Source organism: Condylostylus longicornis, unplaced genomic scaffold (assembly GCF_029603195.1).
Source record: "Condylostylus longicornis isolate FDR11 unplaced genomic scaffold, ASM2960319v2 ptg000010l, whole genome shotgun sequence".
NCBI lineage: Eukaryota > Metazoa > Arthropoda > Insecta > Diptera > Dolichopodidae > Condylostylus > Condylostylus longicornis.
The window spans coordinates 10,251,559-10,465,886 of NW_026577979.1; the positions used below are offsets into that span (position 1 = coordinate 10,251,559).

A 214,328-nucleotide genomic window follows, 5' to 3' on the forward strand; every position below is an offset into this window, starting at 1 on the left:
GAAACTTCACGGATATGTCTGACCTATAATTGGACATCCGACTGCCAAGTTTCATGAATCTGACTTTATAATTTTTCCAAATATTTAAAATTAGCTTTTGGAGTTGTATGGCAAGTACCTGAACCTGTCAAACAATTCCATCAAAACTTCACAAATATATCTGATCTATAATCGGACACACAACTGCCAAGTTTCATGAATCTGACTTTATTATTTTTCCAAAAATTTAGAATAAGCTTTTAGACTTGTGTGGGACATACTCGAACCTGTAAAGCAATTCCACCAAAACTTCAGAAATACATCTGACCTATAACTCGACATACAACTGCCAAGTTTCATGAATCTGACTTTATTATTTTTCCAAATATTTAAAATAAGCTTTTGAAGTTGTTTGGCAAGTCCCCGAACCTGTCAAGCAATTCCACTAAAACATCACAAATATATCTGATCTATAATCGGACACACAACTGCCAAGTTTCATGGATCTGACTTTATTATTTTCCAAATATTTAAAATTAGCTTCTGGAGTTGTATGGCAGGTACCCGAACCTGTCAAGCAATTCCTCTAAAACTTCAGAAATATATTTGACCTATAATTGGACACAAGACTGCCAAGTTTCATGAATCTGACTTTATTATTTTGCCGAATATAAAAATTTGCTGTTGGAGTTGTATGGCAGCCACCCGAACCGGGGCAGCTATCCCATTATAATTTTTAGACCATATGTAGAATATAATTGGACACATGTATACAAAATTTTATATTTATAGCTTTATTAGTTTTTGAAATATTTAAAATAAACTCTCGGAGTTGTATGGCAGCTACCCGAACCCGTTGTCCGAATTAGTCCAATAACAATAGGGCTCGTCCTTGGCACAAAAGAAAAAACTTGTGAAAGTTTGGTTTCGATTGCATTATTCGTTTTTGAGTTATCGTGCGATCGGACGGACGGACGGACGGACGGACGGACGGACGGACGGACGGACGGACGGACGGACGGACAGACGAACATGTCTAAATCGACGCAGAATTTTACGCTGAGCAAGAATATATATATATGTCCATACCGCAGATGACTCCTTCAAGTAGTTACAAACTCCATACCAAAGTTAATATACCCTTCACGAAGTGCAGGGTTCAAAAGTTAATATACCCTTCACGAAGTGCAGGGTATAAAAACTTATTGTAGAAAAACTCATTTGTAAATGAAATTTAATTTCAATTTTGATTTAGATTTATTTTTTTTTAATATCTTAATTTAATATCCATAGGAGATAGATATTTGATCATAGAAGTATTTTGATCAAAATCTGATCATTAAAGTTCTGGTAGAATTTTTATTTTTCCTGATATTGTTTTTCACTTCTCGTATTTTACCTACAACTGATCCCCAAGACTATTGTAGAAAGTACTAATACTAGAACGTAATACAGAAATTTTTTCTTTTTGTACAATTTTTAATCACACTTTAAGAAAATTAATTTTAAATCGGAATATTTTTTAATAATTATTTTTCATTTATTTGTGATTATATTTTTTATCCCGAATCGCTATATGGTTAATTTTTTTAGTGGTAAAAAATATTCCATTGTTTTTAGTGTAAAAAATCACATTTTGTGTCGGAAATATGGTAAGGAATTGTATGGTTTAGTGTAGGGAATTTAATGATCCTTTTGTAGCGAAACATATTTATGTTACTTTCATTTTAGAATACGTATGTTAGATTTAGTCTCCTCTTTGTAATATTGATATTGACCAATTAAAGCTGTGCAGAGGCGTTTACTTCGTTTTCTCGTTCGTGATATGGATTGGCCGGATCCGTTTTGATTGCCCTCTTGTGAGTGCTAACTTCAACTTTTAGATTTAAATTCGATTCATTGTGGTAGGATGGTTTCCGATATAGTTTTCATTTATCAACCTATGATGGACAAAGTGGTCGCCCCAGTTTTATTAGATCGAATTTCTTACAGAGAGAACCCCAATAACTTAAGGTTGGTCGATCTTTTCAGTGTTCCGCGTCATAGTACAAACTATGGGATGTATGAGTCAGTGACGAAATTAACTTGTATTCGTCTGTTTTTCTTACGAACATAAGTAAGAGACTGATTAAGGCCAGACTAGTATACAGTAGCCTTGATTTTGTTTTACTTATTCTTAATTTATGTGATGCTTTCTATTAACTCGCCGTACAGTAGTTGTATACGTTTGGTTTTCGATGTTTAATTTTTAATTTATATATTAATATTAAATTAATACTAAATTTTTAGTTAAATTCTTAGACCACCGCAATTATTTTCAAAGAATTTATTAATAAAAACAAGAATAAAGCAAATGTGGATATAAAAAAAATATACAAAATGTAGTTCTCATATTGTTCTGCTGTCAAAACGGTAGAGAAATTATATTTTATAAAGATATCGAAAAAAATTTCTATATCTTATTTGTTTGTCTAGTAATTATATTTATTTTATATACCTACTTATATGTTTAAAAACTTTTTATAAAATAATTTAATCGGTATTTTAGTTAATAACAACCTTATATTATAATTGTACAAATAATCACATATTCATTTGAGAACTAACGAATATATGTGGCAAGAAGCACCAATACCTATTCCACTTTCACGCTCTTAAAATAGGGCGACCTTGATTTCGACTGATGTTTATACAAATCAAAGCAAACAAAAATGAAAAAATCACAAAAATTTTCAAAGCAATTAAAATAAAAAAAAAATTAATCTAAATAACACAAGAAAAAAACTTCCGCACGAACAAACACTAAATGCCATAAAACAAACAAGTGCCATTACAAAAGGATTTTAGCTTTATTTTTTTCCTGTACTGTTTTTTTCTCTCTTTTTCTCTATTTTGTTAACCCCCAATTCTTAGATTCGTTGAAATATCCTTTCAGCTGCGTAATCATATAGCCTAAATTTTTTTTTAGTTTTTTGTTTTTTTTTTTTGTATATGACCATGTACACAAATACCGCATTCATACTTTTAAAAATTTCGTGTGGGTTTCTTTTACCAAATAAGTCAAATAATAATCATATTGTGTGCACGTACCAAAATATGTAGCTGTTATTGTTGTTGTAATGATGGTGACGAAAATATTTCTGTTATTCGTTAAAATTAAAAGGAACAATGAAAAAAAGCAAAAAAAAAATTATAAAAACGCGCGTTTACTTTAGTTTATTTTTATATTTTATTTTTCTCATGTTTACACGCAAAGTCAATTAGTACTTACCTATAAAGTATATATAGGATTCTTTTTTATATATTAATACTAAAATTAATAAAACAACCTTATACTTTGATCTAGATCTCAAAAACAAAAACTGTGTGTACATATGTACAATTTTATGCACATAATTTTATTCAAAACTGTGGCATTTAGTTGGTATTTGGCAAGTTTTTTTCTCATTACCTTCTCGCTAATCTTTTAAATTATACTTTTATTCCTAATTATTTTGTTCAATTAAGGATTTTTACTTATTTTTTGTTTTTTTGAATGAAGTAAAAAAAATTAAGTTAGAAGATTATAAGAAAATGATAAAATACTTATGGCTGATATTTTCTCACAATTTTAAGTATTTCTCAAATTGCTATCGTTAATTTTATTTGGTTAAAAATGTACTTGGATATGCTTATAGGAAGAAAGCATTTAATTTATTTTTGTAAGCTTTTAAGGGATTTTTTTTTTCATGATTTCATTTTTTATACATAATACACACCCTCTTTATTTATATATATTACGAGTGGTTACTTCCCTAATTCAAAATATTGAAAATGTGGGTGAAATGTCAGGATGGCATAGAATAAAATAAGCGATTGTTCACTCATTATAATTCCGAGATAATGTGCATACTGCATTTAATTCGCTAAGCACTATATTATAGAAATAAAATAACCCCAAATTTTAATGTTTTATAAAATTTACTGATTTGTTAAGTGTGTCATTCTCTGAGTTATTTATTGTATTTTGGTTCATCAAATTGCTAACATATTACTAAAAAAATTTCATATATAGGGTGTTATCTTTCAAAGTTCATTGCGTTACATGAAGCCTTATGAATGGGTAAAACGTTTGTGTAAAGTTAATGTTTACAAGCTCCAAAAGGTGGAGTCTTCAAGTAAATTTCGACTATTTTTCTTGTTGTTATTAATATATTAATTTGTTATAATTTTAACACATCTGGCATCTTTGGAAACAGAGAGTTAATTTGCTATTCCAGCCACCTTTTTGTTTGGAATTAGTTATAAATCTTAACTAGAAACTTATTTCCGTAGAAAAAATTTTTACCTATTCCCACCTACTCTCCTCTAAAAGTTATTTTCCCCAAACCTTTAAAATGCCATTTCATTTAACTATTTTTTATATTGCTGGTTTCCTCTACCGCGACATACCATACTCGTATTTGAATTTTATAAAAACAGAATGACCGTTAAGATCTACCGTTATCTAAAAGTTTTTCTTTTTCAAATAAAATTTTTCGTTTTTCCAAATTTTGAAATCGTTTTTCATCTAGACCGCGTGTTGTAAAACTCTAAAATTTATAGCTTGAATTTAGCAGCTTTAATAATCTAATAAATAGTTAATTTCTTTAAAAAAAATTATTTTTCTTTACCCCCAACCCCTCTCAAGTTATAATCTCACTAAATTTGTAAAATTTGAGTTTTGGCACCTTATATTTCCGAATCTACAAGCTGCTCCAAATTTCTATAAATGCAGAAAGCTCAAGGTAGAAAGAATTTATTTTTCTTAGCTAATACAATTAACTCTTAAATTCGTGCATTATGTTAACGCCTCATCCAAGTTTTTTTTTTTTTCATCTTAAATAAATGTATGCAATTTTGACATATTTTGGTATGTGAGTATTTCGAATAAAAGTGAATTTAATGATGTAGTACGAAGTTAAAAAGTAGTATTTTCACTTGTTGAAATTAAAAGTGTTACTTTACAAACCATTGGTTTCCCCCAATTTTATTTTTCAATAAATTCCTTTCCGTGTATCTAACCAAATCTGCCTCTTCAGATAGAAATTTTTTTTCTCGAAAATATCTCTTCTCATATATAAAATTATACCTTTTATCTTAAAGGATGAAGAAGTTTTGTAAACAGACTGCTGAACGATTAAAGTGAGACTTACTAGCCCTTTTTTTCATTTTCATTGGGAAAGTGCTAAAAACAAGATACAATGTTTAATTAAAACGAATAATTTTAAAGAAAAATTAATTTCTTACATTCTATTATAATTAAATTATATTATTTTATTATAATTTAATTGTTTTAAATGTTTCTTAATTTCAAATTTTGTTTCTTAAAGTCCGTCTCCCATAAATGAAGTAATAAAACGTAACATATAAAATCTTTTTAGTTTTTTTTTTTCAAAATTTTTTTAAAAATTCATAATTAATTATGCCGACTTTTTTGCTCTCTCTTTGTAATTTACAATTAATTTTAAACAACACGTACATGCATATTTTGAATAAATAATTATTTATGTGTATAAGTGGGTATAGAGGCTAAACTAGATTTAAAAATAAAAATATCAAATGCATATAGAAAATAATAAATTCATATTTAATGCTAACTTCTTAAACTTATATAATAATTATTACAATAATAATAATAATTATTATTAATATAACTTGAAAACGAAATTACACAATTTTTTTTTTCAAATAATTTTTTTTTGAAACCTGCACAGGAAAACAATAGAAAATAAATTCGTTTAGCACGCAAAACATTTTTCCCTATTTATTTTATTGTACTTATGAATATTTTGCAAGTATAATAAATAGGCTTTTCCCCTCTCATATTACAGTTAAACTAAATAATATTTAACTGTTTTATATATTATATAGTAATGTATCAACATTATATATATATATATATATATGTATTCCTCTATAACATTTATATTTAAATATTATTATCATTTATAATAATGTATAATATTTTGATTCCCAACACTATTTAATGGTAGTTATGAACATTGGTTAGAAAAAAAAAATAATACAATAAAAAAAACATGGCATCCAAAAATTTCCCGCAATTATAAAAAAAATATCATATATAATTTTTCATATTGGCTCAGGAATCGAGAACGTGAGCCTGTGCGAATTATGTTTGAAGAGAAGTTCTCTCAAAAATATTGGTAGTAATTTTTTAAAACACTTGACCATATACTTATGATTTTTGATAATACTTCACATTTCTTCAATGATTAAAAGAAATTTAAAAAAAAAAAACTTCAATAAAATTTGAAAAAAATGTAAAAATCAGTGGACACAAAAATTTCATCAGTTTTCGGTTAAAACTCGTTCATGCCAAAATTTATAATACGCAGTAAAATTGCATACTTTTAGGATTATAATAAAAATTAAAGGAAATGCTACAACGACTATTAGTTAGTTGAGTTAAAATAAACAATTATTTATATTTTTTATGACTTACAGTTTAAAAAAAAACAATGAGAAATTTTCGAAAATTCCAATTTTAGTAAACCAGAAAAACGATGACTTGCAAGAAAAGGAAGATAGTTTTGTTTCGAATAAATGAACCATTTAATAATTTCTACAATCTGTAAAAATACTGAAAACTTCTACAACTTAACTGCTTCTTCAACTGAAAAAATTAAATTTAAAGTAATAGTTACCTACGTTTATACTGTTTCGCAGTTAAAGACGCAAATCAGTATTTTTCTGCGTTTGCGGAAGTGGACAGTACTAATTTGGAAACTTCAGTAATTCAAATAGTTTCCGATCGCTGTTAAATTTAAATTTAAATATTGCAAGTATTTCTCATAATGTATCGTTGCTATAGTATCTCATTAATAACATAACCTTATACGTTTGGAATATGAATAAAAAATATTTAATTTTACATTCATAAGGTAATAACTTTTTAGTTGTTAAACAAAATTAGATTAAGGTTGGATTAAGGTACAATACTTCAGGCTGCTCTACTATCCCTGTTCATGAACAGAAAATATTTTAATGTCAGTGTTAAGCTGCAACTAAATTTGTTAACTTCACAGTTGTGTACAATAGATGTGTTCATAATTCCATACTTGTGTTAATAACTTAAATATTTTCTATCCCATAGATGACGATATCAACGAAAAAAGCTTCTCGTTTATATTATAATTTTTTTTACTTATGCCTTTAATTTTTTTTTTATTATTTTCATTTAATAAGCATAATAACATATCGCCATTTATATCGCGGACATTATAATATAATCGGACCAAATCAACTAACTTTTATAGATTTCCTTTTACTTTAATTCCTTTCTACTTTCTGTTTTTCTTCTTTTGTTTTGCTTTCTTATTCTAATGTGTTTTTTTCTTTCGATGTAAATGTTTTAATGAAAATTATATTGAGAAAATTTGCCATGACTGAAAACAATGTATATTATGAGTAGTTAAATAAGATTAAGAACACGAAAGAAATCATACATAGTTATTTTGAATTTCTAAAGAGATTTATGAATGTTTGTACGTGTAATATTAGTTGTAATAATCAGTGAAAAAAAAAATGTTTTTACTCCATTTTTGATTATGTATATGGGTAAAATTTATATTCCGGTGTAGTATACATATTTCTACATACAAATGTAAGTATGTTCGTTTATATTTTTTAAATAATTTTGATAGCAGGCATTTAATTATATTTTCATTTTTTGTGGTTTTTGATTTCATAAATGGTAGTAAATATGAATTTTCTTTAATTGCGAATTTAATAAAAATAAAAAAAATTCAGAATTTCTGTATACAAGGTGGTTCAGTGAAAAGAACAATATTATATAAGGATTCAAGTATTTTAAGAAAATTTCACGAAACTTCCACTTGTTCACAATTTTCCAGGCTATAAACGATGTTTCAAGCAGAGTAAGTGTCTAGCAATAAAAGATTTTTCTAAATTTGTGACATTGCTTAATTTTTCGTCTTACACATTTAATGCCTAGCATCACAATTTTTCCTTTTACTACAGTAATCCTATGGGATATTTTTTTCTAAAATTATAAATTATTTTTTTGTTTTTTCAATTTTGGTAGATTTGATTTGTAGATTTGTACAAATGGGGTAGCAGCGCACAGAAATCACATATAGGGCTCTATTGTGCTTCCCTCTGACTAATATCTAACTTCATCATATTAACTCATAATTATGGCAATACTTTTAAAGCCAGAATTTTTAAAATTACAATACGTTTTGTATCCATAAATACATAATATAATAAAATTATGTAATAACTTATGTAAGTATAGAAAAATAATTTTACATACAATATATATACGCATACAATAAACACACGCAAATATTTTAATCGCTCAAAATTAATATTTTGGTTAGTTTGTGGTCAAATATTTTCTTTAAATGCTTAAATGCTTTTCGGTATAAAAAATACATTAAAACGTATTTATAAAAATGTATGTATGTACATACTATATGTATATATATACAGAAAATGCAAATCTGTAGATCATTATGTGTACCACATGCAACACAAAATACATTGAATTTTATAATGTACCCCTTTTAATTTAATACCTACCCCTATTAGTCACCTTGCTTACATAACACCTCACTATTTATTTATTATAACTATTTCATTTTTTGTATGTCGTTTTCAAAATCGTCATATTTGTATACACACTTATACTTAATATTAAAACAGAATTAAAGTAGAAATAGTAAAATATTATAATTTTTTGTTATTAGTTATTTTTAATTTTTTTTTTTCATAACTGAAATATTCACCTGGTCAGGTGAAAATAAAAATAACAAAAAATAAAAGAAAACTATATGAAAATAAAAGCAAAATGATGAAACGCTACGATAACGCGCTAAATTTTTGTCGGTTAAGCAATTTGTTGGAAAAACGCAAATTGAGCATTTACTAGGATTTTAGGGGATTGTTGAGTAATACTCAAATATCATGCTATTTTTGAATATAGATTTAAATAGTTTTTTTTTTTTTTTGTTAATATAAATTTTATATACTTCATTTATATGTACACTGTATGTGTGTGTGTATACAGTAACAAATAGTTTTAGAGTTTATTTCACGAAATATACAAGTACATACATATAGAAAATCGTGCAAGGAAATCAAGAAAATTACTTCAAAAATGTTTTCCACTTTTAAAATCGTTTGCGGCATTTTATTAATATAATATGTTTACAGTTTTATTTTTTCTTCTCCTTTTTCTTCTTTTTCTATTTTTTCTTAAATATTTTCGTTTTATATTTTATGAGCTCATATTTTTCATAATTACTTTTAATATTTCATATTATATAAGTTATACGAAATTTTTCATTTTAAAAATTAAAATTGAATGACCATTTATTGTTGATCTGGAAGAACATTGGAAAAGCAAAACAAAAAATTATAAAAATTAAAAATGATGTACAGGTAAAATTTATACTTGATTCATTGTAAGCCATAAATTCTATAAGTTTCAATATTTAACAAACTGTTGAAACTTTCAAATTATAACTAACAATTTTTCGTTCAAGAAAATCTCATACATGTTATTCCGGGTGACCTGGGACGAAAATTATTGCGAATTTCATTTAAATTTCAATATTTTAGGTTTATACAATCTCTGGAAACGTCTAATTGAAGATTTATTTGACATTGTCTTCACTTATTTTTTCAACATACAAAAGAAATTCCATATTATGTTTAATTAGTGTATTTTATAATCTCATTTTACATCTGTCTTCTTAAGCCAGTTATTCTAAACCGTTTTCCATTTAGTATACTCCAATTTTTTTTAAGCAAAATGCTATTTTTCCAATAACTTTATTAATTTGTCTTATTGCTGTTTCTCATTTTTTTTAAACTTGCATTTTAAAAACCAAAAATTATAGACCTGGCTCTCTGTGTTAAAGAAAGAATGAAATATATAGAATGAGACGCTTAATGTAACTTGAAATTATATCTTATTTGATTTAGAAGATGATTTAAAATTGTACAACTCCTATTACGGTTAACATAACCACCTATAGTCTGTACTCTTATACAGTTTGTTAGACTTGTTCTCTGCATAAGCTGGGGAAGTCTGGCTCCCTCCTGTTCAGATTTTGTGGTAGCGGTGACGAGACCGCCCTGGACATTCTTTGGGGCTGTTCGACACCGCAATTGTCTTGGACACGGGTTCCTAAGTGTTCAAGAACTGCTGTCCAACTCCCTTAGAGATATCTCCGACTTTATAATTGGGACGTGGATATTATAGGTGGTAGCGTGGGGAGACTACAATAAGTCAGGAACGGCTGCGGTGGCTCGGGGGGTTACTCCTGCACCACTCGGTTTCCTTGAAATCTACAAATCTAGATTGGTTCTGGTATTACTTTAAATATATACGCGAAAAATATCATATAATTCTAAACTACTTAAAATAAAGACGAGTTAAACATATTAGCTATGCCATACGAATTTAATTATTATTTTAGCGATATGGTCACTTTATATAAACTTTCTTAAAATTATGTATACATAATATTTTTATAATTTGGGTATGTGTAAATAAGTGTGTATATGAAAAATATCTACACAAGAAATGCACAATTACATTGTAAAAAGGAGATTGTTACTTTGTTAAGTATAATGGTTTTTGAATAATTATGCAATAAATTTTACTTATGCTAACATAATAAAATGTTTTGTATTATATAAAAATAATAACACCATCACTATAAAATAAAATTTTCTTTTATTTCTCCTTCATTTTATATACTCGTACTTATATTATGTTTGTACTCGTATTATATAGGTAGTATAGGTATACAAAAAATTTAATTGTTATATTTATATAAAATTTTCTTTATTAATTCAAATTATTATTCATAATTCCTATTTAAAGTAATATTTTATTTTTATCAATAATTTAGATGAAAGTAAAAATTTTATGCTTTAATTGTATATAAAATTTTGTTTTTTTTTTTAGTATATAAATCAAATACGTACGCATACCACAATTAGATTACAAAATACGCATATATACACACGCACGTGTAATTTATATGGAAGTGGAATTGGTAAAGTTGATCGTGCAGGTGTACACTTTTAATTTATAATTGTTGTAAATTAAATTTATTATTTAAAAAATAAAAAAATTTTGAAATCTTAAAATTGTTGTAAAAGTACTAAATTTTTCGAAATAAATTCTAAACATAAAATCTAGTTAGTTAAAAATCAGCTTAATTTTTAATTTAACTCAACGAATCGGTGTTAATAGATTATTAATATCCTTTGAATTTGTGTATTAAAATAAATTTAAATCATTCTCAGTTATAATCCCATAAATATATTATGGGTCTTGCAACGATACTGATAAGCTATTTTTCATATTCATAAAAGTTGTCGGAAAAAATTTAGCAATTACTGCAGTTGCTAAACTGTCCTCACGAGTTGTTCATTTGACAAAACATTTCTTATTTACACCATTTCTCTGACTTAAAAACTGTCGTTTACAATAATTTATAAAAACTTGCTATAGTGAGCAAAATATGTCAACTCCAAAAATTTAAAATTCGCTTTTTTCAAATATACAAATTCTTAGTTATATCAGTGTTGCAGAAAACAATCGAAATATAAAGTTAGCTTAATTTGTTACAATTTATAAATTCTGCCAACACGAGTTTGATATTATAATATAAGTAGTTTTAGATTCAACTGATTTTGTCGTTTTCTTTATTATAAACTGATTCTTTTCTATAAGATGCACAATTCTCTAATTGTGTATTTGATTGAATTGAAGAAATAGATATTACGCTAAGCAATAGTTGACAATATTATATTATTTCCTTTTTTATTTTGCGGTAAATTGTCAAAAAACCATTCATTTTTTTGAAGCAGACGGATTGCAATTCTAATTAATATTTAATTTTCTTATTTCTTTAAAATCGCCAATTTATATTGCTTTATAAGTAAGCCTTAATTATATTATAAATTTTTAATTATATTAAAAGGACAAGTATAATCTAAATAAAAAAATCGATAAATAATGTTAAAAATTAACGATATAAGGCGATTATTTTTATTATATTTCTGTTGCAATAAAAAGGCAAGTTGTGTTTTAATTTTTTTTTGACATCAACTATTTCGCAAACAATAAAATGCAATAAAAAATGCTATGAAATTTCTAAATAATTGGGAATTTTTTCTGGCATTTTATTTTTCTTGAAGAATTATGTAGCTAAGCTCTAAAAATTGTCAAAATATGATTAATTTTAATAAATAGGTCAAATTTAAAATTAAAAACATTTTAAAATTTTGTTACAATTTGATTTTTATCTAATATTTTTATTGCTACAAAATTAACATATAAGATTCAAACACAAGTATTCTTTAATTAAATACGCAATCATATGCACATTCCAACAATAAAAATTAATGCTATAAAATTTTACAACATCACATTCTTAATTTACATACATATAAGAAAAATTCAATTACAAAGGACATGTCTTATGCCATATTTTTCCCTCTTTCTGCTTTAATTTTTCATGATCTCATAACATTTTTTTTCGTTTGAAGTAATAAAAATGTTGTTTTGAGATAACAATGATTGTAACATACGTTAACATCCTTAAAGTATTTTAGAAGTAAAATACGTTTACACTATAAAAATATTTTAAAATTATTTCATTTACGGTTAAGAAAAATGTTTTTACTTTTTGTAATTTGCACGTATAAGGATATACAATAATCGAAAATACTTGTATGATAATAAAGAAATTCAACATGAAGGAAAAAAATGAGTCAAAAAAAACAAAAATGCTGTCACATTCATTTCATTACAACTTCCAATGCACATTATAAAAAATATATAAGTATATATTTTGGGTGATATTTTTAGTTTTTCGATCCTCATATTCATTTTCATAGAAACATTTTGAGTAAAAGCATAAAAAGCATTTCTCGAGTTTACCAGTTCCAACAGTGCAGTAATATTATTAAAAATATTACCAATACTACAGTAGGAAGCAAAAATCTTCAAGAATCTGAATATTGGCTCTTAAACAAGGAAAATTTTACACTGAAAAATATTAAATAAATTGAATATTAAAAATTGTAAAAATATAAACAAAGATTAAGAAAGCATTCTGATCTTAACTGACTTAATAATTGTTAAAAATTTACAAATACCAACCTATTTTAGCTTCCTTCATCGGGCCTTATGATTAAATTGTAAACGTTCGCCTGCAGATATGCAAAATTAATAATTATTTATGCACTTTTTTCATTTTAAAATTTCAGTAATTTGATTAGCTACAATATATCTAGAAGAATTATCAAGGAGAAAATTTTTCGTAGAATATGAATTTGACGAATACTACGTTATGCATTAAAAATTAGCGAATCAACACTACCCGGAGTTTTCAGTATCATAGTGCATTTCTAAATCGGACATAAATTCTTCAATAATGAAAAATAATGAAATCCTTTAAATGAAATTTTTGTAACAAAGATTTAATTCATAATTAACTAATAAATTTGTAAAAAACATCAAAAGCTTACATTTAGTCAGAAGAATATGTTATAGTTGTCGGTCACAATGCATTTATTTTGTTTTCATATTTTTCAAGTTATAGTTCTTCATTTATTACTCAAAACATTGTTTATATGCACATGCAAGTGCATATTAAAATACAAACATACATAATTTTTATCTCCAAATATGCACGTAAATACATACATACACACGAACACGAACATTTTTTCCTTCAAATTTGTTTATCTCATTTCTCATAAAAATTTATGTCCTTTAACAAACATGCATAAGCAACAAATATTATGTCCGAATTTTAGTATGTACATTCTACATACATACATACATATATGTATATAACATCCTCAACATTAAAATGTGGAACAGACAGAAATTAACGATCTGGTTCTATTAAAATTAATTAAAAATTCCCTTTTTTAGTGACATTCTTTTAAAACATGAAATACAAAGGTTATTCTTTAAAATAAGAAGAAAAAAAAATTCTTAAAAAATTATTTAAAAATTTTTATAATTTAATAAATTTATAATTAATTGGGGTTGCCAAATTCCTTTAAATTTATTTATTCACTTTAAATATTTCTTTTTTTTTTATTTATTCGTTGTTTTCTTTAAGTTCTCCTTTCTTTATTTTCATATTATTTTGTTTAACATTTTATTTTATTTTTTTGTTTTTTGATGATTAATTAATTAAATAATTTGTGACCATTCATTCATAAAATTCCAACGAATTAAATGGATAAAATCATTAATTTGTATAGCAGATTATGTTTTTTTTTTTTTAAGAAAAAAAATTACTACAAAAAATAATATTAAAACTGTAACACGTTTAAGTCAAAACAACGAAAAATGAAGCAAAAAAATAAAAGGAATACAAAAATTATTTCACAAAACATGCAAAGAAAAATTTAAAGCACAAAAATAACACAGAATAACTAACGAGTGATCAGAAGAAATCATTTCTTTAAAAGTCAATACAGATAAAAGAGGCCCCTCTGACGTGATCTCATTTGAATCTGAATCTGATCCGATATGAAGTAAAATTTATTTTTTGCTGATAAGTTTTGCTTTTTTTCCTTTTTCATCTTAACAAAATGACAAGCAAACACTTTAATAACAAAAACAAGAAAAATAAAGAGAGTAATAAAAGTATTTTCAATAAAAATTTTGATTTTACGAAAATATACGAAGGTTGGTCGTAAAGTTATTTGGAGGAAGTTGGTATTAAATCAACTATTTTTTAGTAATTCGAAATATGTACTTGAAATTTGATATTGAGTTTTCGAAATTATTTTGTTATAAATGGGCACCAGATTGTCATGAAGCACCAGATTATATGAAGCATGCTTTGTATACACAGTAAATTCACCAAAAAATGATTGAATCATTCGGTTTTTCATAAAATTTAATTAATGAAAACATTAATTTTTTTAAATAATTAATCGAGTATTCCATTTTTTTTTACAATTAATTCATATAATTTACTTTTAAATTAGTTTACCAAAAATTTTCTTAAATAATTAACACCTAATTTATTTTTTGCTGCAATCAAAGGTCAAATGAAAATGAAATACTAATTTTTGGAGTTAACTGTTATCGGTTTGATTTTAAACATATGATTAAATAATGGAATAAAATAAGGGATAATTCCAGTCAGCTCTGGATTTACATATTGCCAATGTAGGCAATATGTCTTGAGGCACAACGTTTGCAAATCATATTCATTTAAGAGGAATTTTCATTCATTGCAAATTTTCAAAAATTAAATATTAATGATTTTCAGGGCGCAAATTTAAAAGCTGACTATAGCGCAAAACTTTTTAATTTCAATTTTGACCAAAGTTATATATGTTCGAAAGCAATAATGTAAATTAAATATACTTCTATTATTTGTTAAATCCTCATTTAAAAATAAAGACAAAAATCGAAAAGCTTTTCTACTATCCTTTGTACAAACAAAAAAAATTAAAACAAAACTGTAAAAACAAGAAAGAAAAAATCAAAGCCTTAATCAAAAAATTTAAAAACAAATAAAAATTATTTTTAAACGAATTCCATCCTAAAGGTGAGGAAAAATTAACATAAATCTGAATGAATTAGACTGTGACATCGCAATCGCACTATACATACGTACCCCATGTCCCATCTATTAAAGGTGTTCGGAATTAAAACAAAAAAAAAAGAACTGATTGAAATTTAAATGGAAACAAAAAATAAAAGCAAAAAACATTAAAAATTAATTTTTGGATAATAATAAAAATGTAAATAAGAAAAAAACCTAAACTAACCGACAAAAAAGAACATTTTTTAAATCTTTGGTAACCAATTATTGAAAGTTTTGGACATTGCTTTAACGCTTTTCTATACATGTATGTACATTTATGCATTTGTACAATTTGAAACATGGTTTGGAACGTGGTATTGATTATAAATTTATTAATTTGAAATTATTAACATAAAAGTAGTTTAAATGTGTAGGTGAGAATCAAAAACAAGGTGGCACATTTTTATCACAAAATGAGTTAAGCGAGTCTAAGAATTTTCCATGAAATATTCTACAAAATGAAATTATATAATTGAAATTGAGGCAACTTATTTCATTTTAGGTAATTGTGAAAATGATGTAATAAAAATATTGAAAGGTGACTGAAAATATCTAAAAGAAGTGAGTGAAATCAAGCAAATTAAAATTTATTTCAGCGAAATGTTGGAATGCCTTAAAATTTATTTCTAAAAACAGTTGAATTATCAATAAGTAAATTCAAATTTTAAGTCCCTCTTACATAAATCTCAATCAATATTGAAAAGTTTACAATCAGATAATTTGCCCGGCATTAATCTCCGGTATCCGGACTTTTTTAAATATATAAACTTACGTTTATCGAAACACCAAACACATAAAAAAGAGGCATATATTTTATCCTATATATTGATATTGTGCCAGAAATTTTGAAATTTACCTTATATTTCAATTTTATGAATTATGTAGATATGTCAATGAAATATAAAAAAAATTATTTCTAAAAATGTTCTTTCTATAACAATGTCATTTTCTTAAAATTACTTATGACCATCAGCCAACCATATGGACAAATTTTTAATACGATGATAAAAAAAATTCTTATATGAAAATTTAAAAAATAAATTTAAATTGATTTTTTCTCTTCTTTTTCACTCCAATTCATCATATTTATAAGTAGTATAGCGTTTGCAGTGTTTCGTTTATTTGAAATATTATAGAAATTTTCCTATAGTAGCTGATCATGACTCATTCTCGTAACGTACTAGTAACGCTCAATGTGCTTATCAAATCAAATATAAAAATTTAATAAGAACCAAAAACAAACCAAAATTTTAATTTAAAAACCTGATAAAAACTGACCAATCTTTAGCTTTGATTTCTCTCATTACGAGTATTATTTCTAACCAAACTTATACTATTTCATATTGCAATTTTATTATACCCGTACGAACGTATGTTCGAAGGGTATACTAAATTTGCCTTACCGTTTGTAACGCTAAGAAATAACGGTGTTAGATATAGACTCAAGTGTATGTTTTTGATCAGCGTCGAATTCTGAGTTGATTTAGCTTTGTCTGTCCTAATTGTCCTAAAACTAATTGAGCTAAGTTCACCAAATTTTCACAAACGATTTATTGTAGCAAGTGCCAGAACCCAATTTAAATTGGACGTGATCGGGGTACCGGTTCGGGTAGCTGCCATACAACTTCAAAATTTATTTGGCTATATCTCAGAAACTATTAAAGCTATGGTATTGAAATTTCACACAAACGAATATATTAGTAGGGCCAATCTGTCTGATAAAAGTCGTTGAAATTACTTGGCTCCTTCTGGTACCTGCCATACAACTTCAAAAGTTATTTGGCTATATCTCAGAAACTATAAAAGCTGTGATATTGAGATTTCACACAAGTGAATATATTAGTAGGGCCGATGTGCTTGATAAAATGGGCTAAAATTTCTTGGCTCTTTCTGGTAGCTGCCATACAACTTCAATAGTAGTTTGGCACAACCAGTATTTTGAAAAACACATAGTACTGAAATTTTGCATAAATTAATATGGTAATACGGCAACTTAAAGTCATAGTCTGCCCCATAGTTAGTTATGGCACATTAGTTATTCGCACATAGGATAACAAATTCGTACGGGTATCACAGAGTTGACAAGGTCAACTCTACTTTTTTTCTCGTTTATATTAAGTATAAATGTAGTTACTGTGACTATGATTTTAAAAAATTATAACATTGTCTTTCCGATTACCGCATTTGAGTTAAGATCTGAAACCTAGAAGCATTTCTATAAATTCACGATTGTGTTATGGAATAATTTTCTTCCAATAAAAAACACTGAGGAAAAACTTATTTTCTGAAAAACAAATTTGGTACAGAGAGTTAGAAGGCGCAATTATTTTCGATTCTGTTTAGCATATGATTAATTTCTCTTGTTCACTCCCTCAAGGAATTTGCATTGAAGCTCATAATACGCCGGAATTACTTTCTATTAATAAACTAAAGCTAACTATTTTCATGGCTCTGCAACTCTTTTAGAAGCTCCTATATCCAAAAAACTCGTACAAGAATTTTAAATTTTAAATATGCTGAATCCTATAGTTCTCGTCATCAAATAAAATTTTGAAGTTCCTATGTATACTCGTAGTTTCTTCCCGATGTTGTTTTTTTCATATTTTGTTCTTCGTTAAAAAGAATTTTTCTTTTTTCAACATTTCTTTTTTTTAAACAACTTTTTCGGCTTGATCTTGTTCCATTCGGATAATCAAATAAAGTATCTGATTCTGATTTTGATAAGTTAATTTTATTTTGTGTTAATAAAAAATATCGAAAAATTAAAAACTAAAAAAACAACAACAAAAATTTGATTCCATTTTTCTTTTATTTTGTTTTTGTTTTTTTTTTTTTATCTCAATTTAATTTGAAATGATTGGAAATATTTAATTGGAAATTGGAATAAATTTTAATATTAAATATTTTATGATTATTTTTCTTGCTTATTCTTGAAAATTTTTCTTTGTTCTCTTAAATGATTTTTTTCAGCAGCGTTTTGTGAACGAAAATGCTTTTTATATAAAAAGTTGTTAAAAGTAACACCTTAAATTTTTTTTTATCTATTAAATATTTAATATTAATGAAAAAAAAAGCGAAAAATACATTAATAATTTTTTAAATTATTCAATTTTTTATCTCTATATTTAAGTTTATAACAATTTTATAAAAAAAAAATTTAACATTTTTCTTTCATTTTCAATTAATTTTTATAAATAAAAAACGAAATTTTTGTTAAAATAAAATTTAAGATAAAATATTTAAATTTTCAGAAAATGGAAGTGTTATGATTTCCTATTTAACAATCAATAATTTTAAAGTGGTGTTAAGATAAAGCCGGCCATATACAATTAATTTAAAAGCTAAGGAAAAACAATAATATGAATAGGGTGTTTAAGAGAACAAAATGAATTTATTAAATTTGTATATACAAGGTATACATTTACGAATTCTCGTTTTTTATATTGTTATTCAAAATTAATTAATAATATAATTTACATATTCTTATTGTATACAATATACAATAAATAAAATTTTTATTGAATTTATTCAATAATAAAAATACTAAAAGTGTTTAAAAAAATTGATTTTCATTTAGATTTTTATCAATTCAATTTAACATTTAAAAATTTTGAATATTTTAAATTTTTATATACTTTTTACTTACTTTTGATAAAAAATTAAATATTTTAAAATTTTATAAGATCATTTGATTGATAACGAAAAGAAATACTTTTTGAGTCTTACATATATATTGGTCATATATTGAATATTAAATAAGAATTCCATTTTGTGCTTCGGGGAATTTCGAATTTTGATTCGAGAAATGAAAAATAATTTCTCGTCAATTAAACAGCTATATAAATTTCATTACATAATTTATTATAACATCTGTTAGGATCTATAGAAGGGCATTTACAGATCAAAATGTCTATATGTCAAATAACAGATCCAAATTTACAAGTATTTATAGGTATTTAAATAAAATCTTTAACAATTATATGAGTTTCTTTAACATTGACTTTGTTTAAAACATTTTTATTAAATACTTTGGCAATTCTTTTTTCCATGGCCCCTGTAACATTGTGTCAGATTTTTAAAGGAGGATTTAAAATTGCATGAGACTCCCATATTCCCCGACACTGACTTGACAAAAAGATCTTTCACATTACATAACGTAATTTAGAAACGTGAAAGCAACTTGCAAATGCTTGTTTTAATATTCTGAAAAAGTTTTGCCAATTTCGAAACTGTCTTCCATTAATTTTATTAGATACTAAAATTGCTTTATACTTGTTATTATTTTTGTTCTGTAAAATACAAAAACCTCATTTATTAATATAAAAATTAATTAAATTAATTAAATAATTTTTATAACCACTAACTTTCGCTTTTTGCATAATATTTACACATTTAATCTAAAATACTATGACGTATAGTATAGGTAATAAAAATTTGCTATCACAAATACCACACGCAATGACTTCCTTCTCGTCAAAATTAGTACGACTTGAACTATCCCGTCTAAGTTTAATAGAATAGGAGTCAGTAATTATGGTACTATTTCATGCGACATTTTCATACGATACGACTACTTAAATATGGGCGAATAACTTTTGTAAATGCTTTTGTTTTTCCATTATTACTCGCAGATTTTCTTTAATTCAAATTTAATAATTTGCACGTCTGCCGAATTCAGAAGATTAATGAAAGAAATTGTAATTTCCTTGTTATGTTTTTCAGCATTTAATTTCACATAGAAATATGAACAAAAGTTAATTGCAGTTTGAATAGCCAACAGTTTTGTGATGCATAGTTGATAAATAATAAGCTTCTCTTAAATTACACTCTATACGTAGAGAATGAAATCTTTAGAACGCAAAATTTTACAAAATCATAAAAAATTTTTATCTCCCAAAGCTTTAAATTTATAATTGATCTGCTCTAAAATTAAAAAGTATGAATCCCTTTTCGAGTTAAACCTTTTATCCTCAAGCCTACAAATACTCCATTCCTGAAAAGTTTGGATCAATAAGGAAAATGTAATTAAATCTATTCAATACTAGAAATCACGAGAACAATTAAAATACTTAAAAAAAATTTTTCGCTACTTTAAACTTAGCTTATTATTTTAAAGTTTATATGTTGCTCTACTTGTTAGCTAATTAAACATCAGAAATATTGAAATACTCGTAAACTGCAACATCCCTCTTAGTGTTAAGTAATTATTAACATTCACTTTTTAAGTAGTTTCTGCTAAGTTTAATACACAATTTTGAAAAACACGATTTTTTATATTGTCCTCACACGAAATTAAATTTTTTGTACAATAATTTATTGTATAAAAATTGACGGTCCATTTGTAGTTTACATTTAAATACATAATTAAATATATATATGTATATATATATATACGTATATATATTTATATATGATAATCAGAATCCATTAGTTCTTAAGTTGTCATCAATTGAACCCTTTTCTTTGTATACTTTTTAATACTTAGAATTAATAAAACCTTAACAATTTCATTCATAAATTTTACTATAAGTAACCATTATTTTTATTCTCTATATTTTAAATACGCCCAAAATATTTGTATCTACTATAAAAATATCTTAACTTTTATTTATCGTTTAGCTTTATATTAATGTTTTTTTTTGTTTAATTTTAATTTTATTATAAAATGTATAAGAAAACATTTAAATTGTAACAAAATTTTAATTTATATCTAATGTAAACGTATTATCTGTACAAAACAAGAAAAATTCCATCAGAAAAATTGGAAGAAATTGGAAGAAAAACACTTTAAAATTAATTCTTAGAGGGTAATAAAGAAAAATATGGGCATCCGACAAAAGTGTTAAACTAAAACCGAATTATTTTTTTTTTTTCATTATTTTATCATTTGATTTTATTTTTGAATGACATTCCTTTAAAATAATCATAAATACCGGAAACACTTTCAGATTCATATCTAACCATAAACAACTCTTTAGTTTTAATCTATTATTGCTCAATTATATTCTAACGTTATTCTATAAATGAAAAGATTTCAAGAATAACGTTAGAATATAAGATTTTATTATTGTATTTAGTATTCGGCTAGTATTCGATAACAACAACCAAAGAGAGAAATAATGTAATATAATATGCTATAATTTAATTGACTATTTGTCGACTAAAATCGGAACTATCCTAAGTCACGCATTTAAAATATTTTAGGAGAGCGATGTAAAGTTGTTTTTCTAATTATTTCTCTCTCTTACGATTTAAGCAATAAATAAAACGTTCTTACAATGACAGTTTATTAATTATTAAAATTATTTTTTATGCAAAGAAATCAAATCCTTAAAATTTGATTATACGGAAGTAAGTTCCTAGTAAATGTACATATTAAATTTCTGTCTATATATTATAAATTTCAGTTTTTTATCTCCAAGGGCGTGAAAGTTTTGTAAATATGTCCAAGGACGGACGAACGGGTGGACGAATAGAGTAAAACCAATAAGCACTTTTTCCAAAATTTTTTTGGAACTTGAAGCTTAAAAACTAAATAAACATAAAAGTGGATTAAATATAGTTTTGATCTAAGGCGACGATACTGTACATATTTATGTGCATAGATTGACCATATTTTTTTTAATAGATATTTAACACACATATGTAAGTAAAAAACAAGTTATAAAAAAGTATAACAAAATAATGGTATTGACATTTTATTATCCCCCTGTTATAATAAAAATTTTTAAAATTCACAAAAATTATTACTCCTTCTTTAAAATGAACGCAGTCTTCGCATGAAGAATGAAGGTTTGAGAATCAATTAAAAATGTACCGCAATCGATTTTCTCTTTTATTTATTTCTCTCTGTTTCTCTTATACTCTTTGTTGAGAATAAATTTCACCGCTTGAATATAATTTTTACGGCACTCAATAACATAAAATTAACAATTCATTCATCTTTTCAGTTCCCGACAACCTAAATTTTGATTTTTTTATATTTTTTTGGTACTCTAATTCAATAAAAGATCCGAGCGTCTATTTATTAAAGGAATCATCGCACATTTACAAAAATAAACTAAAAAAAAAAAGAGGAATTCAAAATTTTATAAAGAATAAGAAACTCTCACAAAAAATATTGCTTTTTTTGGTGTTTTGTTTTTTTTATAAGAATTTAAAATGATGTCCGCGGCTTGTATTTATTTATTTTAATGATCTTATATAATGACCAGACCTTTTAATTCACCATGTATCTTCAGCTATTATCTTTTCTAACCAGGCACTAAATCAATGACAATATATCACCTGTACACATTTTTATAATATTGTGATGATATTGATGGTGATGTTGGTAATGATGTGGATAATGGAGGCTTATTAATGTGATATAAATTACACCAAATCATACTTATATACACAATAATATATAATAGCATAAACCATTTATGAAAATGTAAAAATATACGCATACAACTACACTTATATTTCTCTTCTTAAAAAGATCATCATCCATTTGTAGCATAATCGCCATGGCCCATATATTGTGTTATAAATTTGCATTTTTCTTTTTCCTCATATTCTCATTTAAGATTTTTGTATACAAAATAATACAGGCCAGGCACATAAAATCCCTTTTTGCCTTCTTTTTTTTGCTGTTTTTATCTTTTTTTTTTCAATTATATATCAAAGCAATGAAAACATTTTTCTAAAAGTGAGCGTTAAGCCTGCGACTAAACTAAAATCAGTTAAAGCGACCAGAAAATATAAAAGTAAAACAACAAAAAATAAAACTTTTATATTTTCGGGTTCGGTCGGAAGATTATAATAATGTTTAAAATGTATAAAACAAAAGGAATACCTATTCTATCCCTAGTATCCTATGTGTTATAAAAAATGGAATATAAGGAGAATAAAAGGAAAATAAAACAAACATGAACTAATTTTTATAAAAGCGCCACACTAAAAGATATTTGTTTTAGTGAAAACAATTAATTCTTCTATATTTCTATACGGTATATGGGAAGTATAAGGTATGTGAAATATTGAAAAAGAGAAACGGACAGTATCAGTTATTTTTAAATTGAGTGGGGGAGTTAAAGTAGTTAATTATTTTAAAATACAGTTATAGTAATTCTAATGCACTGGCTTGATTATAAATTGCATAAATAATTAAATAGTAAAAAAAACCAAAATTATGCGCAATATTTAAGAAATAAATGATCACATCGCCTAAAACTGCCACTTTTCGCTGATTTTTTTTAAAGTAAATATTATTCCGCAACTTAACATAACGTATTATTAGTAATTATAGAACAATTACTAAATTACGGTCTTTTTTACACAAATACATATTGTTCTAAAAATTTTTTATTCTACAAAACTACAAAAATTGTTTAAATTTATCTTTGTCGGAAAATTAAATTAAAATCTGAGTGTTCAACAGTTAGTGCAAATTAATAAATAGTTATTTTGCAGCCTCACCTTTCTTATAAGTTGTTGCCTCTCTAAACTTATAAAATTTCAATTTTTGGTTACTTACAGAACTCCAGGTTTTCTAAACTTCGTAAAATTTAAAAAAAAAGTATTTTTAATATCTCGCAATAACAAAGTGTAATTGGTTATCTTAACTCACTTAAATCAATCACCCAATTCTAACATTATGAACGCTGTATTTAATATTTTATTCCTAAAAGTATGCAATATTTATTTATTACATAATACCATTTTGGTACATAGCACATATAATTGAAAATAATTTAAGTGACTAACTAGCAGATTGTTTTTAGGGAAAAATTATTTTTATTTGTTCAAAAAGAATGTTTTTATTGCGAATTTAATCCGAATTTGTATTTTATAGTCTTGGTTTAAAATAGGAAACTTGACGAGTGAACAATATTTTTAAAATATTGAAAGAAATTTTAACAATGGCTTTAGTAGATGACACCAATTTTTCCGATTGGTTTGCATATACCGTTTAACACTCAATTTCGATAGAACTTTATAATTGGGATTTAATTATTGGGAATTCCCCTTCCTGATACGTTACTGATTTTTTCTTTTTCGGTTTGCCATATAGGAAAATATCTTTTCGATCATTTTAGAATTTAAATATAAAGCGAAACCATAAATTTTTATGTTTTTTAAGTTACTTTATCTAAAAGACCGATTTTCTTTAAAAAGTAAGATTTTTTTCTTCTTATTTTTTACTTTGAATCTAATTTTTACCTGTTTTTCTGATACCATTTGGTTTTAGTTATATTTTCCGCTTTTTAAAAAATCGTTTTTTTTCGCTTGTTTTAAAAGGATTTCGTTAATGAATTTTATATATAAAAAAAACAAAATTTGTCTTAAGTTTTATTTTGTTTCTTGAATCTTTTTAATATTCTTGACCTGACCAAAGAAAGGTGTCAAAACATTTTGTTCAACTAAATGGGTATAAATTAGGCTCTCTTAAAAGAGGGCATTTAAGTTTATTACACGTTATTTTTTTTATTTCTTTGATATTATTTTTTTTTTCTTTTAATTTTGTTAACATTTTAAATTTTATTAATTCCTAAAAGATGTTTTGGTTCAGCCGTACCAATTTTTATCTTAAAGAACAAAAAGACATAAGACCATTTGGTTTTATTTCTCTATGTTGTATAAGTGCTATAAAATTTGATTTTTTTCTTAAATTGTCCAAATTTACACATTATAAAATATTTTATCTATATATATTCAACGTAATTTAAAAATCGCTATTTAAATTATTCACAACAATTAAGGAATTCTTAAGGTAGGAAGGAACTTTATAAGTTTGCCTTCACAACATTTAAACAAAAACGGCAAGTAAATTCAAAAATTTACGTTTTTTCTTTAAAGCAATTGCATTTTGGATCTTAAATATTTTATTTTATTTAAAAATAAACATAATTTCGGAGAAAAAAACCCGGAACTTAAGCTAAATTCAACCTCAAATGCAACCATCGTACTATTCATGTCCTTTTTCAGGAATTAATTCAAAGAGAGAGTTCCGATATCATGTTAACAAAAAGTATGGTATTAAAATATTGAAATCGTGTTACTTCCAATACTATACGATATTGATAAACATTTCAGCTTATGATTTTTATTTTCTGAATTTTGTTGGAATTAATATACCTTATTGCTGCAATAATTTTAAAGTCATGGTATAAAGTACCTCATATGTTCTTATATTTTCAAATTATATACCAATTACTAAGCTACTAAAAATAAGAATGAAATCATTATTCAGTTCCATGACAACCAAATTTCAATAGCACTGTTTTACTGCCAAATTCGGCAAATGTAGCTCTTGTAAGTTGAATTCAATATATTCAATATTTTCTGATTCATAATGCATCTATTGAATTCTAATTCACAAAGTTCTGAAATGTAATACTTCTACATGGTACCGTATATTTTTTTATTAAGAAAACATAATAATATTCGAATTGTACGGAAATTGTAAAAATAACCACAATTTTTACAGAATAATCTTTAAATAAATTAACTAATAATTTATGTAATTTAATTTTGGAATGTCATTTAAATGCAATATTAATTTTAATTATACATATAATAAAATTATAATTTAATTATTAAAATTATTCATAAATTTTACAATCTTAATATGATTTCTTTATTATATATAATACATATATCGTTTCTTATTTGATTATGTACAACTATAACTATGTATATACAAAAATACAGACAAATAACAAAATTAAATTTAGTGTAGAATTAAGGGTATATTCACTACCACATTCTAAACTTCTTTAAGATAAGTTTTATATGCTATGCTAGACAATTAACACTATATGTATAAGTTATATAGTGCTATATGAAATAGTTTTATAAAATTATTAATTCAAATGTTTGATTTAATCTAAATGTGTTCCATATTTTCTTTAAAGCCAATTCATAACTTTATAAGAAACAAGATGTTTCAAAAATTATAATATATTAATTTGGAATACTTTAATTTATTAATTAAGAATTTCGCATATTTTTGGTAATATATGCGAAATTCATGAACCAATTGTAAGCTTGACGAAAAAACCGTGTGATCATCACAATTAATTGCACCTTGTTTTTTACAAATAATAAAAACCCCTTAAATTTGCTAATAAGCCATATATGGTTATATTTTATATATCAATATTTTATATATATTGAGTTTTACAGGCAAACATTGTGACTATTTTGAAGAAATTTGGTATAAGAGCTACAAACTATACAGAATTTTTGCCGAATAGACCTCTAGACATATACGTACTTTATTATATAATTGAAAGGAATTAATTTCCGTCATTAATTGATTCTTCATTAATTGACGGAACACTCACTATTTTTTGCAAAGAACTAAAATAATTGCGTTTACATAATATATAAGTACATAGTTACATAATTTATGTACTTATACATTCTTATATACTGCTTTGTATTCTTATATGAAAAATATTTAAATGACAATCTGATGTATATGATATACACGTGTTATGTGTATATTATGCGTATATGTATATGTAAATGAAATCGTCAAAACAGAAGTGAATAAGAAAATTAGTATGAGTATTAAAATTTACATTTTAGAATTGAGTTTTCACTTTGAATTTATTAAAAATATATTTTTGTTAACTTGCAAATGTATTTGTATATGTATATACATTAAAATGATAAATTTGAATCCTTTTTATGTAATCATCATTTTAATTTTCATATTTATGAACAGTAAACTCTAATTATATGGAATATTTTATTCTTTGAGAAAAAATTTATTTCAATAACTTTAGAAGTAATTTCAAAAATCCAATCTAATCACACAATTGAAATTGTCTATTTTCTCACTTTTAAACAATTTATAATTTCAAAAATTTCAATCCGAATTGCAATCATAAATTTTCAAACATTGTAATTGGGTACTTTTATAATTTAACAAAATTGTGCTCATATGAACGATTAGTCGCTTAATAACTCATGAAATATTTTTAAAATAATAAATATTATTTTAATAATATAATTATTAAAAATTTTTTGTAAATAAATACATAGTTAATTTTTTAAATTTTCAATAAATAATAAGTAAAAACAATTTACTATCGGAACTGCAGTGTTTCTTTAGAATATTATTTTTGTTAGAAATTAAATAACAAAATATTATAGAGACGACAGTGCAGATTCAAAAAAAAAAGATTTCGAATTAGAATTTTAAGACCTTGAAGTCATATTGGTATCGAAACGAAAAAATTAATAAAAATTATGTAGAAATGGAAAACAATGGATTTGATATCGAAATCGCATTTGAGATTAGAGAAGAGTGTATACCTCAGAGTTGAAGATAAAAAATTTAAAGTAAAACAAAAAAAAATCAAGTACTGAACAAGTAAGTTAAATAATTTATTTAAGATTGTTACTTACTATGTAGATTAGATTAGATTAGGAATTGTATAACAATGCATCGTAACACAAGAAGTAGATCTGTTGCGACCCTCCTTCCACCTACGACGCCTAAAGTTTTAAATTCAAGTCTTCTTGTAGGGACCGATTTCTGGCAGCACCCAAACATTCTCCTATGCTGTGGAGAGTGTAATATTATTATGTAATACTCACCATAGATTCATTCACAATAGAAAAATTCAAAACGATCACTTTGAATCATTCAATTTTGGTTTATTTATTCGGGTTTTATTGTATGCATTAACACTATATTTTTAGTTTACTTATATATATACTTATTACACACATAATGTAAATAAGTTAATTTATATATATATAAAAAAAAATAAAAAATATAAAAATTATTTTCTTCAATAGACAAACAATTTACATAATCTTATCTTATAAAACATAATTCCAATGCACATTTACATACACAATAATATACAAATATACGAATACCATTATTACAATGTAAAATAATATAAAAATGATGAATGATAGTGATGATGATAATGATGTTGATGATGAAGGCTTTTTTTTTTCTTGCCATTCAAGCTTTCTATAGAGAGATTATAATATTATTTTGCATATTAAAAGAAGAATATAAAAAGAAAAGGATATGGATATTCTTTATTATCCTTATTATATGGATGCTTATTTTCTTCAACACGCAAATAATATAAAAATTATTATTATTTGATTATAATGTAGTAATTTTTTTTTTTTACTATGTTTGCTATATTTTAGAGAAAATTTTTTATTAAATTTTATTATGATATTTTGAGTTACAAGGAAAGAAAAAAAATATTCTGATCTCATATATGCGGACTTTTATTTGATCTCATCATCAAATTGAAGAAAGAAGAAATAAAAAAGAAAAAAATAAGAATTTTTTCACATTTTAATATTTTTTTTTTTATTATCATTTTCGTTTCACGCCTTCATGATTTTGATTGGTCTCACGTCTTTTGTACATGCATATATGGAAATATTTTTAACATTTTTTTCTTAACATTACATATTACTATATTTACATACATTCTTGTACATATATGTGCGTTTATGTAAAATAAAGCGAAATAATATTACAAATAAATGGAAAAATTAACATTTTAATAGTAAAACGAAACCGAATTATATTTTTTCTTTTTTTTTTTTTTTGAATTCATAATATTTACAATTTCAATTCTAAGAACATTAAAATGTGACTAGCAAAACATCTTTGTAAAATTTACATTTTTTCAAAAAAAAATAAATTTTACTTAAAGAATACTAAAAAGAATGTCTATGTACGTCTTAACCATTACACATATTATAAAAAAAATTTCATATAGAAATTGTAAAATCGGATCACATACAATCGGATCAAATCAATGAATTAAAAAGCAGCACATTTCTTTTGAACTTTTTTAAGAAAAGACAGTCTGCATATATAACTAATAACTTAATGAGTGGCAATTGCATACTTTTAGGATGAGAACAAAAAATTAAAATTAACCTTATAACATTATAGTGATCAAATTGAACGATGGGAATTTGAAATTTATTAGATTTATAATTGATCTCACATTTTTGCTTTTATATAGAAATTTGAAAAAACTTACAGTTTTGAAAACATACTCGTAAAGGCGTTAAAGTAAAAATTTTTCTGATTATAGGGGAAAGGAAAAGGTGGGAAAATAAACCGTCTATTAATATCTTCAAACATTTGGTTAAACTCTTGCACAAAATTGAAGCTAAGTGTATCAATCCAATAACCATCTTAGCTTAACATTCAAGAGAAAAACGATATCAAAAATTAGAAAAAGAATCAGTTTAATATTAGTACAAGCAGTTTGTTTTAATCGCCATTTTGTCTTTTCAATGTTTGCCTATTCTGTTTTATAATAGAAAAGGCAGTGAACTCTGTGAAATTTTTAGTGTTCTAAAAAAGGATGTAAAGTGTGCATGGGAAAGTGTGTATAGGAATTCTGTAAATATAAAATTTAAAACTCGGACGGACCGACGAACAAAAATCATACTTTTTCCGCATCTTGTTGTAAATGAACTAAAAATTATGAAAATTTCAGGATTTTAATTAATATTTTCGCAATATTTTATTAAAAAAAAAAAATTTGCTGGAACTATACGCGGCCCAAATTAAATTTTATTTAATGGCTTTTTAAAAAAGATTTTTCCTTTTAAGAGTTTCGACTATCTATTTACAAATAATGCTACATATTGCTTCAAATGCTTCAAAAAAAAATAATGATTAAAAAGCCAAATTAAAAATTAAGTTAACAAAATTATTTAATTAATTTATAAGATTTTATAAAACTTATTATATAAACAGAGCAATTAGGTTCAAATGATTCTTTTAATAACTAAAAGAATATCTACTTATTCACTTTTCTCTTAGTTGAATTTGAAGAATTATTGGGGAACGGGCCTTCAAGTAAAACATTGCTAGCGAACCTAAAATATTACTTAATGTTGTACTTTACGTACTCGTACTCTCGGAATGGCGAATAGCTTTATAGTTTTGTCAAATTTAGTTTTTTTTATATTTAATTTTTTTTTAGTTTTTATTATCCTCATATTTCTTTGGGAAACTTTTAAAAATCTCAAAATATTTTTGAACAAATTTTTTTCGTATTTGTTAAGGTTTAATTAAATTTTCTTGTCGTTATTTACAATTTAATTACAATTACAACTAAAATTAAAAACAAGGTATTAGGTGAAAGATTAAAAAAAAAATCATATTATTTTAGGAATTTATGAAATAAGAAATCGGAACATAAGAATGTAAGTGAAGTTCCAGCATTAAAAATTTTTAGAAAATTTCAAATTTTCGAATAAATGCTTACAGCTTTCATGTTCGACACTTTTTGCCCCTTTTTGGCCTAAAGTACTCCCTTGTGATCTATCCTTTTGACAACTTCGAGCATCTTGTGAGAATCGACTTCTTGCATCTGCCAAAGAAAGCCCCTATAACTTCCTGTAAGTTTAATTTCGACAGATTTTGCTGTACGTAAAAGTTTTAAATTTTTTAGGTGCTCGTATAATTGCTCGTAAAAATTCGTATTTTAATAAATTTATTTATAATTAAAAATAAACCAAATCAATTCTAGATGCAATTAATAAACCATTATGTGTACACAATCAAACAAAGTCTTGTCGTCGTCCTCTGTAAAAATACCAGTAAAATTTTCTGCTACATGAATTTTCACGCTTTCATTCCACTTTTAAATAACACATTACAAGACTCTATAAAATGCTTATCTTTCGCAATAAATTTTTATTTTTGTAATTTTTACATTTTTAATATTTTTATCTTTTCTGTCTGAAAAAAAAACTAATATAAAATCACAATTTGTGAAAATATTCTCAAAATCTAAAATTTAATTTACAATATTTTTTTAAAAATTCATGTTTCTGCACATAACTACCTTCTTCTTTAAATAAAATTAAATTTTGTTTTTTTCGTATGATTTCACACTTGTCTTCGATATTTGTCCTTTTTCGTCATATTTTCCATTTTTGCCATTTTTCTTAAAAATCTAAATAATTTTATTTTACATTATTATATAATTTAGCAAAAAAAAAAAAATAAAAAAAAACGAAAATTATATGAAATTTATTTGTGTATAAAAAAAAAAAGGATTTTTTGTTTTTTCTTTCTTTGCTTATTTTCAATATTAACACCATTATTCTGAATATTTTCATTATATCATCAGTCAAGTATAACACTTACAATCATAATACATAAAATCTGTTATGTATATACATAGGTATATAGAATGATTGGCTCTCTTAACTTAAATTTGAAAAGATTGAAATGCGAGAATTCTACAAAATAATCTCTAAAATTATCATAACAAAATCAAAATGTCAAAAGAAATTCCATTTTATTTTTATGTTTTTATAAAATAATATTTTTTATTTGTTATGTATGTACATTTATATATGTATACATAGAGGGTTTCAAATATGCCCGTTTCAGAATTCTACAGCCTGTTGTAAGATGTGATATTCTGGACTTTACTTTCTTAAAGAAATATAATTACTTATAGATTCTGAGTCGTTCAACACAAGGTAACAATCAAGCAGTTATTATAACTGATGGCCCTTTATATTTTTATTTCCGCAATTAAATAGCAATGAACTTCTGTTATATGTGAGCTTCCATCATAAAGATCAAAGTTTTTGTTTAAAAAAAATTTAAAAAAAAACACACAAAATTTCTTGAAAATTTTTCTTAATTTTTTTCTCAGGTTCGCTACTATGAGAGGCCTCAGACAAAACATTTTCCTTAGTTTCTTCTAACTTCTATCCGAACCATTTCTACCCCACATATAATTTTTTTTAATGAAAGTTGATCGAAAAACGTCCCTTATTTGAAACCCCCTGTATAAATGAGTTGAATTTTATTGATATAAATCTATAAGTATGTAAGTTATATTTTTCTTATCCATATATTCACATAGTTCTACATAAATATATTTACATATACATTCATTTATATATTGTTATACTTATCTCAAAGGAGTCAAAGCTAATAATTATTCATGCGCTGGGAATATGTTCAAAACTTTTAGAAAAATTTTATGTCTGGTTTAATACATGGGTTGATTTCGAATATATACATATACGTATATATACAGATATGTGTACATTTATACAATATACAATATCATCTATATATTTAGATTTTTATGAATATATTTAAGATGCTATTTGAGGAATTATATACATATATAAATATAAAAAAAATATTAAGAAAATAAAATGGTAACGAATAAAAATTTTTTTTATTATTTTAGTTAATGACAAAAATGTAATGACAAAAAAATTATAATATAACAATAATTGTTAAATTTTTTGCAAAAATAACAAAAATTATGTGCTTTATATAAAAATTATTTTACTACATAAATTGCACTAAATACCATATTAGTGATCATAATTAAAAATTGCTAAAATTTATATACAAATGATTTTCTGCACATATTAAATCTGCATAACTATAAAAATGTTTGTGTAACAGTTTCAATTTTAATATCTACGTGCTATACTTAAGACTATCAAATTGTTATAATAACAACATTAAAATAAGGACATTGCATTATTGAATAAATTTTCATAAATTTTAAAATATATCTTAAATACCTTATGTTATGAACCCTAAGAAAAATCACAACATTCAATATTAGAGGAAACCACCTTAACTGTCGTATATCCTATGTTAACTTCATTTAAATTATCGATCATATTCAAATTCAGTCGAATATTTAAATAATTTCAGAACATTGAATGGAAAAATTTTAACATTTTTTTCATAACATAATTGTAACATTTATTTGAAATACCCAACAAACAATGAGTAAATTTATATTTTTAAATTTATATTTTTAATTCCAAAGCAAAAATTATTTTATCAAATTTATTTATTTTGTCATTTAGTTTTTGGTCTTAAAATAATCATTGCTAATCAATTATAATACGGAATAGCAACGCAAAATAATAAGCCCGGGAATGTAATGCATGACATTTCATACAAACAGTTTTGAAAAATTCTTAATATGAGTTTAATTGTTCGTAAAATTTCAAAACTCCTACAAAAACAACTCCTAAATAAAAATTAAAATTGATGTTTCATTTCACATATTGGATTCTGCTGTAAATCTATAGCAATTTTGACCCATATTTCAATATATTATACTTAATATAATCATTCCAAATTTCAGAAATATTTTAAGTAATCCAGTATATTCTTTATTAAATATACTTGATGACATATTTAAGTATTTTACATCCAAAATTGCAGGCACATTAAAACTCACCAAATTTTTGCTAATTATTGCTGTCTTCATTTTTATTCCTTTACTTCATAACACAGCAATAATTTTAACTTTTATAAATTACTTTTCTAAATTTTTCTGTATTGATAACGTAAAAATAATCAAGCCATAATCGAAATTTAACTCTAAGTTATTTTATTTTTATTTTTTAAAATTAAAAGACTAAAATTTCTATTTACCTATAGTACTTATTGCAACTCAAATATAAATTTTCTACACTAAAATTTTATTTAGTTAAAATCTCATTTTTCATATTTAAATTATTTCAATTCAAAATTACAAGAACAACAGTACAAACTTATCTTATTACAATTGATTTTCTAAATAATAACTATTTATAAAATAAATAATAATTGTACATTATAATATGTATTATATATTTATATGTGCATAGACTAATTTAAAATAATTTTCACTAAATAAAAAAATATGTTAAAATTATAAATTGCCGTGAAAAACAGAGCAGAGCGTATGTATTACACACATTCATATAAACATATTTATACTACTCCAAAATCTTTTGATTACGAGTTGCCGGTTACGAATAATCTAAATATGAATATGTAAGTACATATCTACATAACATACATAAATTTATTTTAAATAATAACGCCTGTTAAAAGAAAACTGTAAGCAAAATTACACTTCCGTGCATGAAAAAAGTTGATTATAGTGAACTATTTGATTTTTTCTTCAAATATTTGAAGAACAACAAAAAAACAAAAATAAAACAATAAATGAAACACTTAGTAAGTAAATATTTTATTATGTAAGTATATTTATATATCTTATAATATGCACTACATTATTTCCCATCAACTTAGCCGGACTCTTTCTAAACCATTTTCTAATGTATATAATATTAATTTATTTTATGGATTTATTCAAGAACTGTATCCTTCCTTTAAGAATATTTTTTTTTTTTTTGGTTTTCTTATAAAAATTTAATATTTACTTTTTGAAATTATTATTCCTATATAAGCTAATATTTTTCGTTTAACCGTTATTCATTTGGTTTTTACATTACAATAATACATACAAATTCTATTGGAGTGTCCAGATGTACCCACAAGTACTATTTTATGATTCGAAGCTCAAAATTATAGGAAATTCCCTGAAACTAGTAAACCGTCATCAATATAGCGTTAAAAATTGGCAAAAAGAATACAAATAAAACATGAGTTTTAAGGACTACAGTTGCAAAGCTTCAATAGTGTACGATTTAACTACACAATATATAAAAAAAATAGCAAGGCAATATAAAACTAAGGCTAGAATTTAGGTAAAAAAATTATTGCAACCCTAGTCCTAATTCCATGTTGCCTAGTTAATTAAATTGTTTATTAATTAATGGTTTTTCCAAGACACTTTAAAATGAATGTCCTGTTCGTATTTCTGACCAAATTTAACTGGCTATATTAAACTCGAAAAAATAATAATTTATAAATTTACCACGAAATTTACAAAGTGTTTTAATATTTTTAATTTTCTAATCAAATACAATATTTGTAATTAAACTAAAATATAATTTCTTTAAAAATGTCCTGTTTTTATATTCAGAAATTAAGAATAGCCATATTAAAATATATACGAGTATAACGCAAGCATGTGCATACATATGCATACCCTCTTACTACTATACTGTATTAAAAGGTATATTATAAATAATATTCGTGTTATATAATTTACTATTAAAAAAATTACAAAAAATTGTTACCTAAAAATCACAAACGAATTCCCCATATTATTGCAGATTTATTAATATTTATATATGAAATAAGGCAATTTATTTTTTCCAGAACCGGAAGTATCTGTTTTTATAGTTCTGAACGATTTAATATTAGAGTAATTTAAAAAAAAATACCTTCTTGGAATGGAATATTATGGATATGTGGCTGAAAGAAAAATAGTATAACAAAAATATTAAAAAAATGTAATTTCAAAAAAAAAAAATTTATAAACTCCTGTTTCTTTTTACCAGTATAAATTATTATTTAAGTGCGGAATTATGAATTAATTATAAATATATTGTGTGTACAACATATACATAATAACATTTAAATACATATAATATAACATATATAACACATAAATATGTATGTGTAATAATGGTATGATATATGTATAACAGTTTTGATATTAAAATATTAAAGGAAGTAAATACGGAAGGTTAAAACTAACAAATTTTTCTCCTTCTATAAAGAATAGATCGGGTAAATAGAAAACCAATGAACTCAAAATAATTCTGTCCAAAGGCACTTCAGAAATATTTTCATTCCATTGGATAAACTGTTCTTGATAATAGAATTAAGTATAATACAAATGTAAATATAATAATTTTAAAAATCAATAAATTATTAAAAATCGTGTTTAATTTAAAACAATTTTATAAATTCTTATACTATTTTAACATTTTACTACTTCTTTGATTTACATTTTAGCTTTCATAACTAAAAGTATTCTTTTTAAAGATTATAAAAAGAGTAATAACTAATAGCGTATATATCTATCAGGCCACCAAGCTCAAAGACCAAATCGAAAATAAATTCCAAATTTGTATGGAGTTTAAATAGAAGATGTGTCGGAATTTATTTGTGTGAAGGAAATTGATGAACAATCTTTCTTGTCTTCCAAATGGAAGGATACTGAATTACAGAGTAAAATTTTTGATTAAGAAATAAAATTTAAAAATAAATTGAAGAAAAAAACAAAAAAATAATAATTATATTCTAGATAGCTTGTGAAACTATACTATATAAAATGAAAATCATAAAGAATACTCAAAGATTTCGCAAAAAAAATAAAAAAAATATTTCAGTTAGCATACTCCGAAAACATAAAATATTAAGAATTGTTTTGTATTTTTTTCCGATTCAAAATTCCGGAAAATAATTTCAGCTTGTAGTCCTGGTAGATAAACAGCGTGATTCTGAAAGTTACACAACAACATATAACATTGGTTAGAACATCGAAAATTGGTAAAACTTTTGTTCCGGACTGGGTACCAAATCTCAAGGGTTTATGAGTTCAAACGATTTTTGATGAATTTTCACGAAATTTTTACTTATTCAGGTTTTTTTGTTTATAACTTCAAACAAACAGTTTCATAATGACTTAGTATAGGACATAAATAAAAATACTGCTTGATTCTGTATTTTATGTACCTTCGGAATACCAAGCATTCGACTTTTAAAGAAAATAAAATTTTTCCCTTGATTTTTTCAGTTTTTTCTAGCTACATAATTTCGTAAGAAATTTTTTAAAACCTTAAAATTTTTATAGAATTTTGCCCAGCTGATTGAGCTTTAATTTAAGTCCTCAAACAATAAAAAATTTTTTATGTCACATAGGATGTAGCACAAAAACCATTTCAATGTCAAGATTTCAAAGATCCTTAAAGGCAAGGATTTCAATTTTGCTATCATTCAATTTTGGTAAGTCACTCGAAACAGTTGACATTTTGAAGAGCCGTTATTTTGATAAAAAATCTGAATTTTAATGTTTTTATTGAAATGTAACAAGTAATAAAAAAATTGAAACGAAATTTTAAACAAACTTTTAATTTGAAAAAAAAAAATTGATTTTAAAAAATTTTTGAAAATAAATACTAGAATTTTGTATTAGGAAAAACAAAAAAAAAATCTAGTAATCAAAAATTTTTTTTCGAAACTTTTCTTGGTAACGAAAATTGATAGGTTTTTTATTTTTGCCAATTTTTATAAGAAATGGTACCTATATGGTTTAAAATTTTTAAATGCATTTTTCTCAGATTGGGTGCAATTTAAAAATTTGAAAAAATAATTTTCGGAATCTAGACACCATCGGACATCTGAAGGTATAAAAATTATCCAGCTGGATCGAATTTTTAAAGGTATACCATACAAATTTGACATTTATTTTATTTAAAAAAAAAATTTTTTAATAGGAAAATTTAATTTTTTTTTAACAAAATGGAGTATGTAAATGATATGGAATTAACATTATTAAGCTAATAAATAATTAATAAAAAATTTAATGGAAAGAATAAATTTGAAACATATTTCTACAAAAGACTAAAATTGGTGTACAGTTGATGCAAAAAAAAAGAGATTTGAAAGAAGAAAAACATAAATTTTTTCAGAATTTGGTGAACTTCATAGGAAAAGTTGGTGTTTGTTTTGAGAAATTTGTAAAATTTTTTAACAAGGGAATTTTAAATTGAATTTAACTTTAGTTTAATCAATATCTGGTTTGATGAATTGAATTTGTGGCTCACAATATTTGTGGTTTTTGCACCATATCTTCTGTAACATAAAAATTTTTTTAAAGTTTGAGGACTTAAATTAATGTTCAAACAGCCGGGCAAAATTCTATAAAAAAATTTCAAGGTTTAAAAAAATTTCTTTAATAATAAAAATTAACTGGTTATATATTCCATGGCACCTGGACCTTTTTATTTTCCTATCCAATTCTTTAAGTTTCAATTTTAACTATTAACATTATTATTGCAGGGTAAATAAAAAATTTGAAATTGCGAAATGTCTTACGTTTATCATTGTAAGCCATCTAAGTAAAGATGAATTATCCAAAAAAATTTTTGAAAATGGTGAATGCCGCTAATTTGTTCTGCGGAGTTTTAAATGCTTGGCAAAAAATTTTATTATACTAGGCAAGAAATTATATTATATAGAGTATACAGTATAGGACATATGAAATACACTAAGATGGTAATAAATTTATATATGTAGTTACATACATACATGCATATATAGTTATTACTATATATAAGTATAGTGTTACAGTTAAACAAAGTTGTATTATCATTTTATTAAGAACATTAAAAAATGGCCACATCAAACATCATTGGGTTACAATCATAGTTACAATTGATCAAAATTACTTAAAATTTCCAATTTCTAAAAATGACTTATTCAATATACATATATCTACATATATATACATATTATTATATATATGAGTGTCTGTGTAAGTACAAAATTTTAGGACGCGTTCTGCAAAGATTCTTTATAATTTTATCCAGTGAAATAAATTTCAAAATATGTTAGAAAGAACAAAATAATAATCGAAAAAAGAGCAAACTTAATCTAGTAAAGAAGATTTAAACGTGTGAAATATCAAAACTGAAAATATATGGGAAAACCCCAATTTTAACTTGATTTTTTTGCAATTCCTCGTGTATTGCAATAGACATTATTCTAAGTTAGAAAACTTCGCAGTATTCGTATTTCCAAACTAAGTACCTAAGCTTAAGCAGTACTATATTTTTAGAAGTCAAATTTAATTTTTAATTCGATAACATGTAATGCAATAAAATATTTTCATCAATTATCCGAGGTTATTTTTATTTTTAACAAACTTAAATTAAGTTACATTCTTATATTCTTAAAAATTATTGGTATTTTTCCAGTATTTTCCCGTTTTGCCTATTGATAGTACAATTCTAAATTCATTCCATCATGTATTTCATCTACAAAATAGAAAATAATGTAATTGAAATTTGAATGAAGTATTTAATGGAAGCAAGAAATAAATGGACATTAAATTATTAGTTTACAATTATTAAGTGAGAAAAAATTAATTTGGTAATGATAATTAACATTAAAATAACAATTATGAATTCTGAAATCTTGCATTGTGCAGAGCTTATGAAAAAAAATATGTGTATATAAAACATTATACAATAAATTTTCAACTAAAACAAAGTTAAACTTACAGTCTGATAATCTGATTGGGTCCTTGTAAATTGTATACCATTTCTTTAAAACAATTTTGTCACTTTTAGTACCGGTTTGTGCTGCTATTAATTTTTTGAGATCTCCAATGGTGTCATCAGGATTGCACTTTACTCGAACCTAAAAATTAATGTATCCAATGTAATATGTACTTAAATTCAAAAACAAATAATGATATTATTACCTTTTTGCCCAAACGATCATTGCATGTTATTTCGATCATATTTGATATTTTCAAAGCAAAATAGAATCCAAATCAATTAAATACGTTTAAAAAAGCAATTTTTCTATTTTTTTCTTAGGTGTTGAATTTTGTTGATCTGACAAATTGACAACCATCAAGTGAAAATTGTCAAAAGTGTCAATATAATTTTTCATGTTCATAATCAGCATTACTCAAACAGTAAAGTGTCACCAGCACCATCACGTGTTAAATATAAGAATTACTTACTTACAAAACGCAGTAGTTATTTTTTCAAAGAAAAAGTAATATTTTTCACGATACTTTTAAATAATTGAAAACAAAAATAAAATGTTCCAAATATTATTCAAAATATACTGCAATTAAAATAAAACCTCAAATTTCACAAAAATTATGTTTTTTTCTTTAAAGAATATCGAATAATAATAACTTCATACTCATTAGAAAAATAAAATTCCGAAAAAAACCATGAACATAAGAAATAAGAAATGATAGAAAGTATCTGTTGAACAAAGCTTATGATGAAACTTAAATTTGAACACATGGGTTTGTTTACGTTTTGAAAAAATTCGGGAGAAAGCTGTTGTATTTTGTATAGTCTACATGAAAATAAAAAATTTTATCAACATTAAATGTTTTAGAAGACTTTTTAACACCTCTAAAATGGCAAATAGTAGATACGAATATGTAAAATCTTATGAGACTAATGACGAAATTTTAAAAAATGTTTATATCGTCGCGCGTGTCGATGGAAAGGCTTTTCACAAATTTTGCACAAAACATAATTTCGAAAAGCCAAATGATCTTAATGGTAACTTTTTTCACGCATTGTCACATTACCCTTAATAAATTTTTTAAATATGTATTTGTTTTAGCGTTAAACTTAATGAGTCATGCAGCTATTAATGTTATGAAAGAATTCCGTGATATAATTTTAGCTTATGGTCAGAGTGATGAATATTCTTTTGTATTTCGTAAGGAAACAGAAATTTATAATAGGCGTTCATCAAAGTTGTTATCATATGTTACAAGCATTTTTTCATCAGCATACGTATACAATTGGGGAAAGTGGTTTCCAAATCAAAAACTACTTTATCCACCGTGTTTTGATGGTAGAATTGTTTTGTATCCATCAGATAAAAATTTAAGAGATTATTTAAGCTGGAGACAAGCTGACGTCCATATTAATAATTTGTACAATACAGCATTTTGGAATTTAGTATTAAAATCAGGTCTTACAAATGTAGAAGCAGAGGCGAGACTCAGAGGAACATTTTCCGATGATAAAAATGAATTGTTATTTTCTCAATTTGGTATAAATTATAACAATGAAAATCCAGTTTTTAGAAAAGGAACAATTCTGTTGAGAAAATATGTTCAAATAAATGAAAACATAAAAAGACAACTCATTATACCATACTCTGAAGACATGATAAGAGATCACTTTTGGAAAAAACATGACGAATTATTAGGGAAATACGTTCCAGGAGAATATGAAATTTCTGGAGATAAAGAAATTGAACAAACATCTTCATTACTGAAGGTGCAAATAGAAGAAATTTTAGAATCAATACAAGCAAAGACGAAAATTGAATCTATGAATGTAAAAGTTAATGATTGAAAGTGTAAATAATTACAAAACAATCACCTATCAAGCTGAAAACTTGCAGATTATTCGCATCTATTGTATATAGAACAGTTAAGCCAAATACATAAATAATTTGCTAATCTAAACTTGGAATACTGGCAAAGTTAGCATTACGTAAAAGATTGGCGAATATATACTTAATGCTAATTTCATTTACATGCATTTTTACATAAAATGTAAACATTCAATAGCTCCTAATTTTTAAATATACATATTTTAAATTTTATTTCCACCAAAAATAAATTTTACCTTATTTTTGAAAAAACTTAAATATAAATTTTTATTTTCATTAAATTATAAGATGCATTTTGGAACAAGTTTTTTGTTTCAGTTGCTATATTTTGAATATATGATTGTCGTAATCTCTTTAATTCAGTAAAAGCTTTTTGTTTGGAACTCAAATAACGAAGAAATGTTTAAGAGGGCTCCAGTACATTATTTAAATATTATTTTTGTAGGACTCAAGTTTGAATTGAAAATTTATTTATTTATGAAGATTGCACGTCTACGCTAAATCGAATTTAAACTAATGCAGGTTGACTTTCTTAGGTACATAATCAATTTCAATGTCATAAAAATAATTAATTTTTAATTAAAAAATTAAAATTCCTATTCCAAGCTATCGTCAGTTAACTTTCTTAAGCCAGAATGTAACCGTTTGCTATGACAACATTATAATTGTTTTCCAATTTGTCTGTAAGTGAAACCCCTGTATTTTAGTATAATTTAGTTTACAATACATTAAGTAGGTTATATTTTCCATCAGAACGTCGTTTACTCATTTACACCTTTGTTAACACGAAACTTTTAAATAGATTTATTTGAGCTATACTACACTGAAAAACGAATAAATTTCAAAAAGGAAGACATGAAGTAATTAAAACGCTTTTCTTACAAAATTTAAAAGTAGTTCTATATTTTTTTTATGATGGGCCCAGTTTTTTTTCTTTTTCTCTTTTTTTTTAATTTGTTTTTAAAACTATCAATATCAACTTTTTTCATATAAATTATTTTTTTTATTTTTTTTTTTTTGTTTTAATATAATAAAATAATACGGGACACAATGTTTCTATCTCTACTTTTTTCTTTAAATAAAATTTTTATTTCTAGACATAAGTAAGTATGAATGTAAGTTATATTTAAAACAAATTAATCTGTCATTTTTCATAGTCGTTGAAACAAAAATACATAGTTAATTGTCTTACAAAAATTTAGATCTTATTTACAATTTTAAGATTTCATTGAAAAAGAAAAACTTTAATAGTTTTTGTATGAATATTTTAAAAAATTAAATGGACATGACAAAACAAATTAAAAATTATTTAATAAAATTGGAAGTTTTTTCTAAAAATTTAACAAAAAAAAAAGCAAATTTGTGTTGAAATTGTTTCTTATAATATAAAACCGTAAATGCTAAATTTATTTGCTTGCGCCAGGATAAAAAAAATTAAAAATTTTTTGTCAAAAGCAGTATTTTCAATGTACAAAAAAAATATCTTTTTAAATAAAAAAAAAGCATTTATATGTATAACAAAACTTAATTTTTTTACACAGTTTCTTAAATTCTACCATTCTTTTTTGTGCTCGTCCATTGATACTCCTCCAGGGCCTAATGACACAATCATAAGTAAACCACCAATGACAGAAAGTGTCTAAAAATATAAAAAGTATTTTGTAATATAAAATTCTAACAGAAAAGAAGACTATTAGTATTTTTTTGTAATAACTTACTTGGAAAAAGTCATATTTAAGAAAATCTCTAAGTGGTTTATATGAAGGAATTGACCACCAAGCATTATGATACAAATTCAATATTGTTAGCAGCAAAACTAATATTAAAGCTGACAATTTTGTTTTATAACCAACTACAACTAATACCATCAATATTGATCCAAGAATATCTTGAAATACCTAAAAATTATAAAATTTTGTAATTATATAAGGTCTAATAGCAAAATACATATAAAATGTATAAAATATAAAATGTATATTACCTGTAAGAAGCTTAATTCAAAACGGATTAATGTAATAAACATGAATGCCAATAAAATACGTCCAGCAAGTTGCATGAAATTTTTAGGTTTATTATCACCTAATGATGGTACACCAGCAAAAAGACTTCTTGCTTCATTTCTTGATTCTGCTAAAACCAATAATAAAGCTCCGATCAGTGCTAAATTTCTTAATAAAAATTGTAAGTCCCATAAAATTGAATATGCAATAGTCTAAAATAAAAAATATAAAATTAAAATATTATTAATACAGTTATGAAAAAATATAAGTGTATATATGAATACCTGTAAAACAACGATAAAGAATAATACGCCTACAGCTATTGACACTCTGAATCTTAAGATAACCATCACACAACCGCCAATTTGGCCAATTAAATTGATTAAAACAAATAATGTTGCTATAATTTTACCACAACCCCAACTCATATCCATATACTCTCGTTGTTCACTCCATTGAAACCACATACGAAGACCATCTTCCAAAAATGTAGCTATTAAACATAAGCGTGCAACAGTTGGTAAAACATTTTTGCCTTTTCGAACTACCTAAAAAACAAAAAAAAATCATTATAAGTATTTAAATAAATAAAAACTTATATACATATGTGTTTTTCAAAAATACAAATTAATATTTAAGAATCTACGCAATTCAAATAACATTTTTGATAATACTGCAGGGTGACTAACCACTTTTTCTCATAATTTTGTTATATAAAACTTAGACTCTGGATTCAATTAATTTGGACGCCAATAACAGAAGATCATATGTTTCAAGTTATTTACATACAATTAACTAATTTATTTCATTATGTATGTCTGAAACTAATTTACCAACTCCTTGAATTTGAAGAATATGTACAATATACGCAGCATACAATTTTGCTTTACTATTAAACTATGTAACTAACTACATATTTCAATATCATAAAAAGTTTAAATTAAATAAAGAGATAATAAATATACTAAGTAGGTACACACATAGATATTATCAGTCCACTTGATTTAGAATTCATATTTTTACGGAAATTTTAAAAAATAAAAAATTAGCATTAACTCATTTTTCTTTTTTAATTTTTCTATTGTAGCTCTATGCAATGCAACCATATGACATTGTAATATTCTTTTATTAATGATTTTCTTTTATTAATTTACAAACCTTATTGAATATAAGCTTTTTCAAGAAATTAAAGCTAAGATACATAGAATGGAAAATATACATCTGGAATGATGTTATAAATTAACAGGAAGCTGCATAGTGTTTTCTCATAAACAAATATACTCGTAATATAGAATATTTGAAATATAAAAAAATTAGCAGAGTGTTTCTTAGTTTTCAGTGTTAAAATTAATTACACATTTAATATTTTCTTTAATTTGCGTACTTTTATTTAATAATATTATTCCCAGAATGAAATAATTCAATAAAATCCTAAGTGATTTCATTGGAAATCCTTGATATTTTAGAACAAACATTAGAAATTATAATTTAATTCCCACATATTCCTAAATTGTATTGCTATATTGCAAAATTTTTTATTAATATTATAGCAAAACTACCGCCAAAATTTTTGAAAATAAATTATTCATCGAAAAATTTTAAAAATGAAAATCGCAATTATTCTTTTTTATTCGTTTTTCATAAATATTTAGATGTTTAATTCGGAATTAATGAATTAAACATCTAAATATTTATGGAAATTATATACTATTATTGAATAATTTTGTTTACTACACACGCTAAGTACCAAAAAAACTACTCATGTTTTCCATTTGTTTCTCTTGTTCCAATTCTCTTTAAAATATGTACATACGAGTATATTTATGTAATTATAAAAAAATTAATTTTATTCGGAACTGATTATCTCTCCTTTTTTTATATCTGCTTAATTTAAATAAGGCAAAATAAGAATTTATAAACAAAAAATCGAATTTTAGCACATTATATTTGAAAAGCTCATTCAAATTCTATACAAAATACAAAATATAGAAGCATTGAATCAACTAAATAATTTTGAAATTGAGGTAATATTATTCTCCAAATTCTCAAAATTGTTAATTTTTTATTAAATAGTTTGATGACGTTAAATTTTTATTATAATAGAAAATTGTTAAAAAATTAATTAAAACTTTGGTCACATAAACATGTAAATTGCAAATGAGAACAAAATATGTATGCGAAAATATAATTAAGAGAATGAATGACAATTTATAAACTTAAAACTGCTAATTGTATAATACGAGTATTAAAAGTACAATCGAATGACATTAGAGAAAACGATTAAAGATCACATCACAAAAAAAAAATAGCTGCTATTCATCACAAAATTTTGTGTGATAAAGAATGATTTGTCAAAATGTGAGAATTAAATACTTCATAATTAACACTTATTGACTTGGGATCCATTCACACATTAAAATAAAGAAAACAAATTACAAATACAAAGTACGGAACGCCAGACGTCTTTTTTAAGTGTTTTCACATGTAACAAAGGGATTATAAAGCGATTTTTCATATTTAGAGAAACTCATATTTTCCGACTTTTTCAAATAAATGCTTATGTGTTTAATGTTCATGAGCGTCTTTATTTGAAAATTTGAAAAAAGCCATAATTGAAATGCAAATTGGCTGTAATATTCTTTGAACTTCATTAAATTTCTATAGGTTTTTATTCTATTATATTTTGGCCAACTATTGTAGTACCATTAGTTGTATTCAAAATTAAATTTAAAATCTATGAAAATAATCTGCATAACATTAATAAATTAAAATAAATTTTCATTTTGTAAAAAAATTTAAAAAATTTTGAATAATGTTTGATTTATTTGTTTTCATCTTTATTTTGTAAAACAAATTAATTTGAAAATCCCGCGTGCATACCGCGTCTAAGTATCAAATTAATTACTAACGTATCGAAGTGCTTAATAACAAAAATATTAAAAATTTGGACCAGCAATTGGGTGATCCAACTGGACAGACGAAATTTTCTATTAAACAGAAATGAAAAATTAAAGAATGCTCCTTTTCATTTAGAAACAAAATCAATTACTCGTAATAGAATATTTAATTTCGGATCAAATCGGTTTGTACAATAGCACTTTTTCCTTGAACAATCAAAAATATTTTTTTTCGAAGAAAAAAATTATCCCAACTATTTATTAAATTGCTTTTATTAATATGTATATCAAAATATTTCAAATCATTGCATACATTTATGACAAGCAAACAGAAAAAAAAATAAAGAAACATTAACATAATGGTCGAATTCTGGGGTGAATTCCGTAAGTTAAGAAAAACAGTAATGTTTTTCGACAGCATGACATTTATCGTTAGCATTTTGCATTTATATAAATTTGGAAAAGCTTGAAGTTTGAGAAATGTAACTGAATAACTTTCCAGGGTTCGAGGTGAAAATAAAATTTGGAGTCAAACTGAAAAGTTTTCAATTTTTTTGGTAAAAGTGCTAAAAATTGACTAAATAAATTAAATTCCAAAATTAATTATTTATCCTATATAATACGCATTTAAAAACAAATCTAAAAATAAAAACATTATTTTATAATTTGTTCTTTTCAATTTATAAAAATTCTATTTTATTGATAATGATATGTTACAAAGCATAGAAAACCGTTCCTATAAATATATATTATAATTTTGGGTATTGAACTAAAAATATAATTAAAAATAAGTGGTACCTAATTTATAAAAATAATATCATGACTGTAAAATAAGTAATATAAGTATTTATTTGTATACACATAACAAATAAATAGAAAACCAATTATTGTCAAATGTGGTCATTTTTTGTCTATTTATATACAACAATAAATTCACCTTGGTTCTCCTTACTACCAAAAGAAATTATCAAAATTAGAATAGAATTGCCAAGGTGAATTAGAATTTCCAATTAATTACTATTATTTTTTACTCTAAATAGTCTAATTTATTTTATATTATTAGTAAAATAAATTATTAAAAAAAAAAAGTACTTTAAAAATAAGAAAAAAGAATTGGCAATAATTAATAACAGCCGCAAATTAATTTATAAAACGAACACTTAAAAAAAATAAAAAATTATTAATGATTTGCTTTTGATGTGCCAATAAAAAAACATTACTGTTTGAGTGCTAGACATTTACATATGTACATACATATATATTTACTAAATATGTTCAAATATATAGCTTATAAAAAAAATTCGATACTAAATGTATCATAATAAATATAAATCAAAAAAAAAAATAGAATAAAAAATATTTTTTTTATTTTTAAAGAATTTTAAAATATAGCCAACATGAAATTTTGAAAAAATTTATCCATCAAAAAAATTAATACAAGTAAACAACAAAATGTGTGGTGAATTTGTTGATTTCTATATATACAAGATGTTTCAAAATATATTGTGTTGTTTGCATTCACTCTAACCGAAATGATTTTGATATAGTCCCCGCGAATATTTTTAAACTGTTGCTTTGTAAAACAAAACTTTGTAATTAAGGTATAGCTTGAACAGTTTTGGATACAAAATAGCTGGGACAATTGCACAAAAAATAATAAAAAAAATTAATTTGCCGCCGAAAACTCGAGTCAACTTTATTCAATTAGTTGATTCTAACAACTTTCTTTTTCGTATTGAAAACTCATTATTAAGATTTTTGAGTGTAAAATTTTTAATTTGTAATCAAGTTTATTTTGAAATTTTTGAAATCACGAGAGTTCGAATTTAATAAACAAAAATAATAACAATTTGAAATTTATTAATAATTCACTTATAGGTTTCATAATATAAAATTAAATATAACTAAATACATTATTCAACCAGTATAGCTATAAGTAGTTACACTCAGTAGACACCTTGTAGATACACAGTCTTCAATAGCAATGTTTTATATAACATAATTATTATTTATACCACTCACTTCTGATTGTACTTATATTAAGCAAATAAATTATAGATATACAAACTTAATAATTAATTATTTATTTGAACATTTGCTTTTTATTTAATTCTTATTTTATAAAAATATTTTTATATAATTTTATATCATATAAATAATTAAATATTTTATTATTACTATATATTTTGTATACAAATTAATAAGTTAAATGCTATTACGTATATTTATGTACTCAAATATACAACAATTTGCATAATGTATACTTATATTTTAATTATATTGTATAAGAAATAAATGGTTGACAGACTTGAAATACTTACAACCCTTATCAATTTTTCTAGTAAATAAGTATTTACATTTTTATTGTTTACACACTATTGAATTATAAATAAAATAACACATAATATTTTTATTGTATTAAAATAATAAGGACAACTCGACCATATAATTTTCGTATTTAACTATAACTTTGCAAATTATAAGCAAAACATCAATTTTTAATTCAAATTAGCATAGAATAAGCTTTTAATAATCAATGAATCAAAGTAGAAAAATTCATGAAACAAGAATAAATTAAATTTTTTTTTTTTTCAGTAAATCATAAAAATTATCTAGATGATCCTATTTCATTCTATATGTATCGATTACTGTCTACACACTTTGTATTCTGACTGGATTCTAATAAAAAAAAAAGACTACAATATTTTAAAAACTAGTTGTCTTTCACACATTAAAATATACGAGTATTAAATTGAAAATTTTTTTAATTCGAATTAAATTTCAACTGTGGAGGAATAGAAATCAGAGCACATTAGGAGAAATGTTTCACATAATAATCAAAAATGAAAAGGACCATTTTATAAATTTATAAAATAATTTCGATTGAAATTAATCGGAATTATTGAATATAAAAAAGGCTATAAAACTAATTAGAAACCCATACATAATTCTGTTCATAATATAAATCAATATACTGTTATAATGTATGTTATATACATGTGCCCTATACATATGTTATGCATGGTATGAGTATCCAATTTCTTTATAACCTCATACAGTTTATAAGTATATATATATATATATATATATGTAATTTTATTTAAAATTTCTGATGATAAATGAAATAATTTTAACTTTTCCCCGAAAGTTTAAATTTCATGGAATTCTTGGACTTTTTTTTATAAAAATTCTATGAAAAGTTCATTAGTAATTTCAGTTTATTAAACTAAATTAAAAAAAAAACAACGAAAAAAATTCAATTAAACTTGTAAAGTATTGAGAGCCATTGATTATTTTCCATATTTTAAGTGGTAATCAATTCAAATTTCAAACTTTTTTCAATTCAATTTTCTAATATTTAATAATTTTTTTTTAATTTTTAACACTTTTTACATTTATGTTGCTTCCAAAATTTTTAGGGTTCTGGAAGAGATATAAGTTTCAGTTTTGCAATTACTGCTTGATTATAAAATCCTTTCGCCCAAATCTATGCTACTAAACAATGACACCACTACAAATCGATTGCGTTAACTAAAAAATTGCAATCACATTTTGTAAAAAATTACAAAATGTTTGATTGCTTGCGGTCACATATAATTGTATGTGTGTGGGCTAGAATACTTATGAATCAAACAGATGTAAAACTGAAAAGTAAATAACCGCCAGAGCCCATGTTTTAATAATCCTTAAACATTTTTCAAAATTGTTATTATTATCGAGAATTCACTGTATTTTTTTCATTTTTCTATTTTGTTATTTTAATTTTTAATAGCAACATTAAAAAATTTTAATATGTTGATAAAAACAAAAAATACAAATGTACATATGTATATACAAACAATGTCTAGACTTGCCAATTTATCTATTTCATCAATATAATCAATTTTTGTTTTTACTTCTGGAGTAATCTCTATATAATTTCCTTCGTCTAACATCCATTTTCCCATTAAATAAAATATTTTATTAAATTAATATTTTTATATTATTATAAATTAAATACTAAATTTATCTAAGATTTCTAATTTAAAAAAAAAAAACAAAAATTCAATTTTTATTTTAATTTTTCAAAATTTTGTGATTTTCATTAAAATTTTATGGAATTTTTTATTTACAATATCTTAAAGGTTGTATTCGAATTGAATGCCGGTTGTATACTAAATAAAGAAATAAAAAAGTAAAATTGTGTTTTTTTTTTTGTTTTTGCTTCTTAACTAAAAATAAATAAAACATACAATGTCAATGTTGGAAAATTATTATTGGAAGGCAACAAAAAAAAAAAAAAAATAAAAAAAGTATTCAACTTATTAATAGTTAAACATCTTCATAATTTGCGTACGTATGTTTTTTTTCGAATTATACCACCTATGTATACAAATATACCTATATCTATAATCTAATGAACATTTATTGTACGTACATTGTAATATTTTTGAAGTAGACAGTGACGACAATGAAATTGAGTTCATGTTTAAAAAAAAGTAGTATAGACAAACACAAAGTTTTGGAATCGCCTTTAAGCAATATTTGCGCTTTATTTAGAAGTTCAAACCTCTCATGAGATTATATGCGTAGTTTGTAAATGTAACGGTATTTTTTGGTACATGAGTAAAACATAGCCTTAATTTGTTTTAGTAGATATAACCATTTTTTTTCATATACTATGTAATTAAATGCTGAAATAGCTCTGAAAGCACACAAATGGCAGTATTCTGCATCAAAAATGAGCACAACTGCACTCAAACAAATGAGTAGATGATTTGTGGAGTTACGTTTTTTTTTTTGCGGTATATAGAAAAGTACTTCTGATTTACAACAGATCAATTTTGTGTATTCGGAGTTCTTTTGGCATTTAATTATAATATTTGAAATGCATCATTTCAATATCAGTGACTTCAATAATGCGCTTACTTAAAGTTTAGTAATACCTCTCGACATTGTACACTTTTCCTAAATGCATTCTATACATAGTGGATAAGTAAAATAAAAGTAAATTGGGTATCGAAAAAATCGAGCACGCTTTTCTTATACATGTCATATAAATGTTGCTAGAAATAACCAATTAAATAAACTAGCATATATTTTCAGCAATAAAGTGCTAGTTATTAAATTTTTTTTCTAATCTGCAGCATAAAAATGCTATGTTTTTAATGATGTGGTAACGTTTGTTGAAAATTAATTTTAAATTGAAATTTTCACACAAACGTCAAAGTATGTATCAATATTATAAACAGTGTATTCCAAAATGTATCAAAAGCTTGAGCAGTTTTGTTTTACAATGTAAAGGTATTGAAAGCTCTGAGACGGCACTAGAATCGTATTATTACTGTGCTTAAACTTTTTATGAAGCGTTATTGAAGTCACGGACACTTAAGATCATGGGTAGTTTGAACAAATAAATGGAACGCAAATATTATTAAATTAGATTGTTTTACAATCATGTGCAGAAAATTAAAAATTAAATTGAAAATGCGAAAAAGCAATAAAATAAAAATTTTTGTTAGTTATTTTTTTTGGTACTGGAAAGTTCTTATTAAATTAAAAACGAGATAATCATGCTATAAAAATTTTATTAGATTTCTTATGTATTCCTTAACATAAAATTTGCATAACTTAATTTTCTTGCAGCATTCTTTCCAATTTTTTTTTGTTGCTCGCTATTGTATATTGTGCGCATATATAAAAGTATGTACATGTGAACGTTATGTGATATGATTTTGTTTTTTTTTCTCTATTTTATTTGTTTTGGATTTTGAACTTTTCAAATAATTTTTTTTTGCTTTTTACAAAAAGCTTTCACAAAACTTTTTTATGAGATCGCGTTTTGCAGATTTTAAAAAGAGGAATTCTCTTAGTTAATAATTTTTTTAGATTCTTGCTAAAACTTTTTTCATTGATTTGTTATCATAGAAAAGAGAAAAAAACAAAGACAAAATAAAATTTATGATATTAAAATTTGCTTGTGGATTTAAAAATTTTGTTTTTTTTTTTTTGATAAGGTACAAAAACGCGAAATTATGTTCACATGCTATTTTTTAATTTATTCGTATTTAGAAAAATATTTATTAATCTTTAATTAAATGAAAAATATGTGGTCTTGTTTACATAAATAAAAGCAATTATTTTTTATTCTATTTATCATTTCCAAATTATTAACTTTGTTAATTAATCTATGGCACTGTGAGAGTAATTTAAGCTCAAATTTAGGTTTATCACCCCGCCTCGTATTTGCTTATACATGAGAGGTGATCAGCCTAATTATTATTTTTTTCCTGTTTCAGGATAGTTCCAGATAGGTGTTTTAACACCTCATTAATTCTTATACGACGTATATTATATTCATATATGCATAATGTTTTCTGAGTATTTTCTTTTGTAGATTAACAATAAAAAGGCAAGACACACAAATTAAACACTTTTTTATGTACTTATATCTCAGATTGTCTTATGAGAAAACTGGTCAGACCTACTCGATTTAAATATAAAGAAAATACAGTCATCCTCTGATGTATATGCCCCATACTTAAAAGCTTATCCTGCTTTATAGTGTTGCGAAAAGCAGATCAAATTTTTATTCGTAATTAAGGTACATTTAAGATTTCGCTTAAATGCGTTCCCGTTAATTCAGTTTTTCTCTTTATTACGTCAAAATTTTAGTACTTTAAAAGTCTAAATCAAAAATATACATGCGAATTTTTTTAGTTATTTGATAAACTAAAAAATCATATGTTTGAATTGTGTACAGTTTTCGTTTATTTTAATCAAAAGACATATGGATGACTTTCTCAAATTCAAGTTTATTATATTGAAAAATAATTAAATGTTCCATCTGTACAATGTAATTTCGAATTTTTCATCAGACAATAAACGTCTTATTCTTTTTTCATTTTATTGCATCGATCGTACATTTAATTAGAATTTAAATAATGACGCCATTCCATTTAAATAAATGCCTTTCCCGTTTAATTAAATGTCTTAGTTTCAAACCAAAAATCTACTGATTGGTGCTATAAATGCTAATATATAAAATCATTCATCAAATTCCAATTATATACACAAAACTCTAACCAAAATCATTTATTTTTAATTAATTTCATCAAATTAATTTCTGAACAGCCTGCAATTTTATGCAAATCAATTTATTATTGAAAAAGTATTAAAAATAAAATTTTTTGTCTATTCGATACTTTTAAATAACCAAAATAGCCCATAAAAAGCTAAATAGAAAAAAACATTATATACTCATGTATATATGCACATACATAAACATACATTCATAAACATATATATCAACGGCGTTTTACTATGCAAATAAATTAAAATTTTGCATTATGGACCTCATAATAGAAACAAAAGTGAAAATTATTACACAACATAAAAAAAAACCTTGTTTATAACTGTTTTATGTTTTATATTTAGGTATGACCTTCTACTTATAATTTTGACAGTTTTATTTTTAATTTAAATTTGTTTTGTATACTAAATTTGATTAACGTCGCTTACAGTTTTAAATAAACAAATACCTCAATAATAAGAGATATACCTCGCAATCATATTATTTAATTTCGTAAATAAAAAACGCACTTTTTATAAAAAATTAAATAATCGTAATATAGAACTGACGATAATTTCAAAATCAAGAAATCTAAACGCGTTGAAGCCAAGATCAAATAAGTTGATAAAAAAAATTTGGGAAATTTTTTTATCGTTTTCATTCTCACTTATACATTAAAAGAATCAATACAGAAAAGTTCAAATTGTACTTTAATTTTAATAAGATCGCGGCAGTTCAAGCGTCCAAAATCAAGTTCAAATTTATTTTATTATTTAAAAATGTGTGTTCGAACTGTCACAGGTTAATTTAAATCGTCATCTACATAACTTATGTTGTGTGTATAAATAAATATGTATATTCTGAACGAAAATTACACATATGGATGGATTTATTACATTAAATTTTTTATTTATTTACAATTATAATATAGAAGCTCTGCTTGGTCAAAAAGCAGAGCTCAACTATACTGCTCAGAGTCAACTTTTACTGCTGGCCGAACTTACATTTTTGCTCATATACAGAGAAATAATCGATCTATTTTTAGACCTCAAATTTCATATTTAAAATTTCGTTATTAAAAAATTAGCCAGAAAATTCAATCGAATATTAAGATTAGAAACAGAACCGGGTTTCACTGAAGTCCGGGTTTATATATTTGAGCATATCTCAGTAACAGGTACATTAACTACATGTTTACTTTTCATTTTCCATAAAATTTGAAAGAAATATTTAAAGGAAATTTTCATAATCTTATGGATCACTTTTGAAATGCAGTCAATTATGTGTTGGACACATCAAATTTTTTTTATATAATTTTCAAATTTTTTAAAGGAATTCATTACAAATGTATTATATGCAAAATAAATATACATATAAAACAACTAGTTAAGTATGATATTTAAATTAAACGAAATTTAATATTTTGCAGTAAATTTCATTAAAATTTTATAATTATTAATTGAACAAAACTTCGTATTTATTAATTTGGATCCAATTTGAAATTTAGATTAGAAAGAAACAGAAATAATCTAAAGAAAAAAAAACTTTAATAATTAAGTAATAATAAACATATTTCGAAATTATTTAATTTACACTGATAACGTTATTAGAATATTCAAGATAACCAACGTCAATTATTATAAGTGTCTAGCGTATTTTTTTTTACGTTCTACCATAAACTAACTATAGAAAAGATACATAAGTAATAATAAATATAAAAAGGAAATGATTTGCACAAAAATGAACTCAAATATTTTAAAATATAAAAAATTATTTGGCTTCTTTTAATTTATTTATAAATCAAAGAATTTAAAAAAGAATTTTAAAAAAATATTAAACAATGTGTGTTCCTACTTATAGGTATGCACAGGAAATTTTCAAAAACTTTTAATGAATAATATGGTAGGAACCTACTACATTTAGGCAAAGCCCATTAAATCTAGACTCTTTATGACTTAGAGTCATAAAAACTGACTAACAACTTAAATTTTTCGGATATTATCTTTCAATTATGTACCAATTGACTATATTTAAAATTATAATTTATAATTTCTTAAAATCAACATTATAAGCATCTGCCTAACAACCACAAATACACTTTCTATTTGTTCAATTTTAATTTTTATGCTTATTTATCAAACAAATTTTAATTTACTTAAATAACAATTGCATTCTATACACATAAAAATTAATATTTGCTGTTGCAAGACAAAAATAATATAGACTCACAAATATAATAGTTTTTTTTTACAGACCCATTTATACATATGCATAAATATATACTTATTTAAACTTGAAAATTACAAAATAGAAAAAAAATATTACCTTAAAACAATTATTTTGACATAAAATTTAAAGGTCATGGTTTTCATAAAAAAAAAAACATAAAAAAAACGTGTATTCTTTAAATAAACCAATTTAAAATAAAATACGGTAGGAAAGTAAATGAAAAAAAAAATGTAACCCTAGAGTATGTTATCACTACATTTGATAGAAAACATGTTCTTAACCCCTTTATATATTTTCGTAACTACACTGACCCAATTTTCTCGAAAAAGAATATTTAAAGAAGCAAAACAAAAATAAAATAAATATCCAGATGGTTTATATTATTTGTATAAAAAACCGGTCAATGAATCTTATTATATTTTAACTTTTCAAAAATCAAATTAGGTGTGTTACCTGTTTGATTATATTAATTAACCATAAATTTTCTTTTCACAAAATCTTTTTCAAAATAGATTTCATTTCTTATATGTTACGACTCTGAATTATTTGTGCTAATATAAATAATAGTTAGCTATAGGCTTATTATATTTGAAGGTATAATAATTTGCTATAGGATGAGCATACAATAGATAAAATCTATTTGAATATACGCACGATTGAACTATGAATTGAATAGTGTAATCCATTGAAAATTTCTAAATAGCATTGACATTGAAAATACAACATTTTAAAAATAAAAATTCTACCGCTTCCTGAAATAAACATATGTATTTTAAGATATCTAAATATTTTCTTGGTATAAATACGAATTTTTATTCAATTTATAAAATTTATTAAGAAAAACAAATACTTATATTTACATTTATGCAAAGAAACCTTGATTTTCATACTAATCTTGTTATGTAAAAACAAAGTAAGTACAAGTAAGTAGACAAGCAATTGCCCGATCTATTTAATTTTTATGGTTTATAAATTACTTTCAATCCCATTTATAGACAATTATATTTTAAATCAGAAGCTTTTTCTACTTTGTTTTATGTTTCTTTGCATTTAAATACCTTACTATATAGGTAGTATAACTATCTAACTGCCTACCGCATAACTTACATATTATATGGAAAATGTTACACGTATACCTTAATTATCTGTTTTATTATAATTATGTATTTTATTAATTCTACAAAAATTTGGTCCGAATATTATTTGTTAAGCTATAAATATGATAATACGATTATATATATACATATCAACATATACTACCTACTAAAATAAAAAAAAACGTGCTGTAATCTTTCTAAATTATTAATATTAAAACTCCTATCAATGCGGTACCCAGGAACTACATAGGTTTTAATTTCGATTATACATATTTATAAACTTGTTTTTTGCCCGAACAAATATTTGAAAAAAGGTGAAAGTGTCTTAAATATAGAATAATAAAGAAAAAAAAATTTTTTTTTAAAAGATTTATAGATTAACTTTCTAAAGATGCAAAAGCACATAGGCAAGTATGTAGGTACCTAGGCATTATATGCATGTATGTAATATTAATGTACTTTCTTTAATATAATACCTATATTATTTAAAATTCGAAATGCATATTTAAGAAAAATAAAGTACAATTTCAGGTCATTATAAATTCAAATTTTCTAATTTTTCACTTAATTCCTTATTAAATTTTGATTCAATAAATGAACTAAAAATTGAAGGTGACGTTGCCATTTCATGTCAACGCATAAAAAAGTTGTTTACGCCACCTTAATTATCAATTGTTTTTTTTTTTTTGTATTTACCTGATCGGCTATATCCTCTGTTTTAGAAATATATTCATTAGGAATACTCATTTTATTTATCTTATAATTCCTAAGTTATTCTTTTCACTAATAACTGATAAAAAAAAAATTTTATGCTCAATCTTAAAACAAAATCCCACGAATATATTTATACACACTGTAGCCAGCTACTACTTTCTGGCTGTCTGTTTTTTTACCTTCTGTTCTTTTGATATGCTATATATGTATGAAGAAATGTTTTATGATTTGAATTTTGAAATGTCTTTTTTCGTATGTTGAATATTGACATTTTATTGACATTTAACTGCCAATTTGGAATTTCGGAATTTATATGGATAAAAGTAGAAAATTGTCAAAAAATGATTTATTCAATAGATGATTACGAATACACGATGTCAAAAATACTTAATTATTCTAGTTTTGATCTGTCTAGTTATTTAGGTAAATTTCAGAGTTTCGGTTTCAAATTAAATTTCTTTTGATTTTATTCTCTCTTCTTTGTAATATGAATCTATTTATTTGACAGTTCAATGACATACTTTGCAAATATTAAATTCTTTTCAATACGGTCCAAGCTTCAACTCGTGTCAATAATTCGACCTGATTTTTTAATATTCCTTTTGTTATTTAAAATTTTTTCATAATTTGCTTTTCTCTATTAATAATGAGAATATAATTTTGATTTACAAATTTCTCTTATCTCTAATTTATTTTATGAGGGTTTCATCAGAAACGTTTAATATTAAATCCAAATTTTAGGTATGTCTAAGATAAAACTTCAAAAAACGTAAAAAAAAGAAACAATGACGAAATTTCTCGCATAATGAAAAAAAAAGTAAATCAGACGGAAAACTTGAAAAAGTTTTAAAAACTTTATAAATATTGTGTTAAACGTCAAATTTCAAAGTATTTATCAAACATAAACAAATACTTTTTGTTATACCAAAAACCGAAAATTTTGAATTTGGATTATAAAAATGTGAAACTTAGAAAAAAACACTTCTGAACCCATTTTGGTCATTTTATTTTATTTTTAATTGAAAAGTTTTGAAAAAAAAAAGTATGTTGATGAAAGTTTTTTTTTTGTCAAAAATAAAACCTTCTGACATAACCAGGAAAAACATATGTTGCGACATCTTAAAAACTTTCTTGTACCAGACAGATTTTTTTATTGATCTTTGTAAAAAAGAAACATTTTTGTAAATTTACAAATTTTTAAATTTACGAATTTGTAAATGCCAAAAATTTTGAAGGATAAAGACCTTACTTTGGGGCCAGAGTTGGTAAGAAATGAGTTACAACCATATTGTAATTCAAAAAATCCAAGTTTACAAAATGTTTAGAAGAGTTTGATTGAACTTAATAACTAAATTATTACCCGCACAATTATTTATTGTAAAATCCCGACTTGAATATGAATAAAACTTTAATATTTTCAAAATATTTTTATTTTTTCACTTTTTACTATTTATAACATGGTGTCGATTAAATTGAGAGTTATTAGTCAAAACATTTTCACTCAATCATTATAACATATTGAATAGAGAAATATTTAAATAAATAATAAAATAATTGAAATTGAAATTACGTGGATTATGTACGTATGTATGTATGCAGAATTAATAAGAAAATGGCTGAAACTACATTAATGAGTGTGGAGAAATTTATTAAGAAAAAATGAATGAAAAAGGTTTTGAAGCTCTTTGACCAAAAAAAAATCTAGTACAGTTTTTAACTGCTGTAAATATTTTTAGAAAAACTGACATTTGTACATTCAAAATAATCGAATTACTTCGAAAATATCGATAATTTTATAAAGTGATCCATCACTATATTCAAAATTCAGCCGTATTCAATATCAATTATTAAATACCGCAAGTTAATTTCTTGTTTACTTTTTATTTTACTAAAATTGTTTTAATAAAAACTGAAAAAATTATATATAAAAAATAAAAATTATATAAAAAAATAATAAGATGGATGAACAAGCATGTCCAAGGTGTAAGACAACAAAATATAGGAATCCTTCCTTAAAACTTATGGTTAATGTTTGCGGCCATACACTTTGCGAGAGGTAACATTAATATTGTAACAAGATTGAAAATTCATACAACATAGCTAATTTGTATTTTTGATTTTTTAGTTGCGTAGATTTATTATTTTTAAAAGGTTCTGGATCTTGCCCTGAGTGCCGAATACCTTTAAGAAGAAATAATTTTCGTGTACAACTTTTTGATGATCCAACAATTGAGAAAGATATAAATATCCGAAAACGTATCCTTCGAGATTATAATAAAAAAGAAGAAGATTTCAATTCCTTAGAAGAATACAATAATTATTTGGAAGAAATTGAAGAAATTATTTATAATTTATGTAACGATATCGATATTGTTAATACAAATAAACGTATTGAACAGTATAAAAAAGAAAATCGTGAAGTAATTTTGAGAAACAAATCCAAATTATCAAAAACAGAATATGAATTAGAAGAATTATTAGACATAGAAAAACAAGTAGAAGAAAGTAGACGTCAAGAATTAAAAGAAATTGAAGTGGAATTAAAAAAGAAAAAACAGAGAGAAAAAGAAGCATTAATTGATGAATTAATGTTTAGTTATGAAGATGCTTCAAAAATAATAAATAATTTTGCAGAGCAAGCTGAAAAAATACGTGAAGAAGAAAAGAAGGTACCAGAAGTAAAAAAACCCACACAATTTTCCACTGGAATTCAATTTACTAGGACAGATGGACAGGGATTTTTATCTGTTCCAAAAGAAGAAGAAGGTCTAATATATGTTTATAAACCATTGAAATTTGATAATTATGGACCAACACCACCTGCTCAATCTGAAATCGAAAGGAATGGATTCATTAAACATATTAGAGCTGAGACACCAGTAGAAAGAGCTGGTGGCTATAAATCAATAATTTCATGTCAACGTGTATTACAAGAAGCTATGCAAGGATTATTTTTTGGAAGTTAATAGTTAAATGTTTTTTTTATATTTTCCGTTTTGATCATAATTTTTTTTTTAACTTAATTGCGATTCATATTGATGTTTTTTAGTTGAATTAGAAATAGATGGATTTTTTTGTTTGCTGCTTATTTTGTGTTTTTAATAATGAATCAAAATTAGTGACAATATACCTACCTATAGTAAGATAACTTCCATCTGTTAGAACATCGTGTAAATGGAATAGATCCTGTATTTTTGCCTGTAAATTTCTTTTTATAAATAATGTTAACATACAGAAATTTTGAACGAAATAAACACCAAAATTTTTTTTTAGTATAACTTTTTTTTTTATTTTAATTTTACAAATTTTTCAGTTGGGGGAATAATAATTTTCAATTAATATGTATTATAAATGTTTTCATTTTTTTTATTTAATTTTTGTTATGACTTACAAAAAATTGTTTTAAGATTTTCCCTATACATATTGTATATAATATAGTATTTCAAACGTTCACATACAAAATTTATCAATTACACAAAAATAAAACTTAATTTCATTGTTTCTTTTCTTAAATTTTTTCTTTTCATTGCACTTGAATAATTTTTATTTAAATATTTATCAAATGCTCTTATATAAGTTATAAATTCATAATAGGGTATAAATATTTAATATAATATTGTTTAATTTGATTATTTTCAATTTATTATTACAATTTTAAATGACAAAGATAAAATAGATTAAAAAGAAAAGAAATTGAGCCAAAAAAACAAAGTTTTGCTTTATAGTAATAATGTTATTAAGTTTTTTTTCTTTTTTGCATTTTTATTTTTAAAAATTTAAAAAGTTTAGCACCTTTAAGTCATGTGGGATATAAAACCTTAGTTTTCTTTTTTTTTTTGCATTTTTTTTAGAATTAAAATTTAGTTTTTTAAATTTCAAAAAATTTTCATTATTATAATAATTTTAAGCTGCCTTAAAATATTCAAATATATGTATAAGCGCTATTATAGGATATTGTCCTGCAACAAAATACAATATTGTAAATGTAACATTTTTAAATATTAAAATGGGTAAAAATCATAATTTTATATTTAATTTATTTTGAATTCCATAAAAAATTAATATTATATGCAACTATTTAAATTGTATTAAAATTGTGTTATTAAATTATATAAGGATGTTTTTTTTTTATTTTTTTATCGCAAGGTATTTAAAGCAAAAAGATAAAATTAACATAAAAATTTCCTTACAAATTTTTTTATATTTTGCAATTAGAATTTAAATATAATTAATTAAATATTTAATATTGTGGAAAATATATTATAATCTTAAAATATATTTAATATTAAATTTTTTATTTATTTTGTTTTCAATTTGTGATTACGCCTAATCAATTCATATGTGCTTCAAAAAAAGTAAGTTTTGATATCACCTATATTCTCTTAGATGGACCACTTGAAATGATGGAATATTATTCAAATTAATTTTGTAATTTACAGAATAAAATCAATTTCAATATTTGAAATTTCATAGTGAAGACCTTGATAACTTTGTATGATAATCCATCAATTCAAGTAGTGCATCTAAGAGCATAGAAGTGGATAAAATATCCAGTTCCCGCACAATATAAATTGATTTATTCATAATTAACCAAATTTTCAATCAATTGGTGTTTTATTTTTTTTTGTGTGTTTTTTTTTTTCAACTGTAAGTCATAAACAAATTTCAATCATAATATACATAAATTTTAAATAGATATATATATATATATATATATATGTATTTTTGTTGATATTTTCAAAGAATTAAATTCTTTTTATTAATTTACTTCATTTATATTTTAATTTATTACATAATTTGTGTGTGTATTATTATTTATAATTATTTTTTTTTTTGCTTTCTATTATGAGTTTTTAAATAATTTTTTTTTTCTGTTTTTTAATCAAATACAATAAATAAATAATAAAAATAGAATCTCTATATAGGGTTTTTTATTTATTTTAAGCTATTCATTTTTACTTAGTATTTTTTAACAAATCTGTTAAAAAAACAAATAAAAAAAAAACAATTTTTTTTATATTCTCATTTGTGATTACTTATTATATAATATTTATGTAGAAATTATTGTAAAATATAATATATGAACATCAAAAAAGAAATTTTTCTTAAAAAAATTAATTTCTAATAAAAAATATTTTAAGTTGTAAGTTTGTTTCAAGTTTTATTTTTTTCATATAAATATGTATACATTTTTATTTCTATTTCTTTAATTTCTATTGAATACTATCAAAGTTATAAAAAGAAAATTGAAATTTGTTAAACATTCTTCAAATTCAACTAATTTAATGGAATATTTTTAATGAATTAAATTTTATTTTTATGACAAAAACAATTGTATATTTTTTTTGGATTGAAAAACGAAGAATATTTTATAAGCACTTAATATCTAATATCAATAATTCATTTTTTAATAAATTTTAAATTAGTTATTTTGTAACTTATATTTTGTTTTTTGTTATATACTATAAGATTTTGACTGAAAATTAAAAAAAAAATATAATAAAATTATAATAAAATATTAGAATAGAAGCCAAAAATTAAATTTAGGGTACATACATATTATGTTTATGTAACTCAGTTTAATTCAAAATAGTAACGATTTTGAAAAAAAAAATAATAATTAATTTTTATGTATTATTTATTTTTTATAAACAGTTTATTAAAAAATAAAAAATTTAAAAAATAATTTTTATAAAAAATAAAAATTGCGTTTATTTTAAAAAGAAAGAATATTTTAAATATTTACCACATTTTCAATATAAATTAATATTTAAATCTTTTTCTTTGCTTTTGTTTATTCTATTTAAACTTACTTTTTCTTTGAATTTCTTCTTTCTTCTTCTAATCATAATTGTTATTGCAACACTAAATTTATTTTTTAATTTTTTATAAAAATTTCAACTGGCCATTTATACAACCTGTGTATTCTTAATAAATATGAAAATATTTTTGATTTGCTTCTTCAACAAATTTAATGTAGTGCTTGTTCTAATTTTACAGAAATTCATTATAAAAAACACATTATTTAAAATGCATAGATAAAAAAAAAAGTATAAATTTATATGTTGAGAATTTCAAACTGAAAATTTGGACGGCAAAATTAATTTTTTTAATACATTAGATTACAAATTATAATATTTTATATTATAAATAATAATATAAATGAAATTAAATTTAAGATATTCTATTTGCAAAATTAAATTATGTAGATTAAAAAATACCTTCTTTAAACTTTTGTTTTTAAAACGAATTTATTTCGAATTATATTTTTTTAATAAATTATTTTATTAAACGCATTTTTTAAATTATATTTTTGTTTACAAATTTAATATCATATTAATATTTCCCCTTTGACAAAACATTGACATAATATTCTTGCAATATCCCCACAATAATAATTACATAATATACCATAAAGATAAGAACGATAATAAATAGATAATATATAAATATTATCCGAAATTAAAAAAAAAATTAGAATTAGTAACTACTAGCATAGCCATATTTTGGAATACACAACTTGTAGCCTGATATTCTTTTTTTTTATATATTTTACATTAATTTAAATTTTTCTTTTTATTTCATATATGTATTTTATAAATTAATATTAAAATATTAAAGTGTTGCTTAACAACATGGCTACTTCAGAGTTAATATGATTTGCTTAGTTAATTTTAATATTTATAGGATTTTATGTTTTCGTTCTATTTTTATTTTGTATTTAGACATGTCTTTTTCTAACTTCAATTTTTTTTTAATTTTTATTATATTTTTCAAATAAAATAGGTAATTATTTTAAAGCTTGTTAGAAAAGAACGGCAAAAATGTACCCACTTTTTAAAATCTAATGATTAGAAATTTTATTTTATCTAAGATTTATTTTTACCACATTGTTATTTTTGGAAGAAAGCATAATAATTTCAATATTTATAGATTATTTTTAATATTTTCTTTATATGTATATGGCAAATTAATACATTGAATATTTTCAATTTCAGTTAAAAATGTTTTTAAGATTTCCTTCAAGTTCTTAATACCTAAAATATTACAATTTTCATTAATATAGGATAAATAAAAAATAAGATTTTTTTAACATTTCTCAAAATAAATTCACATTTTTAATTAATATTACATATTATTCTTCTTAACTTTGATTAAATCGCAAAATGAAATACCTAGATATGATAATTTCCAACTTTACTTAGATTTTATTTTTTTATTTTTTTTAAAGTACATTTATGCCGCATAATAATAAATAAACTAATAAGTATAAAACTATAACTATTTATTTTTTTTTTAGTATTTTCAATTTCAAGGAAACATTATTTTTTTATATTTTGAATAAAAATTAATTTTCTTTTAAAATTCTCAATTTTTACTAAATTTCACATTTTCTTTTTTCCAAATTTATTTACTTAAATAATTTTATTAACTGTACGTTACTTTCCTATGTTTCTTTATCTCTTTTTTTATTTTGTAACTTTCTTTTATGAAAAAAAAATTAACTTACATAATAAAAATTTTATACATTACATTATATTTTTAGCATTCACTTTGAGAAAAATCTATATCTTTTTTGACACTCCTTGCCAATCGATCTAATTCAGCGGCAGCATCATTTCTAATAGCTAAATTATCAGATGTTGCAGCGTCCGTTCCATTTGCTGTCGGACGTGGAGATCCTAGTGACGGAGGTGTAGCTGGAGAACCAGATTTTTTGTGCAATAAAGAATTAAAGAAATTAGCTAACACACCTTCTCCACCAGGTGTTGAGGGATTTAATTTCGCGTCAACCTATGCAAAATATGTTTATTAAAAATAAGAAAACTTTACAAAAAATATTCGACTCACTTTTTTACTTGGAGAGCCCTGAGACCCTGAAATAGGATTTCTCGAAATTGGAGATCCCTTTAAACCACTTTGGCCTAAAGGCGATCCACCTCTTTGTGCCTGTTCTTGTTGCAAAATTTGTTGCTGTCTCAATAAGAATGCTTGTTCGTCTTCTGTATGAACTTCAGCTTCTCTACTTGAAACCGTCTATATAAATGTTTACACAATGTTTAATTAACAATTTACATAATACAATAAAGCATAAAGGCTACCTTTCTTGAAGGTGGTGGCGCAATCACATCTGTATAATAATCCTCGGGTTTACATGAGTGCATATTTTCGTGTAAAATACTAATTTTCTTCAAATTATCCCAGCCAGCCGGACTGTAACAAAGCAAAATTAATTTTTAGAATATAGAAATTAATTTTTAGGATGGAAAAAATAACTAGTCACAAAACTTACATCAATACAGCATCTTTTTCAACGACTAGTGCAGGTGTACGGAATGGTAAACCATAAATTCGATGTGTTAAATATTTATATAAGAGATCACAGTTCTTATCTTCCTTAACACTAGTGTAAAATAAGGATGCGCCATGCTCTAAACAAAATCTCCTTACCCATTGTTGTATATAATCAAAATGTTCATCCCTATAATCGTATTCTTTTTCTAAGGTTGTCATATAATCGGTCTAAAATTTAGTATAATTAATTAAAAAAGATCGCCGTTTCACGGACATGTTTTACCTTTGTGACAACAACAACAATATCAAGGCCTAAATTAATCAAAAGTGCACCTTCAGGTAATGGTAACAAATCATCATCATCAACAGAATTATTTCTAACCGTTCTCTTTATTGGCGAACTGGGATCCAAATCGTCGCCAACTTCACAATAACTTTGCCACGAAGTCACCAAACGTTGCTTTGCCTCCTCTTTTTCATCCTTTTCTAACTTTAAACTATCTATGTGTTTTTGCAAAACTTTAATCCAATGCTGTAATTGGTCTAGCCATCCCCATGGCGTTGTCATTGAAACTGTTAAAATAATTAATGTATGTGCATAATTTGTTTCATTAAGCGCAAATTTCAGTAAATTTGTATGTCCTGGATCCCCATCCAGAACCCAAACCCCTAATCTTGTCATGTCTAAAAATAAAATAAAAACATGCGTAAAACCCTTCGAAATTTAAATTTATGTTTTCTGTACCATCTCTATATTCATCTTTTACATCTATATAAGCGTATTCTAAACCAGATCCTTTCTTCGGATCTTCTACTCCTTGCAATTTTGCAATTAGTGTTGTTTTTCCTGTGGCATTATCACCTAATACTAACAATGACTTATTTGATGGGAGCTTTGTGCTGCTTTGTTTTTGAACTTCATTCAAAATTGCGGACCTTTAAAATATAAATTTAGAAGAAATTCCAATTGATTCATTAATACATCTAAATGATATTATTTAAAAAAAAAAATTTGCATGATGAGATCTGAGGTTTATTTTTCAAATTTGCACGTAAATGATAGTTATTTAAAAATACACCCACACAAAATCAAAGTTTTTCAATATAAATTTAGTCAAGGGGGTTATATTTTATATTAAATATACTTGAATACATATAACAAAAATTTTAAAACAGTGCATATTTTCATAGTTTGAATGAACTTAGTTTAACCAAAAATGATTCAATCAAATTAATATTCATCTCATAGATTTGTTCATACCTTATTAAGCTATCGGGTAACGTTTTTGAAGAAAATATTTTAAAATTATTCAATTTTTAGAAATTATTAAGCATTCCATTTATTAAACCATTAAAATTATGTATTTGAATTAAAATCTGGAAATTTTATTTACTTTTTTTTTAAAATGAAAAATAAATTTTGACAGATCTATATGTAATAATTCGCAAACTCCAACTTAGCAAATATTAGTCATCGCTTATTAAATCAAAGTTATCTTTAACATACATAACTTCTGAATGCATTTGTGGCAATTTTAAAGAATATTCGCTACCAAATTTAGTTTAGTACATAATTAATTTACCATAAATTTTCTTTAGAATCCACTGCATCTTTTTTCTTATTAGATGATGTCACTCCGTTTGCTATTATTTCTGTTTCTATCGCCATCTTTCGAAATTTTTCTCACGTTTCGTAAAGAAAAATTTTCTTCCTTTCTTCTTAATACAATGGAAAATGTTGATGTCACAATTTTACTTTCTTTTTCTTCGAATTTCTTAACCCACAATTTTGTCCTTTTAAATTAAAAAAGATTAAAATTGAAAGGAAATTTGGATTCCCAAATAAATTAGATTTGTTACTTAAGACTAACACTTTTTTTCGATTATATTATTTTAATATTTTTCCTTCACTCGCCCATAAAAGAAAAGTCTTGAGCAATGCTATGACTATGAGTGCGTTCAAAAATTCTTCTGATGTGTCACTGTCAATTTATGAATACGTCAATTTATTTTCATGTTTTCAGTTGTAATGTTTGCGTCTCTGTGCATCCTAAGGTATTTATGTAAAATGAACTTTCTTAGTAAAGTATAAGCTATAAATTATGACCAATGAATTGTTTTAATTTAATTTTCTTTAATTTTTCTTGTATAAATAATTTTTTTCTTTCTTTGTACTAATTATCTGTACAAAGAAAGAAAAAAATTATTTATAATATACTATATTATTTATATATACTAAAATCAAAAACTGCAGTTAATTTCAGTTTGTAAATTATAATTTGTTTGTTTCGTCTCCAAAACTACAATTTACTACAAAAAAAACAAATATAATTCCATTTTTTACCAAATAACATGGTTCCTTACCATTAATTTTTTTTTAAGTTTTATCATTAATATCATAAATTTTGAATAAGAACTAAATATCTTATGGAAACAAGTTTTGAAGTCACGTCTAAGAGATTATTCAAGAATGCGCAAACACGAGATTTTAAATTGTGCATTTAAATATCTAAAAAATGTTCAGTTTTTTCTTTATGCAAAAATCAAAATTTACCTGTCTTCACGCAACTTTTTCATCACGATTGAGATACGTGTCAAAAAGCTTTATCGGCAAGGGAAACGAAACGCATGACAACCATTGATGCAAAAACCGTGTTTTAAACAAATTTTTTGCGCAGTTTGCAATTCTGAAAGCTATGCTGTTATCGGCCGATTCACGCGTTACGCGAAGATATCATTTAGAAATTGACGGAACGTTTTGTTTCATGTACGTTACGCGTGAATATACATATGCATAAAGATACACAAACCATTCAAAGTTTTTATAAAAATTTAACCAAAATATGTATTGCAGCATGAAACGAGTCAGTTAAACTTTTTGTGTTAAATGGATATTTCCGCTATCTAAGAGGTTTACTTGATTGCATATATTGGTACTTACCTACATACCTTTAGTTTCATTTTTGTTTTTTGGTTTTGTTGATTTACGCAAGACAGACGACCATTCATTTGCAAATATGATATTCCCTTTGTAAAAGGGTTAAAAAGCATAATATTGCTTAATGGTTTTTGTAGATTTTTAAGGGAATCGAGCAGAGCAGAAGGTCCACCACAGCCATTCGCAACTTATTGTACCCTCAATGATTAATCTTTCTATATTTTCTTATCTCTACTAAATCCAATTTATAGTAATGGTTTCTCAATTATGTATGTTTGGTTCAACTTTAAAATTTTAAATAAAAAATATTTTATTTAATACTGGTACTTTTTGAAATTTTGTATTTTATTGCCAATATACACATATTTTTTCAGTTATGTATCTATACATTAAATTCAAAACAAAAAAAAAATTTAATTAATATTCATGTAATTTGTATTTTGATAAACATAATTTTTTAAGTAAAACGTAAAAAAAAATATAGTACTTTTTTTCTTTTGCTTTATTTGGTAAATTGATCATTCAATTTACTGTTAATATAAGAATTAATTAAACAAAAAAATATTATATAATTTATAAAATGGTATAGAATAAATTCCTTTTTAAAATAAAATTATCATAATTAACAACAGATTTAAAATTGAAAATTTTTGGAATGTAAATCTGAAACAATAAATAAACAAGTAAAACCAAAATTAAACATATTTGTTTTTTTTTACACTTTCTTTTAATATTGTAATATTGATCTACAATTTTAAGATAAGTACATTTTATTATTTAAATTGATAAGCAAAAATAAACCTATTCTTGATTATTCTAATTTTTAACAAAATAGATTTTAATTCATAAGTAATAATGAAATAGAAAAAATATGATTCTTTAATAAAAAAAAGGATGTTAAGAAAATAAAGTTTTAGTTTATATTTTATACTTACATTCAATTCGAGTTAAGGAAGAGTTTTTCTTTAAAATATATGTATCTATTTTTTATTGTAATGTTATAACCATTATATTTGTTTTTTATTGTTATTTTTGCTACCGTTCAATCTAATATGCTTCTAGAAACAAAAATTTTAATATAATTGAAATTACATAATTTCTAAAATATGATTTACATTTTCCAAATATGTATGTATGTATATAATTCTGACATCTAATTCCGAATTTATAACATTTTTTTTGAATTTCTAAACAAAAATTTTTAGGCGCAAGTATAATAAAGTTTTGTTATATTCTAATATTTTGCTATTCTCATTTAAAATTAACATTTTTTTTTTAAATTTTGAGCACTTTTTCTAAATATAATAGTTAGTAATTTTGATTTGTATATAACATAATAGCTGATGATTTAATTTTAAATTGGAAACAACAAAAATATTTGTTTGGAATTTGTATACGACTATATACATTTTGTTTTTTTACCTTTGAACTGATTGGATATAATTAATAATTTCAATGATTCAATCGATTTTTCTTTTTTTTTTTGGAACAGTACCAATTTGTATAATGATTTATCAATTATATATCATTACTTACTTCAAAACAATATTAAAATCAAAAATAAAAATATAAAACTAGCATAAAAATTATCCATTTGCGTTTCTTTACTTTTTAGTTTTAATGTTTTATTTAAAAACATTTAGAATAGTACTCATTTTGTTATGAACTATTAACACATCTCATAAACAGGAATTTAATTCTACAATTTTTTTTTTTGATTACTATATAGGTAAGTATATTGTTTTTAATATAATTTATATACATTGCGATATATATGCAGAATAATTTTAATATTCTTTACAATATATTGTGTTTTATATTTTACATAAAAAATCAATTCATTTTAATATAACATTACATATTTCGTTTTTTTTTTGTGTTTTTTATATAAATTCATTTTTGTAACAATATGTTTAGCTATTAATTTTTTATATATATATATATTTACTTTTTATAATAAAATATTCATTGTTTTTGTTTTACCTTTTGCTTTTTCAAACTTTATGCAAATTCAAAGCAACAGATTTGAATACCGAACAATTTATATTAAACTAAAAGTATTACTTTTCTAAATAATTTTTTTAAGAAAATTATTTAAAAAATATTAAAATGTTTTTTTTTATATTTATGGTGTAAGATAGTTGAATAATCAAAATTTTATTTAGAATTGTACCCAGTTAGAATTAGCAGATGAATTTTGAGATTGTTGTCCTTGAGAGCTTAAAACAAAAATTAAAATATTTTTCTAATATTTGTTATTATAGTTTTGAAAATGCATTACCTTGCTGAAGTGTAATCGCCCCATTCTGTTCCACCTGGCGGTCTATGAGCTGGTGAAGAAGTTGGACTCCTCACAGCTCCAGCTGGAGGCGGAGCAATTTTAATGCCACCTGGTGGAGGTGGTAATCCGCCCCCAACTGCACCTCGTGGTTTCGTACGAGAAGTACCTTCACTCCCATCTTTTTTCTAAAATTTGAGTATATTTTTAATTATTCTATTACAGAATCTACGCAAATTTTATAGTTTTTTACCGTAATTTTCATATTAATTTTTATAGTTTCACCTTCCTTAAACCCTAAGTCAAGTTCCTGTTTTGGTTCATTTTTTTCTTTTTCAATTTGTTCCTGATTTTTGACCCATTTAAAATGATCTTGTAAAGCTACATTTAAATCAAATGAATCTGATCGATCACCAAAACCTAAGCCAAGAAATGCTGACCGACCTGATAAAACATTTCAAGTTTTTATATTACTTTTGTTCTACTGTAGAGACGTGTATATGTATTTTAATAAAACTTACCACTATCATCCTGTACACGAATTACAAAATACCTAGAACTGTCTGAAACTGCTTCAACGGCTACACCTGGATATGTTTCAATTGGACAATTAGCGTAGAGTGCACCACTCATTTTGTCTTCTAATTTAAGAATGCAAGAAGTTCCTTTAGCTACCAATCTCATACGTCCTGTCCAAGTAGGCTCGCTTAAATTCCAATCAGCAGCTCTAAAAATATCATTAATAATTGTTTTCACAATGTCAAATAAGTATTTCCAAAATAGAATTAAAGGTAACAAATCTAACTAAAATTGCAATTATGGTAATTATTATTGTACAAAGTCGAAAAAAGGAAATAAGAAATATTTTTTACCTGTATCCTCTATTACTAGCTTTTGGTGGTATTTTGTAAATGAATACTTCTGGTTTTACAAGTAAAACACTTTCGTATTCCATGATTATTTAATCGTTTTTTAAATTTAAGATTTTACTTAAGCTTAAGATAACAAACCAAGTCTTTTGTTAGTTTTTTTATTCTTTTCTTATGAAAAACCTTGATTGACGCACACAAAAACTGAGAATTTTGACATATGATATGACATGACAAAAAAAGGATGAGAAATACACGCCAGCTGTAATTGTTTTGTAAGATAATTTTAATAATTACAGCGCCACCACATTAAAAATAGTAATTACATAAATTTATAGCGTATTGTCTTTCCGAACAAAAATTAATTTACTCGAAACAAATATAAACGAACTTAATTGAACATATTTGTTCTTATAAAATATTTAGTTTCTTTGAATATACAATTGAATTTATTTTTAATTAGGAACGTCGAATGTAAATTAAAGCTGTCTTATATTTGCTTGAAACTAATTTGGATAATTACGTTGTGAATAGCCACAAAAAATTTTCGATATTTCACTTTTAAAAATAGAAATAGCGAAAAAAATCTAGCAAAAAATTTTATTATGCATATACATATTTCCTTTCAATCAAATAGTGACATTAATTCAAATAATTTTATAAATCAAATTTTTCAGGACTTTTTCGGAACCAATAGAACTTCGTACTAATATACTAGTTTATCATATTACATTCTATTCTCTTTTGAATAGTGTAATAGTATTATCTCAGCACAATTGATTTATCTGTCAGAAAGTTAAGTTTTCCCACAACAGATTTGCGTACTTTGCACGAATTGGAAAAGACTGAAACTTCATGGTTATTGAAGTTGATAAATTATTATTAATTTTACAATAAGTTAGACAAAATCTATAAGAATATAATAAAATGTTTTTATGACAAACATTAACCAATATTGTTACAGCAAATTGAAAGACTCCAAAATAATTTACGCTTTTTTGATAATAATTGACATTTTCTTTTGATTTCGCAAGAAATTTTGCGTAAAAATACTATAAATATTTGATCTAATGCAAAAAATAATAATCTTTCTACTTCTAAAGTTTCATGCAATGTCATAAATGTGTAAAGTGCGAAGTTCCGATGTATTATTAAGTCAAATACTATCAAAATGGTACATCAATATTATAACGAATAAAAATTTAAGAATATAAAAATTTTATTTTGTTTTTTTGTTGTATGATTTTTTTTGTTTAAGGATTTTGTTTCTAATTTAATTTTTAAATAAAAAATTATGTACTCATTTACATTTTAGGGATGACACAAACCATTTGAATTTTTTTGTAAAGTAAATCTACTTCTTTTTTATCAAAGCGATTTTTAAAACACATCGGGGTTTTTCGGCTGTCAAGCTAAAGGCAGAAGTCAAAATATCAAACGACATTTTAATATTTTTTTAACATAGTTTGTTGGTATAAAATAATCTAGTAGTTTCTTCTATAGAAATCAGTAGAAAAATTTAAGAAACTAAGGTAATTAGAAAGTGTGTCGTAAAAAGCAAAATAAAAAATTTTATAAATTCTACAAACGGGTTCAATTTAATAAAATTAAAAAAAAAAGTATTGTGAAAACAAAAAATAAAAATCAATAATTTTTTATTCGATTATTTGCAGTTAACGAAATAAGCTGATTTACTGTATAATTTTCGTGTGTGAGTCATCTTAAAAAGAAAAAAAAAAGAAAAAGAAAATCAAAAGACGATTCCATCTTTATTTACGTTTTATTGTGGAAAGCTATTAAAATATTAATAAGTATACTAAATAATTAAATTTGTGTTAAAGTATTTTTAAAGCAAGCAAAATTCATTTAAGAAAACTAATAAATTAAAGATGTACGATCCCAATCAAGGATATCCGCAAGGAGGCTATCCACAAGGAGGATACTCGCAAGGAGGTATTTTTTTTACTAAAATGTTAAATCATTAGAAATTTTTGTGGTATAAAGTTATTCAATTTAAAAAGCAAGGGATTTTATAAAATTGCAATTGTGAAATTCAGTTTTCAAATAGGTACATATCTACATATACCTGCATTTTCAACGAAATATTGCTTACTCAGTAACATGTAAATGCTGAAATAAATATGTATAACTATGTACACCATAAGTATATAATGTTTACTGATGCACTTACAAACATCATACGTGTAGAAATAATTGCTAATTTATGTAATGTATATATATATATATGTATGTATTTATATGTAATATAATATAGTCGTTACAAAGTTTTCAATGAAAGTATATTTTTCTTTCTCGCTTTTCACTTTGTAATGAAAATCGTAGTCAATGTGAATTCCCACAATTGTATTTAAAATTTTATGTTTGCCATATTTTTCTAATGGAATCTTGGATGTAGTTTGTGAAACTAGAATTTTTATCTAGACAATTATTTTTATCTGACATTTCCATTAGGTATATTTTGTTTATTCCTTATGGAAATATTTTTTACTTTAAATAAGTATTAAGTCATCATAAGATATTGATGAGGTTTAATTGCAACTACCTAACCCATCCATTTACTGACTAGGTATTGGTAGTTAGGTAACTACCTACCCACATCGCTACTTTTTTCTGTTAGCATTCACAAAGGATAGTATTGCGTCTAAAAGTTGCACAGGTTTCGGGAAATTTAATTTACATAAAACACAATTTATTTCAATACTTTATTTTTTATTATTGGGACATTAGTTAATATAATCTATCTACCTAAATAGCTACCGATTACAATCAATACTAGAAACATAAGGAAGTGGCTGCTTACTTAAATATCTTCCCATCTATCTATACTCCTCAATGCAAAATCAGTTTAGGAATTATTTCTTTAAAAAAAAATTTTTTTTCAAAAAAATACATTAGTAGATTCCTAAAATCAGAAAAAATTTAATATTTATTAACATTTTATACTGATTTTCACATCCCGCTGGGTAAATCAGTATTAATGGTCTATATGAGAAATAAAAGTTTTGATTAATGAATTTTGCGAATCATGTAGATATTGGCAATGATGTTTTCTTGTACACAATATTAATTTATAAGCAGTAACTAAAGTATCATTTATTAACATTTGTATATTACTTAAGTATATATTTTTTCCAAACTTGGAAAATATGTAAATGCATGAGTATGGAGGTTCCGGAAGGTGTACCGAGGCTTCCTCGGCCTTCCCGCAAGGTCTGTAAACACCTTCAATTTCTGGGCCATGCCTCCTAAGGTGACACCTAAACCTACAATTAGCCGTCAAGATACCAATTAGAATTTTCACCTGATTCTGGCCAAAACCTATAATTTTCCTAAACTGCTTGGTCGTAAACTCCCAGAAGCTCCTTTCTCTGTCGAAGCCCCGGAAGGCCTCTCCAACCTCCGAACGCCGCCTCTCCATTTCTTTCCTTAATTCTCCTCGAATCACGTGTGGTCCGCTTCCGTATAAGAGCTCCGGCCCAAGAGGAGGCATATATGTCTCCTTCCTCGTTAGCTGGTAAAAAGTCGACTGCCTCGTTTCCTTCTGAGAAAAAATTCAGCGCTCTGATGGCAGCTTGACTGTCGGAAATAATCAATATTTCTTTTTCCCGGTATCTTAAACGTATAACTTACTACTGCTTGAATCCAATTACTTCACATGACTATTAATATTTAAATAACGGTTTATGTAAATCGCGCATTATTGTGATTAATTATAAAAATATCCATAGCATTTAAACCTAGTATGTACATACATACTTATAGCATTTTAACCAGTCCAGTAAAATTAATAATCTTGCTTTTTGAGCATATGAAATACAATTTCAATTTTATTTTGGAACACTTCAGTTCTTCGAAAATCAATAAAAAAAAGAGCAAAATAAAAAAAAAATATTTTTTTATTTCTTTCTAATTGTTTTTTCGTTTTTTTTTTAAATAAAAATTAATTATGAATTTTATTCCATTTTGAAAACGAAAGTGAGGTATCATAGTAGCCAGAAATAAAATTTTGATTTAATTTTTAAAAGATTTATTAAAAGTTTTATTCATATCTGCTCTTTGCATTGTACTCCACTTAAAACGTTTGTTTTAAAAGATAAGAATAAAAAAAGAATGTTTTCAAATAAAGGCAAAAAGTTGACGCGTCATGTTTTTTAGATTAAATTTAATACATACTTAATAATGAATATTAAAAATGGGAAAAAATAATTATGACGGGAACTTCATATTTGTAACCAATTATATAAAAGAATGGAAGAATATTTATTTTGAGGGTGAGACGATGATTAAAACGACAAAAACAACGCTTGATGATTCTGGCAATAGTATGGAAAGTAACTATCAAAACTATTGGATGGATTTTAAAAAACTCAAAACTTTTTTTTAAAGCAAAATACTTTTGCTTAAGTGGTTATATTCCACACAAAAATATATTAAATAATAGAAACAATAAAATCACTTAGTAAAAGGCTTTATAAATTCAATTATACAGCAATTTCTACAGGCTGAGTTGTTAATTAATATCGTATTAGTACTGTAATTTTAAAGCCAAAGCAGTTTCTAAAGAACCATATTTTCTTTGAGGTGTTGAGATACATATTATATTCAAACATTTCGAAATCTTTTAGAAAAAAAATCAATTTTTTAAAATAAAATTTTAAATTCTGTAACGAAATATCAATACTTTTGAATAATGTTCAGCCAACTAAAGTAATCGAATAAATAAAATATTATTGAATATTATTTATTAATGCTAAAAATAAAAATAATTATAATTCAAAATAGAATTTTACTTATTGCTAGTTTTACCATTATGGTTGCACATTTTGTCTTTGAATGCTATTGTTGCATATTTTTGAGTGCAAATTAACTCAAATTTTCAATAGAAAAAATGTGGATGGTTTCTTTTTAACCGATAAGCAGAAAATCAGATTTTGATTAAGAATAAATATTAATACAAATTTTCCTATTCTTAGTACTAAATTCAAAACAGTTGCTATTGAAAATGAAAAAAAAAAATTTAATTTTGATGTCATAAGTACGATAGGTCTTAATTACCTTAATAAGCTTCTAATTTTTCGTTTTTTTTATTTATCTATTATTTAGCATTTGCAGGAATGTTGATTTGTTTTTATTAATATTCTTGTTTTATCAGATTATCGATTTGTATGAGGTTGTATAACTAAGAATAACTTTCTGTATTATGTAGAATTGCAAAATTTTGGTCATAATTTTGAAAAATATCGATATGATTTGTTTGTATGCTACGAAACGTAGTATTTATATAAAGTTTATATACCTATATTACATTTAATTTTATGATGTAGCCGAGACATATCTAATATTAAGCTAATATAGAGAATATCATAACATCTATGTATAATACTAAACATCAGTCAATAGTATAACATCAAATAATTTTTTGATTCAAAGGTGACATTTGTATCATGATTTCATTATCATCAGTGTTATAAATGAAATGACAACTTAATTATATTTCAGGCTTAATTGTGAATAATTAAAATATTTTGCGCAAGTGTAAAAGATAAGATAATATTTTTAATATTGATAATGGAAGTATGCAAACTTAAAATTTTAAGTATGCATACTTAAAATTCAAAATGACTTTAAATTAATTATATAATATTCGTAAACAAAATATGTGTGTTTGAATAAATAAAAAATATTAACTAGAACTTTTTTATAAAATACAAATTTAGGACTATTTCAAGTTTTTTTCTTACAATATATTTTAAGTATAATTTTTAAAGCAAAGAAAAAAAAATGTATCAACCTGTTAATACAAATGATCAGGAGCATTTAGGTAAAAATAAATAAAATTTAATTTATTTATTAAATTAAAAAAAAAGTGTAGACATTTTACTTAAGGGGCGTTTACATAATAGCCATTAGATTAGTAAATTTTTACTTAGGTACATAAAAAATTCACTAAATTTTCGGATGAAATTCAATATTTTAAAAAATTAATAAACTAAAAATGTGTGGTAACAAAACATCTGGTAAAAAATTTATTTACATGTAGTGATACTCGTATACATAATGATATATTAAAGGAGAAAATAATTGTACGTTTAAATGTATGCTATTGTTGTTTCGAAGGTTTTTTAATTTTGTTGATAATTTAAGTACTTAAATAATTTTTAAAAATGTGTACACACATACAATATGTTTATATACTATAAGTATATTAATTTGTTTATTCTAATAAAATATTTTAAATTCATGAAAAGACATTAATTAATATTTTAATATTCGTGAATACAAAACCCTCTATACATTGTACATATATATGTACATAATTGTATTTATAAGCTAGTAAGAATTGAGGTAAATTTGCGTTATAAATGTGACAATTTATTGTTTTAATGAGACCGGAAAAATTGATTTTTCTTTATTTTTTATTTTAATTATGATTGATATTATTTTTACAATTTTTGTTAGTGTTAGTTAAAAAAAATATATGTATTTTGACATAATTTTGTAATTCATAAAATTCATTAATTTGTTATCAATTTTTTATATATAATAGGGTTTTTCTTTATCTCTATTTAATTAAGTAATACAAGCTTTAGCTAATAATGAATTTTAGAATCCAAAAATCCAATCGATATTTTTATAATGTGAATCATAAAATAGAATAAAGCTCGTTATTTTTATCATTCAAGTGTAAATAATATTTAATAGATATTTTAAAATTTCTGATTTTTAATCCGTTCAATTCAAAGTTTAGAGATATAATAACAAAATTATATGTCTATGTATTAATTTTAGTATTTACGAGCAATAAATAATATCTGGTTATAATAAAATTGTTTGCTGAATTTTTGCTTTTTACGGGGATACGATTGAAAAGGTAGATTATAATAAAAAAGAAGAAGGATAATTAAGCTCGTGGTCAAAAAATTTTTTAAGTATTACAAATTGATACGATTAAAGTGATTCATAAGGGTATTGTGATAAATTATATTTATTAAAATTTAAATTTTTTACTATTTGAGTTATGAATCTCCAAAATATAGAATTAAACTATTCAATTAGCTTAGTTAAGAGATATGTATATAAACTCAATTTATAAGTACAAATTTGTGTAAGCTCTAGGGTATTCTGAAATGTGAATATAAGGAGAGTGCAATATTATGCTGAGAAAGATTTTACAGGGCTATCCCGTTTATGATAGTTTAAATTCCATTCTAAAGAGAGACTGTCATACGCTTGAAAATATTTTGATAGAATTTTTACAATGTATTTCTTTTACAACAATTTTTTTTTTATGTCAGAAATTTTAAAAATCTTGTTTAGGTTTTCCTCATCTAAAGAAAATAATTAATATGATTCTGTTACCGTTACTGAAAACATAATCACAGAATACATACTGTTAAATACTCAATTGTGAAAGTTCTATTCATATGGTGGATGTGTTTGATTTTTCGGAACCAGAATATTTTTCATACCGAATTCTTATTTCGATAATTTTGTTAAATTCATCAATTAATACTCAATTTATTAAAACGTTTACGATAAGAATAACGAGGACATGATTATCATCTTCTCCTCCAAGAGAGTTTTTGTACTGTCACGTAAAATTTTTTTAGATTACCTATTTAATGTTAGAAAATATACAATAACTTATAAAAAAATACTATAACGGAAAGCAAGCAAATTCTTTCATTCATTTCTAAAATTCAAGTTTTCATATTAAATGGGTTTTCATATTATATAATAACTAATGACTTCATGTAAATTTTAATAGCTCACACAAGTAAATAAAATTAACAAAAAAGAATTTTGATATATTTGGTTGCCTATCTAATACAAAATGCTTTCCAAGTGTAAACAATAATATTGTATGTACCTATAGGCTATACATACGTATATACTTATAATATAGAAAAATTTACAGTGAATTTTCAATATAACGAAACTGAGTGTAAACCTCCAATATAACGAACCTTAAATATACATTTTTTTGTTTGAAAATCTTAAATAATTTTTGGAAGCCTAAATAAATTAAGAGATGATGACTAATACTAAGTATGTATTTGAAATTACTTTATTCAAATATGGTTTGGCCAAATAAATTCTGGCTGTTCCAAATTTCTGATTTTTTTTTGTATTTGTAATAATTTTTTAATTTGTCCGATAAGCATTCCGATAGTAGTTCATATGTTCATTTTAGTGGGATTTTGCAATCAATAAGTTAATTCTGGTCGTTTTTTCCCCACAGGTTACTTTATTCCGTAATTTATGCCCTAGTTAATTCAATTAATTATTATAATACAATTTGGTAAAGTAATAAGTAATTTGTGTTTCAATACCATATTTTTTTTTTGAATGTTATTGTTATTGAATTCAAATTTTTTATCCAAAAATTTTATTAATTTTTTCTTTTTATTGTTTCCACATGTCTGGTTTGGCATATGTTTATATAATAAATAAATTTATTCTTTAACTTTAAGATCTATTAAATATAATTAAGGTGACCATATTTTGGTAAGCAAGGACAGATTTTGAATAATTAACAATCAAGATTATTAAAAAATACATAGTGGTTAAAGTTACTTCCTATTTATATCGGAATCCAGGATCCTTAACAATAATATTTCGTTAACAAAATTTATTTCCATTTTGCTTACATCACAAATATGTAATTTCACAATAAATCCACTATTACATATTTTTAGAAAACTTTTAAAGTACCATAGAAAAAAAAGAAGCAAAGAATGTTTTTTTTTTAACTAAAAAATCAAGAGAACAAAACCATGCAATATTTTACAACGTCATGCAAATATTTTATTGTCCACTAAAATAAAGCACAAATGGTCACTGCAAACATAATAGTAGTAGTAGTAACACACACTTTTTTTTTACACACACATTTTTTTAATAATTTTAGAAAATATTTTCGAAGACAAAACAATCTTTTATTTCATATATAGAAATTTTGTTTTGAAATGATTGTGACATCAATAATTCTTTTATAATTCTAAATCTATGGTGGTGATTGTAATAAAATAGTGGATTCTTGTTTTTGATCGACATGAATGGCGTATTATTGCGATTTTAGTATTACATGTGTGGCCAATATATAGCTTTATTTATGTAACATATAATATCATGATAAATACCTGTTTTAATATGAAGTGTTAAAAAAATGAAAAATAATAATTGTACTAGGTATTTTTGAAGACAGTTATTGTATTGAGAATATAGTGCAGTGATTTTCAACATTTTTTACATTGCGAACTTGTTTCACTTCTTAAGGTTTAATAGCATTTTATCAGATACTAAAATACGCATTAAATTATATTTATTAGTATCTGTAGATATAATAGTAGACATAACTTATTTTTGTTTCAAAAATTTTAAAAGATTAAAAAGGCTAATCAAATGCCGAATTGAAATACGCATTGAATATTTACTTATATGAATAGCATTTTGTTACACTAGATACGATACGTAAATTAGATGCTACCCTCATAGATTTAAAGATAGAATTAATATAGTAGGTGCCAGGGCTTATATTCCTTTCAAGGAAATTTAATCTTATTTAGGAATTCTCAATTTTAAATTTCCAACAAATTTATTTAAGAAATCAGTTGTAGTTCGGAAAAATTTACTGATTTGAGTGATGCAATAGTTCTGATTATTTTTTTTCAATACATATTTTAGGTAAGGTTGAACAATCTCATAAAGACTTCTTGAAGATTTTTTTTGCTTCTTCACTGCTAGGGGAAGCATAGGGCTAATGCATTGATAGTCATGCTCCAGTTTCATTACATCATAGAGTTTTTACTGAGAAGATGACTAGCCTGCCGTAGTTTTTTATGATATAAGTATATATTTAAGGTTAATAGTATTTATTCTTTGTGTCTTAGTTTTTAATAGGGAATATTAGGATATATGAAAATTACTTGTGTATTGGCGTTTTATTTCATAAGTATGGTATTTTAAGTAATAATATTGAATATAATTTTTTATAGTGACTTGATCGGAGTCGGAAACCGAGATCCCCCAGTTAAAGGACCGATGTCCATAACCAATGCATCAATAGTCAGGTTGACTTGAAAAGTAATACACATTATTTGACTAGATAGTTTTTAGGCTATCATTTAGAAGAAAAAAAAATATGACAAACTCGATAAGTTTAATTGTTTATAAGTGAATAAAGGTAAACTTATAAGTGCATAATTGATTTAAAATTTTATTTAACTATCGAAGATTAGTTAGATGTATGATGCAATTTATTCAAGAAATTACTATGTGAAATATTTCAAAATTAATGTTGATGCACGAACATATATTGAAATATAAATTGGTTTACTTAAGTAAAGTACAAAAAATAATTATTACACATTATTACGTAAACCATTACTGTATGTAAAATTAACCCCGCTACTGTAACCATTACTGCGTAATGTCATATAGTGTCACGTCACCAGATTATTTATTCAAAATTTATTATTTCATCGAAATTCTAGCTGAGATCAATTGGACTAAAAAATAATGTTTGCTCATTTCAATATTTATAACATTGAAAGTAATTTTAAGAAAATATTAATAGAAAATATAAAATTTTCTTTAAAGTGTGTTTATACGAACATACACACATCCATAATACATTAAAAATAATTATATTCGCTTTCATTACTTTTTACCGACCCCATTGTATACAATGAAGTAGGTTATGTGATTGCACCAAATTTTAGATGTCAAGTTTTACTGGAAGACACTTCTTTGTAGTAGGGAATCGTAAATAAACTACTTTTAGAGGTCTACCTTTAGATATCTCAAGTTCGGCTAAATCGATTTTTATGAAATTTTATATTTATGAGTTTATTTTGGCTATGGAACGAATTTGTTAACTTTTGGAATATATCAGACCTCGGGATCTTTACCCGGGCGAATTTTACATTTTTGCGTATATAAAGAGAAATAATCAACCAATTTCCTTGAAATTTAATATTTAAATTCGGGATATTAAAACAATGAATCTATAAATTTTTTGAAAAGATCAGGGCTCGGAAATCGAATTAGGGGATTTCACGGGATTCCAAGAGGGGGATTCCAAAAATTTACACTTTTCTAGATATTTTAATTAAAATCTTGCTAACTCCCTTAAAATTGAAAGGAAGTATTCAAAGGTATTTTTATAATCTTCTGTAACATTTTTACTAAACTAGTTTGCGGTCGGTTATGTGCGGACCACATCAGATTTTTATTTTTATTCTCAAATAGAAATATTCATATTGATACAAAATTACTTAAATACTTAAATTTTAATTTAATTGGATTTTAGCAAAACATGAGCTAATATACTATGTACATACATGCATATGTATATATACATATTTGTTTGGAAATATGTATTTGCTTAATATCAATATAAATAAATACAAGTATAAAAATTAAATAATGAAAAGCTTTTCTTTATTAAAAATTTTAATTATGTACTTCCTTTTTTTTTTAATTTTTTGAAACGTTACACTAATTTAATCAGTTATTTGATAAAAACATGATAAAATTTCCACGCTTTAAAAGAAGATTCGATAAAAGACGAATAAGAAGAGGTGTTAATTTCATTTCCACACATTTTTTTATACATACATATGCATACATATGGACACAAATATATATTAATATTTCATTTAAAACTTATTGAAGCAGATAGTGTTGTTATTGTAATCATATAAAATGCAATATTTGTGATATAATTAGTTGCAATATTTATAAATTTGCCATATCTTTTATATATTTTATGATTCCTTTTATCTAAATATAAAAATATAAACGGCTAAAGGTCTTATCATTTCACAGGAATATTAAACGTTTTTTATATCGTTATAATAATATAAAGAAATCGCTTAACTAAACAGAATTTTATTCGTGTTTATAGTATGGTTGATCGTTTTTATGTTTGCAAAACAATGATTCATTCGTTCTATTTAATAAGTACACGTATTTTATTTTTAAAAATGCATGAACATTGGTGCAAATACTTAACTTTTAAAATAGCAATATGTACATTGTATATATAAATATGTATCTATAAATTTTGTATAAATTTTTAAATGAATTCATTTTCCAGGAAAGAATGCATATTTTTTTTTTAGATTGGTAATTCCCCGGCCGTAAAATCAAAAACAAAAAAAAAATTTCATTACGTCAATTCAAACTTTTCTTATTTGATAATTTACTAGTAATCTAGTTGAATTTTTTGATTAAATAATTTATGTACGAATAAATAATTTACATATACATATGTTCGAATTTTTTAAAATTTGGTTTGTGGTAACGCACTTTAATTACGTACATAAACAACACATATGTAATACAGTAAAAGTAAAAAGAAATGTACGCTTAAAATAATTGCATTATTCATTTAATTTCATTTAAATTAAAGCCCTTGCAGGCATAAAATTTTTTGTTTTGTAATTTCAGTTTGATTGTTCGCTTGAATATAAACCTATGGAATTCAAATAAGCAATCAAACAGTTTGCAGAACTTAAAATTGCATGTCTGCCAGTGTCCTTAAAATACTTTTTTTTCTAGCCACATAATTACTTTACTTTTATAAAGCAACCTAATACTAGCATCTATAAATATAAACAGATATTTTGGCATAAAAACCTACAGAAAAACTTATAGACACATTCTGAACTTCAATAGCTCGTAAAATTGAAACGATAATTTTTTTCCCAATTTGAACATAACAAATAATCGCTTTTTATCAAAAATAAATGCACAGAAAGGTTAAATTGAAAATTTGAATAATATTTGAAAGTTAAATTGAAAATTTGAATAATATAAACAAACTTATATAGTTTGTTAATAAACTATTAGCCAATACTTGAACATATTCTAGTAAAAAGTAAAACCAATAACTTGTTCATTTAAAATTTAAATTATTGTTGATATATTGTTGAATATATATATTGTTCATTTAAATTTCAAATAAAATTGTATTTATTTAATCTTTAGATTATTTATAAGTTATGGAGTACTTTTATTAGAATACATACCAGTGCTAAAATAAATTCAATGAATTCGGTATAAAACTTTTTAAAAAAATTTGTAATTAATTTGAAAACAGTAAAAAATTTTGTTGAAATTTTCTTTCAAACAATTTCGATCAAATTTTTTTAAATAATTTTTAGCAATTTGTTTTGTTTTTAAATTTCTTTAATTCTTCTAACTTAAATACTAACTTTTTATTTTAGCTTCAATGGATGTACTAGATCCAACAAAATTACCTCCAGGTTAGAATAGTTTTAAAAAATCTATGGTACACCATACCGAACTTCACTGATAGTTTAAATTTTGCACATTTTTGAAGTTTAATTTAAGAAAATCTATTTAAAATTATTGAATCATGAATTCTATTACATTAAAATGCACACAAAATAGCACTATTTAGAAAAGACAAAGTTCTAAATGAACACGAACATACTATTTATTTTAATTAATATAAGGTTTATTTAATAAGTCTATAATATTAATAGGATTAAGAAATACTTCAAGCTTTGATTGACTGAGCAATATTGAAATGCAAAATATCTATGTATTTGCAAACTGAAAAAAGTACATAATATGTACTTGCACTAAATATACTTAAATTCCAATTCTTTTCATACATATGTATATGTATGTGTATTATTTGAAAAAGTGGCTACGTGTATTGCTTTAATACATTTTTTAAAACATACTTACAAATTTGCTTTACACAAAAATTTTAATATTATTTTTTTTTTTTGTAATTTTTAGGTTATCCACCACCAGGAGGCTATCCACCACCACAAGGCTATCCCGCAGGAGGATACCCACAACCTGGTGGTTATCCACCACCAGGTGGATATCCTCAACCAGGTGGCTACGGACCACCACCACAACCAGGTTTTGTACCCCCCGGAGGTGGAGGATACAGTTCGAGTGGATATGGATATGATCCAGAAGCTGGAGCTTCAAATGAAGATATAAAAGGAATTGGCTTTACGGATGAAAGTATTCGTAGAGGTTTCATCAGAAAAGTATACAGTATTTTAATGATTCAGCTAGTGATTACATTTGGTATTGTTGCTTTGTTTGTGTACCACATGCCAACACAAATTTGGGCTAAAAACAATTCGTATATGGTTTGGGTTGCATTAGGGGTTTTATTCGTTACAATGATTGCAATGGCATGTTGTGAAAATGTTCGTCGCACGGCACCAACGAATATGATATTTCTGGGTTTGTTTACGCTTGCTGAGTCATTTCTACTAGGTTTTGTGTCATCAAATTATGAACCAGATGCTGTTGTCATGGCTGTTGGTATAACGGCAGCTGTATGTTTGGCATTAACATTATTTGCCCTGCAAACGAAGTGGGATTTCACGACATGTGGCGGGGCATTGTTAGTAATACTAGTCGTATTTATGCTATTCGGTTTGATTAAAATATTCTTGCCACATTCAAAGACATTGCAATTGGTATATGCATCACTTGGTGCGCTCATATTTTCATTTTATTTGATTTATGATACTCAATTGATGATGGGCGGAAAACATAAATATTCAATAAGTCCAGAGGAGTACATTTTTGCTGCATTAAATCTTTATTTGGATGTTATTAATATTTTCATTTACATTTTGCAAATAATTGGAGCTTCTAGAGACTAGGAATCGGAGTAAATATAAGATTTTTAAGAATGTGTGTACAAGGAGCTGGATTTCATTTATTGAATTGAAAAGAATACTAAAATAAAAGAAATAGAAAAAATTGATTAAAAAGAAATTTAAAGAGAAATTTTTTTATTATTTAAATACTGATCATGTGTACAAGATAAAATAGATATTGAATGGAAAATCCCCCTCTTTTATATGTATATATTTTTTTTGGTAATTTTTCTTTTTAAGAGTTGTGATAAAGAATTTAAGACAAAACAAAAACGAAATATGTAGTAGAATCCATGAAAATTATTATTTATCCTTAACTATAATAGTTTTTTCTGTAATATATTCGTAGCATACTTATCGGCTTTAATTTTTTGAAAGGGATAAATATCAAGGTTTTCGAATCTTTATATGCATAACCTTTTCAAAACTACATATTTTTTAAAAATAAATAATTCTGAAAATTTTAATAATTTCAATTTACTAAATTTTTTCCTAAATCTAAATGTTGCATAATATTTAAAAGTCATTTAATACATGTTAGTTCATTTCCTCCAAAGCCACTTCAAACCTTTGAAATTATATATATAAATATATATATATATATATACGTTCATCAATCTTTTAAAATTGTGAAAAAAAAAATGGAAAAAAATAAAAAAGAAAAACTAAAAAAGTCTAATATTATAGCAAAATTACTTGCAACAAAAAATTTTTACGAATATTAAAATGAAAAATAACCAATTCAATAATATTAATGAGTGTCTTAAATAATTAGTGAAATATAAATTGAAATACAATAGAAAATCCAAGTCTTTAAGTCAACAAAATTTGATATTTCAAACATTTATCAATAATTTTTAAAAGAAAATTATATAATAAAAGTTTTATCTCAAACTTAAATAAATATTATTATACTTAACATTATTAATAAACCAATAAAAAAAAAAAAACAAATTTTCAACAATTTACGAAAAATATAAAAAAATATACAGAAACATAAATTTTCTTGCTTAGTTGTATAACGTTTACATTTTATTTATAAAATTTATTTAATGTGTTTATAATTGCTAATAATTACACTTGAATATAATAAAAAAACCTTTAATATATAAATATAAGAATGCAATTATATATAAATATATTATATCATACATCAATTAATTCATCAATTTTATTTTGTAACACCAAAGGATTTAAAATATTAAGTTAAAATCTTAATGTACCTCATTAAATTCAAATTACAAATTAATTAAAATACATTTTTTTTTAAATAATGAAATATTTTATAATTTACGAAATGTTTTTAATTAAATAGGTATATTTTTATTTATTTTTAAAGAATATACGTTAAATAAATTTAATATGATTTAATATGTTTAAATATGTTTATTTTTTTGGATAAGTTAAAAAAACCTTAATAAACTATTTGGGTATTTAAGATCTTAAGAAACCATTGGATTAGTAATGCATTAGTATATTCGTTATATTAACACTAAGACAAAAGATCCTACTGAATGCTTGAAATGTTCAAAGTTTCTTATATTTATATTTATAAACTGAAAATATTTTAAAACTATTGTAAATTAAATTTTTTATAATTTTTATATTCAAATAATTATATTAAATTATAACTAGAAAAGACAATAGAATAATTTACAAATTAAAATTCCTTTGAATTCATCAGAGTTTTCAGAATTTTTAAAGTAATAGGGACAGTGTTTTTTTTAATAAACAATAACAATATTGTTTTTGCAACCAATCAGAGTTTATTTATATCCGATATCGAAGTGAGGATACGAATGTAAACACCAAAAACTTGGTTAGGGGCTTCGATGTTTCTTAAAACCTTATTGGAATATCAATAATATGAAACTATAGAAATAATATATTTTCTACCATTTATGTTAAGTAACAGAATGAAAATGAATAATATACATATTAATTTAGATAGAATATTATACATTTGTTAAACTCATTTTAACTACATAATTTATATAATAGTTAAAATATAACTATAGTTTAAAATTTAATAATTTAGTTTCATTATATCTTTTTTCTTTGCAAAATTTTTCGTTTTCTTTAATGTTTTGACTATTTATAACTTAAGTATTTTTAACTATTTTGTGTGTCAATTAAAAAGGGGAAACAACTATCTGATTTTTTTTCAAATTGAATTGTTTATTTATTTATTTTATTTTTTCTGATTTTTTGCATTACATTAAATTAAAGAAATATTAATAAAATTATCTTGATGTTTTCTAATATTTAATTATTTTAACTTAAAAATGTAGAAATATTATTAAAAATTTTAAAATTCAATTGGTTTGTCACTAATTTTAGCTCATCAATCGACAGATTTTAATATTAAAAAAAAAAGGGATTTCTATATCAACATTTGTATTCATGTATAATAAAATTATAATTTAATTAAACAAGTTAATTAAACTGCAATTCCTAAATTAAAAAGAAATATATAAAATCATATTCAAACAAATCTTATAAATCATATTCAAACAAATAAATAAGTGATGGAAAAAATGTTTATTCGGATTTCCTTAATTATAATATTTTTTATTTAGATTTTTCAAAAACAAAAAATTATATTGCATAATATTGAAAAGAAATGGGACACTTGAATTTTTTGTCTTAAGAAACTTAACTTTAAAGTACTAAAGTATATACATAATATAAAAATGGAAAAACGAAAAAAAAAAATATATAAATTTCTTTAAATTTAACTAACATTGTTTTCAAAATTATGCTTCCAAATCTTGATAACTTACAATCAAATAAAAAGAATGACTACTTATTGTGTATGAAACTGAACTGAAAATGGTAGTGATTGTCGCTTAATTTATATTTCAAAGAATATAAGTTAATAGTATTTTTGTCAAAACCAAAAATCTAATATTATATTTATATTCTATAATAGTATATTGTATTCGTTAAAAAGTACCTAAAATTTGAATTTATTATTGATAATATGTTTTACAATTAAAAACCTAATTTTGTTAATCAATTCACATTTTCATAACACAAACTCTTTATATTAAAATAAATTATTAATTGAATATAATATATGTATTTATATTAGTATAATTTATTCATATATAAACTCACTTAAATGTAGAAGGTAAATCATTACTAAAAGATCTTTTTTTTCCTATTTAAGACTTTAAAATTATTAAGAACTATATATTATTTTAATTCTTATTTTATATCTCATTGAATAAATAAGAATTAAAAATAATAAACATAAACAATATTTTCCTTAATTTTTGACCCAAAAAGAAAAGAGAAGCTAGTAAATAAGGATTACATTATATTTTTTGCAAATTAACGGAAGGCTTTTCATGTTTAATTTGTTGTTTATAACTTTTAATATAAGTTTAAGATAAATGTTTACATTATTATATATAAATAAATAAACGAAAAACCAAAATAAAAACAGAGTATTTTTAATTTTTTAATGCAATTCAAATCACATTAATTGGCTTAGTGTAGTTTTAAATTTGAAACTAATTTAATTGTAGTAAAACTCATGTATTTTATAACTTTGGATTCATATTAACCATTGAGTCGCATAAAATGTAAAATTATCATTTTAAAATGGGAATTAGAAAATAATAAAATTAAATTTCAATAAAATTTCATATCCATTTAATGTGAATTTATTTTCATTAACGTCACTTTTAAAAAGATGATACCAAGAAATTTTAAACTCTTTCTTTTTTTTTAATTAAACGTAATACAGCAGAATCCACTTAATTATAAATTTCGAATATAACCATATAAGATTAAAAAAAAATTTGTATGTTAGTGCGGTATCACATGAATGTTTTTAAAATTCCGAGCTTACAATTAAAATGTTTATTGGAATTTTAGAGCTTTTTCATAATTTGTTTTTATTTTCAAAATTATTATTCTAAAAATTCAATATATGCTGCGAGGATCTATAGTGTCGTTTATAATGGAACTAAATAGTTTCATTTTGAATAAAAATAATAAAGTTTTTGAATTTACACTTTTTAGTATTAAATATTATGAGTCTTACACCTTGTCCATAAATCGGAGTGCTATGAAATAATTTATAATAATAATTTTAACACTTTGCTTCAAATATTATAGATTTACTTAGCGATCATACTCCCATAGTTTCATATACTACCTTTTAGTAGTATAACATTAAACTTTTTCTTTAATAATGTTTTTTTTGCGGATGACTTAAGAAAAAAGAAAAAAATACAAGAAAGACTTCAGTGGAGAACTTGTTATATTTTTCAAAAATAAAGAAAAAGCAAGAGAAAAGCAAAAATATATATGTAAGTAGCAAAATATTTGGTGGAATAAAAAACTGAATTGAATATTAAAATTAGTCTTGAAGCAAAAGTCAATTTGGCATATGCTTGCACGTATATCGATAAGCGCACGAATCTATATTGTTTATTTTATTAATACATACAATAATAACAAAATACATAATTCATTTTTTAAACTTCGGGAGTATTTATACATTTAAGTATTTCTAATGGATATCTTGGATCCGAAAAAGTTTTTAGCAGGTCAGTATTTTAACAATAATTCAGGTATATTATAAACTTTTAAGTAGTACCAAAAAAAAAAATTAAATGAATGTGCAAAAAATTTTCCATAAAAGCTGTATGAAATTTTAATTTCAGACGAAATGATACCACAGAGAATACTAGATGTGCAAGGTACTACCAAGCCAAGAAAAGTTAACAAAATTAAATAGCTCTTTTGCACATGTGTACAGTTTGCAATTTTATTTGTGCTATAATGAAGCTAAAATGTATTATACTAAATAAAAAAAATAAGAATTTACCTTATATACTTACATTAACAATCATTACTTACATTACAATCTTTCACAGATGGAAGAGTTTTTTTTTACATTACAATTAATTTCAACTAGTTACACATACAAATGAGTATATATAATAACTCGAAAAAATTTTTTCTTTTAGAACAATCACCATCAGAAGGTTACTCTTTTCCTGAAGAAGATGTTCAATTATCCAGCAATAATGTTAATACACATTCACCTGATAATGTAAAAGGAAACAATTATTCTAATTTTCCACCAAAGTATATTTTGAATTTATCTTTAAAGTCTGAACGCACGTGTCAAATGGTTGCAAATGATGTTCAATATGGAATTTTAAATCAAGAAGAAAATAAATATCGTTTCAATGATGAGAGTGCTTGTAAAAGTTTCCTTAAAAAATTGTATATTATTTTATTAGTGCATAACCTGATTCTATTTAGTACAATTTCAATATTTGCAATTTGCCCTCCAGTAATAGCCTGGGTTGGAACGAATAATATTTTAGTTGTTATTGGATGCTGTATGCTGCTTGTGGTATTATTTATTTTAGCAATAAATGAAAAAATGTGCCGTTCATTTCCTAGAAATTTAATAATGTTTTTTGTATTTACTAAAGCTATATCTCTAATTTTCGGTTATATATCAGTAAAAAGTAATACAACGATTTTTTTTGTAATATCGATATGTTTAACGATTGGCGTATATTTCGTTTTAATTTTATTTTCAATACAAAACAAATTCAATCTTACTGTTTGCAGGAATTCATTTTTAATTGTATTCGTTCTATTAATTGAAATTGTTTCAATTAAAGCATTGCTAAATCCAACAATATTAGAATTAGCATTGCCAACGCTTGGAACATCAATATTTTTATTTTATATGATATATGATACACAATTAATGATTAATGAAAAACATGAATATTCAATTAATCCAAAAGAATATGTTTTTGCTGCTTTAATTTTTTATATTGACATTATAAATATCCCACTTCATATTTCAAGAATTATACGCGGAATTAAAATAAGATTAAATAAGTAATTTAGTGTAATTAACGTAATTTTCAAATAAGTAATATTTTAATTTGAATATTCATTAAAAATATCCAAACATACATATACATATGTTCATATATCATAGATTTTTTGAGGCATAAAACTCAAGAAAATAAAATGTAAATTACCAATAGTAAGTAACCGCAATAATAAATTCATGGTGCATCAAGAGCATTTCAGCAATACCGCAAAGTCATATTAAATTAATAGATCGATGTTTTCTACCATATTTAATATACGGTAGGCAAAATTTTTAGAATCATAATGAGTAAAATTTGGTTCGATTATCGAAAAGGTTCGTTATTACTGATTTTAATAATTATATTTTACTGATAATGATTTGCAATATTGTATATTGTGCTTTAATTTAATTGTGATATTATATTTGCATCACACAGCAAAACAAGATTTTTGTCATAATATTATAATTATTAGTTTATATTCGCTGAATTACTATTAGAAACTTTTGAATTTGCAATGAAAAATTTTTCTATAGAGTTTTATTATAATTTTATTGAATCGTTGTATAATTTTAAGTTAAAAAGCTATGTTTAATTTATGTTACATATGAAAACCAAGTTAAAATTTTATATCCAGCATGCAAGTATATGTACCTTTCCAATCTGTAGCGGACAAACATTTTTATTTATCCAAAACTTTACTGATAGCTAATATTATTGTGCTCTTATTAGTAAGAGACACAATAAAATTAGAATTAATTTTTATAATAAAATTTTAATTATATGTAGAATGTAGAATTTAATTATGTAGCATAATTTAATAAAATATAAAGATTTGTTAAAAAGTAAAATAGTAATTTACACACATAATAAAAATCATGTTCCACATATAATATTTTTGATTTACGATTTTAGTTATCTTTGAACCAGCCTTAGTAAAGACTTGTATTATAACCTATATCCTACAGTTTTCCTTATGTGACAACATAAAATGCTCAAGTTATAAATTTTTTATTACACACGAGTTGTATTTATTATTTCATAAAAAAAATGGTTGAGAATTAATTTTTGCTTAAGTAAACTAAATTGTTGTAAAAAAAAGCATTAAAAATATAAAAAACCGCAAACAAGTCGAATATAATTTTTTTTTTTTGATAATACGAGTATAACTTAATGCAGTGATTGTCAATCGGTAAATAGCGACTTTCTTCGGAACTTTCTAAAATTTAGAGATTTTGTTTGAAAAGAAATAGTTTTGTAATGATAATAAAATAGAATTTATAATTTTGTATTTATTATAAAATTAAATAAAAAAATTATAGAAAATAAAATTTTTTAATTTGGCATTTGATTTAAAGTAATGACAAATTTTATCACTTTTAATTATTTTATGGTAAATGTCTAGATATCAAAAGATTAAGAGCCTCTGCTTAAATGTGTAAACCAGAGGAATAAAAAAAAATACCTATTGTAATATTTTAGTTTTTGTGTTTAAATTGCTACATACATGAACTTCTAAGAATGCCATTTTGCATTAAAATTTAAATTTATAAAAAAAACTTTTAAACTTGAAAAAACATTTTAAATTTCCATTCAGCGTAAAATCTTTAAATTAATTTGTATGAATTACTACTATGCCATTGAAATTTGTAAATATGTACATTACTATTTTTGTGCTTTGTATTTTATCTTTGCTTATTTACAACGGACTAATATATTATTGGCTTTAATATTAATGACTTTAACTATGTAAAAATGTTATATGTATACCATTCTATGATAGGTGCAAAAGTTTTGTGGGAATTAGAGCGTGACGCAAAAAAATTCAATAATTTCTAAATTCAATAATAAATTCGCTATTAGTAGGAAATCAGAAGTTATTTAGAAGTTCAATAAAAGCTTTTTATTTCAGAATCTGGTTTTAAGTCAAACTTTATTAGATTTATAAAAGCGTTTCTTATTGCCACGTAAGGCAACTTTTACTTTTTTCAACATAATTTTTTAATTTGAATTTTATTTTTCATTATAATTTTATTCACGTCAGACAGAAATTGACCTGCGGAGCTTTGCAATTTTTTTTTGTGTTATTCATGCTTTATTTTTTTTTTACTTCGAATCAAAAAAAATAATGGAAAACCCGTACCACCAAAGATATTGTATAATTTCGCAAAAAAAAGAAAAAATAAAGAAAATTATCATATCTGTATGATCGTATGAACATCTATGAAATAAACTTTAGTTAATCTGCAGCTTAAATGAGAAACGATTGAATTTTTCAATTTTCTTATTAAAAATTGTTTAAAAATAATAATATATTACATACATACTTATGTAGATGTACATATACATGTGCCTACGTATTTATATGTACATATGTACAAGGAGAAATTGGAAAGTTATTTCATGATTTTAAGTAATATTATCATAATTTTTTATTCATATATATTTTTTAATACTTAAAATGGATGAATTAGACGCAAAGAATTTATTAGGAGGTTAGTATCTCTCGCCATTAACTATTTAGTATGTTTTCTCTAATTACTAGTTTTTAATATTTAAATTCATGTTAGAAAAAAGTTATGAAACGCGTTTATGAAATGTCGTTTCAAAAAATTGCAAATATAAAATTTATCAATAAATTGTGAAATTCGATCAAATTTTGATAACGCAACCAAAGTAGTAGGTACATACATACATCATATGGTTCCCTACTTTAAAATTTTTTTTTTAAGATTAGGTGAAAGAAAAAATGCAATTTATCAATAATTTTGATTTTATTCTCTTCATTTTAGATCAATTATCAACGGATCATATTTCAAATGATCAGTCAACTACCACAGAACGTAATCAACTGCTTGAAGATTCATCAGAATCACAAAAGAAAAATTTGTATTTTATATCTAATTGTCAATTATATGGTAATCTGCAGTTCAATAGTTCGCAAAAAAATGGTAATTTACCATTTGATAATAACAAGTTGTCTCCGAAACTTGATTTACAAAAATCTTCAAAATGTATAGAATGTGATACTAATATAACATTGGAAGATAAAAAAAAAAGTGCTTTGAACAAAGAAACAGAACAATCCGGCATTTTAGATGGGAAATCCCGTAAAGAATTTATGAAAAAAGTATATATTGTTTTATTGATGCATTTTATTACTTTATTTGGATTAGTTTCGATATTTCTATTTTTTCGTCCGGCCAGAATTTGGATTGCAGAAATTAATAGTTTTGCTGTGATTTCATGTTTTATATTTTTTGAAATATTTTTTATAATACTATTGGTGGGAAAATCATATCGAATTTTGCAGAAAAGCATATTAGCCTTAGTTTTGTTTACTATAACGGAATCATTCCTTTTTGGAAAAATATCGGAAAAATATGACACAATGATCATATTTATGACAATTGGCTTAATGATTGGTGTATGTATTAGCTTAATTTTATTTATGGTACAAAAAGAACGATATGTCACTGTTTATCGGTGTGCCGTTCTAACTTTGTCTACTATTTTAGTAGAAATTGTTACAATTAATATGTTACTCGATCCAACCACATTGGAATTAGTATTTTCATCTCTCATTACAATAGTTTTTTCATTTTATATGATATATGATATTCATTTGATGGTAAATAATAGACATGAATATTCAGTTAATCCAAAGGAATATGTTTTCGCCGCACTGATTTTAAATGTTAATGTTATCAACATTCCAATTCATATTTCAAGAATTTTAAATGGAAACAAAGTAAAACAGCGCGTTTCACCACCAATAATCAGTAACAAAGATATTGTTATTTAAATTTTAAATTAAAATCTTCAATTGAAATGTTAAAATATAAAATGATGTTTAATCATAAATATTAATAATAAAATTGAATTTTTCAATTGTAACCTCATCGTTTAATTAATTTTGGATGGATTTTTCTTTAAGGAACGAAAAATAAGACTGGGTTCTGAAAAAGTTTAAAATATAAATAAAACATATGGATATTTATATGGAATCCAAATTACCTGTTTAAACATTTATTTCCAAAAAAAAAAGTTTCATTGACAGTTTTACAATATTATAAGGAAATATTATACTATTTCTAGCTCAATTATCTTATGTTTTTAATAATTATTTTAACTGCTTCATTTGTATAGGTATAAATTACAAAAAAATTGATCACAAAATGAATTTTTTACTTAAGGCTTAGCTAATATATAAAAAACTTCCTTTTCAATTTCTCTTCAGAAAACTAAAAACGAAAAAGAAATAGATTTCAAACTACACAACATATATTATGTAAATAGTTTTGGTGCTGACTTATTTATATTATAATTAATGGGAATAAAAGAATAATTCCGCAAAATCTGTTATTAATTACTTTACCTTAAACATAAAAAAAAACAGAAAAAACCGAAAGGCGTGTTGAAAATCTTTATTATAAAAATTTCCTATAATTTAAACTTACAAATCATTAAATGGCTGAAAATATTTTAAATTTTGTTTTAATTACAAAAAAAGCCAAAAAATATTTGAATATAATTTATTCAAAAGCGTAAAAATAGTAAATTTATTAGATTATATCAATTGGTCGAGTATTCCTCAGCCATTTTAATGATAATTTTTTTATAATATCAACAGAATCTAAAACAATTTATCTTCTTACTTTGAAATTTTTTGCATAAAATATTGAAACTTTTAACAAAACAAAATTTAAGATTAAATTGTAATATTTCAAACTCCAAACAAACACACATTTTAAAAAATATCGGATACCAATAGCATAAATTTGATTTATTAAAGTATTCAATATTATTAAAAAAAAAAACAATCAAAATTTTTAAAAGAAATTAATAAATTTAATTAATTACATAATTGCAAAATTTGATAGAGAAAGCATACAATATTGCAAATTTTTTTGATTAGAAGGAATGGTAATTATTAATTTTATCTAATAATACAAGGGTCACACTTGTTTCTTATATTAATTCAAAACTTCTAAATGCTTTTTGAAATATAAATTTTATGATAAAAATGTTTTTTTTTTCTTATGAAATGAGTGTCTTTTTCTTGATATGTGTTATATAATAACAACTACGTACTATGAATTATTTTATATAACCTTTGTTCTGCATATGAATTAATTCTACACTTGCACTAGTATTTTGGGAAACATATTAATGTTTTACATAAAACAAATGCATAATTATTCTTTAATTCGATTAAAAAAAAATAGAAATTTTAAATGATTTTAAAAAAATTGGAATTAATCTTCTTAATTCTATTTTTTAATATTTACTATCCAACGTGTACGATTCATCATGTTGATTATTTTGAATGAAAGTATTTGATAATGAAAAATTTAGTATATGGTGCAAAAAGCAATGTATTAAATATCATATGTATATTATATAATAAATATTGGAACGATGAGATATTAGAGAACATGTGTGACATAAAGAAGTATTTCTTCAAATGGGATAAAATATTGCAGCATTTTTGCATTAATTAATATACGTTAGATTTTCGTCTTTCTTCCTTCTGTTCTGTTATCAATTTTTAAAATGCCAATATTAAAATTAACTTACACTACTAAAAAAAATGTTAAAATAAAACATTTTCTTACAATTAACTATAATAGTTTTGTAATAAAAAGTGCTTGATATTTTCATAATATGACAAACTTATCAGGTATTAATTTATAATTTTGATTTAAGCGTAAATTGAAAGTAAATTACTTTAAAATCAACTTTCAGAATTTGAAAAAAAAAATAACAAGTTTAATTAATACGTTATAATATTAATATTTTCACAAATATATTTCATGTGCATACATACATATATGTACATATATAAAAATTTTATATTAAAAGCTGCAAGATTAAATTTTATCTTTCATATTATATTCTAATTAAAATTTCTAATAAGCAAATTATAAGTTTTTCTTAAACCGTTTATATTATTTATGTTGTAAATAATAAAATAAAATTAATTAAAACTTCAAATTCAATTGATTTCATTCAAATTTTATGAAATTAACATAAAATAATTTGATTGAAAAATGATAAACTATCATTATTTCAATATTTATAAGAAATATTAAAAAATTTTGTAAAAATGTTATTTTAATTACATTAAAAAGCCTTATCATTAAAAAAAATTCTATTACATATATTCATTATACTTCTATTTGAGTTCATATTTATATTAAACCATATTTTTGTTTGTGTATTATAAATTTAAATTTCAAGAGTTCCAGCTTGCTTTCTAATTTTATTCATAAACTATGTTATACAAGTATACAATTTTATTGATATATAAAATATCTATGTAACTTCGCTTGTTAATATTAATTTAAAGCAAGTGTAATAATTATATTTTAATTTTAATATACATACATGCTTATATAATTTTAGAAAAATCATGGCATTTTCTTTAAAATATAATAATTGGTAAAAATTTTTTTATATTTATGTTAAAGAAAATTAATTAAAATAACAAATGGAAAATTAATACCATGCATGCTCTACTTTTTAGGTTTTTCCTTTCTATAATTTGGATTTCAAAATACTGATTTCATTTTTTTTTATATTTTAATTAATAAGATTTTATTTTTGGTACGTAGTATTAATGTAACTATAGTCTAAATTTTATTTTAATAAATAAGTTTTATACGCATGTAAATCGAGTTGAAAAAGGGATGTTTTATGAATTATTAATTTTTTCAGTTTTTTTTAATAACTTGTTTGTAAAATACTTTACTTAAAGATATACAACAACATCAATGTAATATTTCTATTTCTCATCCGTGTGTAGAATTTAAAACTGCTTTTTTGCTTTACTCAGTTTTATTGGATTTTTCTTTGATTTTTTGAAGTTTAGCTGCGACTAAAGCAGAAATCTGTGCCATTGCTTTCCCAACATAGCCTTGTTGTTGCAATCCAGGATAAAATCCAAGTCCCAGAATGGCAATATAGGCCAGTAAAAGATTATCTATTACAGATCCAATATATGCTCCAAATAATAATGCAGCCGAAACAGCAATTACAAACTGAAAATACAGAAATAAAAGAAAAACGCAGGATATTGATTAAATTGCTGGTAAATATTATCCATTTTCCTAAATTTATGGATTTGCAATTTTCCAAATAAAAAAAAACTATACATTCACATTTTTAAAAGACAATCATATAGAACTTCAAGAAAAATCGATCATACAAAAGTTCTATATACATTTTGAAAAGCAATTGTACAATTTTTTTTATTGCATTACCTACCATGTGCCTAACAAGGTACATATATACCTATATGTGTATATATCTATTACTATAGAATTTATAGCGATACTGTACTGTGTTCTCTTTTAAAAAAAACCTTTGAACTTACGAGGATTTGTGATTTTTTAATTATCTTTATTATATACTGTAAAAACCGAATTGATAGGCTAAGTTTATTTAATAACGAAAAACAATCAATAGAGATAAATTACTTTGCCTTTGATAAAAAAAATTTAAATGTATGGGTGGGGCTGTTCTGATATTTCGTTTGTATTTTAAATAAATTTATTTTCAGTTTAATCTGTTACATACATACTTTAATTTGTAAACTATGCGATAAAAAATGGGTATTTAAGGGAAAAATAGCTTAACCTTTCATTTAAAGTTAAAAAATTTTTATTGTTAGGTTATCCGATAAAGGAAAAATTACAATTAACCAAATATGTATGTAGAAAATTACTTACAAGAGTTGACTTTTCCTGTTTTGCATTGAAAAGAATTTCCGATAATGAATTAATTTTATCTTTTATAACGCACAATTCATTGCAAACATCTTCAAATTTGCTTTCTTGTGCTCCAGTCCAACTTTCCGGTTTAAATATAAATTTAGATATCATTGGATAAAAGTAATCCTGAAAAATTTCTTTTAAACAACTATTTTTAATATTATATTTTATGTTTACTCACAAATAATACAGTTTTAAGGGCTAAAGAGCATATCAATGTTAAAACTGATAAATCCAACCACCATAAAATTAGGAAAGTAACTGAGATTCCACCAAATATAATTCCTGGATAAAATGGTTTTTCCCATTTTAAAACTGAATTACAAAGTAAAATTAATTCTCTCCAATTTTCCAAGTCATGTTTGAGTTTATTGAAAGCTCTTTTCTGAAAATTATTTTTGAATAATAAAATTTTAATTTTCATGAATTAGCAAATTACTTATTTGAATAAATCGATTTTACCTGGTCAACTGATGTCATTCTTACAAAAAAATCTTTTTTTAAACTATCCGTATATAAATAGAAATTCAATTAATAAATGATTTTTTTCTCAAACTTCAATTAATTTTGTTATTTTCGAATCAAAAATTATTTTAAAATAGTTTATTTTTTTTCGCTAACTTTAATTAAGTTTTTCTCGTTTGACAAAAATAGTTCGTTTTTTGTTTACGATTTTTTTGCGACTTCAAATCTCTCAAGTCTCAACTCAAATTCTATTGATTAGATGTGGCGATTGATTACATAGAATATATGCGCAGTTAAGTCGACTGGGAGATAAAATGGTTGTGATTGTTACTTTTAGTGTTGCCTAATTAAATTATAATTGGTACATATAAACACCACAGATGTCGTAAGTATCGTTTTTTGTATGAGTACGTCAGTATGCACTTATTTTCGATATTTTAAAATTTTACGCCATAAAATTTGATGTGAGCTTTTGTTTGAATTATTTCAGAGTCATTCAAAGGTATATTCAATATATTCAGATATATATTGAATATATCTCGTGCTAAATTCAGTTAAATTTTAATTTTTGATAAACATATAATATACATAAAAACATTTTATAATTTTTTGATAGGATAACTGATTTAAAATTAAAATTTGTCTCACAAAGGGACCATTCATGTACCGAAAAAAGCGAATGCGACTTACATCCTTTTTTGATATTGCCCATGATTATTGTAATTGCATGTTGCTTTATTTAAATTGAAAAGCTACAACTCGTTAAATATAAAGTTTTTGGTTAATATGCTATAAAAATATGCCATAGGTTTTCCGTTGTCTTTGTTTGGTGAAATTCCTTTCTAGCTTATTGGTTGAGCAAACGAAGGGCAATTACAAAATTGTGTAAACATGGGTACGAAATATTGAAAATATGTTTTTAAAATTATGATACTCGAAATCAAGTTTTGTTGTTTATCATGCCTGCTTGCAAATAATTGCAATAGCAATAGCATTGCCTTACGTATTTGTAAAAATTTCTTTAAATTTTGATTGCGCTGTAATTGTTTGTGCGTAAATACTTATTTTTAAATTGTTTGTCGCAAAATAATCTTCAACTGATGTAAAGTAAAAAGCTAAAAAACATTTCGACACTTTTTTCTTTTGACTCAAATTTTCGAGAGTCTAAAACTTTTGTTTTCTATTTTATTCGCATAGGTAAAAAATTGTGAGTTACATATTACATGTTTACAATTCGTTAAACATAAAGTTCTCAACTGAAAAAGTATATAACAACTTATTTTACCGTGTTTTTCTAATTAAATTAGTGTCTAAGCAATTTTTAGAAGAACAAAAAATTTTTCAAGGAATCAGGTTGGGGACAGTTATCAGTATATCTTTTTATAATAAACTTAAATTCTTAAAACATTTTATCGTTTATAATATGTATTGTCATAAAAATATAAGATCTGTATGTACATATTTATGTATAAATATTTTACAATATCACACTAAAGTTTCAGGAAACTTTATATCTAATTCTTTCAAATTTTTGTTTATCCACTCTTCAGCCCTTTGCCTTAATTCTGGTGTATACTCAGTTTGCCATCCATCACTTTTTCCATTTCTTACAAACCCGGCTTCACCATCATTTAAGACCTTTACCTCTCGCAATTCTTTTCCATTAACTGCTTCATTATTTTTAAAGTTTTTAATATCTAAATAATTTCTTAATTGTTCCACTTGGTCATCATTTAATGGTTTCTCTAAAAATTTTCCAACTCTTCTAATGGCATCAGGAAAATTTTTTACCATATCCTCATAAAACATGAATAAAACATTTGAATGGTGCCTATGTTTCCACCCTTCTTTGATATGACTCCAATATGGCATCCAAGGATCTAAGGATGTATATATTTATGAAAATACAATTACAAATACATACATATGTAAGAATAAGTTTTGCATAATATGCACATACAATACGTTGTATATTATATAATATACGTATGTATATAATACATAAAATTCAACATTATACAAAATTTATATTTAATGTTTTATTCCTTTCAAAAAATAACTTACTTAAACCTTTTTCGAAGCAATCCCAATATTTTTCAAAATCACCTATATATCCTTGAGTGCGATATAACCGATTTAAATGATAAAAAGATACAGCAACATCTTTGGGATTCCTAGCAATATATATTACTTTACATTGTTGTTCCATTACACTTGGTGGTAATAATGAAAATGGAAAATGTGTTTTTATAAAACGTCTTTCGGTCATTTTTGCAAATAATTCATAACCTGGTTCTGAAATTGCTTCAATAAATTGTTGCTTTTCAGGATTATCAGAGTTATCTTCTAATAGTTCTTTTTTTACTTCATCATGCATAAAATTTGAGAATCTAAAATAATATTACGACAAATTATATTATATACATATATATACATATTATAATATAACATAATGTATTTTTGTAACTGTACATATAGGCACACATATTTATGCTTACTCGAAAAATGGAAAACGTTTAGTTAAATACTCAGTTTTCGCTGTTTTAAAATCTAAATTATTTGCAATTAACCAGATAAGTTCTTGAGTCCAGGTTGTACCAGAACGTGGGAATGTTGCAATCCATATGTCATCAGGGCGCGCTTGAAAATTATAAAAATGCTCAGCTGAATTTTTATATTTCCATGGAAAAAAATACTTTTCTGGTCCGACTTGTACAAATCCAGTTCGTTCACCTTGAGATTAAGAATAGAATAATTATATAGAATAAGTACATACATAATATATGTATTAGTTGGTTTATTGAAAATACTATATGAATTCAATATAATGAGAGATAGTAAGAATTTCTAAACAAGAATTTCTAAACGTATCCATGCATAGAGTTATATTTTGTGTAATGTAAAAATATAAATCTATAATTATGTGTTGATTCAGTGCAATCAATTGGTGATAAGAAAAATTTTATGGGAAATGCAAATTAATAAAAGAGAATATAACGAAAATAAACATTTCATAAACAATTAAGTATTATAGCGTATCTATGTATGTTATACAATGTATTATACTCATCTGCAAGAATATTGTTATATATTTAGCTATGAATATTAAGGTTTATTTATTTACGTTTTAATTATTTTTTTTAAATATATTTAAAGAGAGAAATAAAATTTGTGATTTAGGCTTTTAGTTCAGAATAAAATTCTGAATGTTAATTTAAAAATTTTGCAATCGCTAAGTCTTAATCATAAACTGTTATACAAATTTGTATTACCAATAAAATCATAACGCACATGAGTTATAAAGAAATTTTCTTATCTGCATTGAAAGTGAAAGTATTGTTAATAATATACAATGTGTAAACACAAAGTTCATAATGGCTGCAATAAGGGTATATGAATTAAAAAGGGAAAGTCGCCTATATAATATTGCGTAAATTGAGACTGTTAAGTTTTTGTACTAATACTTCATGAACAATTATAGTGTAAAATAATTGACAGTAAAAAAATTCATTATAAAATTTATATTCTACTTTAAATTTTCAATAATTCATTTAAACAAATATACATACGTACTGATCAATACTAATAATTAAATTCGGAAAGTTAGAATTTGGCGGAATTTGAATATATTTTTGTAAATAACGATTTGTTCATGATAATTTTTGCGCGATGTTTGCATTTGTATGTTGATGAAAATGTAATCAATGTTTTCTACGCATATTATTGTATTTGACGTACTGAGTTGCACTTCACTGCCACAAGTATTTACTATTAATTCAAATTACTTATACCTAATATATAATTTATATTGTACATTTGAATTTAGGACAGATTAGTTATCAAAATTTTGTATGGGCATTATTATATTGTCATCTTTGTTATTGTGTAATATTAGCAAATTATTTCAAAATGTATATGCATGCATATGTTCGTAATAATGTACAAAACATAAGAAGATAATCTTTAATTTTTTTTTTTTAATTTTAAAAAGCTTTTATAAAATAGCAAATAGAACCAAAATTCAAATAAGAAACAGAATTTTGTAATTTTAAATTAAATGACACAGATTTTCAATGCTCCACCATAATTGCTGTTGTTGTATTGTTTATATTAAAAAAATGCTATGTAATTATTTTCTTGCTTTGTGCATGCTGATATAACGATAAATTTTGTATAATGTGTAAAAAAAGTTATAAGAAAACACTTTATGTGTGTGTACTTGATTTAAAGTTTTTGCAATAAAACTATTCACTCTTAATAAAATTAATTAAATCACACATAAGTATATGTATGTACGTATGTAAAGAAATAGTTGAGATTTACCGTTTGATTTATTGTTCAAAGGAACGGCCAACAAATATCTCTTTTTGCATTCTTAAATTCAGCGACACGGTCAACTTTATTACGGTAATTAAATTTTAAATAAGTTAAAAAATTAATTTTTACTTTTGTATGCATAAATTTTTTAAATTAAAATTTTTACTAGCAAATTTATAGAATTATGGTTTAAATTCAAAAAATTATCAAAAACCTACCATGGAAATATTTCAATAAATCCGTATTAGTTTCAGGATCTAATGGCGTTATTTCATATGGGAAAGGTATTTCACCTTTATTGTTGTTAAATGACATTGTTTTTTTTAATCGAAAGATTTTTTGAAATAAATAACTTTTATTAGTAAAATTAAAGGATTTTTAACATTTAGATTCACAATAAAAAAAAAAGTAAAATCAACACACATAAAACTAGATTTAAAATAAAACAAACGAACGACTTTCTCATACGAGTTTAAAATTTAAACTAAAATATGATTTAAAGTTTTACAAAGATTTTTAAAATTTTTCATGCCTATTTCAAAAAATAAACTCAAATCAAACTAACGGCTTTTAAAACAGCACATTTCCTTTAAAAATCTAATATCGTATGTAAAATCGTATGTTTCAAAAATACGTTCTTCCATAAGAGCTGTTTTTATTTTATTACCTATGTCTTTATGCATCTATAATCTGAATGCCTATAATCTTAATGCGTATGTACAATTATTTTTTAGTATATATAGAACTGGAAATTCTCTTAGAACAACCGCTATTAAGATACGTGACTTGAAAATCTGAAAAAAAAATACTGAGGTTTTTATATATATACGTAGGTTTTTATATATACACGTTCTATAAACGGACAGCACGAAACTCACAATTACAATCCGTTACATAAGAATTATATAAGAATTATATAAGAATTAAATGTTATAAGCGTTATGTTAAAAGCGTTATACAAGAATTAAAAGAAGCTATATCACACTGAATAAGTTTTTAAAAAGTATAATTTTTCAAGACTTTCATTGCTTCATAACGCAAAGGGTATAATTTTTACAAAGTCATACGAACGATTATAATCGATATCATGAAATTAGTAAATAATCTTTTTTTCAAATTGTGCTAAAATTTTTTGAGAAAAAAAGAAGTAAACATAATATACAAATAGGTACCATCCATTCATTATTGATGTTTGAGTATAATTGTGTGTTTTATTGGTTATCATATCAACTGCGTTTAGTAATGCGTTTGTTTTTTTCTTATTTTAATTTTCAAGCTTTGGAATAACAATATTATGTACGTTAGTACATACATGTATGTATACGGTATACATATATGGTTTTAACAAAATATGTAAAGTCTATTACAACATATGTAAATCGTTTATAATACCAGTACTATGTTATTTGATGTTTTCTTCAATATTATACAATTTAATAGTCTTACCGAATAAATTTATTAGCTTTTCTTTTAAATAAAATTGATTTTTTCGAATTTCAAATTATTTCAAATTTTTTCGTGTCACTAATTTTAAATTAATTTTAGGGATAACTTATATTCTTAATTATTTAAGTATAAAATGATATCGATATTTTATTCACTATACGTCTTTTGTTTTTTAGATTTATTTAACGCGAAATGTTTTTTAAGCAATAATTTTTATTTTGAAAGTAATATTTGTATTTACAGAGATACGCATTTGCACTTTATGTCATTAAAATTTTATATTTAAAAATAAGATATGGAAAGTTTTCAATTTCAAATTTCGATATTGTTTTGACTAATCTTTTAATCATATTCTTAGTCATACGTTATATATAATTTTTGTATAATTTTCTAATTTATGATAACCTACGAGTTATGATGAAACATTTATGGGAAAGAGAAAGTTGTATTGCATTTTATTAAAACTTATTATGTAAAAGAAAAGTATCACAACATGAAAATAAAATTTTAAAAGCAAAAAAATAAAAAGTTATATAACACCTGACTATGTTGATGTAGACATTGACCATAACTGTTAATGAATATTTTGAGTAAAAAATTTCCTTTTATAATGTAGGTTATTTTTATAATATTTGTATTTTGTAATATTGATTGAATAAACGTACGTATGTATGTAGGTACATAATGTATCTGTGTATGCATGTACGTTGTTAAACGATTAATGCTTAAGAAAATATACATAATGTACTTGTGTATGTTGATAGACCGTTAAGATTTTTTAAGGAGTAAAGTAATTAGAAAATGAATGAAATAAACAAGTAGGCAAACAACATTTCGTTGCCTTAATGGCAATAACTCCTATCTGCCAAATCGCGAAATTTCAGTTTGAGAAAAAAAATTTTTTATTTGATTAAATACTAGTAATTTTTAATAAAACTATAAATATTTAAATAACAGATTATAAAGTTACACATTTGGGGAAACATTAGAATTGTGAGTTAAGTTTTTTTCGTTGAAAGATGAGTTTGTGAAAATTTGCAGATAGAAAATATTGCCATTAGGACAGCGTTATATTGAATGATTTAATACTATGATATTAATTTAGCTATTAAAAAATATTTACTTAGTATGTACTAGACAAAAATATTAAGAAAATTTGTTGGATATTCAAAGCATATTTAATTGAATGCTTCCAAATTATGTACATATACAGACAATTCTTGTAGGTAGAAACTTCGGTTTTGTTTTCTTCAATACGCGTAATATGTATGTATATATTTGAATCTTGGTTTAATTCAAATATTATATTGACAAAGAATATAAAATAATATATTACATAAATATGTGTGTATGTATATCTAGCGAACATTAATGTATACAACGAATGTATGTATAATATTTACCTACCTATGTACATATATTTTCATAGACATATTTGCAAAAAATGATACTCGTATTGAAGTGTGTAATAGAAAAATATGAAAACAATTTTACTTTGTAGATTTGAGTTTTTACTCGTACATTGAAAATGATTGAAAATGCAACATTTGCAAATTGTTCACGTAAATATGTTTAAAATTAAATTTTAACTTTTGATTCACGGTTAGTTTGAAGGTGTTAATTTAAAAGCTTTTCATTTACTTTAGCATCTATGTACACTGGTTTGACCCAACTTTATTACATTCTTGTTTTACAGTAAGAATTCATCTAAAGCACTTTCTCTAATGTTATAAACTGATTTTTGAAATTTTGTTAAAAGAAAAATAATTGGTAAAATTATTTTCTTTTATTTCATAAAATTTTTCAATAGTTATAGACAGATTAGTTTCGCCTAGCAATTGCATTTAGCAATATGCTTCGGAAGTTAGGTTTTAATAAATCAAAATTTCTTTTTAATAGAGAAAGAATTAAAATGCATAGAATTCTTATTTTGAACATGATGATATATTATAGCGATATCAATTCTTAAATATTCACATTTCGTCTTCAAAAATATGAAATCGAATCTATTCATTTATAAATCATCAAAAGTAATCAGTGATAGATATTATATTTAGAAAAATTTGGGATCTGCAAAAATATATGAAAATATAAGCATCAAAATATGACAAGACTACACAGACAAGAGAGATACGTGGAATCTCGTAATGATTCCATTTGAATTATTAACTGGCATATTATATAAAGTCGCAAGCTTGCACAAAATAATAAAAATTATTAAATTCCACTAACCGCCCCCACCATACCCGTAAGTTATTTAAGATTTTCTCGTTATTACTATTATTTATTTTTTTTTTTATTTTTTTATTGAAGGCAAAGCAAAAAACAAAAACAAGGAAAGCGAATATAATACGAGTACAATAATAATTTATTTACTAAAATAAATAGTGACCCCGGTCAGGTCACTATAAAAATTATATTCAATATTATATAACTTAATATGCAATACTAATAAATATTATACAAGTAATTTTCAAATATTCATATTATTCGATACTAAAGACTAAGCAAAATAAACAGTAAATATTAATAAACTGAAATATTATTTATATACTGAAATATTATATTATTATAATTAATTTTGTTTATTACTTTGCTTTTAACAAAACTATAAAAAATTAAAAAAAAATATTTTGCTTATTGCTTTGCTACTCGTATTAATAAAAATATAAAAAAAATAATAATAAAAATTTTAACCCACGAAATATCATAATGGGTAGAGAAGGGAGGGGTGGTTGGTGCGGGTTGTTATTATTATTATTATATTTATTATTGCTTTGTGCATTTTTTCGCTTCCCCTTTTTACTGTTTTTCTTTAATTATAATAAAAAAATAATAAAAAAAAATTTTTGCTTATTGTTTTGCTTTTAACTCTCTAAAAGTTATACCCCCCCAAAACCCAAAAATGCCATTTTTCAACTATTTATTGTAGTAGAACTACATGCGATTTTCAAATTTTACGAACGCAGAAAAGCAGGGGGTTGCTTCTTCTATTGCGGCATACTACAATTGAACTTTAAAAAATCAAAATGGCCATTTAAATTTACCGTTATCTAAATCAAGTTCTTTCCAAATTTTTAATATCGTTTTTCTCCTAAACCCCAGGTTGTAAAAGTTTGAAATTTTGACGGCTTTCGCTAGAAGAAATTTTTTTTCCATCTTCACGCCCTCTCAAGTTATCGCCTATCGAAATTTGTAAAATTTAAATATTTGGTACCATTATATTAGCAAAATCGCAAGCTTTTTTAAATTTCTATAAACGCTGAAATGAATCATAAATATATGCAATCCCAGAAATAGTTTCGTATATGAATAAAAATAATTTTAATTTGGTATGTACACACAGAGTGTTTTTAAAAGAGTGTAGTATTTTCACTTGTTGAAGGGAAAAGTGCTACAATACAAACCACGTGTTTAAATCAAGCAAACCGTTAAATGAAACTTAAAATTAGGAGTTTCCATTTTCCCGCTGTTTGTGATTAAATGCTAAAATGTATGATTCTTTATTCTTTTTAATTAGTTTCGTTTTTTAGCTTAATTTTTATTTTTATTTATTTATGTATTTATTTATTTATTAAATGTTTTTGTTTTTGTTTTACAGCAATGATTTCCTCTTACATTTATGCCCTAAAAATAGATTCAAAACATACCACGTTCTCTAAAGAAGTTGTTTCAATTATAATCATATCATATGTATATTGGAATCCAAGAAATACATACATATGTATGTATACACAATCCCTCAATTACAATTTTATTTTAATGCCCCACCTCATTTCAAAACAAAATTTAAGTTTGATGTCAATAAAAGGCCAATTTATTGTTTTTATTTATAATGCCAAAGACTTAATTTAATTTACGAGTTTTTCTTTATATTTTTCAACATATTTTTTTTTAATTTTTATTCAAAATTTTAGTTTTTTCAAACATTCGAAATAATTTTCTCGTAAAAAATTTAAAATGAAATGACAGTTTATACAAAACAATTATACAACTTTCCCTTTCATCTTAGGAATTTCGAGAATCGTAGTAGTGCTGCCGTATTTTTATAAAACTTCATGATATAAATTTGAAGACGTCAAAAATCGACATAATTTTATTCTGGGAAAAGTTAATAAATTCGTAATTTTAATTATTTTATTAATATCGCTTTAAAAAGTTTTCAATTATTTAAAATTTTATGAAATTTTTCCATTTACTTGTACCGAAGATATTATATATAAAATGAATTCAGTAAGTATGAAAAGCGTAATATTAAAAGAAAACTAATTAGAAAGTTAGTACAAAGAAACCGTGGGAAACTTCCTGTTTGTTTTTTTTCACTTTTTTGTCAATAGTTGAAATTTACCCAATATTTATAAAACAATATATTTGATGTTTTTTTTTTAGCAAATGTCCAATGTTGAAAACCTGTCGCCCCAAACTATAAAAAATGTTATTAAAGAAATGCATGAACTAATGAATAATGAGCCCTTGGAAGGAATAAAAATTCACATGAATGATAGTGATGTGACCGATATTCAAGCTATTATTGAAGGGCCTGGTAAGTTTTTATTACAAAGTTATTTGACAATATTGCTTTGGTTATATTTTTAAATTACACAAGTTAATTTTTTTCCATCTTATGGTTCTGATATTGACGTGCATATGTACATCCATACATAGTTTCTAAATAAGTGTTCCTCATAAGTGTACTTTAAATGTATTTAATAAGTGTTTGTTTTATATAGTTACCTGTACATGTGTGTACATCTGTCCATTTAATTGCAAATTGGTTAAATCCACTTTAAGTCTTTTAATACTTCATAAAAAGATATTAAATTATATCGTAAAAATGTTCGTTATACTAAGTTAGGCAGTTGGGAATAAATCGCGATATAATAGGTACAATACATATACATATACCTACTTAATTTATGAAGTGCTTGCTAGTTATGATAAATTAATACAACTAGCGATAACATATACGAAAATTGTCAAATTGTTTACTTTATGCTCGATTGCAATTTTCTATAATATACAATGTGCTCAAAATATGTATAGTTTTTTTGATATTTTACAATTTCAATAAAAAAAAATTGCTTTCTGTTCATTGTAATATGCTATAACTTTAAAAATAAATCAAAATCTGTACATAATATATTTAAGTTTTATTTAGTTAAATGAAGTATTAAATACTGAAATTAATTTTGCTTTTATTTTAGCCGGAACTCCTTACAATGGTGGTGCATTTCGTGTTAAACTTGCCTTGGGGAAAGATTTCCCTCAAACACCACCTAAAGCATTTTTTTTAACAAAAATATTTCATCCAAATGTTTCCGCAAATGGTGAAATTTGTGTTAATACTTTGAAAAAGGATTGGAAGCCAGACTTAGGCATTCGTCATATATTGTTAACTATTAAATGTTTACTTATTGTACCAAATGCTGAATCCGCTTTGAATGAAGAAGCGGGTAAAATGCTACTTGAACGTTATGATGATTATTCATCGAGAGCAAAAATGATGACCGAAATTCATGCACAGGTATTTTTGTTAAAAAAATAGTCCAATTCTAAATAGTTTTGACATTTTTTTTTTTAATTTTAGCCCGCTAAAAATAACGATTCAAATGAAGATGATGGACCTTTATCTAAAAAACATGCTGTTGATAAAAAAATACAGGACAAAAAGAAAGAAAAATTAATAAAAGAAAAGAAAAGGATCCTGAAAAGGTTATGAGAAGCTTAAAGAAATAATTAAATTAAATAAAAAAAAGATATTCTTAAATTTTTCAAGTATTTATTAAGACATAAAAAAATGTAATGAAACGGTAATCTAAACAATTTAAAATATCTCTAAAATGGGGAAATGATTAAAGAAATTCTTTTCTGAAATAATTCAAAAACATTAGAAAGTAAAATATTTTCTTACCTAAGTATTTTGATAACAATGTTTCTCAGAAATTAAATTTTTCGTTTAAGTTTTCTTAAGTGTGCCGTGTATTATGATGCAATTATTGATTATATCAAAAAAAAAACATAAAACAATGTTCATTTGAATATTTGAAAAGGCTCGCCTTTTTATAAGTTTTAAGTCACCTTGCAATTAAAACATATAGCGAAAATAGAAAATAAAAAAAAAATAATATTTTAAAGATTGATAAATATATTCCAAATTAGTTGTAAAAATAATATTTGTATTTTCATCATGATTTCCTTAAAATTATTATGTTGAATGTATATATTTGTATGTATATGGAAATTAATATTTTATAATTTATATTCTTGATGATTGTAGAAACATACCTTTAATTTTTATAAATAATATTGTATAATTATATTTAATTTATATGATATTCATCATTTCAATCGTTTTAAATATTAAACAATACTAAATCTGTAATTACAAAAAATATAAAAAAAAAAACAAATAAAAAGAAAAAAAAACAAAAAAAAATTAATATAAATTATGTCAGTTCGAACATGTTTACATTTTATATTAAGAAATTAATGGTTTTAAAAGAGCAATGGCAAATGAAAAATATTGGTTTTAATTTAAATGTTGACATAATCACATAGTATTAAAAAGTTGACATAAATTGGAGTATGCTGAGATGAGTAAATTTAAGTAAGATACCAAATACCAATAATTTATCGGTCAAAATTTTAATTAAGAATTTTCGATCTCTGAGATAATTTGTATTGCTTGGAAATCAAATAAAAGATTTAAAAGTTAAAAAAATAAATAAATTATCAAATTACAAATTTCAATAATTGCAAAGTTGTCATATTTTCAATTATTCAATAACATATAAATTTAATTATCTATTGTTTATTTAAAAAGTCATTTTCATTTAATTTAAGACAATTTAAAATATCAAGCTTTTTCAATATTTTTACATTACATTTAAGCAATGTTTATGTATGTATACAAAAATTAATTCTTAATTTGAATGTTATATTATTTCTATTTTTTGTTATTTTTTTTTATATGAAATATTAGAAAAAAAAACAATTATTTTTTATTATTTTGACGCTATTTATTTAAGAAAAAAGAAATCTAATTTAACATAAATCACAATTTTTATAAGAAGAAAAAACTAAATAGATTTTATTACTAAAAATGTACAAATCTAATTTTAATTACATGTATTAAAAATTGAACTAATAAATAAAAGATTTATGCAATATTAAAAATTTAATACATTACAAATTAATAACTTTATAATGAATCAAAAGTCAAAATAAATTAATGTAATTAAAATTTTTGGCTTGTGTATAAAAGCTGGACTAATTCAAAGAAAATTTGAAATATTAATACTGCTAGTCAATCGACAAGATTTGTTTAATTAAAAATTTGAAGGAAGACAGTTCTTAATATAAGCTGTTTTCTATATATAGCATATTCCATATTCTTTCGATATATATGCATTTTTAATAATACATTTATGTATGGACAAGAGTTTGAAATGCTGTAATTGTTATTAAATTCGAAACAAATTTAGTGTTTTTTTGATTACCATAGCTATTGTATGAATAAAAATATAATAGAATGAATCCAGCTATATATCAATGGTCATACTTTATGTATTAATATACCAACCAAATTTTTTTCTTTTGAAATTTATTTGAGAAATTGAGGTTACTTAATAGTAATTTTTAAATATAGTTTTTAATTACCACATTATGTATGCTAAATATTAGGTTTTGCATACTAAAAATCAATACAAATTTCAGAATTGAATAAACAGGAAATAAGTATATTTTCCTTCTACATAATTCATTAAGTGATCTCAAATTCCATACTAATATAAATTCAATACTAATGAAACGGAAAAACTTAGAAATAATTTTTTACTTTCTTTTAACTTTTTGAAAAAATGTTGGAAAATTCATAGATAATATACATATGTATTTAGTAAGTTAAACGAAATGATTAATATTAACGATTTTAGCTTTTCCCACAAAATTTAATAAAAAAAGTTGTTTTTTTTTTTTTTTAGTTGATAAGTTAAAAGAAATTCTATCATTAATAAGTCAGATTGCCACATGCGTGAAATTATTAAATTGCTTCATAACATATTTTAATATGAGAATGAAATTGCAAAATAAAAGATATTGTAATATGAAAGAAATCTTGTACATCAAATTATATTGTGTTTAAGTAAATCCATAGAAAAAAAGTCGAAAATATCATTTCATATTTGAATAAAAAGAGAAAAAAATTATATAAGAAACATTTTATATTTTACTGTGCTGTTCCAAATTACAGGTCGAATTTATGATTATAATAATATTTATGGCCAATAAATCAAGTACGTTTAGGGAAAGATTCTAGTGCAAAAATTTGAATAATGTTAAGGAATAGGACAGAAACAAAATTTCAAATCTCTAAATCTAATAAATTAAGACTCAGCATTTAAATTAACTCTGCTTTTTTCATTTTCAAATTTAAATTAGTATAAAAGAAATATAAATGCAAATTATTAAACAGAAGACGGAGCTAAAAGGAAATAGTTTTGTTTATAAGTCGATACTGCAATTTTGTCAAAAATTTTTAAGGTTGTTTGACAAAAGATGGTATGGTGCAGGGAATTAATTTAATTTGTAATTCCTTTGCAACTTTATATACTTAACCGCAAAATGAAAGAATCAATTTTACAGAATCTTTACAGCTTAAAATATGTCATAATATTTCCAAATTTTTTCAAATTTAAGCTTTTACAAAAAAAAAGCAATGAATGCATTTCAAAAACTTTTTTTCGTTTCGAAAGTTTTTATAACCAGAATTCAAAATTTTCTTTTTGGAATTACATTTTAATGTTAATGCACTTCATTGGAGGTACCGGTTTTTTCGGATTTGTAAGAGATATCTTATTATAAGGACAAAAGGATATCTTTTTTTGTTGTTATAGCGAATCTGCTTAAAAAAAAGCTAACGAGATTTTCTATCTTCTTTTCTATCTTGTAAAAACAAGATTATGAGAAATAAAGAAATTATTTTATCGCTTTAGTAAATTTTTGGTATAATAAAGCTTTTATCATTGAGCTTAAATTTCATCATAGAACATAATATTTAAATAAGTCTAGTTTCATATAATTTTTTTTTTGTATTTATGTATTTTTTGTAATTTATATATTTTTTCTCAGCTGTTTTTAAAGTATATAATGATGTTAGTCATCTGAGCAGCTTTTACAGAAATTTCATATTTTCTTGTTATTGTTATTATTACTTTTCTATATGAGATGATGATTAATGATAGTGATGATATGATTATAATATTTTTTGGTCAAATGTACCAAACCAACAATAATGATAGTTCAGTTTCAAGTAAATTCTCATAAAGAGTAGATATCGTTATTTGTATTTCCGTTATTCCGTTATTATAGCATAAAATTATATAAAAAAATATTGTAATTTTTTAAAATAAAAAAATTTTTATATCAATTTCATATATATATAAATACTTATGTACCTAAGTATATAATATGTATTTTAGAATCTTTTTATAATTATAATTTTGTGTTTTTGTTCTTGATTCATCTAAAATTTAGTATACCGCCAAATTTGTGCCAAAAGGGGATCGTTTTCAATTTTTTTTTATCTTTTATTCAATGAATAAAAATTTAATTTAATAGCGTTTAGGTATATGAATAAATATATGAAAATTTTAAAGATTAAAGATAAATACTCAATTATTGTTCAAATTAAATATTTTGCCAAAAAAATTTTAATTATTCATAGAATGTGAAATTTTCTAATGTTAAAAGAAATATTTTGTGAGTTTTATTTTTAAATAAAAACTGGAATAGTACGAGTTATTAAGATTTATTTTCAAAATAATATATAAGTTTTATTATATGTATATGTATGTAAGTAGAGAACAATATTTACAAGGATATAATTTAATATTTGTTATAAAATGAGTGATAATATATTTGAAAGAATAGGAGTTTTTGAAATTTTTCATGTGTAGCTAAAAAATAGAATATTACATATAAATTCTACAAAAAGAAAAAAGGAAAAACTTGTATATAAAAAATAGTGGTTTGGTGGAACTAAAGGCTTTACAAATTTCATATAATTATATTATATGAGTGCGTATATACGATGATATAGTAAGTTTATGTTAAAGAAATATGTTTACTAAGAGATTTTATTAATTGAAAAATTATTTTTGTAAAAATTTTTTTTTGCCAATTACTTAGTTATAAATTTCTTATTGATTGCCTTATATTTTAAGTTTTGTTTAAATAATTATGGTATTTCATAAGATTGATTTAATGGAAATTCATTCCTTTCATCTTCATTCCAGAAGATTCTTAAATTTTAATTATTGAGTAAAATAATTGTTCAATGATAAAGCCCTTTTATTTAATTAAAATCAATCTGTTTTTATCGTAAATAAAATGAAATGAATTAATATTTCAAAATATATATTTGATAGTTGTAGTTTGCCTTCAAATACCAAGCATTAATTAAATAAATTACCATGAATGCATAAAATGATTTATTGAATAACGTATTCTTTGAATACCACTAAAATAAGATCGCCATAAACGCATCTAATACATAATTTAAACATAATTTCTTCAATTTATCTTTAAAAAGTACACAATTAGTAAACTGGCTGCGTTATCCTTTTATATTATTGATAAATATACAAGAAAATCAAGTGCTTAATGTGGATTTGAAATAAATATATATGAATTTCTGTTCGTATGAAATTACTTTGTATGATTTGCAAATCAGTTTTTTTAAAGGAAAACCTAAATTTTTATAAAATTAAGTACATAATATTTGTAGCATATTTACAGGAATATTTTATAATGAATTATTACTCATATATTCAGGATTCTTCTGATATTACTTTAGAATTAGAGTTGTGAATAAATTGTTTGTTTTTTTTCCTTATTTTATAAATAAATTTATTTTACTATTCGAATATCTAATAAATAACAATATTTTTACTATAATATTAAAATTTTATTTAAAATACAATACTAATGGATATTGTATTTCGGTTTTTTGATTTTTTCATAAATTCTGAAAATTTCACTAAATAATTCAATTGAATGATGAAAGTCATGAGACAACCTTGAATAATTCATGCACTCCTAATTATAAATTTTTATAAATTCATTTTTGAACAAAAAATTATGTATAAAAAATTTGTTTTTTTCTCTTCTATTTAAAACACTTGTATAACTTCGACATAATTAAAAGCAATACACGTAAGATTTTTAAATTGTTAATAGGGTTTTAATTAATAATGGCAGCTGTGATTTTCAAGGATTTGTTTTCTCCGTTCTATTTCCTCTTTTCTTTTCTTTTAAAAAATTTTTTTCTTTCTTTTGTTGAATAAAATTTCCATACTATAAAAATGAATAAATGAAAAAAAACTCAGGTAAAATCTGTAGTTTGTAATGAAGTACATTTTCTATAAAAATTTAAGGATTTGAATTAGAGGTTATTTACCTAAACGCAAACTAAATTGCCATTAATTTTATTTTGTAACTAAGACTGTCTTGCTGAATAAGCCAAGCTAAGATGATGTTACATAAGCATTTTGGTAGACGTCAACAGTAATTTTAATAAAAGTAATTATTCATGTTGAATACTGTAAGGAGTAGAATAAAATATAAGAAGTTGTCATTATTGAATTGAAGGAATAAAGCGATGAATTAAAATATTTATCGATTAATTATGATAACGCTCATGTTATTTCATACTAGGAAAATGAAGCTCGCTTCAAAAAGATTTTATTGTTTTGACGCTGATTTTTAGTAAGAACTTCAGTATTTAAGATTTCGTGGCACTAATTTTTAAAAGGCAAGGGGATAGGTACAAATTTATTTTTCGAAAGTTTAGCTTTTCAGTAAAATACTAAAAGCCATTTGCACATAATTTCACTTTTTAATTTAAAGATTGTAAAGGTTTTGTGAAAAGAGAAAGTGATAGACAGAGTGATAGTAATTAGTAAATTTTTATTCAATTTTGTAAGAAGTGAACTAGAAAAAAATTTAAAAAATTTATTAAAATTAATGTGTAAATAGAACCCATTATACTTAATAAGTATATTATGTGTATATATTTTTTCTAAAATTTATAATAATTAATAAAGTAATAATGACCGAATTGAAAAATTTTAACAAGTAACATAGATCTAAATTTGATTCGGGATTTTTTAAAAAGTACAATAAATTATCTGTTATTGAGATGAGTGATTAGTGGCCTTCACAGTTTTGACGTACTAACTTAGGTATTATGCTAGTAGTGTCAAAATTATAGAATTTTTATTGATTAATTCAATTAAAATTTTACAATAAAAGATGTAAAGAAGGTTGAAACGAAAGATGTAAAGAACGTTTTTGGAACACAAAATTTATTACTTTCAACGAAATACTTGACTTTTATTTAAGAAAAGTTATTACTGAAAATGTTTTTTATTTATAAAAAAAAGGACTTCCATCGGGACTTGAAAGGCTTCGTAGTAGGAACGTGGCATTTAAAATTTAAGCTACTTACATGAAATTCTGTTGTATTGAATTGACTTATAAGCGTTTACTATCTTGCAATATTAAATAATGATTTAAGTTTATAAAAACTAAAAAAAATGAGTTCTTAAGGTGATAGATACCTACTAGGTATACAATTATTTGACTATTATTTACATTTTGTAATTTAAAACAAAAAACTAGCAAAATTTTTAAAAATTTTAAATAACAAAAAACAAAAAAAAAAATTCAAATGAATTTTTTGCACGTGTCTTCTAATACCTATTGTAATCAGTTTTGGAACAGTAAGCATTCCAGACTATTAATTTTTAAAAAAATTTTCAAAATTTCTTTTGTATAGTGCAAAAAAATTGTATACACTATGATATTATTACATTACATACACACATAAAATATGTTCGAGTAAACTATAGTTCACTCATGTCATTTTGCTACATATAGAGTAAGTGCTCACTATACGATTATGATTACAATTTACAAAAATGCATTCAAAATATTATGCGCTTTGATAATAACAGTGCATATATGTATGTAGTATAACAGTGCATATTACATATATGCAATTATATAAGTGAATAGAATTATTTTATTCCATTATCATCTAAAGTATTTGAAATTTATTATCACAAAAAATAGAATTTTTTACAACTTCTATAAATTTTTTCAATGTTATAAAATATGTTTTCGTTTTATGAAAGTTTTACAAAAAAAAACAACAACAACGTTTAATATTTATGTGTACAATTCATTGTTATAGAATAAAAATTTGCATTTTTCGTTTATCTAGTTGCATAAAATTATAAATTTAGTATATACATTACTATTTTGCTTTCATATTTTTGATGCACTTTTAGATTTTAGAAAACTTCGTATATATAAACTAACTTTCAATTATAAAAACAAATGTTTTTGTATAAGCTCGTTGAGTTGAAAAGCATTTGAGTTATCGGCGATAGCACAATGGACGATAACATCAGGTTGATTTTAATATTATAAGTGCAAAAAGTAGTCAAAGCCATTTTCAAAGATATTCAGAAGATTTTTATGAGATCTGTTATTTAATTGAATAATATTGAATAAATTTATCAAATTTCAAGCTACAACAATTTTTCAAATGTTGATTAATTTTTTAGTTGTGATTTTCAAAACAGAAGATTCCTTTTTTCCAGGACAATAAATTTTTATTCTATTTAATAGTTTAGTTTTTACTCGTATATAAATGGACGTATGAGAATTTTTAAATTAAATGCATGCTTATAATGTATTTTTACATATTTTGAATTGCAATAAAATTAAATTATTACAATTATTACAACATATAAAAAATTGCGAATTATGTATAATTATATCAAAATAAATTTAGCAATATTTATAAAAATGTAACATACGTAAAGGCGTAACGACAAAATTCAAGTAATAGAAGATTTTAAAAATTTAAGTCGTTTAATAATTTTTACATTTTTTAATTATTCTCAATAAATTAAGTAATATTGGGGAATAAACAGTCAAGTGATGACTTTTTTAGTTACCTTAAAATAATAATGGCAATAAATAAGGTTATTTCAGAGAATGTACTTTGAATCGAGTTCCATTTAATAGACACAATATTTCAAATTTGGTGAGAGGCGAAGAAATTGATTAAATTTTGTTCGTCTATAGTTAAGAATTAGTATTAAAAGCTATTTTATCTATAGAAAATATTTATAATGCTATTATATATATTATCTATAGACGTAAATCCATTATCGAAAATATTGCAATAACTACAATTGATTGTGCAAGTAATTGTGAGTCATGCATGCAAAAAGTTTTTGTTTAAAAATGTTCGCCAAAAGTTTAAATTCAATATTTTAAATTTTATGATCAGCTATATGGAAATTTCATTAATTATATTCAATTACGAGAAGTAACTCAGTAATATTCAGTAATAATATAAAATACATTCAATTACGAGAAGTAATAACAGTAACAGATGAAAAACTAACAGAAACTATTTCAAAAATAAGTAAATTAATTTTTATTTAAATGTTTTTCCACAAAGAAATTTTTTTTAAAGACACAATTTTATGGATAAGTGTTTATATGCATATGTATATAGTAAGTTTTTCAGCAACAGTGTTAAGGGTCAAGAACATTATATGTGACAAAATTTACTTAAATTATCTTCTAAATTACTTGACCCATCAAAGTATATTATAAAAAATAACAATAACTTTATAATAAAAAATGTCATAAAATTTTCCTTTTAAGAACGCCCCATACTCAATAGCTACCCGAAAATAATAATGTTTTAAGTGAAAATAATAAATTTTACATTTTGGTTGAAAGAAATTTCCATACAAGGACAAAAATAGTACGTACTAATTAATAAATAATAATATAATAGTCTTGGGGTTGAATTACAATTAGTTTTCCTGAATACGCTACATCTTTATAAAGGAAAAAAGGTGAATTGGAAAATTACATTATTGTGTTGCTGACTTAATAGGCTCTGGCAGACAGAGTTTATTACAGTTTGATTGAAAATCAATTATGCTCGACTACTTAAGCAACTAAAACTTCTTGTAATTCATTCTAGAAATCGATAATCTTCGATTATTCTACTCTAGCATATTAAATGTATCATTGATACTATTTTAAAAGAAGCAGAAAATTAACAGTAAGTAACAATTTATGTTGAAACCCCAAATATTAAAAATTAAACTCAGATATTTTCATATAGAGTCATTTGTAGTTGTAGAACCATTTGTTTTTCTAGAGCTTCATACCCAGAAAACTGCCTTCTTATTTGTTCTTTGCAAAACAATTTGAAGAAAAAAATCAAAATTACAAAAAAAAGAAAAAAAATCCCAACAAAAAATATTTGAATGATGAACAAAATTTGCTTTTGTTAAAATATGCAAAGAATGTGTCCACTTTAGATCTTAGGAAAATGAAATTTTGTTTATATTTATGATAATGGTGTTCATATAGAATTCTTATTCATCAAAAATTATTAACAGTTGGTGTTTGTGTGTGTATGTATGCGTATATTTTATAATATGAAATTTTATTTTTAAAAAATTTAAATTGGCGTGTTCGGGACATACAATTTTTCATTAATTTTTTCTTAAAATTTTGAATACTTGTAATATAAAGTGTTTTTTATAAAATTTGTTTTTATTATTATTTTTGCTTATGTGTAAACTTATTGAAGTTTTCATATTAGATTCCTCCTTTTTAAGGGTAATAATTTTTTTTATTTTTCCATATAAAATTTAATATAAAACAATATTTAACCATTTTTTTGTACTACTCACTTTATCGTCGTCTCACTAACAATAATTCCTATAGAGGTTTTTAAGTTATTTAAATAATTTTTATGAATGTACATGTATAGTAGAAATTTAATATTTACGTTTACGTCAGCGTACCTAAAAGCAGAAATTATTAAGTGGAAAATTTTAATATTGCTTTGTTTTTAAATTAAAAAATATTTGAGAGTATTTTACATGTAAACAAATGCATTTTTATAGAATGCATTTCGAGTTTATGAATGTCGAAGTAGGAAAATTTAATTTTCTAATTTTGATATTGCGAAAGTACAATACAAAATTATTTTTATTTATATACTCGTAACATGCTTAATACTTGATATTTTAATGAGTGCCCGTAATGAGTGGGAGAAATATTTTCTAAACTCGATATTAATGGTTAATTTTGTAAATTTCAATGAGTATTTTAATGATAATTTTAATAAGAAAATAATAATTAAATTTAAATGGGATAAAAACATCAGCATCAATATAAAAAAAAAAAATATTAATAAACATGCATAAATAAATTTAACCAATGGCAATTGAGAGTAATTCCGTACCAAATAGAATTAAGATGCTATTTGATAAGCTTTAGATTTTGAATATTTGTAAATGTTCGTAAGAAACTTACTTCGTATAGGTTTCTTTTGACCTTTGCGCTCAAAAAGAAGAAGAAGCCATTATTGCTAAGAACTTAGTGAAATTTTTTGCACAAAAATGATTGATCCCAGTTTGCATTTGAGGTTTAGTCTTGAAATTTGGAAATATTGTAATTTTACGGACATTAATAAATGAAGAGGTTTTAAATACAATAAAACTTAAAAATTGCAGATTATTCAATTTTATGAGTGATGTCATTTCAGAAATTTGATGCTACTGCGAAAGCTATATATAGTTAGTCTGCATATTCGTTAGAAGTCTTTTATTTTGAGCTTCCAAAAGCATTATTTGATCGTGTCCCTATTTTACACTAAAACCAAATACAAAAAATTAAAAAATTCAGGATTGACTTTAAGCCCGAATATTTTACAACTTAATATTGCTTGTGAATATTGATTTCATACAAAAATTTTACCTATTCTATAAGGGTCTATATAGCAGTACGCTTAGAAAGCGAACCTATATATTACAGTATGTATATTAGAAAAATTACCAGTTTTTAAAGCAAATAGAAAAATAATGTGCGTTGTTGCATTTGGAGTGCAATTCATGCATATATGACTTTTAATTTTGAATGCTTTTATTAAATTAATTATTTTTGTTTTGTGAAGTAAAAGTTCATTTAATTGAACCTGATAAAAAATTTTCTATGTTATATAAGTTTACATATTAATATTTTGCATTATACTTTTACCAGCTTTTACTTAATTTTTCTGCATGAAATATTTAAAAAACAATAAAATAAATTAAATAAAAGTTTTTAACAAAATTTTTAATTTAAAATTTTAATTTTAACTATATAAATAAAACTATGAAAAATTTTTCATTTAAAAATGTAAAATGCACATATATAAGTATATGAGTAAACAATCTTTCTTTACTTTTTATAAGCAAAATGAAAACTAGTTACATATGTGCAAATGTATATAAACCTAATCAAATACGTTCTTATGGTTATACAAGTATACGAGAATATTTTTTGTAATTATTGTATATGAATATGAAAGCTATAAGTATGGTACATGTTATTTCAATTAACTATGCAGAAGAATATAATCATTTTCAACGTCCAAGTTGTTTTGATGTATAGATTAAAATTGCATAGTATTTTTATTACTATACTCATATATTTATTTGAAAAAAAGAAAACACAAATTTGAAATATTGAACTTTGTTAGTTTAATATACTCCATCGAGTTAGTCGAGCAATTTACTAAAAAACAAAAAAAAAAACCTGTAAACTACTGGGTAATAGTCAAAAAATATTTTATAACTTTCTTTAATGTTGCTTATTAAAAGTTTTATTTGAAAACGAAGCTGTAGCATGTATGGTATCCATAGCGTTTACTTAACCATTTAGTTTTTTAAGCATGTACACTTAAAATTGGGTCTTCCATAACAAAAGCCAAGAATTACTTACCCCATTTGATAGTTATTCATTTCTAGATTAAATTTGAAAAAATTATTATAAGGGCTTCGCTCAATTTTCATTTTAATTTCTTTCTTATTTCGAATTTTGCATATCTTTAAGGCGCAGTATACAAAAATATTGTTTTACATTTATTATGTATGTTAATAAATTCTTTTACATTTACAAAAAGTATACTTACTACTGTGAATATTTAACGAACCAGAACTGCTAGTATATAAAGATTTTCTTTTAAATTTAAAAAAAGAATACCTAAAGTATTGAATTAAGTTCTTTCTCCCACTATAATATTTCTGCAAAAAAAAAAATTTTCATTAAAAATGCAGAAAAAAATAAATGAAAAATATCTATATAGCTATAAAACAAAAAAAAAAAACAAGAAGAATATTAATGACGCAAAATTATAATATCAAAGAAGTAACAGTATACCGGCACCTTCCTTTTTTGACGTATGTAGATCATCTCTTAAAATGTTTTAGCTTATTGAAAGGAGTACCTTGAATTATAATTCTTTTTTAAAAAGAAAATATTTGTACGTATAAGTTTTGATTTAATTTTCACCGTGAGCTATAAAGAAAAACTCAAAAAATAAGTATGGCATGCATAATAGACCATGAACATGTCATAATTCGCGTACTATTTGGCTGGGGTTTGTTAAAGTTAATTTTGATATATGACAAATTAAACTAATTTTTACTTTTTAAAAATGAAAATAAATTCTTTAGTTTTCTTTCTAATAAAAGAGATGTAGAACAAAATTTAAAAGAACTTCGAATCATAGGGATGCTTGTATTGCACAACCACCATTATGAAAAACAAAACAACTTACAAAAACAAAAAAATCTAGTAGAATTCGTATTGAATAATCAAAATGTCAAAGACATTTCAAATAATTTAAGTGTAAAATCCTTTTGATATCCTTTTATTCGCAAAACTATTTATTGCGAATGTCATAATATTTTCCTTACTAAAGAATTAATCGTTCATTGACCTTATATTTTACTGTGGGTTTTTGTATAAATATTCTTTTAATTTTAGTTTAACAAGTTTTTGATCTCCATAAGTTAAATATGTGTAACAGTTTGTGTAATTTGTATTTTTCATAGTGTTTATATGAGAGTATTTACAGTTGAATAAAGTGACGATTTTCAAATAAAAAACTCGATATTCAAATAAAAAATTTTATAATAATAATAACAAACAATAGCAGAATAAAATATGAAACTCATTTCTGATACTGATGATCTAATAAAAGTGGGAAAGTTTCATTAAGGAGAAGTATGATGGATATCTGAAGTGTTTGAGTCTGTATTTAAGAGTATACTACCTTTAAAAAGAAAAATCTAATGTGGTCTAATCAGCAAATAACAGACTACAAAGTGTGTTGTCTAGTTTTCGAAAATTTTGCACAACACTATAAAATTGTTCTTTAAGCACTTCTTCCAAATTTTAAGAACGCTCGGCTCTTAGTGAATGTTCGGTTTCCGAGACCTGGTATTTTCCAAAAGAATTCATAAGTTCTTAGAACCCTGAATTCAAATATTAAATTTTAAGGACATTAATTGATTTATTTCTCTGCATATGGGCCAAAAAACCAATCTGCGATATAGCCAAGGTAAAGTCATATATAAAAATTTTAATGAAAATCGGTTCAATTAAAATTTTGTGCATCGGTTCAAGATACACTCATGAACACGCATGCCGACAAATAGTTAATTACAGAAAACTTTAACAACAAAAACTAAAATTATTAGTCGATTTGCTCTCTTTAAATACTAGTTGAGAATGGTGAATTAACAAATTGCTAAAGCAATGAAGTCCCGAACATTTTTCTCTATGCCCAATTTTTAAGTTATCGATCACAAATTCACTGAAATATTGATTTTTTTAAATTTCAAACAGCTTTGAAAAGTCTAAAGAGCCGAGAAATAACAGTAAATACAAGTAACGGTAAAGCAAACAACAAACGGTAAATAACTTCAAATCAGAAATTGAAATTAAATATTTTAGCTGATTTGTCAAATAACTTAATTGTTTGATCTTATTACTATTTTCTTCAGTTATTTTTATTCTCCAAGAAGTATGCAAAAAAAACAACTTTAGAGTTATTTAGGAAAAGAATTAAGTGTAAACAAAATATCTTTTACTTTTATGCAACACGGGTTTTTAAACCAATTAAATGGTTTAAAATAAATTAATTAAGTGGAATTAATAAAGTGGAACTAGTTTAATCGGAATATATATGTGTTATACAATCAAATATTTTGAAATAAAATTGAATTAAATCTGATTATAGGAATACTTTTTCAAATTTCTTTTAAAACGCTTAAATTTGTTCAAAACTGTTGAAGTTTTATAATGTGGAATACCCAAAATGGCTAATTTTGATACTTGTAATTTTAAAAAGTATTTTCCTGGATATATACGTATATAGCTAGATAATTTTGAATGACATCTTCCTAAAACTTTTTGATAAAATATAAAAAACTCAAAATTTTTTATAGTAAATTACAATTAATTGTAATTTTACTGCACTCACATTTTAAATCTTATTTACTGTTTACTTTGCATTGCTTTTACATTGCAAAGGATTCTTCTTAACTTATCAATATTGTTATTTTCTAGTATAACAATATAACAAAACTTTCATACACATACGTTATGTACATAACTTTATGATTTCTTGTTTTGTTATTTTTAGAATATTTGTATGAATGAATTTCAATTCAACTATATAAATATGAGTGTAATACAAATAAATAAATAGAGAAAGGGCATAGAAGGAGGAAGATGAGAGCAGAGGGAGGGAAAGAAGAAAAGGAAATTTCATTTGTTATTAGATCCATCATAATCAGATATAGCAGATGTCTAACAAAAAATAGAAAAAGAAAAGAAATTTCCAAGGATTAAAGTCACTTTAACAAAAGCACAATAACATTATTATGGGAGTGAGATTAAATATAATAAAAAATTATGTACGTATATGTATAAATATATGTATGCATGTACTTACAGCACATTATATAATATTATTTATACAATACAAAACTAAATTGTAATAAAAAAAAATTTTTTTTTTGCTCTATAAAATAAAAGAAAAAATATGAAAACAATTGGAAAACTTAAAACTTTTCATGGTATTTTTCCTTTTTATCACATTTTCTATAAGGTTTTGTTGTTAAGGTTAACTGATGTTTATTATATCCTTTGTATATTTTATTTATTATATATATATATACATTTATATATGTATTTGTATATATGTTTTTGAAATTTATACAAAACAAACATATATGTATAATATTTTTGAATTGATTTATACTTCCTTCTCTATATACTCAATGGTTTATATTAAAAAAATGAATTATTTTTCTTTTTTGTTAAAAATTCAATTCATTTATATAAAATATTTTTGGCTCCTTATTGTCTATAAAAATTGAGAAAATTTTATATAAATGTTTTAAGGTCGACTAAAATTAACAAAACGGCATTATTATTGTTATTATTGATAAATTTTAATTATGTTAGGATATTTTGAAATTTTTTAGAAAATAAATTATTATTTATTTTGATGAATATTTATTTATATTTCGAAGGGAAAACTAAAGAGGAGAATTTAGCGGGCTGTGTATCATAAAGGATAACAAGAATAATTCAAATGAAATTTTTATAAATGATTACTTATGGTATGATTTTATCACAATATTGTGATTAGTCATTATGGTTTGAAATTAAATTCTGAAATTAAATTTAACTTTCATAAATAATTACAAGAAAACTTGAGTAAGATTAGATTTTAAGCAATAGATGGATATAAGCCGTGTCAACAAATAAAATTAATTTTTCAAATATTTGCAATAACATCGTTAGAATAATATATACAGTATAAGACACAGGAGAAGACACAAATCCATATATTGATTTTTCTAACCCGCGTAGGGACTCATCGCAAAACACAAACTTAGTACTTTGAAGTTGAATTTTCGAAGTTATAAATTAAATTCTAAAAAGTAACCAATTTTCCTTTTTCGAAAATTAAATTTAAAATTTAAATTTAATATACTCAAAGTACGTTTTCTTTGACTTATTTCTTAAAATCAAATTTTTCATTTCACAAAATCTTTCACAAAAACTTCTCTCTGTAAACGCCCAAATCCTGCAAAACTGTTCCAAAGTTTTCGAATTAAGTAAAAATTATATTGAAGAATTGAACATTTTAAGTGAGTCACTTTAAATAATTAATTGTCAAAAAGTTTTGGAATCGTCAAAATATTTTCTTATCATCATCAATCCGAATGTATTGTCAATTATTTTTTAATCAACTTCATTGATATTCATTACTATATTTCAAATAGGAAAATGTCATTGTTTTTGATTATTATGTAAATATTATATTTATATATGTATATAAATATGTATAACATATTAATTGAATTAAAATTGACTTCGTGTCATTTATCATAATTTTATCATTTTATTTCTATAATATTAAAATAATAATTCATGACCCTATAATATATTTTCTTTCATAATTTAACATCGAATAAGATTATCACTCCCTCTGAAAAAAGAAAAACAACAAAATGATGAAATTTTTTTTCTTAGAAATAAAAATCTCGACGAAGATGACTCACAATATTCTGAAAGTTTATCTTTTATTAACAATTTTCCTATTTTTTATATATTCTTCTTTAATAATTTTATTTTGATAATTTTTTGTTTATTTTCTTTGTTTAGAAAATTAATGAGAAAACGGAAACCTAAAAACAAGTTCATATTCTATAAAAATTATAATTTTTTTTGTATAGTACGAGTACATAACATTAAACATTTTAACAGTGCAGTGCAAATATTTTTAAAAACATTTTCTTTATTTTATTGTTACTCCAAGTTGTGCTGCGTATGATAATCTTTTCATTATTTGCCATAATCCTGGAAATATCTACTTTTACTTATTAAAATTTGAGATAAATCTCTAATCTTGGAATGATCTGCTAAAAAATTTCGTATATTATATATGTATGTATAATACACAAATTGTAGCCTGATTTTCGATAAAACGATATCATATGCAACACGAAAAAAAATATGACAAAAAAATAAACGAAAAATAAAATGTATTCCAAATCTAAGTTCTCATATCGTATTCGTATAATCGTATCGTAAAAAGTGTATACATGTTTTTCTAACAATAACTGATGAAACCTGTTAGCAGTAAAAGCCATTACATATTGTTCTTTCCTAAAATATTGTTGTAAAAGTGTTAGTTCTCAGTAAATTTTCTGTATACATTCACGTCTTAATTTTGTTTCAATATTTTCGAATATATTTGAATTTATTGCGATTTGCGCTAGGGGCTTTTAGTTATACACATAGTAATTAGATTTTGGAGGACTGGGAGAGTGTTGGAAAAATAGAAAAATTTACTTGGATGTATTTTGTTTATCCAAAGATGTTCTTGAGCCTGGATTATTTAATGAATTTCGATTAGTCATTAAAGAATCACCATTTCCATATTTTTTATTCAGTAAGCTTACTATAAAGCATTTATAAAATGTATCGCTGCACTAAATGAGCAAGAGTGCGTTAAATAAAAAAGTAAGATTTTTTCATATTTCATTTTTTGATTTAATACACTCGATTTTAGTTAAAAACTTTAAATATAGTAGATCTCTACACTGTAGGGCATATAATCTTCATTAATCGATTGCTTTGCATACTATTGTCTCTCAAATTTCGACAATATGTCATGTTTTATAATAGGTTATCATGGTTTTGAAACTCAACACATACATTATGTTAAATGGAAAAAATGTACTGCTAGTTAAAGTTTAATTTTCACTCAAGTATTTTGAATAGTATAGAAAATATTTGTTTAAAATTTTTAGCTTTTTGAGCTACCGCCAAATTTTGGATTTGGATCCTTCAAAACATTAACTTGATGAAGTTTGTTTTTCATTGTATTTCGGTAAACTAAAATTGCTGTATATTGAGGAGATATGTTGTTGAGATTTATTGTCTTACACAAAGATTCATACAATATTTACATATATACATTTTTATATATAGCTAAATAGATAGCACAAATTTATATTTATAATTTCAAATAATTTCTATTTTATAATGATTGATATGAAACTTAACTTCCTTTTATATATACAAAAATAAGTTCAGTATTCTTATTATGTCAATAATCCTAATTTTATTGAATTTTATCTCTATATATACATATAGTAAATATAATTTTAGATGAAATTTTCTTCCTATCATCCTTATATACATTAAATATATCTAAAATAAATTTTTAAAATATTTGGTCAAATCAATCATTTATTCAATAAATACAATCAAATAACGTGCTATGTGATTTGTGGTATGTATAACATGATATATTGGCAAATACACACAAACAAATATGCGTCTAATAGGAAATATCTTGTTAATTAAAAATATTTAGAGTACGGGAAACCGTTTACAAATGAAATAATATCAATGACTTTAGAGTGAAACTAAACATGTGTGTTGTACATGTGTATGTATATATTACCGACCGTATTGTGTATACATTAGGTAGGTTATGTGATGGCAACAAATTTTGCATATCGTTCTCCATAGTAGGGAAGTGCAAGTAAACTATTTTTAGCAACCTGTCGGTGGGTTGGGCTGTGTGTGCACGGGTGTAGCTCGAGTTCTGCTGAACCGATTTTGATGAAATTTTATATGTAAGTTTATTTCGACCATGACACGGATTGATCAACTTTTGGGATATATCAGGCCTCGGGAACTGCACTTTTAGCGGGCCTGTTTTACACTTTTGACCATTTTGAAGAAACTATTCAACCGATTTGCTTGAAATTTCATATATAAGCAATTGAATATAAGAGCAATATAGCTTGAAATTTTGGAAGAAATCAGGTGTCAGCAACTAGACGTTTATTACGGGTCAAATATACATTTTTGCGTATATAAAAAGAAATAATCAATCGATTTCATTGAAATTTAATATTCTCGTGCTAAAACAACTAACATATAAATTTTTTGGAAAGATCAGGGCTCGAAAACTGATCTGCGGGCCGAACACTTTCATTTAATTAGACAACACACATTGCGGTCGGTTATGTGCTGACCACATCAGATTTTTTTTTTAATTAAATTAATGTAAAAATTATAGTTCATCTAATCAATTTTTTTAAATTGATAATAAATGTACTATGAATTTCAAGAATTTAAATTTCAATTACATACACTAATACATACACATATGTATGCAGGTATGTGTTTCTTAAAATTTAAAATTATTTTAAATCTACCGTAATTACCTTCACGTTTATTTTATTTTTTAATATTATCCTTGAAAGTTAAAAGTATACAAATACGTCATGCTCATCATATGTACATACATACATGTGTATATAAAATCCATGGATATATAAAAGTCATGCTATTGTAGCTAAATGCCGGTTGTGATGCACTGTTTATATATTAATACCATCTATACATATAATAGGAAGTAGCACATTCAATTTTATGTATGACTGAAAAAGTTGTGCAAAAATAATTTTAAAGTACAACAATGAAGGAATAAAATAAAGAAAGACATACAACAAAGAAAAAGAACCAAAAACAAGAAAAACAGATACCAAAAATTAGGTGTAATTTTAAACAAGAAATAAAGTGGAAATTATTTCATGGCAAAGAAGAAGAAGAAGAAGAAAAAAATAAGGTTTCATGAAACTTTATCCTTTATTATGAAAGTTTATCCCTTTAAAAAAATAAATTGCGAATACAAAATATTGAGATACATTAAAATTCAAGAAGAATTTTTTTTTACTTTAATTACAATTAGGTTTTTTCACAGTTTTTGTTTCTTTTTAAATTTTAAATAGAAAATATTTTGAAATTAGAACATATTTTCATTTATAATAATTTTAAAGAACAAGGTTTTCTACTTTTTCAAACATATTTTATTTCAAGATTAAAATAATATTCAAGTATTCTTTTAAATTCATGTTTAGAGTATAAAAGGATTTGAAAAATTCAGAAAGTGTTTCAACTCTCAATCAATATAGCTTTTATTTTATTACAAGAAAATTTATGAAATTTATTCATTTTCATTTTTAAATTGAAATGCTATAGTTTTAGTGGAAATTAATCCAGGATTACCGAAATATTATAGCATCTTAAAATTACGTGTCTACTAAGAGGAAAAATTCCTAAAGTTAGAGTTTAAGTCCTGTTGAAAATTTTTTGAGTGTTTTCTTTTTTTACGTACAAATAATTTCATAAAATTGTTCAAGCAAAATTGATGAACTTGCATTTAAATTTTAATTTCAAATACAAAATTCAAAAACTTTTAGAATATTTAAAAATTTTTGTATTTGATTTATTGGTAGATTTTGGAAAAGAGTAGCTAAATGTTATATTGAATTATTAAAGGTTTAGATAAGATTTGATAAATGACAGCGAAAAATGAATGTTCACTTTCATGAATCTTGAGACTTTTAGAGCAAGAAGATTTGTATTGTAGTACTAGTGTGAATATTTTATAATTCCAATATTTTATTTTCTTAATTGAAAATTATTTTTTATCTATGAAAATTTAAATAAATTTTTGCTCGTATTAAATTTTTAAGCATACTTTCGTGTTTTATATTGGTAATAAATATTTTTATTGCTTATTTTTGTCAACTTTTAAAAGAAAATAGGAAATTTCCAATTTAAAAAATAACATCGCTACAAAATGTTCTACAAATGCAACCTTGCCTACTTTTATACAGATTCGTTATGTAAGTATGCTTTCACTTTATTTTCAATGTCGTATATTAAATTCTTTGTATTTGCAAAGTTTTTTCTCATCATGCATATTTTATACTAAAAGAAAATTCAATTAATGAAAATATATGATAAGTAAAGGAATAATTATAAGGAATTCGTGTAACTGGTAAAACATTTATTTTATACAGAAAAACGCAATTGACAGAAGCAGCGGTCTATACAATAGCACATTTCGTTTTAATAATTCAAGTGGAAAAAATGTTCTATTAAAATTATTTGCTTTAAATCAAAAATTATTGCATATACTTCGGGGCAAAATTTTGGAATAATTTAAATAAGAATAATAGTTAAATTAGATTTGTTGTTAGCAGGATTTAAATTGGGGAGTAACCTTGTTGTGAATGAGAAAATTATCAGTCAACTTCTTAGTATAATTCTAATGCAAAATATTGTATAATTTGATGAAAAAGCTATTTATTATAATCAAAACAACTTATTAGAATAACTTGTTGCAACACTTCAGACTTGTCGTTTAAGATAAACATCATATTAAAAAAAAGACTTAGAACAACTATTTAAATTTGAAATTGACATTGCATACTGTTCCTTTTTTTACCTTTTTCAAACTAGGATGTGCAGCTCCAAAGTTGTTGCGTCAGCGCAAATTGTAAATCTCTTAAAAGTTTAACGAACATATACTCGTAGAGTAAAAGCAGAGGCACACTTATTAATCATTTAAATTATTTTTTTTTTGGGAATATGCTCAAAACTATAAACATTTATATGTATATGTACTCGTAAATTGAGTTCTTTTATCTCGTATTATTACATTATCCTTACTGACTTCAGGAATATAATTATTCATGCTTGAAAATTTAATTTATCATTATAGTAATGGCAGGCCTTTCATTATCCTAAATTGAATTGAATAGCCAGAATATTGTAATTTCATTGACAGTTTTTTTAGAATAATATTCATTTATAAAGAATGTCGAAATCTAAATAAATTAATATAGAAATACATTATATACGTATAGAGTGATGCGAATAATTGTAGACTCAAAGAAATTTTGAAAACTTTATAACTTTAATTTTGAGTTTGTTATATAATATAAATGATGGAAACATGAAATTTAAAATTAACTAAAATAAACAACTGATATTAAATATTAATTTGAAATGTCATCAATTTATAATTGCTATTAAATGTTAAATGGTTCGGAAATTAATTTTTATATGGAATCATTTGGTTTTCATTTTAGTTTGTGTATAAATTACAATTTTAAATATAAATTTATAATTCTTTGTCATTTTAATAAAATATATTAATTAAAATTTTTGTAATTAAATTGTCTATATGCACGTGCAATAATATTTTTATTTTTAAAACTGCTATTGTTCCTCCTTCGTTTTTAGTAAAACATTTAAAATTGAACAAAACAAAAAAAAAGAAATTGAATTTTAATTATAATTTGAAAATTTAAATTAAAATTTTATTTTATTGGAAAATTATTTAATTCTTTGTTTTTATATTTAATGTTTTTTAATTTAATATTCAATTCAGGATTTTTTAATAATTTAAATTAGATTATATCACACATGTTTCATTCATATATACATACATACATACACATGTATCAATTAATAATCCAACTTAGCGTATTCATTTTAAAATTCATAAATATCCCTTGTATATGTGCATCATTGGTGTTTAAAACTATTTTAGTTTCAGAGGCATTTAAATGCAAATCAAAATTTTCAAAAATTTGTTACAAATTTTTTTTTAATGTCCACGTTACCTTTCCTATATCATACTGCCCGAAATGCAAGTAGAAATGCAAAAATTGGGCAGCTTTCAGAAAGTACAATTTGGTGCCTTTTATTTTGAGATGGAATACTTAAGGAGGTGCCTTTTGTTCGTCTGGACTCATGATGTAATCCTCGTTTGAGAATATGGAATTAATGTGCATTTCAGTTTATGAATTATAATTTTTGAATAGTGTATAAGAACAGTATTTCTGCAATTTTAAAGTTACAGTATTCTTTTAATTTAATGTGACGTACATCAAATATTCATTTTTTGTGGTTAGCGTATCAAAAATATTTAAGATGCCTAAAATTAACCTAGTCCTCTTTAAAGTTTTGTGAACATGCAAATAAATTTGTAATAGTTATTATAAAATGAGTGCGAAGTCTTTTCTGCATTATAGTGAGAAGTCTTTTCTGCATTTAAAAAAATTTTGATAACAAAGAGGTTGTCAGAAATTTGAACTCTAATTATTTAATAGTGAAAAATGAAGTACTTAGTAATACACAAAATTCTATACAAACATTTGCATTGGAAAAATTATTTTGTAAGATTTTGAACTTGACTTTATTTTATTTAAACAAAATTTTAAAATTAATTTAATCTTTTTAAAATAGTGTTTTTTAAATTTTAAGTTTTTAAGAGAAAAGTTTGTCTGCTAATTCAGTACTTACATAATATGATTAATGTATTTTAAAAAAATTACGTAAAAAATTAAATTCCAGAACAAAATTTTAAAAATTTTTGAATACTTTTGAATAATTTGAAATTTTAGTTGTTTGAAATTTAAATTTCTCAACTAACTTTAAGTAGAATTCACTACAAACTAATAATTTCTAAACTTTTATGTATTCGCTAGAATTGATTTAAAACTTTTTTATGGAAAATTTGTTTTAAAATTTTAAATTTTAAAATAAACGATTTTTTAGTCCTCAATTGTGAATCATGGTTTATAATCAAATAAAATATAAATAAATATTTTGAAAAGATTTTGATTTTATCATTTAAAGTCTCAAATTATTTACTTTAGACTAATATTTTTATTGAAATCCCCAAATGTTCATTGTGTTTCAATTGTAATAAATTCTTCAAAAATCTCAAATTAAGCTAAATGTTAAGATAATTTTGTGGATTTTATAAATGTTATTGTTAAATATTTCGTTGACTTTGAAATGACTATTCAATTACAACTCTTACATAACTCTCAAGCTTTCTCTTTGTTACAATTTCCTTGTCTTAAAATTGCAATTCCGTGTAAAATACTTATAGAAACAAATGTTAGTTTTTTTTTAAAAATTATAATAGATTTTTTTATTCTGATTTTTGTCATCTGAATGAATATTAAATATTTTAATTATATAAACATAAAATAATTAAAATTATACATTGTAAGCTATTAAAATATTGGACATAAAACTATTAAGATTTAAGCAAAATTAATAAAATATTGTTGTGTCAGCAAATAATTTTAATTATGACGACGGAAATCCAATATCTATTCTACGAAAATAAAAAAATGAAAATTAAAAGTTTAATACGATCACGAGCGCATTGTAAATTTTCTTCAACAATAATCTTTATTTATTATTAGATAAATGAAATTGTTAAACTATAAGCTAAATTAATCCAGATATTTTTAAAAATATAAAATTGGTTCATATTAGATTATTGCATAAATAAATTGACTCTCAATATAAAGTTCTAATTTGCATGAAAAACGGTTGAGCAAAAGCTAATATTACGGAAAACTAATTTTCCATTGAAAGTTTGACATCAAACATAAAATTCGATTTGAAAGCAATGCCTTAGAAATTGTACGAAATGTGGTTCGAAATTAAAATTTATATTCCTAATAAATCAGAATAACTCACAGAATTACAAATATCTGAGTTATTCATGTTTGATTCGTAAATATTAAAAAAAATTCCTCACTTCAACGAATGAAAAATCGAATAAATGTAAATATGAGCTTTCAAGCGTTTATGAGAAACACTTCTTAAGCATGTAAATATTTTGGTACTTAAAATAGCAATAAAAGTCATTTTTATGGAAAATTTTCTTTTTTTTTTCACTCATTTATCTACGACTCTATGTAAACATTACATTATACATATATACATACATGAATATTTATGTTTTGACTTCATTTAATTTTATTTTATTGTTTTTTTACTTAAAATAAAAGTTTTTTTTTTATATTAATAAAAAACAAACAGAAATTAAAAAGAAGGAAATAAAAACATATATAAAAGAAACCTTCCAGATGTTTTCAGTGATGACTTATTTTTGGTAACAAATTCGGAAATTTAAAAATTTTTAAGGATATTTTTGATATTTCATTTATTTACAGCGTTCTTGTGTTATGTAGCATTGGTATACGTCATACGACAATATAATATCAACAAAATAATCTATGTCTAGTTATATGTAAATATATATATGAAATTAGCTATATATGAAGGACTAATAACCCTCCTGTATAAAAAGGTCTTCCTAAATTTAAGGTGAACCATAACGGTGGTGGTAAGGTAATGTTAATTGTAAATATACTATGACAATAATCTCCATATTGAAGTTCTAAATGTTATGTAAATAATTAGAAATATAAAGCATTTTTTATTGTTATTAAATTTTTTTATAAAATTTTTATTGTATTCACGTTCATATACGCATGTATATGAAAACAATTATACACAAAAGATGAAGTGTTACTTTTCTTTAGCGATTTTTAATAATAGAAAAAAATGTTGTTAAAAAGGATTTTCCAATATGAATTCATGAATTTAATATTACTGATGATTGTATGCATTATATATAAAATATTTTTATGTTTGCTTTTACAAGTAAATGTTGCGACTATGTATGTATGAAAATGGTAATATAAAAATATTAGATATTCAAATGGACAATTAATATTTGTCGTAGAAGAAAGTTATCAAAAAAATTCGAATAAGGGTTTCCCTTTTGAATTTGTGCCAAACGCAATATATAGGGTCTTTAAATAGTCGCACCAGATTTTGTTTTAAATTAAAACATGCCAAAATTTAAATTTTTTAATTTTTCACTATTTTTAATAAAATTATAGTTCATTATGGTTATATTTGAAAAATTACACCATATGTCTACATACACGTCATCCGAAAATCAAAAACTTTAACTTATTCTAAAGATTGAATTGAATTTAAACACTGTACGAATTTTTTACCTCATTTATGATTTTAAATTTATAAAAATTAAGTATTAAAAATTTTACTTTTTAGTATTTATTCTATTTTTATTTAAATTTTGCACGGAAATTTCTAAGAAATTGTTTGTTTATTGAAAACGGTACAGGGAAGAATTTCCTAAATTATGTGATAGAACTATAATTTAGCAAAAATTAAATTAATGCAAATCGACGTTTCATATTGGCATTTCTTAAAATACAAATCAATTGCACAAAATAAAATTAAAAGAAATAGCAGGAGAGAACAATAAAATAGATTCAATTTGTCACTAAAACAGAAAGGTTTTCGATTTTAAATATTACTTCCAGAATATCTGGTCTGTCAAAAAAAAAAAATAATAGCATTTACATAATGCTTTATTATTTTTCAAGTCTTTGGTTTGTTTTAAATATCTAAATATAAAAATATTTTCGATATTTTCTTTATTATAAATCACACAACCTGGACAAGATGAAAAAGAAATTTTAATTTTGTATTCGTGGTTTCACAAGTAAATTATGTTAAAATCACACATTTGTATGTGTGAAAATTGACATCTGCCTTGTGTCTTCAATGACAACAATCACAATATTTTTCTAGTTCAGATTTATTTACTTTTTCAATATTTTGGACAAGCTTGTTCAAAGTATGAAAAATTCTAAAATATTTTAAGCATACATACATACGAGTACATACACATATTGAATTCCCATCCTTTGTAATTTTTTCCTCTTTGGTTTTCCAAATTTTGAAAAAAAAAAATAGAATATTGTTTATGACAATATTATGACACTGCAAATATTTCTAAAATTTCTATCAAATTTTGTTTTCTATTCTCTCTTTTAATTAATACTGTGGAAGTTTTCAATACTGTGAAATAAAGTGCAAATAAAAAAATTTTGTTTCTTTTGTCAGTTTAACCAATTTTGGCTAGTTCCTTTTTAGACTTGAGAAGAATTTACTTAATATTCTTCAAAATATTTTACAAGTCTATTGTAATGTAATTTGTATAAGCTTTTTCTGAAAGAATTGTGAGTTTCTAATTTTTATGTGAAAGACTTTTCAATAACATTAATCAAATGTTCTTTGAATATTTATCAGAGAAATGACAGAAATAATAATTACCTTTTGACAGCACTGTTGATGGTTATAAGCCTTTTGAAAAATTTTTGTACCGTGTTTTTTGTGTATATACGCACAGTATTTTTGGTAAATATTTTTCCCAAACAAGAAATTTTAATTTCAATTGTGAATATATATGTACGTTAACAAAATGAACCTAATTCATCAGATGCTTGAGAATATATTCAGCTTGGCGTATATACATACATTATACACGTATATTCTATTGTTTTTAAAAAATGTTGATAGAGATACGATTTCATATTTTCATTGATTGGAAAATTTCCAAATTCACTTGGTTAACATTTTGTAGGAAAATTGCGTTTTTTTGTCAATAATAATTTAATAAATGCGCACTTTGAGAATAATACCGCAATATCTCAAAATTGTTAATTTTTAACTAGACATGCAGTTGAAAGCATAAAATATTTCTCTAAATTTTGCCCCAAATATGTCACGTAACAATATATCAAAAATTACTGCTTTTATTTAAAATTTTCTGAGCTCAGTTCTCAGCCTTTTCTAAGAGTGTGCTTTTTGTTAAATTCAAAATCGCGATATTTTGCGATGTCACCCAAATTCAAAAAATATTTTAATTAATACTGCGACATATTGAAATAGTTAACTGTTTTCTCAAATCAGTTGCAGCAACATTGAGATTTAAGCCGCAGCAATTCAAAATAATGCAGTCTAAGATTAATTAAATTAAAAGTATTCAATAAAAAAAAAATATTCTGTTATTAAATAAAGACCGTAATATTTCGTTTTACTTTCTTTATTTTATATAATTTTAAAAATAATACCAGTATAAAACAAATGTTTCGGTCTTCAATGTCCCATACAAAAATTACGTAACTTTGAACTCAATTTACTCGAAACTATAAATTTAGAGATGTTGCGGTGTGATTCTCCAGGTTCGATTGGTATGGAAAATAAAAATCAAAGTGTACTTGTAAAATGAAAATATTTTATGTTTTAAGAGAAATTTATTTCCTGTGCTACTTAAAATTAAAATAGTAACATTACATAATAGAGAACATGGGAGAGTGTAGACCTTAAAAGTTCTTTTGTAAAATTTTACAAATTGAGATTGGCAGTTTTCTTAATATTATTATTGAAATTTTTCATAAATTTTTATTTAATTTTTGAAAAATTATTATAGAAGAATTATGATTTTTTAATTGATTGAAGTTAATTATCACAAATGTTTGTGTTAGACATGGAAACAGCAACTTAAAATTTCACTATGGCAAAATAATCGTTCGATTGCGGCAAACAAAATATTTAAATATTTTTGAATCAAATAATTCTATAGCATAAACCTATATTTTTTCACCTATATTACTGCAGACTGAAATCATATGGTACAGTATTTTTTTGGTTATGGTCTGTTGCGATCTCAATAAACAGATCTCCGATTTTTTGTTACCTAATTTTAATTGTAGCAATATTTTGTATTTGCAAAAAATATATATATACATAGATAGGTCATTTTTCATTTCAAAACATGAAATGAACAGGAATTCGAATAGAATTTTGGATAAAAACCAATTTTTCACAAACAAAAATTTTTATTCAAAGATTAATATTATTTTCAAGGTTTTCCAAAAAGGACAAGAATCCCTTTCAAATAATTCGAATTTAATAACAGAATTTTGGAGACGTGAACACATAATGACAACATATAATTACAATCGAAAATGGTTTAAAATTTCCAAACTGCACGAAATTAAAATTACAATTTCGTAAAGGCAAATAAAAATAAATTATAAAATAAAATATTTTATTTATTACATTTTCACTGCACTATATCAAAACTAAGTGAAAATTACTGAATCATAAAGAATCTCCTACTCCTGACGTATTTTTTAATTGCAACCAAATAAATTGCTTTTTCGACTTTTATTTACTTTGTTCGATTTGTCTTTAGTTGGACCTTATAATATTTGTTTTTAATTTTGGCAACGACTTATACATTTATTTAAATTAAATTTAAATTTGTAAAATTGCAGTTGTGGGTTATATTTTCCATATAGAAATGATTTTTAGGTCTTTATAATTTATTTATTTAGGTTTTTATAATTTATGTAAATAGTTTGTATGAATTATTGATGGAGTTTATAACAAAAACTATTATTTTCATGAAAATTAGGTAAAATTGAGAAATAATTTTAATTTCAGTGTCATATGAGGAATAATTATTGCAGGAAATCTAAATACATGGCAAGTCTAACTAACGTGGAATTGATTAAACCAATTTTGTTTTTTAGCCATTCACACATTTGGAATATTGAATTTTATTTTTATCATGAAAAATAGTCTTAGGACCAGTGGACTTTTTAATTATTAAAATTGAAATAGTTTTACTGCAGTATCTCTTTATATTCCTTATATAACCTAATAACTAATAGGAAGTAGGAAATAATTGCTATAAAATTTCCTTTATAGATTTGCATCAAATTTTCTTTTACAGTTCTGAGAACAAATCATATAACCGTTTTTATGGATTTACTGGTCAAATGTTTAAATAATTTCAATGCTTTGTCAGTTTGAATTCTATACGTATGGTATTTTTTTGATTACTCCGGATAACTGAGCAATTTTGTATGAATTTCTCATTAATTGCGTAAAGCTTTTACTTAATATCTTTCACATATTTTCTAAGATTTAATTTTCGAACTTTTTGTGAAAATTTCTTCATTCATTAGAATATTATAAAACCTTTTATATATGTATAAGCTTTTCACAATAATGTATTCACTTTTCTTATATATTTGCATATTAAGTTGTAATTTGCATAAATTTCTTATAACCATATGGCACTATACATAGAAATCGACTTTATAGTTATATTGCATTTTATTTGTGTTGTGGTATAACATAACAATTGAAATTTTTCAATTATAAGAAAATAATTATTATTTTAGGGATTTAAAAGAGGATGAAAAAGGATTTTGAGGTTTTATACTTAAACTACTTCATACATATTTAAGTAAATGAATTTGATTTCTTATATCTCCATTAGTACTGAAGTTTTATTTTTTAAAACTTTTATTAAATATATTTATTTTGTAAGCCGAAGAGAACATATTAAATTTCTATTGTATAAAACACAATAGAAACTAGTTTATAAATAATTTAAAATGCTTGTAAAATATGTTTTCAGTAAAATTGATCAAGATAGTAAGATTACGCAAATTTTTCTGCTTTGACTTTAAAAAATATTCAAATGTTAATTATAACTATTAAAAAGTCATATTGGTTGCATAATAAAATATTTTTCCTATATCATTCACATAGGTGCACCAATAAGTATGCAATTTTTTGAAATTTTAAATTGCTAATCTATCTAAATTTGTAATCGAGTATTGAGTTATCTTGAGATCTACGAAGTCGTTTTTATATTAAAAAACACTTCCATTTCACCTATATATTTTAGTATCAAGTTAATTCGTTTTTCACATCTGTAATTTTTACGTAGAATGTTAATAAGAATTAAAATATTCCAAACACTTAGCATCAATATTTTGTTAATTAAATTTCTATTATGGAAAAGAATTTTTTAAGTAAAATTCATTGAGTCCATTAAAAAGCTGTACAGTAAAATATACTGGCTAGGTCACTGCAGTTAATACCATAAATAATTTCTTTGGTTTTGGAGTTGCTTTAATAAAAAACTGAGATTGAAATTTTAATATTAAAATGTATATTTAGCTAGCTAATCAAAAAACTTCCGAAAAAGTTTTAGAAAATTTAACAAATTTTGGAAAATAAATAAAATTATTACCAAATTTAACATTCTATATAATTTTAGATTTATTATAAATTTTTAGTGCATATTCAAAGTTTTTTTTTTCTTGGGTTTTTTTGGGAGAAATTTGAAATGCGTGAAAAATTAAATTCCATGAAGTTTTTACTATTTTTTTTTTCAAAACTAAGTTTCTCACACCCAAACGGGTGAAAGTTTTTTTTTCGTTTTTTCAAAATGAAATATTTTATAAAACTTTATAAAACTAAAATATAATTCATAAGTTTTTGTTGGAAACCTCAAATCTAAATTTTAATTTTGTTAGTGCAAAAGAATGAGAATTGAAAAAAGTTGTACAAAGTTTTTTTTTATTATCCGAATTATGAGTAAAATTATCGAAGTCTTAAAAACTTACTTCGTTTCCACTAATATTTTTGCATCTAAAATTGGAGAATTATAGCTAGAATTAGAATGTATTAGAACTAGAATGATAGAAATGTATTAGTAATGATTTCAAATGCATTCTGAGTTCATTTTTGTGTACCTAATTAATATTTAATGAAAAATCTAGTGAATTATAATGAAAAAATTAATAAATAGTTTGAATTTTTTGACTGCTGTGTTAAAGCTATGGTTAAAAAAATTGATTATTTATACTCTTCTAAATTAAAGAAGATTTCCACTGGTTTTTAGGTCATATGATAATTAGTATAATACTGAAGCATGTAAAATTCAAATTATGAGCCTTGCGCAGCCTAATAATTGATTCACTAGTTAGTTTAAAAAATGTGTTAGGTTACAAGATTATTCAAGAAATTTTCTTTGCATTACTCTTTAAATATTTAGCAACAACATTAAAACAATTTAAGTGTTTAAATTATTAAATGAAAATATAGATTCTAAAAATATATTACAAAGAACGCAGAGTTGTAGTACAAGTAAAAAATTTATTAAAAAAATTTCAAATGTTATACTAAATTGTAAAATAAAGGATTCGGTATAAAAGATTTCAGTTTATGAGAAAAAGCAAAATATAAAAAAAAATTTAGAACGAATTTAAAGAAATTTTACTTTAAAGAAAAATAAAAGTTAATTAATCGATTAAATTCAAATTAAAAATTATTTTTTTAAAGCAGATTGCAGGTGAATTTATTGAAACAAAGTAATTTTCTTAAGGATAATATTATTTAGTAAAATTACACTAAATTGAGTTTTGATCAAAGTATACCATGCATTAAAGAATTTCTTAAGTTTTTCAAAAGAATTGCTATGTCATTTATTTAAATTAAAATTTGAATGTTGTATAATTTTATGTTTTCTAAAGAATTACGAAGAATAACAATAAAATAAACTCACGTAGAAAGTTAAATTAACCAGACGTTTAAAGTATATAGATGAATAGTTGTAGACAATGCAAAGATGCATTTAGAATTTTAAAAAATCATTGCAACTTATTCTTTTGGAAAATGTGTTTGTTAATTCTTAATAAGCGTGGATGTGAAATGTAAATTCTTAAATTCATATCAAAGTTTCTTGCAGCTTTTTCGCTCGAATCTATTTGGTCTCTCTTATATAATGCATTTTAAATGTGGATGACAGTACATACTTATAAAGATTAAGTTACTTGATAAGGTTGAATAAAGAGAATATTTCATGCGGTATTTCAAAAAAAATTTACAAACAATTTGTATTCAAAGTATCTTACTACTTTGAATTTTTATTGGGATCGTATTGTAAATACAATCAAAAAGTGTTTATTTAATAAATAACTTACCAAAGTGTTGTGTATTACAATTTACAATGCGGGTTTTAGGTATGTGTTTTATATGTAAAATGAAATTTTTTTAGAAAAGAAGTTCAATAACTCAATTACAATAGATTAAAACAATATTCTGAATTTATTTTAACTAGAAGTTTGACTTATACAATGTTTCTAAAAAGTATACCTTAGCTTTTTAATATTGCCATTTGAGATATTTATAGAATGAAACGGAATTAAATAGGACGAAAGGACCTCTAACTCAATTTAGTTGAAAAGCAAGGCATTGAAATATGGAAATTCTCCATTCTTTTTCAAAAAAATTTTTGACTCTATTTAAGTTTTTCCCTGATAGTTAAAACATATCGAAAAAAACTCACCTTTAAAAAAATTTAGCGAAATTTTCTTTTTATAAAATTTATTTGGAAAAATCATTGAGATTTTGTAAGAAAATCCAATAAGAGGATTTTAAAAATCAAAAAAAAAAAATTAAGTATTATAAGAAAAATATTAACGCAAATTGTATAATATCCGCGTTTTAGTTTTTCGTAATAAGCAATTATGGCTCTGTACTGTAAATTTAATTAAGTCTATGTAACCAGTAGTCCTTCTTGTTTAAAAGAATAAGTGATTTTCTATTTAACATTTCATTGGCATTAAGTGTGCCAAATTTTACAATATTTGCAATACAGAATGTATAATTTCTAGGTTAAGTTACACAATTATTAGAATTTTATGTTCTCATTTTGAAATTTGAAAAATTTTCTTTCTGTTTTTCTGCAATACAATATCCTATTTTGCATAAAATAAAATCTACAATATTTTATAGGTTACAAAGCACATTTTTCAATCTGCTGGTTAAAAATTCTTAAAAGCAAATTGCAAAATACAATAAATGTCCTGCCATAAAATATTTCAAAAAATTCCATTTCATAGCATTGTAAATTTTTATTTCAAGTGTAAAATAAATTTATTGTCTCGTGTATATTTGGGTTATATGTTTGTATAGGTATGCAAATATTTCTATAAAATAGAGAAAATATGTGTGGAATGAAAAGAAAAATTGTGGAGTCTAAAAGACTGAATTATACATGCAAGTTTATTACCCTTTCAATAAATTTTTATTTTTAAATACAAAAATTGTGCGAAAAAAATCAAATTTGTAATGTGAAAAGGAAGAACGTTAAAAAGAAAGGAAACTATGAAGGACATTTAAAAATTTTTTTGAATAAAGATAAAAAATTTTTATATTGTTTTTATTTTATCGGAATTTTTATATTGGAAAATTTCGTAGTATAAAATTAAAAATTTTTTGTAACATTGAAAACCGAGGGGAGAGAAAGTTATTTAAGTCATTTTGATTTATTTTTTCTTCTCTCATTTACTGGAAATCACTAAAGTATTTAATTTTATGGAAAACGGAGAGAAAGAGAGCGGGAATAAAAAGAAGTGTGTAATATCAAGGAAAAAGTGAATATTTTATTGGCATTTTAATTATGGCTAGTTTGCGGAAAAGAAATTGTCCAATAAATACTTTTTATGAAAATTGTTATTCAATAACACATAAAAACCTATTAAGACAAAAATTAAGTGCGACAATATAAAAAAATTGCTGGCAATAATAAATTTTATTGTTTCCCATTTGTTATTTGATATGTTTTAATTTAATTGAAAAAAATAATGTGAATTAAAAGTTTATTATATGAATACGCAATTGGATTTTAATGAATCAATAAGAGGAATAACCATTCAATGGTCTTAGTTTACAGAGAAAAATATTAAGAATGAATTTGTGTTCCATACAACAAAGTTGGTAGTTCTACCGCATGTAGACTAACAATATTATGTATAAGAAAAACATATATATTCGAAAATTGACGAGAAGCTAACGAATTTGAGCTTTCTTCCTGCTTATTTTATAATTTCATCTGCATATAACATTGATATTTTTAAATGCATCAGCAATATGAGTATATCAGGGAAACGAGTATGCCTGGGCTGTACCAGAGAACCGGCAAAAACGTCCCGTAACGCCTTGCTTTACTTATATCCCACAATAATATAAGTAAAAAACTCTTACATACTTGTATATCTGATTATAACAGGCCAATATTTAATTTCCAAAGTCACGGATGATTGAAATATTTGATATTTGATACTTACTTATAACATTGTTGTAGTGAGTTCCCAGAAGCTACTCGATATTCCTATAATCGTCCTTCTTCGAAAGACTTCACAAACACCCATTAAATAATTAAATAAATTTAATTTTCTTAATTACTCTATTATACGACTCTGAATTGTTTTTTGTTACGCTGAATTTTAATTTCATTCTTATTCTTTCATAAAGAAAATTTAATTTTAAAAATTTATGAGAATAATAATCTTTTGAATTTCAGAAATATAAAAGCAATTAAAATTTGTGCATTATGCGTGAATAATGAATTTCAATGAACTTTTAAAACAATAATGAATGTGAACATTTCCATAAAATATAATTAATTTCGTCTATACTTATTTGTTTCTCTTATAATTTCACTCACATTTAATCAGTTTATAAAATATGGAACTTGAATGAGTTTATTTGAATTCTGAAATTTAAGTTATTTAAGTATTTAAAATACAAAATAATTTATTTGTTTTATTTGTAAAGAGAAATTTCACATAATTCGTTTAAATAGATAAAATATTATATTATATTTATGCACATACATATAAAAATGTTTATCTTTTGAAAAGGATTATTTCAATTCGTTTCTTTTTTCTTTTTTTCTTTCTTCTGGCGCTACATCTCGTGGTGAGATTTGGCCTTCCTTACAATTTGCCTCCATTCTGCTCTATTTTCTGCCTCTCTCTTCCAGTCGCGAACCCCTAGTGTTCGCAAATCACTTTCTATGCCGTCTATCCACCTAGCTCGTGGCCTGCCCCTTCCTCTACTTAACAGTGGCTTATATTCGAAGGTTCGTTTTTGTTTGCGGTCTTCAGGCATCCGTGCTAAGTGGCCAGCCCATCTTAATCTTTGGGACTTGATGTGTTTTACAATATTTTCGCCATGTATTGATTGATTCAATTCTTCGTTCGTACGCAGAAGGTATGTTCCATCTTCAAGTCGTTTGGGACCAAAAATCTTTCTTAATATTTTTCGTTCGAAGATTTTTAAGTTACTTTCATCACCCTGAGTCAGAGACCATGCCTCGCACCCATAAGTCACTATAGGTCTGATGGTCGTTTTGTATAAAATGGTTTTTAAGTTTCTTGATAATAGTCGAGACTGAAATAGTTTCTTATTTGCGTAATAACTTCTATTGCCATTTTGAATATTTTCATTTATGCAGGCGTGCATACTATTATCATTAAATATCGTTGCACCCAAATACCTAAAATGCGTAACTCCTTCGAAGTTATATTCTCCTATGGTAATGTTTTGTGGTGCTCTTCTTCTTTCATCTCGACTCATTCTCAAATACTTTGTTTTTTCTTCGTTAACCAAAAGACCTACCTCGAGTGCCATCTCATCTTATCCATCTCGTTCGATAACTCTTTGAGACAATGCATACGTCATCTGCGTATGCTATTATTTGGTACGGCCTCGTGAATATGTGGCCCCCATTTTCTAGCGTTCCAATAGCGTGTTGCAAAACCATATTAAATATTAAGGTTGATAAAGCATCACCCTGCCTAACTCCAGCTTTGACTGCAAATTCTTTAGACGTCTGGCCTTGTATCAATACAGAAGTTTTGGAGTAACGTCATTTGTATTAGTTTGTGGGGTATACCGCGTCCAATTAATGCCTCACGTATCTTGCTTCGCTTTACTGAATCAAAAGCCCGCTGAAAATCTATACATAGGATATGTAGATCCATGTTATATTCGTAACATTTCTCCATTGTTTGCTTCAAAAGGAATATTTGATCTACAGTAGAGCGGTTTTTCCTAAATCCACATTGGTATTCACCAATGATTACCTCACTGAATGGCTTTAATCTATTGTATATGATGTTAGACAATATCTTGTATAAAGAATCCAGCAACATGACACCCCTGTAATTGCTACACAAGGTTCTATCCCCCTTTTTATGTATGGGAACAAGAAGCCCCAGTGTCCAGTCGTCAGGCATCCTTTCATTGCACCATATATTGCAGATCAGAGTGTGTATATTATTTAACAATATCTCCCCACCACCTCTGACCAGCTCAATCGTTATGCCGCTCTTTCCCGGAGCCTTATTATTTTTCAGCTTATCTACAGCTTCCCTTAACTCGTCAATCGTTGGCATGTCTATAACTGGGTCCAGAGGTACATTATCGTATACGTTTTCTTCATCTGCACTGTAACCTTCATTAAGTGTTTTCTGGAAATACTCGACCCATCTATCCATAACTTTGCTTTCTTCAACTATAAGATTACCTTCTGAATCTTTGCAGACATTAAGTTTCGCTTGGTAACCTTTAGTCTGGTACTTGGTTCTTCTATAAACTTCCCTAGTGTTGCCTTCTAAGTGTGCTTCTTGAATTTTTTCTACTTGTCTTTTCATCATTAATTTCTTTTTCTTTCGACATAGTTTAGTAGCATATTTCCTCTTTTGATTATAGTTTTCGTGGTTTGATCTTGAGTTTCTATTTAACATTTTTTGTCTCGCATCATTTTTAATTTTAATGGCTAACTTGCATTCGTTATCAAACCAATCTATGTTTCGTTCGATCGACTTCCTTCCTACTACTTCGTTAGCAACTGTGTTAAGGGTATTTTCAATTCGTTTCCACTCTTCATTTACCGATTCATTTTCTTGAGCGTTGTTATTGGCATTAAGTATCTCGTTCACCCGGGATTGAAACCGTTCTCGAATTTCGGGGGTTTTTAATTTTTCGGTGTCCCATTTGATTCTCTTAATGCCCCTTTCTTTGGCAACATTAGCAATTCTTTGTCTAAGAACCAGTTTCACAAGAAAGTGATCGCTGTCACAGTTTGCTCCTCTACATGATCTAACGTTCAATATGGAGGAAGCTCTTCTCGAGGAGATCAATACGTGATCAATTTGATTAACTACCTGTGAACCCGGAACCCTCCATGTTCCCTTATATATATCCTTTCTCTCGAAACAAGTACTTTTGACTTTTAATGCAGCTTCACTGGCTAATTGACACAGGCGCAAACCATTCGCGCTCGTGTTGTCATGTAAAGAATGTTTCCCAGCAACTTCCAGCACAAATTCTTCCTTTCCAACTTTCGCATTAAAATCGCCCAAGAGTATGAGAGTGTCATACGATCCTGCCTTTTCACACAATGTACTTAGGTTATCATAAAAAATATCTTTTTCTTGTTCTTCGGAATCTTCTGTTGGTGCATACGCACATATAACTGTAATATTGCAGAATTTCCCTTTAAGTCTCAACGTGCACAGCCTGCTATCAACGGGTGTAAATCCTAATATGTTATTTCTTAATTTTTTGTTTATGATAAACCCTGTACCGTACATTCCTCTTCTATTCTCGTCACCACTATAGTATACTATATATTCCTGTTTATTAATTTTTCCATATCCTTTCCATCTGGTTTCTTGTATAGCTAATATATCTATTTTATATCGCAACATTTCATATGCTACTTCTTGCATTTTTCCAGATTGTAACATTGTTCTTATATTCCAAGTACCTAAATTTAAATCATTGTCCTTTAAACGTTTCCTAGTTCTTATACCATTATTTCCATCCAATATCCGAGGCATTTGTAAAGATTGCATAACACAGTTAGTTTTTTGTAGTGTCCGGGTGTTAACCGTACGACTAACCCCCAACCTGGAGGACCGGGTCATTTGATTTCGGAGTTTTCGTCTCCTAGCCTTTGAGAAACCAATCTCCTGACGTGCAAGGCAGCACCACCGGCAGTTGCTTCGTGATTTTTTCCTGCATGAAGGAGTCTAGATAGCTATGCTACCAGGCCTTCCCTACAGGTCAAAATCCTACTCCCTGCACGCTCTACCTATTAGCCCAGTATATTGGTTACCAGGAGGGACCACGAGGAGGTTGGTAGAATGCGGTTTACCCCCCCTTCAATTCGTTTAAAATGGAATAAATAATTAACATATTAAATACGGAGTTTCTTAAATACATTGTAAGTATTGTTAGTATATTTTAAATAAAACTTTAAATATATGAACTTAATAATTGCATATTATATAACAGTATAACACATGTACGTAATTGCGAAATTAAGATAAATTAAAGGAGAAAGTAAGAAATAATTCTTAGAATTATTAAGACTGGAACGCATTTTCTCTTAGAAATGATTTATATGCGATAATGTAGAGGTGCCTTTGTTCATTATAATGTCCATAAATTTTCTTTTATACAAGACTTTAAACATAACATAGACTTTATAGCTCTATTAACTTTGATTACAATCATTTTGTATACCACATTATTATGTACCAAAAGGTGTCATATATTGTTTACGTTTCTGGATATTTTCAAAAAATTTTTGAAAAAAAAATTGCTTACTTCTTTCTCTGCATACTTGTCTGTCCGTATTTTACTATTTTCGTCTGTCGTTCTGCTCGTATGTCTGTTTGAATTTAACATTCGGATATATCTTAATTTTACTGCAATACGTTTACTACCCATCAACCAAAGAATCGCTTCTTTGACTGATTTGTAAATTAAACATTCTGATCTTTTTACTGCGATAGTTTACTAACCATCAACCAAAGAATCGCTTCGGATATATCTTAATAAAATGTCTATATTCTTTAAAGTGAAAAGATAAAATTTTGTAGACGAGTAGTTTCTTTTACACCTGCAACTAGGGTGAATTTTAAAATTAACAGTCTGAAGATGTCGATAGATATTTAATTTCTTTAACAAAAATTTCTCTTTAATTTTTAAAAATTTCCCTTCTGTACAAACAAAATTTTAATGTTGGTCTCATTCTTGTTTGAAAATCCGAATTCCAGACTCAAGTTCATAAAGGAAATTTGCTACTATGGAAATCATTGGGTTTGAACCGACTTATTATTTTATATTTTGTGCTATTTATCATATAAAGTAGAATATTAAATCAACGCTTCTTCATTGCTACAAAAATATTTGTTATTTTCTTAAATTATATGTTAAATTTAAGAATGAAAAATTTTATTTTCTCTTACTTAAATTTGAAAGTACGAGTATCTATGACGTTGTACATCTCAAATAATTTTCTTTATTATAAATTCATAAGCATGCATACGCAGTCTGAGAAACTTATATGAAGGTTAATATTTTTCTCTTCCATATTATTATTTTATCGCGACATGATGAAATTTTTGCATATATTTTCGAAAATTGTATTGTATTGTGTAAGAAGGCAAGCGTGAATAAATAATAAGACAGGAGTCTTTCTTTTTGAAATATTATCAGGAAATGTTATAAAAAACATGTATGACAAAATGAGATTTAAAAAGGAAATGGAAGATGGTTATACAATGTGAATTTTAAAAGGAAAATAGAAAATGTGCACGGGAATATTTTTGTTGCGCGTTTGAAATGTTATTATTCTTTGTATAAGATGCTTTCAAGTTGACTGTGGGAAAGATAATGTTATTATTTGAGAAAATATAAAATAAGAATCATATTTTTATAATTCATATGGTTCCAAAGGAATATTAAGATATTATGATTTTGAAAGAACTTTTGTTAAAAAGTAAGAAGCGAACTTTGGTTCGTATTGCACCAGCTACTTTTTACTTTTTTTTTAACTATAATTAATCAAAAACTTATAATCGAAGCATTAGGGCGCTGATGTATTTCATTTTAGAAGAGACGCCATTTTCGAAGTAAAATTGTGTGATCTACTATGTTTAAAAAATCTGATACGGGAAAATGCGGGAAAATTTATTATAGTTACGTTATTTAATAAAAATTGCAATTATTGTGAAGAGTTTATGCAATCTTATAAGTTTCCTACTCAATATCTTAAAAATTTTTTAAATATGAATTTAGTGACCTACTTCTAGTTCAATAAAATTTTCAAAATATTCTCAAAGTTTTGAGTTCCTACCTATATTAAGTTTATTAAATGATTTCTTTTTCGAAACTTCTTCAATTTTTAATATAAATATTTTTATAAATTCATCTGTATACTCTTATACATTATTGTCGCAGTAATCAAATAAATGTTTCTTAATAGTAAGAATATTCGTCCTTGTTATTATCTATATAAATTCTATATACACACAATTTATACACATTTTGTATGTAAAATGAAATTTCCAATCTATTTTTGTATTACATCGAAAGACTTATTATGTGTTACATATATACAATATTGTTATACAGTGTGTTCTTATTTTACATAATATTCTTTTAGCAAATTTTAATATTGAATGTTGAAAAGAGTTAACATTCACTTGAAAATTCACATGTTTAAGTTATTTTTATCGTATATTTTTTCATTGTCATTTTTAATTTTGTTGAAAATGGAAGAAGACGAAGAAATGAATTTATTGAAATGGAATTAATTTTTAAAGGATAAAATTGTTATTTAATATTAATGTTACAATAATAATTGAATATAACATTTATAGAAAATTGTTTTTTATTATATAAAGAGAATAAAAATAATAGCTACGTATGTAAGAGAAAATTTTATTTTAATTTAATGAATGCAAATATAATATTCAAAGCGCACATGTACATACACAATATGGCATGGTGAATAGGAATGAATTTAAAGTATTCAAAATAAATTCTATTATGTTAAGGTTATAAAAATAGGAGGTTCAAATTATCATTTGAAATATATGTAAGAATTTTTCTAATTTTAATAATTTTTATTTACAAATATATAAGGGAATTCGTAGAATTTTTCTTTTAATGTCCAATTGAAAATGGAATTTTGAAATTATAAACAGAGTGCGAAATGTTATACATTGGTTGAAATATTGAGCTTTCAACGGTAAACATGTATTACACTTATTATGCATACCAGCATTCTCTTTCTATTTTGGTTTCTTTCTGTATTAGTTTCTATCGTTAATGGATTAAGAATTAAGATTAAGAATAATATTTGATTTTTCGATATTGGAATTACTTTATTGTAGAGCTACTTCTTATTGAATAAATAGGCGAAAATTTGCTTTACTGTAAAATAAATTAAATTTTACAAAATACTGTAAAAATCACTTTTGACTCAATTTGGGCAAATAAAGCCTTGAATAAATTAAATTCGCTTTAATATGATTTAAAATTGATTTTAATTAAAATATACTCATACTTTGAAATAAAAAAACAAATTAGTTATAAGTACGGTAATGATTTCATCTGCAGAGCGTCTCATGCAAGTTACACTTACTCGCTAGGCGGCAATTAGTAAGCATAATTTATATTAACAAATCTGTTAATATAAAAATTAGCATTATAGCCAGGCGTGTGTGTAGGGAGATGATTTTATCCAAAAGGATTTTCAGCGTATATAGATAATAAAATAAAAAAAAATTAGGACATTATATCAATTCGATGTACGGTGAATCTATTCCTAAACTATATTTCAGAAATAAAAAAACAATCCATATTTTTAATGTTTTTAATATTATGAATTCTGAATTTATATTATAAAGTCTTCTATAGATAATTAGTTGTGTGTGCTTGCGTTGCTGCAAGGTTTGCAAAATTATCTATTCGCAAAACTTTTTACCGTGTCATAATTTTCTTGAGCTCTAACCACCCTTTGTTTCAAGTGTCTAGCCATTCTAGAAGTTCAAATGACAACCACATGCTTTCAAAATTGACAATTTATGATTTATCTTGTTTTGTTCTGTAGAATTCTATTCAATTTATTCCGACACATAATTCTCATATTTTATCAACTTTTATACATATTTCAAAATATGATAATAAAAATTATTTGCATTTTCTCTTTAATTTGCAAATTTTTAAATATTAAATAATAATATTATAAATGAATTCTGCATAAATCATAACCTATATAAAAATGTCAAAAATTCTTAGTAACAATATTTTCTGTGTTGGTTATATATAAAAAATATTTAATTTAAAATCATTAAAGAATAAAATCTGTAATAACCAGAATTTATATTATCTTCAACATAGTTTGAATTTTATATAACAAAGGCGTATGCATTCATAAAATAATCGTAAATATTTGCATATGTGTAACCAAATATACTCATTGTGTACTTTATTTTATTATTTGTAATAATTTTAATATTACTTTGTTATTTGTTTGCAAAAGAATTTTATGAAACATGAAAAAATATTTGCATAATATACGATAAATTTATAAATATTATTATTAAATTAAAATGTATGTATGTACCTATGTGTGTAACCGATATACAAACAATACAACGAAGGCAGTTTGCTTAATAATATTGTACATAAAAAATGCTACTGTGAAAATATTTTAATAAAAAATTATTATGAAAATATTATGCTCTAGCTTCATCCTACAAAATACATACTTTCATGTTTAAATTATTAATGTTAATTGCTTTGTATATTATAACAATATTTTCTCAATTTGATGCATCACAAAAGGTCGATGTTATTTGAATTTTTAGTAATCTATGTACAAGGATTCTATAATTTTTATACCCGTACGAACGTATGTTCGAAGGGTATACTAAATTTGCCTTACCGTTTGTAACGCTAAGAAATAACGGTGTTAGATATAGACTCAAGTGTATGTTTTTGATCAGCGTCAAATTCTGAGTTGATTTAGCTTTGTCTGTCCGTCCGTCCGTCCGTCCGTCCGTCCGTCCGTCCGTCCGTCCGTCCGTCCGTCCGTCCGTCCGTCCGTCCGTCCGTCCGTCCGTCCGTCCGAACGATAACTCAAAAACTAATTGAGCTAAGTTCACCAAATTTTCACAAATGATTTATTGCAGTAAGTGCCAGAACCCTATTTAAATTGGACGTGATCGGGGTACCGGTTCGGGTAGCTGCCATACAACTTCAAAATTTATTGGGCTATATCTCAGAAACTATAAAAGCTATGGTATTGAAATTTCATACAAACGAATATATTAGTAGGGCCAATGTGTCTCATAAAAATCATTGAAATTACTTGGCTCCTTCTGGTACCTGCCATACAACTTCAAAAGTTATTTGATTATATTTCAGAAACTATTAAAGCTATGGTATTGAAATTTTGCACAAACGAATATATTAGTAGGGCCAATGTGTCTCATAAAAATCGTTGAAATTACTTGGCTCCTTCTGGTACCTGCCATACAACTTCAAAAGTTATTTGGCTTTATCTCAGAAACTATAAAAGCTGTGATATTGAGATTTCACACAAGTGAATATATTAGTAGGGCCGATGTGCTTGATAAAATTCGCTAAAATTTCTTGGCTCTTTCTGGTACCTGCCATACAACTTCAATAGTAGTTTGGCACAACCTGTATTTTGAAAAACACATAGTACTGAAATTTTGCATAAATTAATATAGTAATACGGCAATTTAAAGTCATAGTCTGCCCCAAAGTTAGTTATGGCACATTAGTTATTCGCACATAGGATAACGAATTCGTACGGGTATCACAGAGTTGACAAGGTCAACTCTATTTTTTTCTCGTTAAATATAATTTTCTATACAATTTTATTAAAATTACAATAAAAGAATTTTGTAAATCAAAAATTTATTATCAAGAAATAAAAAATAAAGGATGTAGTTGTATATTCTCCCTCTATATACTATTCTCTCTACAACTATATTTTAGAATGTGGTTAAGAATCGTAAAGGTTATAACATTTTTGTTTTGAAATAAATTTCAATTGAAAATCTTAATGAACCATTCATTATAAATTATTCGAACAATATTATTGTTATAAAAAAAAATCAAAATTTGTCGAAAAATTAAAAAATTTTATGGTTTTATTTTTATTTTCAAGTATTTCTTGAACCATATGGCAACATGTTTCTCAACCACAATATTAAATATTTTTATATATTTACATATAAGATATTCTTTCGTTCTTGGTTTTATGGTAATAAAATTAAAATTTTTTGAAATTAAATTTATAATATTCAAGTTGGTTAAATTCTGATTTTAATAATACCTAAGTCATTAAATCTTTCAAAATGATTTTCAGATTTTTCGGTGCACTTAATACACTTACATATGTTTTGTATTATACTAGCGGGCAGGAACGGGTTTGACTTGTTCGGTGCTCTAAGCAATTTCCAAAAAGTGCGCCTCCGCTCGCAAAACAGTGAACAACATGCAATAAACGTTGATCATTGAATATAATAAATCACATTTTTGTAATTTTTTAACACTGAATCCAACATAAATTCTAGTTCAGGTTTCATGTTATCAAGTTAATTTCACTGTAAATAGAAAGAAAATTTTTTTAGAAAACACAGAATGAAAAAATTGGAAAATTAATTTTTTTTAAAAAGTCTTCGATGACGTCCATTACAAATGCTTACTTTGCGTATATAATATAGATTCGGCGCGGCTTAGGTTATTGCGTGTATTGTATAAATTTGGCGCTGCTTAGGTTACTGGTTGAAGAAATATTATTTGTATTATGTGGTATAATCGACTTTTATTTCAATAAAAACTCATCATCATAATTTTCTACAATATTATCCGGGATAACATTCGATGATATTCCACTTACGTTGAGTACTTATTATTATTGCTAAATTAGGTTTAAATTTTAAAAAAATTTCCTTAAATTTTATATAAGCAGAATTTGATTAATTGAAAATATTCCAATATATTATATTAAAGATGTGGCCGGGGAAGGTAAAATTTTATTCAAAATATATGCGTGACAAGCTATAATTAGATAATTATAATGAGAACTATACAAGTTAAGTAGTTAAGGGAACACAATGCGATGGCATTGAGACTGTGTCTCCTATACAAAATATTTAATAATACAAGTCTCCTGTACCGAGAATTTAAATTATCAAGATAATTACATTTTCATTAAAAATTGGAACTTTTAGCATTAAAGATTTTAAACTGTGGCGTATAAAAAATTGATTTTCAAAGCTGATGACTTACAAATAAAATTTCATAATTCAGAAAAACTTTTACAATTTTAATATTTCATATTAAAAATTTATATTATAAAAGATTTTAGAAATTTACATTATGTACGTAAAGTTTTAATTAAAAAAATTCAACTTTTTTTTCATTTAATAATGTTATTAAATTTTTTTAATCTCTTTAGTATAAAATTAATTTTTCTATTGAATTTGTTGAAGTTTTCAGAAAATTGTTTACATTTCAATTTATAAATTGTGACAAAATTAATTGAAATTTAGGATTTAGAGTGTAATGAATATCTTGACTTAAGAGAATGCATGTAACAACACAAATACATACATGTATTTACATGTATACTTGTATATTATCAAAATACTATGTCATTTTCCTATATACAAGGTGATTCAAAGGTATACAACACATTATAACATTGGTTAGAGGGTCGAAAATGGGTAAAACTTTTGTTCCGGATTGGGTGCAAAATTTAAGGACTTCCGAGTTTCGGCTTGATTCTGTATTTTATGTGCCTTCGGAATACCAAGCATTCGAACTTTAGCCAAAATCAAATTTTTCCATTGTTTTATTTTTTAAGAAATTTTTTTAAAGAGTTTATCCAGCTGCATACGCTTTAATTTAGGTCCACAAACATTAAAAATTTTTTAATGGTACAGAAAATTTAGCACAATAAGCGTTTCTATTTAAAGCTCCAATTTTGCATTATTTTTAATTTTTATTAATTTTAAGCGAAAATAAGTGAAAACGAAAAAACAGCTGACTTTTTTAAGAGCCCTTATTTTTTTATAAAATCTGAATTTTAATGTGTTTACTGAAATGTAACAAATAATAATAAAATTGAAACAAATTGAAATTTTATATAAACTTTTATAAAAAATTGATTTAAAAAAATTTGAAATTTTTGAAAAGAGAAACTAGAATTTTGTATTACGATAAACAAAAAAAAAAATCTAGTAATCAAAAAATTTTTTTCGAAATTTTTCTTGGTAAAAAAAAAATGATAGGTTTTTTATTTTTGCCAATTTTTGTAAGAAATGGTACCTATATGGTTTGAAATTTTTAAATGCATTTTTCTCAGATTGGGTGCAATTTAAAAATTTGAAAAAAATATTTTCGAAATCTAGACACCATTTAGCATCTGAAATTATTAAAATTATCAAGACGGAGCAAATTTTTAAAGGCACGCCGTATTAATTTTGATATTAAATTTAATAGATAAAAATTTTCTTTAAAGGAAAATTTAATTTTTTACACAAAATGGAGTTTGTTAATGATATGGAATTAACACTATGAAGCTAATAAATAATTTAATGGGATTAATAAATTTCAAACATATTTCTATAAAAACTAAATTGGAATACGGTTGATGCAAGTAAAGAGGTGTTCCAATAAAGCAATTAATTTAAAATATGCGATTGAATAGAAATAGATTTGAAAGAAGAAAAACATACATTTTTGACGAGCCAGGTGAATTTCATAGGAGAATTTGGTGTTTGTTTTGAGAAATTTGTAAATTTTTTGAATAAGGAATATTAAATTTAATTTTAGTTTTATCAACATCTACTTTAATTTTAATTGAATTTGTAGCTCATTATATTTGTGATTTTTGTGATATATCTTCTGTATCATAAAAAATTTTTAATGTTTGAGGACTTAAATTAAAATTTAAGTAGCTGGAAAAAATTCTATAAACAAAAATCTCAAAGATTTAATAAATTTCTTACGAAATTATTCTAGTTAGAAAAAACTGAAAAAATAAAACAAGGGAAAAATTTCATTATGTCTAAAGTTCGAATACTTAGTATTCCGAAAGTACATAAAATACATAATCAAATAATATGTTAATTTAAAGACGTTTCCTGGGCGTTTTAGAAACTGTTTGTTTGAAGTCCCTATCTTTTTCGGGACGGAAGTTATAATTAAAAAAACTTGGATAAGTAAAAATTTCGTGAAAATTCGGTAAAATCCCTATATCTCGGAAACCCTTGAGATTTCGCACCTAGTCCGGGACAAAAGTTTTACCCATTTTCAACCATCTAGCCAATGGTATATGTTGTTGTATACCTTTCTGAATCACCCTATATATATAATATTTAGTAATGAAAATATGAAAATATATAGAAAGTTTTCTCTTTTATTTTTTGTTTTATTTACATAAAAACATTTACTGTTCCTAAATATTTGTAGATTTTTAATTATGCACTTATATTGATATAGAAAATTTTTATTTATGTTACGCTGTATATGCATATTAATGTAAATTTTTAATATAACATTATTTTAAGTCGAAATATTTTTTACTTTTATTATACAGAAATTTCGGAAACTCATTAAAAACTGAATGAAAATTACTATGAAAAAAAAATATAATTTACTTTTTAATGGATTCATTTCTATGTGCAAAATAAAAAAAAAAAATATCATGTATAAATATATGAAAAGAATTTATAATGGAAAATTATATTTTTGTATAGACGGTAAAAGAATACATAGTTGATACAAGCATAATAATATTATAATACATATATTTATGAATATATTAAGAATGTGCATTTTGCAGACAAATTTTAATATGTATGAAAAATTATTTACCCGGCCTATTTACACAGTGTAGTATGAAGTTGAAACACTATATAATAGGAAGAAAAATTTCACAGTCTTTAATGGAATTTTAATGATTTAAGAAAATTTTTCTAAATAATTCTTTAAATAATGAAAGTAAAAATAATGTTTATATATAAATAAAAATAAATAATGAAAGTAATGTTTATATATAATGTGCAATAGATTACTGAAAAATTTTAGCTATGTTTGAAGTTTATGATTTAAAAAGAAGGTTTATATCTGTTTTTACTTGGAACTTTTTTTTAGACAAAATAATTGAAGGATTTTTTTTAATTTTATATTTTGATTCTGTTGTTAAATTAACAAAAAACCGGAAAATAATCAAATGAAATCCACAAAATTGAATATATGTTTCAGTGTTGGACAACAGTACTAAATTAATTGTCAATACTAATTTCTAACAAAGACCTAAATTTACATTGTACGAAGAACAATGTTAATAAAAATTTAATTAAAAGTTTAAAGTACTTTTTCCCTATTATGTGCAAATCCTTCGTCGAAATTACGAAAATAAATTAATAGGACTCTCTTAATATTATTTAGAAAATATGCGTTGCACGTCGTGCATATACTGACCACATTAAATTTCTTTTAATTAGAGTTGAAGAAATTTCCGGTGAAAAAAATACAATATAGAAAATAATGCAAGGACAAGGATTTTTGTTTTGAATATTTTAATTATATTGTTTTAATTACAAAATTGCACTGCAAAATATTTAAAACAGCCTTGAAATTGCTTGCGCATAAGAATATAATATTCTAAAATTCTAAAGGTTTGAAATAATATTTGTGAATTTAATTTTTTTTCGGAAACTCGTTAATTAACTTGAAGTGTTATTAATAAATTCATAAAAAAGAATCCACGATTTAGACTTTTGTTCCGAAGTTTCATAAATATTATGGTAAATTTTTAATAACCTTGAAATATAATTCGTAATAATAAGCCGCTAGTTAGTAATTATTACAGTGTAATTCATGTAAAAATTTCTATATTTTCATATTTTCAGCACAGTTATAACAAAATAAAAAAAAAATGTTTATAACTTAAACAATTCACCTTCAACTCTTTTCTAAAAATGATTAGTCGGTCAAAACGTGAAGGTCGTATACAATTGATTACCACAAGCTTTTGCATAAATTTTGATAACCAAGCGCAGTTAAGATAAGGATCCCGTTGAAATTAGTTCGTGTATATCTTCCTTTTAAAAGGGTACCTGAAGAAGTCTGAATCGACTTTATACAGAAACGGTTACGATTTAAATTTCAAATTTAAATCGGAACATAAATAAAATTTTATTTAAATTTTACAATCACGAATCATTTATTTCGTTAAAACACAAATATTTTATTCTTATAATGCTTCTAACGATTTAAATTCTTCTCCTAAATATATGCTATAAGAGGACATCATTTTAAGAGAATAATGCAAAAATTGGTGTATAATACTCGTATGTATATGTAATGACTAGTGACATAATGCAAGTTACATGTAACTTTTAATCTAAACAATTCGCACAATTTTTATTTTGACAAATTAACATATTATGCATATGCTCTTAACATGCGTCTTTAGATTTTACATACATTATTACATAAAATTATTACTTTATATTACACATATTTTGTTGTTAAATAAATATGAAATATTGACAATTGACATCATTATGTTAAAATTATTATTGAAGGAAAATTTCCCTTTCCCAGTTATTGTCTCCAATTTTCTTGTTTATCATTGTTGTACCTCGTAATCGATTTGTAAATTCTAGTCATGTACAAAGTTTTTGCAGTTATTCTCGATAAATAATTAAAATTAAATAATATTAAATATTTGTAAAATGAAATTCTTACTAATTTCGAAATTTCCTAGGTTTTGTTTTTGCATTCTAATTATTTGTTGTCAGATTAAAAATGAAAATAAACTGTAGATTTTGTGTTCATTTTAATTTTATTGGAAAATCTACCCTATTATTGGATTATATTAAAGCATTTCAGAGTAATTTTTTAATATTTTAAGACTGCTCTAACAGAAAATGAGGGAAAAAGAAAATATAAATGAAAATAAAAATGAGTTTCAAACAAAGAACGGAATATACCGTTTTAGATAAAAAAAAAGAATGAATTTTTTATGTTTCATATAGCAAGTGTTGAAATATAAGAGCGCATTTTGTTTTAGATCCTTTTTTATTTATTTGTAAATATGTAATGTGGACAGAAATTAAATATGCAAATCATGATTGTGTTGTTAACTTTTTTAATATTAAAAAGACATCAACAACACTTTTCCTTTGCTTTTTTGTTGTGCTTCATTTGTTGAGACTTTGAAATTCTTTTTTTGTATCCTTTTTATTTTACTTGATATGTATAAATTATTAAATAGCTAGTAAATATATGAGTAAGAATAATACATATACACAAACCTTTGCCTATACTAATTTTTTGTTATTTTTTAACAAACTTTTTCTGCTATCTAACTGTCTATTGAATTTCTTAGTATTACATTCGTGTTTAAAGAAAACATAAAAATTGCATATTTTTCGGGGTTCATAGAAAACGCTTTAAAAAATGTAAAATTAAATATTTTATGAATTTCCGTCATTTTCCTTTTTTGAAAATCTTTCTGACTGGAACTTTAAAAATTTTCTATTGTTTGTAAAATTTCAATGACCTTTTTGGGGGTTTAGTTTAGGCATAAATTTTTTTAATCGATTCCTAGTTGTACAAAATAATATTATTATGTAAGTATGTATAGGTGGCCTTGTAATATATTCAATTTTAAAGCTTCTAAATCAATTTTTTGTTGAACATGGAAAATATTTGAAAACTTTATTTTTTAAATAGTCAAGTAAGTAGCATCGCATTACATGATTTATTAAAGTAAAGGTTCGTTTAATAAAAATAGTCTGGTTGATGACAGATGGTTACAGAAAGCTTGGAATAAACCATCTTGTGTTAATGCCATAATACTAAAACTTGATACTAACGATAATGGAAAAGGTGAATAATATGCTACAAACTTTATGGCATATTTTAAATAAATTTTATTTTTTAGCTTAAGTTTATAAGAATTTTAATCGAAGCCTTTGTTACATAAGTCTATATTATTTGTTAAGTTGAAAGTTAAATTCTAGCTAAATGAAGAAATTTTATGTTATATAAATTAAATATTATAAATTTAATAAAATTTTAAGCTATGTTTTTTGTTTTTGAATAAATATGTACCATAAAATTTTATTGAGTTCTCTGTGATTTAAGTTTTAACATTAAAAATTTAACTGCTGTTTCGTCTGAGATTATTAAAATATTGTCATGTATATTTTACTAATGTTTTATTTTATGAGAAAAGTTAGATAGTTTAAGCAATTATTTTAATGTCGTATAACACGTTATACATAGGGCCAATTAAATCAGGAGTGAACAGAATTTGTTCAAAAAACTCTAGGATATAAGAAAAAAATTTTTTATAAATCGAATATTTTATTAAAATTTTGAATTTGATTTCGGAGTTTACCATCTTATACGAGTATAATTAATGTATATACGTAGCCTCCTTTATAATTATGATTCAAGTAAGTTATACAAAAGAGATCTTGTACTGTCCAAAAGAATAATTTATTACAAAACTAATTTTTGCAATATAAAATTAAAATAAATTTATTTGAGTTGAGTTTGATTGTTAGATTTAGAAGCAATACGTACACCCTTTTATTTCATAAGTAAGTATTTGAATAATTTTAATGGTTCATCTGTAACAAGCCATCGGTAACATTAAAACTTCTTAGAATATTATTAGAAATAAAATGATTCCGTCGAATTCGGTACATAAACTTTATAATATATATGAATATATTTGAATATTTTTATCATAAATTTGTTTTTATTATAAATTATACAAAAAGGATATAAAAATGTTAACAAGATTAAGAAATGTTATTTTAAAGATTAATTCGCAGGCAGTGTATATCACTTAATGGACGTGTCGTTTAAATTTGAATTTTTTTTTTTGATTTTGCTTAACACTGTTTCTTTCTTGTTTTAATTTATAGTATTTAAGGGATTTGCAGGCTTACAAGATTTTAAGTATCGCTTTTTTTTAATATTCTGTTCGCTATAACCTAATTTTTTTCGTATGAAATCTTTGATTGTTATACACATTCATAATATCTATATAATTGTCTTATATATATCTATATTTAAAAAATTCTAAGATAAAGTGAGATAAAGAAATTTGTTAAAATTATTTTTGTATTCAAGTGGATTTAATTCATTAGTATTCAAGTATGTGTTTATATGCTATAACCTTTTGTTTAGATAATTCAGTGGCTTCAAGCACAAACGACTTAAGTCTGTTTTAGTGATTTCGAGATAAATGCATTTTAAACTTTAAATTAAATTTTGAAAAAAGTTATGAAGTTTTTTGAACCAATTTTTTTTTTGATTGAAAGATAATTAAAAAAGGAAGCGATTAACTCATAATCTGAAGTAAAACAACTAATAGTATTCTCTTAATTATGAAAAAAGAGAGATAGGCGGTTATACAAAATTTATAAAAAGTACTTTGCAAAGCATAACTCGACTTAGGCGATTTGTGAAAAATTACTTTTGCATTTTCGTCAAACTTAAGTCGACTTAAGCTGTTGTTGCAAAACTGAAAATATGGTTTAAGGTGACTTAAGTTATATTGAAAAGGGAAGAAATATGTGTATTATTTCTAAAATATATGATTTATCACTTTTTTTTCAAATCATTGTCATAAAAAACATAAATTGAGGTAAAAAATGAATAAACTTTAAGTAAAAATTATTTCTAAAAGTTTAAAAATAATTTTTTCATTAAATTTAAGAAAGGTGGCAGTATCTTTTATTCTCTCTCGGATTCTCCAACTAAATATGGATGAGTATCTGCTAAATATCCAGTCTTAATCGTTTTGTAAAATTTGTAAACCAACAGATTAAAAAATTGCATCAAGTACTCTAAGTTTTTCTTTTCTTCTTCAATTTGGAGCATGTCTTGAAAATCTAACTAGTTAACACTTCGTCTTAAAATATAAAAAATCTTTGTATAAACTGTTCTTGTAAAATATTTTTAGAAGTCAATTTTTTGAAATCTGTGGTACGACTCTTTCCACTTAAGAGAATTTCAAAAAGTAATTCAATTACAAAAAGGCTTCATTGTGCAACGGATCTGACAAAGTTGTTACATTATTGTAAGAATGAGCACATAAGGTAATCTCTAAAATGAGTTTATGAGTTTGGTGTTTGTTATTTTATTTATGTATTATAGTCCATATGACTTTCTTACTTGTTAATAATGATACTAAATGCGAATTAATTAAAATTTTTAAATTAAAAACAAAATGAAATCGAGTGTGAGTCATTACAACTACTGTAATGAAAAGTCAAATTTGATAGTTAACTCGAACTCGTATAGAAAATAATAATTCGATACTTGTCAAAATTAAATCTTGGAGACGTATTATTAACGTATAGAAAATGGTTTGTTCGTCAGTTTTTCTCCAAGTTCTGCCGTAAAAAGTATATAGATTTCCGTAAAAAGTTGTGGCAAAGTAAATTGGTTCAGAATTTGCTCTCCTTTCATAGAGTATGTAAGTATTTGATTATCAAATAAACAAAAAATATTGTAAGTTTGCACGACATTTTTATTTTAGCTGTCAGCATTTACTTTTCAACTAAGACTCCATACAAATTGACCACGAGTCAGTTTCGAGCGTTCATGTACTTGAGTGCATTGAGGAAGCCCGGTCGCGAAAGATTAAGCGAATTTTTCTAACCGTTCGGCAAATTGTAAAAGGATTTTTCTTAAAAGAATAAAAGTAGAAAGCCTTTCATATTTTTTTTATCTCTACAGATATGTTCACATGCTCAATAGGACTCGAAAACTTGCTTTTGAATGTTGTCAATTTTAAAATCAGGATCATTAATACAGTCACCACGATCAAAGTCAATTGCGGTTTTCAAAACTGTATTAACTTCGGTTTTCAAAGTAAGATCTGTTGATACTTGTTTATTTACTATAGAACCAGTTTCGCTAATTTCTATGCTTAAAAACACTTTGAATCCGTTATTGTTTCAAATATATTGCAATACATCTAATATCCACCACAATCATTTCAGCTCGCCTAGCAAGTTCCAAAATTTTTAACGTACATTGATTAAACGTGGATAAAGTTTATATTGGATAATTTTTATATTATTTAACAATTTCCAACATAAGCACATTTAAAAACAATAATAAATAACTGTCTTTGTAAAAAATACTTCCTTCGAAATAACAAAAATATAATAAATATTTGAAAATCGAAGAAATTTAATCTCACGGAAATGAGTAATAAAAAGTATAACAAAATATTGTTATTCCCAGATGTACCAGTTTTATTTATTGAAAAAAAACCCTTGCAAATTATAATAATTTGAATTTCCTAACAAAATGTGTTTTACTAGTGTATAATAAAAGTGTTGCTTTGTAATACAATAATTAGAATAAAAACTCTTGTTAAACACAAAAATTTGATCTTCCCAATAACATGTGTTTTACAAGGGCGTAATAAAATAACACTTTGTTTAATAATACAATTATGTCAGACTACAAAAGCAAAACAATCTACCATCAGGTAGCTAGCCACGTGTCATTTTAACATGGGAACTCCGTCAATTGAAAAAAACATTTACCGCAGGTAAATCACGAAATGACCTACAAGATTATTTGTTAAATAAAAAAATTCAAATCTTAAACATGGGATATTTGGGTAATTAGAGCATTAATAATGCAGGTAACTTGTGCAGATGTTTTATATTTTGGGTTAAAAAATACAACTATCTTACTTGTCGCTGAATGTAAGATTTAATTTTAACTATAGTGAACAAGTTTTAAACCATGGACATAAAGTACCTACACTATATATCACATAAAATAATATGTTAAGCGTTATAAAATACTTTTTATTATAAAAAAATAAAAAATATTCTATACTGATTATGTATTATTTCGAACACTAAACGCTTAATTTTGGTTTATTGTTCTTATTTGCACGCGTTATAAAAACCTAACTCAACATAAGAAGCCTTTTGGAATATAATTGTATTTGCAACAATCGCCTAACTCGAGATGAGTTTAAAAAACTACCAATTTTTATTTTACACAAATCGCTTATGTCGAGTTAGTATTTAAAAAAAATCAAAATTAATTTTGCAACAAAAGCCTAACTCGAGATAAGCGGTTGTAAAAATTCATACAAATAAAAAAAAATGTCACTAATTTTGATTTGCAACAATAGCCTATCTCGAAATAAGTGGTTTGTCAAAAACATAAAAAAGATGTTTTCTGCTCTTAACTCGATTTAGGCGATTAGTGCAAGTGCACTTAGTTACCATTTCGAGTTAGGTCATGTGTGAATTCGACAATAACTCCGGCTACAAGAGTCGTAGAACCACCAAATTTTGTGAGCATATGAAACTCAAAACGGAGAATTCGCTGGTAAACATATCTCATTTTTGTCTTAACTCGAGTTAGGCGATTTGTGTTTGAGGCCACTGAATTCTTCTTTGGATTTACATTCACACTGATTTACGTCACATCAGAAAAATTGGTTAGAAGTGAAAAAAAAAAGTAAAGGTATAAATGTTATCCGATATCATTTTTAAACGGTTATTATTACAAGATTACTGTCAGTTGTTTTAGATACTAGAATTTATGATAAAAATGGTGTGACCTCATTGAAACGTGAACAATATGGCTGATTGCGTGATGTTTTCTAATTTGAAAGAAATGAAAAGAATGATAAGAGAAAAAAAAATGATAATAGACCAAAATAAATTTAATTATACTAATTTTAATACACAAAAAAGGCGGATTTCCACTCAATGTACGGACATCTGGCCAATAGTGTTTTTGAACAGATTAGATAATTGGCGTTTAATTTATTATGTTAAGCAACGTACCAAATATCCAAAAGTTAAAATTCTTTTAACTGTTTTTAACAAGCTGTAGATCTATTTCAGTTTTACATATATATTATTATGGTAAAATTGAATTTTTGAAATGTCCGAAAATTAGGTTTGAGTATGCAATTCAATTTTTTATGCATATGAAATTGATATACATAGTAAGAGAATGAATGCTGCTAATTAATTATACTGTAAGCACCTTCAAAAATTTATTTTAAGACTACTGAACATATTATGGCGTAAAATTGTGTATTGTAAATATCGAAGACTTGTATAAGGAGGAGGCTTTTTCTTTTTGGAATACTAGCGACAGTATTATTTTAAAAAAAGCTTTCGCAATATCATAAAAAGAGAAAACGTTGTTAGACGGTAAAAAAATTCAATTCTCAATTTCAAAAAATTTAAAGCTTAAATGAGTTTAAAATTATGGTTCAGAAAAAGTTGTTATAAAAACTATCCAATAGGAAAAAGAATATAAGAAAAATTTTTTTTAATTTTTATGAATAATTTTTCAGTTTTATTCTGCAAATATTTTCCATGAATTACCAATTAAAATCACAAATACACATATATTTTTCAACTATATTTTTAGAATTTTCCAGTTGGAAATTATTGCTTTCAAATGAAAAATACCATTTTTTAGCTTATCGCTGAAGGTTTTCAAAGAAATATAAATATTATAAAAATGAAAAATTATTTTGAAATTTTTGCAATATTTTAGTAAAAACAATCTAAAACTGAGATAAAAATTTGTAAAAATAGTTTGATTTATGGAGTATATGTGTGTGCCTTATGTAAAAATTGCGTTGCTATTATTTTTTAATCTACAAAGGCTATAATACGTATCCAATATATTCATTCAATTACTCGTAATAAAGGTATGCACGTATGTATGATTTCCATATCTATACAATTATTTTTACATTTGAACTTTCTTTTTTTAAATAAATTATAAAGTTTAACAAAAAAATACTTAATTGTTATTGAATTGCAAAACGGGAAAGACTCGATAAAGTAAAATTTTTTAAAATTATTTATAATAGAAAGTTTGTTCAGGGCAAAAGTTCTAAAAGAATAAAGGTCTATGCAAATTCTGCTGTAAAGACATCTATGTTTAAGGAAATTGAGTCTGGGATACTAATATTTTTTTTAATGTTATTCGAATCAACTAAGAGTTTAGAAAATGGCGAATTTAATTCTCAAATAATTTTATTTTTGCTATTCACAATTATTATAGACTTACAAATAATTTTGTGAGTCTACATTAAGGCATTGATGTAGACTCACAGATACGGTAAAAGACAGAATTCGCTACCAGTTTACGTTGCTGGAATTCAAAAAGTGTTGTCTGATCCCAAAATTTTAGTTACAGGTGCAATAAATAAAATTTTCATGGTATGATCAAAATGTTTTTATTTCACAAACAAATTATTTTTCACTGAGATAACGTTTGCGATGCATAATAAAAATTTTAAAAATACGTGGGAGTAAACCATATGTTTGAGCAACTTACATATCATATTTATTCCTCATATTTTATTCAAATTTTCTTATTAGTCTTTTTATTACATACATAATGCTATAAATAAATCAACGCTATTCATTATGAAAACGTTTTTTGCTTAAACACTAAGTAAAATAATGACGAAATTAATTATTTTGAAAATCCATTTAAAATAAATCTAAAGGAGCGGCTCTTTAACAGGAAAATTATTATAACCATCACCAATTCATATTTAAACATTTTGTAAATTCAATATTTCTTAGAAATTAGCATCAATTGTACACTGATTTGTATGAATGTGCAATATATTGTAAGGAATGAGTATAAAATATTTTATTTTGTAGAGCATTGGGGATAGGACATTTATAAGCTATATAATAAATAAATAAAGTTGGGTCAAACCAGTGGTTTGTATTGTAGCAATTTTCCCCTCAACAAGTGAAAATACTGCTTTGAAAAACAATCTATTTATACCTACCACACTATTAAAACTATTTTCTTTGATATTTGAAACATTTCTAGGATTGCATATATTTAGGATGACGCATATATGCAGTCTTTGAAACAAAGCAAAAATTAATATAAGCAGGGGTTAACATAATGCTCGATTTTAAGGGTTACTTGTGTGAGTTAAGAAAAATAATTATATTTTTTAATATCATGGAAATTACCGTTAAGTTTTTACGTTTATAGAAATTTGAAAAAGCTTGCGGTTTCAGAAATATAAGGTGTCGAAAATGCAAATTTTACAAATTTCAAGAGGCCATAACTTGAGAGGGGGTGGAGATGGAAAAAAATAACAAAACAAACTACATGTTAATGTCTAAAAGCCCCTAAAATTTCAAGCTTCTATAGGCTGGGGTCTAGAAGAAAAACGACATCAAAAATTTGGTAAAAAAGGACTGTAGATAACGGTAAATTTGAATGGCCATTTTGTTTTTCTAAAGTTTACCTATAGTATACCGTGGTAGGGGAAGCAAGCCACAGCCTTTCTGCGTTTGCAAAGTTTCAAAAATGCTTATGGTTTCATTGCAACAAATAGTTAAAATAGGCCATTTTTAGTGCTTTGGGGGGGTATAACTTCTAGAGGGGGGGGGGGGGTGATAGGTAAAAATTTTGTTCTACAAAAATAAGTTTCTAGTAAAGATCTATGCACGTATTAAATTTCAGCTTTGTATCTTTAAAAATGTAGAAGTTTTGTAAACTGACACACGGACAGACGGACAGAGTGAAACTAATAAGCACTTTTTTTCAAAAATTTTTTGGAAAAGTGCTAAAAAGATTTACAAAGTAGTATAAATAGACAAGCGCTTATACCACCTTATACACAACGTAGATATTGAAGCGTTAGACGTGGGTCTTAGCTAAATGGTTATGTTTTATTAAAAGTGATTGTAATTGAATTTTGGGAAATTTTATGTTGCCATAGATTGCTTATGCTCAATGGGGTAAAAAACAAGAAGTTTGGTATTATAATTTGTTTTGAAAGGAGTAGATTCATGAGGAATGATTTATGAAAATGTAAGAAAAATTAGTTTTCACAAAAGGATGGTATCTCGTATTATTAGAAGAAACAAGTATTTGTTATAAGATTTTGATTTGATATGAAATTTTACAAGAAAAAATATTTAGCAAAATCATTATAGTTAGGGTTCCCTGGAATCGATTTCAAGGGTAAATTTAATATTATTAAATATTTTAAAAATTTTGAATATTGTTGCACATCATTTTTTCAAAATTATTTTATTATTTTAATTTTAAAAGAGTCAAATTGTATTAAGGTCCATAACATAAGCAAGATTTGGATTAAAAATGATTAAATTTTTCTGTAGTCTTCATAAAATTAAAAAATCTACAACTATTTTATTTCAACTAAGTTTACTGCTTTTTTTTTTTAAATTTTTATAGAAATATGCATTTTGTTTTTCAAAATTGTCAAATCAGTAAGTTTATGAATGTCAGAATTTTATTTGAAATTTGCATTTTGTATTTGCTATCACAATGTATGACACATCTTACATATATTATGTGACGTGTATGTTAATGCGTCTAGATATATTCTTGTAACTGGTAAAAAACCAAGTCGAAAAATACTAAATGTCTTTACAAATCACGCACAAGCGCATATCGATTTTATATTATGTTTAAGTGTGCCAAAGTGAAATTCTAAATAATAAAAATGTACAATTTTTTTTTTGGCATAAAAAGATGTCTACCATACGTCAATCATTATATTTTTTTGTAGTTTTTTTTTCCTTAACATCCTTTTGAAGTAAGATGCTTACGAAAGTATAATAATTTATTTTTATTATGATTTTGTTGTGCTTTTTCTCGATTGTTCATGTAAATTTTATAATTTTTGCATATTCATTGTGTTTGTATGGGGTCGCATTGGAATGGTTTTAAGTTCGTTTTTTCAGGTTTTATACAAATTTAATAAAATGTATAGTAAAATATTTTTTTTTGAGTTAGTTAACCTGATTATTAGTAGAGTTAAATATCAGAATTTCTGTCGTTATAAATTAAAACAGAATTTGCAAGTTAAATTGTAATTTTCCACCCTATGGCTTTCAAAATTCTAGGAAATTGTTAGACCAAGAGAAGGACGAGTAAGTGTACTTGCCAAGGTTTGGTCATATTATTATTTAAACTTAAACTTTTACATTATGGTGCATTCTTCAAAAAACTTAATGGAATAAATTTGGATGTATTGTGCCGAATTATTTTTTGTTAACAATTAGATTCAGGGTGATAGGTGTGTGTTGAGTCGAATGTTTTTTAATATTTTCAAAATTTTTATGATGTGAAAATAGGCGTACTAAACCGGAGCATGATGAGGTTAAAATAAATTTTATTTTGTTTTTTCGGAATTTTAAAGTTAATTTTAAAATTTCCACGAGAAAGGAGATCAATCTGTCGGGAAAACTATAGGCACATTTTATATTTTTTTTTAGTTTTGATATTTATTAATTAATGTTTTATTTTTTGCTAAAATAACTCTGTTTTTTGGGAATTTTTACCAGAAAACGCTTTTTTTTTTAATAATGTTACCACAAAAATTTTTCTTCAGATTTGGTTTACTTTGAACGTGGCAAAAAAAAAAAAATTTATTTAGAATATTATTATTAGAAAAAATTTTCAAAGTGATTGTACGAAATTTCTTTTTCGTATATTTATGTTCACTTATGAACACATAAACATACACCTACACACATAACCATATATTGTATGAAATAAATAAAGTATGAGTTCATGTTAATGTTTAAAACATGACGTACTTACTCACAATGTTTTTTTTAATGTTTAGATTTGAAAATTTTGTAATTTTTTCTGCCTTTTTTTCCCTTTATCTTTTTATCCTTACATTTTTTTAAATGTTCAAGGATTAAATGAAAAATTTTTAAGGCATCTACGAGGCGATGATTTTTTTTTTAAAGTACGAGTACAAAAAATTAAGTGAAAACAATTTTTCACTATCAAAAATTCATTACAAGAAAATTTTTGTTCGGGTCAGTGATTCATAAAAACAGTTTTTATACTCTTTGTTATTAGTTTTTACCGTTATTATGATTTTTTTTGTTCTTAGTTCATGTTAATGTTGATGGCGACGACTTTTTTTATATTTAAGTCGGGAAGTTTTTGTTTTGCTAACACGGATTTTATATAACTTTGGCCCTGACTTGTATATTAACGTCATTTTTGTATAGAAAATTGGAAAATTGTTATTTATGTCAGAATAATTTGTTCTTTTCATTTTTGCAACTATTTATTAGAAGTCATGCAGAAGACTCACTCTTAGTGAAGATTTTAAATTAAGTATGATTTTTTTTTTAAATCAAATGTAATAAAACATGAAATGTTGTAAAATATCTGTAATAAAATTGAATAATAAATTTAAATTTCACTATTAGCTTTATCAGAATTATGTGTTCAATTGCCTTTTTGTAAAACTTCTTCAGTCCCAGACAGTGGATTGTATATTCTTGCGTAAATTTAAAGTTACAAAAATAGCTGTGAATATTAACCATTAAGCAATAATAACATTCCTTTAAATGGAATGCAATAATTGTCTTAAAAATTCTTTTAGGTTTAGTTCTATTGCGAGGGATATGTGGTATAATGATTATAATAATGTGCTATTTCAAGAGCTATTGGTTTTTGTCCGAATTTAAAGGAAATTGCATTTGTTAAAAATTTCAAATTATAAAAATTTTTAAATTGTTTAGCTTAAAAAATCAGCGAATCACTTTTTTTTTCGATCTTCCTTATTTTTTGCTGAAAATGTAGATGAGAAAAATTAAAAGAACAAAGAAATTAAATCATAATTTTTTTCTCCTTTTTGCTTTTATTCCAAAAGGACATTTGTAACTTGTGTAATTTATTGTAGGAAAGTATCAGATTATTTAATTAAGACAACTAAAATTATAAATTAGGTCCATTCTTACATAAAAAAAAATGGAATAGCAAGGAAAAAAAAAATTATCGTTATAATTTTTAAAATTTTCATTATGTAAGCGAAAATTTCGATTGCTATCAATAATACAACAAAAAGGACGAATTAAAGGACATTTAAAATTTTCAAAAAATTAAAGTTGTTTTTGACATTTTCCTTACTTAATTATAATGTTCTTCTTATTTATTCCTTGTGTCGGTTCTTAATAAATTATTTAATTGTGGATGTGACAAGGTTATTTTAATGAATACCAACATATTTGTAATAGTCAAAGAATATGTTATGCTGTTATAATAATTGTTTTGGAATTCTTATGGTTAGATAATATTTTAAAGCACTTAATTTAAAATTTCTTGTGGAATTAGCGCGCAGATATAAATTTCTTTTCAGTTATTAACCATTTATCTTTTACTTTTTCATATTTAATCAAGGTAATTTAAAATGATGGAATTTTAATCTCTTTGTAATGAATTTGTTTTTATTCTTTCACTAATTAATTTTCCATAACACAAATAAAATAGGAATACACAAAATTAATGACAATAATTCTATACAAACCTTTTTTTTGCGATTCCAGAATTATTAGGTTTAAGTAGATTACATTTAAAACGTTGCAGCAATATGAAATAATGTTATTTGTAAATTTACGACATATGAGCTCATCGGCTTTGATTTAATATTCAAGTCTAGGAATAAATATTCTGTTGAATATCAAAATTCGAGAATTGTATCATAATAATATAGTTTTCTTCGAAAAATATTATATAGTTGAGTAATAATCAATAGTAAATAATTCGGGTTTGAACAAGAAATTTTCTTATGAGATATCTACTAGCTTAGGAAACATCTACTTATTAAAAACCTAATATTTCACCGTATTAAATAAAATCGTTTTTTATTGTATACAGAAATTAACATTACACCAAGAATTTTCAATATTTTTATTGAAACTTAGCTTTCAATTTGTAACCTTCATTTGTATAAGAACAAATTTGGATCACAAGATAAATTAAATAAATCTCAAAAATGAAGTTGAATTTTTCATTTTTTTGAAGCTAGGTTCCGGAAATATTCCCGTTTATCCTTCATTCACTCATAGACTGTCAATTTTGTTAAATATTTAAGGCAAATAACATAAAATTCAAATACGTACTCAATAATGTAATGTATAACAAGTACATATATAATATACACATGTATGTACAAATATTAACAGTATACATACATTGGAATCTTATGTTGTCTATAAATTAGATTAAATAATATTCAACAAATTTGTTACAACTTTTTTTAATACGTAAATAAGATATCAGATTCGAACATACGAGTATTATGTATGTATATGTATGTGAGAGAATTATATAGAATTTGGTTAAAAAGATTTAAGGATTTAGATAAGGATATTTTCGATAAAAAGTAATTTCACGTGTTTGTAAAAGTTAATTGCATGCTTATTCAATTTATATTTTCTAAACAAAATTTATATAAATTGAATAAAATTTAACATTAAGTTCAAAGTTCTGTTGATGTTTGATTAATTTTAACATTTTCGATTAAATTGGTATAGGTGTTTATTATAAATTTGATTTTATATGTACTACATATATTTCTATTATTCTGTTAAATAGGGATTTCAATATTATTAGTTTACTAAGAGAAGTATAGAAAACTAAATTGGCAGGATATGAGGTTTTTTTGAATAAAAATTTTATTTTGATTGTCTTGATTTCATAATGAAAATAAAGAACAGCTGGAGAAAATCTATAATTTGCATAATATTTTGTACATTAAATGTAAAGTATTTGATTTCAGATTGAAATGATTAATTTTACTTAGGTAGTTTCTTCTGGCTGTCAACAGTTTACAAAATTTATTTTATTAAAAAAAAATAATTTTTCTCATCCTTTTCTTTATAATTTTTCGTTTTTCGAATTAAAAAAAAAAAATTTCGGTTAGTTATGCGTTCATAATTATGCTAGTTTTACTGAACTTTGAATAAAGTAAGAAGATAACAGAAAAAAATGCTGACTTCTCGTCAAAAATAATGATCAAATTTGTTGATTAAATTAATCGCTATCTTAAAATCGCCAAATTTTTGACCTGGTTTTTCTCTTGTAAGATAAACTGTAAAAGTTTGGAATTCTAGAGATTTCCACTGATAATTAATTTATTTCGTTGGAAAAATTTATTTTCTTGTCTCTGGCCAAGTTAGTCCGAATATTAATAGTTTTTCGAATCGCGTTATATTTCCGAAACTTCATATCAGTTCATTTCCAAAGTTAAAAATCTAAAAGATTTTTAGTTAATTCTTGTTCTCATACCGAAAGTATGCAATATTTTTAATTGCCTAATATAATATTGTTCTTTAAAGAATACTACTTATTTGTAGCCATAACTAAATTAAATTATTGTAGCAACATTTCCACTTATCCAAGGGAAAAGTTCAGCTTCAAAAACCATTTGATCGATCTGAATTTATTCGTATTTGGCCTCTTATGAATTTTACAAGCCATTAATTTGTTCGATTGCAGCTTTTAAATTTGTGTCAATTAAATTTTTAATGAAATTAAAACGAAAGATAAGTTTTTTGTGCATATTTGAATACTAGCGAGAAGTAGAGTTTGTTGCGAATCCTTTGAACTTATAGCTTTTTTAATTGTTCATATGGGGGGTGATACTAGGATACGTAAGCATATTTTTCTAAGAGTTAAAGAAGGTCAGTTTAAAAAACTTCTGTTTAACAAATGTAGATTCGAAGCGTTAAAGATAGAGTAATGTAGGTAAAATTTCTTACTAAATAAGCCTACAAAATGGTGACATCGGTGATAGATGTCAATCTTACCGTTTTCGAGTAACAGTTTCTTAAACATAAAATTTTGACGAAAAAAACTGCGAATTTTTTGAAAAAAGCAGTATTTATCTCGAAACATTCCGATATTTTTTTGTTTTGGGATTTTTTATATAGTCATATAAAATTTTTTTGTCACTCATACCGTCTGTTAGGTAATGACTGTTAGGTCTGTTAGGTATCGGATCATGCTGTATAAAATAATAACAAATATAAACTTGAAAATTTAAGAATCTTAAAGTAAGAGTAACAGAAAATTTACAACTCATATAATATATTAAAGGAATAAATAACGTTCATTATTTATTCGTCCTGAAAACACTAATTTTACGTTCCAAATTGATGTGTCTAAATTTTTATTACAACATAAGATTTATGACGTATGAGATGCTTTAAATATGCTGTTTTAAGGGTAATAAATACAGATGGGAATATAAAATTACACACAAGATTTCAATATGCATAGATACAGTTACATAATATGTATTGTAAAGGCAAAATATGTATTGAAAAATGAAATATCTTGGTACTATAAATTTAATACCCAATAAAGATGGACAACAAGACAATTTTCTTACAAAAACAAAAATACAGTGGTTTGAGAACAAAAATTTTAATATTGTCATGTCATGCTCTTGATTTTTCTCAATGTTGACATGATTGTACGTGTTCATTTTAATAACATAATGTATGTACATGTGTTTTACTTATATTTCTATGTGAGATTTGTGGAAAATTTATACTATGATACGTGTGAATAAACACTATGTGCTCAAATTACACACAAGCACATAGGATACAACAATAAAATTAAAGTTATTTAGGAAAAAGTAAGTGTAAGAGAATTTGGTGACCTTAAATTTGTTTTCAATAGAATATATTGATTAAATCACATATTACAAGTGTTATCAAAAATTTTGTATTCATATTGTGTGCGAAAATTCACGAACCTTTAGATTTTGTTACACATACTTTTATTTTTTTCTTCACCTTTCGAATTCTTATTTAATTTTCGATGGCATTTACAATATCGTTTTTCTTTAGGAAATTCAATTTGAATCTGCAAATACGAAATTCATTTGTTGGACATGGAAATTCAATTAAATAAGTTTCCAAATTAATTAACATTTCCTGGAATCTATTTGAATTTTATTTATAGTTGAAAAATTCTAATCAATCTACCGATAAATCAGGATATCGTATTAAAAAATGTTCGTAATGAAAACTATGAATGAAAACGAATGTCGCCTTTCATGATAAAAATTCGCAAGCAATATTACTTTATTTAGGATTATGGAGTTGAGCCGCTCCACTGAATTTGCCGCACATATAATATTAGGGAATTAGATGAAATTGTTTGTGTTCAGTATTAAGTTTAGGAATGAGTTTAGTATTAATTCGATAAGATTAATCAAAAAAAATTTTACAATAAATAAATAAATAAAATAATTAATAATTTTTTAATTTTTGAAAATAATTTTTCATAAAAATCCAACAAATTTTGAAATTTTCGCAAAAATCCATAACGCAGCACAAATTTCTCACTCAATTGTTTGCCAGATACAAAATATTTTTGCGAATGCAATTTGTAGGTTCAAATTTGTAGATGTATTTCATTTTATTTATCATTGTAAAATAATTGTTAAAATTAAAATGGCACTTTTTAAAAAAACCTTTTGAACAAAAAATTCTTTAACCGTTTCGGCAGGAATCCTGCTTAATTCGAATAAACCCGTTGTCGTCTTAAGAATTTTAGAATGCACATTTTGCAATCGTATTGTCGATCCGGGAAATGCTACAGGTTTCAAAATGCTTGGAAAATACCTAGTCCTTAAAATGGTTTGGAATATTCTAAAATTCACAGAAGTTCGAGGTACGAAATAGAAAGAATTTTTAATTATCGTTTCATTAATATTGCGATGAAAGATACAAATTGCCTATTTACAGTGTACCTAAACATCACACTAATTTATTTAAATTTAAATGTATTCAAATTTACTGAAAATATTTATACTATGAGTACTTCAAAGGACGTTGCTGATTACATTAATTATAATGATTGTCGGAAAGACCGACAATTATTTTATAATTATTTAATTTAAAAGAAATTTTAAATTATCAACTTTCAAGTGTAGCCACTAACAGTGCCATGTGAAAATAGAACTTTTATTCTTTAAATTTTTCATTTTTCTTTTTATAGAAAATAATCTGCTCTCTTGAATAAAATTTAAAGTTTTTTATTTATCTTTGGAAAAGGTAAACATTATTTTCCGAAAAATTTTTCTATATAGAGTCAAGTATTGTTCTATATATACAATTCTGTAAATATGCTTGTATAATAATAAAAGAAAGAATATAGGGTTGAAATTAATTTCTTCTTTTATCAACAGATATGTGTACAACATGCGAGGTATTGTGATCGCACCAAATTTCACATGTTGAATTTTTAGCGGAACTGTTTTTCCCAGTGTTAGAGAAACATAACAATATTATATTGAAACATAGTTATAACAATATTGTCAACGTTATGTTGCCTAAAATAAATGCCTAAAACTACCATGGAGCTGTAGAAGATTAATCAACTTTTTTTTTTCGCGGGAGCTATACACACTCGATAGAAGTGTATTTTATATTTTTGGCCAGATCTAAGGAAATAATTAACAGAATTATTTGAAATTTCAAAGATTAAGTTCTGTTTGGATTTGCACTTTCAAAGATGAAAAAAAATTTTATATAGTTGCATAAAGAATATTTTCGCGATTTTGTACAATCATTTAGGTCGGTTATGTGCTGGCTACATCAGATTTTTTTTATTATTTTCTTTTAAAAATTGAATTTGTAAGTCACATTTTAAGGATTCTATTGAAATTCGAATCGATATATATGCACAATGTATATATAAATATATATACACACACAAAGTTATTATTTGAAGGTCCATATTCTTCTCTAATTTTATCTAAACTTTAAAGTGAATTGAATTGAATAACAAAATGCAATATTGTGATTTTATAGTCTATTGTATTTGAATAGTAATTTAAGAATGTAAAAGGAAATTCATGTCCTGTTTTCTACACTTTATATGTATTTGAATGTGTATGATTAATAGAAGTAATCAAAAGTAAAATACAAAAAAGGATCAATATTGATTGATGATTAAAATTTTTCGAAACACTTTATTTTTAGAATATAAAGTCGCAATAGCAATTCAAATTTTCCAATAATTATTTTGGGGCAAATATTTTATGTAGTTTTTGGAAATCGCTGAAATTTTTTAATATTATATTTGGATATCGGCAATTTTAATTTTGGTATATTGACTCGTTTAAGTATTTTTTTTACATAGGTTACCAATTTAAAATTTTACATGAAATACGCCATAAAATAGGACCAATAATGATGTTGTACAATAACTGATATTTTTATTCTAAATTTGTAGATCGTTGACCTTCTTGTCTAGTGATTTTAACGCAATTGAATGAGTTTAAATTACTTAAACTCTATCAAATGTATAAAATGCATGGGTGTTGAATTTACTAATTGTGGCAGTTTTTATTTGTTTTCCGTCTCTGTACATGGTCATTGAGCAGACTGATAATGTTGTAGATGAAATAAAGTATGTAAATTAAAATAAAGTGTAAACTATTTTAAAAATGTTTTTTTTAGCACAGGAAAAAAGTTTATTATTCAGGTAAAAGCAAAAAAAACAAATAAAAGTATTGACATTAAAAATCGATATTTGTTTTATCCTTGAGGTTAATGGGAGTAAAAACAAATAATGAGATGAAAGCAAGGGTAAGAGGAGAATTTTATGCCGGCGATAGAATTTTTTGAAAACATATATGGGCATACATATTATAAAGCCGTAGTGTTTGTCATCTATTTTGTGAGAACAAACGAAATGTGTTATATGAAATTGTATGTACCCAATTTCTTTCACGTATTAATACGTAAAAAAATAGTTACAATGTTAGAATATAGCGAAGCTAGTAAAATAAGTCGTGTGACCTCTGGGTTTTAAAACGTATAGTGTTTTCTGAGTGCTTTAAATCTAGTTGCAATTAGCCATTGGAGATAACCACACTTTATGTAATAATATTAATGTTTTTAATAAATATAAAAATTGACGTTGTAAGTTAGAGAAGGTTTTGTATTAGTCTGCATTTAAACTCACTAGCATATTTCTATGTTTTAACACAGTGAACATTTTTAGAAAAACGTTGATTTTTAATTATATTCTGTTGCTCTACCGCAAAAGCAACACAAATGTAAATTAAATTAATAAATTAAATTTCCTAAAATAAAAATTTTTATGCTTCAAATATGTTCCAATTGGATATTAAAGAATTAATTACATAAATGCAGTTAAAGATGAAAGGATTTTTCTGCGTTTTGTTTCATTTGACTTCTGAATTAGATAACTATGCGCCTTCGGAAAATTAACTGCTATCTGATATGAGTTGAAGAATGCGTTAATGACTTATGTTTATTAATTGTCAATTTTAGTCTAGAATTGGAGAGAATAAACATGGGTTTATTATTTGCACAAAATATACGTCCGAAAATGAGCTGAACTAAGGTGAAGAAATATTTACGTATTTTCTTACGGAATGCGTCAAAGGGTTCAAAATCTGAAGGAAGTTCAATAATTTGTTTAAGCCAACGTGTCCGAATGGCCTTTTATTACATTCCGAAGCAGTAGCTTTTAGGTTTAGAACTGCAGATGCTCTATAAATTGTTGAAGAAGAGAAGAAGGGAGGTTACACTCAATTTATGATAATTATTAAATTATTCCTCTACACTCAATATTATTGAATTACACTCAATTTATAATAAATTGCAAATTCTTTATACAACATTAGTTGAGCAATTGTTATTCAATTGCAATTTTTATTTAAAGCAACACGAATTTTATTTAATATTGTAAATAAATATTTTATGGTTATAAAATTCTTAAAACCCTTACCGGATGCTGACCTGAACAAAAATAAAAAAGAAAAATAAATTTTTTTTGTTGTCAATTTTAAGTATACCTGTCTTGTAATTTTCATTTAAATTTAGCGTGATGGTGGAATAAAGAATTCTCTAACCGCGACGATTAAATTTTATGTGTTCGCTATATTAACAAAGGATCAAAATGATTAAGGATGTTGTTAAAAATAAAATCGTTAACAAATAATAAAGGTGGTTTTAATTTTTTTTTCAACAATTCCTTTTTTTGATAATCGTGGTTTTGATTTTTAAATTGGATAATTTATTCTTCATGAAATTCATATTTTTATAGCCATAATTACAAATAAATCAGAAGGATTTAAAATAAATATTTGTTTAACAACAATTTTTTTTAAAAACCACAACAAATTTAGTTGGACATTATTACAAGTGTTATTACATTAGTTTATTGTGTTATTTGTATCAAAATAAATAATTATGTGGATTGCTGTAGTTCTTATAACTCATAATATGAAATACCATATAATATGAAAACAAATATGAAAAAAATTATTTATTGAAACGTGGAAATTTTTCAAAATATTAAGCAACCAAAAATAACCAGAAGTGTATAGGTAAATTTTTTTTAACATTTCTATGTTAAATTTTATTGGTTTTGTACATCTGTTGTGTTAACAAGTTTATTGGCAAGTGTTGTCATCACAATAGAATCAAAACAGCGATTTTGTAAGGGTGTTGTTTTTATTTTAAACTTGTTTTAAACTTGTTCAGGCAATTGGTTTTAAAATACATTCACACAGATTTCGGAAAGCTTAGCATAAAAAGAATCAGAAGCAATAATTTTCAATTTCTGGAAAACTTTTTTAATCTGCTGTTAACAGTAGATATTCAAATTACTGAGAGTATGTGTTGCCAATGTTGAAAAAATTTTTATCACACGTTTTCAAAGTTTACAATGTTCATTTTACGTGGCAAAATGTTTCTATTTGGTGCTATACTTTGTACTAAATAAATTTTTAATAGTTTTAAATAAACAGAATAGTAATTGAGTTTCGAACTTATATAAAGTACAGAATGTAACTTTTACTTACATAGTTTGCGTAATTGAGAACCAATTTCTTTACAAAGGTTTCAAGCTATTAAAAATTTCTTCTTCAATAATTTCATACTTCTATTATATTATATGTACATATGTATGTGTTATGATATACATACCTATTATGTACACTTGTAGATATAATTATATGTATATCTGAAATATAGAGAAATCAAGATGTAATTAAAATCCTTTATAACGTAGACCTATTGTAATGAAAGTTTTATTTTTCTCCAATAAAATTGTTTTCTTTTTTAATTTACACATGGCCATGAATTTTCTTCGTGTGGTGAATCCGTTGCATTGAACAATTATTTTTCAATTATTGCCGTGGTTCATGTTCAATAAAAATCATTTTTTTTTTTCCAAATTTTTTCTCTTTAAATAAAATATCTGTACACGGAACCAATAATAATACAAAGATTATAAAAGTAACTTAAGCGTAAACTACAAATCGATTCTATAGAAATGAAAATATTTAAAATGGAAACGAAAAAAAAAATAATAATTTTTCTTTACACTTATAAAATGACAAGAAAAAAAAAAGAAATAACAAGCAAATGAAATTTTTTTTTTATTAAAATTTGAAAGTAACTTTTGATTATGAAGAGAAACGATTGCTGAGTTAAGGTTTTTTTTTCCTTCAATAAAAAATATTTGACAATATGAAATGAAATGAGTTCTCAAGATGGAAAAGTTTTTGATTATAATCATTTGAAAATGAAAAAAGAAAAGTAAAATTTTCGATTTCTTAAAAAAAAAAGATTTTTTGTATGAAATTCATTATGGTGTCGAGAATTGAGTTCAGTTATGGAAATATGCATTAGTTTCCTATTATACATTGTAAGATTAAGTGTAATGTTATTTTTAAAAATAATTTCAATTTATTCTATTGCAATGAGTTTATTAGACAGTTTTCTTAGAAGTGAACTGAATAAATATGGCTATAAAATTTGGGAATGTAATAGTGATGATTGTCACAATGTAATGATGCACATCTTCGTATGTGGGTTATTTAATAGATTGGTTATTGTAGATAAGCTTTCACAATTTAAATCTAAATATTGTATTTTTGTAAGCTTTAGGGTTTAAATAATGAAAGTGTTGTATTATTGTAATAATTTTATTTAGTACTATATTAAATAAAATATTTATTAATAACTTGGCATAAATTTAGGAGAAACTTTAGAGGAATATTTTAAACAAAATGAAACTGGCATAAAGATTGAATCGAATTACTAAGAATTACGAACGGTATTGGAAAAGAATTTGGTTATTGTGAAGATCTATAGTTTTCAGAAAAATTCCATTGAGTTCGCAGTGTCCAAAAAATGCGGAACAGAAAAATTACACTTCGAAATTTTTGAACGGTAATAGTTTAAAATAAATAGAGTTAATTAATAGGCAAATATTTTAGGAATATTTTTTTGGACTTCTTCAGAGACTTGGTATGGTGAATTATTTGAATTATAAAAAATAACTAGTTTAGTTAGTTTATTTATTAAATTGTTTTATGATTGGAGACATTACAAATATTAAATACTTCACTGTGTTTTTATTACTGCCCTTGTAAATTACAAACAATATGATCCAAAAAGTTATGTGCGATGAAAGTGTAAATGTTTTTGCTAACATAAAATGTGACGATCTCTGTAAAACCAAATCCATGTTATTTTACTACAAAATCATAAAATTCAATATTTGTCTATAAATAAAATAAAGCATAATTTATAATATTAGGTATGGTAAGAACTTTAAAACATTTGCGTCGCGTAAAATAAAAGCAATTTCTACATATAGATTAATGTTCAAGTTATTGAAGGAAAAAATATTGTCGCAAAATATTGTTGAAATTTTCAATTTTAAAAAATTTTTTTTTATTCTGAACAAATGAATAAACTACCATCGTTTTTTAAAATTTTATATTTATCGCTGTATCTTTGAACATTTCATCTACAAAATTTTATACTATAGTCCTATATAAAATTTTAATATGAAGTGTGAAAATTATGTATGCATTTTAAAGAATTTAAAATATCTGATTGAACCAGGATATAAAACAATTCTCTTAAGGTTTTTAATTTTAAATTTGTGAATATTTTTGTGTGAATCAATTTGTGCCGATTTTGTGGTACAGATATAAAAGTTTTTAAATTACACATGTAAAAGTTTTAAAAGTTTTTTTTTAAATTAAGTTATTGGGCAATGTCAATTAAATTGAATTCATTGGTGAAATTCTAAAAATATTCTGTGGGTTTTAGAATTTGAAAATACTTGCAAGCAGTTCATTTATTATACAACTTTGTAATTGTATATAAATTTTAATTGACCCTAGTAGTTTAAGTAATTAGAATTTTTAAATATTGTACAAATTTTTATCTATGAATCTAAATATAAATTAAAATCTAATTTAAATTGTTTGACGAACACTATTTTTTTGAAAAGATTTGTTTTATTTTTTTATCTTAATTGACACAATAGCTAATATTACAATGTAAAAGTTTCTGTCGTTCCAACCAAGGCTTATTATATGATAATTAGTTGTAATACGAGTATTTTTATATTGTCTTTCTATGCCTTAGTTTTGCTTTGTAGTTTTTCTCACATACTTTAGCGCCTTACTCCGACATTTGATACAAGTTTTTATTTGAAGCACCAAGTAAATCTAAAAGAACCAGTTAAGCAAATTGTCAAAAAAATAATAATCAAAATCAAATTCTCAAAGACCTGCTAGAATTCTGTTATATTTTCAAATTATGTGAAATAAGCTATCCAATCTCCTTATATCAAATTCAAAGCCAAAAATAATTAACAAAAAATTTTTCAATTAAAGTACATGTGCAGAAATTTTGAAAATTTTAAAATAATTTGCAATTGATTGCATTTTACTTTTAAATTATCTTTAATTGCACAATTAGAGTTTTTCATTAAACGAGAAACTACTAATTGCTTGTACATATACTCTTATACTTTATATAACTTGTTTTGTACACTGCCAAGTATTCGTTTGCAACGCGATTAACATAATTAATTTTTAAAAATCGTTGTTGTTCATGAATATCCGTAGTTTATCATAAAAATTTTTCATGTAACAAAAATTTTCATTATCTATTTACGGAATTGCATCTGTCGTGGTTGTTTTTTTTTGTTGCAATTTTGTCTGTGAATTTTTCCAATATTCTGTCGACCGTATTTTGTGGAAAGAACGGTATTTCTTGCAATTATAAAATTTCACAATATGTTTTTGGATTGCTGCAATGTATGTTTATAGATTAAATTTAAGTGCTTGTAATTCTACATCCGCTTGATTTTCTTATTTTTGTGGTTAAAAGAATGAAACAACAAATTTGTTTTATAAGAAGATTTTACGTTTAATAAGTCTAATAATATTTGGTCTTGCATATCTAAGTTTTATTCAATTAAAGGGAATTATATGCAGCGCGGGTTAAATTTTTACGAAATTAGTTTTAACATAAACTTTGCGTAACGTAAAGGGTTGATTTCTTTTTTCAATCTTGTTAAATTAAATTTTCTGAAGCGAAATTTTTTAACTTTTTTTCAAAAAAATAATTGTATGAGGAATTGTATTAATTCTCCAAGAGAATTTGGTGAACTAAATCACATGAATTTTTAAGATTTTTTGAATCAAAAGTTTGGATATAAATGATCTAAAGCTTTTAAGTTTAAAATAAGAGTCCCGCTTCTTCGCATAATCTTCCATAGAGATTGAATTTAAAATTAATGAAATTCTATGAATTTTGTTTAAATAATTTACAAAATTTATTTTTTTGCTGGATTTTCTATTAAATAATAGTGAGTGTGAAATATGTTTTTTGTCGAAAATAATATCCGAAAAGAACATTTGATGGCGATATTTAAAAAAATATTTCCTTCAAACAGAGAGAAAATAAAACACTAGTCAAAATTTATTACTGACAATGCAAGATTTTTTAAATTTTAGATTCTCTTCAATTCTTTCAATTTTTTTTAAAACGATTGGAAATAGGGGAGTAAATGAAATAAACGAATGAAAAATTGATTTCATTCTTCCATTTCACTTACTCATTGGTAAAATTTCACATTTATTTTTTGCGTTAATTAAGAAAAGAAGAAAAATGTTATACTCTTTAAATTTTGCATTAGAAGTTCTAGTATTTCTTTTATACTGTACAGAATTTTAACCAAAATGTTTGTAATGCTTGAATGGATGGGTGGATGCAAAATTATTAGTTGTTACATTAGAATTAAAACTTTATAATAAAGTGTTGCATGAGTGCTTCAATTAAACTCGATAATATATCAATATAGAGATCTCGTTTCGTTACTATGATATTGAAAATATTTTAATGGGGTTAATTATATTTAAATTTAAATTATTGCAAGGATATATTGTAAAAAGCTGATAAGGATATGTGATGATGATTAGAATTTAAAAATAACGCGAATTCTTAGTGGAATTCTTTTTTCCAGGAAATGTTCTGTATATGGTTAATATTAAAAGACTTCATGTTTCACATGAAAGATGTTTGTACTTTTGTATATACATACACATTTATATTTCGCATGTAGTTTAATTAAACTTGCTCCCTTACTTCGTTTATTTTACAAGGCTTGTAAAATGAAATTTCTCGAAATGAAACAATAAGAAAGAAAAATTAAGGAAGTTTCATTGAAAACTAAGGAAGTTGAACTTCCTGTTAAATTACTAAATAAACACATTTTTTGTTTTGTTATGACTCCCCTATTATGCATTGAAGGACACAAAATTAAATAAAATTAAAAAAACGATTTCTGATTTTCAACAGAACATAATTTTTGTATTTACTTTTACTTTAAACTAAAGCCCCATAAAGTATGCAAAATTACACATTTTTTAATTTTAATTACAACTCAATTACAATTGACTCCAACTAAGGCAATATTTTTCATTATAATCCATCTACTTTCGTTTTCCATAATTTTTTTGTGCTTCTTTTAACTTTTAACATATAAAGTTTTCCGACGCTGTAACCTATTGTCATAGTTATCATATTATTTGAACCTTGTTTATTTTGGTAATGGTTATGTTTAATTTATGTGGTATTAATATTTAATAAATTTGATTTATTAAATAAACACAAATAAATTAAATTTATCATTATTTCATGCGATATTTAATAAAACATTATATAAAAAAAATAAAAAAGGAAAAAAATATGAAAAACTTGCTAAAATAATATTTTAATTAGCTGTTATGAAAAAAAATAAATTTCAACCATCAAATTTTGTTTATACATATAAACTATCATATACATATAATAATATGAACAGGGTTGAAATGAAAATATGAAAGTGTCCTTGTGCGGTAAATATAATGACGAAATTGGTAAACACAAAATTGGGATTCTCAATTTTCGTTTTTCGGAGCATTAATTTTCAAAACTGTTCAATATTTTTTTCCTCATTTTATTTTTTTTATTACCGTGGGCATTGCTTATAAGAAGAGAGATATTGTGATCATATGAATTTTCATTTTCATAATGAAATGATTGAGAATGTTAAATGAATTATTTTTACCAATATGTCGATATGTCTTCGCGGGTAAAACGGGATATGTACCTGAATTTCAGCCGAATATATTTTGAGGAAAATTTATATCTGATTTTGATGTGGATATTTGATGAATTAATTAATTTTTGTGATATGTAAGACTATAGTAGTCAGACTATTTCTATGATTACTTTGTTCAAGACAACTATATTATTTTTTTTTACTACAGAACAAACCATGTAGCCTTCTAGGCGAAATTCAGGAACTTGGTTCTTATTTGGAGTCGAATTAATAAACTATTGAATTTTTTAGAAATTTGTTACCGCAACCCTTATTTTTAAAACATTGAATTTATTTCGGATAAACAACACATTCGAAACATTGAATTTATTTCGGATTTCGGAAATATTTTTTCTTTTTTTTAGTAAATTTTTATAATATCATATTACACTATATTGTACTTTGTTATAATTTGTGTTTTTTCTTTTGATTCACTTTTGTTTGTTATACTTAAAATTTCTAATTTTGCTGCATCAGCAGTTATGTATTTATTGTTTGTAGGTTAAATATTAGTAATATTTTTTTTTTCTTGTTTCGTGTATTAAGCATAAGCAATTTTTTTTGTATTTTGTATGTAATAAGTTTCTTTTTTGTAAATTAATATAAATTATGTTAGCACCTTGTTTGGTGTAAATAAATAAAAATAAAAATAAAATAAAAATAAACGCGGCTCGGAAATGAAAGAAATTTTTTGGAATTTAACATTTCAGTTTTAATTTCTAGAAAATTTACTTCTACTAAGATACAAGTTTTTATTTCCTGAAGAATATTACAGAATTCATTTCTGAAAGGCTACCGATTTTCTTAAAATTTGGAATAAATGTACCAGAGACATGCCACGAATTTGTGCAAGCTTTTCTCTGAATCTAAAAAATTTAAAAAAATTTATTGAAATTTTTAAATAATTCACGTTGTCGGTTTTGTGCTGACCGCATCGGATTTTTCTTTCTATTTTTTATATTTTTATTTTATTTTTATCCTTTATGCTTGTGTAATTTTTAGCACTTTTCCAAAAAAATTTTGAAAAAAAGTGCTTATTAGTTTCACTCTGTCCGTCCGTCCGTCCGTCCGTCCGTCCGTCCGACCGTCCGTCCGTCCGTCTGTCCGTGTGTCTGTTTACAAAACTTCTACACCCTTGAAGATAGAAAGCTGAAATTTTGCACGTACATAGATTTTTACTAGAAACTTATTTTCGTAGAACAAAATTTTTATCTATCTCCCCCCCTTTAGAAGTTATACCCCCCCGAAACCCTAAAAATGCCATTCTTTAACTATTTAGTGCAATGAAACCATAAGGATTTTTCAAATTTTGCAAACGCAGAAAGGCAGTGGCTTGCTTCCCCTAGCGGGGTATACTTAAGGTTAACTTTAGAAAAACACAATGACCGCTCAAATTTACCGTTATCTAAAGTCCGTTTTTTCCAAATTTTTGATGTCGTTTATTTTCTAGACCCCAGCATGTAGAAGCTTGAAATTTTATGGGCTTTTAGACATTAACAAATAGTTCATTTCGTAAGAAGAAAATTTTTTTCTATCTCCTTCCCCTCTCAAGTTATTGCCTCTTGAAATTTGTAAAATTTGAATTTTTGACACCTTATATTTCCGAAACCACAAGCTTTTTCAAATTTCTATAAACACAAAAAGCTAACGGCAAATTCCATGACATTAAAAAATATAATTATTTTTCTTAACTCACATAATTAAACCTTAAAATCGAGCATTATGTTAACCCCTCTTTATATTAATTTTTGCTTTATTTCAAAGACTGCATATATGTATCATCCTAAATATATGCAATCCTAGAAAGAGTTTTGTATATGAATGAAAATAATTTTTAGAATGTGTGATAGGTATACATAGACTGTATTTAAAAGCAGAATTTTCACTTGCTGAAGGGAAAAGTGCTACAATACAAACCATTGGTTTGACCCAACTTTATTAAACACACTTTAACTCTTTGTATATTTTTGTGTAATAACAATATTAGGTATAGAGAAAAATTTTACAAAAAAAATTTTTAGTTTTAAAATATTGGGTCGAATAAAAGCTCGATATCGACTAGATGTATTTTTTTTTGTTTTCAGTATTTTGTTATTTTTTTTTGTTTTTGGTTTTTGTGTTCAAATTTTTTCCTAAAAATGTAAAATAAATGAGGCTCGGCATGATCTATGGTGATAGTTCAATATAACGGCGAGTATTATTACCGTATATATATATATATAATGAGTAATAATAAATATAAAAAACTGGAAAGTTTTGATGTATAAATCCATTATTTTTATGATTCGATCATCCATAACATTTTTATGACATACAATGTAATTATTACAAAGAAATAAATTGGTTTGGTGTGTGGCGAATGTATGAGAGCCAAATTGTAGTTATTTTAGGATATTTTATGATTTCATATTTTTTTTTAATATATTTCCGAAAACTGTATTCAATATTTTGTTGTGAAATGCGGCTAAATTATAGTGTAAAATAATTGTAAATTTATGAAAGACAACGACAAATGTGATCTTTTTCACTTAATAGCTAAAAAATATTTGTACATTTCCTAATGATTGCGCGGTAATATTGTAAAATTTTAATAATTAGTGGATGTCGGGATATGCATTAGGAATAAATCTTTAATTTTAAAGTAGTTGCATCGTTAGTTCAACAACTAAATTTTTGAGACCTGTATTTAATTTAATTTTAATATGCTGCCAATTAATCAAATTTGAAGTTTCAAGGTGTACCCAAAAGATTTTAAATTATGCTATAATTTTCTGTAAATCATCTCCCATAAAACAAAATATTTTCGATATTATCTTTTAAGTTTTGGTTAATTAAGATTATTTTAATTTAAGTGAAAAGTTCTATTCTAAAGAACAAGTACAATTACTTTTGCAAATAACTTGCTTTAACTGTATCGGATTCTGTTGTCTAACTGCGGTTTTGCATTTCAATATTATATTACTTATTTAATTCCACGGCTACTTACTTGTCTACTAAGTTAATTTTTAAACTGCCTACACGGTATAGAAGAAATAAATCCCCAATCTTGGTAAAAATGTTGAAAGTCCAGCATTTTGTTCGCATTGTCCTACAAATTGATTTCTTAAAAGATAAAATATTTATGAACAGAAGGGTTTGTAAATCAAGGAGATAATTTACATTTTGAAAAAAAAATATTTTTGAATATTTCGTTGTCAAAATTTTACATGTTTTCTTTAATATCAAAGTCATTATAAATTTTTTTGTGTTTAACTGAGTGCCACTTGCTCTTTCTTTCTAATTTCTTAATTGCTATTATTATAGAGCTCTCAAAATTAATTGTTGAATCTAAAATTTCATCTCATTCACTCTAATATTATTACTCAAATATCATTAATTGAAGTCATATCTTTAATGTAATACAATACTCTAAAAATAAAATCAAGTAGGTGATTTAGAAAATCTCCTGCCTCATATGTGTGTTGGAATAACTACATGTGTTTTTATTTGAGTTTTTTCTTTTGTCATTTGAGAAATTATGAAATTTTGTATCAACATAGAATTACGGGTAAATGAGATTTTAAGTCTCTTTTGGTGTAATAATAATCATGTTAAACATTATATTTTAATAGCTATACGCACCATCTTTAACAAATAATCATCACAGCAGCTCTTTGTGCTATAGACACACTTAATCGATTTTATTCTTATTTGGAAAGTACATATGCTGTACAACGTCTTTATAAGTGTGTATATAACATTACGTTGTATGATATAAACCACAAATATTGCTTATAAATATTGTTAACGACTATCAATTTATTTTAGATTTAGTTATACGAACTACATATGTTGGATGTCTCTATCATATGATTGTATAGTGATATTTCATATATAAGTATAAAATATAGAGTAGTGGCATAGACTGTAAGCAGTAATGATAACTCATTTTTCGTTATGATATAATTTCAAAGAAGGCAACAGGCACGATGAACAAATGCTGTGCAGAATTTTTAATGAATTCGACTTGAATTATTTAGTTTTGTGAATTGCTAAATTATCTCGTAAAATATTCAAGGATACGAATTGAAAATTTGGTATTTAAAGCTTTTTAACGTTATGAAATCTAATACAAAAGGAATAATTTTTATACTCTTTAATTCTAGTCTTTAATTTGGTTTCCAGAATCTAAAAATTACATTGCTCAATAATGTCTTGGGGCTCTTCTTTTGTTTGTAATAAAAAGTAAAAGCTATTGATTCTCAATTTCTATCTTATTTTTCCTAAAAACTGCCTCCTTCTAATACATTTTTAAATCAATAAAAACACAAATGAGGAAGTTTAACATTTAAAGCATTTGGCCGACGAAAGAATTACACAGGATTAGCTTTTATATAAGGTAAACTCTATTGTAAAGTAATTGATAAACGTTGAATATTTTCACCTTCATAAGTTATAAATGGAATATTCAGTTTCGTTAAAGTTCTGAAAAGAATATTTAAAGTATGATGTTTACATAATCTAATATTTTTTGTAAATTTTTTGTGCTAATTATTAATTTTCTTATCCTTTATAAATTCCATATGAAAGCAAATATTTTCAATTACAGCTTCTCAGTATGAAAGTGTTACGATTCGTAACGAAATTAATTTTAAGAAGAAAAATAAAAAAAATGAGCTTCATTAATTTCATATCTAAAGCAGTAATTTTTTAGATTTCTTCACAAAAGAGAGCTAATTAAATTTATTTCTTAAAAAAAGTGCTTCTCTCAAAGGAATAATTACATTAATTTATTCAGAACTCAGGTTTTTCTCTTACATAATCTACTTATGTTACCTTTTTTCTTAAATAGAGAATCAATTTTCAAATTTTTCCTTTTTAATCAAGCATCTTTTGTTTAAACGAACAATGGATGAAATTTCTTAACTACAACAATGTTCTACTTTTTCACCATATTGTGTAGAGTGCCGTATGAATTTACACCAAATTGTATGGTACAATCCTTATTATTACTAAAAAAAGTTTGATTTTTTTTTGAGTATTTTTTATTAATTTTTACAAAAAAAAAATTATAAAATATTAATAAAAAATCAATGGTTCCAATAATTTCCGTTGAGTTTTATATTTAGGGTAATTTTAAATTATAATTAAATATTTTTAGTCTTTTTTTAAATTTTTCTTTAAAATTAAAATTGATTGTGGGCGAATTAATTCACATAAATTCAATATTTCGATTGATTCGTTTATAAATAATGGAATTTTTTATTGGTAAAGTCTAGCCAACAAAGTACGTATTATATTTTCTATAGGGAAAATTGAATGTGAATAAAAAAGCATAATTATATAAAATATGAACAACATTCAGTTTAATATTTTGCAATTTAGTCTTAAACACCGAGGTAAAATTGTATTAATTATGTAATTTTTTTTTAATCAGGCTATAAAGTGAGTACATTCCGTTTTACACGACTATAATATGGGGTAATTGCGAAAAATTAATTAATATGTACAATGTTTCCAGGAAAATTGAAAAGAATTGATGAAATATTTTCACGTGCACATTTTATTTATAAGTTATAAAAGGAAATATTGCATAATAAATGCAAAAAAAGAAGTAAAAGTGTGAAAACTACCTTTAGTAAAAATTTTATTATAAATGTGACAGTCCTACAGAATGTAAACTCCTACAGAATTTGAGTTCTATTTTTGCTACATTTTACTAAGAACTTATAACGAAATTTGTAACGATATCAAACTATCGAAGTTCTTATAAAATAAATTGCCCTAAATCATTCGAATCTTTTAATTTTTTATCATGAATGACGGATGATTTCGAAAATTATGACAGACAATAATTACAACATTTCGACTTTAGTTTTATTTTATTTTAACGTTCATATCGTTGCAGAATTAATCAAATCAACTCTATTTAATATCATTTTTACCGACCGTATTGTGTAAACAATAGGTAGGTTATATGATGGCAACAAATTTTGCATATCGAGTTTTCGGTGGGAACGCACTTCTCCATAGTAGGGAAGTGTAAATAAACTATTTTTAGCAACCTGTCGGTCTGTAGGTCTGTGTGTGCACGCGTGTATCTCAATTTCGGCTAAACCGATTTTGATGAAATTTTATATGTAAGTTTATTTCCACCATGGCACGGATTGATTAACTTTTGGTATATATCAGGCCTCGGGAACTGCATTTTTTAGCGGGCCTGTTTTACATTTTTGAACATTTTGAAGAAAATATTCAACCGATTTACTACAAATTACATATTTGAGCTTTGCTCGACCGTCCGCGAAAATTCCTAACTTTTGGAACAATTCAGGCATCAGCAACTGGACGTTTACTGCGGGCCAAATATACATTTTTGGGTATATAAAGAGAAATAATCAACTGATTTCATTGAAATTTAATATTTAAATTCCTCGTATTGAAACAATGAACATATAAATTTTTTGGAAAGGTCAGGGCTCGAAAACTGATTTGCGGGCCGATTTTACATTTTTCACCATATCTACGAATTGATGGAATTTCTTGAAATTTGATATTTGACTTCTGGTTGTTACCGAAACTAACTGGCGAGCATTTCAGGGAATTCGGGTAGCACAAAGCGAAATTCTGCTAAGAGCAAAATTTACATTTTTCTAGGTATGTTAACTATAAGCTTACTAATGTCCTAAAAATTTAAAGGAAGTATTTAAAAGACATTGTTATAATATTCTGTAACCCTTTCACTTAACTAGACAATATACAATGCGGTCGGTTATGTGCTGACCACATCAGATTTTTTTTGCATCAAATAAAATAAGTGTTTTTTTTTATTAAATGAAAATGTCTCTTAGACGCCGCTAAATTGCGACACACACATAAGTTACATTCTTCTTTTATACACACATACAAACGTATTGTTATTATAGTGACACACATATAAGTATGTATATGTACACTATGTGAAAAATTTATTACGAATTTAATTTTACCAATTTGTTTGCCCGATAATGAAGTGAGTATGTAGTTATGAAACGCGGCAAAAAGGACGAATATATTTGCATTTTATTGTTATTGTGGTCGTTATGAGAAATTTTGTTATGAACGTATCATTTCGTTTTTAATGCTTATTGAAAACTACAAAATGTAATGTTCTTATGATGAGTGCTCTGTCAAGCAAAATATCGCTTAGTTTAATGATATGGAATGTAGAGTTTTACTGCTTTAACTATTGATTATTAACTGATCATTCACTCGTAACGTTCAACAAAATTACGCAGGTCAGATTAGTAGCTTGATATGATTTTGCATTTTAAATGAGAAAAGTATAATTAAGTAGATAATTCACTAGTAAATTGTGTAATTTTATAATGTTAACGTAGCAGAAAAAATATACAATTTATTTATTAATAATTTACGATTTTTTTATATTATTTTCAGCCTTTTTAGCTTTAAAAAACTGAGATTCATGAGTGAGATGAATTTTCCTAAAATCACTCATAGTAAGTATATATTGTAATATTACGCTTCTACATTGAGTTATATGGTGTCATCACAATCTAATTTCCAACACCATAAACTCAGTATAATTTTATGTCGCATGTGAATAAATGGTTTGTATACCGTTACGAGGTCACAAAAGGTCTCGTCGTTTTAAAAATTTTTTCCTATTATCTTCGTTTTTTAAATAGAGAAGAAGAATTTTTAAAAACAAAATTAAATTTACGAATATTTTTCTTTGTAACTGAAAAAAAAACAAAAAAAATTTTTCTTGTTTTTGTATTATTTTAGATGTTTTCCTGCATTTGAAAGTTTTATTATTATCAAAGGAAAAATTTAATGTTGGTTAGTTGGCAACTATATAGAATCCTTAATATGAGACTAAAACAGGCAAGGAAAGTTTTTAAAGTAAAAAACGTGAAATGAAAATAAAATTTTAATGTGTTATGAAACAGTTAAAGTTTTGGTTGCTTTAGGAGATCTTGGCAAAGAATATAAGGATATTGTGGTCTAGAAATTTTTAAAAATTTAAAAAACAAATTTATATATGGGAAATACGAACACAAACATATTTAACAATGTGAATATTTAAATATTTGGAATATGGATAGTTTAAATGTAGAGATTCCACTGTTTTATAAAAATTGAATAATTTTAATGAAAATGATTTTATATTTTGGGACAATTGATTTTTAAGATAGCAAGCTTTTATACTGATTTTTTGAAATAAAGTTAAAATGCCTATAACGGTACATACTCGTACAAGCATGAGAAATGTGGGCAAATTTATACCATAGTTTGCTAATGTTATATTTCGCAATGTAGAACTGTACCAAGTCACTTATTTATGTAAATTTTGGCAAATTACGCGACATTAAGGGGGAACTATTGTCGATTCTTTAAAGTTTATTTATTTTAAGTTCATAAGCAAATTCTATGTTATTTCTATATTTTTCTTCCGTAACATTTTGAAAGTTGAAGTCTGTCAGTTTACGCCTTTAAAAAGGTATTGATCAGCTACTTAAGGTGATAAGTAATGAGTACAATGTTGTATATTATCGTTTAGAATATCAAAAATTGCCCGTTTCTTTCAAATTTTTATATAATTTCTACTTGCCCAAGTTTTTTATCTTATAACTTCCCTTCCCAAAAAATACAAGTTGCAAAAATTCTACTTTAAATTTTGATATTAGTTAAAATCAATTAGTTCAGAAATAAGAGATGTGGTAACTTATTAAGTTCGTCATGTGCAAAAAAGTTAAATAAATTTTAACATTTAAAAATTTAATAAATTTTTTTCAATAAATTAAATTATACTTACAGTACTTGAAATAAATATACTCATACAAATTTATTTAATTAAATTTTTTCGCAGATTCTTTTTCGTGCATAAATTTTTACAAATTGCTGGCCAACTTCCAATATGAATAAAAATTAATTTAGCATTTAAAAGCGTGCAAATTTATTATTTTTTCTAAAATTCAATAAATTTATCCTTTCGTAATTATTATGGAAATTTTCTGTTTTTTATGACATAACAAGGGAATTTTTACTTTTTTTGAAAATTGTTCTTAACCGAGTTTTCGCCGAATAATTATTATGAAGAAAATTATTTAAGCAAATGCGCAAACCTGGATGGTAAAATAGCCTGGACAATTAAAAATATTGGAAAACAACTACGTTATTGATTTTCAAAATATAATTAATTAATTTGTGAAAAATCATACTGCTTTACATAAGCATCTATTCATATTTACAAGGTTAATTTACAAAATCTTTTAAAGAAAAATTTAAATTTAAGTATATTTTAAATTAAAATGCGTAGATATTATTTAATTTAAAATATTTGTTGTTGTCCAATTAATTGTGATTGTTTAAATATTCTGTTAACAACTCCTCGCCTTTAAATAGTTCACAATTGGAGTTACAGTAACAGCTTGCATGGAAACTCCAGAACATTATAAAAGATAGCAAACTATTTTCGTCTTGTATTTTATTGTCTCGTTATTCATAAATCCGGAATTCATGCAAATACTAAATTATTATGCAAAATTTAATATTCATTCAATATATTTCAAGTTGTCTTATAGAAAATTTTACTATTATGCTTTGTTTGTAAAATTTCAGATGGGAGTCTATATGAGTGTCAAAATATTACAAAATTTTTTCCAATATTCGCCCTTTTCGTAATGGTTCCGCTGTAATTGGCTGTAATTGAATTGTATATGACAAGTCTAAAATTTTTGCTTTTAATACAAAACTCAGGAAATATGAAAGGCAGGATAAATTTGAGAAACTCATTTCAAAGCTCATGAAATTTCCCTTCTAGTTCTTTAGTTTATCAGAGTTTACGAAATATTTTTTGTTTAGCTGTTATTCATTCATTACTCTTTACTAACGTATCAGATTTTTTGTGATAATATAGCAAGTTTATGGAGCGAAGTCGGTTATATAATTTTTATTTTATGCATGAATCAGAGAAATTTTGCGGGTCATATACATCTAAGTTATTACTTCGTGTAGTAATTTTGATATTGAAAAATGCTTCTTCAATGTTTTTTTTCTTCATTATTGCAAAAACCTCATTTTCATACTTAAATATTTAGAAATTAATTTTAAATAGCAATTAATGTCTATCAAAAAGGGTTGAAGAAATTTTAGAAGCATTAATTAATAAAGAAAATCATTAATTTTCACATTGAAAAGGGTAAATAAACTTTTCATAATATTTTAATTTTCCTCTTTTTATTTCAAGTTTATGAAGCAAAAGAATTTTGAACAATAAAAATTCGCTATCTCTTTTGTTTTAGATTAAAAATAAATTGTAGGAGGAATTAAAGAAAATATGTTGAAAAATTCTATTTTAAGAATTTTACGATATTTTTAAATTCTAAAGCTTTCGCCCACATTTAACATTTTTCATATTTTGCTCTTCAGTTTTTACTAGACTACTAGTACTAGTGAAACTATATATGTTGTTTTTTAAATAATAATATTAAAATAATAACTTATCAACAAGAGCTAAAGAGAAATAATACAATAACGATGAAATATCTGCAGTGTTAAAGGTGGAACTGCTACAATGAATCCGATACAAAAAAGTGATGTGCAATAGTAATGTTATAATGATACTACAGCAGAATTATTCCCATTTAAAGATTGAATGCTTTCTGTTTCTAAAGTAACTTAAGGAAACATTAAATTCTATATAGTTCTAGACTTTACTTTAATGTCTCACCTCAAATTTGTTACAATTAAAATCAAATCAGTTACAATGTCTCACCTCAAATTTATTACAATTGAAAATATTGTAACAGTGCGACAAAAATGTTTGTGTCATCATTACTGTCATCATAATAAAATTGTAAAATTTAATGAATTGAAATAAATTGAAAATTACTAAAAAATATTTCAATTAATATAAAATAAAAGTGATTAATTACAAGGATATTTTATAAATTACGGTAGCGAAATGCTTAAATTTTCCTACATAATTATTGGATTTCGTCCAACATATTATAATTATGTAGGTTTTAATGATTTTGGCGAATATTCTAGATTTTACTTTTATATAAATTTCACACACATAGTATATAAGGTTCTTGCGGCAAATATAGAAATCTATATAAGTGGTTAATTTGTTATTGAACTGCAAATAATATTTGAAAATTTTTACATAAAATTTAATATAATTTTTTCTTTTGTCCTGTTCCAGATAAAACCATATAAAAATGAAATCGATTATCTTACAATATCCACCAGAGTAAAATAAAAAAACCTGAATTGGATCATAAATTTTTTGTGTGAGCAGTTTCTAGTAGAGATAAAAACTTTTGGAGTAGTTAGAACAACTGGGAAAAAGTTGAAAAAATAAAACTAATTTTATTATTCACTTCCAAACAAAGAGGAAAATAAATTAAGTGTCAACATGCCTGCTGGTCGCGTTGCTGGAAAAGCTGGATATTCACAAAATTATTATGATGGTAATATTTATCAGTTCCTTAAATATTTATTGTTTTAAGAATATCAATAAAATTATACAATATAGATAAATTTTAGTTGATCCTTTTATCAGAAGTAATTTGCATTAATATTTTTTTATTTATAATTTCAGGACGTTCATATGTTGGTATTAATGAAGAAATTATGTGGGTTAGCATTGGAATGGGTATAACAATAGCTATATTAATTGTTATAGCATTATGTTATATAGCAAGAGAAAAATATGAAAAACGTCGTGCTGAACGTGAATATTATGTGACCGCCTAGCTAGTTTCTGTTGGACAACAAAATCCATATTATAATCATTATTATGCTAATAATTTATGCCAACAACAACATTTTCAGGCACAACAACAACAACAAAATAGAAGGAATTTTCAACAGCAACACCATCACCATCAACAACAACAGTTAATACAACAAGAACATTTACAAGAAATCTATTTTAATAATCATGGACGTGAACGTAATAATGTTGGTTATCATGGAATAGAAAATAATTTAATTGGAAATGGTATTTCCGGTGGTGCTGATGAAACATTTAATAATGATAATAATGTAATAGAACAAAATAGATTTGGAGAAATTAATAACGATAGTAGTAATAATAATAATAATAATCATTACGATAGTAACAGTTTTGGTAATGATATTGAATATCAACGACAGCAACAGGAACAAAATAATCAACAACAACGTGAACAATTACAACAAAATAATCAGGATAATGTTGTACAACAGGATGAAGCACAAGGTTTAAATATGCAAATATATGAATTGGAAAATTTATTAAGAGGTGCTAATGCAGCAGTTATTGATGAACCTGATGAAGATAATTCAACAGTTGCTTATTCAACTAGCAAAAGAGCTTGGGGTTAAAAATTGAAATTACATATGTACATATATAGGGAAAAGAGAAAATATTCTATAATTTTTTCTATTTTTATAGGTTAGAAATTATGAGTGTAAGGTTCAAGTAATTTGAAAAATTTTTGAAGATTTTGTTATGCTCATGACGATGGAGTTAAAAAATATGTGAAGCGAAATTTAATATTTTGCTAATATTTTAGTAAAGTTTGTGATTTTTTAAATGCACAAGAAATCATTTTGTACTAAATTTATTTAGATTTTTTTTTGGCTTAAAATCGCTTACAACGAGTAGTAACTATTTAGTATCTACGTAGTTCTTTTTTGTTATATAGAATAATTTCCATTTAGGCGACCGTGATCCGTGTTTTAAGAAAAGGAAAATTATTCAGGTTTTTGTAATTTTTATTGTTTCGTGTATACTTACGTGTATACATTAGTGCCTAATTGTATTCAATTGTATTTTCTCTATATTTATATTATATCTTTCCTTTAAGGATAATATTTTAATAGGTTGTTATCTCAAAGGAATTCATTTTTTGTGTTGCTTTATTGTAAAAATCTTTTTCCTTTGCTCAAAAGATTTGCATTTCTTTAAGCTCTTTTTTTTACTTTTTTGTAATGTCTACGCGAATAATTTATGGGTTTTACGTTTCGATGTTAAATTTTATGTATACGTACATATATATACACACACAAATGCGTTTTTAAAAATCTTTGTTAAACCGGAATAATTTAAATTTTTCTCATTTATTTTTAAGCGGCTATATAATATAGGATTTCAAGAAATTCGTATTTTTTCAAATTTTTGCTTGTATAACAATAAGGAAATGCGGATAGAATGGCAAAAAATTTATGTTTGAATTTGCCAATTTTAAAAAACCAATGTGATAAGTTATCAAGAGGATGTAACCATTTATGTTTTTATAAATGTTTTGGCTGTAAATTAGGTAATAAAAAAATGAGGACACTTGTTTTAATTCAAGAATAGGGGTTCGTTTTGTAATCATCATCCGTATATAACAAGAGTTTTTCGTATTTTTTCCACAATTTTCCGGCTAAGATTTCATGTTTTGTGGAATTATTCTGTTGGAACAGATTTAAAACAGACGTACTTGTTAAGATTTAAAACATAAAAACTTTTACTTCTTTCGCGAAAATTTCCAAATTTTTTAAATTTTCAAAGTGTAAAATAAAAAATATAAAATTTTTTCTTTCATATTTGACATATTTTTGAATTATAGATTTTTTTACAGAAATATGCAAATTTTGCTTCCTTATCCTTTTTTTAACTTTTTTATATTCTGTACTAGGGTTATTAAGGTTGTCACTTTAATTTATAATACCAACAACCTTACAAATGAAAGTAGTTCTTTCCATATTATTTTTTAAGAAATCCAATTTTAGTTGTAGGAATTTGAATTTTTTGGAATAAATTTGCAAAGGAAAGTCAGAAAACTGGATTTCAAACCTCTTATGAATATTAATGACTGGCGTTTTAATATTTCAAATATAAAATAGTTGGGGCAGGTTATCACAAATTCCTTTCTGAATTCTTGAAGTGAATGTTAATTAATTTTACTTGCTTTATCTTAAAACTTTTGAAGAATTTTTAATAATTAATAGTTTGTACGAATGTTTGTATTAGAAACTCGTAATGTATTAATAAATTCAACGAGAGTAACAGTTTTAATAAATCTAATATTTGCGTTTTAATGTAGTTTTGATGGTATATGAAAAAATACAAAGGTTATCTGAGTTTGGTGATGAAAAGGGTTTTCTTTTTGTTTAACATATTGCATGAAGAATTCCAGATATTTTTGCAAAAGGAAAATATTTCTCGGTATTTTATTTTTCTCCACTTTCTATATCTATTTTGTAAAATCTGTTTTCCTATTTTATTGCAAAAAAAAATTTTTTTTTTTTTAATAATAAGGTCCAATTTCACATAAGTATGTTGATGTTTCCAGCAATGTGTTATGAGGTTTATTTCAAGCAATATTTATAATACTATGCAAAATATTTTGAGTATATTTTGATAATTACTCTTAGAGGACTATGACAAATAGAAAATTTTCCGACTGTAATATTTGGACTATGATTAATATACATCGAATTGGAAATAAAAAAATTTTTGACTTAAAAAGCAGGACAATGCAATTAAATAAAGACCTAAACGCAATTAAATAAAGACCACAAAATAAGTTCTGTTAATGCATCTCTTGTAAGAAGAGAAGTTAATTATATGGCGAAACTATAGTAGGCATTTTTCATATTGCTTAGAAATGGAAATATCAAATTGCCCATACATTTGCTCTTTTAATAATATGCAGATGTTCCTAATAATGGAATTTCATTATTAGTTTATGTGAATGGATCTAAAAGAATGCAAAAAGATTAAAATAAAATTTTTTCAATTTTTCTTCCAATGAAGCACAGATATTTTTCAAGAAAACACAAAAAAAAAAAAACACAAATATCAAAAAAAAGAAAATAAGAGATTTGAATTTTGTTTTTAAATATTTTCAAAAGGACTAATTGAAGAGTTCTTTTTGTTTATTGAAATAAGGTGAATATAGGTGAGTGTTTGAGTTATAGGTGAGTTTTATTTATTGTTTATTGATACATTGGAATTTTTTAAGAGTTAGTCTGCCATTGAGTAATTTTATAAAAGGTAAAGGTAAAAACAAAAATTCAATTGTGTAAAATATTTTTCAATAAAAAAGAAAACTCATTTAAGGATAATTGGGAACATGCCTATGCAATATTTGAATTTTATTTTTATTTTGCATTTTCTTCATTCCAAGTTTTTGTATGTAAATTTGTTTATATTCATATAGATTTTCTTCTATAGAATTCTTTCATTAATTTCCATGTATGAATATGAAAAAAAAAACATCTACTTTGTTTGTGATTTTTTGTAATAAATGAAATTTCAAGTTTTTTTATTACTCCTTTGTGTACAATTTATGCATAATTAAGTCAATTATGGTTTTCTGTTTTTTGAGAGTTTTAAGGAAAAGATAATATTATTGGAAACTTGTTCATTTGTATAATATTAAAATTTGATTATTTTTTTTTTTTTGTTAAAAATTTGTAAGACTTGGTTTTGGTTCATATTCATATACGTATATTATATATTTTTCCGTCTTCAGTCTACATACATGCATGTATATGCTCGATATCTATATATGCATGTAAATTTGCTTATATTTTATTATATGCTTATATGATTTGGATAATTAAGCATTTTAGGAGTTCTTAGCCTCGTGGATAAATAAAAATAGTAGATGATGGTGTTGATCAATTTTTTAAAAGAAAAAAAAATATTTAAGTAGATTCGATAACAATAGCTCGAATTTTTCAAAACTAAGCATTCTAATGCTTATTAAATTTGCTCACTAGGTGATTAAAGAAGATAAACAATGATAATTTAAAAAAATTGTTTTCAATTTAAGTAAATATGTAATTTTATATTTATTAGTTGAATTGTGAAATAAGAATGAGATCTACTTTTATGGTTTTTGCGAGTCATCGTCCCAGAACTTGTTTTTGAATATTGATATTGAACATAACTGGATACTATACTTTTCGTGTTTGATGATTTAAAAAAAAAAACACATTCAAATCGAATGATTTTATTACTGCTCTTTGTCATATATTTGAAATCATTGTCGGGTAAGTTAATTTTTAGACCCACTTTCTTATTATTTACAAAATTATTTTATCATAAATACTACAGTTATTATTGATTTAACGCTTTATTCTCTCTCGTTTATGGCAGTATTTAAACTAAGAGAATACGATATGTTGCAGAGAAAAGAAAATAGTTTTAATTAAATTATCAATAATAAGAATTCTCCAATCATGCTATATGAATTTAAGAGAAAGATTCTTGTGGAGACTAACTGTATATTTTTATGAGAGAGGTTTTTCCACCGAATTTCATGTTTAATTTTGTGTCCTGCCAAAAATACACCACCTAAATTTGTGTTAAAAATTAAAATATAATTTAAATTTTTTACTGTGCTTAACTATTTTTGTAAGAGTTCACGTAGTAATATTAACAGCCTAATTGTGTATCTCGTTTTTCATCTCAATTTTTATTCACTTTCAAATCAGAATTCTCTGTTTGTCTAATAGATATTTCATTTTTTCAATAAGGTAACCCATTTTCTCAAATTATCGAGTGAACGTCTCACTTTCAACAAAAAAAGTAAATAAATTTTGTATATACATTTTAGAAAAAAGGCGAGATACGCTATACCGAATAACTCTTCTTACTCGAAAATTACATTGTACAAATATATAGAAAGTTACTCATTTTGTTCTCACTTGTCGAGTAAAATAGCGAGATATACGATTAGACCATAAATATTATTGAATTCTTACAGATGTATGAGTTATAATATTAAATTACTTATTAAAATTAAAATATTAGAGTACACGTATGTAGTATGTATGCATACATAAATAAATTTATTTTTAATATAGAAAAAAAAATTAAATTGCATTTTGTAAGATAATGTGAGTGTTTGAGGTGCAAACCTTTAACTTTTTAACAAGAAATAAATTTTTAAAATATTTAAAAATTAATACAAAATAAAATAAAAAAAAATATATATTATGTAGATTATAGCTATTTTGTAGTTTGAAAAAATAAAAAATATTAAACTTTTCAAATTTAATTGAAAATTAAAATTAAAAATTAAAGAAACAAATCAAAAGAAAAAAAATAAATTGCTCTTAAAAAATTTTTTTTGTTTTAATTTAGGGGCCTATTTAATGTCTATATACAGCTCTCTATAATTCTAGAAAAAATTAATTGTGGGCCAAAAATCCAAAAATATTGACAACTTTATTAAATGTAAAATGATAAATAAAATTTATAAAAAAATTTAATATAAAAAATCTTTAAAGTAAAATGATGATATTATTTAAGAAACATAAAATTAATTAAAAAAATTATTTTTAAAATTTAAGAGTTCAAAAGAAATCTATAATTATCTACATATATACTTGCAAAGATAAATATATATATATTTGTATTTAAAAAATAAATATGTAATTGGATATTATTCAAAATGTGAACGATTGTTAACAGTAGATGAATTTAAAAATTAAACAAATATAATAAATAAAAAAAATTTTTAAATATTCGTTTCTAGTTTATTAATTTTAATTTTGGTAAAGCGGTATTTAGATGACGATATAACAGTATTGAAACTGAGAGATTGGAATAAAATTACAAATGAGACTCATAACAAAATTATCAACAAAATATTAAATTGAAATTTGCGGTAATATAATTCGGAGTATAGGGCAGCCCTAAATATTACATTTATTAATTACTTAATTCTACTAATTAAGGATAATTCAGTAAGTATATTTACCGTTTATGAATGCATACTAGTAATTTGTTTGTATACAAAAAATAAGATTACTTATTTTCCTATTTACGAATTTGTTGAATTTATTTTTCGAATTTTAAAATTTTAGGTTAGTTTTACATTAACATATTTTCTTTCAGGATTTGGGCCAGCTTTAGTGGAAATTTATCTTGTTCCATTAGGGGTGTTTATTCATATAGTGTTGCTGTTTAGAAAAGCAAAAAAAAATAATAATTTAAAGTGCGATATTTTTATTAATTTTTATGTCAATTGGGGGCAGATCCTTCTTTATTTACTTTGCTTGAGAATTCCAAAATATTTCTATAAATAATTTGGTATAATTTTAATTTTTATAATAATACACTTAATCTAAATTATAAACGTAAATTTTATATGTAATTTGTATTTCGATAATCTTCCCAAAGAGTGTTGCGAAAAATTTTTTATGTGCCTCCTATCCACTGGTATAAAATATTAGTTTGTTCATCAGCCGTAAATGCTTTAAAAATAAGGTTCAAAAAAACATTCTTCGCAGATTAATTATACTTACACATGCCAAATTAAAGATTGCCTTAATCAGATTACTTTTCGAATTCACTTGGTAACTGTTTTACCCTTTCGTTTGGATTCAGAACAAAGTTTTATTTTAAACTTACCTTTTTTTCTTTTGAAAAAAAAAAATTTACTAAAATAAAACTTTTCCTTTTTCCATAAAATTATCGAATTTCAAAAACTTAAATGCAAAATTCTAAAAAAATTTAAACTTTTTTTTGCCGTTTAGTTTAGTCACTGGATTGAAGAATTATCAAGATTTCACCTTAGGCAACCTAGGGTATTGATAAAAGTTTCTTGAGAATAATTTTGTTTTGCCTAAAAGAAAATAATTTTTAACTAAAATTATATTGCAAACTAAAATAAAAGTTTTTATAAATTTTTAAAAATTGTTAAAAGTAAGGAGTTAAGCAATAACATTTGTAAAATTAGATCCGCATCTGAAGTTCTATAAGTAGAGTTTTATTTAATTTTACTAAACTTATAAATTCATAAGACTATCTTTGGCAAATTAGTAAACTTTGTCCAAATGATTTTATAATTTGAATGAGAAGCCTGCTCTTCATCTGTTTAGAATATAGAACATTTAGAAAACAAAATTATTTTAGAGCGATTTTCATATTTTGCGAATTGGTTTATCGTGATCTGTGGTGGTTTCAAATAGGTAATCACGAAAAGCGTCATCCACCGAAATTTCATACCCCTACGATAACTTTTCTTGCAATAGTTAAAACTTTTATTTTAGTCTTGAGACAAATTTATGTTTAAAATTCAAGTGAAGAAAAAATTGAAATACGAAATAAAATAAAAAATTGCTAAAACCTTTCTCCTGTAAAATACTGTTTTCGACTTACAATTGCGATATAGTTGTAATATACTCGTAGTTCCCACAATGAACTGAGAAAGCTTTACTGAATTAATTTCAAGTGAAATTCAAGATAACGTAGCATTTTTCAGATAATAAACTTAATTTTTTCATTTTTTTAAAGTGAAAATTGAATGAAAGGACAATTTAGAATTTAATAAGGTCACTTAATATCACATCGAAATCAGAATGAATTTTCCTTTCTGTTTTTGGCAGAACCTCTAATAAATTGCAGTTATGATTCTCTAAATTAATCTTTCAGAGCTATCCTATTGCTTTTTCCTTCTTAAAAATTTTTTTAGTAAAAATTCACTTTTTCGTTTAAGGGAAAATTCTTTTAAAGAATTTTTTTTTTACAAAACAGGAAATTCTTTTTTTTCTGCAGTTCATATACAGTCGAGGTCGGGTACGAGGAAGAATGATGACAGAAAACATATTTTTAGCATAACAATTACTTGCATGGTCGGTTGAATTTTCTTACAAAAATCACGTAACTTTTTCCTTTGAAAGTAGAAATTTATTTTAAAATACACAAAATGAGTATTTTAAATTCATCCTATTAATTAACTAAATTTTGCTCAAATTTTTTGTGATCTCTCTTAATTCTCCCTATAGAGATTCAACTGTATTAGAAAAAAAAGCAATTTTTTACTCTTTCTGCCATGGTTTAATATTCAAGAGAAAATTTATCTAATTTTTGTATTTTAATGTTAAATATGTGTACATGTGTATAAACGTATGTGTATATTAAACAACTTTGTTCCACTTATTATGTTTATGTTTCTAAAATACATCAAATTTATTATACAATGTGCGTGTGTATATTGTTTAAATAAACACAGATATAAAAATGAAATTTATCTTACTGATTCTTAATGCTTCTAAAATTTGATGCACAATATATACAATATATATATATACGATGTTGGTTAAAAATGGATCTAGTGACATCATTTAGTTTGAATCACAGAAGGTTGTCTTTTTTACGTCTAAATTCATCTTTTCTTTTCCTTAAGGATTTAAAAAAACTTTTTAAAAAAAAAAAGAATACGTAGAAACCTAAAAATATCCTTTGTGATTTAATTTAAAAAAAAAAATATTTTTGTTCTTTTACTTAAATAAGGACCTTGAATAAAATCAAAAACTTTGAAATTATTATGGTTTTTTTTCAGTTTTTCTTTTAAAAACAAAAATGTCTGTCTTAAAAAATCAAGATTTTGTATTTTAATGTCCAATATATAGAAAATTTACAATTATTGTGTTAAAATGTGATTGCATTAAAAATAAAATAAATTCTTTTAAATTTTGAAGGTTATATTAGGCTATACTAGTTATAAAAACTAGATTTGTAGATTTGTACATCACACTAATCCTCGACACCCACCGTCCTAATGAATTCAAGCAATTTGTGAGGACCGGAAGACCGTAACTCCGCCGTCGTTAGAGCAAAGCCCCCCAGAACCTCTCCCCTCCTAAAGTAAACTTTGGTTGTATTAAAAATATAAAAACGGAATTGTAATGAAATTTATATAAGAATTTAAAACAAGAAAATTATCATTTAAAAACGTAATGTAATCATTTCTAAATCTTAAGAAGTCTTGCATGCCTAATTGCAGTTATAATTTATTGTAAAAGAAGGACAGTAGGCAGTTCAGCGGTATTTCCCGTGATTTATTTGGAACTAAATATTAATTTCCTTTCAATTTTTAAGCTCAAATTGTACTAAGTTATAAGGAACGATTGGAATACAATTTAAATATGATCGAATTAAATTATATTTTCACATACAATAGGTCTTCCAATCCCCATAAGAAAGCTTTGTTCATTTAATTATTTTTGCCATTTTTCGCATATTCATGTTTTAAATCTTGGCTTTTCTCATGTTTGGCTTGAATAACATTTTGTTTTTAAGTAACATGAATGAGCCTTTATTGCAAAAATTTTTAGTTTTATCGACAAATTACAAGTTCTTCATAAAATTTTCTTTATATTAAACTTTGGATTTTAATAAGTGCGTACATATGTAAGAATAATGAAAAAGCATATTCTTGTTAGAAAAACTTGACTTTGATCTAATCGCATAAAAATGTAATGTTACAATTATTTTTGTGTACAATAGTGTCTGTATATTTCCTTATTACCTACTGTCGTCCTAGTGTGAATTTGCTATCCCGTTTTGTCATTGTTATTGCCATTTATCTGGTAAAAGTTGAAAAATCAGGTTATTGGTTTCGTCTGTCGGTCTATAAAATAAAGGAATAATGTGAATTTTTGGGAATTTATTTCTTGGAAAAGTTAAGATGAAAGCTTTGCAAATAACTAGCTAATATAAATTATTTTTAAGTATTCGTTCCTTAATATATTTGTTTTAAAATACTCCACTGTCCCTAAAAGTATGCAAGCAGATATAGAAAATACAATAATTTTTATTGAATAACTAGCTAGCCATCTCGTTTTAATTTTTTTTACATCTTTTCAATAAAAATAAATAAAAGGAAAAGTTTTTAACAAGCACTAATAAAAATTTTTTTCCTTACCTCTAATCTTAAATGAAAATGTGCTCATTTCTAAACTATTAGTATGATAGAATGTATTTTTATATGTATACATACATGAAATTATTATGTTCTTCACCACATTTCAACAATGTCTACATTACATGAGAACTTATGTAGTTTGTGGTTAGAAAGAAATTTAAGTCTAAAAGTTGAAAAAGTTTTTTATTTCTTTATTTCTAAATTGCTGTAGAATTCTTACATTTTATGACCTTTATATTATATTAAATATGTATTTGTATTTGTATACGATTTTATATTAAAAATATGAAATAGTTTGAAAATAAAATCAAAAATAAAAGAAAAATATTATTTATAATTACGTAACTTACTTGAAATTGTTTCGTTTTTAATATTGTGGTAAGCATAGCCGTTCAATCTGTGATTACAACAGGAAACGAAAAACTTTCAAAAGTTTAACTGTAATTATTTTTATCTATAAAACTATTTTAATTTTTCTATAACAAAATTTTAAATTAAGATTTTTAATTTTAAATATGAGGTTATATTTTAGTTAATAAAATGTGGAAATATTTCAAATTCTTTCTTGTTAAAGAGAAGATTACTTAACTTTGAAGTCTATACAAGTTAGTATTAAAATATTGCAACAAATCTAATTTTAAGACCATCTGAAAATTATGTTTTTATGTTTGCAAGCAGAAAAATTTTAATTTAAGACCCTTTAAGCCACTAAATGTAGACATTTTTAATAGTCGAATTCATAGTAATCTTAAAACTTTACAAACTTTAACATTTTTAGTAAATCAAGTTTTAAACATGTAAAAACCTTCCAGTCGGTATAAAATATTTGAATTATAATTGTATAGTTGAAAGACCTTTCGTAGTTGTATAGCAATTATTCGAACCTGTCAAACGGATATATAGAATTAGCATTGGGAGTTGTATAGCAGCTACCCGAAGCAGTGCAGGTACTCCTCTAAAATTTTCTGAAAATATGTAAAATCTAATTGGACACACCTTTGTTATATTTGACATTAATATCTCTATTAGTTTTTGAAATATTTAAAAAAACTTCTTTGAGTTGGATGGCAACTTACAATAGGTTTCGTCCTTGGCACAAAATTAACAACATGTGAAAGTTTGGTGTCGATTGCATTATTTGTTTTTGAGTTATCGTGCGATCAGACGGACGGACGGCCATGTCTAACTCAACTCAGAATTTTACCTTGAGCAAGAATATATAAACATGTACATACCGGAGACGACTCCTTCAAGTGAATACAAACTCTATACGAAAGCAAATTTAACCTCCACGAAGGTGCAGGGTCTAATAAATCGCATTTTGTTTTCAATAATTAGGAGACTATAACTGATTTTTCAAAGGTAAGATCACTGATCATTGCCAAATTAGTACGAAAAGTCATAACGATTCTTCAGATTAAAACATCCAATAGTATAAATATGAAAACTAATTGCCAATACATACAAAACAGATTTTTAAAATTCCCCAGAAGGTGTGATCTGAATTTGTTTTTCATGTTTGTTGAATTTCTAAGACTGAATAGAATTGCGTCAAGGATTTTTATTGATTATAAAACTGCATGTATATGATGATGAGATTTTTAATTATTTTAACTCTCAGTAAATTACTTCTACGTGCAACAATTTGAAAATGTTTAATTCTGTTAATTTTATTTTTATTTTAACAACTCTGATTTGAGTTAGTGAAATTTTATGAACATTTTTATGACTCATGAATTTAATTTTTTTTTTGTTTAAGCATAAATCATTTGTTATGGAATATGTGAATACGAAAAAGTTTATTGAAAATTCTAAGATTTTTCTCAGGTTTTAGATAGAAAGTAAAAACATAGTTTGAGACACAAGATTTAGAGCAAAAATCGAAATGAAAATTGAACATCAAAATATGAAAAATTTACTTGTAGATAGAAAAAATTGTCAATTGAAATTAATAAGTAAAGCTGGCAAAATAATGAATGGGACTGAATTGAATAAACTTCATTTCTTGTCATAAAGTTTGCTTATCCAAGCTTTGTATTTCTCATAAATTTCTCTTAGATTTTTATTGTACTTCTACTAACCGAATTTTTTAACTAAAAATTCTGTTTTTAATCGAATTTATTTATTACCATTTTTTTCAGAAATCTTTATATTTTTTTTTGAATTTAAATTACTATTCACAGTCATACTACAAATGAAAACTTCCATTCCCCATTAATATCTGCTATATACAAAAGATTATTTATACACATGTAATATTATATTACATATTATAATACATATTATATTAATTGGCAGAAAGGATAAAAGAAAATTTTATGCTTTCTAATTCTGATTCAAAATTTAAGTTTCTTATCGCATATTCAGTTTTTTTTTCCTCCATTAAAATTGTACGTTTTTATAGAGTGGTCGTACAAAAAATCTCAAAGGATTTGTTAATTTAAGTGTTTGTAAGGATAATAGAAGAAAAAATTGTATTTCCACTATGGAACTTTTTAAGAATGGAAGAAAAAAACAAAAAACAAAATTGTAAATTTGATTTGTTGCAATGAGAAAACTAAAGCTAATTTATAAAGACACCAATGGTATAAAAGAAATGTTTATGTGTTATTTTAAATGAGTTCATTTAAAAAAAGAAAAAAATTAGAAAAAAAAATTGTAATTAACTCTGAACTTTCAAATTTTAAAATGAATTTAAGAAATTTAAAAGAGCAACAAGGTAATAAGAGATTACAAGGGAAGAAAAAATAAAATGGTCGGTCATATTAAATATTACTATATTGAAGGGTTATTAAATTAATTAGGGTGTGTATCTAGTGTAACTGGGATAATAACTAAAAGTTATTGGCTGGAATAGTTATCATTTTTATTTTGTGGCCTTGTGTCTAAATAAATAAATAAATGACAAAGAATAGTTTAATAAAGCAGCTTTAGTATCAAAGTTAACAACCTATTTTTAATCACATATATTTCATTAAATAGAAGATCATCAAAGAAGATAGAAGAGCAAGCAAGATTAACAAACTTCAATTCATCGAATTAGTTCCAAAGAAAATTTCAATAGTAAACTAAGTGCTCTACTAAATTTATTAGCAAAATAATTTAAAATGGATTACGATGAAATTAAATCCAATTACAATTTGATATTTCTAATTAAAATCTTGATAATTGATTATTTATTAAATTCTGTTGTAGAAAATATTTAAAAAAATTTCCATGTATAGCATTTATTACATTCTTCATTGTCAGTTCCAATTACAGAATCGGTATCTTCTAAAGAGTCAAAATAATCGTAAAAATAAAAATCGTAAATCGTAAAAATATTTTACATTATTCGGCTGGATCAATTAAATCATATTAAGTAACAAATAAATAGTGTAAAATAAAATCATCAGTGTTCTGGGTAACGTAAAATTTCAAGTAAAATCACAGCAATTGAAATTTGTACAATAGTTGAAATTTTTTAAAATGAATTATACAAAATATATAAGCAGGAATGGTAGCACCTACTGTTAGTTCTGCAGCAATCCTTAAATACAATACCACATTTTTAACGATAATAACACAATTGCATTCTTCTATAGTATTAGGTCACTACACAGTAGATCCAAATGAAAGAAAACGAAGAAATTTATTGTACCTATAATTGTGGCACGTGTGTTCATTTTAATTTCATGGTTATTTAATGAGATAATTTAGAAAATTAAATCAATTTATCAGTGTATTAAAAATAAAACCGTGAAGGATAAGAAACGGTAAATACCCTTTTATCTTCTTCATTTACTTGAATAAAAAAACATCCTTATTTGTGTATAACAATTGAATTTTTAAGAATAAAAGTTTTTGTTCGTCTTTTTTAAGTTTAAATGTTTAATTATAAAAT

The 214,328-nt window shown here is 24.3% G+C and overlaps 14 protein-coding genes across 18 annotated transcripts; 7 read left to right on the forward strand and 7 right to left on the reverse strand.

The window, feature by feature from the left end:
* Positions 1 to 39,223: 39,223 nt before the first annotated feature.
* LOC129619124 (ubiquitin-like protein 5) lies at positions 39,224 to 39,961 on the reverse strand. The gene is made up of 3 exons (XM_055534217.1): positions 39,815 to 39,961; positions 39,612 to 39,750; positions 39,224 to 39,365 (listed from the first exon to the last, which is right to left on the reverse strand). Exons 1-3 carry the CDS (start codon positions 39,851 to 39,853, stop codon positions 39,322 to 39,324), a joined length of 222 nt encoding a protein of 73 aa, XP_055390192.1. The 5' UTR covers positions 39,854 to 39,961; the 3' UTR covers positions 39,224 to 39,321.
* Positions 39,962 to 40,410: 449 nt separating this feature from the next.
* On the forward strand, positions 40,411 to 41,739 carry LOC129619073 (probable tRNA(His) guanylyltransferase). Its single transcript, XM_055534156.1, has 2 exons — positions 40,411 to 40,643; positions 40,708 to 41,739. The coding sequence occupies exons 1-2, from the start codon at positions 40,436 to 40,438 to the stop codon at positions 41,451 to 41,453; spliced, it is 954 nt and encodes a 317-aa protein (XP_055390131.1). The 5' UTR covers positions 40,411 to 40,435; the 3' UTR covers positions 41,454 to 41,739.
* A 629-nt stretch (positions 41,740 to 42,368) lies between these two features.
* On the reverse strand, positions 42,369 to 57,670 carry LOC129618934 (surfeit locus protein 4 homolog). 2 transcript variants are annotated; one of them, XM_055533964.1, is made up of 5 exons: positions 57,464 to 57,670; positions 43,778 to 44,041; positions 43,475 to 43,705; positions 43,212 to 43,391; positions 42,369 to 43,132 (listed from the first exon to the last, which is right to left on the reverse strand). In XM_055533964.1, exons 1-5 carry the CDS (start codon positions 57,512 to 57,514, stop codon positions 43,046 to 43,048), a joined length of 813 nt encoding a protein of 270 aa, XP_055389939.1. In that variant the 5' UTR covers positions 57,515 to 57,670; the 3' UTR covers positions 42,369 to 43,045. The 2 variants fall into 2 exon arrangements, with proteins under 2 accessions (XP_055389939.1, XP_055389938.1); XM_055533963.1 differs by lacking the exon at positions 57,464 to 57,670 and adding an exon at positions 50,245 to 50,392.
* Positions 57,671 to 59,439: 1,769 nt separating this feature from the next.
* On the forward strand, positions 59,440 to 62,436 carry LOC129618918 (CDK-activating kinase assembly factor MAT1). Its single transcript, XM_055533947.1, has 2 exons — positions 59,440 to 59,537; positions 59,607 to 62,436. Exons 1-2 carry the CDS (start codon positions 59,440 to 59,442, stop codon positions 60,445 to 60,447), a joined length of 939 nt encoding a protein of 312 aa, XP_055389922.1. The 3' UTR covers positions 60,448 to 62,436.
* Positions 62,437 to 64,484: 2,048 nt separating this feature from the next.
* LOC129618742 (cytoplasmic dynein 1 light intermediate chain 1) lies at positions 64,485 to 67,717 on the reverse strand. Of its 2 annotated transcripts, XM_055533704.1 has the most exons (8): positions 67,637 to 67,703; positions 67,360 to 67,570; positions 66,522 to 66,712; positions 66,060 to 66,460; positions 65,775 to 66,004; positions 65,584 to 65,695; positions 65,333 to 65,518; positions 64,485 to 65,275 (listed from the first exon to the last, which is right to left on the reverse strand). In XM_055533704.1, exons 2-8 carry the CDS (start codon positions 67,443 to 67,445, stop codon positions 65,024 to 65,026), a joined length of 1,458 nt encoding a protein of 485 aa, XP_055389679.1. In that variant the 5' UTR covers positions 67,446 to 67,570; positions 67,637 to 67,703; the 3' UTR covers positions 64,485 to 65,023. The 2 variants fall into 2 exon arrangements, with proteins under 2 accessions (XP_055389679.1, XP_055389678.1); XM_055533703.1 differs by having other exon boundaries at positions 67,360 to 67,717.
* A 2,788-nt stretch (positions 67,718 to 70,505) lies between these two features.
* On the reverse strand, positions 70,506 to 72,064 carry LOC129618999 (NECAP-like protein CG9132). Its single transcript, XM_055534044.1, has 5 exons — positions 71,865 to 72,064; positions 71,514 to 71,719; positions 71,246 to 71,436; positions 70,996 to 71,180; positions 70,506 to 70,933 (listed from the first exon to the last, which is right to left on the reverse strand). The coding sequence occupies exons 1-5, from the start codon at positions 71,945 to 71,947 to the stop codon at positions 70,876 to 70,878; spliced, it is 723 nt and encodes a 240-aa protein (XP_055390019.1). The 5' UTR covers positions 71,948 to 72,064; the 3' UTR covers positions 70,506 to 70,875.
* Positions 72,065 to 73,299: 1,235 nt separating this feature from the next.
* Positions 73,300 to 87,137, forward strand: LOC129619179 (protein lifeguard 1-like). Of its 2 annotated transcripts, XM_055534309.1 has the most exons (4): positions 73,300 to 73,393; positions 73,535 to 73,672; positions 73,733 to 73,814; positions 85,662 to 87,137. In XM_055534309.1, exons 3-4 carry the CDS (start codon positions 73,751 to 73,753, stop codon positions 86,552 to 86,554), a joined length of 957 nt encoding a protein of 318 aa, XP_055390284.1. In that variant the 5' UTR covers positions 73,300 to 73,393; positions 73,535 to 73,672; positions 73,733 to 73,750; the 3' UTR covers positions 86,555 to 87,137. The 2 variants fall into 2 exon arrangements, with proteins under 2 accessions (XP_055390284.1, XP_055390283.1); XM_055534308.1 differs by having other exon boundaries at positions 73,535 to 73,814.
* A 3,721-nt stretch (positions 87,138 to 90,858) lies between these two features.
* Positions 90,859 to 92,438, forward strand: LOC129618889 (protein lifeguard 1-like). Its single transcript, XM_055533915.1, has 2 exons — positions 90,859 to 91,113; positions 91,537 to 92,438. The coding sequence occupies exons 1-2, from the start codon at positions 91,080 to 91,082 to the stop codon at positions 92,436 to 92,438; spliced, it is 936 nt and encodes a 311-aa protein (XP_055389890.1). The 5' UTR covers positions 90,859 to 91,079.
* Positions 92,439 to 94,771: 2,333 nt separating this feature from the next.
* On the forward strand, positions 94,772 to 97,522 carry LOC129618817 (protein lifeguard 1-like). Its single transcript, XM_055533829.1, has 2 exons — positions 94,772 to 94,907; positions 95,205 to 97,522. The coding sequence occupies exons 1-2, from the start codon at positions 94,874 to 94,876 to the stop codon at positions 96,215 to 96,217; spliced, it is 1,047 nt and encodes a 348-aa protein (XP_055389804.1). The 5' UTR covers positions 94,772 to 94,873; the 3' UTR covers positions 96,218 to 97,522.
* An 855-nt stretch (positions 97,523 to 98,377) lies between these two features.
* On the reverse strand, positions 98,378 to 100,892 carry LOC129619052 (ADP-ribosylation factor-like protein 6-interacting protein 1). Its single transcript, XM_055534130.1, has 4 exons — positions 100,650 to 100,892; positions 100,369 to 100,572; positions 100,146 to 100,313; positions 98,378 to 99,455 (listed from the first exon to the last, which is right to left on the reverse strand). Exons 1-4 carry the CDS (start codon positions 100,665 to 100,667, stop codon positions 99,243 to 99,245), a joined length of 603 nt encoding a protein of 200 aa, XP_055390105.1. The 5' UTR covers positions 100,668 to 100,892; the 3' UTR covers positions 98,378 to 99,242.
* A 1,179-nt stretch (positions 100,893 to 102,071) lies between these two features.
* Positions 102,072 to 105,382, reverse strand: LOC129618998 (sulfotransferase 1B1). Its single transcript, XM_055534043.1, has 4 exons — positions 105,188 to 105,382; positions 103,151 to 103,385; positions 102,717 to 103,042; positions 102,072 to 102,532 (listed from the first exon to the last, which is right to left on the reverse strand). Exons 1-4 carry the CDS (start codon positions 105,282 to 105,284, stop codon positions 102,138 to 102,140), a joined length of 1,053 nt encoding a protein of 350 aa, XP_055390018.1. The 5' UTR covers positions 105,285 to 105,382; the 3' UTR covers positions 102,072 to 102,137.
* A 5,116-nt stretch (positions 105,383 to 110,498) lies between these two features.
* LOC129618848 (ubiquitin-conjugating enzyme E2 S) lies at positions 110,499 to 114,241 on the forward strand. Its single transcript, XM_055533870.1, has 4 exons — positions 110,499 to 110,648; positions 110,805 to 110,958; positions 111,620 to 111,939; positions 112,003 to 114,241. The coding sequence occupies exons 1-4, from the start codon at positions 110,640 to 110,642 to the stop codon at positions 112,132 to 112,134; spliced, it is 615 nt and encodes a 204-aa protein (XP_055389845.1). The 5' UTR covers positions 110,499 to 110,639; the 3' UTR covers positions 112,135 to 114,241.
* A 2,004-nt stretch (positions 114,242 to 116,245) lies between these two features.
* LOC129618738 (uncharacterized) lies at positions 116,246 to 202,037 on the forward strand. 2 transcript variants are annotated; one of them, XM_055533700.1, is made up of 3 exons: positions 116,246 to 116,267; positions 199,948 to 200,215; positions 200,347 to 202,037. In XM_055533700.1, exons 2-3 carry the CDS (start codon positions 200,161 to 200,163, stop codon positions 200,499 to 200,501), a joined length of 210 nt encoding a protein of 69 aa, XP_055389675.1. In that variant the 5' UTR covers positions 116,246 to 116,267; positions 199,948 to 200,160; the 3' UTR covers positions 200,502 to 202,037. The 2 variants fall into 2 exon arrangements, with proteins under 2 accessions (XP_055389675.1, XP_055389674.1); XM_055533699.1 differs by lacking the exon at positions 116,246 to 116,267 and adding an exon at positions 116,279 to 116,513.
* On the reverse strand, positions 148,421 to 150,442 carry LOC129618892 (craniofacial development protein 2-like). The gene is made up of 3 exons (XM_055533919.1): positions 149,382 to 150,442; positions 148,884 to 149,243; positions 148,421 to 148,700 (listed from the first exon to the last, which is right to left on the reverse strand). The coding sequence occupies exons 1-3, from the start codon at positions 150,440 to 150,442 to the stop codon at positions 148,421 to 148,423; spliced, it is 1,701 nt and encodes a 566-aa protein (XP_055389894.1).
* Positions 202,038 to 214,328: the final 12,291 nt, after the last annotated feature.

What these genes read in the sequence shown, in the direction of transcription:
- LOC129618742 (XM_055533703.1), bottom strand. Translation starts at nt 67,445, where the DNA reads ATGGCGATAGAAACAGAAATAATAGCAAACGGAGTGACATCATCTAAT. An exon ending in GATTCTAAAGAAAATTTATG is followed by an intron (nt 66,713 to 67,359) that starts GTAAATTAATTA and finishes TATATTTTAAAG; the next exon opens with GTCCGCAATTTTGAATGAAG. An exon ending in AGGGCTCTCCAAGTAAAAAA is followed by an intron (nt 65,276 to 65,332) that starts GTGAGTCGAATA and finishes TATTTTGCATAG; the next exon opens with GTTGACGCGAAATTAAATCC.
- LOC129619179 (XM_055534308.1), top strand. Translation starts at nt 73,751, where the DNA reads ATGTACGATCCCAATCAAGGATATCCGCAAGGAGGCTATCCACAAGGA. An exon ending in AGGAGGATACTCGCAAGGAG is followed by an intron (nt 73,815 to 85,661) that starts GTATTTTTTTTA and finishes TGTAATTTTTAG; the next exon opens with GTTATCCACCACCAGGAGGC.
- LOC129619073 (XM_055534156.1), top strand. Translation starts at nt 40,436, where the DNA reads ATGAAAATAAAAAATTTTATCAACATTAAATGTTTTAGAAGACTTTTT. An exon ending in AAAGCCAAATGATCTTAATG is followed by an intron (nt 40,644 to 40,707) that starts GTAACTTTTTTC and finishes TATTTGTTTTAG; the next exon opens with CGTTAAACTTAATGAGTCAT.
- LOC129618918 (XM_055533947.1), top strand. Translation starts at nt 59,440, where the DNA reads ATGGATGAACAAGCATGTCCAAGGTGTAAGACAACAAAATATAGGAAT. An exon ending in GGCCATACACTTTGCGAGAG is followed by an intron (nt 59,538 to 59,606) that starts GTAACATTAATA and finishes TTGATTTTTTAG; the next exon opens with TTGCGTAGATTTATTATTTT.
- LOC129618889 (XM_055533915.1), top strand. Translation starts at nt 91,080, where the DNA reads ATGGATATCTTGGATCCGAAAAAGTTTTTAGCAG. An exon ending in TCCGAAAAAGTTTTTAGCAG is followed by an intron (nt 91,114 to 91,536) that starts GTCAGTATTTTA and finishes TTTTTCTTTTAG; the next exon opens with AACAATCACCATCAGAAGGT.
- LOC129618817 (XM_055533829.1), top strand. Translation starts at nt 94,874, where the DNA reads ATGGATGAATTAGACGCAAAGAATTTATTAGGAG. An exon ending in CGCAAAGAATTTATTAGGAG is followed by an intron (nt 94,908 to 95,204) that starts GTTAGTATCTCT and finishes TCTTCATTTTAG; the next exon opens with ATCAATTATCAACGGATCAT.
- LOC129618738 (XM_055533700.1), top strand. Translation starts at nt 200,161, where the DNA reads ATGCCTGCTGGTCGCGTTGCTGGAAAAGCTGGATATTCACAAAATTAT. An exon ending in TTCACAAAATTATTATGATG is followed by an intron (nt 200,216 to 200,346) that starts GTAATATTTATC and finishes TTATAATTTCAG; the next exon opens with GACGTTCATATGTTGGTATT.
- LOC129618934 (XM_055533963.1), bottom strand. Translation starts at nt 50,337, where the DNA reads ATGGGAAAATGGATGTTAGACGAAGGAAATTATATAGAGATTACTCCA. An exon ending in TTGATGAAATAGATAAATTG is followed by an intron (nt 44,042 to 50,244) that starts GCAAGTCTAGAC and finishes TTTGTTTTTTAG; the next exon opens with GTAGTTCGAAAAGGCAAAAA. An exon ending in TTAAATATGACTTTTTCCAA is followed by an intron (nt 43,133 to 43,211) that starts GTAAGTTATTAC and finishes TTATATTTTTAG; the next exon opens with ACACTTTCTGTCATTGGTGG.
- LOC129618998 (XM_055534043.1), bottom strand. Translation starts at nt 105,284, where the DNA reads ATGTCATTTAACAACAATAAAGGTGAAATACCTTTCCCATATGAAATA. An exon ending in AAACGTTTTCCATTTTTCGA is followed by an intron (nt 103,043 to 103,150) that starts GTAAGCATAAAT and finishes ATATTATTTTAG; the next exon opens with ATTCTCAAATTTTATGCATG. An exon ending in TTGCTTCGAAAAAGGTTTAA is followed by an intron (nt 102,533 to 102,716) that starts GTAAGTTATTTT and finishes ATACATCCTTAG; the next exon opens with ATCCTTGGATGCCATATTGG.
- LOC129619124 (XM_055534217.1), bottom strand. Translation starts at nt 39,853, where the DNA reads ATGATCGAAATAACATGCAATGATCGTTTGGGCAAAAAG. An exon ending in ATGATCGTTTGGGCAAAAAG is followed by an intron (nt 39,751 to 39,814) that starts GTAATAATATCA and finishes ATTAATTTTTAG; the next exon opens with GTTCGAGTAAAGTGCAATCC. An exon ending in CCCAATCAGATTATCAGACT is followed by an intron (nt 39,366 to 39,611) that starts GTAAGTTTAACT and finishes TCTATTTTGTAG; the next exon opens with ATGAAATACATGATGGAATG.
- LOC129618999 (XM_055534044.1), bottom strand. Translation starts at nt 71,947, where the DNA reads ATGGAATACGAAAGTGTTTTACTTGTAAAACCAGAAGTATTCATTTAC. An exon ending in GCTAGTAATAGAGGATACAG is followed by an intron (nt 71,720 to 71,864) that starts GTAAAAAATATT and finishes TGATATTTTTAG; the next exon opens with AGCTGCTGATTGGAATTTAA. An exon ending in TCGTGTACAGGATGATAGTG is followed by an intron (nt 71,437 to 71,513) that starts GTAAGTTTTATT and finishes ATGTTTTATCAG; the next exon opens with GTCGGTCAGCATTTCTTGGC.
- LOC129618892 (XM_055533919.1), bottom strand. Translation starts at nt 150,442, where the DNA reads ATGCCTCGGATATTGGATGGAAATAATGGTATAAGAACTAGGAAACGT. An exon ending in TGGTTTGATAACGAATGCAA is followed by an intron (nt 149,244 to 149,381) that starts GTTAGCCATTAA and finishes AATGATGAAAAG; the next exon opens with ACAAGTAGAAAAAATTCAAG. An exon ending in AGAGGTGGTGGGGAGATATT is followed by an intron (nt 148,701 to 148,883) that starts GTTAAATAATAT and finishes CATATACAATAG; the next exon opens with ATTAAAGCCATTCAGTGAGG.
- LOC129618848 (XM_055533870.1), top strand. An exon ending in AGCTATTATTGAAGGGCCTG is followed by an intron (nt 110,959 to 111,619) that starts GTAAGTTTTTAT and finishes CTTTTATTTTAG; the next exon opens with CCGGAACTCCTTACAATGGT. An exon ending in TGACCGAAATTCATGCACAG is followed by an intron (nt 111,940 to 112,002) that starts GTATTTTTGTTA and finishes TTTTAATTTTAG; the next exon opens with CCCGCTAAAAATAACGATTC.
- LOC129619052 (XM_055534130.1), bottom strand. An exon ending in CCCTTAAAACTGTATTATTT is followed by an intron (nt 100,314 to 100,368) that starts GTGAGTAAACAT and finishes GAAATTTTTCAG; the next exon opens with GATTACTTTTATCCAATGAT. An exon ending in AACAGGAAAAGTCAACTCTT is followed by an intron (nt 99,456 to 100,145) that starts GTAAGTAATTTT and finishes CTGTATTTTCAG; the next exon opens with TTTGTAATTGCTGTTTCGGC.